Source organism: Siphateles boraxobius, unplaced genomic scaffold, assembly GCF_051911475.1.
Source record: "Siphateles boraxobius isolate OS27281-9 unplaced genomic scaffold, OSU_SipBor_1 130, whole genome shotgun sequence".
Lineage (NCBI taxonomy): Eukaryota > Metazoa > Chordata > Actinopteri > Cypriniformes > Leuciscidae > Siphateles > Siphateles boraxobius.
In genome coordinates, this window is record NW_027508734.1 from 20,165,918 (window position 1) to 20,454,275 (window position 288,358).

The 288,358-nt window shown below is 37.9% G+C and overlaps 7 protein-coding genes and 1 long non-coding RNA gene across 11 annotated transcripts; 4 read left to right on the forward strand and 4 right to left on the reverse strand.

Annotated features, from left to right (window-relative positions):
* Positions 1-30,961: 30,961 nt before the first annotated feature.
* anxa2b (annexin A2b) lies at positions 30,962-35,583 on the reverse strand. The gene is made up of 13 exons (XM_077228547.1): positions 35,496-35,583; positions 34,703-34,757; positions 34,433-34,526; positions 33,755-33,849; positions 33,490-33,603; positions 32,817-32,907; positions 32,665-32,744; positions 32,432-32,491; positions 32,188-32,281; positions 32,007-32,102; positions 31,625-31,683; positions 31,362-31,484; positions 30,962-31,218 (listed from the first exon to the last, which is right to left on the reverse strand). Exons 2-13 carry the CDS (start codon positions 34,751-34,753, stop codon positions 31,159-31,161), a joined length of 1,017 nt encoding a protein of 338 aa, XP_077084662.1. The 5' UTR covers positions 34,754-34,757; positions 35,496-35,583; the 3' UTR covers positions 30,962-31,158.
* Positions 35,584-42,578: 6,995 nt separating this feature from the next.
* On the reverse strand, positions 42,579-103,488 carry rorab (RAR-related orphan receptor A, paralog b). 2 transcript variants are annotated; one of them, XM_077228548.1, is made up of 11 exons: positions 103,177-103,488; positions 65,104-65,133; positions 55,434-55,519; positions 53,729-53,870; positions 52,465-52,878; positions 50,555-50,676; positions 49,646-49,778; positions 49,419-49,526; positions 49,215-49,325; positions 48,207-48,319; positions 42,579-45,422 (listed from the first exon to the last, which is right to left on the reverse strand). In XM_077228548.1, the coding sequence occupies exons 1-11, from the start codon at positions 103,334-103,336 to the stop codon at positions 45,258-45,260; spliced, it is 1,584 nt and encodes a 527-aa protein (XP_077084663.1). In that variant the 5' UTR covers positions 103,337-103,488; the 3' UTR covers positions 42,579-45,257. The 2 variants fall into 2 exon arrangements, with proteins under 2 accessions (XP_077084663.1, XP_077084664.1); XM_077228549.1 differs by lacking the exons at positions 65,104-65,133; positions 103,177-103,488 and adding an exon at positions 59,098-59,271.
* An 836-nt stretch (positions 103,489-104,324) lies between these two features.
* On the reverse strand, positions 104,325-160,595 carry vps13c (vacuolar protein sorting 13 homolog C). The gene is made up of 86 exons (XM_077228551.1): positions 160,480-160,595; positions 157,588-157,631; positions 157,175-157,217; positions 155,488-155,583; positions 154,870-154,902; positions 153,831-153,932; positions 152,257-152,319; positions 151,939-152,007; positions 151,652-151,761; positions 151,461-151,520; positions 151,283-151,342; positions 151,097-151,177; positions 148,775-148,832; positions 147,693-147,820; positions 146,945-147,051; positions 146,691-146,862; positions 146,425-146,487; positions 146,198-146,333; positions 146,006-146,100; positions 145,533-145,675; positions 145,196-145,388; positions 144,382-144,496; positions 144,136-144,272; positions 143,916-144,048; positions 143,715-143,832; positions 143,509-143,644; positions 137,583-137,667; positions 137,248-137,348; positions 136,859-137,012; positions 136,688-136,767; positions 136,514-136,573; positions 135,474-135,624; positions 135,041-135,157; positions 134,798-134,901; positions 134,546-134,713; positions 134,230-134,262; positions 132,289-132,593; positions 131,587-131,734; positions 131,359-131,467; positions 131,158-131,285; positions 130,879-131,035; positions 130,633-130,712; positions 129,919-129,978; positions 129,688-129,841; positions 129,482-129,601; positions 129,024-129,127; positions 128,693-128,860; positions 128,315-128,619; positions 127,977-128,124; positions 127,107-127,257; positions 126,893-127,020; positions 126,621-126,781; positions 125,858-126,111; positions 125,172-125,395; positions 124,910-125,002; positions 123,683-124,138; positions 123,405-123,560; positions 122,640-122,898; positions 122,133-122,293; positions 121,863-121,984; positions 121,001-121,298; positions 119,983-120,372; positions 119,703-119,807; positions 118,904-119,065; positions 118,694-118,819; positions 118,473-118,606; positions 117,447-117,573; positions 117,130-117,365; positions 115,612-115,756; positions 115,388-115,528; positions 115,209-115,290; positions 115,031-115,100; positions 113,681-113,792; positions 113,370-113,483; positions 112,715-112,848; positions 112,523-112,604; positions 112,301-112,414; positions 112,007-112,082; positions 111,750-111,913; positions 111,579-111,624; positions 111,230-111,353; positions 108,719-108,833; positions 106,722-106,813; positions 106,506-106,629; positions 106,288-106,371; positions 104,325-105,951 (listed from the first exon to the last, which is right to left on the reverse strand). The coding sequence occupies exons 1-86, from the start codon at positions 160,577-160,579 to the stop codon at positions 105,853-105,855; spliced, it is 11,295 nt and encodes a 3,764-aa protein (XP_077084666.1). The 5' UTR covers positions 160,580-160,595; the 3' UTR covers positions 104,325-105,852.
* A 3,658-nt stretch (positions 160,596-164,253) lies between these two features.
* tln2a (talin 2a) lies at positions 164,254-217,486 on the forward strand. 3 transcript variants are annotated; one of them, XM_077228556.1, is made up of 58 exons: positions 164,254-164,375; positions 176,096-176,135; positions 179,245-179,413; positions 179,519-179,616; positions 180,783-180,912; positions 181,802-181,954; positions 182,720-182,862; positions 183,126-183,253; positions 183,523-183,586; positions 183,726-183,830; positions 186,625-186,780; positions 187,469-187,570; positions 187,787-187,863; positions 188,213-188,393; positions 188,626-188,739; positions 188,854-188,962; positions 189,134-189,342; positions 189,605-189,703; positions 189,786-189,953; positions 190,046-190,340; positions 190,556-190,722; positions 191,860-191,988; positions 192,129-192,242; positions 192,342-192,455; positions 192,576-192,710; positions 193,632-193,760; positions 193,884-193,986; positions 194,333-194,541; positions 194,742-194,861; positions 195,042-195,239; positions 195,327-195,466; positions 195,552-195,645; positions 195,749-195,838; positions 200,099-200,221; positions 200,326-200,469; positions 200,569-200,730; positions 200,833-200,973; positions 201,059-201,240; positions 201,323-201,455; positions 201,762-201,863; positions 201,975-202,145; positions 202,229-202,375; positions 204,165-204,266; positions 204,397-204,516; positions 204,599-204,745; positions 204,880-205,049; positions 206,020-206,203; positions 206,325-206,450; positions 207,152-207,268; positions 208,619-208,804; positions 208,901-209,008; positions 211,165-211,270; positions 211,675-211,799; positions 212,990-213,115; positions 213,514-213,576; positions 213,662-213,844; positions 214,498-214,623; positions 215,444-217,486. In XM_077228556.1, exons 3-58 carry the CDS (start codon positions 179,278-179,280, stop codon positions 215,570-215,572), a joined length of 7,632 nt encoding a protein of 2,543 aa, XP_077084671.1. In that variant the 5' UTR covers positions 164,254-164,375; positions 176,096-176,135; positions 179,245-179,277; the 3' UTR covers positions 215,573-217,486. The 3 variants fall into 3 exon arrangements, with proteins under 3 accessions (XP_077084671.1, XP_077084673.1, XP_077084672.1); XM_077228558.1 differs by having other exon boundaries at positions 164,307-164,660; XM_077228557.1 differs by lacking the exon at positions 176,096-176,135 and having other exon boundaries at positions 164,315-164,660.
* A 3,815-nt stretch (positions 217,487-221,301) lies between these two features.
* Positions 221,302-227,049, forward strand: tpma (alpha-tropomyosin). Its single transcript, XM_077228565.1, has 10 exons — positions 221,302-221,669; positions 221,971-222,096; positions 224,165-224,298; positions 224,849-224,966; positions 225,126-225,196; positions 225,294-225,369; positions 225,521-225,583; positions 225,657-225,726; positions 226,453-226,531; positions 226,848-227,049. The coding sequence occupies exons 1-10, from the start codon at positions 221,556-221,558 to the stop codon at positions 226,849-226,851; spliced, it is 855 nt and encodes a 284-aa protein (XP_077084680.1). The 5' UTR covers positions 221,302-221,555; the 3' UTR covers positions 226,852-227,049.
* Positions 223,331-224,162, reverse strand: LOC143737311 (uncharacterized). Its single transcript, XR_013203646.1, has 2 exons — positions 223,753-224,162; positions 223,331-223,635 (listed from the first exon to the last, which is right to left on the reverse strand). It is a non-coding gene; the product is annotated as an uncharacterized LOC143737311 (long non-coding RNA).
* Positions 227,050-228,970: 1,921 nt separating the features above from the next.
* fbxo22 (F-box protein 22) lies at positions 228,971-233,819 on the forward strand. Its single transcript, XM_077228564.1, has 7 exons — positions 228,971-229,150; positions 230,281-230,413; positions 230,500-230,578; positions 230,670-230,774; positions 230,876-231,028; positions 231,623-231,788; positions 232,116-233,819. The coding sequence occupies exons 1-7, from the start codon at positions 229,020-229,022 to the stop codon at positions 232,507-232,509; spliced, it is 1,161 nt and encodes a 386-aa protein (XP_077084679.1). The 5' UTR covers positions 228,971-229,019; the 3' UTR covers positions 232,510-233,819.
* Positions 233,820-256,536: 22,717 nt separating this feature from the next.
* Positions 256,537-259,857, forward strand: isl2b (ISL LIM homeobox 2b). Its single transcript, XM_077227289.1, is given in 7 exon segments — positions 256,537-256,594; positions 256,891-257,080; positions 257,311-257,344; positions 257,347-257,572; positions 258,315-258,598; positions 258,960-259,127; positions 259,280-259,857. Coding segments are annotated over 7 exon segments (1,077 nt in total). The 3' UTR covers positions 259,397-259,857.
* The last annotated feature ends 28,501 nt before the right edge of the window (positions 259,858-288,358 follow it).

A 288,358-nucleotide genomic window follows, 5' to 3' on the forward strand; every position in this document is an offset into this window, starting at 1 on the left:
ATAAAATCCTCTGTGGTCACTGAAATCTCTAACCTGTATCTAAACATATCAGCTTCTAAACCTAAATTTAGACACAAATGATTGTAATACAACCTTGCAAGTAACAAACTACAGAATTAAATGAACTAACCAAGGCAGCAAATTACTTACAACTTTGAAACATTTCCTAAAATATCTTCTCCCAATGTTGCATTAACAGGAAGGAACAGTACATTTTCTGCTTGGCTCATAACAATGGCCTGAGTTTCCTTGATCTGTGTTAAATCCTTCCCAATGTCAGGAACTAATAACTGACCTTTTGTAATTGGGATTAACTCCTCTGTGCTTTGTTCATGTTAACTTTGTTCTATTGCCAATGTATTTACAAAGTCAATGAGAAGATAATTAGTAATGAGTAGTGTAGTTTGAACTACCATGAAATCACTTGCCTTTCAAATCCTTTGTTCTTTGGAACAACTCCAAGCAGAACTATATCTTCCATTTTTAACTATACTGAATGTTTGTTTAAAATGATGCTGATTGTGTTTTACATAACACACTAAGGCCTGGTTTCACAAACAGGGCTTAGATAAAGCCAAGACTTAGACCTTAGTTTAATTAGGATATTTAAAGGGGGAGTTCACCCAAATGAAAATTACCCCATGATTTACCAACGTAATGCCATCCTAGGTGTATATGACTTTCTTTTTTCAGACGAATACAATTTGAGTTATATCAAAAAATGTCCCGGCTGTTCCAAGTTTTATCATGGCAGTGAATGGGGGTCGAGATTTTGAAGCCCAAAAAAGTGCATCCCTCCATTATAAAAGTGCTCCACACGGCTCCAGGGGGTTAATAAAGGCCTTCTGAAGCGAAGTGATGTGTTTGTGTAAGAAACATATACATATTTGAAACTTCTGTTATAAACTATTGTTTGAACTGCGAGAGGCATTAAAGCTTACACTACTTGTACGTCATACATCGTGTCAGGGGTTACTCTTAACCCCCTCGGAGTCGTATGGATTACTTTTATGATGGATGAATGCACTTTTTTGGACTTCCGTTATAAAGCTTGGAAAAGCAATAATATTTTTTAATATAACTCCGATTGTGTTTGTTTGAGGGTGAGTAAATCTTGGGATAGTTTTTTGGGTGAAATATCCCTTTAAGTAGCTTTTAGAAATGTGCATATGAAAAAAAAAACATCACTGGAGTGCATCTTGAGACAAAACAATGGCACTAACATATTGTAAAACATATTTCAGTTAAAAGAGCTCAAACATGCATTTAAGTCTGGGACTTTAGCCTTGTCTGTGAAACCAGGGGTAAATGTTGTGATGACTGGGACAGTTAGGGATAGTTCACCCAAAAATTTAAATTCTGTCATCTGAGAGATTTCTCTTCCCCCATTAAAAGTCTATTCAACCAAAACTCTGACACTAACCCTTTAACTCTTAAAAACACTTCATGTCTCTAGATGTTGTAGTCTGACTTGACATCACACATGAGATGGTATTTGAGAACAGAACCATGTAGAGCATTATGCTGGTGTGACTGACACCTGGATGGGCAGAGACTGGTGTTTCTATTTTCCACAGGTGCGTGGCCCGAAGAAAGAGGTGGGCTGAATGTGGTGGAAGCAGTTAGTATTCTGTGAGAGTAAATTACTCAAGCCTCCATAAAAGCACTCTTTCTAAATAAGGGTCAATTCGATTGCTCCCCTTTACCCTTCAGCCAATTTTCACACAATGGATGGAGGAAACTGACCTTGTCTTCATTCTGAAAAGCCCAATTCTCCCATCTAGAGCAAAGAACGATACAGAACTCTAATACAACTGTCACTGTGATATATATTACAATATTAATTTTACACTTAAAAACCAGAATGTTTATTTCATTTAGCAGACATCATATGCAAAAGCAGCATATGCAAAAAAAATAAAATAAAAAAAATGAAATGCATTAGTTTTCTAATAAGTTAAATCTTTCTAATAAGTTAAATCTTAAATGTGAAAACTAATTTCACATTTAAAAAACATTCTGCAGATTTTTATTTAACCGTTTTATTTATTGTTGACTGCAGGATATACATTTGGAGTCTATAGATCTGATTATTTAACTAAATGCAAACAGCAGGCTTATTTTTTCCTATAAAGTCTGAGAGGTACAGATGGACACACACAAAGGGCAACTGTACCTCGATGTGAGCTGTACTATTTAGGTCAAAGCAAATCAAACAGAACAAGCTGAAACTGAATAGAATGATTTATTCAAGCAGTGACAGCTGATTGCCGTGACAACAGATTGCCTCCTGGTAAAGTTCCATTACAACAAACAAAGCTCTCAGGAACTCATAAACCGTCTGATTCATGACACAGTGTTTGAATAAAGTTCTGATGGTTTAATTACAGGCTCATTATTAAAGTTTACATTTCTGATCATCAGTGGGAAGTTTGGCCATTTATCAATTCTCAGTTTAAAAGTAAATTGTTTATAACTAAAACAATTCTTTAACAGTTGCCCAGTTATAGAATGTCTTGAATTTCAGTGAAAAATTATGGAACAGTTAATCCCCATTCATTATCAAGAAGAAATAAAACATATTTGTATAGAATATTTACTTGCAGGAGTCACCATGATGCATAAATAGTGGACACTTAAGTCACACTTAAAAATGGTTGCATTAGATGAAATATTAAATTATATGACATGCAAAAAGTGATAAAGTGCCATTTTTTCCAATTACTTTTTAAGAAACTGATCTCAAAAGTAATTTTTAGTGAAATCAGTTGACGTCAAGAGAAGAGTTTCTTTCAAATAAACCACTTGATATTTTATCATCTAATGCATAACATTCAAAAAATGTAAGCGTGGGTTATAGGTATCAAAATATCTTCTGTGATTGTTTATTTAAAAACATACAAAATGTGCTCCCAAAAAATGCCTTTTTGTGTAGCAAAAATTCTATAATTTAGTTCAAAATTAGAGCAAAATGACCATATATTGAAGTTAAGTATGTTGAAGTTTTATGTACACTGTACTGTGGTCACCATCCTGAAATGATTGATTTTATATATCTGGGTCACGGTGCCCACTCTCCTGACTCATTAAAACACAGAGAAAGACCCCGACTCAGGACAACTAGAGACAGTTACAAGGGTAAAATAAGACTGGAGTAAAGCCTCTTACTGAAAAAGAGAAAGACTCCCACCCTAGAGCTCAACAGGACTGAAGAGGGGGCGGTGTCAACATCACATTGTTTATTGGAGTGGTAATTCAGAGCTTGGTGGTCTAATGCGCTTGTGAAGCACTTTTAATTTTACCAAGTTTGCGTTTGAAAGGAACAACGGGTAGCTTTCATTCACCAGGTAGCTTTGAAGTCTATACAAGAGGTTCTGACATAGTCAGTCCCTAAAAGTCTGACACGGAGAACAAACCTCCCAGCTTTCCTTGGACTTGCCACCAAGTAGAAAATCCTTATAACTTTTTCCAGCTGTAGGTTGGAGTTTAAGAGTGGATCAAAAGCGGGGACATTTTTCATCGAAATTCATGATAAAAAAAATATACATTTTGAATATGATAAAGTGTTTATTATACCATTACACAAGCACACATATACAGTATAATGATCTTCTCTGGGCTCAGATTAGGACTATTTGAACTTGTATTCACTGATAAGTATGGTTTTTCTCTCCCTCTAGTGGTCATAATCACTGCTCTTTCAGATTTGGTAATCCAATGCAAAAAATTACATTAACCAATCAGTGGCTGACAGATGAAATGCTACACCAAAGTAGGGTAACATAACAGAGAAAGTAAACTATTGACATCAGAGGCATGTGACAGCAGATTTATATTTTATAAACCACTGACAAATATAAAATATTTAAATACATTCTGTCAACGATACCTGATTTTCTGAGTATCGTTATTATTCAATCTTATGTTTTGATCCAGTTAAAAAAGAAATTAGGATATAAATGCCCTGAAATTAATTAAATAAGACCTACTGTATTTTCGCAAATGAGCATTTAAGATTCAAAATCTGAAAAGTATTTAATTTCCTATTTTTGTAGTAAAGAAAACTGCTTTGTACTTTCGAGAATCCAGCCTCCAATTGAGGAGAAAATAAATGGGGTGTGTTCTTTACATGCCATAATTCTTTAAAGTTAAACAACCATAAAGGCTAAGAACTCTGACCTTCACCATCTAACTAAGCAAGAAAAGTCAATGATGTGTGCAAGGCCCCACTCTCTCGTCATATACTGATTATGATAAAATATGTCTCAGCCTCACGAAAAATAACCGTATGTCATCCATGACAACACGGGGCCAGATTTCAACGAGAACCAAATATCTTCCCCACTAAAATGTTTTACTGTCGACTGTAAAGCTCAAACTGATCCGGTCTGAGACTGTAATCATTGGACATTGTTAGACCCTCCATTCTACAACATTTCATGTTATATGCACATACTTTTAGTTTGTAGTCTGTACTCATTTTATCTTATCGCTTTTTCTCTGTCAGGTAAACTAAAAATTAAATGAAGTCAAATGAATAATTTTTATTTAATTCAGAAATATTATGTAATATCACTAAATCAACTTGTAGGTTAACAAATGCTGGATACATTATCTACAGTGCAGATTATGATAAATAACATTATTTAAAAAGAAACATAACAGCACATAAAGTTTACTATCACCTCACATTTCATATTTAGATTCACTAATGAACTGATCACAAATAAAACATTTAAGTTAGAAAAAACCTCAAATTGACCAATATGTTTTTTGACACTTATTTTACATATTCAAATGTTAATATGTATCCAACATTTCTATTTTAGCACTTGCTTGGTTAACAAATAACTGACAGAAGGAAGAAGCCGATAGGTCTGTGGAGCGTCTCCGACTGCCTTTGTAGAGGAGCCATGATGCAGAGGGTGCCATGCCTGCCGAGGGCTCCCTGAGGCCATGCCTCCCTCTCCATCACTGCCATATGTTTGCATACTTACACAAACATATGAGCTTTGCACCCTGTTTGGCTCTGTTAGCATGTATCATTACCCGTTTGGCAGGACAAAATATAGAGCGCATGGTGGCCTAATTTAGCTGCTTGGCGGATTATGTTTAAATTTTAAGATGTTGCTTTAAAAACAAAACCAAGATTGCTTTTTACTGAGCTAACACTGGAGGTGATGGATGTTTTATTTGTCGATATGACTTCCACAAAAGTGAAACAAGAAAAAAATCTTTTGTAATGAGAAGTCAAATTGCAATGAGCCATGCTCGAACAATAAACCTGGCTGTGAAGTGCCTGATGTTTTATTCACTCTTATTGCAGGAAACAAGAGGATCTTCTTTCATTATCAAGGGTCATTTACAATACCATAACGCATTTTGACGCTAGGGAAACCGTCCCATGATAAATTCTTTGCCGTGCCCTTCACAGTTGTCATAGCAGGACCATAAACAGCATTTATAATAATCTAGCAGGACGGCGCACCCAGGTTGCTGATTAGCATGCAGAAGACGAGGGGATGGGAGAAGTGACAGAGGCCACGGAGCTCATTGATATATCCTCATTGTTCTTCATCAGAAACACCATGAGTGCGGCAGAAAAGAAAACACACATCAGACAACAATACTTTTGGGGATCACAGAGACTTTTTGGAATTATTCCTCTTATTTTTGTAGTGAAAAAGATGTAAGGCTGTACCTGCAACTGAATTCAATAATTGTGAAATTATACAGAAAAACTTCTCAGGACTCATGACATTCTGTATATGACTGCTTGAAAGAACAGTTATGAACAGTTATGCTGTTAAATTGGGAATGTATGAGGTAAATAATTGCTTTATGATATCTAAAATCCAACGTTTATCTTCAAAATTTAACTCTTCAAAACTCTCAAAGCAATAGTTCACCCCAAAAATTACAATTTTCATAATTTATTTAACCTCATCTTGTTCCAACCCCCTTCCCCAGAAAGCCTAACATGATATAAAATTATGCTTATACAGTTTAACCTTCAAAAAACATACTGCAGTATAAATATAAAGATAACTCATTACATATCACATCATTTAAATAAAATTAACATCCATACAACTACATCAGTGTAAATAAACGTCTCTTTAACACTTTCCTTTTCTTCAATTTCGGCTTCCTAATTTTGGTCACCCATTAGCCCACAAAGTATTAATATACATGCTTCAGCACATTATGCCATTATAATAGTTTTACATGATATAGGACGTCAATCTCTTTCTGTTCAGATGGTAACGCTGACTTGCAGATTTTTTTTTTTTGTGCTTAAAGCATCTTAAATTAATTATGTAATTCCTTTCATGGATGGTACAATGTTCACCTAAGCATTTCCTGAGATGTTATTTTGTTGTGGCAAGACTGTTTCGTAAAGAAAACAAAGGACAAAAAAGTAATTAAGTTCCGTAATAAAATCTCAAGCATCATAACACGCAACATTAAATACCCATCCAACTCCATCAATTACTCCAAGAGCGCACACACACACACACACACACACACACACACACACACACACACACACACACACACACACACACACACACACACACACACACACACACACACACACACACACACACACACACACACACACACACACACACACACACACACCCCAGATAAGTGCATGGTTCTGTATGGATGACAGTTCATCTCATTCGCAGATTCAGCACTCTGTTTTAATAAACAATAACTTTCAACAAAATTCAGTAAGCGGTACCAGCCAAACCTTCAATTGCCATACTAGTTTTAAACGTGTAGATGGAGAGCCTGAAAGCTAAAATTGCTGAAAGCATTAAGACATGTCTGAATCCAAAGTTTGCATAATATTACTGAGATGAGATGGCTCCAACTGGCCGAGTCTTGATCATGGATGGCCGAAAGAATAAAATATGCCATATGATGAAGTATTTGAAAGCAGTAAATTGTTTCAGTATGATTTTTCCAACTTATTAAATTTTACCGAGAAATACACACTGAAGTCATTAATCATTCACTTGATTATCTCAAAAGCTCACTTGAATTTGTTATGCTTTCCTTAAAAGTCAAGTTAAGCCTTGGGTTTTGGACACAGCATAGAAATATACAAAAGTTATATTAGTGAACACTTTTTTAAACTATATTTCCACTTTAGCGAGGGGCTATTCACAATACTTTAGTATGGAGGCACAGACACAACTTAAAGAAGTATAAATCACATGTCTACAAAGAAAAAAGTTTGAGGTAATTAATATATTTTTTTAATGCTTTTATTCAGCAATGATGCATTTTTTACTAATTAATCAAAAGCGACAGTAAAGACATTTATAATGTTAGAAAATATGTTTATTTCAAACAATTTCAAAATATTTCCAAACTTTTTTTGAACTTTTTATTCTTCAAAGAATTTTGAAGAAAATGTGTCACAGTTTCCACAAAAATTTGAACATAAAATTACAACTGTTTTCAACATTGATAATAATAAGAAATGTTTATTGAGCTCCAAACAGCATATTAGAATGATTTATGAAGGATCATGACACTGAAGACTGGAGTAATGATGCTAAAAATCCAGGTTTGTCAATAATTGCATTTTAAAATAAACTAACATAGTTAATTATCAATTAACAGTTATTGAAATAAATGCAGCCTTGGTGAGCACAAGAGATTTTATTCAAAAATATTACCAACCCCAAACTTTTGAACGGTAGTGTTTACATTATTTTCTTTGCCAATTATTTCTCATTTTAATACTTAAAATATGCAGATCGCTGATCAACTAGAATCAGTCTTTAAGAGGTTGGCTGACACACGAGAAGGACACTGTGCATGGCCTCTGCATAAGTTTACTTTGTTTTGATTTTGGAAGGAAGCAGGATTGTTCACTGAGGCAGGGCATTTATCTTATATTCATCAAAGGCCGCCCACATAACAAACAGCCGTACTTGTTTGATTTTATAAATAATTGAAGTCCACAGGGAGTCACATTGTTTTAGGCCTAAATCTGTTGTTTACTGATAGTGTGTATGTTACAGCACCAATGCAGTGAGTGTGTTTGGAGGATAGAGAGAGTGAATGAGAGAGAGAGAGAGAGAGAGAGAGAGAGAGAGAGAGAGAGAGAGAGAGAGAGAGAGAGAGAGAGAGAGAGAGAGAGAGAGAGAGAGAGAGAGAAACTCACCCAGGGCGGAAGCGCTTGGCGCAGAAATGAAAGCGTCTCTGTTTGCAGGCTGAGAGAGAGCACTGCACTCTCTTCATGGCCACGGGGCAAGCGCAAGTCCCCGACGAGCACTCAACACAACGTCTCCTCGTGACAGAGAGGCATCAAACAACCCATCTGAAATGAGAGAGTAAATATAAATGAAACCAGAATGTTTTTTCTAAACATTCTGCATTCATAAATCTCTGTAAGAAAGGTGAAACATGATCTTAATTATTAGTTAGCAAGAAGCTAACTAATAATTTTATCACTTTTGATACATAACCACCTTTTATGATGACAGCTGTGTGAGTGACAGAGGCTTCAGGAGTTTCCTTTGACACCCTCATTTTCATTCTGTAATCGTGTACACCTCAGTCAAAATAAGAAATCGAGATATGACAATAAGTTGATTCTATATTCTTTTTGCTCCTTCAAGTGCAAGTTTCATAAAGCTGCAGGGCAGAAATGGGGGAAATCATAAATTCATCTCTAAGAGCTCTGTGAGTTAACGTTCTTGGCCAGAACAACCTGTGCAGAAGTTTCAGTCTCCAAATCAATTATTAGCACTGAGGTTTTGACACGCTCAAGAGGAATCAACAACTAGCATTAAAAAAAGTACAAAGCTGATATAAACAACACCAAATGAACTCAAGGCACCACATGTCTATAAATTATACATGCAATCTAGCAAAGGGCCAGTGTCACCAGAATAAGGGTCCATGACATAATCACAGCATCTATATGTAAAACAGCAGAGGCCAAAACAATGTTTTGGCTGCATTGCTTTAAAGTACACATAATGAGATGCATCTTCCCCCCAGTCTGTCTGCTTCTATTTAAGCAATATTTAATAGACTCCATATACATATAAATGCATGCTGCCTTTTATTGTTTGCTCATTGGATTACACTAACTAATTAAATTTTTTTCTCAGATGAATAGGTCATTTTCACTGACCCCACCACAAATGAATTCTTTTCTTTCTTTTTTGTGAAACAAAAAAAGTTGTTTTTTTACAAAAAGAAAATTTGTAACAAGCTGCAAAATGTACAATTTAAAAAACAAATGTTTAAGCTTGCAAGGTATTAAAAAAATGAAGTGTCTATTTTTACAATAAGGGCAAATAGCCCCCATTGTTGGCAGAAGCTATTTGCACTAACTCCGCCCATTGATGTCTGGTTGTGACAGACAAAATTATGGAAGACGCTAGAGTGTGAACAGTAGCAATAGTGTAGAGGTAAGGTGCGTGGTCGGAAGTTTTGATGCATATCGACCCCAGTGTGTATCTTTTGCTAACTTGCTCTACTCCCTTTTCCCATCACATATCAGATCGGAAAGGCATTTATTTTAAATAAAAATAAAGAAAATATTTGAAAACTGGAAATAAAGTGTCTAACGTGTGTTTAAAAATAAAGTGTTTATTGGTTAGAGGTAGGGGTAGTGTGTAGGGAAGGCTTTATTTTGAACCAATAATGCGGCTGTCATGTTTTAAATTGATTTGTTCATGTTTAGAGTTTTTTTTTTCATCTCTTTTCAGGTTCTGTTCATGTCTGTATTTCCTAGTTAGTTTTCTAATGTGTTACTTAGTTCAGTCTTCCTCTGTCCTGTACCTGTTTGTATCCTTGGTTACTGATTAAGTTAGTTGAGGTGTGTCTAATTAACCCTCTGTTGTTTTGCTGTGTATTTAAGCACCTTGTTTAGTCCTGTTCAGTGTCTGTTTCTATTTCCTGGTTGTTCTGTTCTTGTTTTTGGTATTCCTGAGAAATCTGAGCTTTTCTGTTAGTTTAATGTTGTTATCAATAAAAACTGCAGCACTATGATCCAGTTTCATCTCTGCTGCAACCAGACCATTGACAGTGGCATCCATTTAATAATTTTTATAAACAACAATTTACACTCTGTTATTATTGCATACTGTTTAATGTACAACACTGAAGTGCAAATAGTATCTGCCATTATTTTAAAATAGCATCTAACTACTATTTACACTTATTGCAAAGAAAATATTGCTATTTTTATACAGTGGAAATAGAATATATTGCCATTTTCACTCAGAGGAAATAGAATCTAGTTGCTACTTACACTTACACAAATAGCCACTGCATAAAAAAGTCCTGTAAAGCCATGTTATTAAAACCACATGGTAACAAAGTTCACAAAAGTCCTGAACAAAGTCCTCAATGGCCCGGTTGCCTTGACGGAGGTGATGGTGACTGCTGGGTTCATGGTAAGAGTCTAACTTTCTGTAACAATCAGTCCACTGAAGACGAGTTGAAAGAACCCAAGTGCAGTTTATTTAAATCCAAAATTGATCCAAAACAAAACAATAACTTAAACTTAGCTTGAAACAGACATGCATGCAATGGACATAACACAGATATGAAACAGACATGCCATGACATGACACCGGTACGGAATCACCAACACAGACACTCCAATTATTCACAAGTATAAATCGAATCTAACTACTATTTACATTAAAAAGAAAATATGCTATTTTTATATAGTGGGAATAGAATCTATTGCTATTTTTACTGAGTGTAAATAGAACCTAGCAGTGGTGGGCCTGGACCGTGGAGAAGTGGAGTGCCTGTACCGTAGAGCAGTGGTGGGCCTGGACCGTGGAGAAGTGGAGTGCCTGGACCGTGGAGCAATTGTGGGCCTGGACCGCGGAGAAGTGGAGGGCCTGGACCGTGGAGCAGTGAAGGGCCTGGACCGTGGAGAAGTGGGGGGCCTGGACCGTGGAGCAGTGGAGGGCCTGGACCGTGGAGAAGTGGTGGGCCTGGACCGTGGAGAAGTGGGGGGCCTGGACCATGGAGCAGTGGTGGGCCTGGACCGTGGAGAAGTGGTGGGCCTGGACCGTGGAGAAGTGGGGGGCCTGGACCATGGAGAAGTGGTGGGCCTGGACCGTGGAGAAGTGGGGGGCCTGGACCATGGAGCAGTGGTGGGCCTGGACCGTGGAGAAGTGGTGGGCCTGGACCGTGGAGAAGTGGGGGGCCTGGACCATGGAGAAGTGGAGGGCTTGAACCGTGGAGAAGTGGAGGGCCTGGACAGTGGAGAAGTGGAGGGCCTGGACCTTAGAGCAGTGGTGGGCCTGGACCGTAGAGCAGTGGAGGGCCTGGACCATGGAGCAGTGGTGGGCCTGGACCGTGGAGAAGTGGGGGGCCTGGACCATGGAGCAGTGGTGGGCCTGGACAGTGGAGCAGTGGTGGGCCTGGACCGTGGAGAAGTGGAGGGCCTGGACCGTGGAGAAGTGGAGGGCCTGGACCGTGGAGCAGTGGAGGGCCTGGACCGTGGAGAAGTGGGGGGCCTGGACCATGGAGCAGTGGTGGGCCTGGACAGTGGAGCAGTGGTGGGCCTGGACCGTGGAGAAGTGGAGGGCCTGGACCGTAGAGCAGTGGTGGGCCTGGCCCGTGGAGAAGTGGAGGGCCTGAACCGTGGAGCAGTGGAGGGCCTGGACCGTAGAGAAGTGGAGGGCCTGAACCGTGGAGCAGTGGAGGGCCTGGACCGTGGAGCAGTGGAGGGCCTGAACCGTGGAGCAGTGGAGGGCCTGGACCGTAGAGAAGTGGAGGGCCTGAACCGTGGAGAAGTGGAGGGCCTGGACCGTGGAGAAGTGGAGGGCCTGAACCGTGGAGAAGTGGAGGGCCTGAACCGTGGAGAAGTGGAGGGCCTGGACAGTGGAGAAGTGGAGGGCCTGAACCGTGGAGAAGTGGAGGGCCTGAACCGTGGAGAAGTGGAGGGCCTGAACCGTGGAGAAGTGGAGGGCCTGAACCGTGGAGAAGTGGAGGGCCTGGACAGTGGAGAAGTGGAGGGCCTGGACCGTGGAGAAGTGGAGGGCCTGGACCGTAGAGAAGTGGAGGGCCTGAACCGTGGAGAAGTGGAGGGCCTGAACCGTGGAGAAGTGGAAGGCTTGAACCGTGGAGAAGTGGAGGGCCTGGACAGTGGAGAAGTGGAGGGCCTGGACCTTAGAGCAGTGGTGGGCCTGGACCGTAGAGCAGTGGAGGGCCTGGACCGTAGAGAAGTGGAGGGCCTGAACCGTGGAGAAGTGGAGGGCCTGGACCGTGGAGAAGTGGAGGGCCTGAACCGTGGAGAAGTGGAGGGCCTGGACCGTAGAGAAGTGGAGGGCCTGAACCGTGGAGCAGTGGTGGGCCTGGACCGTAGAGAAGTGGAGGGCCTGAACCGTGGAGAAGTGGAGGGCCTGGACCGTGGAGAAGTGGTGGGCCTGAACCGTGGAGAAGTGGAGGGCCTGAACCGTGGAGAAGTGGAGGGCCTGGACAGTGGAGAAGTGGAGGGCCTGAACCGTGGAGAAGTGGAGGGCCTGAACCGTGGAGAAGTGGAGGGCCTGAACCGTGGAGAAGTGGAGGGCTTGAACCGTGGAGAAGTGGAGGGCCTGGACAGTGGAGAAGTGGAGGGCCTGGACCGTGGAGAAGTGGAGGGCCTGGACCGTAGAGAAGTGGAGGGCCTGAACCGTGGAGAAGTGGAGGGCCTGAACCGTGGAGAAGTGGAGGGCCTGAACCGTGGAGAAGTGGAGGGCTTGAACCGTGGAGAAGTGGAGGGCCTGGACAGTGGAGAAGTGGAGGGCCTGAACCGTGGAGAAGTGGAGGGCCTGAACCGTGGAGAAGTGGAGGGCCTGGACAGTGGAGAAGTGGAGGGCCTGGACTGTTGAGAAGTGGAGGGCCTGGACAGTGGAGAAGTGGAGGGCCTGGTCCGCGGAGCAGTGGTGGGCCTGGACTGTTGAGAAGTGGAGGGCTTGGACCAACGGAGCAGTAGTGGGCCTGGACCGTGGAGAAGTGGAGGGCTTGGACCAACGGAGCAGTAGTGGGCCTAGACCGTGGAGAAGTGGAGGGCCTGGATCGTGGAGCAGTGGTGGGCCTGGAGAGTGGAGCAGTGGTGAAGAAACATTTTTGTGGAAACTGATTCATTTTTATTCAACAGGATTCTTTGATGAATGTAAAGAGCAAAAGAACAGCATTTATTTGAAATGTATTTGTAAAATCTAAACACCTTCACTGTCACTTTCGATCGAATGAATGCATCCTTGGTATAAAAAATATCAATTACTTAAAAAAAATATTTTTTTTTGAACGGTGGTGTAGCTCTAATATAATTTTTTGCAGTTGTGTGGTTACAGTGACTGTTTTCCCAAGGCAGAGAGGGAAGCCATTCACTGACTGTCTTCACCCTAATTACTCAGCTGAATAATTGAAATTAAAATAGCCACCGCATCCAGCACCATAAGGATGGGATCGTTCACCTCCGATAGCACCCGCACATCAATAATCAGATTATCAGTGGGCCATGGATAAACAGAAATAGCTAGCCTACGATATTTAAGAGCTACTTTAGCCGGCTGCTATTAACTCATCCCCCTGGTTATTTATGTCCTCTGCTTCTTAATAAGACTCTTGGCAATATTATTCTAATTATATAAGTCCTATCAGCAGTATTGCATGTCTGGCCTCATTTACATTTGCCAGCACTTTGTCTTTCACACTGTGATACTAACTCAATGAGACGTCTAATGTTTACGTTATATGTGGCCTGCAGAGTTTGGCCTCCTCTACCCTTCAAGTCCATTAGAATCGCTGTGTATGTGCAAATATGTTGTGCCTGTATGATTGGGTTTGTCTCTGAGCACATGACTGATTGATCAGGGTTGCTCTATGGCACAATTGAGTTTGCTTTGTAATACAAATATGTGTTTAGTTCTGTGAGGGTGTGCTGGCGGGCTTTTCTAGACTCCTGCCCATAGCAATTATAGCCTGTAGCTTTTGTAAACAAGTGTAATTTCACGAAAAATGTTCTTATCTTGCCTATGAACATCTACAAAAAATATCAGATGAATGTGTTTTGAGATTTATTAAGTGATTAAGTAAAACTAAGCATCTAGATTGGTGGTTAAATAAAATCAACTCACCATGTTTAAACCAATATTCTTACAACAGCTGATGCCATCACAAAATAGATCATATATAAGCATATATTTTTTTTTCATAATAAAGTGTAACATTTTTGGAGCTTTAGGGAAAAAAAGAGAGGGAAATGAAAGGAGAGAGGGAAACCAGAGAGAAGCAATGACAACATCCTCATTGCTCTATCCTCTGTGCTTCTGAGGAATGACATTAATCTGGAAGATTAAAAACTGTCACGTCTGATGATGTACTGCCATCCACCTTCAGAAAACACACAGCAGTGCACACTCTATTATTCATGCTCTTTCAGACTGTGATCATAACAATATAGTTGACCTGGAGGACTCAATTACAATAATCGAGGGTCAGAATGTCGACAAGGTGTGTGGGAGTGGACTGTAGGTCTACACAAGCTCAACAATGCATTATCAAGATACCAAATACCTTATGTTCAATTGACAAATACATACATCACATTATTTTCTGACATTCCTATCAGCATTCTTAGTTCCCCTGGTTTGAGCTGTAATTTTACCTCAACTTGAGATCATTAAGATTATAGACCTTTAATGAAATTATATATTAGGCCTTTATGACCTTTATCTATATGTGAACTTAAATATTGAAATATTGAAACATCTGCTTTTAAAAAAATGTAAACATACAAATAAACAGGCCAGGACAAAACAGTTTCTTTTGTAGGCCTACATTTTATTCAAATTAAACGTTATATACAAAGAGTAGCTATTATTCCTATAGGAGCTGTCATAGCGATCCAATTTATGAATGTTAAAGTTTATTATGGGTTTGTTATAATTAAACCACCTGTTAAGTGTTAATAAAATGACAAGACAATCAGTTTGTCTGCTGGAGGATGTAAAGCAGCTTTGAAGATATGTTCCGAGTTGGAAGGGGCAATTCAGTAGTTCAAGTTAATCTACTGCCCTCTTGTGGCAGTAGCCTATACAGCCAGTAAAGGGTTACACACTACACAGCAAATATGCTTCTTCAGAGATTTTCTTGAAAATGGCTGAAGATTTAGCTTGGGTTGAGTTAGGCAGGTCATTCCATCAGCTAGGAACTGTCAAAATAAAGGTCAGTGAAAATGATTTCGTGCCTCTTCTTGCTTTGCAACGCAAGCTTCTGGGGGGGGGGGCACATGGGTCTGAAATAGGCTAGTGAGTAGGCTAACGTTAGTGAGTTGTTGTGCTCAGGTTAAATTGTTAAATAACAATTTAACAAGCTATATAATAATGTATAATTACTGCTTATAAAGTAATCAATAAAAAAAATTTAATCATTAAAAAAATATGATTAGCCATTTATATCAATGAGAGACGAAGGCTGTTATGCTGTCCACTAGAGGGAGCCACAGGATAGCAAATCCTTTCAAGATCTCAATTTAAAGTCTGAAAAATGTTCAATAAATTGCCTTGAAGAAAAACCTGCTTTTAAATTCATTATAGATTCATAAAGTTCAATAAAGCCTTATACAATAAGTTTGAAAAACTGTGATCTCCAAAATATTTACAGACATTAATTTTTTATTTTAATTTTAATGGTATTGTTTAATGATGCTGGTGATGGCGCAGTGGATAAGAAACATGCCTTTGCTGTGAAAGACCCGGGTTCGAATCCACTTTGAGACACCAATGTGTCCCTGAGCAAGACACTTAACCCCTATTTGCTCCAGAGGCGTGCGACCTCTGACATATATCGCAATTGTAAGTCGCTTTGGATAAAAGCGTCAGAAAAATGTAAATTATAACATATTTTTTAAGTTGCAGGCATGAATGAAAATGTGTGTCCAATTGAAGAAGAGACACAATATTATTTGTCTAGTAGCCTACATATAATAATACTTCCATAGAGATTTTGTCGGTCCACCTACAATTTGTTTCAGAGGTAAATCATGAGATTTGTTGATCGGGGGAGAGAAGAGTAAGATTTGTTGAAGGGGGGGCATTATTTATTGGGTGAATCTTGTAAAAAAATATTGACAGAATCTGACAGCTGAGAATTTGTTCCATATCAAAAGTAACCCACTCTGTCTTGTCTGTCGGTGTCAGTGTCCTCTTTGTCCGCGATTTTTCTCTGCGTGAGAAAATGGATGTGTGGCGTGAGACCGTGTGAAAAGGGTCAATTGCGTGAGTCTCACGGTCAATGCGTGAGAGTTGGCAGCTTTGTGAAGGCATCTCAGGAAGTGAAGCTCACATTGGATTCTGACATGCCTTGATACATACCTTAGAATGCGACCTCCGAAGGCAGCATTTTTCAGTTTTCGAATGCAGCCAGAGAATTGAGATTTTCTTCAAGATGGCTGAGTTTGATCGGTTTCCAGGTCACTGGCTTGAGGACGTAGTAGTGAGGAAACGAGGAAGCATCAATTTCAGTGTTGAGAAGCACCCTGTCAATTCGGACATACTTCTTTTGTCACACACACTGTTAGTTCGGTTATGCAATTTCGGATGCAGCCAATGGGTTTTTTTTGCAGGGGCCGATCTACCGGGGTGGCACGGGGTGGCAACTGTCACTCAAAAGCTTTGCCACCCTGATGCCACCCCAGAATTATCCCAGTAATCAAATTTTAAGCGTACTGCAAAATAATGGCAAAAACGCTTTCTATATAGTTGTCTTATAGCTGGCACATTGTAGTCAGCTTCATTCAACAAATGACTGGAACCGGTTCTTTGTGAGTCAAAAAAAGACAGCAAGGCCCATTTTTTCCCATTTGTTTGTGAATGTGAATCGGAAAATTACCGCTTCACGGCTAACTGAGAAATCTAATGCCGTCTGTACAGGATATGTCCAGAAGAAGACTGTGTTCTACTTTAGGAAAAGTGTTTTTATTTAATTTTAAGATATTTTTTAAAGTTACAGTAGTTAAATCTGTATTGCATGTTCAAACTCATTCATACAGAGACAGCGGAGTCCGCCATGCAAGGCGCAATCCAGCTCGTCAGGAGCAGCTGGGGTTAGGTGTCTTGCTCATGGACACCTCGACACTTGGTCAGGTGGAACCGGGGATAGAACCACCAACCTTTCAGTTTGTAGACAACCTACATGAACCACTGAGCCACTGCCGCCCCAGATGTTTATTCTGGGAGTATATAGGTTAGGAAATTTGAGAGAAATTCTAAATTAATGCATTACAATTTTACTTAACTCATTATATTTTAGTTGACTAAATCTACAGTAGATTTAGTCGACTAAAATCTTATTGTATTTTGTCGACTAAAACTAGACTAAAACTAAAACAATTCAGATGACTAAAATATGTCTAAAACTAAATGGCATTTTAATCAAAAGACTATGACTAAAACTAAATCAAAATTTGCTGTCTAAATTAACACTGGTTGGAGATCTCAATTATGAGGTGATTCGGTCGGATAGGAACGGGGCACGTCAAATATATCACCTCAACCTACTAAAAAAGTGGACTGAGGCGGAGTCAGTGATGTTAGCAATGACAGTGACTGGAGAGGAGGATCTCGGACCAGAAGTGAGTACCAAAACTGGTGAAAAAGAGGTTTCCTGCCTTTTGACACATGGATCCCAAGTCACCAAAATTCCCTTCTCATTCTTTGAATGCCACTTGTCAGTCTGTCCTCTGAACTCACTGAACAACTTGCTGATATAGATACATGGAACTGGATTTTGTGTAACTGAAACAAAAGTTTTCCAAAGAGTTTCTTGGAATAGAAGCATGGGTACCTACCCATTTAATGAACACGCCTCAAGTTCTGATTGGCACTAACTCATTAAATGCCCTTTATTTTGATGTGTATATCCAGAAGCCTGCAGCATTCCCTCAATTCAGCTGTCATGGTTACCATGCAGTGCTACATGTTCTGGAAGCAAGGAACAAACAAACGTGCTGTTTGCTGGTGAACAGCCCTCATGTAGAGAAATGGATAGCTTTAGAGTCACCAACCTCGCCCTCCTTACCTACTGGTTTGCTGGTTGCTAGCTGTTTGCATACTTTACCTTCCAAGAGGCATTATCAGTGACCAGTTGTGCTAAGGAATGAAACTCAGACTTATATCACCATCCAGCCCAGAACTATAATTGCTGAGATGCATGCAGTCAAGAGTGTAATGAAGAATGATCAAATTAATTCCAGTGGTGTGAATGCAAAAACATTTGCTCTTTCCAATCTCAGATTCGACTCAGTTTTCAGTTTTCCAATTTCAGATTCTCCCTTGTCACCTGAATGGAAAAAATGGAAAACAGATCAGTTGAATTCCATGCCCGACGTCTTTGCCTTGCACAACTTAGATTATGGACACACTGACAAAGTCACCCACCATATAAAGCTTGGCGATGAGACACCCTTCAAAACACAGAGCTCAACCTATCCACCCTCAAGACATTGATGTGCCAAGGAAACATCTGCAAGAATTGTTAGCTGCTGTAATCATTTGAGAGTCAGAATCTCTCTTTGCTTCGCCTGTAGTGGTTGTAAGGAAGAAAGACAATTCTGTTTTCCTAAGTATTGATTTCAGAAAGCTCAACTCGCAAACCATGAAGGATGCGTACGCCTTGCTGAGTCTGGTGGAAGTCTTTTCGGTGTTGACTGCTTCGTGGTGGCTCTCTGTCCTTGACTTAAAATTAGGGGATCACCAATGCCCCAAGTACGTTTCAAAGGCTGATGGAGCGATTCATTGGGGATTTGAACAGGAGGAAGTTTTAGTCAAGTCAAGTCAAGTCACCTTCATTTTTATAGCGCTTTTAACAATATAGGAAATGAAAGTAACAGAGATTGTTTTGTCTTTACAGGAGCTCTAGAATAAAGTTATTGTCCAGCTTTATTTAGTTTTGATTGATTCACTTCGGTTGCAAAGATCATTAGTTATTAACTTAGGGGCCGCTTACACGACACTGTTGTAACAGAAAACCCTTAATGCGCTCCGGCCCTCTCATCCGCACAACAACAGTGCCTGGTGGCTCGAGAACGCAAACCTTGAAATAGGTTTGTTTTATTTATTTATTTATTTTATTTTATCTCTGCGCAAGCTTTAAAAGCGCAAACCTGTGAGACGGCGTGCACATGTGTATTACGTGTTTAGTCTATAGGTATGCGCGTTTGAATATATATGTCCGCAGGTGTGTAGTCTTTATTTATCGCTTCCCCGTGGCCATGTGAACCGGAACTATTTGGACAATGTTTTATCTGTACAGAGCAGCCATCAAGTGTTAGATAGTATTCTAGGTTATTACGTGTGGAAAATTTTTGTCCAATAATTATAATCTCTGTTTTTTTTTTCAGACTTAAGTAGTAGGAAATTACTAGTCATCCAGTTTTTTAAATCAGCTATGCATTCCGTTAATTTTGTGAATTGGTAAGTTTCGTAAGGGCGTGACGAAATATAGAGCTAAGTCTCATTAGCATAACAGTGAAAACTAATGCCATGCTTCCTAATGATACCTCCCAAGGGTAGCATGTTGTTACGTTGGTCAGCCTGTTGGGAACAAGGTCTGTGCTGTTCTTTCTCGCTGTCTCTCCCCATAGGTCACGTGACGTCTCGCCAGCTGCGAGTGGGCGGGGCTTGCTGCTATAAGGACGCCGAGATCAACATCCGCTCTCTCTCACACCTGGTTGACGCTCTCACTTTCATTCCTGAGTCGTCTCTGATGGCAGCGCGCGCGCCCTTCAGAGTGCTCGCAGGCGCTCGTCTCCACAGAGGCGTCTACATGGTCAGCGTCATGTTTCATGTTTCTTTCTGATGCCGTTCTTAGCGGGACGCTTGTGTATGTACTACGTCTTACCCGTTTTTCTTTTGTTTCGAGCTGGTGGTATTGGTGTTGGGTTATCACGTTGTTTAGTGTAGGTTTAGCTAGAACAGCAGTCAGCGGACCCGGAAGACTCACCGGAATATTGTCTTTCTTTTTGGACGGGAGGCAGGAGAGACCTTTGATCCGAAAGACAGCTGTGAGCAGGGTTTTTCTTTCTGTTTGTTTTACTATTCATTTTACCACCATGCTTTCTTTGTGACTCAATTATTTATCATTTAAACCATTGACAATAAATTGTTTTTGTATTGTCATTTGACGTTTGAGGTGTCGTTTTTATGTGTTATGTTGTCCCTGTTCAAACTCATTCAGTGGGCACGTAACATATAAATGGGGGCTCGTTTTGCCGGGTTTTGGACCATATTTATTTATTTGTTCTTCTCGATTTTTCCTTTCGTAAAAATCTTTTTCGGTGGTGGTTGTAGCCTACTGCGCGCTGTGGGAGAGCGCCTTTTGTTTTGTTTTCTCTTTCGACTTTTGCCCATTTTAGGGAATTTGGAATCACTCGCAATGTTTGATTTAGACGCGTTTATCATCGCTCCTTCGCAAGAGTTGTTGTTAACGATTACACGTGATGACCTTGTTAGAATCGCGGGCCACTATAAACTTGAAGTGAGTGGTAGCCCTTCCAAGGCTGATTTGCAGGATATGCTTGTGGAAAAGTTGCGAGAACTGGGTGAGTTTGGAAAAGTGTCTCCTGAAGTATCTACATCACCTGATCTGGGTAAGCGTCTTCTTATTGACTCTTCACCTACTAAAGCAGCACTAGAATTGAAACGTTTACAGTTAAAAGGAAATTGAATGGGAACGCGAGAAAACTAGATTAGAGGCTGATAGACAGACAGTACGAGAACGAGAAAAAAGAGAACACGAATTTAGATTGAAAGATCTTGAATTTGCACAAGCGTTACGCATTAAAGAACTTGAATTGAAGGCTCGTGAGGCTGGTGTTGCATTTAAGCCAGATCAGTTAGACATAACTCGTAACATTCGCCTCGTTCCACCTTTTAATGAGAGCGAAGTTGATAAGTTTTTTGCGCATTTCGAGCGCGTGGCTACAACATTTAAATGGCCTAAAGAAATTTGGACCATGACGTTACAATGTGTCTTCACTGGAAAAGCGCAGGAAGCTTATTCCTCATTAACTCTCGAAGACGCAGCAGATTACGAAAAAGTTAAACATGCTGTTTTACGCATTTATGCTCTTGTGCCTGAGGCTTATCGACAAAAGTTTCGCAGTTATCTTAAGCCTGAAGCTCTCACCTATGTCGAATATGTTAGGGAAAAAGAAATGTTATTTGATCGTTGGCTTAGTTCACAAGAAGTAACAACTTTTCAATCTCTTCGTGATTTGATTATTCTTGAAGATGTTAAAAACGGTCTTCCTCAAGCTGTCGCTACCCATGTTAGTGAGCATAAAAATCTGACTCCTGCTCGCGCAGCCGTGTTGGCTGACGAGTACGTGCTCACACATAAGCGTGTCCTTCCTAATTTAAAACTTTCGCAAAATGTCTCGGGCCATTCAAATATGTCTAAAATGTCTAAAGAGACCGTGCCTGCTTCTGCTCGCTCTCCAGACCGCCGTCCGTCGGGGTCTAGTGTTACCGTTCCGGCCTGCGCCTACTGTAAGAAACGAGGTCATGTTCTGTCTGAGTGTTATACTCTAAAGCGTAAAAACAGGGCGACAAGTCAGCCCGCTTCTTACAGATCAGAGGTGGGGTTGTGTGTTTCAAATTTATCGGTGAGTAGGAACGACACTAAGTTGGATAGGCACGGTTTTGGGCCATTTATAATGGATGGTTTTGTCTCTTTGCCCGGTGAGCGTGTAAAAACTCCGGTAAAAATTCTGCGAGATACTGGCGCTTCACAGAGCTTTATTTTACGAGATGTATTGCCTTTCGGTGATGAGACTTTTACTGGTGATAGTATTTTGGTGCGTGGATTCGAAATGGGTCATGTTAATGTCCCTCTGCATGAGATTTTTCTTATGTCTGACTTAGTTACTGGCAACGTTACCGTGGGTGTACGGCCCTCCTTGCCCATTGAAAATGTAGCGATGATACTGGGTAATGATTTGTGTGGGGGAAAAGTTTTGCCTTGCCCCATAGTGTCTCATGCACTTCCAAAAACGTGTACAGATGACTTGTCCATTAGCTTCCCTGAAGTTTTTTCCTCTAGCGTCGTTACTCGAGCCATGGCGAGAAATGAACTAGAGAATGGAATTGAGGAACAGCTTGACCTTAGCGATACTTTTATTGCTCGACCTTCACTCTCAAGCGATAGTGAGTTACTTTTGAATTCTGGTTCACTGTCGTTTCCCTCTGATGTTCATAATTTGTCTATGAGTCGAGAGCAGCTCATTAAGGAACAGAAAAGTGACCCATCTCTGTCTTCTTTTTTTTCAGAAAGTTTGTCTGAAGAAGATATTGAGCATACGCCGTATGGCTATTTTTTACGAGATGGTGTCTTAATGCGCAAGTGGAGACCTCTGATGGCCTCAGCGCAAGATGAGTGGAGAGTTCTTATTCAAGTTGTTGTCCCAGTTGCTTTTCGGGATAAGGTTCTGAGTTTGGCTCATGACCATCACTTGGCAGGTCATCTTGGCGTAAATAAAACTACTGATAGAGTTCAACGCCATTTTTTTTGGCCAGGTATTAAGAGAGACGTTGTGAGATACTGTAGAACATGTCACGTGTGTCAGGTTACTGGTAAACCTAACCAGGTGATTCCACCTGCGCCTTTACAGCCAATTCCGGTTGCTTTTGAGCCTTTTGAAAATATTATACTGGACTGTGTTGGTCCATTGCCTCGAACAAAGACTGGGAATCAATGGTTGCTCACCATAATGTGTAGCTCGACTCGTTTTCCAGAAGCTGTCCCGCTCCGCAAAATCACAGCTCCGGTCATTATAAAAGCCCTGATGGGTTTCTTCTCTCTTTTTGGCCTCCCAAAAACAGTTCAGACAGACCGCGGCACCAATTTTATGTCTCGTGTGTTCGCACAAGTTATGCGTCAGCTCGCGGTCCATCATGTTACATCCAGCCCGTACCGTCCGCAGACTCAAGGTGCACTCGAGAGGTTCCATCAAACTTTGAAGAGTATACTCAAGTGTTTTTGCCTCGAGTTCCAGCGTGATTGGGACGAAGGGGTTCCGTCTGCTCTTTTTGCTGTGCGCGAGGTGGTACAAGAGAGTTTGGGTTTTAGCCCGTCGGAGCTGGTTTTTGGGCACACAGTTCGGGGACCTTTAAAGCTGTTGAAGGAGTCTTGGGTTGCTGAGCCTAAAGATTGTCTCAGTTTGACGAATTATGTGTCTAAGATGCGTAGTAGACTCAGTCGTGCATGTCAGTTGGCTAGAGATAATTTAGGGGTCTGTCAGAAGAGAATGAAGCAGAGATTTGATCAGAGGGCTGTTTCTCGAAGTTTCAGTCCTGGGGATAGAGTTCTCGTGTTGATTCCTGGGTTGGGTTCTGCTTTGCAGGCTCGTTACAGTGGTCCCTATCGTGTCGAACGACGAGTGGGTGACTTAAACTATGTTATCTCTACTCCAGATCGAAGGAGAAAGACTACGTTGTGTCACATTAATCGTCTGAAGCTGTTTTGTGATCGAGGAGAAGGTTCAGTTACGGAGCTCAAATCGCCTTCCACTTCAGTTAACAGAACTGATGTTCGCTTGCCAAAAGTGGCGCTGTCCAAGAAGTGGGGTGCTGAAGTTGCTGCTTCGCTGGCGGTGACGGCGCATGTTGAGAATGTGTTTCCGTCGGTACAACAGGGCGCTGTGTTTAGTCCTTTGTTGGAAGATGAAGGTCGTATTCCCTCGAGGGAGGTTATTGAAGGAAGAATGAAGAATTCTGAGGTTCTTAATGATTTAGATTCATTTTTGTCTAACTTGTCCACCTTGGAACGTAACGACTTAGTCTCTCTGTTTAAGCAGTATGAGAACCTGTTTTCTGATGTGCCGCATCGGACAACGAAAATTGAGCATGACATTGATGTGGGCGCTACATGCCCAATTAAACAACATCCGTATCGTGTAAATTCACATAAAAGGTTGTTGTTTTCAAATGAGGTGAAGTTCATGCTGAGAAACGGCATTGCAGAGTCTAGTAATAGTCCGTGGAGTTCGCCTTGTTTACTTGTTCCAAAGAGTGACGGCTCCACCCGGTTTTGCACGGATTTTAGGAGGGTGAATGCTGTCACAAGGCCTGACAGTTACCCATTACCGCGCATTGACGATTGTGTTGATCGTCTGGGTTCCGCTGTATTCGTCAGTAAAATTGACCTATTGAAGGGTTACTGGCAGGTTCCGTTGACGCTCCGTGCCAAGGAGATCTCAGCCTTTGTAACACCTGATCACTTCCTCCAGTACACCACTATGGCCTTCGGCCTTCGTAACGCTCCTGCCACCTTTCAGAGGCTTATCAACGGCGTTCTTGAAGGGGTGTCCAACTGCGAGGCTTATTTAGATGATTTGATCATCTATAGTGACTCCTGGTTTTCGCATATGACCCATCTTTCTACTGTGTTTGGCAGGTTGTCTGAAGCTAATTTGACCATTAACCTGGCTAAGTGTGAGTTTGGCCAGGCCACTGTGGTCTATCTGGGTAAAGTGGTTGGTCGGGGGCAGGTGCGCCCTGTCCAGTCCAAAGTGGAGGCGATTTTGAATTATCCTTCTCCAACAACCCGCCGCGAACTCCGCCGCTTCCTTGGCATGGTCGGCTACTATCGGTCGTTTTGTAAAAACTTCTCTGCTCTTGCCTCACCTCTCACTGATCTGCTGAGTCCGAAGGTGTCTTATATCTGGACTTCACGGAGTCAAGCTGCTTTCGACTCTATAAAAGCACTGTTGACTACTGCGCCTGTGCTAGCCGCTCCTAATTTTTCTCTGCCTTTTTCCATCGCTGTTGACGCGAGTGATCTGGGAGCGGGAGCCGTTCTTTTGCAACAGGACGGGGATGGTTTTGAACACCCTGTCTGTTTTTTTTCGCGTAAGTTCACCCGCTGTCAGCGTGCTTATTCGACAATAGAAAAGGAAGCCCTTGCTCTTGTGCTTGCCTTTCAGCACTTCGAGGTCTATGTCGGAGGTGCTTTGTGTCCGGTGGTGGTCTATACAGACCACAACCCTTTGGTTTTTCTTGATCGCATGAGAAATTCCAACCAACGTTTAATGCGGTGGAGTTTGATCCTTCAAGGTTGCAACTTGGAGATTAGACATATTCGAGGACGTGACAACGTAGTTGCAGATGCATTGTCTCGGTCCTGTTGAAAATTGCCAAATAAATTGTTTAATTTTTTTTCTCTTCCCTGTTTTAGTTCAGCATGTTTGGGAGTCCTTGCTGTTTGTGGGTTTGTAAATGTTATTTATAATTTGTTTATTGGTTATTGATTTAATCCCAATTTATTTTCTTTAAGGGTGGGGGTGTTACGTTGGTCAGCCTGTTGGGAACAAGGTCTGTGCTGTTCTTTCTCGCTGTCTCTCCCCATAGGTCACGTGACGTCTCGCCAGCTGCGAGTGGGCGGGGCTTGCTGCTATAAGGACGCCGAGATCAACATCCGCTCTCTCTCACACCTGGTTGACGCTCTCACTTTCATTCCTGAGTCGTCTCTGATGGCAGCGCGCGCGCCCTTCAGAGTGCTCGCAGGCGCTCGTCTCCACAGAGGCGTCTACATGGTCAGCGTCATGTTTCATGTTTCTTTCTGATGCCGTTCTTAGCGGGACGCTTGTGTATGTACTACGTCTTACCCGTTTTTCTTTTGTTTCGAGCTGGTGGTATTGGTGTTGGGTTATCACGTTGTTTAGTGTAGGTTTAGCTAGAACAGCAGTCAGCGGACCCGGAAGACTCACCGGAATATTGTCTTTCTTTTTGGACGGGAGGCAGGAGAGAGCTTTGATCCGAAAGACAGCTGTGAGCAGGGTTTTTCTTTCTGTTTGTTTTACTATTCATTTTACCACCATGCTTTCTTTGTGACTCAATTATTTATCATTTAAACCATTGACAATAAATTGTTTTTGTATTGTCATTTGACGTTTGAGGTGTCGTTTTTATGTGTTATGTTGTCCCTGTTCAAACTCATTCAGTGGGCACGTAACACATGTACAGAGTGAAAAGCAACGGTCCTAGTACTGAGCCTTGTGGTACTCCATACTGAACTTGTGATCGATAAGACTTCTCTTCGTTTACTGCTACAAACTGATAATGGTCAGATAAGTATGATTTAAACCATGCTAATGCAATTCCACTAATGCCAACATAATGTTCGAGTCTATTTAAAAGAATGTTGTGGTCGATAGTGTGAAATGCAGCACTAAGATTGAGTAATACTAATAGAGAGATACAACCAGAGAGAGAACTAGAGAGAATGGAGTGGAGACAGATCCGGTGAAAACCGAGGCCCTTAAAACTTGACCAAGGCCTAGGAACCTCAAAGAATTAAGATGCCTCCTGGGGTTTTCTGGATATTATAGGTTTGTCCAGGATTACTCTAAGATAATCAAGCCTCTCAATGACCTTACAACAGGGTATCCACCACTTCGAAAAGGTCACAGTCAAGACAACAGGCCTAAACAGTACATTGACCCCAAATAGCAGTTTGGAGACAGATGGAATCACTCTTGTCAACAAGCCTTCAACATGATTATTGAAAGACTCACTTCTGCTCCTGTACTAGGATTTGCAAATCCAAAGCTTTCTTACATTTTGCATACCAATGCCAGTAACACTGGTCTCAGAGCAGCCTTGTAACAAAAGCAAGAAGGACAGATGCGGGTAATTGTATTTCCAAGTTCGAGGATTGACAAAGTAAAACCAAGCACCTAGTTCACAAGCAAGAATTTTTAGCTCTCAAATAGGAAGTTACATCCAAGTTCAATGATTAGCTATACAGAATAGAATTTGTAGTTGTAACAGTTAGCAACCCCTTAACCTACATTCTGACGTCTGCAAAGCTCGATGCCACCAGTTAACGATGGTTGTCAAGCCTTTACACCAACAATTTCAAGCTACAGTACAGTGCTGGAAGCCAGAATCAGGATGCTGATTGGCTTTGTCGGCATCCACATTGCTATTGCCTGGTGGATGAGAGAGGGGAATCAGCTTGAGTTAAGAGATGGAGTGCTCTACAGTAAGAGGCAAGATCAATGAACCACCCTTTATCAACTAGTTTTACCTGTGGCACTGTGAGGAACACTGTTGAGGAGTCTACATGATTACATGGGGAACATGGAAGGGACCCTGGACCTCGTCAGGACCAGATTCTTTTGGCCAGAAACCAGAAGGCTCAGACTGTGGCTAGATTCCCAGAGAGATTGTAGAGACCAAGGGCCAGATTTCAAGTCATGCCTAATCAAAGAGCTGTGTCACACTGTGGGTATACACAAGGTGAGAACTACTCCTTTAGGCCCAAGAGGAAATCCGGTGGAGAGATTCAACAGAAGCTTTCTCCGGATGTTGGGTACTTTTGAAAATAAGAGGTTGTCTTGCTGGAAGGAGTTTGTGAAGCCATTTGGTGCATGCTTACAACTACACTTGAAATTATGTGATGGTATATACTCCCTATAAACTTATGTTTGGGAGACAGTCCAGGCTGCCTGTTGACTTAGCCTTTGATCTCTGCCAGTAAATGGATCTACCAAGTCACACTCTCAATATGCGAAGGATCTAAAAGAGTGTTTGAAGGAAAGTTATGAAATTGCCATCAATAATGTTGCAAACCTTGCAGTTGGCAACATTGTAGAAATATGGTGATTTTCTTATTTATTGTAAATGTTACTTCTATTAAATATTGGGGAGTATATATGTGACTTTTATTGGGGTTGTTTACTGTTGTTTATATATGTGTTTATGATATTTTTTTTAATGCAAAGTTTTAATTGAGTTAAAATGTTAATTTAATAACAGCCTGATAAAAGATCAATATCAATGTCTTACCTAATTTAGGTGTTAACTTTTTCAAATGTTATTTTCTTGAAAGAAAATTTTGCCTAAAAATGAAATGTTGTCATAATTTACTGACCCTCATGTTGTTCCAACCCTGTATGACTTTTGTCAATTCTGTACATGAAATTTGAGAAATGTCTTTGAGAAAAGTTAATGATAACCAAAATAAATTATAGGCTACCTGAGCCAAAGCAAAAAACTTCCCTTTTCCGCATGCCAGAGTAATGCATAATTTTTCCGTGTTCTGCTTAGGCTCAGATTTTCCTTATTTTACACATTCCACTTAGGCTCAGGTAGGCTATCCTTCATTTTCAGCGTTCCACTCCTGAGTAAGTATAAATATACTGAGAAAGTATGCCTGAGCTTTATTATCTGACTCATCCAGAATCCAAAAGCCTTGACAGTGCTCGTCAACTCTGTGGAGAGAAACAAAAGACAAGAATCAAACGTAAGAATTATTGAGCCATACAAATGAAATTTCAAAATATAAGTAACCTATTGCTTTCAGTAAATAGCCTTTCACAGAAACATGGAACCAATAACATAACAATTTCAGCTTTGCAGTGTTGAATGTAATTGTGAAGAACTTTTCTCCTTTTGCTTACAGACTATGTTTCTAACAAACAAGTTTTTAGGGATCCTTTTCAGTCTCTCACTGAATTTATGGTTCTGTGAGACTGTAAGTGTAATAATTTGTAAGTAATAAGTATATATTTTTTTGGATTGAAATGAATTTATCTTAAAATGTTGAAAATCACATTTTTCATCACAATATATTCCACAAAATCTTTGTCTCACATTGCAGTGGATCAACAAGAAGCATCACTTATTAAAACCGTTGATATCAACACCAATCTTGTGGATGCAATAATTCAAGGCAGAATTAAATATGCTGCTCTAAGCTGCAAAGAACTTCATGAAAAGTATCAGGTTTATGATGGTATGCCCATTTTAAGTTAATGTTAAGCTATAACTGCATTTAAGTGACTCATGGATGCGTTTGTTCAAGCAGATGGCCTATACTATCTGAACTCATCAAGAGGAGTCCTTTAGCAGACATTCTGTGATATGACCACAGCTGGTGGAGACTAGATGCTGGTTGCCAGTGTTCATGAAAACAACATGTACAGAAAGTGTACTGTTGGTGATCATTGGTCTAGTCATCAGGGCAGTGAACCAAACAGGCCTGATGGTGAAGGGACATGGGCAAACACAGTCACATTTGGAAATGCAGAGGCCTCTACAAGTGATGCGTATAAGGTATTTTTATTAAATATATGGTTTTACAGCAATAGTTGAATGCAGCTTAGCTTGCTGAATTTGCACATGTTGAACCAATCATATTAGAGAAAAATTATGTGATGATGATGAGTAATATGTCATGTTACCTTTACCTATCCTATATAAACGGTTGTATTCTTTTTGCTGGGGGGATTCGCTATGAAATTTGAATTTCATGATTAAAGCTTATTCAAAGACAATGGGCCCTATTTTAACGATCTGAAACGCAAGTGTCAAAGCGCAAAGCGCAAGTAATTTTGTGGGCGGATCCCGGCGCTGTTGCTATTTTCCCGGCGGGATAAATGCCTCTTGCGCCTGGCGTGAATCTAAAAGGGGTTGGTCTGAAGTAGCTTCATTATTCATAGGTGTGGTTTGGGCATAACGGGAAACAAACCAATAAGAGCTTTATATCACATTCCCTTTAAGAGCATGATGAACGAGGTGCGCTTGTTCCATGGCGCAATACTATTATAACGGCGCATTTACCAGGCGTGCTTCAGAATCGGTTCACAGCCGATGAGATCGATGTTCTCGCCAGGGGCCGTAAAAGAAAGAGAAGTGACATTGGGGAATGGACAAACTCCACCCAAATTAGCTTCGGTTAAACATGCATATAATAATTTGGGTAAATGTGTAAGCTTTATGCTTATTTTCCCCATCGTCATGGACACAATCATGATTTCCCTCGTGTTTTAATATTTTTTCTTATAATAATGTGCAATGAAGGATACAACAGATGGATCCTTAGCGGCCTTGCCTACCCCACTTGTGCGCCAGTGACGACATGATTTTTGAGAGAAATTGCCTAATTTCACATTTAAACGTAACTATTGGGTTTAAACTTACTCAAATATCATGATAAAAATTTAAAAATAAAAACAAACTTTAAAGTGGTTCAAATGTTGACTTATATCTTATATGCGATTATATGTGGTTTATATTCTTTATTATATACAGAAATGGACCATGGTAAACATATTTTTGTGTTTTATGAACCCTGTTTATTTTAGACAGTTTAGTATAACTTTCAAAAAAGTCCAGTACAAATGTTAGTCACTCATCAACGGCAGCTGTCATAGTTGCTAGACGGCAAGAATAATTCTCAGGAGGCTAGACTGTCCCATTAACAACACTCGTTCCGACCTTCTTGGCCTTCAATGGTGTGTCCTTTGTAGACTGCATCCTCCGTGAAGTTTCAGCACAAAATACCCTACAGATCATTTATTATAACATGTCCAATTTGGAACACACCATTTTCATGTCTATACCTTTAAATACAAAAGAGCTGCTGTTCCCCGCCCCCTTTCCAGAAGAGGGCGGAGCTTTTACAGCTCTGCTTTGGATACTCTGGAGTTATGAATCAACTGGGTATTGTGTTTACTGGGGAAATGCATGTACAAGCAAATAATTTTACTTGACTTGGTTGGTGGTTGGGACGGGTTACTAGATCGTCAACACCACCCTAACTTCAGGTCTGATGCTGTTGGCCTGGCGCTGCTGTCCTCTGACTGCTGTGACGTGTGGTTCTGAAGTTAGATATGTCTTGTTTTTATGCATGTTTGTACTGCGTTTTTGTTGCATTTACATTGTTTTGACCAGCAGGCGTCATTTGTCAGAGTGGATGGCTGCTGGTCAGATTAATGGGCGTGCCAAAAGGTGAATTGCTACAGCAGAAACTAACCCCTAACCCTACCCCCCACCCTCACAGACCGCTTTCATATATATATATATATATATATATATATATATTAAACTGAATGTGACCCACAATCTTTGATTACCCTCCATGGCCGTGGGAAAGTGAACATTTTACACATTCGAAACCATGTGTACTTCTAAGTGTTTTTATTAATTTAAACTTTATTTTGTTTTCTTTTGTCTGGCTGGAATGTGATCAGTTTAACAATAGTTAACATCAGTCATACTGGTACAGGAAAACACAAAGCATGCTTATAATAATACTGCATTTTAGCTAATTGTTTCGAAAGGTCACTGCTAGACATCTGCAGCAGAACATTATAGATTATGTTTAGTCATCTCCTCCACAGAGATTAAGTAGAGCTCTCTGGTAGTCACCCTTAGTGTGCTCCTGAAGAGAAAAAGACAATGAAAAGAGGTTAAAGAGATTTTGATTAAAATGCTTCTTGAATGAAGGCAAACTAAGAGCAGAAAGAAAAGAAGAGGGAGATAACAACAAAACAAATAAAAAGATGTATACAATTGGATACTTACTAAAATTGTCTGGTGCAGAGATTTTCCAAAATTCTTCTTAAATTCTGTGCGAACCTTCATTAGATCGACTTCACAGCGGGAGACGATGATGCGCGTTACTACCTTCTCTTTCACACTTTTACTCTGCAAACATCAAAATCGATAGAAGAAACTGACCCACATAACTCAAATTTAGCCAATGTCATCTCCTTACATGTCCAAATGACACGTTTATATATTCAAATGTTACAATTTTCAAATGTGATAGACAATTAGATTCTCACTTTCATGGAGTCATTGAGTCTGCTGGCAAAAAACAGATGTTTGTTCTCCAAGCACTCAACTGCAGAAAGACAGAGATCAAGCGTAAGAAAAGGTTACAGGTTCTCTGACTTTGGTACAGTAAGAGAGACTCTCTTCAGTTCTTTTCTGGCTTCGCGCCACTAATGCATTTCCACAGGGCTTTCAAAAAAATATTCCTCACCAAACAGCTTGTGATTATGTTTAATAAGACATGATAAAGAGATTCCCAAGGAAGGAGTAAAAGTGTGAAAGTGTAATTGAGCCAGCAGACATAACCCATCATTCAAATCTGCCAAGCACATCTCTTAAGTGTTCTGACAGTTTGATGACAGCTTATATGAAGAACAGACAGCTGATAGATACCTAGTGTGAGGAAGGATTTTTCCAGATCTCCTTTGACCTCCTTTCGAATGCTCTCCTTAATGTCGTATGGGCTGTATCTCTTGTACCTTTCAAACACTGAGAAAAAGAGGGTTTGATTGGGTTGTTGCACAAAGGATGATCATGAGAGTTGACTTTAAATACATCTCTGTTCATTTGTCACCTTTCTGCAAGTGTGGGACACTCCTCTCAGAGAAGATAGTAATCCAGGTGGTCACATCAGTTCCTTTTCGCTTCACTCCAGCATCATAAAGAGCCTAAAAATCACCATTATGGACACGGGATTACAAAAAGTTAACTTTTTGGTTTTTCCAGTGGTCATCTGAATGTACAATGGTTCATCATAATCTTATTTTAAACATGTTGAATAAGAGTTGAAGTTCTTAAGTTAAAAGGGCTATACTCACTCTTGCATCATTGTCAATCTTCTCATAGTCCACCACATTACTTGGCTCATCTCTCTTGGCCTGTGGACATGAATGAATACAGTATGAGCACAGCAATACAGGATCTGCACTTTGCAGGCTATGTTGGCGGTAAAGGAATTACCAGTTACTTATTGGGAAATAAAGTGGAATGTGATCATAATTACCACAAAGAACTCTTTTACTTTTAGAAATGATTGCTTAATCTATGTTACCTGTACAAGGGCCAGGAGCAGCTTAGCAACATCACCAGATGTGTCTCCAGAAACATCTTTGTCCAAATCCTTCTTAAACACTGCAGGAGAAAAGGGGATATGAATGTCAGTGTACTTGTGCTTTGCTTTTTATGCTTTTTAAGGGCACTCACTTTCTCTGTAAACCTTCTTGATTTCCATCAGCTCTTCTTTATTGCGAGAACACACGATCTCATTAAGACTATCCTCATCAGTGCCCAGACCCTGAAAAACACATGGCACTGTCACATGAATGCAATGAATGAATAAAACTCTAAAGACATTTAGAATGTTATAAAATGTTTTCATTTTTAAATAAATGCTGTTCTTTTGAACTTTCTATTTTTCAAAAAAACTGAAACAAATGTATCATGGTTTCCTCAAAAATATTAAGTAGCGCAACTGTTTTTACTGTGATAATAATAAGAAATTATTCTTGAGCACCAAAATCAGCATATTAGAATGATTTCTGGAGGATCTTGTGATACTGAAGACTGGAGTAATGAGTCAATTTTAAAATACACTAAAATAGAAACATTTATTTTGAATTCCAATATTATTGTACAATATTTATTTTAATTTTGACCAAATAAATGCAGCCTTGGTGAACATAAGAGACTTTCAAAAACAGTCAAAAATCTTGCAGCCTCCTAACTTTTGAATGGTTATATACTGTACGTCCCTTTAATGCATGCTCTTAACAGGACAGAACACTTTTAAATATGGACCAGGAGCTGAATTTCAAAACAGGGGAGAACAGAAAGCAAGCAGAGTTTTCATAAACAATTACAGATCAATGCAACATACCTTCATTGATGATTTCAGTTCAGAGGCATCATACTGTGCTGTGCTCTTCATCAACCCCAGAATCAGATGCTCCAAAGAGCCTGAGAGCGCCCCCTTCAGGGCACTTACCAAATCCTACAAATCAAGACAGCGTCAGGTTTGGAACTTTGATAGACAATATACAGTATGTACATATATATATTAAAATATAGTTTTGATTAAATTTAGATGATCCAGTTAAAACAGAAAATACACATTTTTAAAATTAAATAATTATGGTGTGTACCTTCTTTGCACGTTTTTCATACTCAAACGCAATTTCGCTCCTTTGTGAGCAACAGCGTTTTGTCAGAATGTCAATGATCGTCTGCTCATCAACACCTGAAGCGAGAATTAGAGAAGATAGTGACTGAGAAAGAAAGGTACAATTGCACCTTTTTATTCCCTAGTATAAAATCATTAAACAGCCATTAGCTAATTTGACACTGTCACTACTAGCATACTTTTTTTTTTTTAAGAAACAGAGTGCACTATCTCACGCATGGAAAGGCTATAGGCCTGTGCATGACTCGAATGTGCTGCTGCAAAATATTTTTTAAATAGCAGTGCTTGAGAGAACTGTTGTTCTTACTTTAATATGTATTATGTCTTACAAGGCAGTGCACCGTTTTAGCATTAGTTATTTACAAATACTATTTCAATAAAGGGCTCACCACCCATTGAATCGCATAGTCTTAAAGGACCACACATCCTATTTAAAGTATAGTCGAAACAGAAGGCCAAAGATAATTAAGTTTGGTAAGCAAATATAAGAACAATGAAAAAATCTTTCCCTGAAACAATTATGAAATGACATTGAGGACTCATTTTTGTGTTCAACAGAAAAGTTTGGAAACTTCTGAAAGTTCCTTTGCAAATGTTTGGGAAAAATGTGAAGTATTGATTGCACTATAGCCTATTTTACCTTTGGTTTTGATGGCTGTCTCTATTTTGATTGCATCCTCTTCTGGGTTAAAATCATAAGCTGGCACCACTGTAGGGCATTTAGGTTCTCTCTCCTGAAAAAATACATAAAGAAATAAAGATATAGAAATATAACTAGATAATATACTGAACAGAATCAAAAATAAGTTTTGGACAAAACAAATGATTTTTTGCCACCTTAACTAACAAAGAAATGTACTTTGTTGCATTTTGATAATACAGCATTTTATATTACAGTTGTCATACTTACCCCTCCATAACTCAATGTAAGTTTTGTCAAAAACTCAGACACTAAAGCCATTTTCCTGCAGAGGACAGAGAACACGCAATCATCCAAGGTGAACAATGAATAGATGAAATAAGAGATACAATCTGTGTTTTAAGCCACTGTAAAATACAACTTCACCCATAGTTTCAAAGGTCTAAGTGATAGTTGTCATAGATACAGTGATTAGTGTGGCAGTGTAGATAAAGGCTTCAGTGTCATCACAGGCAATTAGGTAAATCAATAAGCCATTTTACTGGCCTTACATGTGTCAATAAAGTTAATAATAAAGATTAAATAACAGCTGTTTGGTGTTTTACTGTTCCTTAGCAGCCAACACAACAACGGTTAAACTTAGCGCCCTGCAGTGCTAACAGGAAATCATTTTTCTTCTGAAGCATACATTACGAGGTGATTTGTGAAGGAGACAAGAAGGTTTGCTGGAACTTTGTTCAGGCGCACCCGAACACACACCCATGACACATTCCACAGACCAGTGAACTTCTGACCATCACACACACACACACACACACACACACACACACACACACACACACACACACACACACACACACACACACACACACACACACACACACACACACACACACACTGTACTGAACTAGAAAATGAAAAGCATGTGCTATCAGAATAAAAATTTCACAATGCTAAACTTTTGATAATATTCATAATACTGCTGTAGTCCTGCCAAGAAAGTAAGCTTGTGTTTCTAAAAGTCTAATCAGTGGAGAACCACAACAGAGGACTAGAGTCTTACCTTAGATGATGTGGAGTGTGAAGGTTGCTCTGGAGTTCCAGTTGTATCTCTCTCAACGGGATTACCTCTTAAATGCACCCAGCCAATGACTCACTGCCTCCTCCTATCAATCCACACCCACACCCACTCAAGATGCAGACCCAAAAGTCACTTAAGAGTTATTCATTTACTGGGCTACACATTCCTTACAAAAATGGACCATGGCATTGACACTTTGTATAGGTTACTTACTACAGTAGGTTACTATTGTATAACTGTACATTTTCAAACAGAACTTGGCATTAACCATCACTGCCATCATAAATAAATAAACAGTTGTTGTTATTGTGTTTTTTTATTTTTATTAAATTTTTTTATTTTACAATATTTGAAATGTAATATTAATTAAATTATATTTCTGGCCACATTTTGGAATTGGTTTTAACATAAAATGAAAATGAATACAGACAAAATTAGAAAATGTGGAGAAATTTCCCAAATTGTTCACATGTAAATCTCTTAAAAATTGTCATCAGCTGTTTTGAAATATGCACTTGCAGTTTTTAAAATGAATAATCTGCATCGTTTTAAGGTACCAGGATTTGCCAACTGTGAATCACAAACCCACTCATCTGACCAGTGTTGAGGAAAGTTACATTTAAAAGTAATGCATTACAATATTGTTACTCCCTAAAAAAGTAACTAATTGCGTTACTAAGTTACTTTTTATGGAATGTAATGCTTACTTTTAACTTACTGCTTACTTTTTTATGGAAAGTGATGTTGCGTTACTTTTTCTCACCTGGGCTGAGGTTGCTTGTTTGTTTATTAACAACAAAAAGAAGTTATTTTTTTGGGCAAATGTAAAGGCCTTTTCACACCAAAAGTGACATGAATAAGCCTCGGGCTAAAGGAAATGCAAATTCATGTCTGTATAGTAGAGTGCGCAGCTCAAACAAATCTTTCAGCTGTGCTGCCATTCTAGATTTCACACTCTTACTTCATTCATTCATTCATAAATAAATGTGGTTTATCTAAAGTCATTTTTTGCTTATTTAAACGGTTGAATTGGATCATCCAAGGTCAGCAGCAAAGGTGGTGGTTAATAATGTGAGATTAAATACATAAAGTATATTTGTGTAATTTATCATACTGCAGGTTTGAGTAATATTCTGAGTTTGCATTTCACCATTTTTATGTTTTTTCACCATTTTAATGAATCTGTTTTGAATGAAAAAGTAAACACATTTGACTCGCTATCAAAAATATATAATGAATAAACAACCATCAAGTCTTTTCCTGATGGAATTATTTTATGGATTACAGATTAATTGTTAAGAGTGAGTTAGACAGCTGTTTAGCAGGATCAACATGTTAATTTGGATAGCCTATATGTTGCATTAAACCAATTCACACATGGTGTATGTGTAGTATTGGGATAATGAGAGTGGTTTAGGGATTCAAAGGAAGTATGTTTGCTGAAGGTGGAGAAGTATTCCTCAATCAGAAGTTTCTGCCAATGCCTGAATGTACTCTCAGTCAGAGTCGCAGTGATAACAGTGGGCTGGGTTTTATAGTGAGAGCAGACAGTACACTGACGTCTACACATATTACACTAGCAGACTACAATCTATTCTGCAGATTTTCTCCTTTGTGCCTTTCTGAACTAAAAGCAAAAGCTAATAAACATAAATGAGGATGACTGTTACAGTAGCTCAGAATAGATGTACAGTAAAAGTCCATCTTGTTCAGGGTTCATGTGTTTCCTTAGCAATCATTGTTCTAGACCTGCATCCATGGCAACATATTCAACAAGCACTGATGACTTACCATAATGAGTTGATTCATTCCATAATCATAAATAAGGGTCAGTCCATCTGTGCAGTGATAGCAAATACCATCATCATCCCAATCTTTGCATTTTAATCTGAGCTTGAACTGAACTATGAATCTATTTTTTTTTTACAACACTTTAGATCAGAAGCAAACAATTTCATTTAACTCAAATTCAAATTAAGCAGAACTAAAATTATTTTTCTGTTCCTATGTGAGGCCTGTTTCTATAGTAAAATGATAGTGACTATCATATTTCTTTAAAGCATTCCGTAACTTTTTTGGGTTAAAAATTAGCCAAAATAAATTTCAGCAAGTACATAACCAGCCACTGTTCAAAACTATCTGCTTGCCTTAGCTCGATTCAAAACATTAAGCTTGTAATAATGTTTTTAATTCCAGTGGTACTGGTGGATTTCCAAGGGAAATTCGAGCATGTCTTGGCGTCATTACGTCACATCTGTACACATAAATGTGTCTCGGCTAGTAGGCTATATTGCGTGTGAGGATGTTGGAGGTGGAAATTTATAGCTTATTCTCACAGCACTTGATACAATTAAACTTATTAATTTGATGACGGATCTAGAAAGGTTCAAACGACAATCACCAGTGACAACTGGAGATTCACCCATTGTAAAATGCAAAAGACTTTGTTCTGACTTCGGAGTGGCTACAGAAAAAAAGAGACTGCAACCGGGCCCATGCGAAAACAAGGATATTATCGGAAGGGCATTAAATGTAGTCACGCAATGCTGATGTTGCTAACATTAACAATTTGAGAACAAAGAGGAAAAACTACGGACTGCAGCTTTAATATTTACATATGAGCTTACATTTCAAACTACATAATATTGTAAAATTCAGTTTGTCTTCCAATACTAATATCAATATGTAGCTAAAAAGGAATTCCAGAATTCTTGAACTACCCACGAAATGGCATGGAAATCAAGCATAGCGTTAGTTCTGGCAGGTTACATTTACATTTAGTCATTTAGCAGACACTTTTGTACAAAGCGACTTACAAATGAGGACTAAAGCAAGTGAGTCATTGGAAGAAGCAAAACAATGCAAGAAGTGCTCAAAATACAAAGTTTTGGCATTGCTCAGAGCATTAAAGGATAAGGGAGGATTAAAGGATAAGGAAAGTTTAAAAAAAACTATTTAGGTTAAGTGCTCATGGAAGAGATGAGTTTTCAATTGTCTTTTGAATGTTGTCAGGGATACTGCATTGCGGACGAGGGTGGGGACATCATTCCACCAGCATGGAACCGTGAATGAGAATGTTCTGGATTGTGATTTTGTGTCTCGCTGTGATGGTACCCCGAGCCGTCGCTCATTGACTGATCGTAGGCTTCTGGTAGGGATGTAGACTCGTAGGAGCGAGTGAAAGTAGGAGGGAGCTGAGCCTGTGGTAGATCTGTAAGCAATCGTCAATGCCTTGAATTTGATGCGAGCAGCAAGTGGTAGCTAGTGCAGTGAGATGAACAGAGGAGTGACATGGGCCCTTTTGGGCTCGTTGAAGACAAGACGGGCTGCAGCATTCTGGATCATTTGTAGAGGTTTAGTTGCACATGATAGAAGTCCAGCCAGAAGAGCATTGCAGTAATGAAGCCTAGAAATAACCAAGGCCTGGACGAGATGTTGTGTTGCATGCTCAGTTAGGATAGGCCTGATCTTCCTGATGTTGTGCAGCGACTTTGTAATTTGGTCTGTGAGGGTCAGCTCTCTACTTTGTAATTTGCTCATCAAATATTACTCCAAGATTTCTGACCGACCTTGATGGTGTGATTGATGATGAATCTAGCTGGATAGTGAAGTCGTGCTGTAGAGATGGATTGGCAGGGAGGACGAGAAGCTCAGTCTTTGCCAGGTTGAGCTGCAGGTGATGTTCCTTCATCCATGCCGAGATGTCCGCCAGACAGCTTGAGATACGTGCAGCTACTGTGGGATCATCTGGTTGAAATGAGAGGTAGAGCTGTGTGTCATCAGCATAGCAATGTCAAGAGAAACCATGTGCCTGTATGATGGGTCCCAGTGATGTGGTGTAAATGGAGAAGAGGAGTGGTCCAAGAACTGAACCCTGAGGAACCCCTGTGGTCAGTTGATGTGCTTTGCATACCTCGCCTCTACATGCGTGTGAAGAGACCTAACTGTGAGATAGGATTCAAACCAGTGGAGGGAAGTTCCTTTGATGCCCAGTGATGATAGGGTGGACAGAAGGATCTGATGCTTCACAGTGTCGAGGGCAGCAGACAGATCCAGGACAATGAGAACTGATGATTTGGAAGCAGCTTTTGTGATGCGCAGGGCTTCTGTGACTGACAGTAATGCGGTCTCAGTTGAATGCCCTTTCTTGAAGCCAGATTGGTTGACATCCAGCTGGTTGTTCACAGACAGGAAAGATGATACTTGGTTGAAAGCAACTTGTTCAAGTGTTTTCGCAATGAATGGTAGGAGAGACAGACAGGTCTGTAATTCTCTAAAAGTGATGTGTTTAATGTTGTTTTTTTAAGCAGTGATGTTACCCCGAGCCTGCTTGAATGCTGTTGGGAAAATGCCAGTATGGAGGGATGAGTTGATGATGTGTGTTAGTGATGGTAGAAGTATGGGAGAGAGGGCTTGTAGAAGGTGTGAGGGGATGGGATCTAGATGGCAGGTGGTAGGATGACTGGAGAGAAGAAGTTTAGATACTTCTTCCTCAGTTAGTGAAGAGAAGGAGGAGAGAAGGTTTTGGGAGAGGTTGGTCTGGGTTCCTGTGTGTGTGGAGCTGAGAACTGACTGCTGATAGTTGTTTTGTTGGTGAAGAAGATAGCAAAATCATCAGCAGTTAAAGAGGAGGTGGGTGATGGTGGAGGTGGACAGAGGAAAGAGATGAATGTCTTAAAAGTGTTCGTGTCTTAGAGTCGCTGTTGATCTTGTTGTGGAAAATGAAGATTTCGAAGCATGAACATCAACAGAAAAGGAAGAGAGCAGAAATTGATACATACTCAGGTCAGATGTGTTTTTTGATTTGCGCCATTTCCTCTCCATTGCCCTGAGTTTGGTCTGATGTTCACAAAGAACCTCAGATAACCAGGGGTTATAAACCATGTCCAGTTGTTTGCCTGATTTGTGAGTACCTGTGGTGATGAGCCATTTGAGATCGAATGAGGCTAGGAGATGAAGTCTCTTGCATACGGCTTCTCTAGATGAATGTTGAAATCAACAAAGACTAATGAGTTATTGCATAGAGAAGAGAGAGTTGAGTATTTCCAATTGTTAGAAATAAGATTCGTACGCCCACTCAGACTGGTGAGGGGTGTGAGAGAAAGAGAAGTTGTTAGAGAGCAGCAGGGGTTGCTGAGTCTTCCAGACGGATCCAGGTCTCAGTCAAGCCCAAGATATTAAGAGTAGATTGTGATGTAGATTGAGAGAGTGTTGTCGAGAGACAACAGGAATGTATTGAAAGCACACGAAGAGTAAGGGAAATAAGGTAAAAGTGGGAAAGGAAAGGGGAGAAGATAATTAAGTGCCTTACAGGTGTCCTTGCTCGATGGAGTCAGTCTTTACAAGAGAGCTGAACGCGACAGCGAGCACACTACATAAATATAATGCTTTCAAACGCTTGAATGAGGACAGCTGTACCCTCCCTTGCAATGAGCACAGCAAAAGCGAATATCCAGAAAATGGGAGAAATCAAAACTAGCTGTTGGACAGTCAAGCTTGCATCAGCTGACCCTCCATGTTTACCAATAGGAATACAATGCCTATCACAGCATCCCTATAACGTCCATTCAGTATAATCACCTCCATCCCCAGCTGCTCTTGTCCACAGTCAGGACTTTGCCTTCTGATATTCCTCTTTGAATCAGACTGGCATTTATTGCAATAAAGGTGCAATGTGTAATATTTCGGAGGATCTATTGACAGAAATTCAATATAAGATCCATAACTATGTTTTCAGTGGTGTATAAAGACCTTGCATAATGAACCGTTATGTTTTTATTACCTTATGATGAGACATTTATATCTCCATAACTTCTATGGAGGTCGACATATTGTCGTCATGTTTCTACCGTAGCCGACAGCGAACAAACAGTGCTACAGAGCGTGTTTCGTCACTACCTTGAAAAATAAGTTTTCAGTGGTGTATAAAGACCTTACTTAATGAACCGTTATATTTGTATTACCTTAGAATGTACAGTTTCTATCTACATACACCGTGGATCCCCTAACATTGAATGCGCCAACATGTTTCTACAGTAGCCCTAAACGGACAAACACGTTTCATTACTTTATTGCTCTTCGTGCAAGGAAGCAAGCTTAGTTCAGCGAATCAGAATTTCCTTTCGGCCATCGTAACTTTTGTTAGTTGCAATTCGTAACCTCACCACTAGATGCCGCTAAAAATCACACACTGCACCTTTAAATGACTGTCATTAAGAGCATTAATGATAAGGGGATTATCAATGTGCTCCCTGCTTTTTTCAATATAGGGTGCATGTAGGGTGCCAGACGTCCCGAAAAATTCGTGACAGTCCCGAAATCTAAGCTGAGTCTGATAAAACATTAAAAACTGTCCGTGGAGGTTGAGTCGTCCTGCAGCCAGCCCCGCCGGCTGCTCATTGGCTACAGCATCTTTTTTGTTTCTTTTTTTGAAGTTCTACAAAGATACCATAGGCACGAATTTATTGATAAGCTAATTTTCATTCATTCGTTTCGTTGACATGGCTGGTATACCGGAACCCCAACACGCTGCTTTTTTGTGGCAGACTAAAGACTAACGACAGACTGTAGATCTTTGAATAAAAATATTGGTTCAGGTTCATTATATTTTATCATAGGGTATTTACTCTAATATCATAGTAGGCATCCTGCAGAACAGAACCATACAGCCAATCCCAACTGTATGCTAATTGTCAATCTTTGTGATCTAATCAGAGAGCCATGCTCATTTTGCTGCTTCTTGATCCTGTTAGTTACTTTATTTTACTGTCTTTATATTCCTTTTAGGACATTGTTGACAAATGAGAAATCAAACCCACTCAATGAACCTTTCCACCCTCCCTACAAACTTATGAAAACAGCTTAGTTTAGTTAGGGGACAAATTAAAACAAGAAATATGTCAATTTTTTTTTTAAATTAGCATTTAAAAATTCAGAAAAAGTTTGATTATGCATTATAATGTTAATATAACTCATTTTAATATAACAATTTTAAGTCATCAAATTTGCTGAAGTTGCCTAATGAACAAACATGAAAAAGAGATCAAGAGAAAATGACAACTTCAATTTTCATCACAAGCTGTGGGATTTTTTTTGTTTATTGTCCTCAGCACGTTCAACACACTATTTGTCAATGTGTGACATGCGTCTTTAATAAAAGTAATTTAGGGGGTTAAACCTCTAAATACAAAAATCACAACATTAGATGAAAACTGTATTTCAAAGAAAACAATACTTGTGCATTTTTTGTACAGGTGTATATACAAAACAAAGGCAAAATACCTCAAAACGAACAAATAGGAAGAAACAGACTTTCTACAGATGTACTGGAGAACTAGTTGAAGAGTGCTTGTGGATTAAGTCAAAAGACAATTGGTTAATCTGTTAAAAATTAAGAATGGAAATATGTACAGAGAAAAAAAAACCCAGACTTCTAGACAAAATGAAGTTTTTCTTCAGTACAAACTGTGATTCACTCAAATGATAGCATTACTCACAAATTAGCATATTATGGTGTGTATATCATATAAAACATTTGGTCATTTGTCAGTGAAAATATGACAACCTTAAAAGGGACTGTGTTACTGTGATACTCTTGTCTTAACATATACATAGAAAGAATAAGTACTCATGCCCCAAAACCAAAGCAAGAGAAAAATACAATACTGCCTTAGTGATGGACATTTAAAGGATAATTGGCAAATTAAAGAAAGAACATTCCAGGCCTCTGGACTAGCACACAGAGAACACCACATTACACATCATAATAATAAACAGCTAGAATTCTTACCAAACCTTGATAAGGTCAGAAATCAAAAAGCATTTAATTGATGTAAGAAATTAATTTGCTAACCATTTAAGTGCCATAATACTTCTTTAACAGCCAACCAAAAGGTTAGATATAACCAGCACAAACAGTGGGAGTGAGGGCTGCTAAAAAGATATTCACAGAGAATACACAGGCCAAATCAAAATAGGAAAAGGAATAAAGACACTGGGACATGGGAGAAGCCAAACCAAACGAATTTCAAAGCAAACAAAAACACATGACAAAGTTCTGCATTTAAAGCATTTGCATGCAATTTTCATATTCAAAACATGATTATGCCGTTATTATTGCTTTCTGCTCAGTATTGTTTTGGATGATTCTTCATTTACACACCAGACCCTGATGCTCGAAGAGGACAATTTCACTGTGCTTTTTACACTTTTTTTTTCAAACGACTGTACTATACCGCCGTCTCCTTGCAGTTTCTGACTCTCCTCCTCAACTATAAAACAATAGTTTCCCTGAGCAGTCCCAAAATACCCTTTAATGAGGTCAGATATCAGATGGATTGTCTTTCACGGAAGAGATACAAACAAGAACACTACAGATAAAGCAGTGCCAGCCCTTACAAAAAACATTAAACAGACGTTAGATCGGAACATCTTTACTAAGGTTATTGCTTGTCCTTGTATGTAGGCTGCGTGCTAAATGCATTCAATTTGGTTCAAATGCGTGTTGGTGAAGGGGCACAAAAGTGTTGACAGTGAAAAAAAAAACAAGCCTGTGTACACAGCTGCAAACTAAAGAATGAAACGAAAAAGTGACTATTTTTATTCTCTCCTCTTCCCTGATGAGCATTACTAGGTGCAAAAAAAAAATCTCGACATATCTCAAAAAGGGTCAGTTAGGAACGTCAACCACCTCCATCCCCACGACATTTAATAAAAACTGCTAGATCCCCTGGAATGTCAACACATGCCCCTCATCTGTCAATCATCTCTCTACTCGGCTCACTTTGACGGAAATTTAATTACAGAATCAATATGGCACAACAGGGCGTCACACCACTGTCTAGACTACGCGAGCTGGCTTTAAAAGACAGATTTGACAAAACACAGACAAGTATTTCAGATCTCACAGATCTAAAATAACAGCATGTTCCTTCAGATTTTTCTCACAAAATGAATTGAAATCGTTTATTGCTGGGAAAAACACAAAGTGCTACCTTTCGTTAAGTTCTACACATCATACATTGCATGATTTAACTAACCATATAACAAGTACATATGCACGTATTTGAGCTCACTGCCTCAGAATATACCATTTGATCATGAAAGTTTCACTACGATAGTGATTCAGGTCTCATAGTTTGAGTCCCATGTCATGCCTTGTCCACTGTCTTCTCCTGCGGCTGGGGCAGTGGTTTTGCCGAATGATGTCCCTGCTGAATGTCTGTATAGTGGAAGAGGTCAGTAAAGGGCAGTGCTGTGATGCTAGCACCAACATGGCCTGTTCATTGTGCCATCCGAGAAGAAAGACAGGGATTTCAGCTCCAGACGTATATTTCCTGTCCCTGTCTAACCCAGCCAGACACCTCATTACTCTCTATGGCCAGTAGAGGGCACTGCTAGGGAAGTTAAATGCAGTGGGTGTGTCCACTGGGATTCCCAAACAGTCGGAACAGGAGGCTGAAAGATAAAGCTGTGGATTGAGGAACGCTCTGATTCACATTACAAAATATCGGCCAGTTTTTCCCCCCTCGCATCTATAGTTTCCTCTTCTTGTCAGCCTTCTGGTGCACGGCCAATGGGGCAAGTTAAACGTGTAGCTGGACTCTGAGAAGTGCTTTGTGAGAATGCAGTGTACATGAACTGAGGCTGAAGTGAGATTAGAGTTCTTGTCAGCATGTTAGTATTATCTCTCTCTCTTTGTGTCTTTCTTTCTCTGAATCTGTGCAGTATTAGGATAAGTCTCTATCAGGCCTCCTGAGGCAGAACCTGCTCAAATTCTGAGCCAAACAGCTCCTTATAGAGTGGAGGGAAGCGTGTTTGGACCGTTTCTGGGTAAAGAGCTCTGAAAGCGCTCAGTTTCTCCATGTGGCGACGGCATAACATCCGAACGGTGGACACTTTACAGACAAGCTAAAGGAAGGGGATCAAAAATAGAGAAATTTGACTTGGGTAGACAACTTTGGCAGTCAAATACTTTAATACAAATAAATATGTACACACACACGGTCAGAATTAATGGCACCCCTGGTAAATATGATGAAAAATGGCTGTAAATTTTTTTTTGCATTGTTTATCCTTTTGATCTTTCATTCAATAAAATTGCAAATATCAAACCTTTCATTAAAGTAAAATAATTGATAGTGGGGGGAAATCACATTATAAAATAAATGCTTTTCCCCAAAACACGCTGGCCATAATTAAATACTTTTTGCAACCTCCTTTTGCCAAGATAACACCTCTGAATCTTTTCCTATAATGCCTGATAAGTTTGGAGAACAACTGACAAGAGATCCGAGACAATTCCTCTATACCGGATCTCTCCAGATCTTTCAGTTCATGTTGGTGCTTCTTTTCTTCAGTTTACCCCACTCATTTTCTATAGGGTTCGGTTTAGGGGACCGGGATGATCATGGCAGAAGCTTCATTTTGTGCTCAGTTACCCATTTTTGTGTTTGATTTTTATGTTTGTTTTGGATCGTTGTCCTGATGGGAGATCCAACCACGGCCCATTATAAGATTTCTAGCAGAAGCCGCCAGGTTTTGATTTTTTATCTGTTGGTATTTGCTAGAATCCATAATACCATGTATCTGAACAAGAAGTCCAGGACCTCCAGCAAAAAAATGGCCCATCTTGTGTGTTTGCTGCCAAAAAGCTATTTTTTTAAGTTTCATCTGACAATAGAATCCGTTCCCTTTTGAAGATCCAGTCGAGTCTGACAACTGAATATGCTGGAGTTTGTTTTTGGACGAGCGAGGAGGATTATTCTTGAAACAGCATGTGCTGATGTAGGGGTTGTTTGATATATTTTTTAGGCTTTCTGACCCCCAATACTCAAGTAATCTCCAAAATTTCCATCTGTGATCCTTGGAGAGTCTTTGGCTACTCAAACTTTCCTCCTCGCCGTGCATTAAGAAAATAAAGACACACGTCCTCTTCCTGTCAGATTCATAACATCTTTAGTTGATTGGAACTTCTTAATTATTGCCCTGATGATGGAAATGGGGATTTTCAATTTTTTTAGCTATTTTTACAGCCACTTTCTATTTTGTGATGCTCAACAATCTTTTGCTGCACATCATATTCCTTAGTTTTACTCATTGTGATGGATGATTAAGGGAATGTGGTCTTTGTGTTTCCTCATATTTAAACTCCTGTGAAACAAGAAGTCATAGCTAGACAATTTCTTGTTCCTAGTCACCCTGGTGTGCTAAAAAAAGGTAAATATTAATCGGAATATACTTCAGAGATATTTTACTCGTAAAAAATTCTAGGGGTGCCAATAATTGTGGCCAAAGTGTTTTGGAGAAAAAAATGTATTTCATAATGTGACCCCCCCCCCCCCCCCCCCCCCACACACACACACACATTCAATTCTTTTACTTCAATGAAAGGTTAGATTTTTGCAAAGTTTTTGAATGAAAGATCAAAAGGATTAAAAATACAGATATATTTTTTAATCATTTATAAGTGATAAATAATTGTTCATGAAGGCTGGAAATGAAAAACGCCTTATATTTTGGTGTGCATAATTATTAGGAACGTTTTCTTTTACAGATAAAATAAGCCAAAAAAGAAGATTTAGCTCAGACTGAAAAATTATTAAATGCCCATGAGAAGGATGCAATACTAATGCAATACTAGAAATTGCAGTTAAGGCATGACCAAAGGACAGTGAAAAGCTCATTGGGCCAGCAGAGTCAGACAAAAACAGGTGGAGAAGAATAGACACGTTAACTGCAAAATAATTAAGCATTAAGGTGAAGAATTAAGTGTGAACCCATCAGGAACCCTTTAGTCTGAAGAATTCATCTTCCAGAATCTGGCAGTAAGTTTTGGGAGTTCTCCTTCTCCTACCCTGAAGTCCGTTTTGCAGAGATGAACTAAAAATGAACTCCCAAAACGTACTGCCAGATTCTGGAAGATGAATTATTCAAACAATGGTACAAGAGGTTGTGGTGCTGGTCCTTCAAAAGTCACTCTCAATCTGTCTGTCTATAAAGGCAATAAAAAAACAGTCTTCATGTATTTTACTACACTTCAGCTTGTGATTCTTATTAAGTGAGGGTAATTTTTTAGACACCTTGCACTTCTGGAGACTCCAGGTAGGTTGCAGTTCTGGAAAATGGTGGCGCTGGAGACTAAAGGGTTCCTGATGGGTTCACACTTAATTCTTCACCTTAATTCTTATGCAGTTAACATGTGTCGTGTCTTCTCCACCTGTTTTTGTCCGACTCTGCTGACCCAATGAGCAAACTGAGACCAAATGAGAAAACTTACCTAATAATTAGCACACCTGAATATAAGACGTTTTTCATTTGCAGCCTTCATGAACAATTATAAATCACTTATAAAATGATTTAATACAAAATTAATAGTAGTTAAGATTAATGCGGTTTGGAATTGGTAAAATAAAATGATCAGAAAACAATTCCAATTTCCATAGTACACATATACTATATAAAAAAAAAAACCGTAGATTGCAATTAATCGATTTGATATCACAAATATTCATAAATATTTATATATATATATATATATATTTTTTTTTTTGGTTGGTGATTTTAAATCGATACACAAATATACATACACATATACTATAAATTCAGTTTGATGATTATAGTGACAAACAGTGATCCGATGAGTAAAACTAACTAGCATAATATGAATGTAACCGCATTCATGCGCGTATGTACCTTTGTGAGAATTCCCTCATCCCTCTGGTTCTTCTGTAGGAGGTTCTGCAAGGCAATCTTGATCTTCTGCTGGAGTTTCTCCACTCTGGTCTTCTCCTGCAGCCAGGAGCGATCTACAAACACACAAAGAGTGTGTCCATGCACAGATTTAGTAGGGCTGGGAAAAATTCTGATGAGTTTGAATTAGAATTGAATTTGTCACACCCCAGAGAAAGTTCAATTGGAATGATAGGAAGCAGAATAAACTAAATCAAAAAAATAATGTAATGTGTTCTGGGAAATTAAGTGTTCTTCCTCCCCGGTCCACAAAAGTTAATTTATAAAACATGATTAAAGATACACTACCTTTCAAACGTTTGGGGTCGGTACGATTTTTTAAATGTTTTTGAAAGGAGTCTCTTTTGCTCACGAAGGCTGGATTTACTTGATCAAAAACAGAGTCAAACTTTTTAAAGAACTCTTTTCTTTTGTAAATGTTCAAATGTAATTTATTCCTGCGATCACAAAGCTGAATTTTCAGCATCATTACTCCAGTCTTCAGTGTCACATGATCCTTCAAAAATCATTCTAATATGTTGATTTGGTGCTCAAAAAAATTCTTACTATTATCAATGTTGAAAACAGCTTAATATTTTTGTGGAAACTGATTAATTTATTTCAGGATTCTTTGATGAATAGAAAGTTCAAAATATTTTTTGTTGTTGTTACAAAACCTATCATAACATAAAAATTTGAATTATAACTCTGAATGAACCACTTAAATGGGCTTTATGGCAAATGTCACAAATAAAAAGCTTCTCGGAGTGTGTTAAGAATAGTACAAACTGAAAGCGATAGCTATGGACTTTTAAGGTAATCAGCTGAACTAGATAGTTATTTTTATTGTTGCAGGTTTCGATTTAAATATCTAAATTTTAGTGAGAAGATTTTTTTTTAAATATTAATCCGCATATCTTTGCTCCCATTAAATTAATCTCTCTGACATTGCCTTTACTTGTCTTCCCTCACCTGCAGACATCAGCACGTATGATGAAAACAAGCCAATCTCATCCTCACTTAGCTGTAGAGAGTTCAGGCTCTTAGCAAACTCGAACACAGAGCTGATAAGATCATCACAGCCTAGAAAAGCATGAAAACAGTGGTTAATGCTTTGCATTTCCATTTGCAATTTCCTTTTCCTTTAAAAAAAGAAATCCAGTTTTTAATGCGCACCCAGAGCTTTGAAGACCTCCGGCCCAGCATATTTGCTGTCAAAATAGACAGTGTTGTTCTGGGAGTTATATGCCCGACACATCCTCACAAACACAACTTCTAAAGAACCTGAGAAGCAGAAAAACACGCTCATTTTTCAGTGGTTCTGCCACAGTTTGTCACTTCACTGATGTACTGTTGCTGGTTATGTGAACTAGGATATGTTTAGAGGTTCATCTGAGGTGTACCTGCTTTGAGCAGCACGATCTGATCATTCTGACAGAGCTCCATGAATCCATCTATGCGCTTGGCAAACTCAACCACATACTGCACAGCTTCGGTGACTTTAACCGCACACAGCTGCCACATGTCCTCCTGAGACTAGATGGTGCAGAGAGAGGGTCTGTTAGTACACACACCTGATTATTCCCCATAAAGTGCACTCATCCATCTGTCTGTCCATCCATTCATTCATTCATACATACATGCATGCAACAACAAAGAGAAAATTTGGGGTAAACAAGAAATAATCGAATTAGCACAAATGTGTCCTTTTTTAAAACTTTTATCAACACGCACTACACATAATACGTAGCTTATGACGCATGCAGTCGCTCCTATAGTCGATGAGAAGAGGCTTAGTCGACCAAATTCCACAGGAATTGGTAAAGTCACGTCAGTTCGTGACAGACAGATCGTTAACACAAATGGTCCATGTGGTAATTATGTCAGGCAGGAAATCCAAACGTTCACCTATCATTCATAAACATCAAACATGGCTTATCATTTAAGAACATTTAAGTAGTAGCCTTATGTTAGCCACTTTACATGGCCGCTCGCTCTAACGTTAAACTAGAGAAATGTGTAATATTATTAGGCGCATATCTTAGTGTTTGTTCGGAGTGTGGAAGCTAAATTAGTCCCAAACTTAAATTAATAATTTGTTAAATTTATATCTTAAATGTGCGACTAGTCGACTAATGGCTCAAATGAATGACTACAAGTGAACTAGAAACATCTTTGGAAGCTCTATAAAATCCAGTGGTGGTCATTAAATAAATTTGAGACATTAAAAGGATTCGTCTCAGCTGACCACTTGTGATAAGATCACCCGAGATGTTAATACCAGGTGTGACATAAATGACATAACCCAACACCTTCTTTTGGTACTTGTCCAGGTCGGTCTGTAAGACTGTCTGCCAGTTGTTGGGCTGTAGTTCCTCTCGAAGATACTGGCATGTCTCCAGGTGAGACTTGCAGATGTTCTCTGACAGATGTTCTGTGTTAGAAACACACAAATAAAGTCAAACAGCTGGAGCTGACTCACATTCCTGGGTTTGTGAAATGCACATCAGACATTTTGAAGCTGAATATTATTGCCACATTACATTTTCTAAAACAAATTCATTAAGACAAATTTCAGTAAAAGGGAAAAAAGTGCTCTGGTACTCTTTGACTGGTCTGTGTTAATGACGCACTTCTCACTAATGACATGTTAAGTGGGCCATGGAGGTGAGTTCACAGACCCCTGCTGTTTCAAACCCCACAGCTGTCAATCATGCCCGTAATAGACCAACTCTACTTTTGCGTCATTCAAAGGTAACGCCCCTTTTTGGGGGAAAACAAACGGATACGGGGTTACACAGGTGTCCCTTTGAAATGGTCGAAAACTGGATTAATGACCCCACACAGTGGCCAAATATGGACTATTCAGACATTTACCACTATCTCGTGAAATGTAGCCTATTTTTTTTTTGTCATTAACACACTCACAGTATGACAAACTAGACGATGAGGCCATGAGGAATGTTCCATTGTGCAGTTTGTATTTGGAAGAAATGATTTTCTTCATCTTCCGAGAATTCAACACCGGTAAATACACTATTATCTCAGACCATGCCTCTGTTCGTTCAAGGCTCGTGAAATGATATATTAAAGATGTTAACCAAACCTAAAGTGATGGGAAAAGATGAGATGCCAGGAAAAGATTATTCTATAATAGTTTTTGCGTTTACTTGCATAACTTTTGTGTTGATATAGGCTATATATTTCCTCCCAGCTCTTCATTTCATTCTCCAAAGTTTCTCTGGGGAAAATTTTCATAGAAATTTTATGACCGAAAAAAACTTTCTCGGACAATTCAAAAGTTTTGCAAGTGAACGCAGAATAGAGATATAACGTTAATTTGTTAGGATCATATAGACCAACGCTACATATTTTGCCGTACAATGTAAACCTTTTACAACTTTCAGAGTCCTAGCACTCTAGACACAAGCAGAAACCTGCCAAGTCCACTTTAGTCCTAGTAGCCTGCCATTATTTCAACAGTAAAATCAGTTAACAGCCAAGGTAGCGTGCCTAGTGAGAGCTAATCACGTAGCTGCTAGCAGCTAACTAGTATAGCTAGTTGACAACAAAATAGCTTAAATCAAGTTAAATATGATCCAAGTGACATGGCCTCATCGTCTAGATTGTCATACTATGAGTGTGTTAATGACTGAATATGAGTGTGTAGATGTCTGAATAGTCCATATTTGGCCACTGCGTGGGGTCATTAATCCAGTTTTCGACCATTTCAAAGGGACACCTCTGTAACCCCGTATCCAGAAGCTTCTTTAAATACCGCTCACGGTCCTCAGCCGGCAAAGAGAGTGTTTGTTTGTGCCATTTTTGGTCTCAAGAAACTTTGCAGATCTAGAGCGAGTTCTGTTCTCACAGGAATCCGTTCATTTTCCCCCAAAAAGGGGCGTTACCCTTCGATGACGCAAAAGTAGCGTTGGTCTATGCCAGCATCCTTTAGAATTATTTAGGGTGGCACAATGTAATCTAATTTGATATTTCCTTTCTTTGCAATTACGTGCCAAATGATGCCAACATAACTAATAGTTAATCTATGCTAAAAAATATTCTGTCTTTGATATCATCTATGATGTATTGAATTCAAGCATGAACTTTGAACTCAAGTATTGAGTATTGAACTCAAAATGATATAATAAATAAAATAAGGATTTTTGTTTTTAATGTGTAATATATCTTTTACAAGTGATTAGTATTTTATAATTGTTACCTAGATCACTGTCAGGTGAAGAGTCTCCATTGCTATAGCAACAATATTGATCCAGGCCAGAGTCTGAGCTAAGGTCGCATACAGGTTCTAGTTTAATGCCATCCATGTCCAGACCTGACTGGTCTGGAGAGGGCTGAATGTCCAGGTAAAATCCACCAATTGCTGGATCTGCCTTTCCCTCTTCTGGGGTCTGACCATTCACGTATCCACTGAGGTCATCGGGGAGCTCTGTGACGCCATTGGTGGACGGGGCGTAAGAGGGTGTGAGTGGTTCTGCCTCTCCTGGAGGTTGAGGTTCCCGCCCCTTCTCCGTCTCATCACCCACTTTCTCCTCCTGCTGCTGTTGGCGGTGTTTCTGAACTTCTGCAAAAAGACTGTCCCTCTGCTTCTTAGACATGCGGCCAAACTTCACAGCTGCGATTGACCACACACAAGCAAGATGAAAGCAGTCGGTTAATCATTAATGACCTTATTATCATATTATATGTTTTAAAGCATCGGTAACGCTTTACAATAAGGTCCTTTTGATTTTAATAATGTATTATTAAATGTTGCGATTGACATCAACTAGGATTAATAAATGCTTTAAGGCCTGATATACTCAAGGCAAAGTTCTTTTCCATTCTTTGCTTAGGGGTAAAACGAAGTACGAAATGCATGAGCAGCGAAATACTGTTAGCGAACATCTGACGGCGCCCAAAATGCTGAGAGCAGCGTTTAGATGAATATGTAATATGTGCTGCACGCTCTCCTCTCAATAACAAAATAAACACACAATAGAAATGAGAAAACAGCAAGCATTTTAAAAAAGCATAAGAAAAACATCTGAACATAGCAACATGGATATGTTTGCATGAGCTCTGCAATTCAGCACTCTAGTAAAGTCACGTCATGTTTATTTATATATCACTTTATACAATAAATTGCTTAAAATCAAGCAGCTTTACTGTATTAAACATGAAAAATGGTGTCAGTGTCTGGTTTCATCAAAAGGACAACTTCATTTTCTACTATAAAGCACTGCAAAAGATCCAACTGAAATGAAAACTGAATTCCAAAATATTTGAATAAATGCAAATGCTTTAGCCTCATATAGCCATTGCTTAATAACATCAAAGCTCATGGTAAGTTTCTCTATGTAAAAAAATGAATGGGATTTTTAAATTATAAACTCTACTGTTACACTCTATATATCTGGGGAGAATTAGATACACCAGCAGCCACATGCACATCACTCAGCCTACTGGGAGAGTTGAGAGCATACCATCTCTTGACATGCCTACTGCTAAGCATTTCTGCAGACGACAGTGCTGGCAGCGGTTTCTGCTGGTACGGTCAATCAGACAGCTCTTCTGCCGAGGACATGAATATGACACAGTGCCCTGCTGACTCCTCCTGAAGAAACCCTGGGAGAAAGAGAGAGAGAGAGAACACAACCATAGGTCACCTTTAGCTTCAACTTTTGACCTTTGCAGCACAATTCAGATTGATTTATTAACTCTTTAATCAGTTCGGTAACTAAATAATACATGTGTTTATACAGATTACTGTGGCCATAACATTCCAGTCACATATTTTCATCCAAATAAGGGACTAAAGAAATATGTCATGAAATGCGCATTATTATGCCTCTCTTTCCAGTGCAGTGGTGCGTTATGTGAGCTCCAAATGAACTCGGATGCATGAAGAATGCATGAAGTGTAAATGCCTCTAGAGCACTAAGGTGTGTGCATGCACCTTCTGTGTTGGTTTTGTGCCACTCACAAGGCTTATAAACAAGGCTTTGGCATAGCATTCTGGTTTCACTGTAATCTTTTTTTGTGGGTGTGTGTAAATGGGAAAATCTACACAACCATTCAAAAGATTGAGGGTCAGGATTTTTGGGGATTTTTATGTTTTGGAAATAAGTCTCTTATTCTCACCAAAACTGCATTTATTTGATCAAAAAATACAGTAAAACATTAATATGGTGAACTATTATTATAATTTAAAATATATTTATTATGTTTAAAATGTAATTTATTCTTCTGATGGCAAAGCTGAATTTTTAGCATCATTAAAGACATAATCAAGAGACATTTCTTATTACCAAAGTTAAAAGCAGTTGCGCTGCTTAATATAACCGTGGATTCTTCTATGAATGGAAAGTGCAAAAAAACTAAATTTATTTGAAATTTATGTAGAATTTTTTAGCGGCATTATAAATGAACTCACTGTAACTTCTGATAAATTAAATGAGTCCTTGCTAAGTAAAAGTATTCTTCCATGTATACTCTCACACTATATTTGCTCCTATTTTAGAACACTTGATGATTATCTATTCAAAATGACAAAATATGTATTATAGTGACGATAAAAAAAGAACTGAAATCGAATGCAATTCTGATTTGTTTGATGACGATACGGTTTACTTTCTCAAGGCACTAGCTTTAAATATGCAAGTTCACTGCATACCAAATGCATAAAAGCGACCAGCTGGATATAAGCTAATGTAAATAGATGGTATCAATCGTGACATTAAACATTTGGGTCGAGCTTGCGTGAGTTTGTGTCACATTGTTTTAACCGTTTGAGGTACTACTAATGTTAGTGTCTTCTCAGCCTCGATGCCAAACATACTGCTGTTTTCCTCTTATGAAGCATCTACTCAATAAATTAATTACTTTAGAATGATATGAAAACACGTACAGTAGAGTACTGTCTACATATATCTTTTGTCTATGTTTTAAATCCATATCTGTGCAGTGAGCAGCCTCACGTGTCAAAATAAACACCACGAGGTGTCAGTGATTTCGCCTCTACAGGCCGCTCTTATACTGTGTAATGACAGCAGGCCCTTCCCAGCCGCTCCAGCAACGGACGCAACCCGGAAAAACAATAGGTATGGATTTTTACAGATTATGAAAAAAAAAGATTATGATTTGTAAGAAAATGATCGACTGAGATGTTTCTTCTTCTGGTTGTCTTACCTTGCATCCCTCACAGGTGATAACACCATAATGGATCCCTGATGATTTATCTCCACAGATTTTACAGGGAATACTCTCAATCTGAGCTAAAAAAATAAAAAAAATACAAAGAGACAGAAAGACACTTTTAGGAAATTGAGAAAAAACTAAACAGTTGTCATTTTCTTTTTTCTTTTCTATGCTAAAATACTTTTCTCTGTGCCAGCTTAACATGCAGAGACAGCTATAATTAAGGAAATTTGTTAGTAAGTTTCCCATGAAATACTGTGAGGATTTTAACACAGCAATACCATCCACAGCAACACTGGTTCAAACAATAGCCTTTTTGTTCCATACAACTAAAAACGGGCAGTGTGTTTGGTAAACTTGTTTGGAAAAAATACTCTTCCCCCCCACAATTATATTTAGTGCTGCGGAAATTACAAAGTAAAATCTAGACTAAAGTTCTTTGGCTGTCTGTTTTTGACTCTTGAAAAAATAAGTTTATTAATTTAAACTGATCAGCAGATACCATAATCACATCAAGACTAATTCCACAGCTCCTGACCTCCTGAATTAGCTAACACAGGGAGAACAAGGCCTGAGGTTTGTTTTGCAGAGTGTAACCTCAGGCTTTAGCAACTGTAGCAGAACAATGGTAAAACATATAAACATATACATATATATACACATTTTTTAAATGAATCCAGGCAGCACCATATAAACCACTCCACTTATTCAAGCAGAAAAAATGGCTATGACTATTGAGATCACCCACGGGACTGACTGTAAGTACAATCTGCTCTCCTAACATCCAAGATTCATTTGGTTAACAACAGTATGACAATGCCATCCTCCCTCAAGCCATGAGCTTGCTTCATGATAACGCTGTGGTGCATTTCAGTAAATATCAAAGTCAAAATGCACTCCTTGTTGGAGATGGCGTCTGCGTGCTCTGGATTGTACGCCGTAGTCGTGCATGAGTCCCTCAGCGGCACGGCTGCGGTTGGTTGTGGAAGACAATGCAGAAATGGTGTGCAAGGCTGTTGAGAGGGATGCTGGGGGAATAGAGCAGGAGGAGAAATCCATTTAGAGAAGAGCAATGCAGTCGTTCCGGCAGCCCTGAGGCGCATACAGTACAGGATGAAAAAGTAAAATGCATCTCATCACCAGAGTGCTCTCTTATTTCTCTTTCTCTCTCTCGGTCAAAGACTCGTACGTTTTTTTTTGTAAATGTACGGACTCTATTTGCAAAGGCATCAGAGTTTGAGAATGACTATTTTCTCATGATTACAGAAAGGGCTAATCCCCTTTGGTTCTGCATGCCGTATTCATTAAGGGCATCCTCACTCTCTCTCATTAGATATGTAAAACCAATCGGCAGTAATTAGTTACTCCAAAGCACAAGACGCTAATCTGGTCTGAATTATGGATTAATACATCAAAGGCACATTCTCCCAGAGCAGCCGCTAAAGTCTTGCAGCAGTAGGTACCGTTGTTCGGCTCTGATGCAAGGGCACGGCTTACAGAGCTGCTATTTCAGTCTAAAGAAAAGGAACGTTCATGAAGGCCATATACAGATGAGGATTGTGAACGCATGAACACTGCACAACAATAGAAGAGTGTGTGTGTGTGTGTGTGTGTGTAAAGAGATTTGATTGCTGTTCTTAGTAGCACTGATATATCAGCCAGGCCAAATAATTTTATGATATAAAAGTGTAAGTGTTTTTATTTTATTATATTAGTAAAATGAAAATACTTACACTTTTATATCATACAATTATTCGGCCTGGCTGATATATTGAGAGAGAGACACACACACAGGTTCGCTATCTTTGTGGGGACTCTCCATAGACGTAATGGTTTTTATCCTGTCCAAACTGTATATCCTGTCCCCTTACACTAACCCTATCCATCACACAAAACTGTCTGTATTTTTACATTTTCCACAAAAAAAAACCTCATTCTGTAAGTTTTATAAGCTTGTGTTTCCATATGTACCCTCTCTTTCTCTCTCTCTCTCTCTCTCTCTCTCTCTCTCTCTCTCTAAAATATAAATACCTTATATACATATCTTACACCTTATACACACACACACACATATGTTAATTGTGTTGAATATATGCAACAATATCAATAGACTGAAAAAACCATACCAGTCTACCACTACATGTTTTATCTTGTCTGAAACATTTTACAGAGAAGCATCTAAAAACCAACCAATACTCTCTTTTTCTGTTTGCAAGTGTCGCTTCCTCCCTATGAGATGTTGTGGTTTAACATGTTTGGTTTCTCTCCCGGTGTGAAAGTGCTGATGTGATGTCTAAGTAGGAAACACAACATGAAACACAACACCCAACCTATGTCAAAGCCTGCAGATACACACACACAGACACACACATGCGTTCCCTCCCCCTTTGGGCCTTCTGTAATCTGTTGACAACACTGACTCACATCGGCTCGAGATAAAACACTCCATCATAACAAAGGAGGAAAGAACATTCTGGCACATGAAATAGTCTTAAACTGAACCATCCTCAAACTTGAAAGGTTTTTGCAAACACAGACATTATGTCATTATTTTCTTATTACCCTAATACATATTCATCATTATTGTCATTATCTGTAATTAGGTTGAACATAAACAATTAAAAATGATCTGCTCCAAGAACAAACTGAATGGTGGCCAAGCCCTTTAAATTAAACACAATTAACATTCATGGCTAACCTTAATTGACACTAAATGAACCCATGGTGTTCTATGTGTAAATGAGTTTCGGTTCTGGCATGTCAGTCTCAGGATGAAACTCTAATCTTATTAACCTCTGGTCAGGATGTCAGCAGGTCACGCAAGAAAAAGAGACACTTTCGCTAGCTTTTTCTCAGACAAAAATGATCATTGAAAACCAAACATTTTTGTTTGATCTGACAACAGTGAAAGATGACACATTTGAAGTGCTGAAATAATCTCTCATCTCTTTGAAAAAGAAACAGCGGAGGCTCACACAGATGTTCCACTGCCCTACACCTTATCACTAATAGATAATGACAGCTGCCAGCAAGACTTTGCATTGCCTGTGTATGTGTATGTGTGTGCGAGTATATGCGCGTGGTGATTCAGAGTGGGGGTGGGGGGATTAAGTAAGACAGCCGTTGGTGGAATAAAAATCCATGTGCTCCTATGGCAGTCCACCCCTGCCTGCCATAAATAGGTCAGTGGAACAACATTCCCCAATCATCCAGCATGGCAACATTCCCATGCCGTGCCAAACAGCCAACATGGCCGCCCATGTATGAGCTGTCAGAAAGACGCCATCGTAACACATCAGATCCCACCACACACTTACTGACTTATCAACTTATGCTCACTGCAGTTTCAGATGGACTGAGATGTTCCCTCAGACGCACACAATGCGCATTACTACAAATCAAAAAAGATCTAATAGACACTTTGCAATTCAAAATAAGAAACATGTAAATGAACATGCAAAACAGCACAAAGGACAGTCCATGAGATGTTTTGGAAGCAAAACAGCCACATTATACATGCAAGAGGCAATAAGAGCTCAAAACATTAAAGAAACATTAACATAACAGCTCAGAGATATTTCTCATGCACTCAATCTCTCAAGTGCACGCACACACACTTCCATGGATTTTCCCAACTTGTAAGTCCCTCTCCTACCTTTCATGGCTGTGATCATTAAGTACATCCTGAGGCTCTGTGGCCATGCAGAGGACCGTCAACAGCCTAGCCTCAAGAGCATGTGCAGGTTAGGACACAAGCGTTGTGCTGCCGACAGACTGTAGCGCTGCTGTGCCTCCCTCTGCCTCTCGTCTACCGCATGAGAATCCATGTGACCGTGACATAAGGACTAAAACCCTTTCTTCCCGCCCCCTCAACCCCGGAGTGACAGCTGTGTCACCCAATAGGTGATTAGTGAGCAAGTGTTTAGATGACTATGTGGTTTAAAGGGTTAGGTGTTGGCTCACCTTGCACTGCTCTGCAACGTGTTCTACTGATACTATACTATATGCAGGAAGTGGTCTGCAGTTAACGCTTCACACATTATGAGAGCAAACCTAAACATTTTCCCTTCCTCCATGAGAGGCATCGTTACCTGTAGCCCTTCTCACACCATCTGTAATGATTGTCTTTTTTGACGATACGTCATCATCACTATTGTTACTTAGCACATTATACATTAGTTAATTTCTAGATAAGATCCTTGGTAAAGACATATACAATGTGCTGAATGAATGTTTTGAGTGGACTCTCCACCCTGCATAAGTAACTGCACCAACATAAGTTATCAATTTACCCAGACTTATGTTGATTTCAATAACTTATTGCAAGTACAGTAACTTAAAAATGCATGTATGTTTAATGCAAAAAATACATGTTGAATGTAAGTCTATACTAGTGTTCAAAAATTTGGGGTCAGTAAGAGATTTTTTTAAATAAATTATTTTATTTATTAATGCTGCATTAAACAGATAAAAGGTCAAGACCTTTATAATCTTACACAAGATTTCTATTTCAAATAATTGTTTTGAACTTTCTATTCATCAAATAATTCAGAAAACAGTTATAAATTACAATTTAAAAGATATTACAATAGAAAATACAATTTCACAATAGTACTGTTGTTTTTACTGTATTTTTGATCAAATAAATTTTGATTTGGTGAGCATAAGAGACTTCTTTCAAAATCATGAAAGAATGTTACTGACTCCTGACCATTAATCTATATATGTTAGAAATGTTTGATAACATTTTGTTACAAATAATAAAGGTTAATTTAATTGTATGTACATAATTATTAAGATAATGTATTATATGAAAAAAGATTATAATATATATATTTTTTAAAGTATAAATGTATTTGCATTTATATGTATATTTCATGTATTATCTGTTCTGTATAGGCCTATTTATTAAAATAACTTAATAGCTAAAGAATTTTGATTTCTTTTTGTACATAATTATTAATAAACAATAAATTATGATAAATTAATACATTTTTAAAATAAATGTATTTGTATTTTATTTGTATATGCCGTAAAGCCACCAGCAGCACAGCAGTGATTTGAAATAGCATGTGTTTGCCTACAGGATAACTGGCTTATTTGAAATTCTACCCATATGTGTGTGGGGGGTACAAACACATGCGCATGTAGCCTTATACAGGTCTGGCTGAATCTGAGGGGAACGTAGCCATATGAATGCTAATGATCTGGCCTGGACCCAACACAACACCCTCTTCAATCCACTATCACCAAAAGGTCTGCTCGAAGAAGCCACACAGTTAACTGAACCAAGTATCGTGAAAATTCATGTCTGCGCTTGAGAAAATCCCTATTACGCAACACAGAAGCTGTAGGTAAGAACCTGCTGGCTAACCTTGTCAGGTAAACATGTTTAAAAGATTCCGGCTACGTGACCTTAAAGCAATAGTTCCACCAAAATGAAAATTCTGCCAAACGTTTACTCGCACTACAAACCAATATGGATTTCTTCTGCGGTACACAAAACATGAATTGATGTTTGGTTTGTTTAATTATTTATTCATTCATTTTAGGGCACGTCCACACCAAGCCACAGCTTTCCCTATCCAATTTTTTTCCCCCTCGTTCTAAAAAAGAATTCCGTAAACACGGCGCCGTCTCAAGAAATATCTGCGTACACATGAAACCGCTGAAACCGAATGAAACCGATGTGGTTTACATGCCAGACCAGTATGAGGCGCTGTAGTTCTGACACAGATACACTAAAACAGAGAAGAAGACTTGCGCATAAACCTTGCGCGCTGTATACAATAATATTAGGAACAGTAGCTTCTTTTTTTTCTTTCTTTTTAACCAAGAACTTTATTGAACAATGTGAAAAACCATAAATGGCCTGGTACAAAATAGGAATGAGTCAAGATATTCGATTAGTTAGCAGACGCATAAAGCTTGCCACAAAGAACCGGCAAATAGCCTAATCATTATGAATGTGTCAAATATAACAAGGAGACATTTTAATCATTTATTAATAAACTAGTTTATTTATTAATAAACTAGTGTTTTCTGTGACGATGCTGACTCGCCACCTTCGCAGTAGGTGAAGGTGCTTATAGAGATAAATGCACACTTCATACGGATTAAAAGAGAGTTGTCTGTTTCTTTTCGTTTTGAATTGTTTTGTTTAAAAGTAGACATTTCAAGCTTAGATATATTTCTGAGTTTCTGTTCATTTATGAGACAAGCTCCAGTTCATCTGGGATGCAAGTTATATCGCGTCGGCGCCTCCGTGTCCTGATGGCTATTGTCTGCTATATTTTCTTCTTATTTATTAAATCCAGGCAATTGGTTGACGAAACATTGATTAAAATTAAGATACAATTTATACAAAACGAAATTCACTTTAAAGAAAGTATTTATATAAAACAAAACTTAATGAAGTGGTCAAAATGATGTCTCGATATTGCGCATCTTATGATTAGGCTACTCAGACTGTTCACTTTTTCATATAATCAACATATATGAAATGGAAAAAATAACATATTTAAACATAAATATGAAACCTACTCTTCTTTAATGGCTACAACATGTAGGCCTACAGTACAAAGAAATTTAATGTCGGAGCCAACGCCGTGTTACCGGTGAGCATGAGGGAGCAGAAGTGCGTTTTTTGAATAATAATCAAATAATTTGTCGAATATTATTTTTGCTTGAGATGCCCAGCCCTACAAAATACGAAATGTCTTAATCAGACAAAATACAAGCATCAATGCATAATAAAGAAATATAAACAAAAAAAAAAAGAAGCATGATTGGGCAGAAGTGCGTTTTTTGAATAATAATCAAATAATTCGTTGAATATTATTTTTGCTTGAAATGCCCATCCCTACAAAATACGAAATGTCTTAATCAGACAAAATACAAGCATCAAAGCATAATAAAGAAATATAAACAAATAAAGAAGTAAAATAAAGAAATAAAATAAAAATACATTAAAGTAGGCCTAAATAATAAATAAAGAAATAAAATAGGCTCAGTAGCTTCTGAAGCATGAACTCAAGCAAGTAGTCGCAGTTGTTGTTGCTGTTAGCCTACTGATTTAGCGCGTCTGACTAGTCGACACGTGGGGTGATGACATCGTTTCACAAAATATACGGATTGGCCGTACACACAAAGACGCAAGGGTGTCGTTTTCAGATTTATCCACCCTGGGACCCAGTTTCAAAAAATAGCGGTTTCAGTCTCCCAAAACGCCGGATCCGTCTGGACGAAACGCCGATCCAATAAAAAATTTGTCCGTATACAGCTAAACGCGTCTCCGTGTGAACAGGGCCTTAGTTTAATCTAGTTCAATCAGCTCATGGACCACAGTTTGAGAACCACTTCTTTAAACACGAGCCTCTAAACTCCTGTTGCTTCTAGAAACATCTTCCACATGCTGTCCAACTGAGGACTGAATAGTTGAAATAGAGATGCCGGAGCTGCTTCTGCAGGTCTCATGTTTCACGGGCATGACAGCAGTGTGAGGATGGGGTTCTGTTGTGTGAGACACTCTCACAGAGAAATGCATCCCTCTGCAATCCTGAACACAAGCCCTCACTTCAGCAGGACAGACATGCTAATACATGCTCCCAGCTGCTGCTTGTTTGCTTGGTGTCTCCAACACAAAAATCAAGACACGTACAAATACAAATGTGCAAACGCCTACAGTGACACTCTCACACCAAAATCTCTTATTGAAGAACCACCAAATACATCTGAATGCAATATGCAACTAAGCTTGGGCATAGTACAGCCAGCGCATAAACTCGTTCTAACGTTTTTCACACTTTTCTTAAGTATAACACTTTGCTTCAAGTATTTTCAAAGTACACAAGGGACATCTCAACCAGTAAAGGGGATTTCAAATCATTCAGTGCACAAACAGGAAGTCTCTGTTGGTAAACCACAGAAGCATCCCACTAGTGTGCAAATATTTTTTTGAGCAGCTCCTCTCACCTTGACCAACATTTTTCTGTCATGTAGGCAAAACCTTTCAGCATAAAACCAATACATAAGAAATGACTTCCTCCTGTTTCAGTAAACACCTACATTACTTTACGAAGGGCATAATAGAGCACATCAATTAATAAAAGAACAGAATTTATTTATGGTTTACGAATTAAACCATTTAAATCAAAATCGTTGTCAAAAGGGTATGTTCTAAAAACAATATTTAATAATAATAATATAAATAATATATACATTTAATTAAAGGTGACATAAAAATCAGACTTTTTTCATGTTCTCCTGTGCATCTACCAACCGAGAAAACGTGAAGTGAAGTGACAACCTAGTAAGTTTGTTTAGGTAAACCTTTCTCTGCAAGCATGTCAAAAAATAAGATGATCAGATTTCGCTCCCCTTGCGACGAAGGAAGGATCTTATTATAATATTTCCACCCCTTAACCTGCATGTTACCATTTTCCCATTTGTCTATGGTTTGCACACACGGCGCCTCCATTTGGTTTACGCAAGGGACAACAGTGTAACCAGTGCAATGGCAAAAGTTCGAGCAAAGCATGCAAACTGTTCTGTCGTTGCTGCACAGACGAGCACAGAACGCTATTTAGAGTCCCAACCTCAGATGAGACGAGAGCAGTGGATTCATTTTATTTTCAACAGAAATCCCCCCAAAAAAACAATAAATCAATGTAACTCCACAACAACTACATAAATGTATCATCTAACCATTCAGAAACGTCCAGGTGTGTCTAAAAGTTGCAACCTCTTCCTGAGTCTCTCTGTAAGGCTGCACTCCGCTACCAGTTATTTCTGAGATTTTGGATGAGATTATTCGAGTGTTTTGTTATTGTATCTGAAGCTCGTGTAAAGGATCAGCAGCAGCTCATTTGCATTTAAAGGTACACACACAAAAATGCTCATTCTGAGCATATTATGGGGACACCAAAGATTTATATTACAACTTTTGAAAAGGGGCATAATATTTCACCTTTAATATAGGTTAATTAAACTTTTTTACATAATTTTATATAATGTATTTTTTTTGTATAAGAACAAAATATTTTATATTTATTATAATAGCAGAAATAATACAATAAATGATAATTTATGAAAAATAACAAATTGTATTATATATACAAATACACATCAACATGTATATGTTTGAGTGTGTGTGTGTGTGTGTGTTGCGTAAAAGAGAGAGATTGTACATGTAAACATGGTGGGTGAGAGGAGGTGAGAAAGATCAGTTACACCACTGACAAACTGGTAAACACAACTTTAAGATGCAGCTACACATATATATCTCACAACGATCTTATAGGAGGTGCAACAATTTCCCAGAAATAAAACATCACTGAAAAGTGATGGACGTTGGTTGCAGAGCACTTTATTAAACCAGCATTTATTATCAGCGTCATCTGATCTGTCTATTCTTGAAGATCAAAGCATGCATTTCATTTTCTCACATTAACCAAAAAAATCTGATTAAACCGAAGTGAGATGGATGTCAAAGTGTGTGTCAACATTCTCCGTTTCTTGAACGCTCGAGAAATTTGGTGTCTCCTCACTTAAATTTTTTTGTAACAGCTTCCCTGAGCATTTGGTCTCGCATACAAATAGAAAATGTTACAGAAACATCTGTGGCCATAGGAATTTACCCTTACATGAAAACTATACTTACACGTGTGTGTTTTCTTTGCTGAGGACACATCTGAAAAAGACAAGAAATAAAATGATTATTAAACGGGGCTTGTAAAATAGTTTACACAGCCTTGTTGACAAACAAAAAAAAATTGCGATTTTAGAATAATTTCACTTTGATTTAGATACCATTAGAAACATTTAGCCTTGAAAAGCTTTATATACAGTGGTGTGAATAAGTTAGGCCCCCCATGCTAAAGTTGCCTAAAAAGAGGAATAAAAAATCATCTTTTGGAAATTGATCTTAATGGCTTAATTGGAAAAATGAGGAAAAATCCAACCTTTAAGGACACCAATTTTCTTTGTGTATGAATAATGTATCATAAATAAATAAATGTTCTTCCTTAAAATACAGGGTGCATAAGTCATTGCACCCCCTATGTTAAATTCCCATAGAGGTAGGCAGATTTTTATTTTTAAAGGCCAGTTATTTCATGGATCCAGGATACTATGCATCCTGATAAAGTTCCCTTGGCCTTTGGAATTAAAATATCCCCACATCATCACATACCCTTCACCATATCTAGAGATTGGCATGGGGCACTTTCCATAAGATCATCTTTCAATGCAAATCAAACCAGCTATTAGGCTAACTGAAATAAAACCATGCCAATCTCTAGATATGGTGAAGGGTGTGTGATGATGTGGGGATATTTTAATTCCAAAGCCCAAGGGAACTTTATCAGGATGCATAGTATCCTGGATCCATGAAATAACTGGCCTTTAAAAATAAAAATCTGCCTACCTCTATGGGAATTTAACATAGGGGGGCAATGACTTATGCACCCTGTATTTTAAGGAAGAACATTTATTTATTTATGATACATTATTCATACACAAAGAAAATTGGTGTCCTTAAAGGTTGGATTTTTCCTCATTTTTCCAATTAAGCCATTAAGATCAATTTCCAAAAGATGATTTTTTATTCCTCTTTTTAGGCAACTTTAGCATGGGGGGCCTAACTTATTCACACCACTGTATATATATATATATATATATATATATATATATATATAGCTATAAAGCTCAATATCTAGAGAGCAGGGTGACTAGTCACCAGCCAATAATCTCAAAATGGCAAACATTAGTCAATTAAACATCCTGGTAAATATATTGGAAAATATAATAATAAAATATAGTACATATATAGTGCATGAAGTACACATTCATGTTTATGAGATTGTTTGGAAGAGACCTGAAGGCACTCTGTAATCCCAAGTCATCACAGGCTTATGCTTTTACATTCAGGGCAACTCAGGCCAGTGCAGTCAATCACCATTAATCCATCCACTCCCTTTAATCAGGGCTATTGTACTACAGCCAGCTCTATTGTGATGTAAAGTGTTCATCTGAGCGAAATACAATCTGTCATGACTAGTGATACTGTCGAAACGAGATACAAGTGGTAAATGGCAACTGCCAATCAACAAAGCATTAACCAGTAATTGGTGCCAAATGAATTTCCATCTGCTTGTAAATTAGACTCAGTAATAAAAGAGTTCATGTCCAACTCTCAGCACACGGAAAATGAGTCAACTAATAAAAAAAAAAATGTCCCCTATGAAAGACATCAGGGTTGTCACTGTCCCAATACCAGTAAAATTTTACAGTTCTCATACAAATTTCAGTACCAAACTGTTGGAACAATTTTACCATTTTATTGAACTATTTGAAATTAAAAATATTAATTCAATTAGTTTAATTTATGATGATAATAATTATAAGTAAATAATACATGTAAACAGCATAAGCATGTAGCCTTCGAATGTTAAATAAATATAATTTTTAAAGAAGGACAAAGAAACACAGAACAAGTGGCAGGTCTATAAGTTTGCATTTACACTTTAAGACTTAATGCACATCTATTTTAACATTTTTGTTAACCGTTTTGTCCTGTCTGTTGCTATTGTTAATATATCACAGCCAATCAGTTGAAAATCCAGAAACTTTGCAGTGTACTGAGTAGCATGAAAAACAAAACTTTTATTCAAACTGTATATGACGTTATAAACAGAAAACTTGCAAAGAGCACTCCCTTTATAATCACTGAAGCTGTCAATCACTTAGACTATGTTCAGCGCCTGCTCAGAGATCTACATTCCATCGAAATCTCCCGCTATAATCAAAAAAGCTGTCTACACTTAAATGGTGTATATACTTTGTTGGTAATAATGAAAATTCACAAGCGTTCAGAAGTCTAAAAGTGCATGTGTCCATTGCTGTGAAGCATAGCAAGCTTAACGCTCGCGCAATGAATTGTGGGATTGACAGCGGACCAGAGAAAAAGTTGTGAGCTCATTTGCATGAACATTTTCTGCACTTTTGTCATGTGACTCCATTCTGTCGCCAACAGTCACTGTCGCTTGTGCCACCAGCTCTCCATTGAAAATGAATGGGATCATGACGCTTTGTAACTGTGTGGCACTGGCAGTGTGAATGGGACTTTATGCAGTTCCCGACTTTATGCAAAAATCAAGCGGAAAAAGCGGGCGGCAGCCATTCAATGTGGGGTTCAGGTAGTGACGTCTTTCTTGAGCATTTAAAAATATAGGTAACACTTTACTATAAGGTTCATTAGTTAACTACATTAGCATGAAATAATCATGAACAGCTCTTTCAAAGCATTTATTAATCTTTGTTAATGTTAATTTCAACACTTAGTAATACTTCATTAATATCTTGTTAACTTTAGTTAATGCACTGTGAACTAAGATGAACAAACAATGAATAGCTGTTTTTTTATTAACTAACGTAACAAAGATGAACAAATACAGTAACAAATGTATTGCTTATGGTTAGTTCATGTTAGTTAAAGGTGCTTAAAGCGATGTCACGCGTTTTTTAGACCAACATTTTTTTTGTCACATACAACAAACATATCCTCACTATCCGCTAGCTGCCTGTCCCCTGAACACAATGTAAAAAAACACGGTCTCTGCAGACACCCCAGGCTCCAAAAACGGCAACAAAAACAAACTGGGCTTACCCACACCACGAAACATAAACTGTTCCTGCCAATAACCGATAAGAAGGGTTTGGGGTGCGGTTTGGGGGGTTAGTGCGCGGATGAGGAGGAGGGAGGGTCTAGCTAGCCTTCGTTTTGTTTGACAATACTTTAAACGTCAACAAGAAGTGATGTCACCTGACATCGCTTAGAGCACCTTTAATACATTAACTAATGTTAACAAATTAACCTTACGGTGCTTTTCCACTACACCGTACCAGCTCGACTCGACACGCCTTTGTTTGGTTTTCCACTGTGTAAAAGTTCTACCTGTACCAGCTTTCGGGTACGCATTACATCCGGCGAGGTTCTGCGCGAGCTGAGGCGATATTAAAATGTGACGTGAAAACACCGCAGACTGCTGATTGGTCAGAGAGAATCGTCACTATTCACTGCGTCATCATTGCACGCGCCAGACGGAGTATCCTGAATAACCCCGCCATTTTTAAATAGTTTAAAGTTGTCTTCTTGCTGTGAGAAACAGCCACATCCCGAGGATCAAAACAGCATACACTTGACTTCCTCCATTGTTCTGTGTGTGTGTGGGTAGCGGGTGTGTGTCGCGTAGAAGATTACGTCACGGCAGTTTCCTGTGGCGTCGCTATGACGACCAGGTACTATTGTGGAGGTGCTATCTGTAATGGAAAACGGAGCGAAAAGCGAGCCGAGTCGAGCTGGTACTGGTAATGGAAAAGTGCCATTTGTGTTAAGTGTTACCAAAATATATATAGATTGTGCCAGTTTTGGATGCTGGATTTAGTGCGTTTACACATTAGGGCTGTGCAGATGTTATATCATATGTATGTTAAATATTGCAGTTTAGATGCTTTCACTGTGATTATACTGAATGGGTTAACAAAAGTTTATAAAATTGACAGCATATCTTAACTTAGGGCATTCAGAAACAAAGCTTGCTCCTTTCCAACTGTAATCGCTCGTATATGTGATGATTATTACCAGTGTGTTGAGAAAAAAAAAAAGATTAAACAGATACTCGCTTCAGACACGCTCCAAAGCGGAGGCATTTTAGTGTTGTCAGCAGCACTGTTCCGAGTTTTGCCACTGTAGTGGACATACACTATAAAGTGCGCACTGAACAAAAGCGGATTTTGACAAACACCTCATTTACACCGGATGTGACCGTTATTACGGGCAGCTTGGGGCTGTCTACACTAGATGCGTCGAAGCGACTGTTTTCGTGTCAGAAGTAGCGCGAGCGCCTGAAGAACGTAAGAAATAGAATGGGGCATCAGTTTACAGTCGGGAATTTGTAGTGTCACACAACATCTAGTGTAGACAGCATTACTGATTATATTGGTTCTATTTGCTTTTGACGCGTCACATCACGCCGCTTGCGTCCGGTGTAGACACGGTGTAACAAACATCTCTGATTGGACATTGCGCTGAAAATGACATGCTCAACAGATGTCTGTGATTGGCTTCAATGCTCAACGCTTCAAAAACACGCTATAAAAAGAAACATTTGACACTCTTCATAGAGCCCTTACAGAGATACACACAGGAGCATTTGAAAGCAGCAGCCTATCAGTGGGTACCGAATATACCTAGTACTCTATTACCGGTAATGCAGAAATGCTGCTATCGTCACACTTTAAAATTTCAGCATTTTCAGTACAGAATTGGTGCAGAAGTACCGGAAATCTTGACAACCATAGAAGACATATTAAGGTGGTAAATGATGTGCACTTTCATATGTTAGATTTAAGCTAATTTTTTAAGAATGCATATTATCACGGATGTGAAAGTGATAATGTTGAAAACCTCAAGTAGCAGTATAAAAATGTGTATTGTTTGTAAAATGACTGTAGGATCTTAGGGAGGAGATTATAATGACTTGATACTTAAACCAGCATATTCATTAAACTGATGAGAAGAGCTTTCTCTTTTCTTTTTCATGTGTTATTTTCAGCTGGACCAGAACAAATGTTCTGGCTTACGGCTTTTGAGCAGGCACATTCATTATTCCTCTCCAGCTGAAAATCAGAATGATGAAAAGAGTGAATCTGACTGCAAACCTTTATTTATCAATCTATTTATGAAATGAAACTGAAGAGGCATGAAAAAACAAGCCCGCTTTGTATCCTTTTATTCAAAAAATATCTGATTATACTCAGCAGCAAAATGACAGCGAATCTCCAGTCGTTGTTCTTTCCATCCATTTCTAATTGGTTTAACTCCTTGGTCTCGGTCTCAAACAGCCTACCCCTGAGTCTCTTTGTTTCTGTCTGTTCATATTGAAATTTCCTTGTAATTCTCATTCCATGCTGAGTTTGGCTCCTACAAACAGAGAGCATGTTTTTTTGGATGTGCATGAAAAAAAAAAATGGCTGAAGAGAATTAGACCGCAATAACACTAAAACAGTATGGAAAGCAAAGATCAGACGGACGACTCGTAGTCATATCCTGTAAAATTTACTTGCAGTGAGTATTTTTGCCGTTCAGATTGATAAAAACCTGTGGTGCATCATGTCTGTCTGTCAAACTATATTGTATTTATCTTTCTTATACAGTTACTGGTCATATAATTAGAATATCATCAAAAAGTTGATTTCAGTAATTCCGTTCAAAAAGTGAAATTTGGATATTATATTCATTCATTACACACAGACTGATATATTTCAAATGTTTATTTCATTTAATTGTGATGATTAAAACTGACAGCTGTGAAAATCCCAAATTCAGCATCTCAGAAAATTAGATTATTACTTAAGACCAAAACAAAAAAGGATTTTTAGAAATGTTGGCCAACTGAAAAGTATGATCATTAAAAGTATGAGCATGTACAGCACTCAATACTTACTTGGGGCTTCTTTTGCCTGAATTATTGCAGCAATGCGGCATGGGATGCAGTCGATCAGTATGTGGCACTGCTCAGGTGTTATGAGGGCCCAGGTTGCTCTGATAGTGGCCTTCAGCTCTTCTGCATTGTTGGGTCTGGTGTATCGCATCTTCATCTTCACAATACCCCATAGATTTTCTATAGGGTTAAGGTCAGGCGAGTTTGCTGGCCAATTAAGAACAGGGATACCATGGTCCTTAAACCAGGTACTGGTAGCTTTGGCACTGTGTGCAGGTGCCAAGCCCTGTTGGAAAATGAAATCTGCATCTCCATAAAGTTGATCAGCAGCAGAAAGCATGAAGTGCCCTAAAACTTCCTGGTAGCCGGCTGCATTGACCTTTGACCTCAGAAAACGCAGTGGACCAACACCAGCAGATGAAATGGCACCCCAAACCATCACTGACTGTGGAAACTTTACACTGGACTTCAAGCAACATGGATTCTGTGCCTCTCCTCTCTTCCTCCAGACCAGGGGTCGGCAACCTATTTGTCATAAAGTGCCATTTTTAAGTTTCCGAGTTCATCACTGTGCCATAACTCGGCTTGCTGAAGAGATGCGTGTTGCAGCAGCGCTATCATATCCATAAACCGGGAGCCGTTATAACACTCACATGTTTTTTTGTTTTTTTTTACCAATTTGGGAGGAGTAAAATTTACATTTGTGACTTCAACAAGCATATATAGTGCATATATGCATTTTGTTCATTTTCATCTGGAATATGTAAAAGTGTGCTCTCAATCAGAGGGCATTTGTCTCACGATTGGATTGCTTTCCAATCAGAGAAAAAACATGAAGTGATCAGGTACGCATGAACGGAGTTTCCACATGCATCACAGTCATTTTAATATTTATGGAATGTTTAATAGGGACTCTATACACTTGGTTGAAATTTATAGCATTAACTATTTACAGCGGAACGAGCTTTAAGGTGTCAGTTGGATAAGTTGTTTGCGCTGATGCGCAGTGGTCAGCGCGACCACTCTGACCAATGGTTTGTTAGAGCTGCACGCTTTCATTGACTTGTGCAGTTTAATACTCACACTTTAATAATATTAATAACTCCTAACTTAATAAAACAAGTTGTTACTACAAGGAATTATTACATCAATATGTAGATCTGTATATAGGTGGGAGGTAGGCTACTTTATTTGAATGAAATACATACACCCCTCTCGCGCTTGCTTGCGTGCCAGCGATTAACCCTCCGCGTGCCAGGTTGCCGACCCCTGCTCCAGACTCTGGGACCTTGATTTCCAAAGGAAATGCAAAATTGACTTTCATCCGAGAACATAACTTTGGACCACTCAGCAGCAGTCCAGTCCTTTTTGTCTTTAGCCCAGGCGAGACGCTTCTGACGCTGTGTCTTGTTCCAAGAGTGGCTTGACAAGGAATGCTACAGCTGAAACCCATGTCTTGCATACGTCTGTGCGTATGTGGTTCTTGAAGCACTGACTCCAGCTGCAGTCCACTCTTTGGTAATCTCCCCCACATTTTTGAATGGGTTTTGTTTCACAATCCTCTCCAGGGTGCGGTTATCCCTATTGCTTGTACACTTTTTTTTCTACCACATCTTTTTCTTCCCTTCGCCTCTCTATTAATGTGCTTGGACACAGAACTCTGTGAAAAGCCAGCCTCTTTAGCAATGACCTTTGTCAGTTTTGTCAGTGCCACAGACTGATCGACTCCATGCCACGCCGCATTACTGCAGTAATTCAGGCAAAAGAAGCCCCAACTAAGTATTGAGTACTGTACATGCTCATACTTTTCATGTTTATACTTTTCAGTTGGCCAACATTTCTAAAAAAATCATTTTTTTGTATTGGTCTTAAGTAATATTGTAATTTTCGGAGATACTGAATTTGGGATTTTCACTGAAGTTGTCAATTTTAATCATCACAATTAAATGAAATAAACATTTGAAATATATCAGTCTGTGTGTAATGAATGAATATAATATCCAAATTTCACTTTTTGAATGGAATTACTGAAATAAATCAACTTTTTGATGATATTCTAATTATATGACCAGCACCTGTAGTTGGTGTGTGCGTGTGGTCAATTTGTGTGTGTATAGGATATATATATATATACACACACACACACATACAAACACACCTATACATACATACATACACATATTTCACCTGAGACCTCATCATATAGTCCTCACTGCATAATTAATTATTCTAAAATATAACACCTGCACACCAGCTGGGAGAACACAACCCCCTGGGATTCAAAATGTGTGTCAGTTGGCGGGATGCAGGGCATATTGGGTTATTACATTTTTAGGATAGCTTTTAGGAAAGAATATGTGTGCTTTCAATCTTTTTGAGAGATTAGTCAGACCTGAATGACACAGAAACTGCCTCAGGATTGAGGTAAACTACTCATTTGGTGATTTTCTCAATCCCATTTAAACCGGACACTGAGAGGAGCGACAACATCCAATAATGTGTGTAATAAAGCTTGTTTACACAGTCGTTTAACAATGCTAACAAATCATCAGCTATACCCTTACACAATTAATAAAGTGTTAGCATTGATGATGACTGCTTTACTGATGTTGTAGTGAAACAAAAATATGGTCTCTTCAGCTCAAACCCTTGGGTCTGATTACTTTATTCACTGATTTTATCAAAGCCAAATTTGGTACTTATGTGATTTTGAGTTATGCAGAGGTGAATGGCTTCATGAGAGGATGGAGTTGCACTTTAAATGGACACAGATATCATTCTTCAGGTGAGCTGACCGTGTTGGGGGTTAGTTAGGGATGTTAGTACACCCCCCCCCCATCCCCACACCCCCCAACTGATGAAGTATTTATAGTGCTCAAAGCACAAAATCCAAGATAGGAAGGTTCTTCAATCAAAAACATGATCCACAAAGATTCATTTCCTGAACAAACACCACAAATCCCAAAACCTTCTCCCTCATACGCTGAAATTATACATCGACAACCTAAGCTGCTTAACAATGTATAAATGAATAAACTGACAAAATATTTGTATAAAATGAATACTTGCATTATATATATATATATATATATATATATATATATTAGGGGTGGAACGGTACATGTATTCCTATTGAACCGAATCGGTACGGGCGTCACGGTTCGGTGTATGAATTAACACGGAGAATACACGGTATAAAAATAAATAAACCTCGCGTGCAAATTAATTAATGTAATTCGGAACTACTGTCCTTTAGGGACACCTAATCTGTTGCCCTGCTAGGTTTGTTTACTTTAGCCTGCCTCCGCAGCGCAAGCCTCCGCTGACCACGCGAGCCTTCCCAAATGGACGAGGCATTATTCCATCTGCTCGCCGGTGTACTATTCTTTGAAACGACAGTGTGCGACTCGGTGTAATTGTCCTCTAAACCATCAGGAATCAGCGGTGAGAAGTAAGGTACACTCGTGAATGTTTATTTTAGTACTTTAATACTCTACTAACACTTTAGGACACCCAAACCACACTACTAAAATTTTAATATAATATTAAAATAATTATTTTAATAATCGATTAATCTGTCGATTATTTTTTCGATTAATAGGATAAAAAAAACAGAAGGAAAAAAAGCATTAATTTCCAACCCTTTATTCAAAAACAGAACTGACAGGACAAATTCACAGTGCAAAAGATCTTCAGAAAGTGCACAAACAGGTCACTCCTTGAACATCCCTGAGCTGTTAAAGTAATAATAATAATAAAAAAATGGACTAACACAAAAAACATACACACATGTATGCTTTACATCTGCCAAAAATATAGGCTTTTTTAAAATAGTGAACAAAAAGATGTATATTTTTGTTAAAAGGGACCTGAGCTGTTAGAACAATAAATAATTTGATTTTAAAATGATTTGTTTGATTTAAAATGATTTGTTTGAACGTCAGAACTTGTTCTCTACACTACACTCACAGACGCACACACTCACAAAGTCTCACACTCACAGACGCACACACTCACAAACTCTCACACTCAGACGCACACATTCACAAACTCTCACACTCACAGACGCACACACTCACAGACTCTCACACTCACAGACTCTCACACTCACAGACTCTCACACTCACAGACTCTCACACTCACAGACTCTCACACTCACAGACTCTCACACTCACAGACTCTCACACTCACAGACACACACACTCAAACTCACAGACTCTCACACTCACAGATGCACACACTCACAAACTCTCACACACTCACAAACTCTCACACACTCACAAACGCACACACTCACAAACGCACACACTCACAGACGCACACACTCACAGACGCACACACTCACAGACGCACAGACTCACAGGAGCACACACTCACAGACCTGTGTGTTGTTTTGTTTTTTGTCAAATATGTTGTAATCTAACAAAATGTTTGACATTATTTGACAAGCACATGCACACAAAAGACAAGTCTCGTGCAGTCGGATAATAGGTAATAATAGCAACAATAATAATTACAACAGAAGATAATATCTCTAGTCTATCCTAATATTAATTATAAATACAATGTATATAAAATATAAATACAATGGATTGACCACCTCATATGTTGTGTAAGGCCTATTTTGCAGCTCATCCATTCGGAGCATATAGTGAAGTTTCTCGGAGTCATTTAGAATGAAAAATTCAGTGCTGCAAATTGTGGAAAAAATATTCCTCTTGTAGTGGTACTTGGAACAGACAAGAAAGTGTTTTCATCTTCTGTCTATCTGATTGAAATCACAGTCTGCTAATTCAGTTGTAAAAATTTAATTGGTTTTATTTATTGTTGTCCATTTATCGAACTTCCATGCCTCTTAATAATTACACTCCTATGTACCAATTTACTAATGCTCGGACACACTCGGTCTCTCTCGCGCGCAGACACACACGGTATCTTTTGCACACTGTTGCTCGCGCGCTGACACACTCTGTCTCTCTCGCGCGCAAACACACTCGGTATCTTTTGCACACTGTCGCTCGCGCGCTGACACACTCTGTCTCTCTCGCGCGCAAACACACTCGGTATCTTTCGCACACTGACGCTCGCGCGCTGACACACACCTCTCTCGCGCGCAGCGTCCAGTCCGGCGCCTCATAGCTCTGCTCCGCGCTGAACACTTTTTTTATACTCAAACATCTCCGCGACTTATTGATAGTCGCGCGACACAACGAATCGATAATGAAATTCGTTGCCAACTATTTTAATAATCGATTTTAATCGATTTAATCGATTCGTTGTTGCAGCCCTAATTAAATACTTTTTGCAATCTCCTTTAGACAAGATAACAGCTCTGAGTCTTCTCCTATAATGCCTGATGAGTTTGGAGAACACCTGACCGGAGATCAGAGACCATTCCTTCATACAGAATCTCTCCAGATCCTTCAGAATCCCAGATCCATGTTGGTGCTTCTTCTCTTCAGTTCACTCCACTCATCAGGTCTGGGAACTGGGATGGTCATGGCAGAAGCTTCATTTTGTGCTCCGTAACACATTTTTGTGTTGTTTTGATGTTTGTTTTGGATCGTTGTCTTGATGGAAGATCCAACCACGGCTCAAGATTTCTAGCAGAAGGCCTCAGGTTTTGATTTATCTGTTGATATTTGATAGAATCCACAATGCCATGTATCTGAACAAGAAGTCCAGGACCTCCAGCAGAAAAATATGCCCACAACATTAAAGATCCAGCAGTATATTAAATTGTACACATGGGGTACTCTTTATCCTTGTGTGCACCAAACCCATCTAGCGTGTTCACTGCCAAAAAGCTCTTTTTTTAAGTTTCATCTGACCACAGGAGCCTGTGCCACTTGAAGTTCCAGTCGTGTCTGACAACTGAATTTGTTTTGTTTTTTAGTTTGTTATTGGATGAGCGAGGAAGATTTTTCTTGAAACCCTCCCAAACAACATGAGGTGATGTAGGTTTTTTTTTTTTTTTTTTGGCTTTCTGACCCCCAAGACTCAACTAATCTCTGCAATTCTCCATCTGTTATCCTTGAAGAGTTGTTGGCCACTCAAACTTTCCTCCTCACTGTGCATTAAGGCAATATAGACACACGTCCTCTTCCTGTCAGATTCATAACATCTTTAGTTGATTGGAACTTCTTAATTATTGCCCTGATGGTCAAAATGGGGATTTTCAATTCTTTAGCTATTTTCTTACAGCCACGTTCCATTTTGTGATGGTCAACAATCTTTCAATGCACATCAGAACTATATTCTTTGGTTTTACTTTTTTACATTGTGATGGATGATTAAGGGGATTTGACATTTGTGTTTCCTCATATTTAAACTCCTGTTAAACAAGAAGTCATGGCTGGACAACGTCATGTTCCTAGTCACCCTGGTGTGCTAAAAAATGTAAATATTAATGGGAATATACTTCAGACATTTTACTCGTAAAAAAATTATAGTGGTCCCAATAATTGTAGCCAACGTGTTTTGGAGAAAAACATTTATTTAATAACGTGATTTCCCCCCCACTTTCAATTTTTTACATCAATGAAAGGTTAGAATTTTGAAAAAATTTTGAAGGAAAGATCAAAAGGATAAACAATGCAGATTTATTTTTTACAGCCAGTTTTGATCATATTTACCAGGGGTGCCATTAATTCTGACCATGACTGTATATATATAGATAAACTACTGTTCAAAATTATGGTGTCGGTTCATATATTCCTGTGATGGTGAAGCTGAATTTTCACTATTATTACTCCAGTTGTCAATGTCAAATGATCCTACACAAATCATTCTAGTATGCTGATTTGGTGCCCAAGAAACATTTCTTATTTTCATCAGTGTTGAAAACAGTGGTTCTACTTAATATTTCTTTGAAGTTCAAAAGAACAGTGTGGAGAGCAGGACGAGGCCGAGCGACACCTGCTCGTCGCTCCTCCTTTTATGTTTCCGAAGCGCCTCCGTGAGAGATGCGAGACCGGTGTGTCGCACAAGTGTCGCTCATCAGTAATCACGCCACCGGCCTCACGCCGTTCTCTCACGGCCCTTTGCCTCGTCCTGCTCGCCACAAACAGCATTAAATATATACTGTTCAAAAGTTTGGAGTTGGACTTAAATGCTATTTGTGGCGAGCATATATATATATATATATATATATATATATATATATATATATATATATATATATATATATATATATATATATCTGGAACTAAAGAAAACAAATGAGATCAAAATATGTAAATGGGGATTTGAAAGCAGTGACATCAGTGTTGAGCAAATTATTTCTAAAACACTAACACTATTTTAAGGTGTCCTTGTTACAGTGTAATTATACATTTAAGTACTGAGTATTATTAATCAACTATATGCTTACTATATGCTTAGGGCAGGATTAGGTTTGGTTTAGTTGCATGTAATTAGGCAAAAGTTATAGTTATAGTAACAAGGACTCTAAAATAAAGTGTTACCCAACCTTCTTCTAATTTTTATATAATTATTAGCATGTAGTATTCATGACATTTGTTATTTATTAAGCGAGCATTTCTGCAAATTAACACATCTCATACAACACTATAGTTGTTATAGTAGTCTATATTCTCCTATTCTGAAAAAATAAAAACCACAAGAAGAAAAAATTATCCCCATCTAATTCTGTTTGTTTGCGGGCCAACTTTAAATGCTACTTTGATTTTTTTTTTTAATATGACTCAGTACAACACTATGGGTATTGCAAGGGTCAAAGGGTTCAAATGGATGCTAATGCTCACAGGACCGGTTTTTCTCAAACATGGTCTTTTAGACAATGTGATAAAACTGGAATGCAGACCATACAGTTGTCACAAATCACTCATTCCACTCCTCTCCATACTCTTTTGCACTCAGTTCGACTATTCCAGTACTTCATAATGGGATAGTTCAACGGCTGAACACAAAAGAAGATATTTTAAAGAGTGTCTGACTGTGTTGTTTTTTCCATACTTTGTAAGTCAGTGAGGCCCCATCAACTGTTTGGCTACACATTCTTCAAAATATCTTCTTTTGTGTTCAGCAGAAGAAGAAAAAAATTCATACAGGTTTGGAACAACTTAAGGGTGAGTAAATGATGACAGAATTTTCATTTTTGGATGAACTATGGCTTTAAACCTCTTAACTGTGTTGGCATCAGCAAAGTGTCAGTTACACTGGTGACAGATATTCTCTCTTCAAAATTCTCAGGTTTGAAGATCGCACTGATATCCATGATGGCTTTACACTCACACAGCTCTAGCTCTGCACACTCCCTGGGGCGCAAACATCATAAAGCCCTGAATCAATCAACGTCAAACTAAATTGATGCAGCATCAAAGAAAAGTTATAAAACAAATATTACAGACTCTGGAATCTGATTGGATGCGCCATGTTGAAGGCGATGTTAAATGCAGATAAAGATATAACTGTAACTGCACATATATTAAATGTGCCAAGTTTCTACTTTGTCTGGAAAGTGTAAACAAAGGCTAGGCTGATGAACTTCCTTACTTTGCGGAATAATTATTTACTTAGATTACTGATATCAAAAAATGTAATTTGCTATTATATACAAGTTGAATTTATTATGAATTATTTAAAGGATTATTTCTAATTTAATAAAATAAGAAACGGATTTGTACTGCACCGAGCACACTAGCACAATTTATAGGGCAACTAAATGGTCACAAATGTGACAAAAACTGAGACAATTTAAAATCTAAATTGTTGATAAAACTGTGAACGTCTATATGTGGTTTTGTCAGATATCACCTCGTTACAGTGCACAGTCCATATATGTGTCTGTCATTTAACAAATGAATGACAGACTGAAATAATCATTTATGGAGCCATGCGGGCTGGTTTCAGTTGCTACCCAGGTAAGTTCGAGATTAGTTTGAGCAAACTCTGTTTTTTCAGGCACAAGAAGGTGGATTGGTCTTTAACGGCGAACATCGCCATGGCAACTTACGCTACACGGCTAACCTGCTCTGGAGTGTGGATTTATTCTGAGTTAGAGCTCGCAAACCCAAATTGGACCAATCAGCTGTAAGCAAAGTGACATGAATCTGATGCAACAAAGCCACTCCCCCTGTATCTCCAGCTGCAGTTTATATTTAAAAAAAACTTAAGAGACAAAATTGCCCATCTTTTACTGCTAATTATTTATCATATTTATATTGTATGAATTCATGTATTCATATTTTTTAATTCATATAATATATTCATATAATTATGATATAGTATATAATAATTATATATTATACATTACAGTATATATAATGCTTATATAGTCAGATATTTTCTTTCAGCTGCCTTCTCAAACTTTTGCTGAAGCAGCAGTGTTTATTAATGCCTTGTAAACGCTTTTAATTTCATGATAAATTTTAAAAAGGATCTCTTAACCCTTCAGAAGAGAAGTAAATCTCTCTCCTGCGAGAAGTGAATCAAACTGACGCTCTCCATGTTTCGTGTAGTGACCGACAAAAATATTAATAATAATTAATAACATACTAGTTGGAAAATGCAATGATGTATATGCTGTTTTGTTTGTTACTTTCCTGATGTTATAGGCTATTCCAGCTAATATTATGCAGTGAATTAATATTACCCAGTGAATTAGGCTATTCCTCACTCTTAGTTTAAACCTATTAAACGGCACATAAACCTTCTAAAACTGTTTAAAATGAATTACATTTCTGCAAAGGTGATATGACTCCCCTGTCAATTATTTTTTCCATATGAAAACATTAGACTTTTAACATTTATTTTGCCTATTGTTAACATTGTTGCTGCTGATGCTTATAAATTATATGTATAATTTAGATATAAATTATATAATGCAATAATATAAATGTTTTTATTGTAATCTGATTAGTTTACCATTTATGAAAACAAATAAACGTATCCAAATATGTTAGAATAGTTTTTGTGCTTTATTTTTTACCTCATCAAAGCTTTTATTTTTAAACAAAGACACTTAGTAACAGTGCACTTTATTTTTTGGACTCAGACCCCTATATTTATTTGTGTATAAATATCAAGGTTTTTTTGTATGCAAGGAGGGAGTGATTGTTATAAATAAAATGGTTTGTTCAGTTCATTTGTGTTGTAATAATTGTGCCAAAAACAGAAGTATAACAGTAAATAAATATCGGTTCTGCATATCGGTTATCGGGCACATACACATGCAAATAATCTGTATCGGTATCGGTTATAAAAAATCAATATCGGTCGATCACTAGTTTCGTGTGATTGGCTGTCACACTTTCAGGTGCACACGCTTCAGAGTTAAGCGCAAACTCTGGATCAAACCTGAAATGACAGAGACATTTTTTACCGAACTTTGTGAGTCCGCTGAACCGGATCTAAACAAAGTTGGATTTATCTGGATTTGTCAACACTAAACCTACACTGAAACTCAGAGTTTGTTCAGCTGGCTTCGTGCAACAGGCCACTGAACTATAAAGAAGTAACTAAAGCAAAATGTGGAGTTTATATGTCAACAAAGTAACCTCTGTTGTCTGTTGTTGTTGCCAAAGCAGATGTTGTGGTCTTTTTTATGGAACATTGCAGTGTTCATAATAAATTATTTATCCATGCATCTCATTTTTTTTAAATTGTAATCTTTAATCAAAGTAACTTCCCCTCCCTCTTGCAGCATTATCTCTTCTCCTCTCTGATGACGCGTTTATTGGCACAAGGGCGGGACAACCTGTCACTCACATGATATCACAGCAATAGCAAACCACAACCAATCTGACAATCCAATCAATTCCCCATGGACAAAATCATGTCCCAACATTTTTCCAACTCGAGAAGCCATTTCACACGGATATACTTCACAATAGGGAAGAAAAATGTCTACCACAACTTCCGTTTCATGCTGACTTTAAAGGCATCAGGAAGTGGAGAATATTACGTTTTCAGGTAGTTTCACATTATATTTAATCGCCTTTCCAGTCCATTTTCCTCTTTCTCTCTTTCACATCCTTCACACCACTATTTCTTTTGTATTTTTCCATCAGTCTATTTCTGGCTGACAGGCTTACAAGAGATGATGATCGCATTTACGTAATAGGCACACACGAGTGCACAGACACACACCCACAGTGATCCAGACAGCACTTACACAAACACTCCCACTGTGCATTACAGCACAGCACTAAGATTATGCCAAATTGGGTTAGTAGAGCAGTACTGTGTTACACAGAACAACAAATACACACTGAGGAGGTACGAGAAGGGAAGAGAAGACAAGAAAGAAGATAAAGGGAGGGGAACGAGTGGTCATGTAGTGGACTGCCAACACCAGCTCAGTTGATTGCTTATGGACAGCTCTGCATGTTAATCTCTGCAAGGAAAAAGCATGTTGATGTTCCCCTGCCGTGCGTAATGAGGGGGCTATCAGCTCCTACTGCGGAGAGGAAAATAACGGTTATGCACCAAAGGGAGGGAGAGAGTGAGAGATCACATAAAGAGATCATGGAGAGTGTATGTTAGCAGCAGGATAACAGAGCTTAAACCTCCAAAGGGATTAATAAAATCTGGTTTCCAGGGACTCTGGGATATTTGATTTTAAAGGTTTAATCATGCACAACAGACAGAAAACTGGAAACTATTTTTCAGTATTTTTTTGTCATGTTTGTCCAAAAATCTAATACCATTAGGGGAAAATGCTACTATTTTGCATTTTTCAAATTTATATAAATTGTTGTTTCTCAAAACAAAACGCCCCCCTCCCGGGAAGGCCCTTGCTCGCGGCGTGATGGATGGCTTGAGGGAAGAAGGGTGTAGGTTCAGGAGGCGGACGAGTGACCGGCGAGGCGCTGGAAATCCATAGAGGGTCAGATGGAAGGAACCAAGGCGGAACAGAAGGCGGAAGAAGCCATGGAGGAGATGATGGGAGGAACCATGGAGGAGATGAAGGGAGGAACCATGGAGGAGATGATGGGAGGAGGAACCATGGAGGAGATGATGGGAGGAACCATGGAGGAGATGATGGGAGGAACCATGATGATGATGGGAGGAACCATGGAGGAGATGATGGGAGGAGCCATGGAGGAGATGATGGGAGGAACCATGGAGGAGAGGATTGGAGGAACCATGGAGGAGAGGATGGGAGGAACCATGGAGGAGAGGATGGGAGGAACCATGGAGGAGAGGATGGTAGGAACCATGGAGGAGAGGATGGTGGAAGGACCCATAGAGGAGTTGACGAAGGGGGGACCCATGGAGAAGTTGATGGTGATAGGATCCAGGGAGGAACGGACAGCCGACCCAGGAGACATCGACCCATGGAGGAGCCAATGTGGTCCTTTGAGCCCAACTAACAGGAATGATGCCTAGAGATGTAAAGGCCCAGACGGAGTCCGTTGGACCTAGAGACCCGGAGATGCTGAAGGAATGGGAGACCAAGGCGGAGTCAGCGGGCCAGAGGACTGAGGCAACGCCTATGTGAGTGAGGATCGCGGAGGAACCTCAGGGATGGAGGAGGCCGACTGACCCATGGGAGTGGAGGGATTGAGCGCAGCAGACAGCCCGGAAGTCTGTGGCGATGATGGGGCAATGACTGACAAGGTGGAGCCGGTAGGAGGAGAGAGCCCAGTGGAGCCGAGGGGGCACGGAGCTGATGGGCTGAAGGGAGTCAGTGGAGGCAAGGGAATGACTGGCTTCGGTGGAGCGTGCAGATGAGGAAGACTGGGTGTGGAAGCAGGGTCTGTGATGGACAGAGATGGTGGGGACGAAGACAACTCAGTGCTGGACGATGATTGTGTCACAATTTAGTCCAGATGATGATGATGATGATGACGAAGAGCCAAAAGATTTTCCAAAACAAAAGATTTATTAAATAAAAAAAACTCCAGAGATGATTAACAGGCGAATGGCAACGTTACAGCGTAGGAAAGACAATAGGGCTGTGCTCAGAATATCGATACGACGATACATCGTCATGAACTCCTGAAGATGCGCGTATCGATACAGCAACTGCTTTATCGATACTGTTGTGCTTTTGAATGTAGCCAATTCAGAGCTCGAATTTCAGCACGGGATTGCGAGTATTATGCATTATTCTAATCATTCCCGCAGGTCTCCCACTTATAATGCGGGAAATTCCCTCAAACATTGATTGAGTGTCCAGCTGTGCCGCGTCTTCGGTCTCTCAAAATGGGTTGCTCATGGCAAGCATCAAACACGCTGAAGGCGGCGATACTACACTCTCGCTTTTAGGAGTTGGGACATGACGGAATATTCACTTGCATATTCGGGCGAGCATTGCATTGTCACTTAAGTTTACCATTAGCTTTTTTTCATCTTATTAAGTCTTACCACGCTAAACATTCAAGCGATTTTAAACTATTCAGTACTCGCACGCTCTCTGAGAGATGGTTTTCTCTGCATGCTCACATAGAGTAAAGCCGCCTCACAAACAGCCTGTGAGTAACAAAAGTTCTTTTTCACGGAATATATCGCTTTTACAGCCAGAAACAAGCAAAATGATGTAAAAAATGTCGGTCTTGGTGAGTATCCAACACAGTCGGTTATGTCTTAAATAAGCATAAAATGCATGTGATGTGACAGTATAATGAAAACAGGATCCGTGCACTAGTTCTTAAAGTGACAGCAGCCATATGTGTCTGTCATTAATATTGTTGTCGAAACAACAAAAGATAGCTTTAATTATAAGGAATCTGAATTTATGCTCAATATATTTAATTTAGTCAGAATTAAAATACTACCCAATGTTATTTTGCATTTAATTACTTTATTAAGTTCTTAATACTAGTGCTAGACCTATTCAAAAACTTTTATCTTTATTGGTAGGCTATCTTTATTCTATTGTATTTATTTGTTTAAAATGATTTCAACATAATGTAAAGAAATTACTGTGTTTGGTGCACATTCCAACACTTATTTAATTTAACTCTCATTGTTTTTAAATGACAAAAACTTAATAGTTTTTCAGTTATCACAACTGTTATAACACTGTTTATTCAATAAAGATATTACTGTTACTAAACTCTGCTCAAATGAAAATTTAAATTCCAATTGGATCCATATCGTGATACGTATCGGATCGTGGCTTTAGTATCGTAATGCGTATCGTATCGTGACATTATTGGTGATACACAGCTCTAAAAGACAATACTGGACAACTCAACTGAGAACAAAGAGGAACTTAAAAGCACAGTGATGAATGATGACTAAATGAACAGGTATGATGATTGAATGGATGTCCATGACAACTAACGACTGGTGGAAAACTAGAACAAAGGAAACAGGTAATTATAGAGAAACAAACTAAAAGTCCATGAAAATTAAACTACAGAACTCTCAAATGGTGGCATTTATGTTACAAAAGATTTCTATTTAAAAAAAAAAGTTCTATTCTTCCAGTCATTCGTGGTTTTTACAAAACAAATACGTTTTCAACATAAGAAATGTTTAAGCACACAAATCAGCATATTAGAATTATTTCTGAAGGATCATGTGACACTGAAAATTCAGCTTTGCCATCATAAGCAAACATTTTTAATTTTAAAATATACTAAAATAGAAAAGCTTTGGTTACACTTTTTTAAGGTGTCTTTGTTACACTGTAATTATACATATAAGTACTGTTTCTGTAAAAATAAAATTGTAAAAACCTGATCAAAAATGTAATATAAATCTATGGTGTCCCCAGAATGTGTCTGTGAAATTTCAGCTCAAAATACCCCCAGATCAATTATTATAGTTTGACAAATTTGCCCCTTTTTGGGTGTGAGCAGAAACGCTCAGTTTTTGTGTGTGTCCCTTTAAATACAAATGAGCTGCTGCTCCCCACCTCCGTTCAGAAGACGGCCGATCCTTTACACGAGCTTCAGATACAATAACAAAACACTCGAATAATCTCATCCAAAATCTCAGAAATAACTGGTAGTGGAGTGCAGCCTTACAGAGAGACTCAGGAAGAAATTGCAACTTTTAGACGCACCTGGACGTTTCTGAATGGTTAGATGATACATTTATGTAGTTGTTGTGGAGTTACATTGATTTCTCGTTTTTTGGGGGGGATTTCTGTTGAAAATAAAATGAATCCACTGCTCTCGTCTCATCTGAGGTTGGGACTCTAAATAGCGTTCTGTGCTCGTCTGTGCAGCAACGACAGAACAGTTTGCATGCTTTGCTCGAACTTTTGCCATTGCGTTAGAACTGGTAACACTGTTTTCGCTTGCGAAACCAAATGGCGGCGCAGTGTGTGGAAACATGCAGGTTAAGGGGTGGTAATATTATAATAAGATCCCCTTCTTACGTCAGGAAGGGGAGAGAAATCTGATCGCCTTATTTTTTTTACATGTTTGCAGAGAAATGCTTACCAAAACATGGTTTCACGTTTTCTGGGATGATAGATGCAGCGGGGAACCAATTATAGCACTTAAACATGGAAAAAGTCAGATTTTCATGATATGTTACCTAGAGAAAATACTCAGAAATGGTGATGATTCATGAATTTGCACATGGTTTGTCTTAAAGCATATTAAACATACCACATAGACATAAATAAAATTTACAACTTGATTTTCACCACAGGAGGACATTAATACACGCAAAACTGATTGTAAATGTTCTGTATTATCCTCTGTTAACTTTATATGGATCTTTAATTATTGACTGACAAAGTGTAGAATAAGAAATATGTATTCTTCATTTAATGTTATAATGTTTCTTTATTATAAATGTTTCAAAAGGTTTTCAAAAATACTCTGGCGTCCTGTTCATTTCCAGACTTAAATTAATTTTGAAATCCCATATTTTGGCCCCCAATGTGTATACGCTGAAACTAGGAGCAATTGCTGTTCTGTCAATAATCTGTTCATAAAACCATCTGCTACCATACAGATGCATAGTGGGCAGATGCCAGTATAGATTCTTATGTAATATGTTGCTTTTATGAATCACCCACGAGATGTTACTCTCAACGGCACTAAAAGACTTGATCACATTTCACAGCATGAAAGGTCATGTCGTCAGCTTTATGAAGACTATCGCCCCCTCATGGCACATAAATTAATGCATGTAATCAAGTAATCTTAAATCAATCTCAGAATCCACCAACTATTGAGCAGTATTATGATTAAACAGGTGAATAAAAACGGGAAAAACATCAACATTTATATGTAAAACCTGTTGTATTCTTTCTTATTATGAATATCTCTTGTCGATAATTTATTTCTTGTATCCAAGTCATAAAAAAGAGTGCAGGAGGAGAGGAGGTGAGAGAAATAGCAGATGCGACAGAGAGAGAGAGAGAGAGAGAGAGAGAGAGAGAGAGAGAGAGAGAGAGAGAGAGAGAGAGAGAGAGAGAGAGAGAGAGAGAGAGAGAGAGAGAGAGAGAGAGAGAATAAAATACACTTTGAATGTAGACTTTATATAATCCCAATCACTAAGGATTAGCTTCATCTTACATAAGCCCATGGCTCAGCTCTCTCCTCCCTCCCGTCCAGATGCTGCATCTGTCAAATTACTCATTTCCGCCACTGCCAGGTTTCCACTAACAACAATTCCACAAACATCTCCTCTCCAGACAACAAGCACTCGTGTTTTTACTTGATATTCTAGACTAAATGAAACATTCAATCTCACAAAATATAACTGTAAGAATCCATTTAAATTCCTAACATTTGCTAGTTAACTAACCCTAACAAAAAACCTATGTACACTGTCGCATATTATTTTATTATTAATAGCACCCACCAGTGGCACTGTGACGCTTTAGAGTGAGATATCATGTAAATAATCAGAGAGAGCCGTTTCCCCCACTGAAGGGAAGTGGTGTGACAGAGCAGCTAATGCATTTGAGTCACCAAATCACATACACGCTTACGACAGCCAGCCATAACATTACAATTCAAGTAGACCCCTAACAGTGACAGACAAGATGATGAAGAATCTTTAAGAGCCGTTCTGCTCAAACGCATTTGAAAGAGGTTTATTTGAACTAGTTGGTGAAGGTTGAAGCATATGCGTTTATAGCAGGTAGACTCAGTACTGGCTAGCAGGATGGAGTATGAGTTTAATGGAAAAATGTAATGGCTTTATTGACGTCATCTCCATTTTAAAATTCCACATTGGATGCAGATTTCCCTGGGCCAGAGTCATGTGTGTCTGCTTCCAACAGCATAAATAGATAAAGAAAATCACCTGATAAAATTAGAGATTCGCACACATAACGCCATGTTTAAAATGATGCGCTGGTTGGGACAACTGGTTTGCCCTGTTTGGATGTGGCTAAAGTCATGCCTAAAACATTCCCTGTGTGATGTACAAATATGTATCACTCTATTTTCACTCGCATTTTCTGTGTTAGTGTAAGCGCAGACAGAAAGAGAATGAGAGAGAGAAGTGAAAGAGAAGGGGAAACGGGTGGACATGAGATAGACATAAATTTACTAACTGGATATTTGTGTTACAAGGGGCACCGGGGCTAGTTGTCACACTGGGAAGTTGTTGGTAAGGTTTTTCCAATCAAACAGATTGTCCACTTAAAGATTTTTGTTTTTGTGAGAAATGAATACTTATTTTTAGCGAGGATGCATTAAATTGATAAAAAAGTGACAATAAAGACTTTTACATTGTTTTGAAAAAGTTTTTATATGATTTTTGTAATAGAATTATTTTAAACAAATGCTGTTCTTCTGAACTTTCTATTCATTAAAAAAAAAGAAATACTGCAAGTTTCACGGTTTCCAAGCAGCACAATTCTTTTGAACATTGATAATAATAATAAATGTTTCTTGAGCACCAAAACTGTATATAAGAATGATTTCTGAAGGATAATGTGACACTTAAGACTGGATTAATATTCAGCTTTGCTAACACAGGAAAAAAATTACATTTTAAAAAAAACATTACAATAGAAAAAGCAAAAGACTTCACTCAAAAAAAAATAAAAGACCCAATATTTGAATGGCATTTTTTTTTTTGAAGTGGTATTGTTGGTTTCAAACATGTAGTTTACTAATTAGAATATTAAAATAATTTGATGAAATTTTTTTAAATATATTTATTTGTTATAGCTCTTAGTTAAAGCGAACACAATAAAATATCACTGTCTGTGACATAGTGATGGAAGTGTAAACTACATTATGCATTTGACCCAAAAGTTGAATTGTGTGCTCTGGAAAAGTTTCCGATTTTTTTTACAAAATATTTTGTAAAATCACCTGTTTCATGAATTGTTTTACCATCTAAATTTTGCAGTAAACTCATTATAGCCTAAAATATTTATTTATTTATTTCCAATGGGGCAGCACCTAATGAACTCATGCACCAGAGAAACAAGTACCCAGCCATCTTTAGAATTTTGTCTTTGAACTTCCGTTTTTGCAGCAGCTCTGTACCTTTTTATAGCATTGCTGTCGAAGAGTAATTAGCTGGTGAAGTGGATTTACTTATTGTAGAGTAAACAAATATTATCATGAGAATTGTAATGTTTGAAGAGGATGACATAACAAATGTCAGGAGACCAGGAAGTCTTTAAAACGAGTGGTTCATAAAATAAAATTGTAAGATGTTAAATGCTTCATGCTGTGGAAATGCAATCGGAAGACAGAACACAATGAGCGCAGCGCTGAAAAGGGGCGGGGCTACATAAGGTCTGCAGTGTTCAATAAACTGTAGCTTTTTTTTTCTGGGCAATGACAAAACAAGAACACGAGAACAGAACATACTGAACATTTATCCAAAAATGAACTAGCACTTCTCTACTGTTACTGTGGTTAAAGTACAACTTCAACAAGAAGGTTTGTGGTAACAACCCAGAGGATGTTGTAAATAACCAGTTCTGCTACTGTATAAATCACTATGAGTTACATAACTGGTTCACCAAATATTCCTGCCTGACACTGGCCTTTAAGTTTATCAAGATAAGACAATAAGGTCTCATTTTAAAAGGTGTTTTATAACAGTATGTTACAACACTGATCACTAGAAAAAAACAAAAAAAGCTTTATGGAAAAACAGATGTTCTCTCACTGTACTGTACTACAGTGTATCACATAACATCTCACTTGCAGATGTGCTGTGTAAGGGTAGCTGAACCACCTGCCTTAACCAGTGGGAAAACTGTCACAGAAGACAAATAGCCTGGCCTCAGTCCAGTAGCTTAATGAACGAGATGTTTACTCTTACCTGGCAGAGGCCAAACTTAATGGCCAAATAACCTATCCATACCCAACAGATTTTGTGCATATGGAATTATAAATAACATTTAGTAGGCCTGTATGTGCAAATTTTCAAAGGATCAAATTAAGTAAGAAAGGATATCTGGACAATCTCATTGACAACTAAACGTGAAATATAATGGGGTTATGTGATTATAATGTAGCATACTGTGTAAAACATTTATGGTTGCATAATGAGTTGTTTACTTTTTTCTTTTTTAAATCATAGTATACTGTACAGCAGGGCTATTCAACAACAAAAGGACCAAATGGAAAAAACCTTTAAGACATGTGGGTCGAGAGAGGATTTATATATATATATATATATATATATATATATATATATATATATATATATAAATAAATAATGGAAAAACTACTATAAATGAGATAACAGTTCTACAAAAAGTAATATTTGATCACTATATAAAATTTCAGTATTTATAGCTTTTAAAGGTTTCGTCATTAGAAATATTTTCACCTTAAAAAAAAAAAAGAGTTAAATCCAAGACAAAAACAAAAAACACCTTAAAAAGATTAACCGTTACTATATTCTGTAGAACAATGACGTCTCTGGCGAAAATATACTGTAAGACTGGAAAAACTTGAAGGACTTTAAGAGAGGGCCACTCTCTGAGAAAACAAAGGAAATTAACATTTGAACTCCCCCTAATGCACTATTGAGACGAAGGTCTCACCTCCCTCATCCTAATCTACATTTCTCTCCCCCATTCTTCATCCTGGCAGAGATCTCCCAAACTCACACAAGAATCTAAATGGTTTAATGTGAATGATTATCATCAAGGTTTATACATGTTTGGTATTATTTGAAATCTCTCGGTGCGACTGGTACAAATGTCTCATTCCCAAAGAAGTAAACCCAAAAGATAATAAAGTTCTTAGGAAGTTTAGAAACATCTTCCACAATGGAGGGTGTGTCTTTGAGTTAACACCTTCTGACCATTTACTGACCTGAATGCTAATTTTCCACTGCTAGCAAATGGTGACTTACCACTGTGAATGATGTTTAGATTTGAAATGAGGTCTGGGTATATAATAAAACGCAGCGAGAGCTCAGGGCTTTTCTATATGTGAGATCGGCCCGTGAGGCTGAGAGTTGCGAGACTCACAGCCTCACGCATTTCTTGTCGGGTAAACTTTTTCCTCTTTGTTCTAGAGCATTTGATGTTTTGCATTGATTATCCTTGAATTGATTATGAAATTATAATGATACATTTACCTGACATATTAAATTGTGACATTTGATTATTCTAATCGACTTTCACATTATTTTCATTCAAGAGTTTAAAAGAATAGTAAAACATTCGCTCACATTTAATGATGCAGAGATATAATTTAAAGCCTTTTTCATTTATGGAGTCAGATGAAATAACGAGTTAATACATATGAGAAAATGTATTGCATTTAACCAAAAATACTTTGCCGCAAGAAAAGACAGTAACACGCAAAGACCTTCACCGCTAATTCGAATACCGCCATTGGATCGAGTTAGACGGCCTTACAATACATACATCAAAATGATGGATAGTCTTGATTTTCAAACAGGATGGATTTAGCCTGTACTGTGAATAGGCCTGCTATAGAGTAAATACTCTACATTATTCTATACTTAAGCACTAGGTAGTATTGTATTCTGAGCATAGCCTAAACTTTCTTTACAGACATCTTTAAATGCACTGCAGTGTTCCTTAAGCTCAAACAGTAGAGTATGGCACTTGCAAACCAAGGCCATGGGTTCAATCCCCAGGGAATGCATGAACTGATAAAATGTATGCAATGTTTTCACTTTGAACAAAAGCATCTGTAAAACCCATTAATTGGTGTCTTGTGCATGCATCACAGGCCAAATTGAAGGAAAACCGGAAGCATCCATCCTGAATGTTTAAAGTGTCCCTTTTATGCTATTTTAAAAGGTTCCTCACTTTGTTTTGGAGGTCTCCTAGAAACAGGCGTACGTGCATCAAAGGTCAAAAAACACTTTCATTTTCTCATAATATACATTGCATATTGTTACGTTCCACGTGTGTTTTGTATTTTGTTCTTTCTTTTCTGTGTTTGTAAATTCTTTTGTTAGGTTGCGATCATTGGATCATCTGGCTGTCCATCATACCTGTGACGTCAGGACGCTCGACGCCATGACCGGCGCGACCAATCTGCTGGCGTTCCGGCAGATTAAAAGGCCCCATTCACCATGTAGGAGTAGTGAGAGACCTCACTCAAAACCGGTGTCATTAATCGAGCCGAACAGCCAGTTTACAACCTTAATGATTTGTTTGATGTGGTTTCGTTGTTGTGATGATGCAGAGGTGTGTAGTATTCTTGTATTACATGCTGATAGACAAAGGAAAATGCACTACATTGTAACAAACCACCTAGTAGGAAGTTTTAACTTAATTTGTATATATGCGTTTCTGTTTGGTACAAAAACCTACATGTTGTTGATACAATCGCAAGTAGCTTTAGTGATTGTCGAAAGGCAGCCATCCGTAAGCCATTTGAATGATTGATCTGAGAACCTTTTGTAACATCGGTAGGTAGGTTCTGTGTAAGTTAGTTGAAGAGTAATCGCCATTAATTGTATTTTTGTTTTAATCAGAGTAGTTTATTTAAGGCGTCGACATGCGCTGAAGAACTCTGTTTTGTTTTTGCATTTTTCTTTTGCTAGATAGTTTAGAGGTTGGGTTAATAGTTATGGGAATTTGCTTTTTAATTATTTTATTAATTTGGTGACACTCTTATTTTGTTTCTTTTTCTATTTCTAATGTTCTGTTTTTTTCTTTGCTGTAACCTTTTCCGTCCTCACAAATAAACATAACTTAATTGTTACCTCGGTGTTGCTCTTGGTTGTTTCTGTCACTTCATACAATTACATCTCACATAAATGTTGCGTTATCATCCCATTTAAACATCTTTAAACACGTAACACATCACATTTTTCAATGATTCTCAGACGACTCTTCTGAAAATAGTCTCTCTAAATCCCTCCTTTCTGCGAGCCTACTCTGCTCTGATTGGCCAGATGGTACAGTCTGTTGTGATTGGTCAACCGGTTACAGCGCGTGTCAGAAACGAAACGCTCATTACTGAATTTCAGCTCATATTCACTGTTAAAACAGTAACGATGGTGTCGATTTTACCATATCGATCCGAGCACGAGTCAGATGATGAAACATTGGATTAATTGTCACAGTTTTATGTAATAGTGACCCACAGCTGAATAGCAGAACTATTTCAGTAAGACAGTAATAACAGTAGTTATTAAGTTAGCCGGAAACCTACGCAATATAAAAAACAAAACTATGTATTTTGAACACACAGTAGAGAATATATACATGAATAACTAATCATACTTACAGGTTCTGATTCTAAGAAGCAAGTTGGTCCAAAAAAATTGGGTACTGTCCCATCTTTAATGGATAAACGTTTTGGAAATCCCATTTAGAAATTAGACCTCATGGAGATTTGAGAAGCAGTCGTAAAAAGGATATACTGCTGTTGTATCACTGTGGTAATTTTAACCACTGATTCTTCACATCCTCTTCCTTTGGAAGTGTTTACAAAGACAATTTGCTTTTGCAGAGCAGAAAACAGCATCTTCTCGACATGTACACAACACGCACCAGCCACAGTATTTGAGGGCAGGTCAAAGTAGACATTGTTCGCAGGCAGCCAATGAAGACCATAGCGGGCATTACGTTACGTATACAGATGCAGGTCAGGCAAGTGAGACTGGAATTCCTGATGACTCGTTTAGGCAGTTCAGAGTACATTCTTTATTGGGAGACAATAACTTTATTTATTGTATACTTTTGATTTTTTGCAACTTTGCAGACCGTTTATATTCACAGCTATATTACACACTGCATGAAATGTAATACTCGAAAAAGCATAATAGGGGCACTTTAATTGACTCACTTCTCTAGGTTGAATTAGTGAGCTGTTTGAGATTATAGTTTTTCTGTCAGCTGCTCTGACATCATTCAACAAAAGTGTAGCTTTCTGCCAATGCCACAAAGCATGCACCCATCCAGGAATGTATGAGAGACTATGCGTGTGTTTGTATTCCTCCAACTTAGGGCTATATTGTGATATTGAAGAAAAATGTGATGTGAGGAGAAAGCATCCCTACAACTTCTGAAAGTGAAGTGAAGAGAGATATGCGTGTCGTGCTCTTTAACTGTCCACCTGGAAAACAAAGATGTCGTGACGTCAAACCCCCCGAAATTTCCAGATGACTAACAGCATATTAATTTAATTTGTTTGTTAAATAAGAGGCGATCTGGCACTGGAATGCGTTGTTTTTGAAATCATGCTAAGTGTTTGTTGCCACTGTTATCAGGCTCATGCACAGTCTTCACAGACGAGTACTTCATTCTATCGCTTAACTCCTTTGCAGAGACTTCTCTCTTCATTCCGGTTAAATCACAAAACAAGATGCAAACGAATGTGTCCCTGCTCTTGATACTGTATACAATAACTGACAAACATCTTTGGTTATAAATTAAGGGAAAAAACACTATACAAGGGCGGATTTGAACCTATAACCTCTGAAACTCTTAACAAACGTTCTACCACCAGACAATAAGGCCACAAGAACAGTTAGAGGGGTGGTTGATTATGATTTGACATTTTTAACTTTAGTGTGTAATATTGCTGTTTAAGCATAAACAACATCTGTAAAGTCACAAAGCTCAAAGTTCAAAACAAAGGAATATATTTGCTGTTAAAGAAATCATTTTTTAAGAACTACTAGAAACAGCTGGTAGGGACTACACAACATTCCACCCGGGTTAGTGACATCACCAACCCTAAAATTTACATAAACCCCTCCCCCGGGAAAAAGATTGAAAGATTATCATGACAGAAGAAAACTACACGAGCTACATAAATTCAACAACTAACCATTCAGAAATGTCCTGTTGCAATCTACATGTTGCACTTCTTCTTGAGTCTCTCCATTATTGTCCGACGGTTTGAACATTAACGTTGAAATTTTCACTGCAAGTCTGTGTGAGGTAAAAGGACACAAGCTGTTGTAGCTCCGCCCTCTGTGTTGGGAGCAGCAGCTCATTTACATTCAAAGGGACAGACACAAAAGCGGTGTGTTTTTGCTCACCCTCAAAAAGTGACAATTTTAACATGCTATATAAAAATATCTGTCAGTATTTTGAGCTAAAACTCATATACACACGTTGGGGACATCAAAGTCTTATTTTGCATCTTGTGAAAAGGGCATTATAACACCCCATTTATTCACTGACGCGATGAATCTTGGGACTAACAACAGTAGATTTTTAAGGATGAAACTATGTTAAACATGACCTATGTCAATAAATTAAACTATATATATTGTACTATTGAAATTGGATTATTTTACATATGTATTAGCATCCCCCCCCCCCACACACTCACACTATCCCACCCACTTTTTAAGACAAGGTTAACCACTGATGTCACACGTATGTGTCCAGTCTATTCAGTTCTCGTAAGTAATTTTGATATGCATATTGCGATATGTACATTTGCGAATTGCGATATTCCGATAATTTCAATATATCGTGCAGCCCTACTCAAGCTAGATATAAGAGAAAGGATGATGTTTTGTCCAGGCTACTTGACATGACACTCTGACAAATGATACTGAGATTATCACACTGTTTAGACTGGAACTCTGTGCAATGGAAAATAGGATTCAACACAAACATCTTTTCTTGGAAGGTCAGTTTGTGTGCGTACACTGACAATTTATCAAATTAAAGAGAGATTAGATGATTCATCTGAACTCAATTCTTCTGTCAAAAGAATGTTGTGAACATCATCAGTGATGATGAAATAGTCACTCAATGAAACATTCCTGTAAAGAAAAGTAAGTTTCAAAAACAGCAGGGATGTGCAAAACTACATATTTTCAAAGCTGACTGGTCAGTTGACTGAACAACTAGCAGACTTGTCTGTCTTGACCTATAATTGGGCAAAACAACGTGTAAAATGGCAGATTTTTGACTAGTCGGCTGGTTGGTTGACCAACAAGACTTGAGGAAATCCTGTAGTTGGGCTGGTTTCTAGTTTCTTTTAAGAAAAATTCAGTTCACTTTGCAGTCATATTTGCAATATCTTTGGGCAGCTAATTCGGGCATGCAAGATCAACACCCATTTATCCGAATGGGGAAATACCGAAATCTTAAAAAGTGCTTGCCAAACCCACATTAAAATTACATAAATTGTCAAAACAATCTGACATAAATCTGATGTACCTTATACAGTAAATTTCAAGTTATGCGCATATGCCAAAAGCACATCTCAGGACACTGACCATTTCTATGGCAGTTGCATTGATGCAATGTTTTTAACAATTGCCGATCGGCTCTTTTATTTATAAGGCAGGACTTATTCTGTGATATTGCACATAGCATTTTTTTCTACATGAGTGAACCATCTTGGTATATTACAGTTTTAGTTTGACAGCATGCAGTTTTATTTTTTCTACACAGTATTAGAGTAGTGTTATAAACCTGAAATTAAACATTTTGAATTCTGTTAAAAATTAAGGCTGTCAACAGAATAAAATTAATAATTGCAATTAATTTTTATGGTTTTCGACTTTCAAGCTAGTCGACCCCACTAACCAATGGAGTGCAAACTTGACTTACTAATCAGAACACCCTAATACAATATACCACAATGATTCATGGGGAACCTGCGATGTGGAGATGCTCTAAATGTAAACAATCTAGTAGCTCTCTGGTACAATGCTGCAGGGGAAACATGAGGCATGCAACGGGACCAGGTCCAAGGTTATAGCCCAGCGGGGAGTACACAGAGTACAGTGCAGCATATTCAGATAAACTCAGCATGAACGCTTGCCCCTTTTCTTCTGGAATGTCACTGAGCAAAAAGGTAAAAAGAGCACCAAAAAACAACAACAATCCTGTGAATGTCATCTTAAAGCATAATCGGGCCGATTTTGGGCCCAATTCTCCTCTTGCACCAAGTCCCGATTATCTTGTTGGTAACTTGGATTTACGGATCAGATATTCCTGTCGTGTGAGGTGTGTTAATTAAGTGATTGAATCTGCTCTTAAGCTCTTAATCCAACATAAAATCCTGTTGTGTTGGGGGAACCCCGAGGACAAACATGCACGCACTCTGTAGATTGTCATGTGGAACAAAATGATAGCCAATCAGAAAGCAAGCTGTACTTTGTGACTAATTTTACTTACCTCCCGCTCATGCTGCAATAAGTAAAGTCCATGTTCATGGCTTCTCCATGACTTCATCCAAACCTTTTTCTTTTTTTTTCCTGCACATTTTCCGTAAAAAGCAGTCCAAACACTATTATCGCTATTTCTTCTTGCCTGTCAGCCGCTATGTTTGTTTACTCTAAAAGTTTGACTTTTGACTGCGAGAGATTTTGCGAGATTTCCCATGTTCAACAGTCGGGACTCTGAATGTTTGTGAATGGAACCTGATGTGTCTTGGTCACATATTGTATTTGGCATTGCCAAAATGCAAAATGTAATTTGATGGAAATAAATGGAAGCGTTACATGACAAATGGACAATTTCCTGGACCTACTGACTTTGGTAATTGAGTGTAAAGTGAGATCCCAAACAACAGAGTGTATCATGTAATCAAATATTCCAACAGATGGACGAAGCATTTCTCCTCTACCTAAAAGAGCAGTTAATGATTCGTATCTACTCGAAAGCTCGCCTTCATATCAGCAGCTCCTCAACAACTCCATTTACAATCAGTTCAATGTTCTGTACTTCTGAACCATCTAAATCCCCAGCAATTCTCAGGTTACAGTGAGGCCCGGTATCAAAAGCCAATTAGCCCAGAGTGAGTAGATCATTTGGAAGCTCCTCTCGCCAAACGTAATGTGATGGCCATTTTGCAACTGCTTTAAATAGTGTGTAGAGTACTTAGAAACCTGCCAGCATCAGATGGGGTGCACCTGTAGCCAATTACCACTGCCACCACTGCAATAACACTCTATCGATAGGGTGTTTTCTCTCTCTGTGTGAGTAAATTAATTTTTCTGTGTTTCTCCACAATTCCAGACAAGACTTTGTCAAAGCCAATTCTAAAACACCAGTTGCATGGACTCTGGAAACTTCTCTTATTCCTCCACTTGTGTTGAAGGCAACATGCCCATATTCATTTCATTCCACTGGAAAAGACAGTATTTTCCTCATTCACTCCTATATTCATGTTAACAATACAAGCCTTTTAATAGCAAAGGCCTGATCAATACCTAAGGTGGTGGCCAATATATACATATGTGCACAAAACTGTTGAAAATAATGCTTATTTTACACAATATTTACTGGAATAAATTGGATGTTGGAACCAAGGCTGCGTTAATACAATTTTATAATTAACCTAATTACTGACTGTCCTACTTGGAGCTGTTCATGTTCTATGGCAACACTATGAAAGTCAAAATTAATCTGTGTAATTTGAGTAATTAATAGATAAAACTATAATACAACAATTAACAGTTGTTATGCAAATACCTTATTAATAAACATTATGAATAAAAATAGTTTATTTAGGGCGTTGAGGGCATAAGAAAGTTATTCAACTCTCTGCCAGCAACATTAAACTGTATGTGTTCTTGGATTATTAATACATTACCAAGAGTGCTGCATGATATTGAAGAAAACTTGAATAAAAAAAAACTGAATAATCAAAATGTAAAAATAAAGCACTGCTTAGTTTTCACTGTATGAATTAAATATATATACTGATTCTTATTAAAGCTACAAAAGTTATTCGGCCAAGAGCAGCGAGTGATTTTCTCTTTGTCTTTTGTTCATGACCCCAGTTATTGCAAGCCGTTGCAATACATATATATATTTGCGATATTTCGATATATTGTGCAGCCCTAATTACCAATATTCAATTATAGGAATTATAAGAAATATTATGAAATAACTGTTTCACTACATTTTACTGCTGAAGTAGCATGACATTGCAGAGGTCAGGTGGTACAAGTCTGGGCTCTCCAAAAATTCAGAATATACTAGGGTATAACGATGCCCTCATGTCACGATTCGATGCATATCACGATACTGAACTCACGATACAATATTATGTCGATACTCCGAGATATAGGTTAAAAGGTTAACAGAAGAGGCACTGTTGATCAAGAAGCTAAATTTGGTTTTACATGGGGGTGGAAATGAATAGGCTTGGACTTGGTGCTGGTAACCCAATGCACAGGACAATGATGACACCAGAATAAAAATATTCATGATTATGAAGCTGAAAATAAAGAATTATTTTAGACGAAAATGCTTGCACTCTGTCACTTACTAGAGGCGATATATTCAAAATAATGTAGGTAACTTTTTACTCGTAATAATACATTTGACATTATCAGGACCCACAAATATTCACACATTGCATTATTCAACATTATATATAGTAGTTTAATGTAGTACTGACACCAAATCTCAAAATCTCAGCATTTTTGTATTGTGACACGATATATTGATACACCCCTAGAATATACAGGTTGCAATTATGACTCTGAGGACTGGAACACTTGACCAAATCGGAATCACAAATTTTGGTAATTACAACATGGACTGTGTAAACACACCTTAACATTACACAGAATGACCGCTTCTATTCAAGTAGACACTGCTATTAGCCAACGCATCATTCTCCTTCAACTGAAGTCCATTGCTGGACATGTAATACAGCTCCTCTCCTTGTTTATTTGTTGCATTTGAGCACAATCTTGCGCCTCACTACACAACAGCCTCAAGTAGAAGATGCTTAGCAATGGCCTTGCACATTTTTGGCTGAGTGCTAGTGTGAAGCCACTTGTCCACCCTGAGGCCTACCCACTCCACTGGGGTGAAGAATTTGAGGAAGCACAAGAGGTTATGTAACATCATCTCGGGTAGGTAGACCCTGTGCTGTGTAAAACATGGAGCTTTTAGAGTGACTGCTGAGTGGAAGAGTCTCAGCTGCTGGGGCTGAAGAAAACTCCTTAAAGGGATAGTTCACCAAAAATGACAAATACAAAATGTAGATATTTTAAGTATATGTAAGAATTCTGAAAAAATAAGTCCGAATATAAGTTCTTATAAGTTCTTCAAACTTATGTTGTTTGAAACAACATGAGGGCGAGTAAATAATGACAAAAATGTCCATGGTTTGGGCCTGGGTATGAGGAATAGAAATCTGAATTTCTTCTGTACTGTGGTGTAGGGCACAACGGGGCTGAAGGCGCACCAGGTAAAAGGCGCCATTGATTTTATATTCCACAAAACCACTAGATGCCAAAAAATTGTCGCAGCACTTTGCAAAACATCCGCTTTTCAAGATTCATATGGAAATTTGGCTGATCATTGACACGATCGCAGGCAGCAGCGAAAGTTCTCAGTTTTGTTCAAGGCAAATAAAGCAACAGTTTTTCAATAATGGAAGAATATGTAAAAGTATGGTATTTGGGGTAAAAGGCGTCCCTGCTGTTGGGGCGAAAAGCACAATTAACATGATAATAAATAACTGGCTGACTTTTCCATTTGTTGACATGACATGGTTAAATTCAGATGGTAAATATCATATTAAATTGGGTGTCCACCTTAGAGATGATCATCATATTTATAATGAAACAATCATATTTAAAAATATGATATTAATCATATCATATAATAAAATATAATTTATTTTTAATACTGTAAATCTATATTAAATTATTGAGGGATCTCCATCGATGCTTTCAGAATCTTTACTTATTAAAATAATTTTATTTTTATATTAACATATTTTAATGACAGTATATTGAACATTTTTTTTATTTTATTTATCAAAATAAACAAATTGTACAAACTTTGCTAAAGTGATTGTTTGAGTATTAAGGAAGTATTAACTTAGATTTTATGCATAACATAATATTTTAGCTAAAGTATTTGTATCAATAATGTGTGCTTTTTGCCCCATGCCGAGCCTTTTACCCCGTGTGGTAAAAGGCTCACCTTGCCACCTCATACATTTATAAGATTTTAAACAAAATAAACCACTTTTATTATTTATTTTCAAACAAAATCAGTTGCTCCATCAATGTTCAATACAAACATTTTTTTTCTGCAATCATGTGAGTAATGAAAAGCAAATTTATCTTAAGGTGTACCCTATATTGGAGAGAAAATTATGGAGAAGAAAAAAAATGTAGGGTGGGGACTTGTTTTTATCCATCAGTTGTTGATTGGATGGACGCATCTGAATGCAAGCTTGTAGTTAATCTTAAGAAAGGGGGTGGGGTTTAAGCAGACTAAATGACTGGAGAAGTCCAGTCCACTATATGTCACCAGAGAGAAGTATGTTGTTTCACTGTAAGTTATGACATTTTGATGAAAAATTGAGCTAAAAAAATATTAAAAATGAAATGTATGGATCGATGATTTTTGCTCTACGTTCATAATGTTTGATACTAACAACTAAAAAACAACATTTAATTCACATGGATCAATGACAGTGAAGCCGATTTGGACATAGGGCCAGAGGGATTACAGTGGCTGATTAATTATGTTTACCATCCAGGGGATTTAATGTGGATTTTAGTTTATTTTATAATTGTATCCTAAATCGTTCCTATCTGCTATTTATACCTCACCCAGAGTAAAACGATGTTTGTTCTCCACGCACGCACCGTTAAACTATTCTTCAATACTGGGCAAATTATTTGGCCAAATATCAGAGAAAGCTATCTTAACCAAACAGGAGCATTTGAAAATATAGGTTAGCGGGTTATGAGTGTCAGACCCTTGTTTCTGAGTCCAACTGAAACTCCTCGATCTGTCGGATCCATAAGCGTACCTGCCTCCGTTCTTTAGTTACGTAACCGGACAGCGCGACCGTATCCGCGAAGAGAAAACGAGGCAATCGTGTCAACAACACACAGGAAAAATACTACTACTACAGCGAGTTACACATTTAAAAACCACAGTAGTCAGCCATGAAACCCCATTTGTTTACACAAGCAGTAAAAACGTGAAAATATCCCTTCATATCCTCTCCTCTCCTTCTGTGAGTGACTTAACCTGTTACATAACAGCGCTCCACACACGCAAGCACAGCGCAACGCCTGCCCGACACACGGGCGGCGTCTCAATACCAAATAAGCTGCCTATTTAGACAGCATTTGAAGGCTACATAGTAGCATATGGTGCTCAAAAATCGCAAAGCTAGGAAGCTAAACTAGGTTTTAAAGCACAGCCACGACAGCCAAAGCCAAGCGGACCTGAAATCTGCTCCGACTAAACTGTCAACTATGATAGTCTACGTAGGAATACCGAATGACACATTAACCGACCTTTCTTTTGACTTGTATCCCCAAATCAGAAACATACAAAAGGGGTGTGGCAGTCATGTAAAAAAACGGCTTTTTGCTTATTTACACACTAGAAATCACCACTTCGCTATGCAAATATTCTCTATAGTCGCTATGCAAATATTCTACTCTTTCGTGCTTCGTGACCTAAAACATTTAGTGGAATAGACGTTGCATTGTCATTGTCAATGTGTATTATTAGTAACCAACTGAAACATGGACACGTTGGCCACACTGCTGTCTATCGACCACATACACAGTGAGAGCAGGAGTAGATAAAGAAGACACTCGTGAAAAACAGTTTGAACTAGTAAACAGCATGTGAGTAATACAGCATGTGAGTAATAGATCAATGACAGGTAGACAGTGCATGGCCAGTAATGTTTGGGCTCACTTACAAAATGTGTGTATTATCACATTAGTTAATTTGCACTAAGCGTGCATGAGCTAGCTAGACTACCACCAGGCCTCCATATATGAAAAAACACATTTCATCTGTTTAATCCATTGTAAATTCAGAGCTAATGTGAAACAGGTCACATGCAAGGACTGGAGTTTAGGATTTAACTCAAATTATGATCTCCGTGAACTTGAATAAAATTGAAAATAATCCACAAGCAGGCTTTGGTTCTGTTATTCAAGCTTACCCTTGTTGGTACTTGAGCAACTCTGCCGCCGAACTGGAGCTGGTTTGTCGGTTTCAGCCTTGCTGTCCAGTTTCACCGGGCTGTCCTCCACCGAAGCGCCCGCTTCAGAAGCGCTCTTGCGCGGCACCGTGACGGACTCTGGAGGAGACTCCATCTTCATATGCGTCTTTCAGTTACTTTTACAATAGGATCGCTTTATAGAACAATTCGGATTCGTTTTACATCGTCTTTTGGTTCGGATTGCACTTGAGCGTGTGACAGATCTGTTAGTGTTCATGGGAGCGGGTGTGGCTCTTCTGTCCACAGACAGCGCTGTTGAGCGCGAGACATGGTCACGGCAAACACACTATTGACATGCTCTCTAAAACATCCCAGTAAAGCCATATGTAGCACATTTGTTCAAGTTTTATTACCATAGCAGTTTATTGCTATTTCTTGCGACCAAATTCAGTTTGCAGACACGACTCAGCTTACAAATAGGCTAATTTAGAACAAATATAATTTGCATTTAATGAACAACATTCAAATTAATTTTGAACAAGTAAAAATGCTAATGCTCATTAAAATAAATAAATTATATGTCCCTGTACTTTACCTATGTAAAATTTAATTAAATTCATTTCGAAACGAATTAGACTGGTTTTGAACCAGTTCAAACGGTTCAAGATCCGACTCAACAGTAATAAGACAAGTTAATAAATTAATAATAATATTTGAAAAGGTAGATCTGCTCACATCGACAATTGAATGTGAAATGTACGTCGTAAATTATATTTGTGCTCAATTTGGGTGATTTATATTTTCTTTGAGACAATAATTTAACAATTCCTCTGCGTGGTCGAAATTTGAAGTCGTTTGTTACAAAATATCAGGTTATTAGTGAATATAGGTATTTACTCAGTAAATCAAAGGTTGTCTCGTCTAGACTTGTAGGCCTATCTGTAATTTCCTCTCAAACACACAGGACAGACAGCATGCTTGACATGTGATGAGCGAACATGCTGCTGACGTACTTCCGCTGAGCAGTTCCAGTTGAGGCGCAGTGCGTGGACTTCACGTTGTGTTGTCGAAGGAATCTACTGTGTATGGATGGAAGGAATAATGTAGTCTATCTAGAAACACAGTGTATAAGACAAACAAACAACAGATTTATTTCAAGCCCAAAACTTTTATTAGGTATCCTGCTGCTGACAGTCTTTTCGAGTTTCGATTTAAGTGTAGCCTATTTTTACTATTGAGAATTGCAACCTTTAGACCCAAATTTCATCAGCATTAACTGCTAATTTGCTAGATTACAATAATAAATTTAATCATGAAAAGTATGTAGCCTACATTATGTAATGCACAATTGACCATTTGTTTAAAAAACGTTTATAGCCTAGATTTTAAAAAAATCTCAATAGTATCTTCCCAATAGACACCTGGTTCAAAGTCTTGGCTCTTGCATAAGAACTCTGTTCTATAAAGGCACTTTAACTGACACTTTAAAGTTTAGTACAAAAAGAACATTTATTGTGCTGTGTTGACATGATCACAGTTACAGAACACAGCATGTGCTTTAATCTAGAGAAGCTGATGAGAGCAGGAAATTCTTATGTAAAGCCTGACATTCCTAGTGTTTGCATTGGATTAGTTGAGATTATTTTTGATGTTTTTGGTGTCTTTAACTGTTACAGCTGTAACTGTAACACTGGCATTGACCTGTGGGCGTATGTCTGGTCTACTGTTGCATAGGAAATAGGAGGACATGGAAAGACACCGCAGAGGGCATGGGATAACCAACCTCTCCTTTCCTGCCCACACCAGGCCAACAAGGGTCACTTGCACCCACATCCAGGAAGCCAAGTTACTTAGCAACTTGGAGAGGATCCATTGCCAGGTGCTTTGACACTACATTCACTGTACATCATTGTGGGAAAACTGTGGAATACAGTGCAATCTTTCCACGCCATAAAGACACGCATCCTTTAATCATGTCATGGTTACTTACAAAACAAACATGTAACCATGAGAGGTAGAGCTAAGCTTATATCATAGTCTCCACCTCAAATTCCAGGTGTGGTCTGCCATTTTAAATAATTGTGGAACAACAATGACACATTCTCTACAGTCATAGTAAACCATGTCTTCAAGTGCAGTGCAAGGGACAAAATAGGCATACGTTTTCTGTAAAACAATAAAAAATAAAACAAAACATTTGAATGTTTTAATTTTTAAGTGGAGAGCAATTTTATGCATCATTGTTGAGTAAATCTAAGCAACACCTGTGGAAGGATGATCTAGAAAAGAAAAGGAGAGTACTATATATATGTCAGCTTTTTATCTTCTTTTTTGACAGGATTTGTGATCAAGGTAAGTGAGCTAAACTGGACCAGCTTCACATTGCACATTACAGTTGTATATCACAGTGATTTTGTAGCAAGTGCGTTAAAAGAATTATCTCTCTTACTATATTTGTTTTCAAGATACCATACAAAACAAGATAACAAAAGGCAAAGTGCTCAGATCTAGAAAGTCTAGTGCTAACTCCAAAATTTCAGAGATACATTTAAAACTTTTTAACTAATATATTTGCCAAACAACCAAAACATATACATACAGTAAATTAAGCTTTGAATGCAAGGCAGGATTATAATCTTAAGAGATGTGGCCACACATTTACATAGTTCGACTGATTTAAATTTTGCCCATTTTGATGAAGCGCTGAGATTTCTGTCTTGCCATCTGATATTGCTTGCGTGAAAACTGGGCATTGTCGATTCCTTCTCGTAGTCTCTGTGGAGTGTGAAGCAAAAGAGGTCAAAGAGGCCAGTTTGTTCTTGACAGAAAATTAAATGCAGTTATTTTGATAGCTATGCCCTTTTGCTGAATGTAACAGCAAATGTGAGCCTGAAAGGGAACAAACTAGTGCAACCTGTGTAACTACCTTGATCACAGCTTAAAACATATGAAATAGCACGCTAACTATAAAATGCCCAGTGCCATATTCAATACTGGGCATTGAAATTTTGCTTGTCATTTTCACTTTAATGAATTTACATTCATTAAAAACTAACAAAATTTCAACAGCAGTTTTAATTTCGAAACAAAACATACGCCTGTGATGTTTACCTCAGCCATGTCAGCATGTTTCATGTGTATCACTTTCACTAGCGCCTGTCCATCCTTCCTAATGAGGTTCATTCTGTTCTGTTCCTGCACCAACATCAAGATTGTTGTAAAGCAATGATCATTTATTCACCATATATCAGCTAGAAAGCCTGTACAATTGTCAATCTACAATCAATGTAATTCCGTATCTGCTAATACTAAAAGTAGCATTTATGTACCCGGTAATATATCTTCAAATCTCCTCCCTCGACGCTTGGAGGGCTTTGGAAATTATCAAACTGACATTCCCATTCTTTATTGAAATGTCCAATCACATCGATCTCTTTCACACACATCACTCTCCTGAATGAAAAAGAAACCAACACACACAGCACATGAAACAGAGAAAATGAGGAAGATGTCACGGTTTCATCACTTTCCTGTTGTTGGAATACCTGTTGGTGATAATGATGTTTGTTTTTCTGTGCCCTGGGTACTCATAATGTTCTCTGAAGATCTCTCCATCCAACTGTTTAATCTCAGACCTCTGAAAAACATACACACTCATGCAGCACTATACACAAAATACGGCACACGCTGCTTTATGGTTCCGCACGTATACTTTTTCAGCAATAACAATCGGAATCATTTTCAAATGAACAAATCATAAATCATCTGAAATGCATAAAATGATCAGTTTCATGTCAAAGAGGAGTATTGATTTATTCCAGGTTAATCACAGGAGTCAAGCAAGCTCTTCAGTTAACACCATTACAACATAGTAAAGCCACATTAAAACAAATGATTACATGACAATTATGAACCATGTGTTATGTATATAAGATAAATATACTATAAAGTATATAGGAAAATACATCAGACATTAATTCTAACATGCACTGTAAAATGCCTATTTATTTATTGCATATAAATGAGGTTGCATATATTAATATGCACATTTGATGTATTCACAATGATTAAGAATAAACATTCGGTCAATAAATATATTTTATATAGACTGTAATTTAATGTTATCAGAGTTCAGATGCATGGAAATGCATTTACAGACATAAGTTTAAAGAAATAAAATGAAGTTTAGAAAAATAAACAAACTTTGCTAGTTCCATATCCTATTCAAAACAAATCCAATAATTATTTAAATATTAATACGGAAAATCTATAATTGTTTGCCATCATATGGTTTTGAAGTCTTAAAACTACCTTGTTTTCTTAAATTTGGGAAATTAAATATAAATAAAGGATATAGTGATATAAAACTAATATAATAAAAATGTTTGAGGTATAATGCTGAAATTATTTTTGGCAAAATGAATAGAGACAAATAAAAAAACGTTTTCTAGATAAGAAAAGTAGCAAAGCTTTAAAGGGGCACAAGACAGACAACTTCAGATGCAGACTTAGGATATTACGTAATTTTCTAAACTCAATAATGAGACATTCCATTGTAGGTGGAACAGGCTAGACTGGATGTAGCCCTGGATATCCAGTTTGGTTCATTTAAGTGCAATAATATCTTAGTACTAATAAAGTTTTTAATAACATGGATCTTTAAGATAAAAGTCCCAATCCCATCTCCCACTCCCATTTTACATTTCCTCAGGCTGCATTTGGGAAAGGATAGAAAAGAGAGAAAATACGAAATATTAAAACAGGAATTCATTTCTTCAAAGCAGGGGTGGAGTCAGTTTGACTTTTGAGTTTAAGGTCAGTTTCAATTAAGAATACAATTAGAATTTTTACAAGGTGATTTGGAATTTGGTTGAGTTTAAGGCAAAACACCACCGTTAAACATCATAAAACATCATAAAAAATACATCTGAGTTAAAAAAAAAAAATCTGAACATTGAATAAAACTAGTTTCAAAATTATTTTGTTGACACATTAGAGTTAAATGTTTTTTATAGAGTGGATTTTGGATATCTCTTTTTATCAATATATAAAATCAAAAATACGGTCAACCATCAGAAGACAAAAACGATCATGCTTATAAGAATAAAATGTGTACAAAACTTCAGAATATAGAAAACTGGAAAGTTTAGTATACGTAAGTGGAGATTTCTGGCACAATGAATGAGAAATATTTTTTTGAGAAAACAGCCTTTAAAAGGTATGTACTATAATCAAAATCCATAGACACAAATAGATAAAATAAACACTCAAATACGTTTTTTTATCCCCAGTAGTCTGAAAGAAGACATTGTAATGAAGAAAAATAGCCCCAAATCCTCAAAATTAATCAGTGCTTGAAAAAAAATAAAAACCCCATTGGTTTAGCCTGTAGTGTGTTGCCTTAATCTGTCAAACTGACTCCAATCCTTCAAAACAATTAGGCTGTTAGTAGTTATTAAATTAAAACAGAGGGTCATGCTGAATAAAATCTTTCTCATCGGGGTTTAGTAGACTGGTCACTAGGGTTGACAGGTGACCTCACCTGAAAGAGGTCATAGCCCCCCGACTCATGGTGGTCGTAGGGCCGTATGATGCCGTCCTCTTGTACGAGACGCACTGGCCTTAATTTGGTCACCTCCTCAGTTGATTCTGCTACCCTGCAAATCAAGTCAGAAACAGCATCTTAGATAACTCTGACAAAGACAACATCCTGTGATCTAGCGGTTTTATATCCATGTAAAAATGTGTGGGCAACTGGTGAGTCATTCTTAGTGAGCAGAATCTACTCAATTAAAGTTCATCTGAGCATGCCCGAACAGCCTTGAACAAACGCAATGCATCTCAAGAGTCATTTAAAAAGCGTCAACCTACAAAGTTTCTTTGTGCTATTGCGTGCAGTGTCTGATTCCTTAAGCCCTCTCTCACCTTTGGTTACTTCTACAGTGCGAGCATGGAAAAGCAACATGATTACATACAGTTAGCGTTGATCAGTTCGGATTACTTTATGGAGAGCATAACGAATGGATGGATGATTGAACGTATAAGCTAGAGAATCAATGGAGGGGTGGGGGGCATCGCTGTTCCAGCTTGTCGGGAAAGGCTCGGCATGAAAAAGCCAGGGGTGGGAACACCGTAAAACACAACAGATTTGCCAACTCATCTTTTCTGGGCAGAATTAATGGAATGGGTGAAAAATGTGATTGGTTAGCCTGGTCATCGACTGCCTTTGAAATCATAATGCTTCTTTTGCTATTGCGCGTGGTTACACCATAGAGTCCAGTGCATCAGCAGTGCAGTGAGCTCGTGCAGTGGACTTGGTCTGACAAGCAGGACAGTGGGAGAGTGAGAGGGACATCACCCAAAGTTCACCCCCAAAAATGGAACTCATTTACTCACCCTCATGTCGTACCAATATCGCATTACTTTTATCTTCCGTAGAACACAAAAGATGATTTTTTTTTGTCCATATAATGAAAGTCAATGGGGTCCATAACAGCACTGGACTTTCATTGTAATGCAAAAAGATGCAAAAACAAAATTCAAAATTATCTTCTTTTGTTCCGCAGAAGAAAGTAAGTCATACAGGTTTGGAATTACATGAGGGTGAGTAAATGATGACAGAATCTTTATTTCTGGGTTGAACTACCCCTTTAACTGTTTGATTATTGAGACACTATATATAAAAACACGTGTCCAGTTTTTTATTTAAAGGACCACTTCCCTTCAATATAGTTACAAGTGAGTATACGTGTTTATTTGTACTTCCACTCCTCTATATACCATCTCTGCTCCTGTCTGTGATGTTCTGCTCATCAGACTTTCCACTGGCCCCAAAATGCACCAGAGAAAGAAGTGTGGAGATAAGAAGCAAATGTTACAATGATGGGAAAAAAGGCACATGTTGATGAATCCAGTAATAAGGATTCTTAAACTGTAGATTACGTCAGAATGCTCTGCGCTACAGCTCACATCCTTTGCTTCCCAAGATGCAATACTTACCTTACAACAATTCACACCCTGTAAGATTAAAAATTCATTCATGCTACCAAATTATTTTGGACTGAGTGAATGCAGAGGGATCATTCACTGTCATCTCTCTGGGTAACATGGGCATAAATACACATACATTCACGCTTCAGTCACCCAGACCTTCATACGCACATCTGTACACATACACTCATGAGTGTCCAAATACTCACTGAACTAAAAAGAACAAACACATCCAGGAATTAACTTATGAAAAACATGAAAGAAAGAGTCACAAAATTAGTTGACACTCAGGGGGAAAAAAAAACAAAAAAACAAAATAAAACAAATAGAACAAGACAACAAAATACAAAAGAGACACAAATTAAGACACGGACACACTTACAGTAGATACATCTTAATTGATAGTCTACGGTATTTTTAAATAATTTTTAATTAAACATGTTTTTTGTCCTTTCAGAATGGATATCATCAATCTTCCTCCCTTCCAAAAGATTGCTTAGATAATAAAATATTTTTTTAATTTAGAGTGCAATGAGATCTGCGCTTACATAATATGATACATCAAAAGATTCTCTCTGTCCTATAGCAGGAAGTAGACACGATTTCCAAGATATACTTAGGATGGGGGGAAGTGGCCTCATGACTTCCACTCAGCAATGAGTAAATTTGGGTCCCCTTCAAACTGCTTGTGGTCCTATTATGACTACATATCAGTTTTTGGGTTCAAAATATTGCTTAATAAACATCTTCATTTGAAAAAAGGAACTATGTGAATATATACATAACTGTTTATTTGTTTGGGGTCCGTAAGATTTTCTTTTGTTTTAATACAAATTATCTGATTGAATAGAAATTCGAAAGAAAATAGCATTCATTTGAAATAGAAATCTTTTGCGACATTATAAATATCTTTACTGTGACTTTAGATCAATTGAATCAATCCTTACTGAATAAAAGTTAATTTCTTTAAAAAAAAAAAAAAAAATCTTACTAACCCTAAACTTTTGAACAGGATTTGTATGTGTGTATATAGATGTAATATTCATGTGCATGTGTGTCTCACCTCTGAATGCCCTGAAAAGTACTGCTTGCCATGTCTATGATGCCCCCTGTAGGTCTGGCCACCACTCCAACCAGGCCTTTCCCAATGCCCTTGAAGAAGCCTGCAGCCCCCTCTTTCTTTGCACCTAAACCCATGACAGATTATTAAATTACATATCATACATTCTTGTCCAAGGTTCTGCTGTTGAGTGGTTGCCATTATATACTGTATGTACTTGCATATTTTAAATGGCCAATAAATTGTTACTGTTAACCTATGATTATAATTTTTTATATATATTTTTGCCAAAACTGAATACAAAAACAGATAAAATCCATTTAAGTGATGCATCAGCAGTAAACTACCATACCTTCCACCGGTTTCGTCACAATTCCTGTTACTCCACCAACCACTCCCTGAAGAAGAACATGACTAAAGTCAATTCATTCTATACACAATGGAACTTTGTTATATAATGGAAAATAGAAAGGGTAATGCTTGGATGTTTTCTTGGATGTACTGAAGTCAGGAATTTCAGTACCTTAAGGAAACCTTTTCCTCCTTTAGCCAGACTTTCTCCAAAGTCCTTAGTGGGTCTGTTCATTTCCTCCCTCCGTTTCTGCTGATACTCTTTGTCCATAGTGATGGCAGCCAAGCCTTTACCTACAGAGCCTGTTATACGGGACACCATGCCAGCTGCGCCCCCTAGGAAGATAATGTAGAACCAAAACAAGAATGTGCAGTAAGGATCCTCAGTGAGTATATATAGGCTTTAGAGAGAAAAGCAAGGTGCCTTACCCACTGTGTGGCCCAGCAAACTTCGAACACCGATAACAAACCCTTCTGCAAATTCCTCAGGTCCTTGAACAGCCCCCTACACACACAAACAAATAGCACAATTGTAACCAATCTCAGACCACACAAATCACAACTTGATAACCTTGTAAACCTGACACTGCAATGGTGATTTAAATAAATAAATATACCTCAAATCTGTACTTATATCTGGCATTTAAAAGAGAACAGTCACATTTGTACTGAATTAAATGATGAGGCCTGAATGAACATATAAATTAACAGCATTTGTCAGACCTGGATGGGCTCATAGAAGAAAGCCTCCACTCCTTCTGATAAGCCTCGGATCAAACCAAATGGATTTCCAAGAACATCCAGACCCAAAACCAACACATACATCTGCGTCAAGAACTATGAGGAGAGAAAAAGACTTTCAGATACAATGATAAAGTGTGTTAGAGAGTGTATGCTCATGTTACAACCTCTGACATTGTATGAATGTGTATTTGGATCACCCACTTGTTCACTGTAGTGTCTGATCACCGCCCACATCAGTTTCTCTCGCCGGTAGAACTGATATTTCACCTCAAAGTAAGCCAGTCTGAAAAAAAAGAGCGAGACAAAAAGACGTCAATCAATGCCTAAGTGAATCGTATTGTCAAAAAGGCATATGAGTCGGTATTAGAGTGCATGCACATCTGAAAGCCTTACTTGAAAATCAGATCATCTACATCAGTGAGTGTGGCACCAATGCTTTTGAGCAGGAGGTTGACGGACTGGATGGCCACCATATCACCCTTCTCAGAATCATCTCCACTAGAGCCCAGAGACAGACTCAGATGCAGCTACACACACACACACACACACACAGGTTAAACATAAACAATTACATGACATGTGTGATGCAATTTCCAAAAAATATTATGAAGAACAACTATTTTCAACATTGATAATAACACGAAATGTTTCTAGAGCACTAAATCGGCATATTAGAATGATATCCTGAAGGATCATGTGACACTGAAGACTGGATTAATGATGTTGAAAATTCAGCTTTGCAATTACAGAAATAAATTACATATTCAAATAAATTAAAATAACAGTAATAATATTTCATAATATTATTGTTTTACTGTATATTTGATAAATAAATGCAACCTTGGTGAGCATAAGAGCCTTCTTTCAAAAACATTAAAAACTATATCGACCCCAAACTGTTGAACAGTAGTGTGTCACTGTCCAATCATACTGTAGCACGTGGAAGACTGAAACTAAGGAGAAGGTCTTATTTAAAATGTTGTTGACAAGTGACCTTGAAGAGATCATGTGCTGTGTTTTGAAGTAGACTGTGGTGCTGATTCATTACTTTAATAGGGGAGATGTGGAAATGCTCAAAGAAGCTCAGGCCCGAGGTGTCTGTCATGGAGCTCTCCATCAGCTGAGCCTGTAGCGCCTCCAGATCCTTCTCTATCAGCTTATTCTGAAGCACAGAGAAACACATACTGACATCTCCAGCCCACTCTTCTTTCACATTTCATAAAGCCACACATGAGTGAAACAAACACAGAAGAAAGTAATTATGGAGGGAATGTTTACCACTGCGATCATTGTGGATTCATTTCACTAGTAACATTATGTGATAGAATGTGAACACCTGCAGGAGGATGCAGTAGTTACCTTCTCTTTACTATCCTGGGACTGGATGGCTGGGGTAAACAGGTTGAGGATTGCCCCCAAGAAACCCTGATCAATCTTCACTGCCATCTCCTGTACTAATGCCATAAAGTACCTACAGAAGAAAAAGGTACTACTTATTCTTTCTACTTAAAAATAACAATAAAGTCAGCAAAACTATGAAATAACACATGAAATGAAGGTAATTATGTAGTGTCAAAACCAATGATGGACAGAGACCAATGGGCAAACCAATGGGATTTTTAAGGACCTTTAGAGGGTCAGGACATCGGTTTAACGTGCTTTTTGACAGTATAGTGTCCACATTACTATACTGGGGCATTAGGACCCACACAGACCACAGGGTGAGCACCCTCTGCTAGCCTCACTACACCTCTTCCAGCAGCAACCTAGTTTTCTCAGAAGGTCTCCCATCCAGGTCCTGACCAGGCTCAACCCTGCTTAGCTTCAGTGGGCAACCAGTCTTGGGCTACAGGGTGATATGGCTGCTAAGCAAATGATGAGCAAAGTTCAAAAGAACAGCCTTTACTTTATTTTTTGTAACAATGTAAAAGTCTTTACTGTCACTTTTGATAAATTTAATGTCGATATCAATAATTATCACGATAAATGTCAAATCTTTATTTATTTCAAGTTTTTTTCTCAAGACTTTTGCTCTTAAGTGAAAGTTGTAGAAACCAGAGTTAATTGTGAACACAGTTAAAACCATGCATATAGCATCTCAATAACATGATAAAATGTAACTAGTTTCTATGGTATATGTACAGTATAAAAAAAAACAGTAGCCTAAATACATTTAGTATAAATGAACAAACGCTATAGCTTAATCGCAAAAAGTAATTATAGGTAATTTGTATATCTATATTTGTAGATTGAAAAGCCATCTGACTGTATTGTTGCACACAGTTTTGCTCCTTCTTGTCAGTGCTGTTTCATCTTCATCTGGCTTTAAAGTAGTTTAAATCACCGAGACATTTGTGTTCTTCACTGATTCCAAACGCTTCACACTGGATCTCACAGAGATGTTTAGTTGTCGCGTGATCGAGACCGATTGAGCAGAGCAGATAAATGGTCAGTGTGATGCGTTTCAAATGTTTTTGTTACGCTTTTGCCGTATTAACTTTATATCAAACAATTATCTCTTTTTATCTTTATATCGAGAAAAAAAAATTGTATAGCGAAAATTGTCGTTAAGATTTTATCGCCCAGCCCTAATTTCACACAAGAGAGAAGAATGCAATGTGGTTAATTGATTTGAATTAGTACATGTGAGACTGTGACACAATAAGTAAAGAAAAAAAACAAAACGTAAATCAGTGTGCCATCACTTACTTAAACTGCATGACTTGGCTGTGCTCATTAAACCTTGTGATGATGCTCACGTCAATAAATGGCTTCGGCTCTAAAGATAAAGGGGATATGGTGTGTTCATGTCCACTCGCTCTAAATGTGCACTCAGAACTGTATTAGCTTAGAAGCAGCCTTTCTATATGTTAGCTGGTGTTTGTACCTGAGTCTTGAACAATAGATTTTGGAAGAGGAACAGGATGAAAAACAGTAGGAAATATAGCTCCCGGCAGCTGATTATCCACCTGGAACAAATATATGGTGAACAACATAATAACTGAACGACTGCCAAAAAAAGACGGAAGTATCATATTCAACAAGTACATTGTGTGTGGGTGTTACCTGTAGCCAATAGAGCTGTGCACGTAGACTCCTCTGGTGAGGCGACTGTTTCAACTCAACATGAATGCCAGGCAGGAAGTTTCTCCTGATATGGCAGGAAAATGGCTGTCTCATCAACATGGGCAATCTCCCAAAGTTGACCTGTTTTAATAAAGAATACTATAAAGTCTAACAACATAAACAATCTTATTAATCAAAGTTTTCCTGTTAAAGTCCTTTATTACCTCTAGGCCAGTTTCTAGTTTTGTCCAGACTGGTTCACTCTTGCTGCTGATGTGATGCTGGTAGGCTTTCTCCAACAGTCCGATGTTCTTGTTGTTAAAGGACTTCCAGCGGTTCTTTTGTCTCATCTCCCAAACCACACCAGAACTTAAAAACACAATTCAATCATCATCATAAATCACCTTGACAGTCAAGTGGCATTTATGTTCCCCTTTTAAAGGGTCATGAAACCCCCCTCTTTCAGCTCAAGTCTAGCTCACAATCTTTTTGAAAAAAGCAACTTAAATGGGCGTGGATGGCTGTGAGAAGGAGGGAGTGGGTGTGGTGTGGCACGGCAGGGGAGAGGGGGAACTATCATCGCCAGTGGCCCATGCATATCGACTGTCACTAAAAATCACTGGTAAAACGTGAGGAAATGCTAGATTTTTTTTATAGCTGGCAAAGTTAAAGTCTAATGAAATACAATGACACTTTATTATTGTCCTTTCAAAAGTAACTGCTACATATATTAGCCTACAGTAATCGTAATTCTATTTAAACCATATTAAAGTACATGTATAATTATGTCATCATAAAATATGTAGTTGTTTATATACACATATATGCATATATTTGAAAATAATTAATTTTCTGCTTAAAACAAAAAACGTACCGTGCATAGCCTAGATCTACGCTCACCCTGAACCCCAATGACATATATATTTAATTACACGAATTAAGCATACAATTGAGGTATTATCAAAATATCTAAAATTTTAATAACGAGTGCTTATTTAACAAAAGGCAAGTCAAACGATCAGGGTTACATTTAAGACACACTGACATAAATCTGAAGGGATAGAAAAGTCCTCGGGACTTGGTACCGAATTCCTCGCAAGACGTAATTTGCATTGGTTGCAACAAGGCCGAAGTCCACCATTCTCCAGTCCTCGAAGCTCTCTCTCGAGAAAAATGTTTGCTGCACATATATAATTTAGATGTGTCCGTGGTTGATGACCAGCCAACCGCCCAGAGCCAGAGTCTAGCCCTGGCAGCATCGCGGGGAAACACATTCAACGCACTTGAACTTTTGCACCACGAAAACAAACACTTGCGTCCCATGATTGATTCTCTCATCTACTACGCGATATCACAGTTTGACATGTCTGTCATTGGAAAGATCCACCTGGTGTCATGAATAATTAAGAGACAATGTCTTCTCATAGGATATGAAAACTCAGTCTCATTAATAATTATGAGACACAGATGAGTCATCAAAGCGCTTACAGTGCTCTGTGACGTGGACACGATGAAGATTTTAAACCCGGAAGACAAAAAAAACGGAAAAAAACTAAAATTTAACCATTTTCACCCTACTATTAAATCTAACAGATGCTAGCATTGTCTTCAATAGTGTTCAACACTCATACCTCTGTTAAAAATTTGGTTTAGGGTTTCATGACCCTTTAAAAGTCTTAGAAGCATTTCAAATTATTAGTATTACAACAACAATACTGAATGCAGGGTGTGGGTTTATTTACCTGGTGATGCCAACGTATGCAATCTCCTGCCTAATGTCATTGTTGATGAGTGACAGGCCAAGGTTCTGTAAAGAGATGTTGACTTCCTGCTGGAACTGCTCCAGCTCCTCCGCCTGCCGTGCTTTTGTGACTATGCCGACATCCTCGGTGAAGATCAGCACCCGCTGGCGGCCGTCCAGGAAAGACACCCAGTGAGTCTGAACTAAGCTGCTATAAGAAAACTGCCCACACTCGTCCTAAAGACAATGACATAGGAATGACATGAGCAGCAACATAAGACGATCAGCAGATTCAATCACCCAGAATCCTTCTCTAACCTTGACAAGGTCCAGTTCTCCACTGTGGTCTTGACAGCTCCAGCAAAGCTTCCTCTCCCCTGCTGGATCGTCCCATGCAAAACGCTGAGCTTCACCTGGTCTCAGTGCCCAAGACTCCTCACATCCTCTGCACAAGCACAGACACAGATTAGAGTTAGGAAACATATTCACACACTCCAAAACACTCAATAAGAGAATAGAGTATGTTGGTACCACAGTTTAAAATGGAGCACTTGTGCACAGTACACATGTGAAAGGCACTTCTTAATCAAATTCCTTGTCTTGGCGATTGGTTTGTTTTAACTGAATGTATGTAAACAGCCAGGTAAAAACAAAAGCCAAATAAATTGAATCTGTGCATTAGACAGTTTAAATGAGATCTTACAGATCTTTCTTTGTACATTAAATATATATTTTTAGTTTATTATTATTTATCACTGTATATACTATACAATACAGTAAAAACAGTAATGTTTTAAAATATTATTACAATTTAACAACTGTTTTTTATTTTAATAATATTTTAAAACACATGAGCTGCTTCTTATGGATTCTTCGATAAAAAGACAGAACATTTTTTGTAACAATATAAATATCTTCACTTTTGATCAATTTAATGCATCCTTGCTTAATAAAAGTATAACCACAAATGTATTTATTTTTTTTGTTTGTAAATTTTCTTTTGTCTTTATTTTACTACTGGCTTAATTCAATTAAAACAACAGAATGTGATCTTCAAGTATTCCTCAATTAAGTAAAAATCGCTCTTAAGTTAATATTTGTATCAACATTTAACATTTAAATAAAACAGCGTATACAATAGCAATTCGTTTTTGCTGTGGTATTACAATTACTTTGTGCGATTTGTGAAATTATGGTATTGGTCTTATTGACTACTGAAAACTTGGTATTGTGACAACCCTAGTTTCCACAAAAGACTAATAGATCTTCATGGTCTTTCTCATCAGACATATTCAGACTTTTCATTAATCTGTCATATGAAGTTAAATATTAAAGCGGTCAGACCTCTGTCTGAAGTTGACAGTGGCTGTGGGAGTGTGGTTCACAACCAAAGCAGGTGCAGCTCCATCATAGTAATCAGTGAAGCTGACGACGGTGGAGTGGTCTGAGATATTCACATCCACTATCACGCCACCATACTGATGGAAAAGAAGATTAGAATTAGGTGCTCAATACGGTTTTTTAAAGTATTTTTAGCATCATGTTTACATCCAGAGCATGTTCACCTGATCCATGCGCAGCAGAGTCCCGTTGTCCTGCTTGTTGAAGAAGAACGACTTGGAGATAGATTCAGATCCCACAACTCGTGCACACAGCTTCCCTGTGCTGGACTCAGGCCAAAAAGGCAAACACTGTAACACACACAATTGTACAGTCAACACAAATACAATGAGTGCATACTGCTGCCTTTGATAAAAGATGAATTCATCTCTGACCTCAGTGGAGGAGATGTAGTGCCACTTGTTGCTGAAACCATTGTTATTTTGCACCTCTCCAACCTCAAGCTCAAACGAAGACTTATTGACCAGCGTGTAGAAGGGACTCATGATAACAATTCGTGTCAGATTAAAGCTGCTCATCTGGATGCTGACCCCAACCTGGTACATCAAATGAGATTTTCCATACTATACATTATAATGTTGTTGTGTCTAAATTCACATGTACAGTAGCATTTAAAAAGATTGATTTTAGTTTTTAGTGCATTTTTCATTTATTTATTTAGACAAAATAGTATAGATTTTTAATATATCGGGCATCTCTACTCAGCCATAACATGAAAATAATGAAATATAAGTACATAAGATGAAGCAATATTAAAATCCTTTGACAATAGTTAAAATCACCATGAAATCAAAATGGACAAATCTTATTTTTTATGTAATATTGCAGTGTTTATTATAAATTATTTATTCGTTATTATATGTATTTTTTCTTTTAAATTCATGTGCCCTTGTAATCTTTAATCAAAATAACTTCTCTGGCAATAATAACAATAATAACTCTGGCTTGAGGGCGGGACAACCTGTCACTCACATAACATCACAGCAATAGAAAACTACAATGATCCAAAAAAACAACAACAATCCAATCAATTCCAGATGGACAAAATCAAGTCCCACTCTACATAGTTTCTTGTTCGAGAAGCCGTTGCACTCGGATATATGTCACAATAAGTGAATAAAATATGATCGCAACTACTGTTTCATGCTGATTTTAAATGTTCAAAGTATTTACCAAGTAGTCCCCGCCTTTGTCTGGACAGCGCACACATCCATAGCTGCCGACGGTGTCCAGCGAGAAGCCATCAGACCAGGAGCTGGTGGACACACAGAGTTGCACCTGAAAGGAAGAGCAGCATGTACATTTAGAAAGGAATATCTGAACATTTTGTATTAAAATCTACAGGTAAAACATGGCTTTCCAGACATGACAGCCCAAACACATTTTTATTCAGGATTTGGCTAATAGTTGTATAGATTTATCGTTCAAACACTGCCAATGAGTCCAATCCAACCTTATTCTTGCTGAAGAGATTCTTCTTTTTAAAGGAGAACAAAATGACGTCTCTGAAGTCGGATGGGTGTTTCACACAGGTATCCTCGGCACGATACTGCAGCACCCGGGACGTCTTATTGATGATCCAGTATGGACTATAAACAGAGAGGATCATTTTGCTGTTCACGTGAGACACATGCACACCCACATCCAAGGTCAGTTCCTCTGTGGTGTCGCAGGTGAAGCAGACGGAGAAGAACTCGGGGATGTCTCTGCTAACCCTCATACGCCCAGTCCAGTTGCGACCTTGGTACTTGATCAAAACAAGTTCCATTATTTCACCTCCAACATTCGAATTCAGCACATCCGCCGCACTGCCCTCCTGAAGCTCATAGAAGTCAGCAGAGCCCTATGAGAGACGTGATGAGGTTTTAATAAATGTCTGTTGGCTAATATTAAATAGATAATGAATCATACTGATTGATTTTATATGAACGTGTCATACACAAATGTTTGGGGTCAGTACGATTTTTTTAATTATATTTTTATTCAGCAAGGACGAATTAAATTTATCAAGAGTAACAATATAGACATTTATAATTCAAATTTTTTCTATTTCCAACGAAGGCTGTTCTTTTGTGCTTTCTATTCAAAGAATTCTGAAATAAAGTATTATGGTTTCCAAAAAAAAAAAAGAAGCAACACAACCTTTTTCAACATTGATAATAATAGCAAATGTTTCATGAACACCAAATAAGCATTTTAGAATGATTTCTGAAGAATCATGAGACTGACGACTGGAGTAATAACTGCTGAAAATTCAGCTTTGTCATCACATGAATAAATGTATTTAGAATTGTAAAAATATTTTACAATATTACTGTTGTGACTATTTTTGATCAAATAAATGCAGTCTTCGTGAGCATAAGAGACTTCTTAACATTTAAAAAAAAATCTTACTGACCACAAACTTTTAAATTTTAGTATATGTCAAATGGATTTTGGCATTTGTGTATTGAAACTGCAATATTCCGCACCTCCAGTAGGTAGCGTATTGAGTAAGGTAACAGGTTTTTGACAGTGACAGCTGGGTGCAGGTGGATGACATAAGCAGGGTCCCAGTCCCCTTCCCCGTGGCTGGCGATGTGGCTGAGGTCATCCTGCACGGCCAGTGTGTTCACCACCAGTGGCAGGAAGCTGCTGTCTATGGCAGGGCACTGCAGCACAGCTTGAACCTCTGAGCTCACGTGTACCTGTTCCTTCCATGAGATGCATGTGGACGATGCCCGATACAGATCTTCTAAAGGACCAACAGGTAGTAAGAACAGCTGACTCCTGATGGAATATATATAGCACAGAAAGTTACATTATAAAGTACAAAAAAGTACAGGTAGTTTATTTGACAGTTAATAGCAGGGGTGTCAGGCACAAGATAAAAAAAAAAACTAAGTTATGCAAATAAAATGATTAAATGTTTGTGATTATTTATAATTTTTTATATTTGTAATATATTCTAGCTTTAGCTTTTTGATAGGGTCGCAGAACTTTTTAATGTGTTGTTTTGGACCTTTTTTTTAGGTCTTTTTGTTCGCTTTGTACTCTGAAATGGAGAATTAAATCTGAAGTTATCCAGCTAAGAGCAGCATGTTGCTTCTCTTTTTCTTGTCAAAAATGCAGTTTGATTAATATTCTCTAATTGGCGATTTCATACGTAAATGTAATCTAAAGCCCCCTGGTGCATGAAAACAATACACTCTACACCCCTGGTATAGTGATTGAATTGTAAATATGTAGTGATATGTAGTCAAAGATCTTCTTTACAGTTGCCACTCATGATATTTAACTCATGTGAATTCAAAATGCACTGAAACAAAGTAGGCAATTACACGTAGCCCATACCTGTAAGCTTCTAGGGGAACATGACACTCCTTCTCAGGCTCAGCAACCCCTACATTCACCATCACTCCAAGTTCAGAAGAGTACTTCAAAATGGCAAAAGGCACCGAGAAATGGTTCTTTATCTGTAAACACATATTAACGTACAGTTAACGTACAATAAAATATCAATGTCACCATGATTTTAACAAGGTCTTTTTCATGAATAATTATTTCTTTATCGAGACAGGTGGACAGATGTACGCTCTCTGCAGGTAAAGTGAGCAGACGAACCTGTAGGGGGGACCGTACTGTGATGACCTTGTTGCCCTCGCTGGCATCGATCTGAAGCAGCACAGACACAGCTTCCATTTGCATGGGTCCTCTGACATTATACAGTCTGCGGCCAGGCTTACCCAACGGGATATTTGAAATCTCACTATAACCTGAGGGAACTGCACAGAGGACATTTATGATTAGGATTACGGTATTCCTGACCTAAGAAATATTACACTGTACCTCAAATATTAAAGGATACTATAAAAATTATTTAAAAGTAATCTAACAAATAGAATAACCAGATCTGACTTCCTATATGCTTGTATGGGTTACTAACTAAAGTAAAAGCTTTAGAGAGCGACCTACCAAGACAGCATTTTTGGGCATCACAGACATGCTTGAACTTCCTAAGTGCATTTTATGCCCAAAAATAGTATCTAGGTAGGCAGCTTACTAGGTTTTAAAGGCGCAACCCTAGACATTTGAATAGTTTACGAAGCGTATATTATCCATGTTACTGACCTACGCTGAGATTGAATAAGCAGCTTTCCTGCCTCTGCAGTGCGGACAGTCGTGATGAACGCTCAAAGGATGAATGGTCTAAATCCACACTTTTATCCACAGCCAATTCGTGCAGTTTTCCCAGCGTGGATGAGCCAACCAAACGCAGGTTAGCGCTGTGCTGAACAATGAGAGGAATGCCCAACGAATTGCGAATGGTGAACGAGGATTTCTCCTTGAGAGAATGGTCAAAAGTGGAGGCTGTGCTCTCTGAGAAGGCCTGACAAGAGAGAAATAAATGAACAAGTTTAATTTTTATATGTTTAGCATGCACTACTGTTCAAAAGTTGTGGGTTGGTAAGATTATTTCTTTTTATGTTTCTGAAGGAAGTCTTTTATTCTCACCAAGGCTGCATTTATTTAACAAACATACAGTAAAACAGTAATATTGTGAAATATTAATACATAAATACATAAAATAACTAAAATAACTATTTTCTATTTTAATATAAAATAAAAATTCCTGCTGAATTTTCAGCATCATCACTTCAGTCTTCAGTGTCACACAATCCTTCAGAAATCATTCTAATATTTGGTGTTCATAAAACATTTCCAATTATTATAAATGTTGAAAACAGTTATGCTACTTAATATTTTTGTGGAAACCATGATACTTTTTTTCAGGATTGTTGGATGAATGAAAAGTAAAAAAAAAAAAACATGATTTATTTGAAATGGAAATCTTTTGGAACATTGAAAAGGAATTTAATGTCACTTTTTGTTTACCTTAGCCAGGTTGTTGAAGACAATGAGGCAGCACTTGGACACTGTGATGTTCATGGTGTCTTTGGAACATATGGTGATGGCTGTGCGAGGGTCTGGCAACATGATAAAATCCTCCCCAGGACCTGGACTTTTATCTCGAACAGGGTTATTCTTTATCTACACACAGAAACACACAAATAATCACTAACACAACAACCTTCATGATATTTGATAGGGTGGGAATGTGGATTCATGTTTATACGCAGAAAAGAAAAAATAAGCGGAAAAAATCTACTTGCGTTCAATTTGAGCTTCCACCTCTGTTTCCCATTGTCCACTCTCTCAAGCAGTGGCTCCCATACTGCATGAGTCTCGTTGAAGTAATTCACCTCCAGTGTCATATCTGCAGAGACACTAAGCAATGACGACCAGTTCTGAGCAGTCCCGGTGAACGATGATTCTGCAAGCAGCAAGGGAACAGTCCGATGCCCCAAGCCTGACTCCAACGTGACCTGCACCACCTTCACGCTCATCCCAAAACTCTCTCCGTCCTTACTGCTGTCCACATCCTTAAAGCTCTCAGTGACCTCGGAGGCCGTGTCCACACCAAGGAACCAGTAGTTTGCATTAGCAACTTTTATCAAAGACCAGAGACTGTTCAGGTCATCGGACGTCTGCTGTGACGGCTCTTCTTTAGGTTTGGGAGCCATGGCCGCCGTGATGGTAATGAAAGTGTTAAGAATGATAGGAGAGATCTAAAACAGCAAGACGGAGAAAAAGCAGGTTAATTCAACACAGATTAGCAAATACTCAAATGATATGTAATGAAAACATAAGACATTTGCATAATACTGTATACATTTACAGAGAAGAACATGTCATAATCTTGACATAGCTACAGCATCTTTTTACACACACACACAAAAGGTGCAGTCTTTTACAGTTTAGGGAGCAAATACACTAGTGTTCAAAAGTTTTTTTTTTTTTTAAAGAAATCAATACTGTTATTCACAAGGATGCATTAAATTGATAAAATGTGACTGTAAAGACATTTCTATTGTTACAAAAGATTTCTACTTCAACTACTGGAAATTCTTTTGAACTTCTAATCATCAAAGAATCATCAAAGAATCCACAAAAATATTAAACAGCAGAAATGTGTCTTAACATTGATAAAAAAATAAATGTTTCTTGAGCTACATATCAGTGTATCAGAAGGATTTCCGAAGGATCATGTGGCACTCAAAACTGGAGTAATAATACTGAAAATTCGGCTTTTACATCACAGGAATAAATATCATTTTAAAATATATTAAAATAGAAAAAAGTTATTTTTAAACTGTAATAATATTTCACAATATTACTGTTTTAGTGTATATTTGATAAATAAATGTAGCCTTGGAGAGCATAAGAGAGTTATTTCAAAAACATTAAAAATTGTATCGACCCCGAACTATTGAATGGTAGTGTATATGTTCCTCTAGTTATTTCACAAGATATCAATATGGCAAACAGTTAACACCCACTTTTACTATGACCTCCTCTACAGTTACAGAACCAGTTAATGGGGCATTGGCTGGCATTTTGGTCTCAAGTTCAACAGAGCACGGTCTCAGCACCTGCAGTAAATACAAATTCATAGTTTGCAAATCATTATAGAGATAACTGCAGTTACATAACATGCAATATATTTTCGCTCCACCTCTTAAAAAAAATCAAAAAAACTTTATTCCTGTTGTAAAAATAGAGTTAAAACAGAAAAACATTAGTAGGAATCAATAAACATACGGTGGTCACGGCTTTGTGACTCTCCGTCCTGATGAAGGGGCAGGCGAGCACTTTGAGGCTTTTGACGCTGGCCTTCATGGCCTGGCCGGTGTCTTCAGACAGCAGGCTAAAATCACACTGGAATGAGGCTACCAGCGCAGGAGCATCGGCCTTCATCAGATCAGCCACAAACACAACCTCTGGGTCCACCACAACTGCTCTTAGTCTTGTTTTCGGAGCTGGGGCTGATGATAGGAAAAAATATATTTTTTAAAAACACAATTTTCCATGATTTTCCCAGTTATGAATGACGATCAGATAAACATGTTTGTTTTAATTTATAGACATTGTACTCAAGTATTTCTAGCCCAAATACTTTAGAACTGATAAAAAAAATGCATATTATTGACTATAATGATTTTCATGACCCAGGAAGATTTTATTAATTTCCATGACTTTTCCAGGTTTGGAAATCACACTTTTGAAATTCCCTGACATTTCCTATTTCCAGGAGTGTGAGACACAAACATTATTTTTGCAGTTCTGTTTGATGCTGCTGGTAGCAAAAAATGACAAACTTAACCTTTACAACTCCAAGAACAGGTTTAACTTGTTGTTCACAGTGTTAATCTACAATATATTGGCTTCACACAACATTTTACATTTAACATGCAACAGCTCATTTTTTTCAGCAGTAGCATTCACACCTGCTTTAGGTTCACACTGGATTTTGGGTTCTGAGACGTATTTGAGCGGCAGCTGATTGGTTTTCTCTTGCTGTGTAGGCGAGCTTGTAGGCAGGGCTTGCACAAAAAAGTCGGCAACAGCCAACAGGAACTCCACGCTAGCACACAGATAGAGCTTCTGTAGCACAGCGACCACCAAGCGCTCATCCACACTCTGAGAATACGTCACATCAATCATGGGCTCTGTTGTCTCCTCATCACGCCTTCCCAGCATCCTACAGGGAAAAATAATATTGAGCGATCAAACCAGAGAAATGAGGCCTAGAAACAAGACTGTACAAAAAGTAGATGCTTATTTCTTAGAAGTACAATTTTAGAAGTAAAAATGTTCTCTGTCTGTCAATCATTTTATGTAATGTCACATTAAATAAAAGTGTTTAAAACTATTTTTTTTTACATTTCATGTTTTTGAAAAGAAGTCTCTTGTGCTCAAGAGGCACATAGATTTATTTGATCAAAATAAAGAAAAAACCATATGAGAAATATTATTACAATTTAAATGAACTGTTTTCCATTTTCATATATTTTAAAAAGCCATTTATTCCTGTGGCACACTCCAGTTTTCAGTGTCACATGATCATTTCATAAACATTTAAAAAAATGTTTTAATTATTGCTAACTTTTGACAGGTAGTACATATATTGTAATTTATAAATAATATATATAATTATGTTTATTTTATAATTGTTTGTTATTGTATTAGGTTTTATTATGTGTAAATCACCTGGATGTGACTCTTTGAATGCCGCTCCTCCTGTCATCCAGTGTGCATGTGGTGAGGATGGTGGAGACCTGCATATTCCCATTACTAAACATTTTGCCTGAAGTCTCCATTTTACGCAGCATAAATTCACCTAAACACAACTGCTCCTGATGTACAGAGGGCTAGAGAAAGAAAGAGAGATAGAGAGAGAGGGGGGGGGGTAAAATGCTTTTTCTAAATGCTCACTTTAGGACAGTCACTGATGTTCACAAATCTGTAGGCTTTATACACACCTGTACAGGGTCGTTACTGTAGAGCATGAGGCCAAGCGACTCAACATTAAAGCTGAATTTGACACTCTCCAGAAGCTCTGCCTCCTTCAGTTTATTTTCAGACAGCTTCCCCACAAGAATCTCAGAGCCTGCACAAAACAAGGCCATCCTTTAAGTTCTTCTCTATAAGCAAGATCATTCAACAAAACATCTGTGTGTCCATGTTTTCTCTCACCAGTGGCCGTACGTGCTCTGACAAGCACACTCTCTTGTTTGATAGCCAACTCCGAGCCAATCGGTGTGTCAGATTGAAGGCTGCTCGCCTCCCCGATGTTCTCCATCAGAATCCGCAGCAGGACAGTCAGGTCATCTTGACACAGAGCCACCTGGAACATGTGAGAATCTTGATTCATTTCCCAACAATCACTCCAATTTTATAATTACATATAACCCTATCCAAGAATATATGGACCAGCCAAAACTATAATAATTAATTATTATAGTTTATAAAAATAGCAATTTCCACAAACTGTGACATTAGATCCATTTAAAGGGATAGTTTACCCAAAAATGAAAATTCTGTCATCATTTACTCACCCTCAAGTTGTTCAAAACCTATATGAATTTTTGTTATGTGGAACATAAAAGAGGATATTTTGAAGAATGTTTGTAACCAAACAGTTGTGGGGCACTATTGACTTCCATTTTTTTCATATTATGGAAATCAATGGTTCCCAACAATTGTTTGGTTACCTTCAAAATATATATATATTTTTTGTTCAGCAGAAGAAAGAACACACGAACAGGTTTGGAACAACTTGAGGTTGAGTAAATGTATGAAGTGAAAATGTATTTTTTCTAATTACATGTTACTGATGTTAGTGTGAACGATTCATCCATGAAAATTGTTTTTTTTTCTTCGTTTTTTTTAAATCAAAATGTCATAACTCGATCTTGCAGTGAAACTACCAGACTTTTTCAATAACCTGGTTAAAATTTTTTTATATAATTCCCTCTCTATATACTTTGCTACTTCTGTTATATTCCGACTTTTTAAAAAGCAGAGAATATGTTCTGGCATCATACATGCGGTATGTGAACAGACCTTCATGGGCTTCAGATCTCCATCCACCTCTATGGCAGCCATCTTCTGGTACCATGATGCCGTCAGGTTACGTTTTACAGACAGAACCAGGTTGACTGGCTCCAACAGTTTTGAACTAGGCTGATTTGAGTCCTGCTCCATGAAAATTCTGAGGATATCGAACAAAAGGATGCATAAGAGGAAACATACAAAGTTGTAAAATGGACAACTAGAATGCTGGCTTGAAATTAATTCTGTTCAGTTTATTATCAGATACATAAATGGACATATGCTGCATATAATTATACTGTGAAAAGTAAGTCTGAGAATCCTAGATAAGCTTCATGGCAGTGGGCTACCTGGACAGCTTTAGCTGAGTGAGCTCGATATCCATATTATCTATGACAGCAGGCAGTGGACAACCTTCCACTGGGAGCAGAGAGAAGCTGTTTCTCACAGTAATGAGACCCAGGTCCGCCTCCACAGCATTCTGGGATGTGGAGGACTGAGGGATTATGATAAGGGGGGCCTTCAGTCTAATGTTCATAGCAAGTCTGAAGCTCTTTTGAGCAAAATCCCTCACACTCGAAGCTGCTTTCTCCGCGGCCTGAGCCGTGGCGGCACTGAGAGCCTCTTTAGCTGTCTGGAAGTTATTACTAAAATTCTGTAGAGAGAGAAAGTAAAGGTAAGTTAATGTGCTTGAATTAGCAGAGGCCATGGGTGCAATTCAAACTCACCAGCAATGACATGACGAATTTGTGAAGGTAGACGACTTGAATACAGCCCACGTTGAGTTTCACTTTGCCATCGACCATTGAAGTGTCTGTATACCCAGCCCCCTCAGTGGCTTTGGGTGTTAGACTCATGCTGAAGCTGAACACCTCATCGCCTACGATTGAGATGGCCTAGAGAACCAGAAATAAAAAATAACAGATATTGCAGTTCACTTTACTTTCACTTATTTTGTTTAAATAAAATCCAACTTAAAAATATATAATTGTAAATAAAATAGTAAATAGTTAAACAAATGGTAAAAGTCTATAAGATTAACTTGTCGGGCTAACTTGCCTTCTTGTGAATTGTTTTAGGATCCACATTGATGACTATGAAGTCACGCAGACGTGTGGATATGTGTGTCCGAGTTCCTTGCATTTGTAGAGAACCATCCAAACCTACAGGAGGAGCAGTTTTATAATCAACAACCAAACAAAACCAGCTTTAGAATAAACAAGAAATATATATAAGCAGATGATATACATAAAACAAACAAACAAGTTGCTTTAATACAACAATTTAAAAAAAATACAATAATACAACGTGATTATAAAATTTTCTGGCAAAAAACTAAGGTTAGTATATAATATTAAATGCATTATATCCTAAATACAATCATATTGATGTACTAAAAGCTTGCATTTTAAAGCCTGTATTAATTTATTATTGTTTTGCAGTAGCAGTAATGTAACTTTATGAGAATATATAGCACATGGTGTTTTTTAATTTTCAAAAAAGAAATGGATTGAAACCTTGAATCTTGATGTCTGCCATGTTGCTCTTCTGGTCACACACCAACACATTAAATGCACCAAGCTGCATATTCACCATCAGGTCAATGATGTCACCATCAGAGGGAGAGCTCAATGCAGCTAAGACAAAAAACAATTCTTCGTTACTTCATTCTTAAAATGTGTGAAAGAATGCAGTGTTTGTCAGTTTCAGTGAGTGCGTTTACTGGATTTAGCAGAGGTAGTTCTCATGTCGTCACTCTTTTTGCTCTCTTTCCCAGGCGAGGGCAGACTGCTGGTGGACAGGGCAGCAGACAGGAAGTCCATAGTAGAGAGGAGAGCCTCAGTATGCAACATCAAGTCTAGGGAGGAGAATACCACCTAAAGACACACAAAGGCCTGTTACACCCTCAATTTCCAAAACTGTATATTATTTTACATTATTTACAGATGCTTACATTGATCTTCTGCTCAGTATTCTGGTAAACGCTAGCAAAGTTGGGCCCATTTCGATCAGCCTACAAAGACAGGAATCAAGTTTAAGATCCCCAATCATGCATTCAATGGATCATGAACCTCTCAACCCCTGCTATTTGTTTGTCTTCCATTATGATTTCAAATGTAATTCTAGGAATACATTAAAAAATAATCCAATCAATATTGAAATATCTATTAGCACCGTTTCTGAAAATATCACATAGGTTTCTATACATTTACACATCTATGCATTTCATCAGAACTTGATTAATATGCATTCATATCTCTGGACTTTTAACAGTATACTCATGAGTGACTTTAAACCCACACACAAAAAATGTTGTCATCATTTTTTTTCATCATCAGTATTTTTTTTCCTACTATGGAAGTCAATGGGTGCCGTCAACTGTCTGGTTACCAACATTCTTTAAAATATCTTCTTTTGTGTTCAACAGAAGAAACAAACTCATACAGGTTTGGAACAATATGAGGGTGAGTAAATGATGACAAAATTTAAAGTTTTGGGTGAACTAACCCATGACAATATAGGTTTGACTATATTTTCAATCACTTGACAATATAGGAGGTTGTTAACAATGTCTGTGTAGGGAATTTGATCACTAGCTAGAGCTTATAGATTAATGCAATGATTGAAATTATGCACTCACATTTGTACATCAAAAAGAAATAGATACCTTAAAATATTTGACTTCAAAAAGATCTGCTCCAGACTCTGCTGAAGAACTGATTATACAGAGCGGTTCTCCATTTGAATCTGCAAAAAAAAAAAAAAAAAAAAAAAAAGAGTTAAAATAAAATGATTTATTTAGATAATATACTTAATTTATGTGTTTATAGCTTCACAAATATAAATTAATTCTACTACTTTATGAAATTGTGTTGCTTTGCACTGTGAGTTTTTTAAACCAAGCGCTACAAACCAGGGAATTCTTGGCACTTCATGGAAATGGTTTTGATGTATGTTGTCGCCTCCATGTCATATTTTCGAACTTTGGTATCGATTCCTAGCTGAGCTACATGAAGAACCAAAAAGGGAGACTCTTGCCCATTTTTAGACTTTTTCAACTTCAGCATAACCTACAAAAATGGAAAGATACAGGATTCTCAGAAGATAAAAAGGTACAGGATTCTCAGTCCACACCAGTTGGAGTTATTACTGCAAGACAACTGAAAATAAGAACTTAAATGAGGTTAATCACCTCCTTGATTTCAAAATTGAGCAGCACATTGACAACATTCTCAGTAAAAGCACCATTGGTCAATGCAGGTTGAAGCCCTGTCCCCACAGGAAGTGTCTCTATCAATCCTTCATCTATAACAGCTTCATCTGTGGAGGAAAAAGGGGTAAAATGAAGCCCTCAAAGAAACTTTACTGACTGAAGTTTAGTGAAAGATTAAACCTTTAGCAGAAGTTTTTGTTCCCTCCACTCCAGCAGTCCTGCTTCCCTCGCCAATGTTCTCTGCTAGGATTCTCATGAGGACCCCAAAATCCTCCTGGCCAAGAGCCATCTACAGATGGCAGAAAAGTACTAATCTTTAGTCTAGTTCTCTCCAGCGAATCATCTTTGGCTCCCATTTTAGATTTTAGATTAAATAATTTAATTTTCAAAACATCACGAGGAACTCACTTTCATTGATCTAAGTACTCCTTTGACCTCCACTCCAGGAATTTTGTTGTACCAAGTGGAAGCCAAATTACGCTTGACTAAAAGCTCGAGATTTATGGGCTCCAGAATTTCAATATCTAGAGGATCAGCATCATGCTTCAGAACAGTCCTGGAGAAAGAAGATCAAATATATAAGAGAAAGTTAGGAGCCATCTCTAAATCATCTGAATCAAACAAGAAACAGGTTCAGAAAATCACTGTTGTTATTGTTAACAAACTAAAGCTATTAACTTATACAAAAGTACTTAGATTTTACTCAAAATGTTGCCTTTCCAACAAACTGAATTAAATAAAATTATTTTGAAGAACCAACATTACTAAAACTTAAAGTAAATAAGTTCGATAAAAAATGTTGTTGTTTTTTTAAATACAAACCCACAAAACATAAGACTTAATAGCATTAATACCTAAGCATACAACTTAAACTAAAATGAAAATGAAAACTAAAAATATAAACTAAAAGCTAATTCAATATATATATATATATATATATATAATTTAGTACTAATATAGTAAATACTAATAGTTTGTGAATAATACTAAAATAATTCTACCACTAAGACTAAAAAGACCTGAATATAATGCACTATTCTTTAACTTGACTGTAAAATCTGCTTCAAATCACATAAATTAATTTTGAAGATTTCCAGCTTTCTTTGTTACCTAGATAGTTTGAGTTGTGTGAGTTTTACATCCATGGTCTCCAAAACTGCAGGCAATGGGAAGCCCTCAGCTGCCAGCAGAGAGAAGCTGTTCCCCACAGTAATGAGACCCAGGTCAACCACAAATGCATTATATGATGTGGAGGACTGAGGGATTATGATAAGGGGGGCCTTCAGTCTGATGTCCATGGCAAGTCTGAAGCTCCTCAGAGCAAAATCCCTCACACTGGAAGCTGCTTTCTCCGCGGCCTGAGCCGTGGCGGCACTGAGAGCCTCTTTAGCTGTCTGGAAGTTATCCACAAACATCTATGGAAGACAACCAACAGTTAGTTACAGCTTAGTGTGACTTGACATGGATGTGAGGGAAGGTTTTAATGTGACAACTTGGGATCCATAGTAGGAAAAGTTCATGCAGGGATGTTCTTGTATTTTAAAATGCCTGAAAGCCAAATTTACAACAAAACGTTGCAAATTCAACAGGGGTGGAAAAAGCAGTGCTGGTGTGAAACAGTATTTGTTTGTGACATAAAGTAGTAAAAGTTGATGATTATATTGTCTGGGTATGACAGGTGAGCTGTTTCTATTAAGCATGTCGAGGATGAAAGTTAGAACCAGTAAAATAAAGGCATCCATATCGTGCGAAATTCCATCTCAGATTTCAGAGATTTCTACTTCAGTATGCGGTATGAGATACAAGCAGACATGCAAATCCACACATTCATGATCAAGTAATTTAAATATGCTGGGCCTTACTGCATGTAAAGAGAACCATAGTGTGAATATGCATAATTGAATGTCCACTTCTTTAACAATATCTCACAGTTAGAACAGGAACACCTCACAATTAAAATGAAGTAGTGAATGCTGATATACTTAATTACAAAAAAACAAAACAGCATTAGAGCTGTATGTTATTCTGTAACATTAACAGCAGCAAAAGAGAATTGTAAACTGTTACTGACTCAATACGGACTTACTGTAAGACTTGGCATTTCTGACCTGTTTCCAAAAAATGGAAGATGAAAGAAGGGGTACACAATTCTGTTTGATGCCACTAGTGGTGCAGAAATTCCAAACTGCAGTTTTAATGTTTAAACAATCTCAAGTATGGATGCAACCTTTTGAGAGATGCACAAAAAGTTATTGTGGTTTAAATAAACCTTTCTTGTGGTTCTTTGAACTACCTTATTTGAAAAGCAAAGCATAACTAAAAAGTCATACCCATTATAAAAGAGTTTGTTATATATCAGTGGTATATATAAATGTAATGTAAGCAATACTGAAATATTATTAACAATATTAGTGACTGGAAACTGCTTCTGTTTAGTTTAAATCTAATAAAATTTTCATGACTTAGCAGCAGAGCAAAAAAAAAAAACTAAATAATGTTTTCCAGCTTTCAGAATATATATTTTTCTATAATATTCTTCTTCATTTTTTAACCAGTATTAACTTTTAGTATTAACCTGCCACTAGAGCAGTGTTTCTCAACTTTTTTGACATTAAGTTTTTATTAAAACAGCATGAGTTCAGTCTACATCTTTTTTTTTTTAGCATTTTAATTTAATTAATTTAGATTATAGTAAAATATTTAGTTTTTATATACAGATACAACTTTTTTTAAAATTAATTTAATTCCTTTTATGAATTGTATTAATCTGAATACTTATAAGTCATCCATCTGTTCCCTTGAAAGTTTTCTGAGGCCCTAGTTGAGAATCACTGCACTAGAAACAAAACAAAGGCAGTCATAAACATCACTGTGAATGTTGTTAAACTGGATTAAAGTTTCCATTTTACAATCAAATTAAAGGTTTAATTATGTGCACAACAAATTCAGTACAGTTTAGTGGGGTGTAGACATATTTCAATGTGTGAAGAGGTGCATTTGAAGTTAAGCTGCAAAGCAAAAGACTTTAATGCAGCATGCCCAAGGCTGTACCTCATCAGCAGAGTACTGATAGCTAAAAGAGTCCTGAAAAGAGGAAGACACAGTTAACAAAAACTATGAGGGGAGGAAAAGGTGTCGGAGCAGCAAAAAAAAAAAAAAAAGGGGGGGGGGCATAAATGTCCAGACAAAATAAATAAATAAATAAAAATACAGACACTGAGAAATACTGATTTTCAAAAGCTTTGTCCCCGTTTGTTTTAGTAATAAGTGACTTATCTATTGGTATTAACTTTAGATGACAGAGTAATACAGACGACAGCATTTGAGCACATGTATAAAAGGGAAGTGCATTTGCATTAATTCTCACCAATAAAGACATAAGGAACTTGTGCAAGTAGACAATCTGGATACAGCCAAGTCTCAAGATAACTTTCCCATCCACTTTGGAGGTGTCAGTGTAGCCTTCGCCTTCAGTGGCCCCAGGGTACAAGGTCATCTTGAAGCTGAACACCTCTTCTCCAACAATTGACACCGCCTGGTGGTATTCACACAAATATGACTGGAGCACAGAAACTCCACATCTGCAAATCTTCCAAAAACAATATGACTAATCTCTTACCTTTTTATGGATGGTTTTAGGGTCCACATCAAGAACCACAATGTCACGCAGACGGGCAAAAACATCGGTTTCTTTGGCCTGGACCACCACAGATGCATCAATGCCTGACATAAATGAAAGAACCATGTTTGGTTAACTTGCATACAATGTTCTTATGGAAAAGAAATTAAATTAACATATAATGCAATGTAATCATTTTAAGAAAAGCTGACTTTAATGTACAGACACTTTAGTTTTTTCTACCTTGGATCCGTATGTCAGCAATGTTGCTTCTGTCATCGCAGACAGCCACTCTGAAGGAGCCAAGCACAGCAGAGAGTTTAAAGTTCACAACACCAGAGTCCTTCGAAACCTTGGACACTAAGAAAACATAGACACTCCAGTTAAAACACACAAACAACACATTGTGTGATAATCTGAAACCAGTACAGTCTGCAACATGCTTTAACACAAGCAAAACAGATACTGTTTCAGACTCCTGTTAGTACATTTCATGTCAAGACCAGTGCAAGGGTTAAAAAAAAACATTCTTTACCCATGAAAAAACCTATAAAGCGGAGACAAAGACAACATGGAAGCATGAGGAATATTCAGGGACAACCTAAAAATTTGACAAGCAAAATGCATTTGTTTTCACACATGTATTGTCAATATGTGTGTGTGCCAGCGTTCCCACCTGTCTTCCCTGCCGCCACTCTCTGGTCTCGTCTCTTGGTTTCTCTTTCTTTAGAGGCTGTAAGGTCTTGTGGTATTGCCGAATTCATGTAGTTGATGGTAGACAGCAAAGCTTTAGTGTGCAGCTTGAAGTCCAATGAGGAAAACTCCACCTGTGAAATAAAATAAATCAATAACTTAATTTAACTTTTCAAAAAAAAGCTTTTTCAAACGAAAAATAATTAAGCATTTGTTTCTGCATGTAAAAACAAAAAAAAAAGACTTAAGGCCTGTTCACACCAAAGACTATAACTATAACGATACTTTTAAAAATCATTCTAAATGTAAAAGAATAGCCACACCACAACTAAAACGATAACGGCACAGAGAATTTTTTTTTCCTGTTGATGAATGATAAAAACATTGACAGCCAATGAGAATTCAACCTACTTTAAAGAGCTTGGGCATTTAAAGCGTCAGACAACAAAACTGCAGCATGCTTATAATAAACAGAACGATAACGTTATAATATAATTATCTTTATAGTTTATAATAAAAATTATTTGTATATGACTGTATTTGATACACACACACACATATATATATATATATACACACACACACACACACACACATACATACATACATAAATATAGTGTGTGTGTGTGTGTGTGTGTGTGTGTGTGTGTGTGTGTGTGTGTGTGTGTGTGTGTGTGTGTGTGTGTGTGTGTGTGTGTGTGTGTGTGTGTGTGTATCAAATACAGTCATATACAAATAATTTTTATTATAAACTATAAATAATTATATTATAACGTTATCGTTCTGTTTATTATAAGCGCATGCTGCAGTTTTGTTGTCTGACGCTTTAAATGCCCAAGCTCTTTAAAGTAGGTGTGTGTGTCAAATACATACAATAAAAAGTATTTTACTACATTAATTATATTTATTCATTTTATTTTTACAAAAAAAGATAAACATTTTTATCTTAATAAAAAATATTTGAATGAATGAATGAATGAGTATTGGCATTCAATTATTTGGAACTGTAAAACTTAAACATACCTTCAGTGTCTGTTCTGTATTATTAAATAAGGTGTTAAAGTTGGGTCCATTCACATCAGCCTAAAGGACACAAAAAGGCCACACAGACCAGCACAAATCAAACCACTTAGCTAAAACAACCCATTTAAGAGAGTCTTTTATAGAGTGCTTGATAAGCGAGCTACTCATGCTTACTTTGATGTACTCTACTTTCAATAGATCAGAGCCATGCTTGTCTGAAGAGGTAATTAAATGAAGTGGCTGATTTTGCGGACCTGAAAAATATACACACAAGAATGAGAGTGAAGTGAAGTGCTTCAAACAACTAAACGTTGATCACAGGTTATGTACGTGTCGTGCATGTACCTTTTGTCTCACAGTAATCCAGGCTGATCTTGCGCAGGTAAGATGTGACACTAAGATCGAAGGTTCGTATCTTGCCCTCAGCACCCAGTTGAGACACTCTGAGAGCCAAAACAACATCTTCCTGAGCGGCCTGCCTCGTAAGCTCCAACAACACCTACACATACACATATGTAGACACATATACATAACTTCACATTGAAACACACAATAGCCAACATAAACATAAATAGGAATCATAAACAAAATAGTTGTAATCAACTCATGGAATTCTGAATTTTTTATCATGACAGCTTTTATGAAATGCGGGGCTCTTGTGCCCACTGATGAACTGGTATGTCTTTTTAAAAGGAGAATTTTATGGTGTGAACAAAGTAATGAGAAGAACGTACCTCTTTGACTTCAAACTGAAACTGCACTTCGGTCAGCTCCTCTATGGTTGATCTGAGAGAGTCTTCATCCACAGACTTCTCACTGATGTCTTCCTCAGATTCTACACACACAAGCACGATCAGACACACAGACAGATACGTATCCGCATATAAATAGTGAGAACATTTGTATAATTATATAAACAGTGAGAAAATCTGTATAATTATATGAACAGAGTCAATTAAAAAAAAAAGACTGGTGTGCCATTCATTTAAGAATGTTTGGATATTTCTAAAATGAAAGAAGTGATTTCTTCTGTGTGAAAGTACATGCGAGTATCTGGATGAACTCTGACCTGACGCAACAGTATAGGACAGAATTGTGGGGTCTAAACCCAAGACCTTTGGCCTGGCATCAGACAGCGGCATCCCCAACACCTTCTGAAGAACATCATCATTATTATACAAGCAAATTATAAGAGGAAAAAATATAGTTTCTCAATTTGTTTGCTTCCTATACATGTGTAGAAATCTCATACTCTCAACTAAAACTAAGGGCCAGATTTACTAAACAGAGAAAATTAGCAATCTCATAAAAGCGCCAATAGGAAGGGGAAAGTTCTGCGCGTGATCTACTAACAATTAAAGTACACAGATGCAGCTAGACGCAAATCTGAACGCAATCTATCAAGTGCATTTAAATATTGTCCTCCCATAAATTTTGCATCGGAAAGGGAAACCCAAAAAAGGGTTTGCGCTGGCACAAGCTGTTAGTAAATCTGGCCCTAAGTGGTGGCAACTTTGGGGAAATATTTGCATAATTGATAATTGAACATGAGTTAAAATGGATATGTTTGGCTGCATTGTAGTCAATTGGTAACATTTTTTTAAGAATGTATTTCAAGGAGAAAGTATTTTTTTTAAATAAAATAAATAAATTATTTTTCATATTTTTCCAAACAAATTTTCACTAATGTTCAAAAGTTTTGGGGTTGGTTTTTTTTTGAATTAAGTCTATTATGTTATCCAAGCCAAGGTTGCATTTATTCGATAAAAAATACAGTAAAACAGTAATATTGTGAAATATTACAATTTTAAATAACTGTTTCTTATTTTATACATTATATAAATAAACTGTTGTTTATTTTAATATAACTGTTATTTTTTTTAATACATTTGAATATACTGTTGATTTTAATATATTTTTGTATGATTAAAAATATCTTTACAGTCATTTCTTATCAATTTAATACTGATAATAAAAAGTATTCATTTAATTTTATTGCTGAAATTAAAAGTATTAATTTATTTTAAAAATCGTAATGACCCCAAACTCTTGAATAATTGTGTAGATTTTATATGTATTATTTATATTTATCTAGATGATGATATCTAGAACATCCTTCAACATTTATTTTGTGAAGTAAACTAGTGTAAGAATTGATAAATTAGGAAATTCCAGACAGTCTGTTTCGGGGGTGACCAGACACTGAGAGGACAAAAGGACCTCTCTGGAGATTACCATTTGAACTGGCCTTCATGCACCATTGAGACGAAAGTCTCACCTCCGAACCAACTTCATCTACATCTCCCCTCACCCCCACCTGAATGCACCCAAGAAAATGTAGTTTTAATGTGAATGATTATCACAGAGTATTTTCATGTTTAGTATTATTTAAAATGTCACAGTACGACTGGTACAAATGTCTCATTCCCAAAGAAGTAAACCCAAAAGGTAATAAAGTTCTTAGGAAGTTTAGAAATATCTTCCACACCCTCCAATACTGGAGGGTGTGTCTTTGAGTTAACACCTTCGACCATTTGACTAGCAAATGGTGACTTACAGGTAAATTTCCACTGTGAATGATGTTTAGATTTGAAATGAGGTCTGGGTATATAATGAAACGCAGCGAGAGCTCAGGGCCTTTTCTAGATCTGAGATCGGCCCGTGAGGCTGAGAGTTGCGAGACTCTCAGCCTCACGCATTTCTTGTCGGGTAAACTTTTTCCTCTTTGTTCTAGAACATTTGATGGTTTGCATTGATTATCTTTCAATTGATTATGGAATTGTAATAATACATTTACCTGACATAATAAATTGTTATATTTGATTATTCTAACAGACTTTGACTTTATTTTCATTGGAGTTAAAAGGAATAGTCAAACATTAACGTATATTTAATGATGCACAGATATCATTGAAAAACCTTTTCATTTTATGGAGTCAGATGAAACGAGTTAATACATAAGATAAAATGTATTGCATTTAACCAAAAATACTTTGCCGCGAGAAAAGACAGTAACACGCAGAGACCTTCACCGCTAATTCGAATACCGCCATTGGATCGAGTTAGACGGCCTTACACTAGTAAGGGCTTTTTCTTGCTTGTTGAGGCAGCAAGTCCACTAATAAGATCCAGCACATGGCTCATTGGGTAGAGAGACAGTGATGTTGATTGTGGTTAATGTCTCTCCTGAGTTGTGTAATCTGTGGAGACTGAAGCTGCACTGTCACGCTCACAGAGCAAATTCAGGAACTTAATATGAAAGCAAGCAACTCTTTGTTTTGGATTCAGACATAGCACATGACTCTGAAAGCAATAAGTACACTGCAATTAGTTTAAGAGGCTTGAAATATTCATGGCTTTCAGAAAAATAACAGCAATGACAATAGTATCAAATACCTGTGGAGTCCTTATGGAGCTAATAATATGACAAAATGATTTGAATTTGAATTGTGTAAATTTGAATTATTTGCAAGTGTAATCTAACAAAATTGAATTTTAGGTGGTAGTTTAAATGGTTCTGAATTTGATTTTTTTTAAACGAATATTGAAGATTTGAAATTTAACAAATTTAAACGTTTTTATGGCTGAATTTTATAGACATGTATTTTCAAACAGCTAGTTTTTTTGTTCTGAATTCTTATACTGCAAATATTCAGTTTAAAAAAAATCAGATTCAAGTTTTCAAGATGAAGAAATTCGGAACTTCAAATTCAGTTTTCTAAAATTCAATCTCAAAAATTCAAACTCAAAAATTCAGATCTTACAGAAAGTAGGTCACAGGTCATCCACAGGGAAGAGTAGATGATCTCAGAAAAATCGAACAGAGCATTTTGGCCAATATATTCGCCTGCCTCTCGTCCTTACACAAGGTGTTTTTGAACAAAATCGTATCCCCAGTCAGTGGAAGCCAGAACGCAACGCCCAATATGTCAATATTCACCATTTAATGAACGCGTTTCAACTGGCTTACAGCTACTAGATACTCGACTGATGCATGATCAAATAGACATGCATTCCGCGTCATCTTGTCTGATTTGCTCTTTTTGCCCGTGATGGAGCGCGTCTCGTGGCTCTTACTAAGCGTCACCAGCCACAAGATCTCTCACTGTTTTCATTTACCAGACACTCGGATTGATACACGAAAACACACAAACAGTGCAATCCTGCTCTTATTTACCTTTATGTCATCTTATCTAATTTTATTTGCTCTTTTTGCCCGTGATGGAGCGCGTCTCGTTGCTCTTACTAAGCGTCACCAGCCACAAGATCTCTCACTGTTTTCATCTACCAGACACTCGGATTGATACACAAAAACAAACAAACAGTGCAATCCTGCTCTTTTACCCTTTCGTCATCGTATCTTATTATTTTATTCGCTCTTTTTGCCCTTGATAGAGCGCGTCTCGTGACTCTTACTAAGCGTCACACCAGCCACAATCTCTCACTGTTTGCATCTACCAGACACTCGGATTGATACATGAAAACACACAGACAGTGCAATCCTGCTCTTATTTACCTATTTGACATCTTTTCTTATTTTTTATTAGCTCCTTTGTCCCGTAATATGGAGCGCGTCTCGTGGCGCGCCAGCCACAAGATCTCTCACGTTACAGCGCCTGATACTCCGATTGACATATTCTGAAGGAGAATGTTTTTGACCACTCCATTAAGTTTTGTTTTGTATAAAGCATTTCCTTGAAGTGAATTTCGTTTTGTATAAATTGTATCTTAATTTTAATCAATGTTTGATCAACCAATTTCCTGGATTTAATAAATATAGCAGACATATAGGCCTATAACAATAAAATCATGACATTTTTCATTGCACGTTCCTCACATGCATGAGAAATATATCTAGGAAGGTAGAAATGTCTAGCCTAGTTTTAAACGAAACAATTCAAAACGAAAATTAATAGGTTACTCTCAGATTATGTAATCCGTATGAAATGAGCATTTCTAATCTCGGCGCGTTCACTACTGCGAAGATGGCGAGTCCAACTTCATCTTTGTAGCCAACACTGCCACAGAAAACACTTTATGGATGGGTGGAGGTGGTGGCTGTGTCACCCCGTGCCACCCACACGCTCCCTAAAGAACCTATCTTCTTATTAATTACTCAATAGCTGAAGCTAAGAAAATGTTGAGTTACATCAGGTAGCCTAAATTGGTTGCAGAAAATTTTCATTATTTGAAATCAGCTACCCCCACTCGAGAGTGAATACATGTAGCCTAACTACTTAAAAGTGTACTTAAACAATATTTCATAAACCACAATGTGATTTTTAAATATTCAGTTTACTCACTTGACTTTGGCATGTTCTGTGACAGACAGTTTGTTCTCCTGCACCATTCCTGGATGACAGGCTGTAAAACAGTGAGAGATCTTGTGGCAGACGCTAGTGGCTAACGCGACGAGCCACGAGACGCGCTCCATCACGGGCCAAAAAGAGCATATAAAATATTAGATATGATGACAAAAGGGTAAATAAGAGCAGGATTGCACTGTCTGTGTGTTTTCATGTATCAATCGGAGTGTCTGGTAGATGAAAACAGTGAGAGATTGTGGCTGGTGTGACGCTTAGTAAGAGTCACGAGACGCGCTCCATCAAGGGCAAAAAGAGCGAATAAAATATAAGATAAGATGACATAAAGGTAAATAAGAGCAGGATTGCACTGTTTGTGTGTTTTCGTGTATCAATCCGAGTGTCTGGTAAATGAAAACAGTGAGAGATCTTGTGGCAGGTGCGACGCTAGTGGCTGACGCGACGAGCCATGAGACGCGTTCCGTCACGGGCAAAAAGAGCAAATAAAATATTAGATAAGATGTGTTTTCGTGTATCAATCCGAGTGTCTGGTAGATGAAAACAGTGAGAGATCTTGTGGCTGGTGACGCTTAGTAAGAGCCACGAGACGCGCTCCATCACGGGCAAAAAGAGCAAATCAGACAAGATGACGCGGAATGCATGTCTATTTGATCATGCATCAGTCGAGTATCTAGTAGCTGTAAGCCAGTTGAAACGCGTTCATTAAATGGTGAATATTGACATATTGGGCGTTGCGTTCTGGCTTCCACTGACTGGGGATACGATTCTGTTCAAAACACCTTGTGTAAGGACGAGAGGCAGGCGAATATATTGGCCAAAATGCTCTGTTCGATTTTTCTGAGATCATCTACTCTTCCCTGTGGATGACCTGTGACCTACTTTCTGTAAGATCTGAATTTTTGAGTTTGAATTTTTGAGATTGAATTTTAGAAAACTGAATTTGAAGTTCCGAATTTCTTCATCTTGAAAACTTGAATCTGAATTTTTTTAAACTGAATATTTGCAGTATAAGAATTCAGAACAAAAAAACTAGCTGTTTGAAAATACATGTCTATAAAATTCAGCCATAAAAACATTTAAATTTGTTAAATTTCAAATCTTCAATATTCGTTTAAAAAAAATCAAATTCAGAACCATTTAAACTACCACCTAAAATTCAATTTTGTTAGATTACACTTGCAAATAATTCAAATTTACACAATTCAAATTCAAATCATTTTGTCATATTATTAGCTCCATAAGTCCTTACCAAGAAACTACCATTCATAATGCTTTCTGTACACCTAAAGACTTTGAAAAGATTTAGAAAAGATTTTATAAGATTATCAGCTCACATCTAAAGACTTGGGTTCACAGTTTTTAGTCTCAGACTAAGACTTGCGATAATATGAAACATGTTTGATATGAAAGACTAGAGAGAGACTGACATAAATCGGGTCGCCGACTGCAGATTATCACCTCACATTTAATGATCGAGACGACGGGAGCGCGCCGAGACTCCAGTAAGATTCCTAAAGACTGCCGGTCTTTAGTCTGGGACTGTGAAAATCCTTTGGTGTACACCCGGCTTAAGTCATGACTTATTAAGTGTGAGAAGAAGCAACACATTAGCCAATACAGAGAGACTGTACTGCTGTAGACTGTCTTTTTTCATTTGTCGTGTTTTCTGACCTTTTTTGTGGGAGTGCTAGGAGGGGTTGAGGTGGTCTGAGGAAGAGGAATACTGTCCACCAGTTCCAGAACACCCTGGATCTTCTGGTCAGAGATCTTCACATGAAGTAACGGCAGCTCCCCTGATACTTTGAACCTGGAAAGGAACGGATATTAGTGCATGTGTGAGGATGAAAAGAGACATGCGATAGAGAGCGAATGCTAACCTGGGCATTCGGGAATCTTTGTCCACCATACATTTAGCGACTTGAAGCGTGAAGTCCATTGGCTGCAGGATGTGCTGATGGGAGAAGCCTTCAAGGCGAGCATTTTTCCATTTCTCTCCTTCAAAAAAGAGCCACCAGGGAGATTAAAATAGCTTGTTCAGGCAGTTCAGTTCTTTGCTGTGTTGTGCTCATTGTGTTCACCTGATTTGCTATAGAGTATCTGGACACTGCGAAGCTCCAGTGAATATCTTTCATATGCTCTATCCATGATTTCCTCTAGTGATGAGAAACTTGCAGATATCGGCTGATGGCTGCCCTGATCTACACTGTTCAACTACAATCACATGCACACAAATATACAGTCAGACATTATTAGCAGAAAGATTTCTCTCTTAAATATGCTTTTACTTCCCTCCCTCACCTGTAGGTAACCAAAATCAACAATCATGAGGTCTGATTTGCCATCATAGAACCCAGACTTGGGCAGCAGCAAGTAGGAGGGTTTTAAATCGATCCGCAAGTCCAGCACCTTACGTGTCTCAATGATATGAGACAAACCTGTATTCATTTAAATACAAAAGAAAAGTATTACTGATGGCTCCTGACATACTCTCTCCCAGTGTGACCATTTCTCTTTGGGGATGATGGGAAATGAGGAGAGTGTTACCGCTGGCTGTCTTCTCTTTGATCTCCTCAAGTTTGCTGAGTGTTGCTGAAGTGATGACTTCCAGGTCAACTCCTTTCCCCGTCTTAAAGAATTCTGCAATGCTTATGACTGTCATCTATAAAACAGGCAAATGAATGGTACACAAAAAATGTAAGGCTAACCGCTTTATAATTATATGTAGTCTAATTATCTAAATAAATACATTTTCAAAATATTAATTATATTTTATTACATAAAATTAAGCACAAAAAAAAAAAATATATATATACACACTGTAATACACATTACATTAAGTCAAATGATCTGAATTTCAATACTCTTTAATTATAATTATGTTGTTTTATTTTAATATATTGTTTTACTATATTAAGTATAAAAATGCATATAACAAAATAAATACATATTTATATAAATTAATACATTTTGTCGAATTATCTAAATATTTAATTTTTTATTTTATTATATTAAATTAATTTAGAAAATAAACATTCATTTAATACATATATAAACACACACACATACTATATACATACATATATATATATATATATATACACACACACACACACACACACACACATCATAAACTGTATTGCAGTGGAAAATGCAATTCAGTTGGACTGACCAAATGTTGACATGTCTTTGACTACTTTGTAACAACGAAATTTTATGCAACTAAATTAAATATAGTATTAAGATATTAAGATAGTAACAGTTCTATTCTGCAACCAAAATCCACTTGGTACAAAGATCCAATGACTCCAATGTCTGAAATCAAAGGGACAACTATAGTGTGCGTGCACTTGTCTCTTACGGCATCATAGATGATCTCTACAGGCTGTGAATGAACTCTGAGTAGCTGGTCGGCTGTGCTGTTCTCGGGATTGAGCTCAAAGAGCACGCTGAGCAGAGAGGAGTCAGAGCCCCCGACTGACGCAATGAGAGACGGCACTTCCCCCTGCTGCTGTAGACCAGTCACGTACCAGTGTGCCAGTTTAGCCTCCACCCTACACAACACACACATTTCACACTAAACCATATCAAGACCAAACTAACTGAGCTCCTAAAGGCACTGTATACTTTGTATAAGGCCCTATATATATTTGTTGGCCAATGCTAAGGGTTTCCCTGTATGTATTCGTAATACATACCTGATGGCCTGTGCTCCTGGTCTCTGTGAGATGGACGTACTGAGGTCAATCATCTGCACCTTGAGGATCTCTGGAACGCCAGGCTCCTCTCTGAATGTTACTGAGGTGCTCAACAGTTTGAAGTTGACTATCACAGCTACATACTGCACATAAGCACATAATTATATTTGAGTATACGTCCCGGCTAAGGAGGATATGCTTAAAATAAGGTATTTGAAACATCTTGCACAGCATGTTTTATAAAGGTGCTGTCACATTAGTGAAATTTAGCTAGTGTAGCTATGTGTAAAGCACACTCACACAAAAATCACAGTTAAACAGTGTCTGTTGATCAACGCGCTGAATCCACATGACCAAATTTAACCTACTACGAAATGTGTGTAGGGAAATCTTTCACCCTCAATCGAAAACACATGAATTCTTATTGAAATGGTTGGATTTTCGTTGGATATAAATGTATATTTTCCACTCACATGTTTTGGTAAGGCAAGGTTATGTGAGCTCCCACTGTAGCCAATGGCTGTGTAGAGTTTCGTTTTCTCTTCAGGAGTCATGATGGAATCAATACCTGATAACAAATACACGTACATAAATATGTATGCACATCAAAAAAAGCATTCATTCAAAAGCAAGTTTAGCAAATATATCAGAGATAAAACACTCACTCTCAAGCTCTTTATCCTCCTCTTCCTCTTTTTTCTTCCCTTCTTTCTTGCCAAAAAAACCACTGAAGAAACCTCCTCCACTCTGTTTCTGAGGGGTGGCCTTTTTAGCAACCAGCTTCTGTCCTGACCGAACCACCTGGGGAGAGAGACAGTGAACTTACAGTACTACACTGGATTAAAAATATCAAAATATCAGAAGCCTTCTGTTTTGGTAAATGTTGTCATACCTCCATCTGAACCTGCTGTCTGGCCAATACAATGTTGAACACATCCAGAACTTTCTCCAGCTCCTGAGTGAAACAAAATAAATAAATGTATATACAGTGTGGTCCAAAAGTCTGAGACCATTAATGGAAAATTTTTATATGTATTATTTTAATTACATTTTTTGAATCATTAAAAACTGTTTTATCAGCATAACAACTTGTATGAAAAGTTAAGTTGAAAATGAATTTCTGAATTGTTAGTATTTTGTTTCATATGTAGCTAATACCTTGATCTGTTTCTCTGTGTCTTCTCGGACTTTGCCCTGTGTGAGTTTGTCTTTGTATGCTGCTTTGTAAGCCTTAAGCGCGTGCCTGTGCTTCTTGATGTTGGCCCAGTCCCACATCTGGTTAAAGTGCTTGATATGCACTTCTAGTATACTCTTGATGCAGTATTTCCACCTGACCAATCAGAGGAGCCATGTAAGTAACAACAAGATCCAGTTAATCAGTCAGTCATCATTTGAAGATCTAATGCACTTACCATTGCCTGGCATTTCTGTGCACTGGAACATCAGGCCTAAATTTTCTGTAGGGGCCGTTCTTCACCATGCAGTCTACAGACTCCAGCAGATCCACCATGGACATGTACTAGAATCACCCCAAAACAACATTGTTGTATCTTGGCTTTGACCCAAGATAAATCACCAGTCCCAATACAATTACACTACAGAATAATTTATATTTTGAGTAACAATTTGCATGTATTTATGTTATATATCTGTAATTATCTATCTAGAGTGGTCCTGTAAATTTCCCAACAAGCACGCTACCGTTCAAAAGTTTAGGTTTAAACTTTTTGAAAGAAGTCTCTTAGGTTCACCAAGTTTGATCAAAAATACATTAAAAACATATTATTATACTACTATTACACTTAAAATAACTGTTTTCTATTTAAATATACAGTATTTAAAATTTTTATTAATTCCTGTGATGGCAAAGCTAAATTGAATTTTCTTATTATTATCAATGTTGTGCTGCCAAATATTTTTGCGGAAACAGCAATACATTTTTATCAAGATTCTTTGAAAAAAAGTTCAAAAGAACAGCATTTTTTGAATAGATTTTATTTTTAAACAACGTAAGTCTTTACTGTTACTTTTGCACAATTGTATCTTTTCTTACATAATGAAATAATTAATAAAAAAAAAATAATAATAATAATAATATCTTAGTGGCCCCAAACTTTTGAATGGTAATTTGAGAGTACGCAATATGACACATGACAATACCTGAGGCTTGGTCATCTCAATTGCAATGTTCTGAACCTCAAGGTGCAGGTTTGCTTTGGGTGATTTTAGCTCAACTTCAGCATTAGGGTTGATGCACATCCTTGCAGAGGCAAAAATGGGTTTGAAAACTGTATGTAGAAACAAATCAGTTCATCATGATGAGTGCCATGGTTTATGATGCTAACACTAAGTTGGTCATAAATCCATTAACCGTTAAACTAATTTCATATTTCTCTAACTGGCAAATGCTCAGTGCATTCATATGTATGTTAATTGGAACTGTATTCCCATTCTTTCTGACATTTGTGGTTTAACTTTAGTACTTGTAATTATGGGGCTGTAGTAGAAATAGTACACATTGTGATTACTGGAGTTTGTGTGCTATAAGGAGGTGTGCCATGTGTGCAGTTTGAGATCACATAGCCTGTTTAAATAGAAAATCAAAAAGAAACCGTGGCAGGTAACACACACACACCCAGAAAAATCAGCATAAAAACAATAGGATTTGCAACAGTGAAACATGATTTTTACTATTTACAATTTACCATTTACTTCTTACAAGGCTTTCAACATCCATGTTGTTCTTTTTTACCTTATCATGTCTGATATTTATATTCTTTCAACATCTCTTCCGTTGAGCACAACACCAAAACATACTGGCAAAGCTAAACTAAACAGCTCAAGGCCAGATAATAATACATTAGCCATGAACCTTCTGTGGATAAGATAATACGTTAACACTTTACAATAAAGTCTCATTTGTTAACATTAATGTACTAACGAACATGAACTAATAATGAGCAATACATTTGATACAGTATTTATTAATCTTTGTGCTTTTTACAATACAGATTGTATCAAAGCAGCTTCACAGTTGTTTGTTCATGTTAGTTCACAGTGCATTAACTAATGTTAAAAAAATACAACTTTTGATTTTAATATTGCATAAAATATTGAAATTAACATGTCCTATGATTAAAAAACTCTATAGAAGTATTGTTCATTATCTGTTCGTGATATCTAAAGTAGTAAACTAATGTTAACTAATGAAACCTTTTTGTAGTGTTACAGATAATACATACTGTATTGATAGTCTCGCAGTTCCTCATTTTTTGAGCTGATTCCTGCTCTCAGCTTGTCCTGCAAACACACGCACACACAAAAAATCAAGTGATTTTAGATATGATTTAGATTTTTAGAAATAAACTTCAAATGTAAATTGATGAATAAAACTAAGAAACTTGCAGAATCTATTTCTAGGAATAAATTGAAAAAAAAAATCTTGACTTGGTCTTGACTGCATACACATGTATGTTGCAGTGGGGGAAATAAATTTTTTTTTAAAGTCTGAAAATGCCATCCTCACACAGTAATGTTGAAAGCTAAAATCACATTTTTGTGCAGCACATTATTTTTGTGTGTACTTACGCCTCTTACTAACTGAGTATATCCTCTTTACCAGTGAGCATAACATCCCCCACACAGATTATACAAACCACACCCTCAAACACACCATTAGAAACCACCGTCATGATTAATAAACACCCTTTTGCTTACTTAACTAGATAAAATCTACAAGGTTTTGAAGCAAGTTGCTTTTTTAAGACACATACATTTTATATATATTACTAAACTATAAATACACCAAAATATTAGTACATTTATTTATTTAGAGGTTATTTAAAGCAATCAGAGCTGAAAACCTCAAAGCAGACTTTTTTGACATACAAAAGATAGACCAGGGACACAGTACTGTTAATACAGATAAACAGAGCTAACAGTTTAGATTTTATATTATGTAGTAGGGGTTTTAATAGCAGTTGGACAGCACATTCAGGCCTGGACAGTTAGACAAAGAGCATGTGCATACTAGTGTTAGTTATGCTGTTATCTGTTTGAGGCGGTCTGTGTTAAGCTGATTGCAAAAACTTCTGAGATATACTATTCACTATAATACTGCTTTTGCCTCTATGAGAGATTAAGAAAGATTAAAAAATATAAGAGAGAGATTAAAAGTGTGTGAGAGGGAGAGATTAAAAGATGATAAAGTGCTAGGATCCAAGCAAATTCAACCATCACTGCATTAACTTAGAAGTCACAAGCCTTGATAAGAGATGAGTCAAATGATGCCTCCAGCTAAAGAGTCTTCACACTGACTCACAAACTAACCGTAAGACTTTTCAGCTACTGGTCAACATCAAAGATCTTCAGTATAGACATTCATGATAAACTACAATCGACAATTTTTCTTCCTAATACGATCATAAATACTCATCATGCTATAAAATAATAAAAGTTCAAATGCATGATATTTTTTATGTCTTAACAACTCTTATTATCCTTCTTTTATAATACCTACAGTACCGCCCCAGTTTTACAATGTAACTGCTAACCAATATAAACGCCAAGCTTTTCAAAATACACAAATGCAATTCATGCTTCCCTCACGTGCTTCTAAATTAAACGTTTAGTAGACCCAAAAATGGAAATTCTGTCATCAATTACTCACCCTCATGTCATTCCACTTTTGTTCATCTTCAAAACACAAATTAAGATTTTTTTAATGAAACCCGAGATATTTTTGTCCATCGATTGAAACTCCATGCACTGCTTCAAAATGTTCATAAAGATGTTGTAAACAATTCATATGAATCCAGTGGTTTAATCAAAGTCTTCTGAAGAGACACATTCACTTTATATGATGAACAGATTTAATGCAGGTTTTTACTCACATATAAATATTAATCAGCAGCACACGTACATCAAATGTGGCAAAAAGGGAGTGTAACTGTACTTTCTTGATGTGCGAGAATAAACATAATTGGTTCTGGGAAATTGTAAACATGCTTGCGTGACACGATCAAGATCAAATCTCATTGATTATCATGCATCAGACAAGTACAGTTGAGATTCCGTTTATCATATTTAATGCGCTCAATGTATGTGCATTAATCAATGTCTATACCTGAATAAACCCCTAAATTAAATCTGTTTATGATATAAAGTAATTGTATATTTTCATAAGACTTGGATTAAACCAATATATTTATTAAAAAGATTACTTTTACAATGTCTTTATGAAGTGTCAAATTTTTGGTTGCATGAACTTTCGATGGAGGGACAAAAATCTTTCAGGTTTTATTAAAAAAATAATCTTCATTTGTGTTTTGAAGATTAATGAAAGTCTTATCAGTTTGGAACAACGTGAGGGTGATTGATGACAGAATTTTTTATTTGCATTTAATCTGATTGATCAGATCAGATTTTAAACTGGTCAATATGATGCACCATTTACAATGCCTGACGACAACATAGCAGTCTTCAATACTAGATCAATACTATGAAAATCCTATATAAACACCACCACAGAGTTTAGCTGTTATGAAATATGAAAGGCACATTACCACTATCTCTTCCCAGGAGCCTCTGTAGAATATTGGGCTGTTCACGTTCCAATAGGCACAAAAACACTCCAGGCGGCCCAGCTTATGTAGAGAATACACACAGACACACAGGTAAGACACAAAACCACAGTTGTAGTGTGAAATCTTATTATTATGGAATATAAGACATGTATACTGTTGGCTTACTTTATAGATGATCTTGGCTGCTTCATTTAGAATACAAGTCTTCCAGTTCTCATCTGCTGTCTATAAGAGAGAAAAACTGATACTTAAAGACCACTACAAATAAGAACTGCTCATTTCAAATGAATTGTAATAGAGCTTCACTTTGTGATATTTATATGAACGTATTTTGAGAGAGCACCTGTAGACTGAGTTCTGAAAGAGTCAGGCCCATAGAAAGAGGTTTTTGTGGATCTGACACCTGAAGCACAGTGAGAAAATGCCTGTCACATAAGTCCAACAAACTTGTACAATTTAATTGCACAACTAAAAGCCACATCTGCATTCAAAAATACACGTAAATGAAGATATTTATGCAGAGTCAACACTTACATCATCCTCGTATCTGATGTGAATGCTGGTGATTTTGACCTGGAGGTTTTTGATAACTTGTGTAGCCAGTTTCTCAGTGAACGTGTCTTTCTTTTCCTCCTGAGGCTTCTCTGAAATTAAAAAATAATTCAGTAAACATCAATGAAGGGTTTATCTTAGCCCCATCCTATTTGTCATGTTTACATAAGTGTTGGATTAAGGCATTATAATATTTAATTCAACAAACAGAATAAAGTTTGCTCATATTTGCCACGATGAGTCGATCACAGTCGCTTCAGGCCACCCACCTGCTTTATGTTCATACTTTTTAGATCTCCTAAAGGGTTTTTTATGCTTTTTAAGCTTACGTCCTTTGTCTTAGAGCGCAGCATTGGGGGAGAGAGAAAAGTTGGTGAGGTAGAAAAGAATCATAGTGCAGCAATAAACACTTACCCTTGCAATAAACACACACTTGCATAAAAATGCACAGAAGCACACCACGCAGTAAGAAGGAAAAAAGATGTCTACACATGTACACCTTCAGTAAACACTAAAAAAAAAGTATGTCTCTTTGAATAGAAGACGGATGTCTGATTGGCCTGCTATAAGAATGGGTTTGTACGTACCCCGTGGTGGATTCTTATACACATAATTCTCCAGATCAAACACAAACTCTCCAGCCTGAGAGCCTGCGGTCCATCAGATGCAGCACAAAGCAAACACACAAAGCTGTTAAGGATAGAGATCTGAATGTACAGACGGACAGATGGACGGATTGGTACATGAATGAATGTAGGGTTGGATGGATGGATGTTTGGTGTGAACTGATTGAAGGGTTGATGTGATTCAATGAATGTAGGGATCCACCGAAATTCTATTGATATTTTGTCATACTGTGGCCACTCACAGATAAATGGACAATATAATAAATCTATATAAAAAAGCAAAACCTTAAAATACACTATCAAAACCTAACTTTAAAAGTCTCTTATCTCACCAAGGCTGCATTATTTGGTCAAAATACAATAAAACATGTATATTGTAAAATATTATAACTATGTAAAATAAATGTTTCCTAATTTAATATACTGTATTTTGAAATGTAATTTATTACTGTGATAGCAAGATGAAATTTTAAAACAGTTGTGCTGCTTAAAGTCACCATGAAATCAAAATTGACAATTCTTACTTTTTCCTGCAATACTGCAGTAATTCTTATAAATAATTTATCTGTGCAGTGTGCACATCATTGTTTTAAAAAAATAAGTGCCCTCATATTCTTAAATCAAAATAACTTCTCCTCCCTCAAGCAGCATCATCTCTTCTCTGATGTTGAGCGCTGGACAACCTGTCACTCACACGATCACTCCAATAGCAAATCACAACGATCCAACCAATTCCCAGTGGATAAAATCCAAAAGTCCTGCCCTACACTTTTTATCATTGGAGAAGCTGTTTCACTCAAAAATATGTCACAATAGCAAAGAAAAGGCTTCCGTTTCATGCAGAGTATTCATTTCTTTGAAAAAAAAAATAAAAGGTAGTGTAAATACTTTTATTTGGACATCATCACATTATAATGTTCTAAATAATGATAAATATTTATTTAGAAATTTGCTATAAAAAAAGAACATATTTGAATTAGGAAAAATAAGTGCTCATAATAGGGACCCCTGGGTGCTGGTTAGACAGTACTAGAAAAACTATAAGAGAGATTAAGACACATTTTAGAATAATGAATAGCTGTTGATGTGTTTTTTTTTTTATTATAAATAAACAACCCTTTTTATGCACAGACATCTACAGCTTTGATAATGTTACATACACACAACAACTCCCTCTATATGTGATCTTAAAGAGAAAGCAATCTTAAAGGTTTGCCATATACTACTTCTACCCCTCTAAGTTAGTGCTAGATGATGCAATAAACCTCAAAACAGCCAGAAGCAGTTAAGATTTATTGAGCAACCTTAAATAAATGGATGAATGAATGATGAAGGAGGTTGAAAAAGCCTGAAGACCATGAACAGATGGATGGGGATAAATGAATTGATGAACATCCGTTAATAAAGTTATACGTCCCACAATTGTGTATAAATTGCACAGAGACCATAAGGAGAGAGCTAGCAAAAATTGACTACACACAAGCTCAAGAAATGATTACATCCAGTGTAAACAAAACGGACAAGTGGTTTCTCACCTCTGCGAGCGACCAGCTGAAGGGTCTCCTCAATGCGCTGAAGCTCCTTCTGTTTGGCCTCCTGAAGGTACCGCTCTTCTTTAACTGCATCATACTTAATCGCTTCAACACACAACACACACAGTTAGAGGCAAACGAACATCACAATCAACATTAATATCATTCACACCTCAGAAGTCTTTTATTTATTACTAAACAGTTTTTACAACTGCCACCTAACATTGTCTTCAGATACACACAGATGTACACGTGGAAAAAAACAAGCATAGATTTACACACTGAGAGCGGTCAACCATGTGATAACAGAAAAGTAATTTACAATGACCACCTATCTCTCTTTGCACTAAGTAGCTGAAGTCCAATGCTGCTCATTCAAGCAGACTTAAGATTTTCATTGCGGCTCTATTCTCTGCTTGGCAACCACTCGCAAAGCTCTATCAGGAAAGACTGGTTTTAGATGAATCGATGAGAAAACAAAAGCTTGTACATGCTGGCACGGTTTATCCTTCTTCATTAGAGTAATGTCAGAGACAATTGCAAAGTAGCCCTAGAAAATGGCAGATGAAAAAATGTCATTGCTTATTTTTGTTCTGGTGAGACCAAAAGGGTTTGAGGAGTTCCTGAGGCAATACAGTCCATTAGAGAGATAGTGTATTCATTCTATTATCTCATTCTGAAGCAACAAAACTGCACAGCACATCTTTCCACAATGTTGTTTAGAGTATGTGACTTAAACATATGCTCCCAAAGAGAAAAGCTTGTGTATATCTTATAAAACCAACAATGTTTGATTGGCATTTAGAACTTGACTGTCTTCATTCCCAGAGACAGACAGAAACTGACTTTAAGAGACTTTCAATACATCCTATCAAAGGCTCACCAAAACAAACACTTGTGTTTGTATGATTAGACATTGTAACCACAGAAGAAAAAAAAAAGTTCACCATGATAATCAAAGAGTTAGATACACACAAGAGCAGCTTATCCGGTCCGGGTCCCAAACCACCACCCTGCTACCCACCTTCTACAACTGGCTTACCATTGTAAGGTGAGGAAAATAACTTAGACTCAGCTGTAACATGTAAAAGACAATGTCAGTTGAAGCAGCCCAATAGATACAGAAGATATATACTGTATCAAAGAAATTCAGTTATTTAGTATGTTTGTAGCTGCTGCTTTACTAGGCATAAAAATAACATCCTCAGTTTTTAAATGAGAAGATAATCAAATGGTTCGAGAGTTACTGAGTTTTTACGTATTGTTCATTGTCAATGCATAACACCCCAAATTATTTCATTACAAATATCAAAAGTATAAGTATACAGTATTTTGTGTCTAGTTTTCATTAATACAATCTTCACTAATAATTAAAGTTTCTTAGTGCAGTGAAAAGTAGTGTATAATGCAAGACGCTTGGTCAATTCAGAACCATAAACTAGCATTCTACTTCTATCATAGAAAGATATTGTAAAAGTAGTAAGAGCATTATACTAGTATGTGGTTCCGAATTCAGTAACTGTATGACTGCAGTAGAGTGCCATGAAATAAACAGGAATGCTTCAGGCTAGATATATAAAACCCTTTTTTAAACTTCCACTTAAAGAGATGTGTTGCATTAAGAACATTTTAAGTAAAACAAAAAACTAAAAGCACTTACTTGCACCAGGAACCACCAGAAGGTATAATCCATCTAATGTGGCCACCACTGCTTCATTGTAAAGGTTTTTCCAAGGGATCTTCAGAGTCAGTTTACCTAAAGAGCAGACATTTTCAATTCAATGTCTCAGTTAAAAGTAAATGATTTAGCCTACCGCAGCCTACTGTCGCACGCGCATGCTCGCTGTTTATCCAGCACCGGCTTTGGAATCAACAATGGCCACAGACAAGGTAGAGTATGATGCATGATTGTATGAAAGACATCACAAACGAAGTAAAACAATATAAATAAATAAAGCAGTCGAATTTTGTAGTTCTTTTTGTGCTCCGGTTACTACCCGAAACCCGAAGTTACATAGTGCCAGTAAAAGCGATACAGAGCACGTCAGGCTATGGCAGACGTGTCATCTAACCTATTGTAAGTCGATGTACCATCACAAGGGTGTTTGAAATATATTATGAAGGTTGAAAAACTACATAGTGTTACTTTAAAATGACCAGTGCTGATGCCACTCCATCTCCTATTGCAGTCTTTAATCTTGCAATTAGCTGATGATAAATAAAATGCAGTAGCAATTCATATCTGTTGCTTTTGCATATAGCGTGGGGATCGAAGATCAGATTTATATTTGTTTTGCAGAGACACATTTATGTGGCCAAGTGTAAATGGAGCTATTTTAACAAATCAGATAGCTATCCGATCAGTAAAAACACGTGACGTGAAGTGACCAGGTGTAAACGCCTTATGACACACATTAAACAATATAAACATGGTTATTAGGCAGAATCAGAGTCAGTTAAAAATAATTAGAAGATTTTGTTCAGAAACAAGAGCAGTTGAACATTGTGGAAACACCAACATTCCTTCTAGAAAAATGTAAATATGGTATGCAAGTTGTTGGATTATTGGATGACATATGTCACTATGTCATTATTGGGTGACATATGTTATTATATGTCCTTGATCAAAAGATTTCTAGACATATTATGTCTAGAAATATTTTGATCAAGGACATATAATAAGCAGAATAAAAGCAGACCTTTTTATTTAAGATTTTCTTAAATGTAGTAAATATGCAGGGAATTTCACAGAAATTCTCAGACTAGAATGTCGTCCTTGTTAACCAATTACTTTTTACAACTTGACATCTAGAAACACAGTCCATCAGATGTTTAAAGTCATCTGACAGTATCATGTGATTACATGAACTGATGACTGTTTTAACAAGCTCCTTCTTATTGGCAAGGCATCTGTGCTGCAATGTTTGCTGAATTAGAAGCATCTGTTAAAACTGATTCAACTCAACAGACAAATCTGTTGAAGAAAAAAAAAACTGTGAAAGCAGACCACAAACTTTAAATGACTATATTCAAATTCATATTACAACAGCACAGAACCCTCCAGCTGCTCAAATGTCTTTACTATATTTTGAGTGTGATAGAACCACCATGTAGTGAAATAAAAATCACTTGACTTTTATGGCAAAGTTCAGTCTTGAGTAGCACAATATGGGAAGTGCAATTAATCACACCAAACATCGAAACTTTTTTTCTGCTACAATTTCCTTGGTTACAGGTTATCAACAAACAAGGCAGAATATTAGAAAGTACAAATTTCACAACTTTTTTCATGACAAAACACATGCAACAGCACAATTTCCCAGATAAAGAGAAAGTTGGATACTCACCAATCTGACCAGCCTTCACTTTAAAAGGGACATCAAACTCACTCTAAAGAACAAAGATAAAATGGGTTTGAATGCATATTTCAAACAAACAATATAAAGACACCATTTTGTGCACATATACATATAAAAACTCTAGTCATTATAATTTAGTTGTGGAAACATCAGCAAATCTCCATGCGTTAGCATTCTTGATTCAGCAGAAGCCAGAGGCGCTTAAGAGGTGACCACAGTGTTGCATAAACAAACACGCTCTCTTATCAAGATAAATATGGTTCTTTCATGTGTTTAACTATATCCTTTAAGTTTTGAGACATGACATTGTTAATAAATAACATATAAATCTACATTAAAATTATATCTAACAAGTAACTAAACTTGGTGAATGAAGTTAACATTGTCGAATGCAAACTTACCAAAGCATTTTCTTTCACCCTCAGATTTTCCAACACCACATTTCCTAAATAAAAAAAGAGAGAAAAATTACTTATTGTACATTTTATATATTTAGGTATTCAATGGCATATGTATTGCAGACTGTATTTGTATTATATGGTCTGTGTTCAATTTTTAACACTGCAATTTGGCATTTATGGAACAATACAGTATATCCATCCACCGAAATACCAGAACCTCGTCATTCTGCCAGTGTCAAAGATAAGAAATGCTACCACGAAACACATAAACAAATGAATCCAGGTATGATTGGCCACTTTTGACATCAACGATAATTGGATTGGCATCACAGAAAAGAAATAAATGTCAACCAGGGCAACCTATCTGATGCTTGGATAAAGATGTCACCTTATCAAATGGCATGCTGACAAAATAACAGGGCACCTATCCTGATATGGCCAAGGATTGTCTAAACCCCTGTGGAGTCTCTCACACCTATGAAAGCTGACTGTATAATATAGTAAAACGGTTTCCTCCTCTCCTTCTCTCATTTTAACAACAGCTGACAATTTTAAACTTGCAATAAAATGAGAGTAACAACAGATATACTTCTACTACTTCCATAATTTGGGACGTAGCCGAAATCAGATTCTAACGGATTATCGGAAAAGTAAAAAACCAAGGGTGGGGACTCGGTTCTATGCATCGGTTGAATTTTTTGCACTCAAAAACTGCGGCAGATGAACGTCAGCTTGCAGGCCAGGGGCGTCAGTTTAAGCAGACTAAATGATTGGAGAAATCCTGCATACAGTATGTCACCAGAGAGAACTCCTCTGGAAGATCCAGTAATGTAATTGATTAAAAATTGCGAGGTGATTTTTATTTTTATTTTTTTAAATAGAAGATATACATTTAACTGAAAGAATCTAGTTGGAGTTGTTCCGGCAGTGACATATCCAGTAACGTGACTATAATAACACAGCAGAATGACAGAAATTTTACATATGACTCCTTTCAAAGCATATACTAAAAGATTAACTCAACTGAACGAACACACCTACAGTACATAAACAATACATTGTCCACAAAAAGAAAGATTAAGCACAGATGGGAAGTTTATGGGAATTGTTTCCATCAGTGGTAATCGGAATAATAGATGGACCTCACCCCACCAATAATATCTCTAATTAATTATTATTTTGAATAATTATTGCACATTGATTTGATTAATTATAGCAAATGTTACAATTGAACCACAGCTGCAATATTTGAAAATCTGGATAAATAAATAAAAATTAGGACATTATTGTTTTTCTTTTAAGCTATCCAAACCAATTGTACCGTTAATTCTGTACATAATATGTACAAAAGTTTATAGCTAAAACTCTAAAGTGGAATCATTAGTATTGTAATGATAGGAGTGATTTGGGTCATAGAACCATTGATGTTTATCTGTAGTGAAATGTAGTGCTCAAGGTTTTTCCAAATAGATATTTGGAATTTAACTTTTGCAAGATATTTTGAATCTGTTCCTACAATGTAACACTCTGAATTGCAGTATGACATACAGAGTAAGTGTAAAGCAATTCCTTCACACACACACGCGCGCGCGCGCGCAAATGCATACATAATGTGAAATTAACAGGCTTTCAGAATAATGTTTACGACTAAGATACATACTACATAATAGGGCGGAAACTCTATAAATTGTCCGGGAAACAGACACACTCTGTCAGTTTAATTCTAGACTAAAACGTATCTCTTTTACCTGGCATTCATATAGAAAATTATACATTTCTATTATTCAAATCAGTTTTTATTGATTATTGGGCTGCATAGGTCAGCCGGACCCGGGGACACTTCCTATAACACCGGATGTACTCGTCGTTACATCATAAGAAGAATGGCATCTACGCTAATGTTAGTATTTCTGTTTATTCCGAGGTTTTCTGAAGTCAGCCGGATCCGGGCCGTATCCAGATCAGATAGTGGACCTGCTCCGCCCTGGACCAATCCACAAGGCATCCCTGAAGTACCAGCCTCAACAGCCCTGTGAAGGCCTCATCACGACACTGGTCCTCAAGAAACTCGTCTCGATACCAGCGTGATGACTCCGACTTCCAACCAGATGGAACTGGATAAATATTCTGAATGTTCTGATCGAATCTGACTTCTGACTGTAATGCTGCCTGAATCAAAATCATACACTAGCTGTTCGTTCGTTCGTTGTGACAGAATGGAGAAAAAAAATCATGGGAGAAACCAGGTTTTTAATATAATCATAATCATTCATTGTTAATCATAATCGTACACTGTTAATCATAAGCATAAACACTGTTAATCATAAGCATAAACACTGTTAATCATAATCATACACTGTTCATTTGTTGTGACAGAGCCTGGTTTCTCCCATGTTTTTCTTTCTCCATCCTGTCACCTGATGGAGTTTTGGTTCCTTGCCACTTGCCTTGGCTTTTGGCTTGCTTAACGTTAGTTGGGTACATTTATATTCAACAATATTATTGATCTGCCTTAATGTGGACGATGACGCATTTTTCTTCTAGAAACAAACTTTGTTGTGTTATTTTCATGTTGTCACTGTGAAGCTGCTTCGATAAAATCTGTATTGTAAAGAGCGCTACATAAATAAAGGTGACTTGACTATAAATAATGTAAGTAAACCGTATAAATAATGGTTGTTTTCATCGCCTCCATCCAAACAAATTGACAGACTGCCAATCTTACAGAACAGAAACCGATTAAACATTAATGGCATTAATGGACACTGCAGTAAATGTAGCTACACCTAGCTTTCACTACATATCGGAATAGGACGTTTTGCAACAGAAAACAAACCAGAGGAAAAGACGAGCGTTTGCTGTTGACGAGCTGTTTGACGAATGTACGCTTACCTCCCCATATGCCAATCTTAAGCTGCGACTTGTCCAGGTTTTCCACATAATCTCCAATGAACCTGTTCAAGAGATCACTGACTAAAGACTCAAACACCATGGTGAGTCGCTACTCTGCGGTCAAGCCAGCCGCCACCCCAAAATGTACTGTCAATCTAACCGCCACTATATTTCGCGGTTACTTCACTTCTTGTGTAGGCGTTTGCTTTAGATCAAGATCGACTCTTTTGGTGATCTACTCACACTGTCTGCGTCTGGGGTCGCGCGATTACATTATAAACAGGCCGGCCAGTTGATTGTAGAACATTGTTTGCAAAGTGAAAAAGTGTGCTGATGGTGGCTAATGTTCATTTGTATACCAAATGAGAGACGCCTAAAGATTAGCAAGATATAAAATTACTGTTTACTTAAACATGTCTCTGTGGGATAATCATGTTATTCAATTTACCTAAATGTAAATATATTCGAAATATGAAAATATGTATTAAACATTCACTATTTTCATTTGCTGACTGAATACATAGGAAATACTTTGATATAGCCTGCATATATAGTTATTTTGTTAGCTGAAATAAAGATGGAGGGGCCACGGCCTGACTGTTACTGTGATGGCATTTTCCCACCTCACATTCATCCATCAAACTCCGCTTTGTCCCCTGCCTGTGGTTTTCCTTAGGGAAGTCTCCAGGCTCTTCAGACAGATTGGTCCACGTGGCCCTCTGGGAATCTGGTTGCAAGTTGATCTTATGATGTTTGAGCACATAGAGGCTTATTGTCTTTGTGCTGAATCTTTTAAAACCCAAACTTGTTGTTTAGGATCTCAAACCTGTAACCAATTGAAAGGTGCACTGTAAGCTGCTGTTGTCTGTAAACAAGACTTCAGACTTGGTATCCATACTGCATGCACAGATGTTCAATGACAATAATGAATCATCCGATTAACAAATGCATGAATAACTATTTAAGATTAAAAAAACATTATTAGGGTATGAATGCTGGCATACAATGCATGAAAAACTACTAATGAACAGCTTCTCACACATTTCATATATTAGCAAAGGTATTTCATTATCAGGTAATAAAATCAAATGTAAGTTATAGTTTAACCTGATAATGAAAAATCTTCTTATGTTTAGCTATATGTGGGTAATGTCTCTGCTCCACTGTTTTGTTTGTGTGTTTTGTTTTAGCTCCCCCTGAAAAGAGGGGCTTTCTGTGTGGGGCTTTAAATGACAACAAATCCACACCTTCAATAAAATTAATTCTTCCCCACCACTAAGTTCATTGTAATGGAAAAAACAGTTGGTGCATCCTTATTCAAGAAAAAGATGAGAGCAACAGCCCCATCTACGGGTGAATGGAGGTAAAAACCTTTTCGGTCAAGTTTGAAAAATAACACTAAAACCACTAAACTCCACTAAACCAGGGGTTTAGTCTGTTCTTTTTCAGACACACATTTAAAATTGTACGTTTTTTTTCTAAAATATCGATGCCATAAAGTAAGAGAATGACTAGTTACAATAGGTTTGGACATTCATTTGATTACAATTCTTAATGACTGGAGAATGATTTAAAGTTGTCTTAAAATCACATCATCATTTTACAAATATATTTGAAAAGTATATTTATTTTATAAAATAAATTCTATTCTCCTTATGTTTATGTTTTATTTTTTACTAGCTACACAATTCATACTAAACAAAGTCATCTTAAAGTTGTTCCAAGTTCGGGAAGGTGAAGTCATGGACAATAATAACATAGTTAAATTCATACTAGTCATCATTTCAGAATTGTGGAAGCTGCCTGCACAGCCTGACCCCATGGTAACATCATAAGAAAAACAAAAACCCTGACAGGACCATACTGTAATACAACACTTTGATCCATAGAGAGCAGCATTTGGGCACTTAGAGACAGAAACTAAAGTGGTCTAATGGTCTGGAATTTAAAGTACATTTTATAGGGATGAGGATCAGCAGAAATAACTACAAGGTTGTCAATATTGTTTTGAAAGCCACATATTTCATGATAGAGGGTGATATGGTGTTTAAAAGGGTGATAGAGAGGAATTTTGAGGTTTTAGGGCAGGATAGGTGTTCTCCATAGAATGTGTGGAATGCTGCTGTGGGCTCACCCCTGTTTGAGCTTTTTTGGGTCAACACTTCTGTAACACATTCCCGGTGCATGACCACACAATCCATGACTGCTTGAGGCTAGATCCCCTAAAACTGAGCAGATGATTTACAACTGTACATCAAAACACAGAGTAGGCCTACAGTGAGAAAGAGAAAGACAAGACTTTTTTCTTTGTGATGCTGGAAATTTGATATTATTATTTTAATATTACTATATATATATATATTTTTTAAATGTAATCAATGAAAACATTCATTTTTTGATATTCCATGAATTCTTCTAAAAAAAAACATGCTGCTGACCCTCATCAATGTCATTTTGTTGGCCATAGGATGAGGGAAAATAACTTTTGTATCACTACTCCAAGGATGTTTAAAGGGGGTCAAATGGACCTGTATTCATTTCCTATGGAATTTTGACTCAGTATTTTTGGATACATTTTTGTCAATAATATTATTTATTTTCTTGGAACTTTATGGATTACTTAAAAAAATGCTCTGAGCCAAGAAATTTGCCTCAGATACCAATCCTGTGTCTGAATTTGAATAGCTTATCTCCTTGCTAGGGCAGGCTAGCAGCTGAAAAGCTGTATCTGAAATTAGTAGGCTATGTCTGAATTCACAGTATTCATAAAACAGTATAGGCAAAAAAAGTACCCGAATGAACTACTGCTTCTGCCATGATTCTCAAGTTCACATCCAATCGACACTTTATTATCCATTGACAATGGGAAATGAGTTGTGAAGGGAAACAATGCAACTCATTACATAGCTCACATGATCACAATGCTTACATGGCAGCGGATGTAGCATCAGATATGCATTCATATTACACACATTCATGCTTGATACTTTATTCATACACATGATTTTTCACAGGCACGATTCTCACAAAGTTCTCAAATGAAGAGCCTACTCAGACAGTATGCAATTTCAGATATGAGTAAAGAAAAGCTACAATGACAGCTGATGGCCAAAACAAAGGAAGCGGTGCAAAGTACCCAAAAGTTATGCTTAGAAAGGTGCAAATATAATGTGAAATGTTCTGCCTCTGTATGCAAAGATCTCTTTGAGAAATGTGAAGAGTGAAGGTTCAGAGTAGAAAATACTTCATATATATATATTAGTTTAGAGTTTGTTTATATTTATACATTTGTGCATTCTAGGTTAAATAATAATATTATGGTTATCAAGAAATAAACTGATGAGCCTATGGCTATTTTGAAGTTGCCATGGCTTGTTTATATATATGTGTGTGTGTGTGTGTGTCTGTGTGTGTGTGTGTGTGTGTGTGTGTGTGTGTGTGTGTGTGTGTGTGTGTGTGTGTGTGTGTGTGTGTGTGTGTGTGTGTGTGTGTGTGTGTCATATTAATATTTATTAGACTAACTGTTATGTCAATATTGGTTGATATTTATTAGACTAACTGTTATGTCAATATTGGTTGGTAGTTTATGTGAATAAATATTATTTATTCGCATATATATTGAATTAATATTATATATCAAATTATTATTATGTAATACTAATTCACCATAAAAAACAGCCTACTAAAACGCAGAAGAAGGCCGACTACAAATCAGGACTACACTCCCCTTAATTCCGGTCTGCATGACGCATTTCCTCTATTCCCACATCGGCTGGGCTCGGTAAATTCCGTAAATCGAAAAGAGATTTACTCCAAAGAGGCAGGACAAGACCGTAGTTTACTCTGCATCGAGCGGCTGAGAGCTTGCAATGAAACTGCGGTAAACAAACTCACCGGTAAGACCCGCTGTGCTCAGATTTCAGTGTTCGGCGGATTGTGCACAGAAAGATCCGCGATCGCAGTGCGTTATGTATTAATATGGCAAGACTGATCTCACGTGCAGTGTTGAATGGATTGGGATTTGGAGGTGCGTGGAAATAAGCAGTGTGCTGGAAAGAGACGTGCTTAGAGTCCTTATCTCATCTGACATGATACACATGCTTCACCAGTTGCTAATGAGGAGAATTAATACATGCGCACATTAATCGATGGAAACATTGTGGGTATCTGCATTGTAATTGGTAAGTTTAACTAGGTTACTTAAACGTTTATCTATTTAATGCAGAAGACTGATGATGATTGATATTTGCATCGAGGCAAATGTTTGCTCGCGCTTTCACGAGACGGAATGAGACGAATCAAAACGGCTGGAATAGCCTATAAGAAATATTTTTTTTATTTCAAACTTTGCGAGACTTGCGTGTTTTTTCTAAATATGTAATGCTTAACCTTTTGTGGATTTCAACTATATACCTACCGTCACATTCAGCACATAATGTGTTTGATAAAAGTTTACTTTAATAGTTAATTTCAGATATTTTTAAGTAGAATTTCATAGCCTATTTTACCTGCTTTATCAGGGCAGAAGATTCTCAATCCGCTTTACTAACCCTTCCCGCAAATGTAAATACTCTGACATTGTTAAAACATTTAAACACCTTTAACCAATCCAGCCTTAGCAGTGGGATAAAATGCTTTTGTGGTTGTCCAGACACATGCAGTCCATGCTGACGCCACACCCCTCTGTGTCATCACATTTAAACATCGCCTCAGACGTTTGCAAATGTATACTTGTGGTTTCGCCATTGTTCTTTAAAGATATATTGTTTGGCTTTCATTACATTACTCACTTTACTTTTGATATAATTCACTGTTATTTGCCGAATTGCATATTCACCACAACAAGCTTAGCAAACATATGTTTATTGGTTTTGAGAACATAATCAAGTAGTAGGGGAGACCCAGGGCAAGTTGTCACAAAGGTTATCTCAGGTTTTGATCACACAAAATGCTAGAGAAGACATATTTTGCATGTTGGCTTACAGCACATTGTTCAATACTGTTGTTGTATTTTGTAATTTTAAACCATGACGGGGTTTTTTGTGTGTGGCCGAAACATAAAAATTCCCATTCTGACAACTTTCCCCATATAGTGTCCCAACATTATGCTACTTTTATTCTTTGTCATATTCCCTTGGCATGTTAAAAACTGAAGAGAAAAAACCCTTATGAAAGGAGATGCCATACAAAGATGAGTATTTTTCTTTTTCATGAATTTTTATTGACATGGTTGTTCAAATTATGCTAAATGAGAGTTGCTTTGCATAGGTTAATCATCTGTTTTGTTACTATATGAAGGTATGCAAGTACATTGTTCTTTTTGCTTTGCCACTTCTCTTCAGCTTCATCTTGTTTGTCATTGTCAGGGTCTAGAACTAACTTTTTCCAACAGTGCTTTTTTAGTGACAGTCAGGTTTCTCTTACATCATGAGCAAGACTCGTGTATCCAGCACATTCCTAAGGTTTTTAAGCACTTTTATGAGTCAGTGTAACTCATCCTCCTCTCTCTCTCTCTCCTTCTGAGCTTGTAATCTCTCTTTGAGACACATGCTATTGCAGGACTGTGGTTTTTGTTTTTACCTTTTATCAGCACTGTAGACCTACTTTGCTTTTAAAGTCTTAAGTTCATCTTACAGTATTCAATGCCTGACCTGAAGAAGACAGACAGGTCTGCTTACGGTGTATGTGATGGACTGCTGATGCTGATGAATCCAGTAGCTTAGGAAAATGCATCAAGCAGAGTACTGTCTGCTGTCCCTTTGATAAACTGCATGCTGCTTTTTATCACCGCTGTCACTTTTATTGATAGCTTGCCCATGGGTCATACCTCATTAGCAAGGTTCCTGTTATTTAGCATGAGTGTACACTCTATAGGTGAACAAGCTCATTGACTTGTGCTAGCGACTCATCACTTGTCCCTTTCTTCACTCTAACAACGTCCCACATATTCTCCTTTAAAATACCATTTAATTGGATGGCTAGAATCAGCTGAGTGTAAATAATGTTAATTGTATCCACACCATGTTAAACGTGACTGTAAATAAAGAAAAGGGTTCCCTTATGCCACGGATCAGTTGGTTTCTTTAGGGAGAGTTAGGCATATGTCATATGCAACACAATCTCATGAAAGTGCGTATCTGTACCACAAATTTTATTTCTCGTGCCATTTATACGCCAAAAATGTTTTTTTGCGTGCATATACGCACTGAAAACCCCAAAACGAGAAGCTTAGCATAATGTTCACACTATACGTGAATGAGCAACTGCTGTCACCGACCTCCAAATGTGTTTATAAAATCACCTATTCCACTAAAAATCCACCCCTCTGCAATGGTTTTAAAAATTTTTTGAACATTCTGATCAACTATTTTTGTGTTCATAGAAGGAATAAAGTGGTTTGGAACAACATGGAAGTGAGTAAATATCAGAATTTTAATTTGTGAACTATTCCTTGAAGAATTCGTATTCACACAGAAAGTTGAGGTGGCAGTCTGACTGAAAGTTCTCCTCAAATGCAGCGGTTATAATTAGCAGGGGTGTCGTTGGGTATGCGGGTGTCACATCCTTTTGCTCCAGTGAGTTCTGAGCACGACTGCCAATAGAAACTGATAAAACACTACACCTCCACACACTACACTGTCATCATTCTCTCTTTCTGAACTTCCTTATTTTGGCACTCACTTCTATCTGCACCTTCCTCTTGAATGAAAATGCTTAGTTGTTTAGTCTGGCGGTTTGAGTTGTAATACACCTAAGTTACCTGTTATTGTTACCTGTCATAAGAACAAATTACAATAGACATTTTGTCTAGCTCAAATTTGTGTTCATAGATCTAGTCAGCTTTTATGAGAGAGCTATTCCCAAAAATGAAAATTCTGTTATTTACATGCTCATGTCGTTCCCAGAAAAAAAATCAAAATATATTTTATGTTCCACAAGAAAGTAAGTCTTATTAATAAGTTACTTAAAAATAAGTTAAGTTATTTTAATTCTTGACTTTTGAAATACGCTAATGACTGATTCATTTTTTTAATTAGGAAATTAACTTTTATTTAGCAAGGATGCATTAAATTGATTAAAAGTGACAGTAAAGAATTTTACATTACAAAATATTTCTCTAACTCTGTTCATCAAATAATCCTAAAAAAAGGTATAGTGTATTTCACAAAGATATGAAGCATCACAGCCATTTTTTTTAAACATTGATAATAATAGAAAATGTTTTTTATGGAGTAAATCAGCATATAAGAATGATTTCTGAAGGTTCATGAGAAACTGAACTGGAGTAATGATGCTGTAAATTCAGATTTAACGTCACAGGAATAATTACATTTTAAAATATATTTAAAAAAGAAAAACTGTTATTATAAATTGTTATAATGTTTCACAATGTTACTGTTTTTACTTTGATTTTGATGAAATGCAGTCTTGGTGAGCATAACTTGGAACATACATGTGGTATATACATACATACAGGTGAATAACATGCATATTTTAATTGTGTAAAAGTGTTTACCCAACAAAATGTCGGGCTCCATACAGGCAGACACAGGACACCTATTGGAGCCTTGGAGTTGAGTTTGACTCTGGGGGCCTGAGGCTGTTTCTACCCCCACATTCTCTGTGCCGAAAAAGGATCCAGGACAGGTCAGTCTGTTATATTAGGAACTTCTGCTATTGCTGCCTCCCCTTCAGCAGAATGGCTAACTGGCTCATCGTGATCTTTTGTGCTCACTAAGAGTTGGTTGCCAGAATGCGCAGATACAATTACCATCCAAACTGCTATGAGGGTTCAAGCAAGCTGCTCTAATTTGAACTCATTCCTCTGGAGCAGTAGATGAGTGAGCTAAAAAAGGCGTTGAAAGAGAAATACAGTGGTCTGATGGATTGTTGAACAATGTGTTTGGTAAAGAACATGTCTCAGGTGCTTATTTGAATGAGTAGTTCCAAAGCTAAAACATTGCAAGCATCCCATCACTTTGAATGGTGCTTTTTCTGTCAGGGTATTTTTGGGAATTTAGGGGTATTCTTTGCCCTCTGACATGAGGCTCAATATGGTTACATGAAATCAGAGAGTCGAGAAGGGTTTTCTGAGCCAGTCTACAGCCAGCTGGGTGGCGTAGATATCTGGCATTTCAAGATTCCCTGTATTGTAGAGCTGACACAGACTAGACTATATTGTGTATACAATATATATATATATATATTACTTAATAGTAATTGGTTATTTCTTTGTTTGTTTGTTTATTTCAACTATATTTTGAAAAAAAATCCTCTATTTTAAGATAAGACAATGGATTTGAAAGATAAATAAAAAAATTGTTTTTATTTTAAGATATTGATTACTTTTGCCATCCACTAGCACAAACTTATAGGGATAGTTTAGCAAAAAATAAAAATGATTTTATTATTTACTACTTTCTTTGCGGGATCATAAAATATATGAATAAAGATATAAATAAACATATGTAGAGAAAAATTATCTGTGGGTTTTTTTTACACAATGAAAGTCTGTGGGGTCCAGTGTTGTTTAGATCTAATTGATTTTCAAATAACAAAAATATTTTAATCCACAAAAGAAAAAAATCCTAAATGTCAGTTTCTTATTGGCCAGAATTTCAACATCGGTACATCCCGTTTTGGGAGCTGTAACTTTGTCTTTTGGTGTGTTTTTATTTTTTATGTGTGTGAAATTTAAACATTTGTAACAAGAAAGGCTGCATATTTCACAAAGAGTCTAGGGACCTAAAGCATATACGTACAGTAACATGCACAGAGTTTAGAGAAGTTGTAAACAATCATGTGATGCAACTTTGTAAACTGAACTTGCAGAAATGATCTATCTTCACTCACCTGGGTTATTTAGGTACACCGTCAACTCAAGTATTATAAACATGCAAGTTAAGTTACATTTATTTAGCTATATATATAGCTTGGCAACACAGTTCTTTAAATGGACCCTGCTGGTCCTAAATGACAGATGGATCTATAGAGTGAACATAGCATGGATTCATCTCAAGACCATTTGGGTATCATTAGAGTTAATATTTTCAGATAATTGTTTTTGTGATTTGTCATGACCTTTTTAAATCATCTTTACTGCATACGAGTGTTTGTACGAGTGTTTTTACCCACAATGTGTCGATGCAAACTTGGAAAGTGTGTAATGTATTTGACACTTATTTTTACATGCAGATAAATGTAATATTTCAACAACATTGTTTGTCTTGCTGCGAAAAACATTGAAGTTTCAGCATTTAAAGCACTTTTAATGAATGTTGGCAGTTTCATTGCTTGTAGATGAGTCGGGTGGTGTCTTAGTCTGTGTCCAATTTTATCTGTCTCTCTGTCTGTCAACCACTCTCAATCTCAGTTTACTACCTTCTTGGCCCCCCTCTGTCCTTCTAAAGCTGGAATTTGGCTTGACGTAGAGATGCTAATATTTGTCGACCATCCGTTTAACCTTCACAGGGCTATGTGTTGACAGCATCTGTCTAAATTATAGATTATGAATGTATGCTTTTATCAAAGGTCAATTGGTAAATCATAAAAAAAGACTATTTTTTTACATATTCTTTTAAAAGTTGTTCTTGGTTTTGAGAAAAGGGGGGGGGAATGGTGTATTAACACACTTGATAAACACACTTGATGACAGATAAACAGTTTAAGTCATTTTAAGTTTAAATGGAAAATCGTAACGATAAAAGATGTGACATTTTTGATGTTCTGCGCAAATACAGGTTCCTAAAAATATACTTTGTTTACCCAAATTACTGCCCATTAGGGCAAGATCATGTTGAAGACTATGAGGGATTTGGAGTCAGATGTTACTTTCTACATGTCCCTTAGATCTATATATGGTGATTTGTTGTGTTTATGGGTGAGAACAACACCATTGGGATTCCCAGCCAAAGTCTAGTGTTGTATAGCCACACAGAGAGGAAAAGCCAAACCTGGGTGTCATGCTCCATGACTGTTACCTCCCCCCTATACTTTATCCCCCTCTCAGTGTGGATCACTTTTTGGAAAGGGTGTCATGAGAACTCCAGCTGGATTCGATTACATGCCGAGAGCTCTGCGTTAATCAAATGCTTGAAAATAGCCTTTTATTTGTGTGGTATGCCATCAGAGTTCCCTAATGCTGAGATAAATGGATACAACAGACTATTTAGGCTCCTGACTGGCATGTTTACTGGAAGGCTACGTGGTGTAATCCTCTGAGGTGCATCTCGTAGCACAGGACATAATGTCCATAACCAGATCTGTGTGATCTGTTACAGCTGTTTGCTCTGAGGTCATAGTTGTGGCTCAAAAAATCATATGATCCGTACCTTACATGTGGGCAGAGTTCCAACAGTGGTTCTTCCTGGCAGTGTATAAGTCATTTGTTAAAGTTTGCAGATGATACTCTAGTGGCTGTACTTACACTCTATTTGAGAACAGACTTCTTACTTCTATTTTTTTTTTTTTTTTTTGCTACATACATTGAGTAATAGCCTCATTAGCTGGCACTGTCACAGGTTTTAGTTGCTAATCCCCACAATCTCAGTGACAGTTCAGATTAAGCTGTCTAGCGCTGCTCCTTTTTCACCGGAATAGCTAGCTGCTTTATGAAAGTGTGCTGCATGTAAAATGTTGCCCCAGTCGTGTTAAACAAGCTTGATTGACAGCGAAAATACAGTCATTAAACCAGCTAATGACTAGCAGGAGACTGCTGATTGGCTGCTCGGCTGCAGCAGGAGATGCTTTTGCAGATGTTATTGAGGTTGACTGAAGTCTATTTCCATTTGCAAACTGTTTAGCTATTACTGTTTGCACAATATGTTGAAGGCATTATTTTTGCTCCATTTCTGGAATGATCAGACTTGCTTTGAAACTATTGAATGGAAATAATCTCTATTTGAATGATGAGGTGTTATATGAGTGTACATTTGTGTGTATAATATGCATGTATGTATATAGAAGTGTGCCCCATCTCAGTGTGCAGCAAACTATAAGCACACCATTGTTAGGTTCATTTCCTTAAAGTGTAAACTTTGGTTCTGTAGGTCCATCAAAATATAGTTTAAGCATCCCATCTTGGCTTACTGATGGAAGACAGGCGGAGTGCTCAGGAAATAAAATCAGTGTATGTCTGCGCAGGTTTTTTTTTAATCGCATCAATTTAATTGTGTTAAACAGATGTCACACCATGTAGCTGTTCCAGCTGTGTAAAGCCATGTCAGTCCCATGATCCACAACATGAGCTGGCTGCCAGTGCATTTGTCTGCCCCCTTTTTGGAGGGGTAATTATTTTAGAATGATGGTTTAATGTGCCCTCCTACATTTAAAATCATTCATACACCCCTGTGCCCAGGCTAGACTCTATATTCCTGCTGTGAGTTAATCTAGCCTGGAAGCATATTGAGTTTTGCTGATCCAGCAGGAATGTTGCTTGTCTTTCAAGGGCCAGGCCTGCTAACTGCTAACCAGTCTGTGACAACACAGACTTTACATTTGACCAGAAACCCAAGGATTTCAGAATTAGCTGATTTTGCAGCTCAGTTTCCTTGAACGTTGTTTTGAACTTAAATAGATAGTTGTCCCAAAAATGAAAATTCATGTCATTCCAAAACCCATAAGACTTTTGTTCATCTTCTACAAATGAAGATAATGCAGTGGTTCCCCAACTTTTTAGAGTGGCATTTAACATACTTCCATGCACCCTCTTCCTCTTCCACTCTTCTACTTAGTCTGGAGTCACATCTTTTCTATAAAGGGATCATTTTTGCCTCCTTAAATAGATTTTCAGTTGCATTTTATTTCACCTTTATTAATTAAAGGCAAATCTTTTGTAACCTTATTAAATGTACCTAATATGTGTCAAATTCTTAAAATTCCATAATATAACTATTAATATAACTATTAATATATTAAATAATGCAATAAATTAAACAAAATCAATAATTTCAATCAAATTAAAAATGATAAAAAAGCCTTCTTTGTACTGCAGTGGTACAAGCTGCATCCAAATGTATTTACACACTGTTTAATCTTGCTCAGATGTAGCATGATTGCAATTACAATGGCATAAATAATGTTATGGGACCGTTTTAAATTAAAAATCTTCAATAGAGAAATATGAAATGATGGTCAAAACGAAGTGATTCTTTTCAATATTAAACTAAAACCGGCAGTAGGTGGTGGCAAGTCACTGTCTTAATGAGTGAGTCATTCATTCATCCTTTCATTAACTAAGCAAGTGGCTGTATTTTTGAATGGGTCATTGAATCATTGACTCTCCCAATTCGTTTAAAGCCCCAGATTCGTTCACTGACCAATCACTGCTGTGTGTTGCTTGGAGACGGCTTTCGTAGCAGCACAATAAAAACAATTCAATAACTTCTGTGACACGCCAATCCTTTAAGCTTGCATCTTGTTTTATTTTGTACAGGTTTGCACGGTCACGCCGTAGCTGCGTCGTAGGCGGTGTGGTAGCACCCTGACGTGCACCTCTCCAAAAATGTAACAACGGGTCAATTATACGTGGGCCGCAAGCGCTGTGATTGGTCTGCTAGAACTCCTCCCTCAGGTTTTACATGATCACTCTGCATGTGTAATTGCACGTCATCACGGACAATGACGCAGAGGTATAAATGAAATCCGACGCCTAGCCTACAGCATAGACACTACGGCGTAGGCCCGACTCAGAAGTATAAATCAGCCTTAACACACAACAGGTGTCTTAACCCCACTTAATAAATGACACTCCCCTTTTAGCATTGGTCACATTACTTTTCCATTACATGGCTCCTACACTATTATTTAATTGCAAAATAGAGCAAACAATACTCTATGTACATCACTTCAATTTTGTTTGTTTAACTGTTAAAATCAATGTCACATTTGCAATCGTGTGGATATTCGGGGAAAAATTGCAAATCGTATAATATATAAACTTTAAAAACAAACTTACACTGTGTCTTATATTATCAAATCGAGTTTGAGTCTTAAATGGATCTCTATGCACAGTGTGTCTATATTTGTTTTTCATGCTAGTAAGTGCTAAAACCCCACTTTTCCTGTTTTTACAGTGCCTGTTAGAAATGCTTGCTCAGTTTGAATGATATTTTAGAATTAAATGAAAGGCAAAACTCAGCATTTTGTACGTATACCCCCTCCGTCACCTCACATACCCCAGTTCGGAAATCTGAGAGATTTCTCTCCCTCCATTGAAGCGTAACATTTTTAGTGTAATGGAATATCAAAGCGTTTATAAATTCGAAACTCAATCCAACTCAAGCTGTTTGATCCAAGTTCTTCTGATGAGACACACGTTATGCACAGATTTAATTTAGGATTTTATTCACATATAAACTTTGTTCAGCACACATACAGGGAGTACATCAAAAGTACACTTGTAGCACAAAATCCAATGAAGTTTGTTGTCATTCTTATGGAAGTTTTAATATCTGAAATTTACAGTATGTTTTCAGAGTACATTGAACTCTCATCTCAAAAGATCAGGCACAATTTGATTCTTTAATGACCAATTTCTGTATTATTCAATCAATTCTAGAATGTATACTGTAAATGGTCTCTGCTTTAATGTAGGCTGTGCATGGATTGAATTTTACTTTGAATCAATCTGTAGTCCTGTTTTAACATGCTGCATGTACAGGGGGTTGTTCATTTTGTCTTTCAGTGAATGTGAGTCATTTGGAAGCTGTCTGACACACTGTTGCCATCATGGTCATGTGAACTTCACCGCCTACACATGCAAGTCATGCCAGTGATGGCCATGTCTGATGTTCATCAAACAGGCCTTCTCGATCATCATGCTTTACCAGTCACTCGTTTTTTTCTCTATCAATCTCTCCAACCTGTCCCTTATTTTCCGTAGTGGGCCTACTTTTGGCAGCAAAAGGCACATCTGAATATTTGTAATTAATTGATTTAAATAAAATGGCTATCATACTTTTTCAGTATTTATTATGGTGCTGTGATGGTTATGATCTAATTTTTGTGATTCAAAATTTAATAGAGAAGTTATTAGATTTCCAGCTTGGCATAAATGATAAAGAGCTCATTAGTCTGTATAGATTTAAAGGAATAGTTCACTCAAAATAATTAAATTGTGTCACTCACCCTTGTTGTTTCAAATCTCTGAGTTTCTTCCATGAAACACAAAGGACAGTTGTTGAAGAATGTTCTGCCAATTTTCTATGAAATTCTCCTATTCCATTTTTCTATTAAATGGATGTTGTGATAATCATTTCTTACCTATTGTGACGCATATCTGAGTGAGACGACTTCTTAAACGAAAAAAATTTAGGGTGGGACTTGATTTTGTACATCCGGATTCCAGAATTGATTGGATAGTTTGATTGTTGTGTTTTGCTATTGCTGTGATCTCATTTGAGTGACAGGTTGTCACTTTTTGCCTATTGTTATTCAAATACTGTGTATTCTGACATGCTAAACCCTTGGCATGCTGTTTTCACATACTATATATTAGGGAAGTAGGCATATTCGGACGTGAGGAGAATGTACACTCTAAAAAATGCTGTGTAACTTTAACCTATGTTTGGGTCATATATGGACAAACCTAACTGTTTGGCTTAAAATTGAATTTAAAAATTTGATCCAACGGTTGGGTTTGTCTATATTTTACCCAAACATTGGGGTGAAACTCAGGAATTTTTAAAATTTGTGAGTTTGCCGTGATTAATCAGTGTATTTAATGATCTGTACTGGACTCTTGTTGAACTCTGTAGTGGTCGAATGGCAACAGCTGCTGCGCAGATGTTCCTACCACTTACTGAGGTTACTTACCACACACACAATGCAACTCAATACAGCAGCAGCTCTAATGACCCCCGTCTGCTATCTGGGCTATAGTCACACCAGTGGTAAAGTGTGTGTGTATAGTGGTTGATGACTTATAGACAACGTCATACAGTAATTTCATATGCTATTGTCTTCAGATTTAGAAGTACTTATTGTCTGATTCTTGATTTTTTCCCCCCTGAAGCTGTTAATGTTATTTTTGCTAATGTTAGATGTTGTAGTCGATATACGGTATGTGTTAAAATGTTGTTATATGCTCTAACTTGATTTTACTTACACCTTTAATTTCACCTTTTAGTTAATAAGCTCATTTGGTAATTTAGGAGTTTAGTATGAGCTTTTGTCTTTTAAGTGTGTTAAGAGGCTTCTGGCCTTGAGTCAGCTCTGCAATCATGAGATCATTAGTAGATGGACCTGGGTTAATTACTTCGGCTTTAACTCATCCCTCATGAGGCTATAACACACACGCACTCACACAATCACTGGTAGGATTTCCATCTTAAATTAGCTGCTTTTTTCTTTCCGAATTTGCCCATCTGTTATAACTTCCACCTAACATGGCTAATGGGAATAATATTTGGACTGAATAATCCGTCATTGATAAACTGATCAACTTTGCGATGGGATAAGAACTTTAAAGCTATCTTGTGGATAAACCTTCTCAGGTCCAATTCAATATCCATTACTGTGGTTTCATTTGAAATGTCTTTTTGATTAGCATTTTTAAAGTTTTATGCCCTCTAATTGCTTGACTGACATCAGTCTTTCTTTCTTACTGTCTCCATAGATCTGTAGTGCTTTAGAGTTGCATACGCCTCAAATTTACGGTAAGACCAAGCTCTCTGTACCTCTTTCAAAAAAAATGTCCCCGGTTGTGCTGCTTTTAATTGTCTTTCATTGCTGAAGAAAAGTCTTTCCCAGCTTTTTTTGTTTTATGTACACCAAACAGTCCCATTATTAGGGCTCAGGTACCCCTTCATCAACACCAAACCAAAAATATGTATTTATTTATTTTTATTGGATATCATTAAGCATTAGCATTATTAAAATGTGCATTACCTACTATAGTTGTTCACATTTAAACTAAAAACAATCAATACTTTGGGTGAAACACTGACTCAACCACTAATTTCGTTTCAAACTGAAGTGGTTTCTGTCACTTTAGAATTGAATATAGTTTGTAAGTTTGATTGGCCAAAACATTTGGTGGTGAGAAAATAACACTTCACAACACAAGCTTTCCTGTTTAACCTAAAACGAAATTGTTCTTGCTAACCCTAACTTAAATAAATTATAAATAAATAAATAAATATTAGATTAAAAATGTAAACTTAATTACTACTAGTAATAAATAGAAAATTAAAAATAAATTACTAAAATTAGTCAAACTAAAATAAAAAATAATGAAATGCTAAATAGAAATGTATCGAAAAATGACAAACTTTAACAAAAATTAAAACGAGAACAGAAAATATAAAAAAGCTAATTAAAAATTAATATACAAATAATATTAAACGAACACTGTTGTGCAAAGGTACTAGTGTGATGATTTGTAATTTATTCTTTATAGGTTTAAGTTAATTGAAATCTCTGTGAGAAAAAAATCTGAGTTTGATGCACATTTATACACTATTTGAGGAGTTAACATTAACTTTGGGGAGGGTGGAGTTTAGCGCTGTAATCATATTTCAGTAGCACACAGTTACTATAGTAACACTGGTGACAGACATGAGTCACGTCTAGAAATGTGTCTATGAGTGTATGACTTTATGGGAGAATAAAGCTTCAGAGTCTTGCTGATATGAGGCAGTGGAAATAAAAGTTTGTGTTAATTGAATGGCTGCATGTGTGCGTTTCATTACTGTAAGAACTTGAGTGAGTAATCAGACTTCAGTCAGCCTGCTAACTTGAATGTAGCATGTGATCCCGTTAAATGTCTAAAAATGGAAGAGCATTCTCTGGAGTGTTTTGATGTCTCGGGCTCTCTAGAGCCACCGGTGGGCTGGTCTAGTCAGTGCTTGTGGATCTATATGCTTGCAAACATTGAATGCAGAAGACTTTGCTGCGCATATGCAAATGAGAAGTTGCTCCCGATCAGACAGGAAATTTGTGTTGTTCACAACATAGGCTGGTTTTCTGTACAGGGGTTTGGTGTTCTACTGAATTGAGGTGATATATTTAAAGGAAAAGTGCTCATTTCTGCACCACTAACAACACCAGATGGAATTGATAAAAAAAAAAAATAGTTGATCCCCAGACAGCTTTTCAGAAGTAAAAAAATATATAATTTTCAAGTATATTTTCTAAAAACAATAATATTTTACCTGAGTTATGAATGTGAGTCTGCAGTCTGGATTGAGTATGATTAGATGAAATGGAATATTGACCAAAAAACACATCCCTCTATTGAATTGTCTTTGTGGGCTGCACAAAAAAAAAAGGAACAGTGCAACCAGTGTAGTCTGATTCACAAGTAAATGACTCTTGTGAACGTGTTGTTTTAATGAATGCTTCTAAAAGATTCACAAACTTCAGTAGTTTACATTTTGAATCAGTCTGATGAACTTTCACTGAATGAACTAACTGAATCACTCAGAGCAGTTACTGAATCAACATTTGACTCATGGCTCAGTACTTTTAATGATGTCTTTCTCAAGATGAAGCAAGTTGTTTTATACTTAAGTCATGACACAATGTCTGATTCAACTCTGCGTATATTGAGTTTGTGCATTTCCTGATCTATATATGTCTGTCTAAAATGGCTTGGAGCCCTACAGCTTGTCCCTGACATACTAGGTCAGATCGCTGCCAAACCCATGCCAGTGTTCACTGTGCCAACTGTGCAGAAGGGCATCCTCCATCCCCACAGAAACATAATAGTTCTGGTTCTGTATTGGATGTTGATTTAATGCTAATTTTGAAGAAAATGAAAGGTTCTAATTCTTTTTATGCTCTAGTCAAAGTGATTTGAACCTTCAAAGTGAAACTCTATCCTCTGTCTAGTATTGTTGTCTTCTTTTTTTCTCTGTGTGTGTTTAAACTAGATAGTGTTTCATTAATGCACAGTTTGGATAGTGCTGAAAGCGTAAAGACAGCTGACTGGGAGTTCAGGTGCTAACAGTAAAGTGTGTGTGAGAGAGGATGGACAGAATCCAGATACCTTTTTAATAACACACACAATGTCAAACAGGAAAATTTGTTCATTTTACATATTCTATGTGTATTAGAGGGCCAAAACTATTAAAAAGTGTATTAGAGGGCCAAAACTATTAAAAAGTGTAAGTATGTAATTGGTGTGAAAATGTTCATCCTGCTTTAATGATTAATGTGAGCATTTGTATTGGGGCTAAAATAATATTACAGATGGAGATGCACAGTGATTTTGCCCCCTACATAAAAAAAAGACTTTTGAATGGTTACAAATAATTTCTATTTCAAATAAATGCTCCTTTGACACTGAAGAGTGAAGACTCCATAATAATGCTGAAAATTCAGCTTTGCCATCACAGGAATAAATTAGATTTTAAAACATATTAAAATGGAAAACCATTATTTAATATTTATTATAATATTTCATAATATAATTTAAAAAAAATTATACTGTATTTATAATCGCATACATGCAGTCTAGGTGAGCATAAGAGACCATTTAAAAATCTCACCAAGTGCCGACTCCAAACTTTTGAACGTTGGTGTATATTTATTTAAATTTTTGTATTTAGTGAGGGAACACTTTGCTGACAATCAGTACATTCTGGGGAAAAAAATTCAAATAAATGAATTGGCATGAATCAATAATGAACATGTTTTGCATTTACATCTTTTTTGAGTATCAGAATGTTGATGAAAGTCCTAAAATCATCAGCATCATTCAAATGCACATGTTCTCTCTTCTGTTCTCCGTCCCTCTCATCATCTCCTTCCATCTCTCCACAGGTGCAGAGTCTTTGTAATACTTGAGCTGGCAGGATGGTGGCGCTGTCTTTGAAGATCTGTGTGAGACAGTGTAATGTGGTGAAGACGATGCAGTTTGAGCCATCGACGGCAGTGTATGATGCATGTCGGGTCATCCGAGAGAGGGTTCAGGAAGCCCAAACAGGACAGGGTGGGATATGCTTTCTTTGTTCCTTGTATAGTAAGATTTTCTAGTTGCTAATGTTGTATCATTTTTTCAAATGCAAGCTCTAATGCAGTGCCTGTTGTTCCTCAGCTTCAGAATATGGGCTGTTTCTGTCAGATGAAGACCCCAGGAAAGGCATCTGGCTGGAAGGGGGCCGGACACTGGATTATTACATGCTGAGAAATGGGGTAAGTTCTTAGATTCTCTCTCTCTCTCTCTCTCTCTCTCTCTCTCTCTCTCTCTCTCTCTCTCTCTCTCTCTCTCTCTCTCTCTCTCTCTCTCTCTCTCTCTCTCTCTCTCTCTCTCTCTCTCTCTCTCTCTGTCTCTCGTCTCTGGATTCTTGTCTTGTTTTTAGTTTTTAGTGTCTTCGCAACACATTTTGAGTGTGTGTGTTGAAAGATGAGAAGAGGTCTTAACTCTCTCCTCTCACACATACAGAGACTATAAAAATAACTAAGAGGAAAGGCTCCCTTTAGTGTCTACACTTACTGAAACAAGCTACAGTTTTGTGATTTTAAGGACATCGGTCACTGCAGCATGTGGTTTATGTTTGTATTTGTTTACGTTTGTAAGTCTCTGTGATCGTGTGAAGAAGTGTTGCATAGAAAGACAAAACCGAATGCTTGTTCCCCCAGGAAGAAATAAAAATGTGTGTGCGGTGTAAATTGAGAAGTGTTAAATGAAGATTTCATCAGTAGTGTTTCATCTTTTGTCAGAAGTTGACATCATAAGACCTCCTCTTCTCCCTCATACATGCACACACAGATGTTCAGCTCTCACAACCACGTCTTGCTTGTCTAATGTGTTGTATTTTGCACAAAAAACACTTACCGGTAATTTTTCCTTTTCCTCTTGTTTCTCTCGCAAACTCATTCACATTCATTACAGCATATGCAAGGCAGCACCTAATTTATATTCCTCAAACATTCTGGTTAGGGTTTGTTCTTTTTGCAAATTCAACAAGAACCGCTTCGGATACAGAACTTTTTGTAGATAATCTCAGTCTTAGGTTAAAGATCATTAAAAATGTAACCAGCAACAGTGATGTTATCATAATATTAACATACTGAATTGTCATTGAACTTTTTTCTTACATCTATTTAGCTGACTCATTTTTATTGTCTTCCTTGTATATATTTAACCATGTAGAGTAATTTTTTGCCTTTAGGCTGCACAAATTTGATTCTTTTGTGCTGCTGGTTGAAAACGAGACGTGTGGTGAATTAAATGCAAACAGCAAAACACCTCTGATGCAGAATTTAATTCAGAATCAAAACATCTTTCCTTGAACTTTAAAACTATATATTGACTGAGCTCGGGAAATCTAGTTTCTCTCTCTCTCTCGGTCTCTTAGGACATACTGGAGTATAAGAAAAAACAGAGACCTCAGAAGATAAAAATGCTGGATGGCGCTGTGAAAACCATCATGGTGGATGATTCCAAAACTGTGGGAGAACTGCTTGTCACCATCTGCAGTAGAATAGGTCAGTGAGGCTCTTATACAGGTTACTATCTGATATATATGGGGATATATATCTCTTATATGGGTTATTTTGAGGGGGAACTTGTGGTTCCGTAGGTGATATAAGACAGTACCGAAGGGGGAGGTTTAACTTGGTAGTAAATTATTAAAAAAAGATGTTTAGGTAGTATACTGGTTTAGTTTTTATTTAAAGTTCAAGCAACCTGTGTTTAAACAGTGATTGCACACAGATTCAACTCCATTGGACTGACCAAATATATACATGTTAATGCATGATCTGCAATAGCTTTTAAGACAAATGCTTTATACATTACTGTTTAAAAAAATGTTTTTTGAGAAATTAATACTTTTTTTTGTTCAAAAGTGAGAGTGATCACATTTGTGATGTTACCAAAGATTTATATTTCATATAATCACTTTTTTTGAACTCATCAAATCATGCTGAAAAAAAAAAAAACGGTTTCCACAAAAATAATAAAACAACTGTTCTCAACATTGATAATCATAAATGTTTCTTGAGCAGCAAATCAGCTTATTTGAATGATTTCTAAAGGATCATGCACCGAAGACTGGAGTAATGATGCTGAAAATTCAACTTTCTCATCACAGGAATAAATAACATTTTAAAATATTCTCAGTCAGAGAGAAAACAGTTATGTTAAATTGTAATATTATTTCTCAATATTACTGTTTTTACTGTATTACTGATCAAATAAATGCTGCCTTGGGGAGTATAAGACTTCTTTCACAAACACTAAAAATGTATACCATCCCCAAACTTCAGTAAAACAAAATCAGTGATTTGTCTATGTATACTTCTATCGTTATATACACGTACACACAACACAGGCCGCAACAAGTCTATAACTATGTCTCATTTGTCCTTCCAGGAATCACAAACTATGAAGAGTACTCTCTCATCCAGGAGGTGGTGGAGGAGAAGAAAGATGAAGGGACGGGCACACTGAAGAAAGACAGGACTTTACTGAGGGAGGAGAGGAAGATGGAGAAGCTCAAAGCTAAACTGCACACAGATGATGACTGTAGGTAACACACCGGCACCCACCATATGCAGATAGACATACTGAACTGCTAAATGGGCTACAATAAGTCAATAAAGTTTAGGTTTAGAATTGTTTCAGGGTTTATCTTTGCTTCCCTTTAGTCTCTTATTATATTTTCTTATTGTATTCTCTTATTATTTTATTTTTTGTATGTTAATTTTGTTGTATATCCCTCCATATGTACACTACTGTTCAAAAGTTTGGGGTTAGTAAGATTTTTATTATATATATATATATATATAGTAATATATATAGTAATATTTATAATATTACAAAATGTATTATGTTTATAATATTACAAAAGATTTATATTTCAAATAAATGCTGTTCTTTTAAACTTTTTATTTATCAAAGAATTCTGGGAAAAAATTATCATGGTTTCAACAAAAATATTAAGTAGCGCAACTATTTTCCACATTGATGATAATCAGAAATGTTTCTTGAGCACCCAATCAGCATATTAGAATGATTTCTGAAGGATCATTACTCTGAAGACTGGAGTGATGGTTAATTGAAAATCCAGCTTTGCCATCACAGGAATAAATTGCATTTTAAAATATATAAAATTATTAAAGAGTGATCTTAAATTGTAATAATACCTCACAAATTTACCGATCCAAAAAATGCAGCCTTGGTGAGCATGACCAAACCTTGAACTGTAGTGTATCTTCTGTGAATAACTCTGTAAAAACAGTGTGATATATGAAAAAATATCTAAATAGTTTATTTCTGTTTCACTCACAGTGAATTGGTTGGATCATGGGCGTACGTTTAGAGAACAGGGAGTCGAGGAGAGTGAAACACTACTGTTGAGACGAAAGTTCTTCTACTCCGATCAAAACGTGGACTCGCGAGATCCTGTGCAGCTCAATCTGCTCTATGTACAGGTTAGACACGCCTCTTCTCTCTTATTGTATTTTATAATGATATGAGGTGAAAGCCATGATCGGTATCCAACAGCCTCATGTTGACCTACATGATCTGATTCCACGGTTCTCTACTTGTCTGTTCAATATCTCTTATTGACCCTAAAAGCCTCTGAGTGCTGCACTGCATGCTGTTATACACATTGTATTGATCTGTAAAGTAGTGTAGTGTGATTTCTAAAGGCTTTGATAACAAATGTGTCATCCTGCATGTGTTTCCCCAGGCGCGTGACGACATCCTGAATGGTTCTCATCCCGTGTCATTTGACAAGGCTTGTGAATTTGGTGGAATTCAAACGCAGATCCAGTTCGGGCCTCATATAGAACATAAACATAAGTCTGGATTTCTGGAGTAAGTCCCAGTACTTTCAGTTATAGTACACAGTGTTTACTGCCCCTCTGCTTCATAATCAAGGGTGCTGCATTATTAAAAGCCATGAAATGATGTGTAAAATCTGGATATTGTAATGACCATATGGTCCATTCAGGTAATGAGCTTAACCAACTGAAATGAAAAGTGCTTAGATGCATTTAAATATTTTATGCGTATCGTATAACTAATGCCAGTTTGCAGTTTAATCTTTATCTTATCACTTTGAATGTGAATTTCATTTCGTTCAGCTTGAAGGAGTTTCTGCCTAAGGAATACATCAAACAGAGAGGAGCAGAGAAGAAGATCTTTCAGGTGGGCCATTTTATCGTGCACTTGGTTATACACTTGTCTGTTTATCTTGAACTTCACTATTTGTAAGCAGAGATGAATGAGATAAATGAATTCATTAGGTGAATTCATTAGGTGAATAAACGCTTTGTGAATTTAACAGGAACATAAGGCTTGTGGAGAAATGACAGAGATCGAAGCCAAAGTGAAATATGTGAAGCTTGCGAGATCACTCAGAACATATGGAGTGTCTTTCTTCTTGGTGAAGGTAAAATGCATGTGTGTTTGTGTTGTACTTGGTTATATAAGCTATGTTTGTTATAGTGGAATGTCCAGACCCCAGATGATGATGATGATGATGATGATGATGATAAAGATAATAATAATAATAATAGCTTAAATCTTATTTATAATGGATTGTGTTGTGTGTTTGTATGTGTTTATGTACAACCAAAAACGGACTCTGCTTTAAATTCCCATGTGCAAGAAGGTTATTGAAGGTACCACCCCCAAGTTGATAAGAATAGTAGGTCGCACCTGTGATGGGGAATCAAATTTCTTGGCCAGGGCCACCCATATGGACATGCACCTATTGTATATAGAGAAAATGCATTAATGTCACTTTCCCGCCAGAACCCGGCAAAAGAGCTGCTGCGTGACTGGATTTAATAGGGGAAACTGCGAAAACAGAGTAAAACAAACGATTATCAGTTTAAACTAAAGGTTGGACTCGATTATAGTGTTCCTTACAACTTACCAAAGACCTAGTGATCCATGGCTATTAACATGCAGCCAGGAATTGTGTTTCCTGACATTGCCTGATTTCGATACCGGGGAAACGCATAAAGCAAATTTGCCTGTGAACACTTTATATACATACAATATAGGTAAGTCTAAATCCGGGTGATTACTCATATCAATGTAATGCGTAAGGGATAATGTACATCTAGCCGGTTGTTCTCTCAAAATAACGAGCTTTGCGTCGGGGTCCTCATCAACCTGTAGTGTAGGGGGTTTATTTTGAGAGAACAACTGGCTGAATGTACATTATCCTGCTTATTACACGGCTACTTGCCACATAAGTAAATAATTACAGACACACACACGAGCAGTTGCTAGCGCGGCAAGTTCAAACTAGACGGACATTTAAGAGATCCGGTATACAGTCATACCACTTACACAGCATTTCGCCACATAAATAATTATGGAGATAAGAGATATTGAACCTGTTTGTATCTTATAATCTAACAGTGTACAAAAATAATCACAAAATGGCAGCAGCTGCGTTTGTATGAAACAAGAATGAGCGAGCCCATGAAAATGGATGGCATAATTAAATAACTGTACACAAAAATTGATTCGAATGAGTTTTAATATGTTATTAGCTCACCAAATGCAAAACTTCCACGAAGAAAAAACTTTCCTTGCAAGCATATAGCGCTGCTGACTTCAGTAACCCGGATGAGCCTGCGTTATCTGTTTTCAGCGGCTGTTATCTGGGAATAACATACCGCTGGATGGCACGATTGACCAATCAGAATCAAGTATTCCACAGAGCCGTGTAATAAATATATCATCGCCCAGCCTTAAAACTAGTTTTTTTTGTCAGTGTTTATTTAAAAACGTATATATTAAACGTTTCTTGTCAAATCTAGTTGTACAGGCAATCGTAAAGTTCTTTCCTGTATTAGATCTGTTTTGTGTGTTTTTCGTGGCATTCATGCTGAAAACAAATGCTGCCACTCAGTTAGGGCTGTAACGATTCCTTGATTAAAGTCAAGTACTCGATTTAAAAAAATCCTCGATTGCAATTCGACCGTGTCGAGTAACCCGCAAAATACAGAAAGTGGCACATTCCACAGACGAGAAACCATGAACCGCATTATTACACCATTCTAAGGCTACGGGATCCATTTACAATCATAATATAGCATAGTGCTATCATCAAATCACAAAGGCTGCGAATCAGTTAAAAAAAAATATGCGCTGTTCCCCCAAAAGTTTAACTCTTGCACTGAGTTTGCATGTTTTGACTTGAACATGTCCTTGTTCAAGAAATTACAGCATTAACTAAGATTAATAAATGCTGTAGAAGTATTGTTCATTCTTAGTATGTTAACTAAGGTGGTTAACTAATGTTAACTAATGAACCATATTGTAAAGTGTTACCTATTTGTATTTTTAAGTCATTTTAAAGGCTGTTGTTCACTTTGATCTCTTTTTATTACCACAAATTTTTATCCGATTAATCGATGGAATAATCAGTAGAATACCCGATAGCTAAAATAATCGATAGCTACAGCCCTACACTCCGGCCGACGGTCACGTGCATATGCGTTTGCTTCCAATCATATTTCTGAATCAGCTCACATATTGTAAAGGTGTTTTTGAGATCAGCAGTCCTGAGTCACAATGTCAGTGTTCTTTCTTACCCAAGTCCAGAAATTTTCTTCGACGTAATCAATTGTTCTCATTAGAGCTTTCATCATCCGAGAGGAATTCCACCTCCAGAATCCTTCCAGCTCTTCCACCCCCCATTCCTGGCTGGTGGTGGTCTGCATGACTCATGGACTGATTACAATTCAGCTCTGCTTGAGTGGTAAAGTTAAGGTGGAGCAGATGTGCTTGTGCCTCAAATAAAGATCGCAAGTTACTGATTTTAGTTTTGTTCTGGCTTTTATTTATCTCTTATGACCAATATAATTATTGTCTATATTCATAAAGTCAAACTGTTTGCAGTTTTTTGGCCTATAGTGGTAAATGCATCTTTGAAAAAAAAGCTGAAGTGAGAAATATTGGCACAACTCGGAAACTCAGACAGGCAAGCAGAGCTCAGCTCATCCATCTGCTGACAGCTCTGAGAGAGAGAAAGTACAGAAACAAAAGAAAGATGGTAAGCTTTAGAAAATCTGAGAGGATACTGGAAGAGTGTTATGTGGAATAAGTGTAGAAAAAAAAATTGTCAGCTGTTAAATGCACCAGCAGGATTTTGGTAGATCATTTGCATTGTTCGGAAAATAGTGAACTTTTTATTTTATTTTGTGTTGGTTTTTGTTTCTTAGGAAAAAATGAAAAGTAAAAATAAGCTTGTCCTAAGGCTGCTGGGTATAACCAAAGAGTCCGTGATGCGAGTGGATGAGAAAACCAAAGACGTGGTTCAAGAGTGGCCACTCACTACAGTGAAGAGATGGGCCGCCTCACCTAAGAGCTTTACACTGGTACTTATTTAACAGACATTGACTTCCAAATGGCTCAAGGGCTCCTGGAAGTGCTTTTTTCTTAAGTTCACAACTGTTGAAAAGTTTGGAGTATGTAAGAATTTTTTTTTTTTTTTTTTTTTTTTTTTTTTGAAGTCTCTTATGCTCACATAGGCTGCATTTATTTGATGAAAACAGTATTATTGTAACTTAAAGTAATTGAAATGTAATTTATTCCTGTGATGGCAAAGCTGAATTTTTAGCATCATTACAGTGTTCAGTGTCACATCCAGTCTTCAGTGTCACATGATCCTTCTGAAATCATTGATTTGGTGCTCAAAAAATTTTTTCTTCTTAATAATAATAATAATAATAATATCACAGTTAAAAACAGTTGTGCTGCTAAATATTTTTGTGGAAACCCTGTTACGACTAGTTTCCAGGATTATTTTATTGATTTAAGTTCAAAAGAACAGCATTTATGTAAAATATAATACTTTTGTAACATTATAAATGTCTTTTCTGTAACTTTTGATCAATTTAACATCGTCTTACTGATTAAAAGTGTTAATTTCTATAAAAAAATACTAACCCCAAAGTTTTGAAAACACACACACACACACACACACATACACACACACTCTTTATACCCATTATTTATTCTCATTCTCATTCAAAACTGACAACCTGTGTTTTTCTCCATATGAAGGATTTCGGGGAGTATCAGGAGAGCTACTACTCTGTTCAGACCACAGAGGGGGAGCAGATATCGCAACTTATTGCTGGCTACATCGATATCATTCTCAAAAAGGCCTGTATTAACTCTTTTATCTGCCTTTCCTTCATGAAATAGTTGACAATCAGTTGTCCTGTGCTTTTCCTGATAGATATTCTCCTGGATTATGAAGGGTTTTTGTATTATAGATTAACAGTGTTCAGATTACAGTATACGCAGTTACAGTAAATACCAGATTAAACCTGAGTTTTATGTGTAAATGTGTTTATTTTTGAATGTTTGGCCCTACAGAAACAAAGCAAGGACCGTTTTGGTTTAGAGGGAGATGAGGAGGCCACCATGTTGGAGGAATCAGTTAATCCGAAAAAGTAAGACGTGCATATTTTGAGTCAGCAGTGATAAGAACCATATTTCCTTTCAAGGTTTTGTAATTTTCTGCCAGTTGTCTTTGGAAATACTTTTGTAATCAGTCCAGTGCAGCATAACAGGAAAATCACAGTGGAAAAACTTTATCTCAGTTTCTATTTATCTAGATTGAGCTGAGGTTACCTGTTCCACACACAGTAATATATTCAGCCTGTTTCTAAAGAGTGTCGGCGGAGTCTCCTCTTCTTGAATAAACCCTGTAGTGCAAATACAAAATGAACAATGTGCTTGAACTTTTGTACCTTTCTGTGTCATTTCATTTATCTTTTTTTTTCTCTCTATCTTTCACAGATCTACTATATTGCAGCAGCAGTTTAACCGTGCGGGACGGGTCGAGCATGGCTCAGTGGCATTGCCTGGGATCTTGAGGTCAGGTTCTGTCGGCCCAGAAGAGCTAAACATGGGTACCATGCCCTCTCCACAACAACAGATCACTACTGGACAGATGCATCTTGGGCATATGCCACCACTGGTGAGTCCACATATACAAATGCTCACGTTCATAGAACACTTGGTTAATTCAGCAAAGTTAATTAATTGTCCATTATTTAACCTCATATTGGCTATAGGCCACCTTACTTTCTAGATATCAGCATCAGTCCCTTCATAACACATATTGGTTGATCATCAGTTTACAGCTGTCATAGTTTAGATATATTAGTGGATGAATGTGTAATTATTGCCATCCTTAATATGGCTATCAGAGCGCAGCCCAACAGGCTCTCGTGGGAACCATTAGCACCAGTATGCAAGCGGTGCAACAGGCACAGGAGGACCTGGAGGAGGTGGAAGAGCTGCCACCACTTGGAGATGATATGGTGAGAAAATGCATACCTGACGCTTCACATTTACTCTCCTGTACCTATTACCAATATTTAATTTTGTGTTTAAATATAGTGAATGCACACAACTTGTATTTTTATTTATTTCAGGCTTCTAAAATGTGGATTCAGAACAAGGTGGATGAGTCCAAGCATGATATTCACTCTCAGGTGGACGCCATTGCAGCTGGAACTGCCTCTGTGGTTAATCTTACTGCTGGTAAAACCTTAGCTGTATTAAATCTGATTATATTAATTAGATGTTTCACAACACTTACTATACAGCTGTACTGTAAATACAAATGAAAAACTTGACAGACCCTTCGAAATGAAGAGCCTTACTCCTTTACATTTTGAATGTACATCTGCAGCTTCCTATTTAATTTCCCAGGTGATCCGACGGACACAGATTATACAGCGGTTGGCTGTGCGATTACCACCATCTCCTCTAATCTGACGGAGATGTCCAAAGGTGTGAAGATGCTGGCAGCTTTGATGGAGGATGAGGTGGGCAGTGGGCATGACCTCATGAGGGCTGCCAGGACCCTCACTGGAGCTGTATCTGACCTACTCAAAGCTGTGGAGCCCGCATCAGGAGAGGTGCGAGCAAAGGATGTCCTGCAGATAATCACTATCTGTCATTTTGATGGATTGTGCTGTAAATTTTCTGTAGAGTTTTTGTTTTTCCAAACATTATATGCAGTTTTATGCCATTTCTGTATGGTTTTGTCTTGAGATACACATACAAGAATAAATGTCATTTTGATACATTTGACCAATTCAACTGCCTTTGCTCGACCATAAAGATTTTGAGTGACATGACTATGTTTAATAGTGTGTGTGCATTGGTTTTCTCATGCAGCCACGACAGACGGTTCTGACTGCAGCCGGCAGCATCGGTCAAGCCAGTGGAGATCTGCTTAGACAGATTGGAGAGAATGAAACGGACGAGCGCTTCCAGGTACACAGATGTCTTATGAAATACATGATGTACATTTGTGTTTTTGAGTGTTGATCACCCTGTATGTGTGCGTGTGTTTCAGGATGTTCTGATGAACCTTGCTAAAGCTGTGGCTAATGCAGCAGCCATGATGGTTCTGAAGGCCAAGAACGTGGCACAGTTTTCTGAAGACAGCGTCCTGCAGAACAGGGTTATTGCAGCTGCAACCCAGTGTGCCCTCTCCACTTCACAACTAGTGGCCTGTGCCAAGGTGGAGTTCACCTACATGTGCTTCTAATCCAGATTGATTAAGAGAAATAAAACTGTGGATAACCCTTTTTTGTTCATGTGTTTGTGTATCAGGTTGTGAGCCCCACTATCAGCTCCCCTGTCTGTCAAGAGCAGCTGATTGAAGCAGGGAAGCTGGTGGATCGTTCAGTAGAAGGTTGTGTGAAGGCCTGCCTGTCAGCTACCAGTGATGGAGAGCTTCTCAAGGCCGTCAGCGCAGCAGCTGGTATCGTCACACAGGCTCTTAGTGATCTACTCACGCATGTGAGGAACTACGCCACTCGTGGGGAGCCCATCGGACGCTACGACCAGGCCACGGACACCATCATGACAGTTACAGAGAATATTTTCTGCTCCATGGGTGATGCTGGTAAAATAAATACATCATATACACCACCGTTCAAAAGTTTGGGGGTTGGCAAAGCTGAATTTTCAGCAGCCATTACTCCAGTCTTCAATGTCACATGATCCTTAAAAAAAAAACCTTACTGACTCCCCACTTTTGAACAGTAGTCTTCCTTGTATATTTTATTTGCTTAGTTGTTCTAGGATGTGTAGTAGAAGATTTACCAATCTGTTCTGTAGGTGAGATGGTCCGACAGGCACGGGTTCTTGCCCAGGCGACATCTGACCTGGTGAACGCCATGAGATCAGATGCTGAGGTGGAGGTGGATGTGAACAACTCCAAGAAGCTTCTTGCAGCTGCCAAACTGCTTGCAGATGCCACCGCTCGAATGGTCGAGGCTGCAAAGGTGGGTTTAGCAAACCTTGGCCCACATTAGAAACATATGACTACATTTAAGTAAAATGTGTTTTCAAATCACTTAAACCAGTGATTCCCATTTCACTCGAATAAGGTACTCTGCTGTAATTGTAAAACCTTTTTTATGAACAAAAATAGTGGTAGTATTGAAATAGGTGGTATTGAAAGAAATATTATATAAATTAATGTCAATAAATGTTTCACTCCAGTTGTTTTAAGAATTGTATGTTTTTCAATAAAAACAATAGTTATTCAGGGACAATAAAAAGAAATATGATTTAAGTTTACATCTTTATGTTTTTTTTACATTTTAATTTAAATTAAAATGTAATTTAATTAGTTTACTGTACATTACTGTTCAAAAGTTTTGAGTCGGTAAGATTTTTTTCTTTTTAAAAAGAAATTAATACTTATTTTCAGCAAGGATGCATTGAATTGATCAACTGACAGTAAAAACATTTTACATTGTTACAACAAAATTATAAAATTAAAATAAAATGCTGTTCTTTTTTAACTCTCTTTATCAAAGAATCCTGAAATATTTCTTAAGCAGCAAATCAGCGTATTAGAATGATTTCTGAAGGATCATGTGACACTGAAGACTGGAGTAATGATGCGTAAAATTCAACTTTGCATCACATGAATAAATATATTTTAAAAAACAGTGATTTTTAAATTGAAGTAATATTAGTGTTTTACTGTATTTTTAATCAAATAAATGTAGCCTTGGTGACCATAATAGACTTATTTTAAAAAAAAAGAAAGAGAGAAAAAAATCTTACTGACCACAAATTTTTGAGCGGTAGCATATTAATAATCTATTAACTGAAATGCTTTTAAGGCATCCTGTGGCCCCCTTGGAAGTTTGCTGAGGCCCCCTAATTGGCCCGGCCCCTTGCTTAAGAACCACTGTTTTATACCAATTAAGGAGATACATTAATCATAGCTATCAAGAAAATCATACGAATTCTTAAGTATTTAATAAATTGGACACATATTTTCTGTACTAATCTAGCATTTCCCGAAAGTTATTTTTTGCATCTTCGGTTTAGCATCTCTCTGGTTAATAAAGCGGTGACCAAATAGATATCCAATAGACTTGTTACACGTCTGTGTGTGTGTTTAGGGAGCTGCTGCATACCCTGAGAATGAAGACCAGCAGCAGAAGCTGCGGGAGGCTGCGGAGGGGCTGCGTGTGGCCACCAACGCGGCTGCACAGAACGCAATCAAAAAAAAACTCATAACAAGACTGGAGGTCAGTGACTGATGGTCATGATTGAAAAAAGTTATTCAATTTAGACAGGATTATATGTGGTCTACGCAAGGGAGTGTTTGACATAAATCCAACCGTTTGAATGAAACCCTGAACTATGTGTCTGTTTTCTATCTTTCCAGAATGCTGCTAAACAAGCTGCTGCCGCTGCCACTCAGACTATTGCTGCATCCCAGAATGCAGCAGCCTCTAACAAGAATACTGCTGCCCACCAACAACTTGTTCAGAGCTGCAGGGTTTGTAGAAGTATTCGTTTTTGAATATCTAAAGTGTTATTAATGAAAGTATTCCTAATGTTTATACCACTGTATTTGCTATATGTCAACGTGTGTTAGGCTGTAGCTGACCATATTCCCCAGCTGGTGCAGGGAGTGAGGGGCAGTCAGGGTCAGCCAGAGGATGGTAGTGCCCAGCTTGCCCTAATCATTGCCAGCCAGAACTTCCTTCAGGTAACCATCTACCCTTTCACTGATACTAATCACCTTTCACTCATCAAATAACATCACTCTACTTTTAAAAAGCCTCTCCTTCAGTACTAAAATATCTTATTCCATGTGTTTGTTTTCTAGCCTGGAAGTAAGATGGTTTCGTCAGCGAAGTCGTCTGTGCCAACTGTTTCGGATCAGGCGGCAGCCATGCAGCTTGGGCAGTGTGCAAAGAATCTGGCCACCAGCCTGGCTGAACTCCGCACTGCTGCACAGACGGTACTTAATCTGACTTTTCCACACATGTATTTAATGAGTAAAATGCCGCGTTCTGTTTACCTTGAAAGTCGGATGTCGGAGCTGGAAATGACGTCACACCCAAGTTGACCACGTTCCAATACACAGTGGGACAACCAAGATGGATGTGTCCTGGTAAACCTTTGTTGTGCTTGCTCTTTTGGAGTACATACACATAAATAAAACACATACACGGTATTTTGCTCATATAATGCCGAAGTAACATGTAGGAGTGTGTGCGAATGTGTCGTGACAGGAAGGGCATCCAGTGGTAAACCTGTGCCAAATCAAATGTGTGTGTGTGTGTGAAGCAGATCCTGCAAATGAGCGGGAATAACGCTAGGAAGATGGATGGGTGCCGGAATGGGTGTCCACTGATGGATAGTATTGTGTGCACCACTGAGTTTGAGACAAACAGAAGTGCTAATAAACAATATATTACTGTTATTTCACTTCTGTTGATGCACTGAGTGAGCAGCCATATTGGATTATTAAGTCAGGGTTTTTTGTGGTTCCTCTGAGCTTCCAAATCAGAACCCCAACTTGGGAGGCCATTCCAGTTAAAGATTTCTACTGGGAGCTCGGAATTTCCGACTTCCAAGTACAAAAGGAACGCACCATAAGATCCACATATTTTAAGTACTAAAGGGATATGCAAATGAAAATTCTCGTTCCAAACCTTACTGACTGACTGACTTCGGTGGAACATAAAAAAATATATTTTGAAGAATGTGGATAACCGAACAGTTTCGGTACCAAAATTCTTAAAAAATCTCCTTTTTAGTTCTTTAGAAGAAAGAAATAAGTAAGTGTTTGGAAGGACATAAGGGTGAGTAAATGATGACAGAATTTAGATTTTTGTGTGAGCTATCCATTAATGAAATCCTGTCATGTGATATCTAGGCTCATGAAGCGTGCGGCCCCATGGAGATAGACTCTGCACTTATAGCAGTGCAGACGCTTAAGAATGAACTCCAGGATGCAAAAATGGCAGCTTCTGAAGGACAGCTGAAACCATTACCTGGAGAATTGGTGAGTTGATCAGTGATACTATGATTCTTTTACACTACCTCTGAACACTATCCTTCTCAGCACAGACATTGCTTGATTGTGTGAATTATGCATCCATTTTGGGATGAAATTTGTTTGTTTTAGTTGGAAAAGTGTACTCAGGATCTGGGTGGTACGTCAAAGGCCGTTGGTTCATCAATGGCCCAACTGCTTACCTGTGCAGCACAGGGAAATGAGCATTACACAGGTAATACACTCACTGCATAGGAAACACATTTATTTGGCTAAATAGAGACTAACTTTAGAGCTCTATTGTTTTGAGTAACTAATCCTAACCTTAACCCTATAGTAAGTACATGTAGTTAATTAATAATACTCTGTACTTATTTGGGTAATTACACTGTAACAATGCCACCTTAAAATAAAGTGTAACCTCATATATATTGTTTTATATTTGAGGAGGAAAATTAAGATAGCTTACAGGGGCTTTTTTTTCCTAAGGGAGCTCAATTAAATATACATTCTTGCATACTCATATATGTGTATGTATACACACACACACTCCCAAACACATGTATTGTACGTGTTCACAGGTGTTGCTGCTAGCGAAACTGCCCAGGCTCTCAAGACATTAGCACAGGCTGCGAGGGGTGTTGCTGCCACCACATCAGACCCTGCTGGAGCCATAGCCATGTTGGATTCTGCTTGTGAGGTTATGGAAAGGTCGGCAAAATTGATTTCCGAAGCCAAGGAGGCGCTGGTTGCTCCTGGTGATGCAGAGATACAGCAGAGGCTAGCACAGGTGAGGGAGGAAGAGATGTAAATGTAATGTGAATAATACAAAAAGAAGACATTTAATAATTTATCAGATATCCATTCTTGCTAAATAAAAGTGTTCATTTTCTTTCCAAAAAAAATAATCTTACTGACCACAAACAAAAATATAACACAAAAGTATTTTACTTACTTTATTGTTGTGTATGTCTCTGTTTTGTGTACTAGGTAGCAAAGGCTGTGTCTCACTCACTGAACACATGTGTGAACTGTCTACCTGGACAAAAAGATGTTGATATGGCTCTGAAAAGCATTGGAGAAGCCAGCAAAAAACTACTTGTAGAGACGGTGAGCAACAAACAAGAAAATCCTTTTTCTTTCCTCCAAAAAATATTGTAGCTTGAAGATTGCTAGAGCTATTCCTTAATATACTCTCTCTGCTCTCAACATAGTGCATGCAGTTATTAAATGTACATGTCCCTAATGTGCCACTGGAGTGTTTTGTGACCTTTTTTTCTTAAATTGCAGCTCCCTCCTTGCAGTAAGACCTTCCAGGAGGCTCAGAGTGACCTGAACCAGACCGCAGCCGATCTGAACCAGTCCGCAGGTGATGTGGTCCAAGCCTCTAAAGGGACCACTATCAAGCTTGCAGATGCTTCTGGGAAGTTTAGTGAGGACTTTGATGAGTTTCTGGATGCTGGCATTGAGATGGCTGGCCATACACAGGTACGATGTGTGGAGCAGGACTGCACCTAAGAAGGTGGATAGGTCTTCCTTTTCCTAAAATAAGAAGTAATTCTTGGTTGTTTTTAGGGTAAGGATGATCAGATACAGGTGATTGGGAACTTGAAGAACATCTCAATGGCCTCCAGTAAGTTGCTGTTGGCTGCCAAGTCTTTATCTGTGGACCCTGGAGCAGGAAATGCAAAGAACCTGCTTGCTGCTGCTGCCAGGTACTTCACGCCATGTTTATTCATTCGTGTTTTATATATGCTCTTGTTTCTATTTTTAACCTCACTCCCCTGCATGTTTATTCAGAACGGTGACCGATAGCATCAATCAGCTGATTACCCTGTGTACCCAGAATGCCCCAGGACAGAGGGAATGTGACAATGCTCTAAGAGAGCTTGAGGTATTATATATATATATATATAAATAAACAATGCCCGGTACGAAGTAATTTGTCTTGCTATTGAAAAAAAAGAAGGTATATTATCTCTTTTTGTGGGTTACAGGCTGTTAGGGGACTGCTGGATAACCAGAATGAGCCAGTCAATGATCTCTCCTACTTTGACTGCATTGAAAGTGTCATGGAGAACTCTAAGGTAACAGCAACATGATTATATTGGAGGTAGTGATGCACGAATTGCAGTTTGGGATTGGGTGGGTCAAGTAATAAAAAAATAACATTCCAAAAATTGCAGGTGGATGAGAGATAAATCGTTAAAGGCATTTCACAGTAAAATGCAACGAATGTACGTCATTTTTACTTTGGTTTTCCTTGAAGAGATATATCGATATGTTGTTCTTGAAAACAAATCAAGGAAAACATGCCTAGAGCACTTCTTAGTGGTCATTATATAAAACACAAAGGAAACCTTCATGAGACACTGCTTAATAACTTGATAGCTTTAACTCAAAATAAACACAAGCTTAAGAGAAAATTTTCTGATAAGAGTGTTTTCCAACATAATGATGGAAGCAATTTTTCATAAAATTTGTTTTCATTTGGTCAAATTCATGCAAATTCAACGAGAGTTCACGTCACCAAAAGCAACAGAATGGGCTTCATTTTATCTATCAACTACTAATTTTAAGATCAAAGACCACAATGGGGGAGAGAGCAGCACCAGCACTTGTGATATAATTTAGTCTCGCTTTTTTTAATGAAGACAACTGTCTGTTGAGCTTCAGGATGCAACGCTGAACATTTAAGTCTGCGACACTTTGCGTGTCTGCTTGCTGAAGAGATACAGAGCTACTCGAAACGCATGAAGCGACCAGCATTGAACATGCATCACCGGCATTGTGATTTGTGTGGAATGTTTAATGGGACTTTATATAGCCTACTTAATATCTATACCATTAGCTTTGTTTTTTCTCAAAGCTAAGCGCTAATAAAAGCGGAACTAGCTGTAAGCTGTCAGTCAGTAACTTTTGTGTGCGTGTAATGCACAGCGCTAGTGCTTTCAGAGCTGCATAATTTAAGAGACTTGCATAATTTAAATCTCACAATTTATACATATTTATAGATCCTTAATAAAACAAGCTGTTTTACTACGATGAATGATTACCTCAAAATGTAGATGTGCAATATGCAGGTGCAATATCCTTTATCTGAATTAAAAACATGCATACATAAATCTCTCGCTTTTGCTCACTTGCCAGTTTACCCCTCTGTGTGGCATATACAGTAGGTTGCCAACCCCTCCAGATATCTAATTCAGAGAAAATCATAGGTGCAGGTGGGTGTCAGGTGGATAATTAGTTTTTAAAAAGCGGATCCTTGCATCTCTAAATGGAGGCTTTACTTGGAATACTATCCAGCTATTTATTGCAAATATTTATATTAGCCTTTTTATACAAAGAAACTTGTCACTCACTTTGCTAAATTTTAATGCTAATTAATAATGCACAGTAATAGTAACTTGAATATTGTTCTGACTTAATGTACTCTCGTTGTCTTCCATATTCATGGGTTTCAGTCACGTGACTTTTTTGTTGTGGCCGCCATCTTTAGGACCTTTGCGTTAAATTGCGTAACCTCTCCCTGGTGATAGGAAAGATGTCGCACATTTAAATAGCACAGATGAAAAGCAACGGTATTTAAATAAAATAGATAATTTAGGTATAGATCCGTATTTACTGTTAAACGAACTGCTGACTCCACTAAAGTCTAGTAAAAACCTGCCAGATTTTACGTTTGCTGACATCTACATCTACCTCGTCCACAATCCCTCTCCATACACCGGCGAAGCGCTCAAGGCAGGGGCGTAATTTACGGGTGGGACATGTCCCCATCACTTTTGAAACATCTCGCGGCACGGATGTACCAATACAAATAAACAAAACATCTCCAGTTAACTTGCAGAGCATTCATTTCGTTCGTTTGTTAAATAAGAGGTGATCTAGCACGCAAACTGTGTTGTTTTTGAAATTAAGTAAGTGATCAAAGTGCTCGTTGACTCTGAACAGTGGTGCAGATACAGTGTTCTCTCGGGACTCACACACACCGCAACAGTCTTCACACGGACGCGCGCTTTAATCCATTTCGGAGACTCTATTCGTTCCGGTGAAATCACAAAATAAAATGCACGCAAATGTGTCCCTGACTGATATACAACCACTGATAAACATAATTGATTTTAATAAGGGGGTTTTAATAAAAAAAACTATACGAGTGCGGATTAGAACCCAGAACCTCTGACATGCTTGGCAAAAGTTCTGCCACTGGACCATTAAGGTACATATGTAAAATAGGCGAATGTCGAATGTCATTAAACGACAAATAAACCCAATGTACTACTTAAATCAATTGCTGGACATCGTAATGTTATTGTACGGTACATCTGATTTATGATTTAGCATTGTATCAAATGCACCTAATGAAGAAAATGTTCTTGATAACAGGAAGGGTGATTAGCACTCTGTTAATCAAGCGATATTAACGTTACACCAGTAATCGCTGAACATAAAAGCATCGCTGAACTGAATTGCTAATAATGTCGGTAAAGCACATCTCTTGTATTATCAGTGACGTTTGGACACCTTTATTTTCAATTCTCATTTATTTGTATATTATGTATAGTGCTTTCGACAATATTTCAAAGCAGCTTTTTCAACATTTCTTTGTGATTTGCTGTTATCACAGTTTACAGCACAGCAGATCAACGGCATGTTGCAATTCGGTCCTACAAATGGCGGCCGCTCCACTGTGTGACGTCACATGAAATCTATGAATAGAGCATTATACAGCTATTATATATTGTAAGGGTGGATTTCCTGCAGGGATTCAGGCTGCCGAATGACTAAATAATCATTATTTGCATGATGGTAGAAAACTGTACATTTCTTGTCTTTTACCACCCACTGCTACTTATACCAACGGCGGAAATAAGCACTGTTACAGTAGCTTAATATGTGGGAGAGCGTTGCTGTATAGAGTGACAATATTGTATTGCAATAGGTAGCACTTTTAAAGTCAATACCAAATCAAAACTATTTAGCACATTATTTGTAATTGAAAAGGTTTAATGACAAAATATGGTTATGGTTATACTTAAAATAGTTACAAAATAGATGTATGAGATGATAATAACTTGTATCATTAATTGTACCCAGCATATATTTAAAATGTTACCTGAGAGATATAGAGCGAGAGAGAGCTTTTAGAGTAAGAGAAAAGAGGAGGTAAAGAGAGAGAGCCCCAAGAAAGTAACCCAGCGAATAAGAAGAGAGCCAGAGCATAAAAAGAGACGGAGCAACAGTTACAATCTTCTTTTATCATTTCCCTGACCATGTGACTAAAACCCAAATGTGAGACGTTCAAACTGACCAATCAGATAAATACAACTTCCTCCACAGTACTAAAGGTGTGACAATTCATAGACCCCCGAAGTACACACATCTTGGCCTACAGGCCTTGATCACTATCAGCCCCTCTGTGCCTTTGGGAACTCCATATGGTCATTGGGGAAAGAGGGGCTGGAAAACAGTAAAGCAAATGTCTTTGTTCATTTAAAATATCTTGGATTATTTTCAATCCTACAATATTACAAATACGTTATTATTATTGTAATGTACAGTGCTGTTCAAAAGTTTAGTGTGATTTTTTTTCTTTTTCTTTAAATAAATAAATAGTTTTATTCAGCAAGGACACTAAAGTTATAAATAATTTATATTTTTTTAACAAATGCTGTTCTTTTGAACTTCTTTTTCAGCAAAGAATACATCATGGTTTTCATAAAAAGCATTAGCTGTTTTCAATAGTGATTATATATCATATTTTAAAAATCGAACAGACCCCACACTTTTGAACGATAGTGTAAATTATTACTGTGTACATGTGAATAGTATAAGCACTTTTATTTGCAATTGAATCTCACATACTTTGGGCCAGATTTACTAAAAATGACAAATTAGCATGAGAGTGTAATAATAAAGCGCAGATAATCTACTGACATCGTGCAAAGTAAAGAACACTGATGCAGCCGATCTTTCAGTAATGACCAACGTAAATAATGATGCAAATACCAGTAAATTGACTAGCACAAACCTTAGTAAATCACCTTGCATAATTAATTGAAGCACTCTACACCTATACATTTTGTGTCTAAAAGGGAAACTCTTCAAATGCATATTCAAAAAGCTAAATTTTCACTGTGTGTCTTTAGTAAATCCTGGCGGTAGTTTTTTAACGGCAAAAGAGGGTTTTCACTGGCGCAAGTTGTTAGTAAATCTGGCCCTAAATTGGCAAAATTCCTTTTAAGATGATGAACTGCAAGCATTCATATAGTCTGTTGATATTGTATGTTAATGCACATCACTAAATGATGACTGATCTGTAATCCACGTCTTTCTGTTAGATACTCGGTGAGTCTATGGCCGGTATCTCACATAACTGTAAGACAGGAGATGTTCCAGCATTTGGAGACTGTGTGGGTGGAGCCTCTAAAGCTCTGTGTGGACTGACCGAAGCAGCTGGTCAGGTAAGAAACTACCAGCTTCATTCTCAACCATTAAACATTTTTACCTCTGAGCACTTTTACTTTGTGTATGTGCCGTTCATACTTGTTTTTTGGTGTGTCTCTAGGCTTCTTACCTAGTGGGTGTGTCCGACCCCAACAGCCAAGCTGGACATCCAGGCTTAGTGGATCCTATCCAGTTCGCTCGTGCTAATCAGGCAATCCAGATGGCTTGCCAAAATCTTGTTGACCCAGACAGTAGTCCTTCACAGGTAGCTTCGTTCTGTCTGATCTTGGGCATGTAGTGTTTCTTTCTGCAACATCTTAATCTGCACTTTTAAGGCCAAAATGTTAAAATGTGCATGTTGCAGGTGCTCTCAGCTGCCACCATTGTTGCCAAGCACACCTCAGCGCTGTGTAATGCTTGTCGACTGGCTTCATCTAAGACCGCCAACCCTGTGGCTAAAAGACACTTTGTGCAGTCAGCCAAAGAAGTGGCCAACAGCACAGCCAGCCTGGTCAAAACAATCAAGGTTAAATCCTCTTTGTAAATGATTGCAACTTTTATCCACTCCAATGATAGCAAATGATTGCTTTCTAGCATCATTTATTTTCCCTATTCTCTACCACCATAGGCATTAGATGGGGATTTCTCTGAGGAAAACCGTGAGAAATGTCGCGTTGCAACAGCGCCGCTCATTGAAGCAGTTGACAATCTGACTACGTTTGCTTCCAATCCGGAGTTTGCTAGTGTACCTGCACAGATAAGTAAAGAGGTATGAGTTTCTACTTCATTGAAATGTTATTCCCAATTGAGTCATTCTTGTTAATGATATTTATATTTTTATACTCACAATTTAGGGTTCTGCTGCACAGGAGCCAATCATCCAATCAGCACACTCCATGCTTGGCAGCTCCACCCACCTTTTGAAGACAGCACGGTCTTTAGTTATGAACCCTAAAGATCCACCCACGTGGTCATTACTGGCAAGTCATTCACGCACCGTGTCAGACTCCATCAAGAGCCTCATCACTGCTATCAGGTAACTCACTTTTTTTGTTAGTATGAGACGTGCAATAGAAATAAATGTAAATAATTTGTGTTTATGTGATTTGGTATTACAGGGATAAAGCCCCTGGCCAAAAGGAATGTGACTCAGCCATTGATAATATCAATAAATGCATCCGAGATATTGAGCAGGCCTCTCTTGCAGCTGTCAGCCAGAATCTTCCTCCTAGAGATGAAGTTTCATCTGAGGTAAATGCAGTGTTTCTACAGTAGCTACTCAGAATAGTGTTTATTTCTAGCTTCATGGCTGTAATCACAACTCTATTGAGCAGTATATCCATTAGGGATGGGTTCCGATGGTCAACTAGTGGTCTCTTTTATATATATTTTTAAACACACACACACACACACACACACACGCATACACACACACACACACGTGTGTGTGTGTGTGTGTGTGTGTGTGTGTGTGTGTGTGTGGCCATGTTAAAGCCTTGAAAGAAGAAATAAAAGTTAGTTTTCTATCTAAACTTAACACATGTTCTATTGTATCAGGCTTTGCAGGAGCAGTTAACATCATCTGTTCAGGAGGTGGGTCACCTGATTGAGCCAATTTCTACAGCAGCAAAAGGAGAAGCAGCACAGCTGGGACATAAGGTAAATAAAATTATGAAGCCTTTCCAGTCTAAAATTAGTTTTCATATAGTCATTCAATTCAACTCTAATGCGTGCCATAAGTATGAACTCAAACCTTTCTCTGTTCCTCAGGTCTCTCAGTTGGTCAGTTACTTCACCCCGCTGGTCTCAGCCTCTATGGGCATGGCCTCCAAAATCTTTGATCATCAGCAGCAGATGAACCTTCTGGATCAGACCAAGACTCTTACTGAGTCTGCTCTACAAATGCTGTATGCTGCCAAGGAAGGTGGTGGAAACCCTAAGGTGCATGTCATCCATTCAAATATGTTATATCTCCATGTAAAATTTCAACCTTTCAACAGTTTCATTAACCCATTTTTCTTTAGGCATTTCATACCCATGATGCCATAGCAGAAGCTGCACAGTTGATGAGGGAAGCTGTTGATGACCTCTTGCTGACCCTGAATGAAGCTGCGAGTGAGGTTGGCATGGTCAGTGGCATGGTGGATTCGATTGCTGATGCTATGGGGAAGGTAACAACATACGTACTTCTGCATTATAAACAGCCTTAATATACTTTAAAATTACATTTAAATTTTAAAGGTCACCTATTCTGCAAAATTTACTTTTACATGGTATTTGAGCATAAATGTGTTGGCAGTGTGTGTACACAACCACCCTATAAAGATAAAAAATCCACCAAGTACTAATTCTGGGCACTTTGCACAGGCCCCTCCCACAACTGTTGACAGACACTGCCGTATTAGCATAGACCCGCCCTGAGTGAGCTGTACACAATCTGCCATTGTTTCGAAGCCTGAGCAGCTGTAGACAAGAATGTCTCCTAAGCGATTGAGGTGTTTTGTTGTTGGATGTAAGAATGAACACAGCAGTTGTCATTTACCCCCGACCAGTGGCGTAGCGCAAATCCACGCCATTTTTGCACAATATTGGACATTTTACATTTTAAACCACGAAGGCGAGCCAGTGGATATCACACAAGCAATGTGCAAACTTTGCTGTAGAGTTATGGCGGTGGAGAAGACTGAAACCCCAGTCAATTATTCACTACAGAAAGTGAAAGTAGAACATCTGACGGTAACGGTGCATATTCTCTCAGAGACGATGAGAGCAAAATCTGCTTTAACGTGCTGATTACAGTAGCCACGGTCTTAATTTATTTTATTAATATTTCTCCTGTGGCCCATAAGTAGTGAAAAAATTAGAAGAGAAGTATTTCGTTTTAAACCAGTTGTTTTTGATATAAGGAGTAAGCTAATCTAGCTAATCTTATATTTTCCTTGCAGCTTGTCGGTTATGGGGTGATGCGCTATCAAATTATTGTGGGGAAATTGAATTGTAGCTAATAGTCTATTCATTTAATAATAAAAGTAACAATAGGCTAATCATAATTGATTGGGCCTACATTAATAAAAAAATGTCTACATTAAAAAATACAGTCTCCGGAGTTATAGGCCTAACTACTGGTCACAGTAGTAATGAAAGGGAGAATGCACACTTTATTACAGTTCATCAAAGTTGTTTTACGGATATAAAGTTTACCAGTTTATTAAGCACCCACTGAAAATGTCTGTATATTGTTTACTGTTAGTTGTAACAAGTGTTTTTGTGTAATTTGTTGTGTATGTTGATGATAACGCAAGGGAGAGAGAGAGTTTATGGATAAGACTTTAATGCACACTTCTTGTACTGTGTTTATTCAGCTCTTACGGTGATTTTCTGAAGTAAAACGGACGCTTCCTCTTTTGTTTGAAGTACAATTAACTTTTGTAATTTTTGGTCATCATTCTGACGGGGTCCGCTACAGCAGGCTTGTACTAATAGCGGATAAAACCAAGATGACAAATAAGTTATAACCGTAATTAAACAAAACTATACCTGTTCTATCTCCATACAGCACATATTCTCTGGCTCTGTAGGCATTATTGTCCGACTCCGGTTCGAAATGAACACCGCTACTGAGAGTTTCTGTTCTGATATTTTCATTTCGTGAGATGAGATTGACCTTATTGTGAGCTCTTGAAGCGCCGCCCTCTTCTTTAAAAGGGGCCATAAGCACCCGCTCATTTGCATTTATAGGGACACACCAAAAAACGGCGCGTTTTTGCTCATCCCCAAAAAGGGCCAATTTTAACATGCTGTAAAAAAATTATCTGTGGGGTATTTTGAGCTAAAACTTAACATACACACATCAGAGACTTATTTTACATCTTCTTTAAAGGGGCATAATAGGTGCCCTTTGAGTGTTTAAAATAATTTAAAACAGCCATTTAATGTTTAAATGATCTTGTGTTCCTGTAGTTAGGGGAAGGTTCTCCACCGGAACCAGAAGGTTCATTTGTGGAATATCAGACCACCATGGTGAGATACTCCAAAGCTATTGCTGTCAGTGCGCAGGAGATGGTGAGCAATCGTAGTTTTCTACATTGAAGGTGTTTTTAGGCTGTATATCTATAAAACACAGTATAACATAAACATTTATGGATAGACTTGTGTGTCTAATTTCATTGTATCGCTTTATTCTCTCCCTCAGATCACTAAATCAGTGAGTGCTCCAGAGGATCTGGGCAGTTTGGCCTCACAGGTCACTGGAGACTACAGTCAGCTTGCAGTTCAAGGACGTCTAGCTGCTGCTACTGCGGAACCAGAGGAGGTCATTGACATACAGATGCATGGTCGGTCACTCTTTGTGTATCTCTCAATCAGATGCTGACCCCTGTTTTGGTGATTTTTAGATTGGGTTCCAGATAAAGACACGTGTGCAGGAACTGGGGCACGGCTGCATTGTTCTCGTTCAGAAGGCTGGAGCGCTGCAGATCAGTCCATCTGACTCGTTCACAAAGAGAGAACTTATTGAGTGTGTACGAGCCGTCACTGAGAAGGTGCCGGAACAACACAGAGCAAATTCAGATGCATTACTTACAACTGTCTATCAAAGAATTTATGTTGTTCTTGGTTGAAATTACAGTTTCTCCATATAGTAGAATTGATTTTAATGTGTGTGTGTTTTCTGTAGGTGTCTATGGTGCTGTCTGCATTGCAAGCTGGTAATAAGGGCACTCAAGCCTGTATCACTGCAGCCAGTGCTGTATCGGGCATCATCGCAGACCTGGACACCACCATCATGTTTGCTTCTGCTGGTACACTCAATGCTGAAAACGATTCAGACTCCTTCGCTGATCACAGGTATCACACAAATATATAATACAACGGGGTAATTTACAGTCTACAGCTATTGGTTATACACTGAAATATAAAGTTATTGGGCAAAACCAAACATTTTGGACACATTGGTTCAAAAAATTTAATCTGAAAGCAGAATATTAATACATTAAATTTTAAGACTTTTTTTGCAATAGAATTTTTACCCTTTTTCGGTTATAATTTTTAGATGGACAAAATTTTGGTGCATCTCTATCGGTCATTAATAAAAATTAAACTAACGGGGTGGTCTTCTATCATCCTGAAGGAATTTATTTTGCAGTTATTACCAGGTAACTAACCAATATCACGCTTAATTACAGTGCTGCTTAGCAAATTATTAAATTAGTGGACATTTAAATATAGAATACATTTTGAATTTAATTTATTTTATTTTATATATTGAATTTATTAAAGGGATGGTTCAATGAAAATTCTGTGATCATTTACTTACCCTTAAGTTGTTCCAAACCTTTATGAATTTCTTTCTTCTGCTGAACACAAAAGAAGAAATTTTGAAGAATGTCAGTAACCAAACCATTGATGGGTCCCATTGACTTTCATAGTATATATTTTTTTCCATACTATTTTTTTCTATACTATGTAAGTCAATGGGGCCCATCAACTGTTTTTTACCCATTTTCCTTAATGTGAGGTCTCTTTAATATATTGAATTTTATTTTATGAATTGAATTTATTTGAATATTAAATTCTTTGTATTCTGTGAGAGGAAATACTAGAGGGATAGTACCGTGGATGGATACTAGAAACATTAAACAACACAGGAGATAGAACAGTCAAAAATATTTGACCTCAGAGTGCCACATTTGACCGATCAACAAGGCAGCATATGCAATCATTAATATGCAAGATACAGCATACAATCACATATTGTACATGAGCATTATTATCAAACTTTTATCACTTCTCTCTCTCTCTCTCTTTTTTTTTTTAGGGAGAATATTCTGAAGACCGCTAAAGCGCTGGTGGAGGACACTAAGAACCTTGTTTCAGGTGCAGCATCAAGTCAAGAGAAGCTGGCCCAGGCTGCCCAATCTTCTGCCAAGACCATCACACAACTTACAGATGTGGTGAAACTAGGAGCGGCCAGCATAGGCCCAGATGACCCAGAAACACAGGTGAGAGATAAGGGGAAAGTGATGAGGACAGGTGAGAAGTCCAACACAGAGATTTAGCAGCAGCCAGTCGTAAGTCATCTTTCTGAAATGTGCATGTGTTATTATCTTTCATCTCCTCTAGGTGGTGTTGATCAACGCAGTAAAGGATGTTGCTAAAGCTTTGGCTGAGCTCATTAGTGCCACCAAGTGTGCAGCAGGAAAAGCTGCCGACGACCCCTCGATGTACCAGCTCAAGAGTGCAGCCAAGGTAGGACTGAGAAAAACACTCAGGCCTCGTTTCTGCGTAACATAAATATTATTCTCCCTTTTGCAAATTTTCCTTCATACCTCAAGAGCACAGAACTTGGTTAGAAACAGTCCATCTACACAATTAGCTGTTATATATTTGTCTCTGAAACTGTAATCTCCCAGTTGTCCCTCAGAAATCTGGCCGCAGGGGTGGAAATGTCTTCTAACTCAGATATCAGTAGAAGTGTTCTGGTGAGAAACTCATTTCAGTGTGTGCCATTAATCAGATTAATTATGAATGAGGAAATTAATCTGTGTTCTTTTCCATCCGCTACTGCACACTTAGTCCAACTATTGTGCCATAAATTGAACTACATGCTCTATTAATGGCATAGTTCTGCATGAGTTTGGAGTCAATCATTTTTAGAATTCAAAGAAATCATGGATTAATCAATTTAACCTTGGATCTTTTAATTAGAATTAAGCAAGTGTATAAAGTTCTAGGGTATACATAGCTATTTTTGTCTTTTTAATTAAAAAGATTAGGGAAAATTATTTGTAGTCTATAAATAGCTGGTTTCCAAAGGCTTTTGCAATAGTGAATTTTGACATCAGACGTTTTCCTGTAAAAGTGCAATTAATGTTCACAAAGAATGTGATGTTCTTGAATATAAAATGTAAGTGACTTGTGTGTGTTTGTATCTCATCTTCTGTGTTCAGGTTATGGTAACTAATGTAACATCCTTACTAAAAACGGTGAAGGCAGTGGAGGACGAGGCTTCAAGAGGAACCAGAGCTCTGGAATCCACTATCGAGTGCATTAAACAGGAACTCACAGTAAGACCGCAAACGCAGAAAACATGGTGTACTAATTGTCTGTTTATGTATCTTTTTTCTTTCCATTAATTTTTCCAGCCCATAATTTTTTTTTTAAAAGTTAAGGCCCTGATATACGAAGTTCTTTTTTGTTCTCAATTTTGGGGGCTAAAAAAAAGTTTGAAATACCTTTGCAGCTGAATACCATTAGCAAACATCCCTGACACCACCCATGCTTAGAGTGCAGAAGAATTTTGTAAGTAATACGAGAAGACACAGGTAGCCAGTGGAGGTTGAACAGAATTGGAGTGATATGAGGAGATCGTTTAGTGTAAGTTAGCAATCTTGCGGCAAAATATTTTGAATATATTGCAAATGTGAGATAGAGTGTGCTGGTAGTCCAGAAAAAAGAACATTACAGTAGTCGAGGCGAGATGTGATAAACGCATGTACCCGCGTTTCAGCGTCTTTTGGGCTGATATAGGGACGGAGTTTGGCAATACGGCGGAGTTGAAAAATACACCTTTACATAGTTGACTAATATAAGCGTCAAAGGTCAGTGACGGGTCAAGAGTGATTAACCAAGTTTTTGACAGTGACAGATGGAATAATATATGTAGCTGCAAGGTCAAGTTTGGGGGTATTAGTTATATTTTTTGTTAGAGATGGTGGACCGGTAATTAAGATTTCTGTTTTAGTCAGATTCAAACTGAGAAAATTGCAGTTTAGCCAGGTCTTTAATTCATTAATACATGATGATAGTGATGTAGTCTGGTGAATAGAGTCCGGTTGGCAAGCAGTATATATCTGAATATCGTCTGCATAACAGTGGTATTGAAAACCATGGTCGGCGAATAATTTGTCCGAGAGGCAAAATGTAAATAATAAATAGTAACGAGCCGAGAACTGATCCCTGTGGAGCACCTTGTTTGAGAATGACAGTGGGAGATTTATAATTGTGCATGGTGATATGGTATTTTCTGTCTGTCAGATAGGAGGAAAACCAGGATAGCGTGGCTCCTGAGATACCAATCTCTGAGAGGCGCATGAGTAAGAATTTATGAAGGACAGTATCAAAAGCTGAGCTGAGGTCGAGTAATAAAAGTATGGAGAGGTTTTCCGAGTCACCAGAGAGTAAGAGGTCATTAATAACCCTTAAAATGAAAATGAAATGACGTCACACCAGTTTGTTCTTCGATTTCCCTTGAAGTGCATCGAGGCCTTTAAAGTTAACCATCCTTTTCTTTCATTTGACCTTAATTTTAACCTTTTTTTATTTAAGTGCTAATTACAAATCTTAAACAGACAAGCATGGTTGCAAAGCTAAATGTGAAAGATCCCAATTGACAAATAGGTTGTCATTGTACTCAGATGTTCCAGTCTAAAGAAGCCCCTGAGAAGTCAACTACTCCAGAAGAGTTCATTCGCATGACAAAGGGCATCACCACTGCAACTGCTAAAGCTGTTGCAGCAGGAAATTCTGCCAGACAGGAAGATGTCATCTCCACGGCGAACCTCAGCCGCAAGGTCATAACCGATATGCTGACCACATGCAAGGTGTGTTTTCTACCAGTGTCCATCTATGCTTTATTATCTGTGGGTTAGCGAAGGTGGTTTTGGTGTGCGTAATGGACTCCGTATTTTCCACCTCAGCAAGCGGCATATTACGAGGAAGTGAGTGACGACGTCAGGAGAAGAGCTCTGTTATATGGCACTGAATGTACCAATGGATATATAGATCTCCTGGAACATGTCCTACAGGTACAAAACACACACTCGTTCACACACAAAATGCATCTGTACAGTGCTTTGCTGCTTCAGGATTATGCTCTTTTTAAAGGTTTCTACATTTGGTTTTGGAGGTCTCTTACAATAGGTTAACATGCATCCAAGGTCAAATACACTTTAATTTTATCTTCATATACATTGCAACATCGATGTAGAGTGCCGTGCGAAAGTATTTATAGTCCTTTGTTTTTTTCCTCCACATTTTATGTTGGAGACAAATGCTAAACTGCTTTAAATTACTTTTGTTCCCCCACCAATCTACACTCCATACACCACAATGACAAAGCAAACAAAAGATTTGTTCTGTAAATTTATTAAAAATAAAAAAACTCAAATAATTACATTGTCCCAGAAAAGGGTATGAATACTTATGCACTTATGGGAAGCTCAAGAGCATTCCAATTTCTTTTGTAGATGTTACTACACTTTCAGTGGACTTAACCTGTGGCAAAATCAATTGAATGGGTTTTAATTTGAAAGGTACAACTCTCTCAATAAAAGATTTAACAGCTGAAAATGCATATCAGGGCAAAGACCAAGCCATGAGGTCAAAGGAACTGCCTATAGGGCTCAGAGACACAGTTGTGTCAAACACAGATCTGGGAAAGACTACAAAAAATTCTGCTGCATTAAAGGTTCACAGAGGCATGTAGCCTCTATAATCAGACAACCAGGTCTCTTTCTAGAGCTGGCCTCCTGGCCAAACTGAGCAATCGATGAAGAAGGGCTTTGGTTGAGCAAGAAGCTGATGGTAACTCTAGTTGAGCTTCATGATCATATATGGAGATGGGAGAAACTTACAGAAGGACAAATATCACTGCAACACTCCACTGATCTGGGCTTTATGGCAGTGTGGCCAGACTAAAACCTCTCCTCAGTGAAGACGCATGAAAACTCACTTGGAATTAGCAAAAAAAGCTCCTAAATGAGAGACTCAGACTGTGAGAAACAAGAATATCTGATCTGATGTATCTCAGTTCCAAGCGTCAGGTGTGGAGGAAACCAGGCACTGCTCATCACCTGCACAATACCATCCCAACAGTAAAGTGTGGTGGTAGCATCATGCTGTGGGGGTGATCTTCTGTGGTAGGGCTGGGCGACTCGTCGGGTTAGGAGGAAAGTATATATAAGTATAGGGGTACAAATGCTTATGCAATGTACTTATTGTTAATTCAATAACTACAACAGTTATCAGACGGTAGATTCTTTATTGCTTCATCACAAAACACAGCCGCTCTACCTCTCATAGAAAGTCAGACTGAACAACCACAACAACAAAAAAACGCGCTCACCCATAAAAGGTGCTCTTCACACATGCGCAGTAAAAGAAGCATAACTTAACACTTATTTCAGGTCTACAACAGTGTCACATTTTTTTTTTTTTTGCTTTGTCATTATGGTGTATGGAGTGTAGATTGATGTGAAAAAAGTAATTTAAAGTAGTTTAAGTCAGCAACATCAAATGTGAAAAAAATTAAGGGATACGAATAGTTTCACAAGGCACTGTGAGCTGTGAGCTTTTCTCACGCTGTCTCCTATCCGAGAGCCTACTCTGCTCTAATTGGTCAGACCGCCTAGTCTGTTTTGATTGGTCTACCACTTATAGTGCTTGTTGGAAACTAAAGTTCTATTACCATAGGTGAATTTCCGCTCCGGGGGTTTTCTCAGCACTTTTATACACAGTGTTGCGTACCGTAACGATGGCCTCGGTTTAACTGTGTCAATTCAAGCCTGAATCCTCATCCTATGGAAGTGCATGCAATGTGGATTTGCTTTTGCAGAGCATAAAACAGAATATTTTTGACGTGTTGGCAAAACTCTTCCAGGCCTCAGCTATAACTAACTACAGTGTTTGAGGGTGGGTCAAAGTAGACATTTTTCGCAGGCAACCAATGAAGACCATAGGCTGGAATTATGCAAATTTGTTAAAAACCTATCAAGGTTTGTGCAGGAAGAAAGACTGGAATTCTTTTGGGGTGACAATAACTCCATTTATCATGCAACTTTGCCAGCCTTTTTACATTCACAAACAGCTATATAGCACACTTCATAAAAAGTAAAATCTGAAAAAAGCATAATAGGGCGAGTTTAACCAGAACTGTTTATGTGTGTATAAATATTTGTTTCAGGTCTTACAAAAGCCAACAGGTGACCAGAAACAGAAGTTGGCGATGTTCTCTAAGAAGGTTGCTGCAGCTGTTACTGAACTGATTCAAACAGCAGAGGCCATGAAAGGTAACCTCACTCACAGACACACACCTTCATTAAGAACATATACACACTCGCTCAGTGTAATCTGTGGATTTATTGTGCTGAGTAAAGTTTCCTGTCTTTCCCGTCTCGCTCAAGATGTGGGTGAGTACCATGAGACTACAAATGTTATTCCATCTTTGTAAACTCCATTTAGAACACTTACTTATTTAACCACATTTGTGTCATGTTCATTTGTTTTGATTAATTTCATTTGTGTGCAACACTGTGACAAAATGAATTTTCACTCTGGCATGTTTTTTTTTTTTTAAAAGGCAGCATCCATTGCCCATGCAACAGACACACACGTTTAATTATTGCAGCATGCCGTCTATGTGGTGAATCTAGGCCTGCCAAACAGTTGATCAGTGTGTGTATTGTGTGTTTAGGCACTGAGTGGGTCGACCCTGAGGATCCTACTGTGATCGCTGAAACTGAGTTATTGGGAGCTGCTGCCTCAATTGAAGCAGCGGCCAAGAAACTTGAGCAGCTCAAACCAAGAGCCAAACCAAGGGTAATACACATGTTTAATGCACTGTTTAAAGACTCACCAAGGCTGCATTTATGATTTTTGGAATGTGTGACACTGAAAACTTGAGTAATGGCTGCTGAAAATTCAGCTTTGCCATTACATGAATAAATTACATTTTGAAATATATTATACTAGAAAACAGCTTTTTAAAATTGTAGTAATATTTCACAATGTTACAATTTTTACTGTATTTTTGATCAAATAAATAGTGCCCTGGTGAGCCTAAGAGATTTTTAATCTAAATTTTATTTATTCCAGTCTTTTGACTGGTAGTATATTAATGTTATATGTATTAACAATTTATCATGTATATTTGTATTGTATAATACATTTAAAACTGTTATATGTTTGCATGTATTTGTAGTGTACTGGAATTCAAAATGCCACAAGAAGTTCCTTGTGTGTCTGTGAACACTTGCCCAGTAAAACCATGGAACATATGAGCTAAACTGAACTTTTCTTTTTTCTTTTTTTTTTTAATATAAAAATTAAATAAATATATATATATATATATATATATATATATATATATATATATATATACTTTTTTTTTACCAATATACAAATATATATTTTTGTTGTATAAGAAAAACATTTACAGTCAGTGGCCAAGATTATTACTACAATAATTGCAATATTAATAATGTTACATTTTCCAAATGTTTTGTATTTTTCCCTTCACCTGCAGATGTAAACAATGTAACATAGGGAGCTAATGTAATGAACCCGGAACATCCTAAACTTTTATACAGTTACAATTTACTACTCCTCATTAAGTTGTTACTGTTTTAACAGCTGTGTTAATAAAGTTCAGACGCCCAATTGTCTGAGATGGCTCTCAGATTCTCACACATGTTCCCATTCTACAATTGATGACTATTTGCTTAGGAAGTGATGCACTTAAATGGGGCAGAAAGTATAAAATTGTGGCCTTTGTTATTCTCTATGATAATTAAGCCATTTTTGGGGAATGAGCATGATCAACCACCTATCTTGGAGTGGAATCTGTGTCGGGGCAGACTATAATATCTTACAGGAGCTAATTCCTTATTAACTCTTAAAGAAACTACATTACTTATCATTTTCAGTTCAAAAGACACCTTTTTGTTATTGTTGTTCCACCCATCAAATTAAATGTAACAACTGAACTTTACCTTTTTTTTTCTTTGCAGCAAGCTGATGAGAGTTTAAACTTTGAAGAGCAGATACTTGAGGCAGCCAAATCTATCGCTGCAGCCACCAGCGCCCTTGTAAAATCAGCTTCAGCAGCTCAGAGAGAACTCGTAGCCCAAGGCAAGGTAAGAAAACATAGCATGAACCAAAAAAAGCTCGACTAGTCCATATATTGTTCGCATGAATTTGGCATTGCGATAGTCTTTTCTTCCCTATTGTGACATGTATCATTCTTGAATGAGAAAAAAAGTGTAGGGCGTGACTTAATTTTGCCCATGGGGAATTGATTAGATCGTTGTGATTTGCTGTTGCTGTGATCTCATGTGAGAGAAGTCATCAGAGAAGAGAAAGGATCGTGCTGCAAGAGGGAGGGGAAGCTGTTTTGATTAAATATTACAAGGGCACATGAATTTTGAAAAAATAATTATGTACATGGATACATTGACTTAATAACCTGACTTAAAAAGCGACTGTTTCTTGCATTTTTCTTTGACTCATTGCCATCTTTTTTTCCTTTGTGAAGGTGGGAGCCATCCCTGCCAATGCTGTGGATGATGGACAGTGGTCTCAAGGGCTGATATCTGCTGTAAGTCCTTAAGCATTTAACAGTGACAATAAGATGTCATCATGTTGTATCCCTGTATGACTGCTTTGTTTCCTCACTGTTACAGGCACGCATGGTTGCCGCAGCCACCAGTAACCTCTGTGAGGCAGCAAACGCATCAGTCCAAGGCCATGCCAGTGAAGAAAAGCTCATCTCTTCTGCCAAACAAGTGGCTGCTTCCACTGCACAGCTGTTGGTGGCGTGCAAGGTTAAAGCTGACCAGGATTCAGAGGCTATGAGGAGGCTACAGGTATATACGGTTACATAAAGAAAAAAGATTTAATTCATTCTGATATTCAAATAGTAACTGCACTGTAAAGGCCCCGATATACTCACGATGAAGTTCTTCGTTATGCGAACATCCGATGCTGAGAGCGGCATTTAGATGAATATGTAAATAGGTGCTGTACGCTTTCCTCTCAATAACAAATAAACACAACAACAATGAGAAAACAGCAAGCATTTTTTAATAAAGCATAAGAAAAGCATCTGATCATCATAGCGATGTGGATATGTTTGCATGAGCTCTGCAGTTCGTCACTTCAGTAAAGTCACGTCACGTCATGTTTATTTATATATCACTTTATACAAAAGATTGCTTAAAATCAAGGTAATGTATTAAATGTGAAAATCAAGCAGCTCTCCTGTGTGTTAATGTTTTCCCTCGCGGACGAAAAAGTTTTGCTTTGGCAAGCTGTTTCGAACTCCAATAACAAACTCTAAACGAACTTCGTTTTGGCCTGATTTTGTTCGAAATGACGTCCCAGCAGTTCATTTTTCGATTTCGCTTGCAGTATGTCGGGGCCTTAAATGTTCACTTGTAAGACTAGCCTTGCCATAGTATCTTCATATACTACGTATTTCATAGACATATTTCTTGAACTACTTTTGTGTTCTCTGCAGGCTGCAGGCAATGCTGTGAAACGGGCCTCTGACAGTCTGGTTCGAGCTGCCCAGAAAGCTGCTTTCAACAAGGCTGATGATGACAATGTGGTGGTCAAGACCAGGTTTGTCGGAGGAATTGCTCAGGTAAGATTTACAGGCTGAATTCTACAGTATCTATGGTTTATTTAATAATAATTACGGTAGTTAATAATGTACTTTTTTTAATAATCTATATTAATAATATATTTGATTATTGTTGTTGTTAATAATAAAAATAAATAAATATTTATGTATAAAATGGTAACATTTTACAATAAGGTTCATTATTTAACTACCATAGTTAACATGAACTAATGAACAATACTTCTATAGCATTTATTAATCTTAGTTAATATTATAATTTCAACATTTAATAAACATTATTAAAATCACAGGTTGTATTTGTTAACATTTGTTACTGTCTTACTTCATCTTTGTTAATAAAAATACAGCGGTTTATTGTTTGTTCATGTTAGTTCACATTGCATTAACTAATATATTGCTCATAGTTCATGTTAGTTAATACATTAACTAATGTTAACTAATGAACCTTATTGTAAAGTGTTACCTATAAAATTAAATGTGCATAAAAATGTACACTCAGAATGCACATCCGCTTTTTTTATTGTTGTAGTTATTTATAATAAATATGTTATGTAAATTTATGTAGAAGTTAAATGTGTATTTAATTTAATACAAAACCACTGAATGTCTAAAATGCATCTTTACCATTTTTTTTTCTTGATGCCCATGTTTTTGTTAAGTTAAATAGGTAAAGTTAAGTAAATACATTTATGTAGACAACAAAATGTGTCTAAATGGGTAATGTAATGCAAAACCACTCTGAATAAATTTTTTGGCAAGTTCCCTGTCTTTTGTGTATGCATGTTATTTATTTTATTTATCCATTGTCTGTTTGGCCCAGATTATTGCTGCTCAGGAGGAGATGTTGAGGAAGGAGAGGGAGCTGGAAGAAGCCCGTAAGAAGCTGGCACAGATCAGACAACAACAATACAAGTTCCTGCCAAGTGAACTCAGAGAAGATGAGGACTAAATGTATATGTTGGCTTCCTCATGATCAAGTTGTCCACCATTTGATTTTTGCCTTCAGAGCTCAGATGGATTTCTCTTCGACCTATAGTGCTGTTCATACAACACCTACGAAACTGATGAAGGGTTATTGTATTAGTTGACTGGATTGTGAATTTTTTAATATTTAAACTCTTTAAGAACTATACAAACAACAACCATCTCATCTCCTTTACCGTGAATGTGTTCATGCCTCCACTACACCCTCATGAAGAAGCTTTGGATTTCTGGCATGATTCTGAACTTGTCAATGTGTGCATGTTTGCGCCGAACAGCGGGATTACACTTGTGGGATTGGAGTGTTGAGGATGAACTAATGAGATTGGCCTGTTTGAGCTCAGTCATTAAAATAAAGTATTTTAGGGTTTCAAACAAGGTACAGACTTTGACATTTAAATCAAGTTTAAAGTCGAGCAGAAAGGAAACCTGATTGTTAGAGAACAGCCTTTTAAACTCCAGTTGAATGTTTAACACTTGTACATTTGTAATGGTGAGAATTTTTTTTTATGCTTCACTTTCATTGCTTCAAAGTTCACAAAAGTATACAAATAAAAGATATTTATGTAGCGAAATGTGCGTACATGTGCAATGTAAAACAAAATCACTCAGAATGAAAAGTCTAAAATGCAACATCTCAAATGATTTTTTCTAGCTGACCATACGCTTTTTGAGAATGCAATGACCGGATGTAGTGATTCATGGATTATAAATGGAGAATCAAAAGACCATATTAACCTCAAAAAAGTACTGTGGAAAATCCATCTCTAACCCCTTAAAACCTTTTTAAAAAATGACCTTAGATTTGCCGCATTAGAATTTTTATTTTTTACATGGATGAACCCTAAATACTGAATGTATGTGTTAAAATGTACTGGAATTGAATTTCTCATATTTGTTGTCTGCAGGCATGAGGATATATGTTTAAAAGGCTGATTGAATGTTTTTTTTCACTTTTGGTAGAGCCAGACATACTGTAACTTCAACGTTTATGCAAATTTTTAAGAGAGCCACTGCAGTATTTTATAGTGTTGTTTGTTGCTACTTTGAGTGATTTTCTTTTTCTTTTCATCATATCCCTTATCTATATTTTCTAAATCATTTGATGCTGGTATGACTCTCTGATCTTTTGCCTTATCTTTTGGTGTGTCACTTTTATGTTTGTATGATGGTCATATGCAATCCTGGAAATCACATTCGGTTCTCAGTGCTTCATTGCTTTGCTACGACAGCCCTCCTTTCTCTGGATTTATGTACATTTAGTTTCAGTGCCTTAGTTTATCAGTCAAATGAACGTATCAGTTCTCTGACTGCAGGAGACAAGATCAGGTTTGTACATTCTGGCTTGCATTCACCGTAGTGTGTCTGTCAACGCTGAGTTGCTGCTTATCTGTTACTACTTTTGTGGTCTCTGATGCTCAGAGCTGGAAGAGTACGAGTTGGAGTTTGGTAATTACTGCAACAAGTCATTGTCTGTCATAATGTGGCCGGTGCAACTCACTTTAAGCAGTTCCTCCCTTTAACTATAGTTCTGTCTGCTCCATGTTGCTGTAAATGTATATGGCTTATATACGAATATGTGTCTATGTTAAGACAGCACATGTTTGTCCTGCATTTCTTGTGCATGCTTCATGTCATCTAATGGCAGAGTTACAGAATGATCAATGTTGCCATCTCATGCATTGACTATAGAAGAGTAAAATATTGAGAAATTCCTGAATGTGACTTCACATTATGAAAAATGAATTGACTTGTTTATTTTTGGGTGTCTTTGAATATTTGCTTGTAGCATTGCCGTAAAAGCGTAGACCTGAAGTTACATGTAAAGCATCTGTCTATAATGAAGAACGTTTTAACTTAAAATAAAGGGTTTCAAAGTATAGTTCTCTGCATATTAAGCTCATCTTCACATGGAATGCTTTTCTTATACCTTTGGCAATGGAGCTACAGTATAAGTTAACTCTTCACAGTTAACTTTGCTGGTTGTGCACAGTTCAGTGCACAACCAGCAACTATCACAATTCTTATTTTATAAGGTTTCTTCTTATATTGGAGAATGAACTCTCACAAACCTTTTAATTTATGTTAATTTATTATATTACAAAAACATTTAAATGGGCTTCAGCTGCCTGTCACTTCCCTTAGTTTAATCACTTGTGTATTTAATGTGTACAATAATAATAATGTATTAATAGAATTATAATTATTGTATTTAATGTGTACAATAATAACAATAATGTATTAATACTTTGTTCGTTTTATAATAATAGTAGTAGTAGCAATAATAATACTGATAGTTGTAGTAATTATTTTTTTTTTATTCATACAGTTTAAATTAACTTTTAAAAACATGCACTGAAAAAAAAACAAGTAAAATTTAATTAATTTTTATTTCACAAGATTTTGTACACATTGTTTTAAGTAAATTTCACATAAGGAATTAAGTTTACTTTAACTTAGTTAAGTAAAATTAACAAAGAAAATAAGTAACTGCAACTTGGCCAGTAAAAGTTTGAGTAATTTCTACTTAGTTGGATTTTAATTAGCAAAACTTTTTACTCCAACAATTTAACTCTGAATTAAACCACGCTTTAAATTGTATGCTTTACTTAGGAACATCTAAGTATATTAAACAATAAATATTGTGTAAACAACATTTCCACGTAATTGATGAAATGTGATACCTGAACATTGATACCACTGCTTGATACACAATACACTATGACGGTAACATTCAATGGATCGTTTTTGAGTATATAAATGTGTCATTTTGAGTAGCAAATAAATTCCAGATGTCACAAAATGGCAAGTTACTAAACCTAACAACAAAAGAAAAGATAAAACCATGTAAATACAGCTGGAACACAGAGAAAAATGAACCGTATTAATTAGTCATGCCCCAGTCCATGATGGGAACACCAGTATCAAAAACAAATTGAGTAGGTTTTACTTAATTTTTAATCTTTTTTGTGACGATTTAAGTTCTACAAGCTTGAATTGAGTACTAATATAGAATTTACTTAAATTCTTGACCTAACTATTTAATGTAGAAATTACATTTGTTTCTTCTCTGTAGTATGTACTTCACCACAGATTCATTTTTATCAGTAGACAGGCAATAAAGGGAAACAAAAAGTGATATAAAATAGTTGGCAGCTGAGAGACGGTGTGTTCAAAAAGTTCACCGAAGGTTAAATACACAAGTTTAGTATTTGTGACAAAAACTTCCTTTAAGAAAAATATAAATATTTTGCTATCTCGCATGAACTTCTTGAGTTTGGATTAATGTTCTACGCAGTCATCTGTAAATATGTCTCAATTTAAAAAGTTATAAAATCTTTGGCATGATGCCTAATAGAAGCAAGTTTACCTTCTATGTACCTTCTCACCCTTCTACTCATATAGTAATGCTTTGTGAGATTTATATATACATTTTAAAAAAGGTACTTACTTTGCATCTGTGATTTGTTAAATCGACTGACACAAACATTGTCTCGTTCTTTTAAACATGCATCAGTTTCCTGTTTCTACCGGTTTTGCTGTTATTCTGAGATATTCTTAATGATTGTGAACTGAGATAATATAATCTGGTCCTATATCAACTCTGTATGGCAGTACTGCACTAAGTTCAGGCTGGCTGCTCCTTTAAGCCATTGGTCTTTGGCATGGGGTAGGGCTGAGGTGGTATGTCTTAGTCAGCATGAGGGTATGGGGCTATATTGGGTGGGATCACATACTCAGAGAGGTGCTAATTTTAGTCCCCTGCGGGGAGATGATCATAGCAGATATGCATGTTTAAAGATTTACAGTTAGTACAATTGGAGTTTCAATTGGTTTGGCAAGTAGAACTGGTAAATGTTCTCAGGCATACGTTTCAAGCATTATGGTTTTAGTGGGAGAGAGGAAAGATTGTGAGATGTGAACCCATCGTGTATAGTTATGTTTTATGTGTCAACATGGAGTTCATGGCTATTTAATTTTATTCCATCATAATAGCACCTCTTTAGTAATACTTTAATCTTAGATCTCAGTTAACAGAATATAACCATTCTAAACATTTAGTGTCAATTTTACTAGTATTCATTAGCACAACATTTATTTTGCTGCTTTCTGTAAATCAATTACAGACTAAATTCCTAAAAATGAAGGTGGCATTGCTTCACTGAAAGGTTCTTCGAAAAACTCAGATTTGTTATTTTATGGCCTTTCTGTGAAAACTCACATTTGGAACATTTTAAGAGTGTGTATTACTGCAAATTACATCATTCAAATGATACAAAATAGTATCAAAGTTAGCAGCATCCAGAAAATCTTGAAGTTAAATCACAGGCATTTAGCAGGCTGAAGTGCCAGCCATAAATGTACCGTTGAAAGGTTTTCCCCATGAGGAAGCTTTGCACGTCTGCTTAAATATTTCTGGCTATAACTTGTTAGTCTGATCTTTCTTGAAGTCTAAAAGCAATGAGGAAAATAATGAAACTAGACTAGTTGATTTTAATCTATCTTAAGGCATACAGAAATAATTCTAAGTGTCTGTTTTTCCATCAACATCTCTGTACAAAAAAGGTTGCTTTAACGCATTGTAAGACCATGAAGGCAAATAAAGTGTCCGTGTTATATTTCATGCATACTGAATGACAGTACTAAACATGCACATAAAAGCAGTTCCGTACAAATTAACTGCATGTAGTTCATAAGTATAGTTCAGTACATTTGTAATATGCTACACAATGATATAAACACTGTTGTGTGATCCATGGTTAAGATTAGTTGTGCATGTTGCAGAGCTTGACTTACAACAGCTAAGAAGAGACTGTGGCAGGTGCTTCCTTCAGGAGGGGAAGGGTAAAAATAACCTCCTGGAAAAAGTTCATGGACAGGGAATGTGAGAGTGTTAGAAATTAGCCTAATGTTAAGTGCAAACACCTCAGCTTTGTAGAAACACTCTTGTGATCTTCTTACCCAACAACACATTTACATTGAAACTGTTATGAAGGTAAAAAACTGAAGGACAAACTCAAAGTAGCATTTTCCCTCCTAACTTGAACGTGCAAGATTGACCCAAGTAACCTCAGTCGTAAGTGACAATTTATTAAATAGTGTAGCAAAGTCCTTATAGATGCGATATATGAGGCTTGTATCTTCGCGGCATGGCCGACAGCTGTAGCTTTGCCACACGACACGTCGTTGTGATTCCAAGAGATTTGGGGGGTTTTACCGCGGCCGATTAAAGCCAGCACGATGCATAAATGAATGCTAGCGTGCTGAGAGATTGCTGTTCAACAGCTACCATATCTAAAGCTCTTCAGATTATGAACAATGCCTGAGGGACTCGTTGACATGCCTCTGCGTTATGAGACTGACCCAGAGATAGTAGCCTAACGCCTTTCCTTAAGATAATCACTTTCATGAGACCCTCGTGTGCTGTATAAAACCAATCGATTTTTTGTTATAAAGACTTTTACTTTTCTTCGTAAAGAATTGATGAGGGGAAATAATAAACATTTTATATGTTGGGGTTCGCATAGCCTACTCAGCGTTTAGCGTGAATTGGACAGCGGGTAAATTGCTTTCCGGACAGTTTTGCTCCTCTTCCCTCGATTTCTCTTCAGGGTTCAGGGTGTTAGAAATAGGAACTATTTCTATTAGGAAGCCCCCTTGTAAGACGTCTTGGCCCTCAGATCCCATATATAGGCATTTCAACGGTCAACTGTCTGATGACAGCGAATCGCCGTCCAGATCCTTAAAAAAAGACGCGAGGCAGGAGGAACCGCTAAGGGCCCTTCCCTAAAAAGTATTGGGTGTCTTGCGGAACTTCTCAGGCTCCTGTGAAGGCACATATTTGACAGGCTACAGGGAGACGAGCTCGCACTCCAGCTCAGCGTTCGGTTCAGCACAGACGCTCATCGCCTCTCTCAGTTCGGTGTGACCACCCATACACTAACACAGCCATGGATGCCATTAAGAAGAAGATGCAGATGCTCAAGCTCGACAAGGAGAATGCCTTGGACAGAGCAGAGCAGGCTGAGGGAGATAAGAAGGGAGCAGAGGACAGAAGCAAACAGGTTGGACATGGGCATCCGTGTGTCTCTTGTAGCTACCTTTATAGATCAGATTTTATCAAGTCTGATTTTTGTTTTCTCAACTTATTATGCTGTAGCATATGCCATTATTCTGTTTTTAATAGTTTTTCTATATCATAATCTATTTTATGTCTATTTCTCATTCTATTTATTTTTTCATAATAGATATCTCACTAATAGGCTACTTTAGACCGTCTTTTTTATAGTCCTGCATGGTTAATTGATTTATGGCAGTTGTTCTTGTGCCTATCCATCTCCATTGACACACGTGCTCTTCGTGCAGCTTGAGGATGACCTGGTCGCCCTGCAGAAGAAACTGAAGGGCACTGAGGATGAGTTGGACAAATACTCCGAGGCCCTTAAGGATGCTCAGGAGAAACTGGAGCTGGCTGAGAAGAAAGCTGCCGATGTAAGCATGCCGTCTGATGTCACGCGTAACCCGTGCCCACCCCTGCTAGGCAGTCTGTTGGACTTATAATATAGGCTACACGTGATTTCATATTTACCATCTCGTACTTTGGCAATGTTTTACCGACTAAACTTTATCGGAAACTACAAAATATGTATTTTTAAATGGCACAAGGCCATTCTTAAAGGTGGCTGCTTCACCTGGTAAACGAATGCCATATGTACAGTTGCAGGGGAGTGTATGCAAACGGCGAGTTAAATTTAGCTGTGCGCTTTATAAGGCAAGCGTCTGGGGGTTCGTCTTTCCCACCTACAAGCGTCTTAATAGGGTCCGTGTAGAATTTCACCTCACCCTCGCTGGATACTTAAGACCATCAGCCATCATCCATCTAGATAGTAGGCCCTATGATAAACGATACAAATAATTATATTATATAATAAAAGTTATATCTGTTAATAGTTCTAGGACTAAAAATGTATAGCAACCCATTATTCGTTATACAATACAGAACAAAATAGCCTAATATAGATTGATGGCCCAATTTAGATTTTAATAAATAAAGACTTATTCGTAGACTTTCTGAGGGTCAATGCCTGAAACGATTTCTGTCAGTAATTTTGTGGGCTCAAATAATCAAAGGAGGGTCATTCTAAGCTTTTGGCGCCCCTAGCGAAGTTAGCTAACGTTAGCCGTCAGCTCACAAAGTACCATGGACGCACTGTTGCATATAGGCCTACTGTGATATCTTAAAAAATATATTTCTTTTATTTATAAAGGCCTCTTATTTTTGTCGATGCAGCGATCGAACACCAGTTGCTATAGACAGTTATATATAGACAGACATTTAGCGCTCACTAAGTAAATTTATGTAATTTTTCTAAAGTTTCAAAACGCGTTTGAAGCTATAACTTATAGCTATGTTAAAATAAGATAGGTACACTTGGACTTCCTCTTTGTTTGTAGTTCCTTGGGAAGAGGCGTCATGTCATTAGAAAAGAAGCCCAGAATTCCCAGTTTCACCAAACAAAAACAATCTGTATTTCGCCTCCTTGGGAGAAATTGTTCTCCACTTGTATTGCAGAAACACATCACAAGATGGCGCTGTACGCTCAGAAAACCGCACACAGTCAAATGAGTAAACAATCTGTAGTGGCTACAATGTGAAAAGAATAGACATTCGCATTTTAAATGCACTTGAACAATTTGCAGTTGCAAATCCAATTCATTAGCTACATTTATTTATTTATTTATTTATTTATAAAAATGGTAATAGTGTCCCTTATTGGCAGCATTCATTCTTGTCATAAGACACGAACCGCAATGACATCTCTTGTAATTTATAAACAGATCTTGTGGACAAAGCAGTTTAAAATGCGATAATACAGCGTAGATTAATTGACTTCCGGTGTTTGGTATGCGTTACCACCAGACTGAATGAACCATAGAACGACTTGCTCCACCGGATCGCAGTCACGTCCTGTGATAACCGTTCAAACAACCCCGTAAAATCCGTGATGGCTGGAACGGCATATCTTGAGGCTGTGAAAAAGAGAATCAGATCGCTGCAAGAACAAGCAGACGATGCTGAAAGCAACATGCTGAGACTACAAGAGGAGCTCGCGTCCGAGCGCGCAGCCAGGCAATCTGTGAGCTTACCTGCCATAATCATTTATGTGCATTAGTCGGCCAAATGTAGCGCGTTTACGCATCACATCAAAAGGCAGGACATGTCATGAAAATTATGTTTAAACAGCGTTGTCACTGTTTTGCGTCGTTAGAAAGTCCCGATAAATGATGGTGAACTGGCGCTTAACAGATGGAGAGGGCGGTGAAAGCTTTTTGACAGCTCCCGTCCTCCTGCCTTTCAGTGCCAATGTTTACCAAAAATCCTAGACGATATCCTTTACATGTTGTGTGGTATTGGTCAACACATCACAGCTCACACAGAAAACCTTTATTAGTTTGAAGGACATGAGAGCGTTAACTTTCTAGAGATATTTCTGCAAGCCCTGTCTGTATGCGTCAAGGGAAATGTGCGCGTCGTGAGCTCATTGCTGTGTGTGCGCAGGCTGAGAGCGACGTCGCTTCCCTGAACAGACGCATCCAGCTGGTTGAGGAGGAGTTGGATCGCGCTCAGGAGCGTCTGGCCACTGCTCTGCAGAAGCTGGAGGAGGCTGAGAAGGCTGCTGATGAGAGTGAGAGGTGTGTATGGAAACAAAGTAGGGCCTGAGACTCTTACAAATAAGTTTGTTAATAAATTGCAAGTGAAATATCAGGTGAAATACCCCCCCCCCCCCCCCCCCCCCAAAAAAATGTCCCCCCAGTTTTTTCCAAATGAAAAAGAGACGTATAAATACAATTTAAAACCATGATATGTAATTTTCTTGCAATAAACATTAATCAAATATACAATTAAATCAGTTTAATAAAAGTCATTTAAAAAATGGAAAATTAAAATGAGTTAAATATTACAGTTTTTATTACATTGAATTGAATATCAGTTCAGTAGATTTTGTCAAGTTATTGCAAAGTATGATTTTAATTGTTAAGATATAAAGCCAAAACCTCTGACATAGGATAGCCAAAAATCCCCATTTTAATAGGAGAATAGATGTTTGATGTTTCAAAACTAGCTAATTTTGATGCAGTGTTAAACAAATGCTATAGTTTATCAAACATATGTAATAGGTCTCATGATTTTGAGGGAGCAATATTAACACTCAAACTCTCTCTCTCTCTCTCTTGCTTTCAGAGGCATGAAGGTCATTGAGAACAGGGCCCTGAAGGATGAGGAGAAGATGGAGCTGCAGGAGATCCAGTTGAAGGAGGCCAAGCACATTGCTGAGGAGGCTGACCGCAAGTATGAGGAGGTTGGTTTTCTCTCTTTTCTCTCTCTCTTATAATTGATTATAAATAAATATAATCCAAATATAAAAAAAAAAAATTCCAATAAAATAATGTCTTCCCCTTGGACAGCATAAACAAATGCATGTACACTCACATCTTTTCTCTTTTGTGATGGTACCCAGGTGGCCCGTAAGCTGGTGATTGTTGAGGCTGAGCTGGAGCGTACTGAGGAGCGTGCTGAGCTCAATGAGGGGTAAAAGCAAACAAATTGAATACTTTTTAAAAACATGCTTACCTTAACCTATGCCTGGATATTTTTGTCTCATATTTTGTGTCACTCTCTCCCACAGCAAGTGCTCTGAGCTGGAGGAGGAGTTGAAAACTGTGACCAACACCATGAAGTCTCTGGAGGCTCAGGCTGAGAAGGTAAGCGTGTACATATTTGTGTGTGTGTGTGTGTGTGTGTGTGTGTAGAAGTATTTATGTGTATGTATGAATGATCATCTGCGTATATTTGTTTTGTGTGTTGGTGTTTATAGACACTACAGCCCTTTAATCCTGTCTTTTCCATCTACAGTACTCCGCTAAGGAGGACAAATATGAGGAGGAGATCAAGGTCTTGACTGACAAGCTGAAGGAGGTGAGTTCACCACCTATTTTTTGTGTGTGTGAGCATTGATATAAGAGGGCCTGACAAACTTTCTGTGTTCCAGGCTGAGACTCGTGCTGAGTTCGCTGAGAGATCAGTCGCCAAGCTTGAGAAGACCATTGATGATCTGGAGGGTATGTCAACTTGTACCTCACTGTTTTTCATGCTGCTATTAGACACGGGTTAAAACAAGCTATTTAGGATCAATGTAAGACTTCATTTTTCATTTTATTGAGAGACGCTAGTTACATCCTTACAATAACAGGTTCAAGTCCTTTTTGCATTCATACACTTAAAAATAAAAGTTGTTTATTGGCATCTATGGTTCTATGAAGTACCTTTAACATCCAATGGAACTTTTCTATTGCTCAAAAGGTTCTTTATAGTGTCAAAAGGTTCTTTAGATTATTAAAATGTTCTTCGCATGAAGAAAAAAAATGGTTCTTTAAAGAACTGATCACTGAAAGGATCTTAGGGAAACCAAAATGGTTCTTCAATGGCATCGCTGAGAAAACCCCATTTTGGAACCTTTATTTCTAAGAGTGTATGTTGCTATTAACAATTCATATAGTGATTTAAAAGATACACCTTTAAATTAACAGCAGTAATTATCGGCACTGGTATCTTTAGGTATTTAAAATATCATATTTTTCTCATTATTGAAGAAGGTAATCTCACCTCGTTTCATTTCTGTTTAACTTTTTTTAGCCTTTCTTTTTTCTGTCTCTCTATGGCCACTTGCCACTGTTCAATCCGCCTTTCCACTGTTTCCTCTCCCTTATTTTCTTGTTTCTCCATTCTTTTCCATTCCTCCCCATTCAACACCCTCCACCATTCTGGCGTTTAATTGGCTACTTTAGATGAATTGTACGCTCAGAAACTCAAGTACAAAGCCATCAGCGAGGAGCTGGACCACGCTCTCAACGACATGACCTCCATGTAACTATCCCCACCTGTTACTCCAGTGTGCACACGTGCTTTTGGATTAATAGCATTTCCAGATTCTCTGTCTGCTAGTATAAATGTATTTTTAGGTTTGCTGATGGATTTTAAAATTTTAGAAGTGTTTATATTGATTAACTCAGTATAAAGCGATGTAGAAAAGTTGATTACGCACAAGCAAACAAACATACTATGTTTATCATTTGCAATGTATGATGACACTTTTATTCATCTCTTGCATGCCCTTTGTTGTTCAGTATCACCATCTATCATTTGTTTCAACTCTTTTTTTTCTCTTTTTCCCCCTGCACAGTTAAATTTTTTACATCTCATCTCTGGCTCCGGGTACCATCTGAGCGGCATCTCCTTCATTTTCTTCCATGTTTCTCTCTTTTTCTCTGTTGCCGCCTTCTCCATCGCACTATTCTCAGTGGGGATGGAGCACTCAGCACTATAGTCCCATCACTTGTACAGAAATTTTTTGCTTTCTGTAAAATAAAACTTCCTCCCATCTCTGTAAGCTCCCCACTCCTTTCTCTCTTTAGTATGTCTTAACTCTTTTGATTTCATATGTCCTTAATTTATTGTCGAGAAGCTTGAATAAAATCCAAAAAAAGCTCCTTCTCATCACCTCATGTTGCTTCTCTCTTCGACAGCTTATGTTTACCTGTAATGATCATATTCATACCATCATGATTTTGCACCAAAGGTTCTATGGCATTGTAAATATAGAATTGAAAGAAATATTTCAGCATAATCTTTAATAAACCATTTTGGGTAAATGCTCTTACTAACATCTTTCCATTAACTTTCACTCTTCTCTTCTCTTCTCTTCTCTTCTCTTCTCTTCTCTTCTCTTCTCTTCTCTTCTCTTCTCTTCTCTTCTCTTCTCTTCTCTTCTCGCCAGACCCCCTATATCAACAGCTCCAGAAAAACCGGGTCCTTTTACATGAGCTCAGTTTAGCACTTAATGAATTCTAATCTCACTATATAAGAAAAAAACAGGATGTACACTAAATATTATATTATGTCTATTGTTTGTGGTGTACACAGGGTAACAAATAATCTATGGATGACAGATAATCCATAACTCCATTATTCTATTATTGTTGATACTGGAGATCTTGATCTTTTTATGTCAGGATAAAATATATAATAAAATGAAAAAGATTTACTGTGTATGGGTTACATCCACAAAACCTAAAGCTTAAATCTTAAATTTAAAAAAATCATGGCAACCTGTGTCCATTAAACAATTAACAGCCTTGACCTTTCAATGTATTTTACTTAGAGGGAAACGTTTACATAGAAAGGTGGAAGTGCCTTCTGTATTATATAACTCACTTTGGATCATTACCAAAGGTGTGTTGTGTTATAAGAGTTGATTGTTTAGCTATACGTCAGAAGAACTTCTAAAATCAGAAAAATATGACTAGAGCAAGTAACTGAATACGACACTTGTAAAACTATCAACCCATTGTTATCACATGTAACATGCATAAATGCAATGCACCACCCTCAGGTACACAAATATAAATGGTTACTTTTTTCTTTTTTTTTGCAACTGCCAAAACTATCAATATACCTGAATAAAATATTCAATATAAAAATAATAAAATCTCAAAATGCCTAATTTCTTTATTGACCAAATACATAGACTATATACATTGCTGGGTAGATTACTTACAAATTGTAGTCGGTTACTGATTCCAAATTACATGACACAAATTGAAGTTAGTATTCTAATTCATTACATCACACATTTAAGGGATCTGATTACTTTTAGATTACTTTTGACCTAACTCGTTTATGATTTGAATTGGATAATCTTTGACCATATTGATATAAAAATACAAAGAGAAATAAAACATATTCCTGTTGATTAGATATGCAATGTTGAGAAAACCCTTCTGAAAAGTGAAATGATTTCTGTAAATGCAGTGATCAAATGCCATGGGTCTCAGTTTTCTCAGTGTGTGCGATTCCTCAGACCTGAAAGACCTTCTGAACGTATAGAAGCAGTAGACTTTTTTAGAAAGGAAATTTTAAAAGATAAAAAAAAGTAATAGGGAGAATAAATTAATTTTGAAAAATGTACTGCCATCATGAGAACAAGTAATCAGTAAAAAAAAAAAAAGTAACTGTAGTCTAATTACGAGTATTTTAAAACGTTATATAATCTAATTACAAGTTTTTGGGAATTTTTTTAATTTTTGTAATTTTATTATGTAGGATTGCATGTAATCACTACCAGCAGCACTGACTTTATAAAATAAAGGCTGACTGTACTAGACTGTATATAATATCTTGTTTAAATAATATTTACTGAAAACTTGTATTTAAAACCGCTCATAAATACAAACAAACACAGTAAACATGTTCCAGCTGTGTTTTATGGTTTCTATGAGGTCTATACTGGCTTTTAAACAACTTCCGGTTTGCTTCCGTGTGTAGGGTCAAAAGTGAGAAGATAATCCATGTGAAAATGGAAGGGGATGCAGCGCCTCCAAACATTTTGTGGGAAAGCAAAGCAGGATATGTCCTGAGTAATGTTGCCGAGGTCGTGGAAAGGATTTTGACATTTGTGCCGACTAAAAATCTCTTACGGATCGCAAGGTAACGTTAAAGATTATTGCTGACTAGATGTTTTAGCCTGTTAGCTTTGAGCTAATTATTAGAAGACCCAGAGAACCACATTCAGTCCATCACAGGCAGGTTAAGCGGTAATAGATAAACTCAATTGATAATTTAACGGGATATTTTTTTACACGTTCACGTTGTTGAGTGATTAGTTTGGTCCGATCTCACAGGTTCCGATGTTCCTTCTCAAATTACGTTAGATGAACTACTAAGTTAGCATAGAATACATCAGTTGTTGTGTGATGTTGTATTAATGACGTTGTATTCAGTTGTCACTCATCATACTCATGAAGGTTTAACTATTCCTTTCAGATGATTGATTTATTTGGATTTTCTCTTAACAGCTTTTCCGCTGATCTATTGAAAGTTTATTAACTTTAGTAAAAGTTTAAAATGCAAACACCTAACGTTAAAGCTCCAGACTAAAAATGACTTGGGAACCGTTGGCCCCTACAACTAAACACTTATAAAATATTTTTACTTGTTACATTTCATAAGCGCTTTCTTTCATTCATTCCGGAGATTATTAGTGTAGACTACCTTTTAACAACTGTCACTGTCATTACGAAACTGTCTTTTATAAACTGAGATAAATATATCAGATGTAAAAACTGTATAAACTAAAGTGTCTAAGTATGTGTGTGTGTGTGTGTGTGTGTGTGTGTGTGTGTGTGTGTGTGTGTGTTAATGTCACTCTATTGTTCCTCACTTGATTTTGTAAGACCATCTCTGCGTTTGATAAATATAAAATGGTGTGTTGAGTATACGGCTGTAACGATTATTTGGATGATTAATCAAGTGATTAGATACTTTTGGTATTAATAAAATGTACCTAAAATGAACAATAGATTTTAAAATGCATAATTGGATCAATAAAGTATGAAAAGAAGTAATATTCTGGTTTTATTGAACAGTATTGTTAAAATAATTAATGTAATAGTATGTGCGGGCATGTATGCAATTTATTGATTTATTAAAACAAAATGCCTTGATTATCTTTAGTTACACATTTCCATATGAACAACCAGTTGCAGACTTAAGGCCGTCAAAACTAAAATAATCAGAATCAGTTTGTATGTTAATATCATTGTTTCTTTTCTCCGTAGTGTTTGCAGGCTATGGAGGAATTGTGCACGCAGAGTCCTGAAGACGAGGCAGAGATTTACCTGGCTCTCCGCCTCTGGCTCATCCATATACGAAGAGCATGTTTTGCTTAGAACTATGACGCAAGACTTGGAGGTCTGATGGTCTTTGCTGCTCTAGAAATGACAATCTCACTCTTTCCAATTTGTTTAAATGTTTGTCTTTTGTCTGACCCCTTGCAGAATATCTATCTGCTGCCCCAGACAGCTCTCTTAATGGTAAATCATGAGAACTTCAGAGGGTCTGTTAGACACAAGAAGGGTACGTTACTTGATTACTTCTATATACAAAAAACCCTGTCAGTCATGATGATGAGGAGACTCACCTGTTCTCTTCGATCCTCCTTCTGCAGCCAGGAGGTGTGAGGATGAAGTGGACTCAGATCCTGTTGAGAAGCTGAGACGCTTACTACCTAGCAGTTGTAAAGTAATAGGAGTAGTCGCACCAGGAATTGTGGGTAAGATTAATTTTCCCTCTTTCTCTGTGTTCTACCTATTCTGTGTTTCTGCAATGTCAGTGCAACAGTGAAACTGTCATTTCTTATGCTGTGTTCTATAGTGACCCCCAGTGGATTACCCAGCAGCCCCCCACAGGAGCATGAGGACGGTGAAGCTGGCTTCAGTCTGCTTTTCCCTGCCATGGACGGGGTCACCATCCGGCTTTTCCATTTCTGCAAAAAGAACCTAAGTGAAACGACAATGGAGGAAGCAGGTGAAGTGTTTAGATTGTTGGACAAGACCGTAACATTTAGACAACAATAGTAACGAAGCTATGGGGTCATTTAAGATTTTTTTTTTTTTTTAAACCTCTTATGCCTCACCAAGGCTACATTTACGTGATTAAAAAATACAGTTGATAACAATGTGAAATATTGCAATTTAAAATAAACTTTCTTTTTAAAAATGTAAAAAATTAAATTAATTTCTGCGATGCTACAGCTAATTTTCGGCAGCCATTACTTCAGTCTTTAGTGTCACATGATCCTTTAAAAACTGTGCTCATGAAACTTTTCTCATTATCATTGATTAAAACAGTTGTGCTGCTTAATATTGTTGTGGAAACCATGATAGTTTTTTTCAGGATTCCTTGATTTATAGAACGTTCAAAGGAACAGCTTTTTTTTAAACTAGAATATTTTGTAACATTAAAAATATCTTTGTCACTTTTAATTAGTTTAATGCATCCTGGCTGAATAAAAGTATTAATGTGTATTTATATATAATAAAAGTGAGAAATCGTAGTTTATACAGCCAATTAATTAGTTGAATGTTAAGCCATATCAAAATACTCTGTTTTTGATTTCAGGGTTGATTAATAACCCTGATCTAAAGGTGGTGCTGATGTTCGACTACGACACACATAAACCTGGAGGTGGACGTTTTCTTAACAAGCTTCTGAAACCTCTTTCACAAAGCAATATATTTGTTATTGGAGGACAAGTTGAGGACGTCTTTTCAATTAACAAACCCTGGTAAGGAAAGAAAAATCATGGTAAACTTGATTTTTAGATTAGTCAAGTCAGTTCTTACTTTTTTCCCCTCATGTTGTAAATAGTTGTTATGGTCAACACACTACATACAACAATTGCCCCTATGTGAACATGAGATCTACTCAGCATGTTTTCACTCTACACCTTTCTAACATCATCTGCATCATGATAGTTTGTAATTTAACATTTATTTAGTGTCACATACAGGAAGCTATTTTCTCACTTATTATTTTCTCACATTACCCTACAGTCTCAGACATTACTACAATTATATCTCCATTATATACTACATGCAATCTCTCTTTGCAGCTGTTCTCCAGGCTCTTTTGGGGCAGTAGGACTAACCTTCAGCGGCTCCAAGATCCAGGGTGCCTCAGTTCTGGTGGACGAGGGCGTAAACAGCCCGAAAGCAGCAGAAGCCACTATCCAGCGGCTGAAGGCTGCTAATATCCCAGAGAGAAACACCCTGGGCTTCATGTTTGCTTGTGTGGGCCGTGGCCACAACAGCTACAATAACCAGCATAACGTGGAGGCCGACGCCTTTCGGAAGATCTTCTCCAACATTCCGCTCTTGGGATTCTTTGGAAACGGGGAGATCGGCTGCGACCGTATTGTAAAAGAGAACTACACATTGAGCGAGACCGATACTGATGGACTACAACACTCTTTTACTACAGTCATGAGTCTGGTGCATTTTGGCTAACACAGCAAGTAGGAAACCCGCTAGTTAACTTTGTGTTTTGAGGACAGACGCCGGCTGCTTGTTTAAGATAAATGAGAAGTTCCGATGTTGATCGGGTGTAATTCTTCTAGGTTCTTTTCCTTGACTTCTTGTCTGTAAATCAGGATGTCAGAGGGACATTTAGCAGTTGTTTAACATATTTACAAGATTGTAGGAGCCCCTGCTTTGAGCTGAAAGTGGCGAGTACAATTGTGTCATCAGATTTGGCATCAAAACAAATTGGGGAAGTGAAAACCTTGTTCGTAGCTGCAATTTTAGAGCGTGCTAATTTTGATGTCTGAAAACACTGAAATGTCCTCTTACACCATGGTTTGGTAAGGTCATTACTTACAGAACGGTTGTGAAGAACAATTAGGATTTAGTTTTAATGGCATGGTGCTAAACCTTGTCTTCTGACTTCAGTTTTATGTGTAACTCTTTTGTGTAGAGCAGAGCTGAAATCTGTTAACTCATCAGCTTTCTTGTGGGTTTTACGGATCACTCAGGCCTTAAATATACAAATAGTTTGTAAACCTATTCAGGCACTTTTGAAAAAATTAAAAGCCAACTCTGATGGAATGGCTAATTATGGAGCCGTTTATCAACCTTGGCACGGATTATAGAAATTCCAATATCTTCACTTCTGTTTTTATGTGATATGTCCAGAACGATTGCTACGCTGTTTGTATTTTAAGTTTCATCAGCTACATATACTCTCCAAATTGTCACATGGGATTCCACAACAAGTGCTAAGAAGCTACAAAAAAAGTATTAACAATGGATCATAGCATGGAAAGCTTAACCTTATCTATAGACAGTAACAATAGACTTGCAAGCAGTTTAAAATGCCCAGATCAGAGTAATAAAGGACAGAATTGGAATTTCTTTGTAATGTATTTGTTTATTTATTGATTCTGCCTGTCCCAATCAAAATCCTGTAAAAAATTTAGCAGGGTAATCCTCCATTTCTTTCATCAGTTCTTGTTAAAGATTATTCTTTTATTCTGTGCACTAGCTAAATGACAGTGTTGATCACCAATAAGAGCTGTTTGCCTGTGGAGATCTATTTGTTGCAATATTTGGAAGGTTGATTTAAACATTGCTGTTGCCAAATCTCTTTTCTCCCATAGTTTTGTTCTGATCAGATAAATAATACTTGGATTTTGTCTTGCCTTGAAGGAAAATACGATTTACTGTCATGTTTTTTATGGCAGTGTTTTTTTTTTTTTCCACTGTCAAATATCTTAGGTCTAATTGATCTGACAGGTATTTAATAAAATCAATGATGTCAATTAGTGTGGTGCAGTCTTAAGTCTCTTTTTTAACATAAGAATATTGAACACAGATGATTGATATATATATATATATATATATATATATATATATATATATATTGCATTCCCATTTATTTCAACAGTATTCTTTTTTTAATGCGCTATTGCATTTCTATAACTTTCCTCGAGGAAAAAAAAAATTGACAAATGAATTCCCGTCATCCGTGCTAAGAGCAGCGGAAGAGAGAAAGATGCTCCCTGAACAGCTGTATCAGAAACAACATCGCTCCAGTATTTCCACTTTTTGTAATTTAATGCCAAAATAATATAGCTCACAGTATAGTTTTACAAATTAAAAAATGTAAAAAGGAAAATATATAAAAAAATGACTTTTCTAGTCTGTAAAAAGGGTCCGAGAATTCGTAAATTCGTTCTGTCTTATCTTATGTTTCCAGTAGATGGCGCTCTAGTGCAACAGCACTAAACAGTGACCAGTAAGCGCTTCTCCACTGTCGGCTCATTTATATAGCAATTCAAACTAAAATGATCCCTAAATAACATAATACCAAACATCAAATTAAAATTAAAAAAATCTAAAGACCAAATAAATCGATAATTTACTGTTAGGCCTACATTAATTATGAAAGTGATTGAAGAAAATGCTTGTCACAATGTGACGAACTCCAGCTTTCTCTGTTGTGCGTGTGTGGGTACTAGGTATTAGTATATACGTCAATGGCAAATGGCAATGCCGCGCGCATCACAAAAGACAACAGGCAATTTCAATGGTAGCACACAAGCTGTTTCCTGTTTCTGCGGTTAGGTAGCCTGGAGCAGGTCTTGGTCGAGGCAGTGGCCAGATAGTGGATTGCCCCAGGACTAATGCAAACCGAAGCCATTTAGGGTTGCAGTACAAATCCCTCAGTTCCACACCAATTCCCATGACTACCCTGGCACAGCAGGTGAATGCCACTTACAGGTAAAGTGTGGGTTATTTTAAAGTCCCTTCACCACAAAAAGAGTGAAAACATCTGTTTACCTCCTAACAATCTCTTTGGTCACATTCCATAGACACTGCCACTCAAAAAGGCCCCTGTGGAATTGTGGTAAATCTGACTTTCAGGAACAAACACAGCATTTTGGAGGAACATGGCTTCTCGATGGGCACTAAAAGTGGATCTGTTGGGGTGCAGGTGTTTTCAAACCTGTACATTGTCGCCTCAGGGCTCTTGGAGTAAAGGCATTCAGCCTCACTTTAAGACTCTTTCCCTGTTGAGAGCAGACTCAGAAACAAGACAGACAGACCCGAGCTTTGGGACCATTGTCATAAAGAGCAATGTTTTGTAGGTCACACACAGGGGGTGGGCCACTTTGCTCAGAGTTAGGTATCCCAAGTGTGCGAAATTTAGTCAGGCATTTTATAGAAAAAAACAAACAACAATTTTGTGTAGAATGTCTTGAAAGCAGAGTATGTAGACAGCATAATATAGATAGACAATATAGTATGTATCTAATATGTCATTTCCTCATCTGAGATGTATTGATAAATATAACAAATATTACAAAACCTTTGAAAAGAATCTCATGTTATCCAGAATGAAATTTAACATAGCCTAAATTGATTTGAAGTGAGGCAAGTAATGCAATGTTTAAAGTAGTTGGTTAGGAATGGTTAGGTATTTATTCATTTACATTTGAAATGTCAAATGTGCACATATTTATAAACGCATGTGCCCAATTAGTTGATCTGGTTTAGTCATGCTAAAGTCATTTTAATACTGTCAGTAACACTCACACCAGCCGAAGTTTATTGCATGAAGAAATATAAAAAGATGCAACTAAATAATAATAACTTTATATAGGCTAATGTAATCATTTTTTAAGTTTGTAATATTTCTAAATAAAATAGTAATGTTAATGATGTGTTTGTTCACTAGTATCACATCCACTGATGTGAAAAAGCTAAGCTCCATTACCATTCGAGGAGCTGTCACAACATAAGCATGTCTGGATTTTCTTTAATTAGCATCAGGCTAATTAGCTATTATTAATTCAACACAATTTTGTTGTGCATTAAATGTATTCAAATATTTAGGCAAGGTTGTTCATTTAATGCAAGGCAGGCATACAACGGCAAGCTAAATGCATGACATGCTAATGTGACAAACTGTTGCTAATTGTGCAAAGAGCCGGAAAATGAAGATTGATACTATTTGTTCCCTAGCCAAACCATAATGTCAGTCATAATTATTCATTCGTGTGTGTGTGTGTGTGTGTTGTGTGTGTTGTGTGTGTGTGTAACAAAACAAAAAACTATCTCAACAGCTTTAAAACTACTGATATTTATTAAAAAATATATGTATATGAAAGGTTTCAAACCTAAAATGATGCCTTAGTATTTAGTTTTACATTTTTTATTATTAAGACAGACACCATTTTTTTTTTCTCAGTCTGTTCATTTGTTCAGACAGTTGCACCACCTGACATTTGGGGGGTTTAAGATAACCAAACATAAAATAATATGCATTATTTAAATGTACTAAAAATGAATCCACTAAATAGGTTTTATTAAATAAAGCGATATATGTCATGAATTTATCAAATTATTTTAAAAGCAAACAATGCATTTGTCTTGGACACAAAAATATGCATGTCATTGACCCACCATTATATCATATATATATATATATATATAAAAAATTTCAATAAACTGTTACTGTTTTCTCATTAAATTGCAGAAAAACACAATCACACTTGTTATTTATAAAAATATATATTTTTGGAAGATCCTCAAAAACTTTCAGTAAATTATTCAGTGAAGGAATTCTAAAGAAACTGCAATGCCGTATAGCCAGTGCCCTAAATACCAGTTTAAAAAGAGCCATCAAACCCACATGCATGCACACACTCACACCCTGAATTCACTTCTCAAATGAATGCAATGCCTCAATAATTCAGCAGAGCTACATTACCATTGGGTGGAATAATGGACAGTTGAGAATTCACAGGGGAATCAATCTACATGTTTCGTCTGACTACCTCCGCTCTGTCTCTGGGTCATTCCAGTGTTTGTGGTGACTGACCAAACTTTTCTTAGCTGGCCTCATGCTTCTGTAGTCGACCCCAAAAAGTGCCAAAACCACACCGGTATTCACACTGCAAACACAACTTTAATAAAACCACATCAGGCAGTTATTGTCATGACTTTTCAACAAAAGAGATGCTGTTGTCTGCTAATATAAATGTATAGATCTTATGTTCAATGTAACATTTCCAACTGTCCTTTGTTACAAATGCCCTTGATATGTGGTAGAACTTGATAGGTGCACTTTTATAAATCCTCATATCATATCAGGTCTTGTCTCAGTTTGATGGAGTGTTTAAGTGAAGAAAACGGGCCCTAAAACTACCTCAGAGATACTTTTGACACTGATGGAGGGAGACAGTAATTTGAGGTAACAATGAAAGGGTTGAGTGCAGATATACTGTACGTGTGTTCCTGCTCTGACCATTAGACATTAAACTCAATAATTCAGAACTTTCATAACCAGTCAGCTTGAACTGTGACTTTAATCACATTAACTTTGCATGACCACAATCAAAAATCTTCTCTTAGAAATATCAAATATTTGAAAAATAGGGGGATTAGGCATCACTCATTTGGAATATCATTTCCTCAAGGAATAATCCCACACTCTCACGTACGACCAGATTACAGACAGAAAAATACTGATAAAAGTTTAAATGCATTCATGAATTACAGATTGCATGAGAGATCCATATTCAAAGTGGGTTAATACTTTTATCAAAGACTGACCCACATTAAATTCATGATGTTGCCGAGAGAATTCCTTTGTTCTCTTTAAGATTTCTTTAAGACGCCTCACCGTGCATGGTAAGAGAATCTAAGTTTTTAGATAAAAAGCAGAGATCATGAGCAGGTAATTCATATAATATAAAGCCTTTAAGGTTTGCCTTTTTAAAAGTTTAGATAGTCACAGTCAGAGAACAAATAATGATAAAAATGCTGCTGTAGCATTTATTCTTTTGTGTTCAATAAATGTGCTGGATTCTCTATACTGAGCATCTGGATTCATAGCAAAATCAATAGACAAGTTACCCAAACAAGAATATTGCTGTGTTTTGCATTGAACACAATCAAATGGCCACCATGTCTAATCCCAAACCATCTTTCAAAGAGATAAGAGCCAGGAGAAAAACGCAAATAAATTATACATCATATTTTAAAAAGCTTCTCGGGTTTCTTTTTGAAAACATTCTTCTTAAGTGCATAGCACCCTAGTGAAGTGAAATTGCTCGGTAAAAGACATCTACTCCAGAGACTGTTACCATGGCTACAGAGGAGTTTTTACACTTCACATTTACATAAAAGTTTTTTCCGCTGGATGGAGCAGGATTTTATCCTCTACTTTCTGTAGAAGTGGGTCAGTCACAAAGAGCAAAACCGGTAGACTGGGAGAGCTGGATTTAGATTGAGGGACAGGAGAAGATGCAATTCAAACACACCTGGCTATGAAATCCATTGAACAATTGACAGAATGAAGGAGCAAATTACAAATGACTGAAATGTGAAAACTGTATAAAAATGTAAACTTTTATATAAAACTATATATATATATAGCCTATATTTTTTTTTATTGTGATTATATCCAGCGGAAAACTTTTAGAATCTGAGCCTTTTCCATGCCATGCGATACTCTAGTATCACCACGGGAACGTTTCAAACTATAATACTTAGGCTACACTGTAAAAAGTGTACACTGTGTACACCTACACTAACCCTACCCGATGAAGTTAACAAAAGCAAATGTGACATAAAAACGCAATCGTAACCACGGCATTTTAGCTTGTTTTTTGAACTCTTGTCTTCGTGTTCTTTTATCGTTCGTGCGATAACCGAGCATATGGAGCTGGTTAATGATGCAAACTCCAAAATATATTCATTTACAAATCATACACTTCGGTCAAACGTGTTTTGGTCATAACATAATTGTGCAAGGTGCCGCGTGAAAACAAGTCTTTATTAATCCATAATCTGCCATGTAATCATAATTGTGTGTGAAAACGATTAAAAGTGCTTGCTGTTTTACTACCTCTAGTGTTAATTTCTGTTGGAAACTGCAGTCATGTACCTATTGGTACGTATTTTGCGTTTTTCAAAACGGTCGCCACGGTAGGCTACGTTTTTCCAATGAGCCTGTGTTGGTATTTTCAGGGTTAACCACCATGTGACCACACAATAACCCATCTGAAGGGAATACATTTAAATTGTGTGACAATTAAGGTCACACTTTTAAAAAGTTGAACTTCACCGATCATGCATGGATTCTTAGAGCACTCTAACAAAACCAGCTCTAGATACTCCCCTTCACCCATACATAGGGCATGGGTGGGGGTAAGGGTTCGGAGCCCGACAGCACTTCCCTGTGGCCCCTCCTGGGAGCCGCCCATCAGCTGCTCTCAGCTAAATGCACTCACATATGAATATTTCAGTGCCATTTAATGCTCCTGCTGCAGCCCCTGAGGAGCCTAGCATCAATTTGTGAACATGCCGTTAAAAGCCAGGACGTATAATCCAGAGTGAGAGCTGCTCTCCTCCCCACCAGGCCTTCAGTCCCCCGCTACAACCGAACAGCTTTGGCAACTTTTTCCTGCCAAACTCTGCTGACTTCCCCCACCCCGGGTTTAAAAATAAATGTATCTAAGTGAAGAAGTTGAATGGTCTTGTCGTTTGCCCCCGGTTGGTCAGTTTACCCAGAGCGCTTGTTGTTGTGCAGTCTGCTGGCAGTGGAGAGGGCAGTGATAGTCTGTTCATCTTCTGGCCCCATGGTGCTGCTGTAATGCTCACATGGAGCAGAAGAGCAAGGATAAAATAGCCACGCTCACACCATCTGCCTGCCCACTTGTCCCATGGGAACCTGAAGCAGAAATCGGCACATTTAGATATACACACCTTATTGTTCACTTGTCAGGTGTGAAAACATGAGCACTCAGCACCTCATTAAACAGCTGGAATCCTAATCAATCCCATAACCATGAGTAGAGAGCACAATGAAAATGCTGGTACACCCCGAACAAGGCTTTTCGAGAAGCGGAATGTTAGCTTAAATTCACAATCATCAAACTAAAATGTCTCATTTCAAAAGTCTACATACAATTATGGAAAAAAGAAATGGCACAAAATGATTCAGACAATTTATAATAGTGCCACTATTCTAAAATTCAAATGCTTTAATGCATTTTTCCAATATGAAACATTAGTGAAACTTAATCATTATCAGAAATATCTTTATCCGCCAAATGTGCACAAACACAAAATACATTTGTTGTGGATTCCAAAAGCTCGGTGTACATACTGTACATTTATATAATGAGACATACACTGTACATAAGATAAATAAGATAAGATAATATAAAGAAAAAATAAACAAGTAGGATTAAAAATTTAAATTAAAAACAATAAAAGTAATATACATCTAGATGGATGTCAAGTTCTGTTTGCGATTAGTTTTCATGGACTGTTAGATTGTTTCTCTTCAGTTACATGTTCTCTTTGTTTTAGTTTCCTGCCACTCATTAGTTACTATGGACACTCGTGCCATCATTACAACTGCTCATCATTTAGGTCGTTATCATGTTTAAGTTCCTCCTTGTATTCAGTTGATTGTTGGGTATTGTTGTGTCAATACGCCATTTCACTGTTTAATAAATCTTTTTTTGACTCTTTCTAATCATCACCTGGGGCCCGTTTCAATAAAGAGGTTCAACCTACTCTGAGTTAAAACTTGAACTATGAGTTGACTTACCCTGAGATGGGAAACTCGGAGTTTTCGGTTTCAGAACAGCTGAAATGAGTAAGTTCAATCAACTCTAAGTTGCCTGACTCTGAGTTAAGCGCGTGCACCACAACTATAAAAAGCCATTATCAATGGAGCGCAGATATTATGAGTCACCATGGTAACAGCGCCAGACAAAAAGAGGTCTGCATATTTCTCGCCAGCAGTACGCAAACATTTTTTTTTAAGCAACCAGCAGCTTTTTTAAGCAAAGGCAGCAGCGGCGATCGAGAGAGTTAGTTTGGGAGAAAATAGTTGCTCGAGTCAATGCGCAAGTTAACATTTTTATTACTGTTATATAGTGTTGGGTGTAATTACCAAGTAATCTAAATACTGTAATTTAATTAAAGGGATTACTCTTAATTCTTCTGTAATATAAAGTAAAATATGATGTCATTGCATTAAATACTGCATAGACTATAGAACAATTCTGTATAAAACAATAGTCGATTTAACATAACATTTTTAAAAGGTATGTTTTTAATGTAACTTCTCTCTCTACACACTTTGGTCAATTCAAGAATAATTCATGCAATTGTATATTGTTAATTTGAAAGCATTAAAAGTGCAGTTTATTGTCTATTTTTGTATTGTTCAAGTGGTTGAGGTTGATATGGGATTTATAAAGTAATTAGTAATAAGTAGACCAATACTTTCTAGAGATAGTCATTATTACATTAATCTAATTACACTGTTCAAGATGTCATTTGTAGTTAGTAATTAATAACTATTTTAGAGTAACTTACCCAACTGATATAATATCAGAGGTGAAACTGGAAGAACAGTATTTTATTCAACCTAATTGTAATTGTCATAGTTACAATCCTGCAGGCATTAAAAGAACATGGCAGCAGCTGAAAATGAAATATAAAATCATAATTCAATCAGGTAATGCTTGAGCATATCATGGATGTAGGCTACCTGACTTTACAAACATTTGACATATTAAATAACGAAATAGCATCCGGTGTCTAGCAGTGCAGCAGCAGTTTTGACATAGGTCTAATTAACAAAATTAAATGTTAATTCTCATTTGACTTCTACTCAGCCAACAGAAAGAAGGAAGAGGCTCGCAAAGATGGAGATGAAGATGCAGAGGAGATGGAGATGGAGATGGAGATGGAGATGCAGAGGAGATGGAGATGCAGAGGAGATGGAGATGCAGAGGAGATGGAGATGCAGAGGAGATGGAGATGCAGAGGAGATGAAGATGCAGAGGAGATGGAGATGCAGAGGAGATGGAGATGCAGAGGAGATGAAGATGCAGAGGAGATGGAGATGAAGATGCAGAGGAGATGGAGATGAAGATGCAGAGGAGATGGAGATGCAGAGGAGTTGGAGATGCAGAGGAGATGAAGATGAAGATGCAGAGGAGATGGAGATGCAGAGGAGATGAAGATGAAGATGCAGAGGAGATGGAGATGCAGAGGAGATGGAGAGGAGATGGAGAGGAGATGGAGATGCAGAGGAGATGGAGATGAAGATGCAGAGGAGATGGAGATGAAGATGCAGAGGAGATGGAGATGCAGAGGAGATGGAGATGAAGATGCAGAGGAGATGAAGATGCAGAGGAGATGTAGATGCAAATGCAGAGGAGATGGAGATGCAGAGGAGATGGAGATGAAGATGCAGAGGAGATGGAGATGCAGAGGAGATGGATTTATCAGAGGAGATGGAGATGGAGATGCAGAGGAGATGGAGATGCAGAGGAGATGAAGATGCAGAGGAGATGGAGATGAAGATGCAGAGGAGATGGAGATGCAGAGGAGATGGAGATGAAGATGCAGAGGAGATGGAGATGGAGATACAGAGGAGATGGAGATGCAGAGGAGATTGAGATGAAGATGCAGAGGAGATGGAGATGCAGAGGAGATTGAGATGAAGATGCAGAGGAGATGGAGATGCAGAGGGAGATGGAGATGCAGAGGATATGGAGATGCAGAAGAGATGGAGATGCAGAAGAGATGGAGATGCAGAGGAGATGAAGATGCAGAGGAGATGAAGATGCAGAGGAAATGGAGATGCAGAGGAAATGGAGATGCAGAGGAGATGAAGATGCAGAGGAGATGAAGATGCAGAGGAGATGAAGATGCAGAGGAGATGGAGATGCAGAGGAGATGAAGATGCAGAGGAGATGAAGATGCAGAGGAGATGGAGATGCAGAGGAGATGGAGATGCAGAGGAGATGGAGATGCAGAGGAGATGAAGATGCAGAGGAGATGAAGATGCAGATGAGATGGAGATGCAGAGGAGATGGAGATGCAGAGGAGATGGAGGAAATGGAGATGCAGAGGAGATGGAGATGCAGAGGAGATGAAGATGCAGAGGAAATGGAGATGCAGAGGAAATGGAGATGCAGAGGAGATGGAGATGCAGAGGAGATGAAGATGCAGAGGAGATGAAGATGCAGAGGAGATGGAGATGCAGAGGAGATGGAGATGAAGATGCAGAGGAGATGGAGATGCAGAGGAGATGAAGATGCAGAGGAGATGAAGATGCAGATGAGATGGAGATGCAGAGGAGATGGAGATGCAGAGGAGATGGAGATGCAGAGGAGATGGAGATGCAGAGGAGATGGAGATGCAGAGGAGATGGAGATGCAGAGGAGATGAAGATGCAGAGGAGATGGAGATGAAGATGCAGAGGAGATGGAGATGCAAATGCAGAGGAGATGGAGATGCAGTGGAGATGGAGATGAAGATGCAGAGGAGATGGAGATGCAAATGCAGAGGAGATGGAGATGCAGAGGAGATGAAGATGCAGAGGAGATGGAGATGAAGATGCAGAGGAGATGGAGATGCAAATGCAGAGGAGATGGAGATGCAGAGGAGATGGAGATGCAGAGGAGATGGAGATGCAGAGGAGATGGAGATGCAGAGGAGATGGAGATGAAGATGCAGAGGAGATGGAGATGCAGAGGAGATGAAGATGCAGAGGAGATGAAGATGCAGAGGAGATAAAGATGTAGAGGAGATGGAGATGCAGAGGAGATGGAGATGCAGAGGAGATGAAGATGCAGAGGAGATAACGATGTAGAGGAGATGGAGATGCAGAGGAGATGGAGATGCAGAGGAGATGGAGATGCAGAGGAGATGGAGATGAAGATGCAGAGGAGATGGAGATGAAGATGCAGAGGAGATGGAGATGCAGAGGAGATGGAGATGAAAATGCAGAGGAGATGGAGATGAAGATGCAGAGGAGATGGAAATGAAGATGCAGAGGAGATGGAGATGCAAATGCAGAGGAGATGGAGATGCAGAGGAGATGGAGATGCAGGGGAGATAGAGATGCTGAATGCTGGAAGGCCAATGGCTGAGGGAATTCCTGGAGGGACTTCATCAGAGCCAGTCACTCCTGAAGATTCAAGTGCCTTCATAAAATGTAAGAGGTCTACATATGTGTTATTTTTTAGGCTGTTTTTGATATTTCCATATATTTTACTTTGGGTTGTTTTTTGTTGTTGCTCCCAACAGATTCTGATGGTAATATCTTCCTTTTGGAGCCTCCTGTCCCAACAGAACCCCTGACAGTTGTAAGTAGCCTACTCAATACACCAGAAATTATGACAAATAGTATTATAAAATGTGCTCAACCAAATGCTCATCTTCACAGGACGATGGGGATGAAGAAACAGTTTCTGCTGCCACAGAGAGGCCTACAGAGGAAATGTTAATAATAAGTGTCTACACAACAAACAATCTACACATTCACATTTCTTCACATTGTTTATGTGGAGTAGCCTATAGAATCTATGTTTATATCTAAGTATAAACGGATATTCTTATCTCTCCCCCGTCCCCAGAGTGTGAAAGAACAGCAAGGAGGAAGGTCCATCAACTTCTGGTGCACAGATGAACACAGTTCAGTGATTTTCAGTGAATGCCACAGTTTAATTCTGTAGAATTTGTTTAGAACTACATGATGTAACTCTAATCTACTGTATTTTCAGTTGCCAGTTAAGAAGTTAAATAGACATCATCTTATTAAAAAAATTGGGGAAAAAACAGCAATGAATAAATGTACCGAAAGAATGAATGAGGTGTTTAAACACCGCTTCCTGTTTAAAAAAGGGGAGGAGACCGAAATAAACTCTGGTTTTACGAAAGTAAACCTGCTCCCAACCAGGTTAGGTTCACAGAGTAAGTTACCATGGTAACTGACTCTGAGTATAAGTTACCTCTCTTTCAGAAACTGGCTTGACTTACCCTGCTTTCTCAGGTTTGACTTACCTCCCATTCTGAAACAGAAAACCTAGAGTTTCCCTCATTTTAGGGTTAACATACTCAGAGTTCTCTTACGAGAGGTTCTCTCGTATTGCGTAAGTTTAGCTTACGCTACGGGAAAGATTCATCTTCTCGAGATACTGAAGCCAAAAAATTATCCTTAATTTTGTATTCCTTGTCAACGCAGTGCAGCAGCTAGCAGACCTAGAGCAGGCCATCTCGCGTGCTCATTGGCTGCCCTGCGGGCAACTGCTGCAGCCTACCAGTGAGCCCGGCGTGACGTCACGCCCAATGAAGGGCGCCCGCGCCTTCATAGCGTCACAGCCCGCCAGAATGGGCGTGGCTTAGCGTATAACACTAGGGGCTGTAGGCTGAATTCCCTGATTTTTCGTCTCTTCAGCGAGCTCTTCGCATCGCTGGATCTGAGAGAAGCCACCGCCGCCGCCGAACAGCGGACAGCCAGCTTAGGAGAGCGCTGAGGAAGCCGGCCGTCTTCGCCACCTTCAGCCATCCGTGCGAGCTACGCTATCCGGCGACGTATCCTTTACCTTGCTAAAACCTATTCTAAAAGAGCAGCGAGTGTCTTTTTTAAGACGCCTCGCACTTCCGGCTGTGAAGCGCTCCCGCTGTCGACCCTGCGGGCTCGACTCGAAGCCTTCAACACCCCCCGCCTCTCCTCACCGACGCGCAGCTGCCGCTCACGAGCCTCACTGCCGTCGCATCTGAGAATGAGGCCGAGGGACACGTACGAGCACGCGGCTAGCTCTCTTTACGTTACAAGAGAGCTACCCCGCCCTCGTGTCCCCGTTCGCGCGTCATGCAGAGCCCTCTCGAGCTCTCTGCATGACCCGGACGGGCATCATCTGTGTTACATGTAGGTCCCGTGCCCACTACTCGTGCGCGCGCCCTCGTACAAACACTGTTCCAGTTCTGCTCCCGAGCACGCGGCTAGCTCTCTATACGTTACAAGAGAGCTACCCTGCCCTCGCGTCCCCGTTCGCGCGTCATGCAGAGCCCTCTCGAGCTCTCTGCATGACCCGGACGGGCTTGCGCGCCGCCGTCGAAATGTCTCGCCATGTCAGTCCCCTTAGATAAGGCTACTGCAGTGGTGTATTTGGCAGCCAACGAGCCGGTAATGCAACCTGCTCGCCTGCACACATCCGCCGTTCTCGCGGCGACCCAGAGACATCTCAAGTGAGTATAATCATGTCAGATTAAGAATGTAAGTTACGTGCCCGCTCACGAGCGCTCACGCTTACTAACAGACACATCGCCTCCGAAAAGACGTGCGTGTTTAAGTTTATTCCCTGTCAGTCCCCTTCAAACAGGCTACTGCAGTGGTTCAATTAGCAGCCAACGAGCTGGTCTGTTGACCCTCTCGCCTGCACACAAACGCCGTTTTCACGGCGACCCAGAAAAATCTCAAAATGAGTAAAATGTCTGGTCCGGCCTATGCCGTCGGTGTTGTAAGTGTAATGAAGGTGCCCACGCCCCAGTGTTCACCACTACACATAAGCACTCCGAACCTCGCAGAGCACACTCTCATGAAGCGCAGAAAAGCCGCGTTCACGCTGGCTAACATAAACCTCCCCCCGGGCTCCGCCCGCGCGTTTAAGCGTTATCACAAAACGCAAGGCATTAATAAAACGTTCCCCATCCATTATGATCGGGGCGTCAAATACACTTGTAAGTCTAGTGCCCGCGCTCACGCTTACAGGAAGCTTTTCCACCCGGAGCGCTGCTCGCGCGTCATAGAGTGAAAAAAGAATGTTCCCCATCCCTTATGATTGGGACATCTCACATAAATCAGCCGGTCTCGGCTTTCAGCGAGCAGCCATTGCCCAGGACCGAGAGCGCGCGCACCGCGCTTTCGGCTCCGGGTCAGTTTCACAAAAGAAAGCAGGTTATGGATGTAAGTCTCGTGCCCGCCAGAGTGCGTTCACGCTTGCTAACACAAACCTCCCCCCGGGCTCCGCCCGCGCGTTTTAAGTGTTATCACAAAACGCAGGGCATTAATAAAATGCTCCCCATCCATTATGATCGGGGCGTCAAATACACTTGTAAGTCTCGTGCCCGCGCACACGCGTTCACGCTTACAGGAAGCTTTTCAGCCCGGAGCGCTGCTCGCTCGTCAAAAAGTAAAAAAAAAAAAAAAAAAAAATAGAATGTTCCCCATCCCTTATGATTGGGACATCTCATATAAATCAGACGGTCTCAGCTTTCAGCGAGCAGCCATTGCCCAGAACCGAGAGCGCGCGCGCCGCGCTTTCGGCTCCGGGTCAGTTTCACAAAAGAAAGCAGGTTATGAATGTAAGTCTCGTGCCCGCCTGAGTGCGTTCACGCTTGCTAACACTAACCTCCCCCCGGGCTGCGCCTGCGCGTTTAAGTGTTATCACAAAACGCAGGGCATTAATAAAACGCTCCCCATCCATTATGATCGGGGCATCAAATACACTTGTAAGTCTCGTGCCCGCGCACACGCGCTCACGCTTACAGGAAGCTTTCCCGCCCGGAGCGCTGCTCGCGCGTCAAAAAATGACAAAAGACTGTTCCCCATCCCTTATGATTGGGACATCTCACATAAATCAGCCGGTTTCGGCTTTTCAGCGAGCAGCCATTGCCCAGAACCGAGAGCGCGCGCACCGCGCTTTCGGCTCCGGTTCAGTTTCACAAGCCCGCAAATGGCGATTTCCCCCCTAGCGGCTCACATAGCTGCGTGGGAAACTATCCCAGGGATTTCAGAATGGGTGTTGAGCACAATAAAGCAGGGCTATACACTTCAATTCATTCGCCGTCCCCCGCGCTTTCAAGCCCGGACCGCGACGATTGTGAATGCGTAAGTAGCACACCTACTTCACGCAGAAATAGCAAAGCTGCTGTGCAAAGGGGCTATAGAAAAGGTACCGCCTTCTCTGAGCGAGTCAGGCTTTTACAGCCGATATTTTCTCGTACCCAAGAAGGACGGAGCCTTCAGACCTATCCTAGATCTGAGATATTTGAACTAAGTGCTTGCGAAAAGACCGTTCAAAATGCTTACGACCAGGAAAATCCTCACGCACGTTCGCCCGAGGGACTGGTTTATTTCTCTAGATCTGAAGGATGCCTATTTTCAGATTCAGATAGTACCCCGTCACAGGTAATTTTTGAGATTCGCCTTCGACGGTCAGGTATATCATTACACCGTCCTGCCGCTCGGCCTGTCCCTGGCACCCTGTACATTTACGAAGTGCATGGACGCGGCGCTCGCCCCCCTGAGAAGTCAGGGGCTGCGAATAATGAACTATCTGGACGATTGGCTGATATTGGCACAGTCAGAGACAGAACTGCTATCTCACAGAACAGTGCTTCTCAGTCATCTGGAAAGCTTGGGTCTCACGATCAACTGGACCAAGAGCTCATTACTGCCCAGCCAGTCAATTTCCTTTTAGGAATAGCACTGGACTCGGTGACCATGACGGCTCGTTTATCGACACAGCGCGCGCGCCGTGTTCGCCACCTAGCCGCATCTTTCCAGAAGGGCAGCTTTCTCCCTTTGAAAACATTTCAAAGGATGTTGGGCTGTATGGCATCAGCTGCAGCGGTGCTCCAGCTGGGCCTACTGCGCATGCGCCCGCTCCAACGCTGGTTGAATGCTCGCGTGTCCCGCCGGGTGTCTGGCGGCCAGAAAATCAGAGTGACTCAGGCCTGCATAGCAGCTCTGCAGCCCTGGTTAGTGGCCGACTGGTACCAGCAGGGAGTAATGATGGGAACCATCTCTTATCGTAAAGTCATCTCGTCAGACGCGTCCAACTCGGGTTGGGGCGCACTGTTCGAGGGCAGACCGGCCTTTGGCCAGTGGTCAGACCAGGAGAAGGGTTTTCACATAAACTGTCTGGAAATGATAGCGGTCGAGAACGCGCTGAAGTGCTTCCTCCCGTTCATACAGGACCAGCATGTTCTTGTCCGCTCGGACAACATGTCTGTGGTATCCTATGTAAACCGTCAGGGCGGTGTCAGATCCAGAAATCTCTGCAATCTGACGGAACGCCTCCTTATTTGGTCTCCGATGCACCTGCGCTCGCTGAGGGCGGCGCATGTGCCTGGCCATTTGAACGACGGCCCAGACAAACTGTCCAGGGACAACGTTCCCCCAGGGGAATGATCCCTGCACCCCAAACGGTCCAGAAACTGTGGCGCCTATTCGGCAGAGGGGAAGTCGACCTATTTGTGTCAAAAGACAACGCTCAATGCCCGACGGTCTGTTCGAAGGATGAGGATGCGCTGGCCCAGGTTTGGCCCAGCCTCCCGCTATATGCTTTCCCTCCGGTCTATCTGTTGCCACAGGTGATCAAGAGAATCAGGGAAACGCGCCACTCGGTGCTCCTCATAGCCCCGCGTTGGGAGAATCAGATTTGGTTCCCGGAACTAGCAGGGCTGTCACATACAGCTCCGTGGCCGAATCCGGTGAGGGCAGATCTCCTCTCTCAGGCTCGCGGCACGATCTGGCATCCCAATCCAGAGCGCTGGTCTCTGCATTTATGGTTGATCAACGGGTACTCGTTGCCCTGCCAGAAGGAGTGATGAACACGATCACGCAGTCTAGAGCCCCTTCCACGGGAAGGCTCTACGCGTCTAAATGGTCGGTGTTCTCTGGATGGTGCACCGACAGAGATCTGGAACCGCGGACATGCGGGGTGGCGCATCTGCTCACCCTCCTACAAGAGCTGTTGGATAAGGGAAGTTCCCCATCCACGCTCAATGTATACGTGGCGGCCGTGGCAGCGTTCGCAGAATCGACGCACGGCCAGTCATTGGTAAGACACGAGTTGGCCATCCGCTTCCTTAGAGGAGCTAGAAGGATGAATCCGCCGCGCCCCCCGTCGGTTCCCATGTGGGATCTTTCATTGGTCCTCGAGGCCCTGAAAGCTTTTCCATTTGAACCACTAGACACCGTGGGGTTGAAATATCTATCACTGAAAACCGTCTTTCTGACTGCACTGTCGTCAGTAAAACGTGTAGGGGACCTGCATGTGCTGTCTGTCAGCGCGTCGTGTCTTGAGTTCGGACCGAATGACTCTAAAGTCATCCTCAGACCTAGACATGGCTATGTCCCTAAAGTGATGGGCACTCCATTCAGAGCGCAAGTTATTTCGTTGTCAGCTCTCCCAGCATCTGACAGCGAAGGTGATGTGAATCTCCTCTGCCCTGTCAGAGCGCTGAGGTTTTACATTACGCGCTCCGCCTCCTTCAGGCGTTCGGAACAGCTTTTTGTTTCGTTGGTGGGCGCACCAAGGGTCTCGCCTCCTCGAAACAGAGCCTGTCCAGATGGATAGTAGACGCTATAGCGGCCGCTTACGCGTCAAAAGGTCTGCAATGCCCTCTGGGCATCAGGGCTCATTCCACGAGAGGCGTGGCCTCTTCGTGGGCATGGTCCAGTGGAATTTCTATCCATGACATATGTGTAGCGGCGGGCTGGAGCTCCCCGTCTACCTTTGTCAGGTTTTATAACCTAGAAGTTCCTGCCTTGCAGGCTAAACTGTTGTCAGTCTGAAGGAGAGGTGTATTCTGCCCAGATCTCCTGCTCAGATCACTCTCACATGACTCAGCTCTCCTGGTTGAGCTGCACTAAGTAGGGTATGTGCCATGTGCCTATACAGACCGGCGCGCTGCTCTGTATTCCCTATGTGTGCTTATGTACAAGTGATGGCCCGCGTGGCTGGCCACCTTATTTTTTCCACTTATGGGGTTCCCCTGAAAGCTCGGGGTCTCATGTGGATGCTTGGCGCGCACGGCGTTGACAAAGTGTTCCCGTAGCGTAAGCTAAACTTACGCAATACGAGAGAACCTCTCGTAAGAGAACGATACTCGGTTACTAACGTAACCTCGGTTCTCTGGACAAAATGTGACAATGGCGTATTTTTTGTTGTTGTTTTTAATTTTTATTATTTCATTTTATTTTTAATTTTGAAGCCACAAAGTTCGCTGCTTCAGTATTTGTAGATTATTTTTTCACATGTTTCGGTTTAATGGAAAACAATGATAAGCATACGTTTTTGAGGCTTTTATTGGCAAAATCTTCAATACTTGCAGAGTCAATATTTACAGTGTTGACCCTTTTTCTTCGTAACCTCTGCAGTTCACTCTGGCATGCTGGATTTCAGCTTCTGGGCCAAATCATGACTAATGGTGATCCATTCTTGTTGTATTACTGCTCAGAGTTGATCAACATCTGTGAACATCTGATTGTCCACTCGCTTTATGAGGATTGAACACAGGTTAATGGGATTAAGATCCGGGGAGTTGCCTGGCCCATGGATCCAAACCTTCAACCCACTTCATTATCACACTAGCCTTGTGATGTGGTGCTCCACTGTACTGGAAAATGCACGGATCATCACCAAATTGCTCCTCGATTGTTAGGAGAAATTGCTTTTGCAGGACGTTTTGATACAATTCTTTATTCATGACAGTGTTTTGGGGCCGAATTGTGAGAGTCTCCACTCCCTTAGTTGAAAAGCAACCCCACACACACGGATGGTCTCAGAATGCTTCACTGTTTTTTTTTTTTTTGCCTTTTTATTATGATAAGACAGTTAATTGACAGAAAGCGAAGTTGGAGAGAGAGGGGGTGGGGGGGGGGGGGGGGGGGGGGGGGGTTAAATTCGGGAAAGGTCCACGAGCCGGGACTCGAACTCGGGACGCCCGAAGCGCAACCGCGCTATATGTCAGCTCTCTGCCCATGAGCTATATTGTTGCCGACAGGATGCTCTACTGTTGGCATGACATGGGACTCATGGCGTTCACCTTTTCTTCTCCACACAATCGATTTCCAAGATGTCCCAAACAGTCAGAAGGGGCCTTCATCAGAGAAAATACCTTTGCACTAGCCTTCTGCTCTCCAATCCTTGTACTTACTGCAAAATTTCAGTCTGCCCTTGATGTTTTTCTTGGAGAAGTGGCTTTTTGCTACCCTTCATGACACCAGGTCGTTGTCCAAAAGTTTTAGTAGACGAACTCACACCCACCTGCTGTCAACAAGCTCTGCACTGGGTGACATGATTCTGTAGCGGATTCCTCAATAGGAGACGGTCCTAGCACTTGCTGGACACTCTGGGACGTCCTGCAGCGTCTTCACTGCATTTTAACCTCTCTCCTTGAAGTTTTTGATGATCTGGTAGATGGTTCTTTCAGGTGCAATATTCTTTGCACTTGAGGCCATTTTGAGGCAAAGCGATGATGGCTGCACATCTTTCTTTGGATGCAACCATTACTAAAACAAGAATGCAATGACACACTTTTCCATGTTATGGTGATATGATTAGTGAAATCATGTTAATTGTTCATTTTGTGTCAGGGCCATAAAACACGTCTTTGTTTGTGTAATTATTTTAAATGATCACTGCACAATAATTTAGAAACTACAAAACCAGCACCACAACATTGAAGCAGCAAACTCTGCGAAACACAAAATTGATGTCACTGCTAATTCTTTTGCCCATAGCTGTATTTGAACAATTGAAAAAAAATCCAATAAACCTGCATTGACTGGTCATAAAATTATATCTGGATATTCATAAAAACATTTTTGCACACCTGAAGGTCTAAGAGGTTGATGCAACAGGACAACAACTCAAAGCACAAGATTAAATGAACGGCAGAAGAAAATAAGCTTTGGCGTGATTTTAAGAGAGTGATTTACACACGCATATCTGAAGAATACTGCTGGATTGAAACAGCTTTGTAAAGATGGTGCAAATTTCCTATTGACAGTTGTGCCGGTCTGAGGGGAACATTTTGTTAAAGGTATTTTTGCCAAAAGAGTTATTATCTATGGGTTCACAATCACATACTTTTCCCCATCCTGCACTGTGAATGTTCACATTGTGTTCAATAAGGACATGAAAATGTCTTTGACAACTTTCTTTGTGTGTGATTTTTTAAACAGACTGCATGTTTCTATTATTGTAAAATGACATCCAATTGTATAACCACTTCATGCAGAAATCAAAAGAGTTCACAATGATATTCCTGCAACTGCATCTGAAAGGAATTTGAGAATTAACCCTTGGGAAATAATGTACTAAAAACAATGAATGAACGAGCAGGAGTGTTTCTCATGGTGGTCCACAGAGGAGCTGTTACCTTCATTAGAGTGACAGACATATTTGTCACAGCTCTTAATAAATGTGCAAGAGCTGTTCTGTGTTGGCAGGGGCAGAGATACAAGCTCAGCATTTGTAAAATAAAAGGCCAGACTGACAACAACACTGTTATGATAATAATGGCACTACTTTCTCTGCCAACAATGCAGAAATGCCCTAAGGCAGAAATCAAAAATTAATACTAATTATTATGTGAATGCTGCATTAAATCAGACGTATGTTGAATTATATATAAGCAACATGATTCTACTTTCAGAGGAGCATGCATGAGGACCCGTTTTTTTTTTCTTCGTTTTTTTTTCTCTGTGTTATTCTGAGCTGGTAGTAGAATTGTCCATAAGCCTTTTATATGAAAAAAAGTGTTATCAAGAGAAAAAAATAGGAAAAACTATGTACATTTACAAAATAAAGAAAATTGAACAAGAATGACCTTTAATAATAATCATTGCTATTTATGGTCATGGCGTGATTTATTTATTTCCGTTTAAAATTGTGTGCATAGAATTCTGACTGTGGTTTTGGCACTTGGAGCTGTTCTGGGGCTGGCTGGACACACAGCACTTTAAGTCTCATTTCTGATGAGAGCAGTAAATAATTTAGGGCTTAAAGCTGCCATTAGCCACACTTAAACTCTGCTAATGCAGACCCCTGACAGCTGGCCTATCCCCATTGGATGGGCCCTGGATCAAACGGTTCTGAACAATAATGGGCCATGGTAAAGCACAAAATCTGTCAATAGGCATGTTGTTTTTAAATTCTGCATGTTTGTTGGTTGCACTGCGGTATTCCCACACGGGAGGAAATGCATTTAATGTTTACATGCATGTACAATGCACATTAAGAATTTACTGGATATTACAATTAGTAAACAGTGACCTTATAGATAATATTACTTTTTTTCTTGCTCTACTGCATTCAGTAAAATAATTTAAAAAAACAGTCAGATATAAGAAAAGCATTTCAATTAAGTTATAAATCTAATGATTAATTCTGGATGTTCATGTTTTCAGTCATCATGCTCTATTCTTATTGTGACATTTCAGACAGATTATGATAATTTTTTCGTTAAAAACAGCAGAAACATCAAAAAAAGTAATGTGACTTTTGCCTCAAGTCATGTGACTGAAAAGTTAAATTTTTAGCTTGTAGATTATTTCAATTAATTTAAACATAGGCTAATCATATTTTTCAATGAGAGCGCCCATCCTTTAAAAATGCCGCAAACCGCTGCTGTTTTCACCAATAGGACCTACTTTTGAAAATAATATCGCATGGCTAACGACAGTTCTTATTTTAAATCAGAATCTCCCGAGCACTGCACTCACCCTTCAGTTCGAGTGCTGGGTGTCACATACCCTACTTTATCGCCGTAGTTCCCTTGGGTTTCAGAGATCGAAGAGGAGTGGAGGAAGATGGCATGGAAGTTCGCCTTGACGAGCAAATATGTGCAGTAGCCTATGGCCGGTGTTCATGCAGGGTAGATATGATTTGTTTTCTCCCTGACGAATTGTGATTGGTGGACAGGAGCCAGGTTTTAATTAAGCAGAGGTTAAAACTATATTATAAAATGTAAAACTTATTTTTTATTTTCTCTATAAGCTCATATGTGTCATTAGTCCCATTATAAATAGCCCCCCCCAAAATATGCATGTGATTCATCTATTATATGAACTGAAATAATATACGTCATTGTGACATGCCGTGTTCACATGCTCCTGCATGCAGTCTGATAAAACGGAAATATACGTTTTGAATGACATAAATGCCTACTGCACTTGCACTTAAGGTGAGCTCTTTCATATGCTCTGCGTTGAGCACTCCTGTGTCTAAACAATATAATGGGAGACAGAATTTGTGTCAATGTCTGTAACTGTGTTATTTTGTGCTTTTGTAGACTATCTCATGCATTAATTTCCATTTATTTAAGTTTATCTGCTTACTTATGTAGAACTTTACCATAAATTGTGTAGGCTAAATTTTCTATTTATTGTGGTAATCAAATTAGCAAAGCCTACTCTAACAATTAATACATTTTAAGAATTTTAATTCGAAATGGTTAAATTTAGGAAATGCTCAAAAATTGGCAAAGTAGGCCTGCTAAACACCGATTTCGAGAAAAAAATAAAAATAACGGAGATCTCTCTCCCTCTTGGATTTGGTTTTTCGTAGCCTATGTGGGGAAGAAAACTCTTATTTGTGTTAGTGTGCCTGTTGGACATTTGCAACGAAAGACAGATGCAAATAAGATCTCTTTGTGAAGAAGTCCTACATCCATCCTGAGTATTATAAGCTTCCTCTCTCTGAGAGATGTGGAGACCTTTATCTGTTGTGTTATAGTTTCAGTTTATTTTCGAGTTTAATCTAATTATTTTATATGCCCCTGATAACGTTCATGACACTGTTTTTGAATGTCCAAGACTTGGTCCTTTATTTGTAATGGCCTTAAAAGAAATCACAAAATTGGGGTTTTCATATAACAATAGGCTATTGTTTATATTATATGACAACAACAATGCGTAGGCTACTTGCGATTTTTTATCTATTGGCCAAGCTAAACTAGCAATTTTGCAATCCTACCAGTGCAGAAATGCAGGATATAATGTTGACATGGTAGCTTTTAGTCTCTCGAGTGATCATTGAGTAGGCTATAGCCTACATACTATCAATATATAATGTTGCTTTTTTAATGGGGTTGTGAAAGAGACACTGGTGACTGTGAATGAGTACGGAAGTTTAGTTTTTAAATGGAAAAATATTGAGTTGATTTATTTTTTTATTGTAATTATAGCTAGAAAATGCATTGTGTTTATATGTTTATTCCTAACCCTTAATTGTCCTAAATGAAAGGACTTTTTAAAGCAAAAAATTCTGTCTGTGTAAAATGTGAATAATCATGTAGCAAAACTGTCTAAAAACACTGCTATGTCGCTTTTAGATTGACACGAATCCAAACTAGGCACCAAAAAGTAAAATAGGTACGCATAATTACGAATAGTTTTTCGGGTTGGTGGTTAAACGTTTTAACCAGTAGATGTCACCCTGATAGTAGCCTACCTCTAGCTTAATAAGCCACTTACAATACTTAGGCTATCTGACGTTCCATAATGTGAATCCAGGAATAAAAAAAAGGATACCTCAAATTTCCTAAATCTTTTTGTTTGTTTTTTTTGCCTTTTTTCATGTCTTACCTTCCAGCAGGATAGGCTACAAATTAAGATGTTTTCATATTGTTCTGAATCAACACGCAGAGTTATCTGATCATGTCTAGGGAGTGAAATGAATCAATACTGGGTGCAGTGTGACTTGTTGCCCCCTAGTGACGCGTCTTAGTTCGGATTTACGCCTGACGTCACGTCTTGTGCACCAGACAGCTCTCGTCTCAGCCCCTGTTCCTGTGTTTACACCCCTCTCCATCTCCTCACTCTGGACTGAAGTTGCGGGGCAGCCGGGAGCGCGCAGTACCTTTTCTATCTTCTCTTTTCTCTCAAGCGATCTTCTCTTTAAAGCAACCTGTATGGTGGATATAATATTCAGCTCTTCTTTTTTGAATGATATGGGGGATCATTCAAAAAGTAAGCATTTCCATAAGAAAATCTGTAAAACTTGTTTTTTAAAAGTAGCCTAGTTTTTAAATTTGTTGCAGTTGAAAATGTATTTTGAAAATAATTCCTGTTTTCAGTCCTACTCATTCTCCATATGCCCTCTGAGAAATAGATGTTTTGATTTTGCTCTAGCCCTGGGTTCGTTTTTAGCCTACAAACTCGAAGATATGATTTCGATGTTTTTTATTGAGAAAACACAACGCTCAATAAACTCCTGTAGCCTATAACAGCTCACAACAATGTTTTTTCTTCTTCTTCATGTGCAGAGAAGTCCGGACTTGCGATGTGTGTAGGCTGCGGCAGTCAAATCCATGACCAGTACATCCTGCGGGTCTCCCCCGACCTGGAGTGGCACGCAGCCTGTTTGAAATGCGTGGAGTGCAACCAATACCTGGACGAAACATGCACTTGCTTCGTACGGGACGGGAAAACATATTGCAAGAGAGATTATGTAAGGTAGGTTTTTTTTTGTTTGGTTTTTACTGAAATACAATTAATTATTTCACAAATTTGTAACCATGTCGTTAATCAAATCTAGGCTATTTTCATATTTCTAATGATCAAAACACCTGGCAGTAACCTAGACTGTTAAATTAAAGTGGATTAATGCTTGGACAGTATTAATAGTGGATTGTTGTTGGTTTTGTCATTGCACATAAATTATTTTTCTTTCCCACATCAAACAGATTGTTCGGTATAAAATGCACAAAATGCACTTTGGGGGCTTTAGCAGCAGTGATTTGGTCATGAGAGCTCGGGATAATGTGTATCACATCGAATGTTTCCGCTGCTCGGTGTGTAGCCGGCAGCTTTTGCCCGGGGACGAGTTCTCTGTCCGGGACGAGGAACTGCTGTGTCGAGCAGATCATAGTTTGGCTCTGGAGCGCGGATCAGGCGGCAGCCCTCTTAGTCCGGGAAACATCCGCAGCAGAGGATTACATATGGCGGGTCAGTATAGCACAATTACAATTAACTGACTACCGTCATATTGGACAAAATCATGCATTATATGGCTATGATATTTCAATTAAAAACGAACAAATATTATTGTGAACGGTTAGAACTTTAAGGTAAGTTTTGAAACGCATGGCCCTCAGGACATAACCAAAGGCTAAATTGAAATGTAATTATATTGGCTACTGTGGAAGGAACCGTGTAACGTTGTTACATAATAGCTTATTACAGGCTGATCCGCTTGATAACATTGTTTAGTCAACCACTGATAAGCTTGAGCGGCAGGGCTATACGAGAGACTCAGCATGGTCTTTAATGCATAGCCTATTTTAAAAATAATAATAATAATAATAATAATAATATTTTATACATTATATAATTGATTAAATTAAATGTAATATAGGTATTGATTATTGACACCTTTCAGAAAGCCAGAGCAATTAATTTGCAGATTAAGTTCTATTAAAAAATTGTCTGTTGCAGGGATATTCAATCTATCTATCTATCTATCTATCTATCTATCTATCTATCTATCTATCTATCTATCTATCTATCTATCTATCTATCTATCTTCAAAATGCAAATGTGGCTATAGCCTTCTATATCACGGGTGAAATGTAAATGATCTTTCAACAGCATTATTGTTATTATTTACATTTATATTCGCTGGTAGCCTAGGCTGTTCAATGTAGGCTACTTATTCTTTTTAATTTAAGATTTTTTAAAAATTCTTCAGCCGACCCGGTGTCTGTCCGACAACCTCCTCATCGGAACCACGTGCACAAGCAATCGGAGAAGACCACTCGGGTGAGGACGGTGCTAAACGAAAAGCAGCTACACACTTTACGGACGTGCTACAACGCAAACCCGCGCCCAGATGCGCTCATGAAGGAGCAGCTGGTGGAGATGACAGGCCTGAGCCCGCGGGTCATTCGAGTTTGGTTCCAAAACAAACGCTGCAAGGATAAGAAGAGATCCATACTCATGAAACAGTTACAACAGCATCATGGCGATAAGACGGTAGGTGTCTTGCTAATGCACTTTCAATGTGAGAAATATACCATGTGCGAAAAAACAGAGTTTGACCAGTGCTGCTTTGAGTGATCCCTGACACTCGAACTGTTCAGAGATTATTTAAATTCCGTCTGTAATTCGACTGGAGTGTTGGCTGGAAGCAAATCAGACGACTCCTAGTGTGTAGCATATAGTTTGGGGAATGTTTTAAACTCAGTTTTCTTCTCGAACTGTCTAATGCACTGTATGAATAGTTACTTTTATTTATCAAAACTTTTGGGGGAAATGTAACACTGTTTTATATGATGAATTCTCTCAATATGGTCTGTGTGGCTGTGTCCCCTCATCGCAGACTTTTTTGGTTCAGAATCTGCAGGGTATGACGGGCACTGCACTAGTTGCAGGCAGCCCATTAAGACACAACCCTTCAATGCCAGGACACCCGGTGGAAGTGCAGACTTACCAACCACCCTGGAAAGCTCTCAGCGAATTTGCACTTCAGAGTGACTTAGATCAACCTGCCTTTCAACAGCTGGTGAGTGAATAACGTTTTTCTTTTTGGTTTTCAAACTTTATAATGTAGGCATACTACACTACAGACCAAGACTATTAGTAGGCCAGTAGTAGGCGATTAGGCTATGTCTAGCTATTTATTTATTTCGAGTTAACGTTTCCTCTCTCTTTTAGGTGTCTTTCTCGGAATCCGGTTCTTTAGGAAATTCATCGGGCAGCGACGTTACTTCTCTTTCTTCACAGTTACCGGACACACCGAACAGCATGGTACCGAGCCCGGTGGAGACGTGAGAGCGACTGCTCGTCTGTTCCCCGGCAAATAATGAGAACAGCTCATATCACGGACGCGGGAATTACATTAGCCTACTATCACCGGACAGCGCTATCAGACCTATCGCAACAACCTGCTATAAGAACAGAGGAACCCTTTTCCCGAAAATACGTCAACAAATCCGTTGTGGGCCTCGGAGTGAAATGATGGAAGGTGAAACTCTGCATAGACCTACACTAAAAGAAGGGACTGTGTTCAATCGAAATGGATATTCGTTATTCGTTATGATGACCGTTTCGTTACCTGTGGTTTTTGGACATTTTTTTGCAAAATATCTTTTCAAAAGACTCAATTTCAGAAGTTAGGATTTTTTTTCCCGTTGTGAATTAATGCAGACCTTTTGTGTCTTTGAACAAAAATTAAGTTATTGTTATTTATTGTCACATCAATTCGCAAAAAATAAATAAATCAGCAGAGACAATTATTTTATTTATATTTGTAATTAAAATGAGTGTAGGCCATTAGGCCTAAATGAACATCTTTAATTTGTAGACTACAGAAAAATAAAAGTCCTATTGAACAGACAATGATAATAGGCCTAATAAGATAAACAATCATATTTGTATGTCATAATTTTATATTATAATTATTACAAAAAAATCTATGGAGAAAATGCCGTTTCTTAACGTTGCACTGTTACAAAACAGTTGGTTTTGAACGAATATGTGCAATCATACGTTTTATACAGCCTATTTTTCTGAAAAATAGGCTACATAAAACGTATGGTTGCACATATTCGTTCAAATCAATTAATTAAATAAAGAAATAGGCTGGCTATATGATAAATTACATAAATTAGCTAATTTGTCGAATAGCAAACATCTTGAAGGTGCCCAATTTATAAAGGTAGGCTCAATCTTGAATTTTATTATTATTATTTTTATCTTAAACTGATGCCACCTGGTTAAAGTGATGTCGTTGGCTATGTTGTTGTTTTTTCGTGGTCAGATCATTAACATGATTAGCCATATTTTTCCTCGTCTAGACAAATGGCTAGTTCAGGATCGGTTGTGCTATATGCTGTTGCCATCACAATAAACATTCACAGACGCGGAGCGAGAATTGCGCAAATTCACCAAATAAAAGTTTGCACAGGAAATTGAACTATACATGAAATTGCTTATTGCATTGCTTATTGTTTAGGCCAATTAAATTATTTTGTTATTCGTTAACAACCCTTTTTTTATTCTACAAGCCATTCATGGGGTAAAGTCACGTGAATTAAAAGTTGAAAGCTGTTAGCTGAGCAGAAACAGGGTAATATTATCGATTCACTACTTGTTAGTTATTACCAGTTTTGAAATATGGCTGAAAATGTCAAGGTCAACTAGACCTTTTCCTAAAAAAATAATGGCTATTTGATCAGTGTTGTCACGCAAGCAATATGAAAAGATGGACTTGAACAGTGAATTGCCTAAGCTTGATGACAGGTTTGGGCTTGTTTTTAGCTACTTCTGTACAGTCCAAACCTTTCTTAATAAATTAAATGTTGCACATAATCTAAAAGATAGCAAAACCAAAATGCATAATCATAATAGCCCTAATATATTTTTTTACAGTAGCTGGCTTTATATCTTTACCTTCAGTATCAAGGTGCTGATAATGATGCAACAGACAAGATAGCCTAAATACACACAAGTTCATGCGCACAAAGCTCCCTATAGTATAGCCTACTACTTTTGCTTGTTCTTGTGAGTTAATCAGAGACAGAAAGAAAGCAAGGCATTACCAGATAAACCGTTGTAAGGTTTTAAGATCTGAATGTGGTTCTCTGCTCTCAGGTTTTGCAACCCATTTGCAACTACATTTAGTGTTGACCATTTGTCATAGGATCATCCGAGCCAGAAATGAGAAGTTGTAAATGGGGTCTAGCTGTGTTGCCAATTTCACGGATTCGGTTTACCCACTGAAATAGTATTCTGACGTTTCTTTTAATAACTGTGTGTTTGTGTGTGTTCAAACGGATCTTACAGCAACATTTTTAACCTATCTCTTGCAATAGAACTATAAATCAAGCAACCCCACCCACCATGAAGACCCATTAGAATAAACACACACAAGGACACCACTAGCAGACCAACACACACACACACACACACACACACACACACACACACACACACACACACACACACACACACACACACACACACACACACACACACAATTAAAAGCATGGAGGGAGGTCAAAGCCACCCACTCTATATAACAGACTATAAAACAGAGTTCACGATGGCTACAGCGTTCAAGCAAGACTCTGTCATTCAGAAGAAATACAAGCATCTGGTATTTGAGGGAAAGAGACGTCTAGAATTCTATGAAGTGTCTCTGCAGAATAATATAATCCCCCTGCATAATCCAAGATACAGAAATAGCTACACAGTCAAGTTTGGAAGCTTCCTTCATATGTGGGCCGGATCAGATCAGACAGTGGGATTCTGGTCACACACAGGTATGGGTGCAGAGCTCGGGCCAAATTAAAGAAGATGGTGGGGGTGAAGCGCTGTGACCATGGCTCCATAAATAACTTAGATTTATTAGATCTTAAAAACACTTTTAACAATACCGACCCTAATGCATTCTATGTTTGATAATGCACTCAGGGCCTTAAGAGTGGGATAAACAGACCTATAACTCATGTTTTTATCATTCCAGCATGAGGAGAACACAGAATGTGTTCTACAGCAGCGTTCAAAGGGTCAGCGCGATATTGCTTTCAAATTAATGGCTACCATCACAGCAAACAAACCATCCTCAAACTAGAGTCAGACTCTTCAATTTTGCCAGCAATTGTTCATTTTATGGAAATGTTTGTGCTATTGATATTCACTTTGTGAAGTTATATGACAGTACTGTGTGTGGAAATATGTACCCTCTAAAAACAAATGTTTTCAAATGTTGTTAAACAAGAAAATAACGGAACAGTTTACACAAATCTTTTGTGACAACTTCTAATGACATTATGTTCAACCAAAAAACATTGAGTAACAGGAACTTATTCATTAAAGTAACTAAGTTAATTTTTCCAAGCCAATTTCTAAGTTCAACATTTAGTGGTGGCCCTTAGAACCAATTAATTTCATTTCAGTTCAAATTAACAGCTTTAACATGTAAACTTAACCATGAGCAGTACTCTTCAGCATAATGCTAACTACAAAAACTTAAACTCTTTTAAATGTCTAAGGTCATTCCCTTTACTAAAACTCATTAAATAACATTTAATTTAAACAAAATTATTATCCTTCTACAGTCCTAAGCAAAGCATGCAGGGAACTAGAAATCCACTGCCCAATTTTCAAAGTTATCAAGATTACAACTTATTACAATTATGCAGAAATGTCAGTTTAAATTACATACAATATTAGGTTGATGTAATTATCAACATTAGTATGTCAACAGAACTCATCAAAATAATGTTTCCAACTTCAAAAATTTTAATTAAATCAATAAATTAGACTTTTTTTTTTACTAGCAACCACACATTTATTTAGGTTTTGGTAATAGGTCCTCTGAATTTCTTTTTAGAGTGATTTACAGCAGTGAAGCTTCTGCATGCCAAAGATTTTAGTAGTAGACATACAAAACTTAAAAGGAAATTAAATATGTCATTCAATTTGGATGAAAAATATTCATTTGACTAATCACTCCTTTAGAGGCACAGTTTATCAAACACAAAAACAGTTTTTTTTAATGAACAGCAATATATTATTCTACAGCTGTCACTGGGTGTAGCCTGAGTGACGGAGCAGTTCATGTGAGTGTTAAAAGAGCAGCCTATATGGGTGAATCATCTCAATCTGATGACGTTCCTGGCTACGTTTTATTCGCATGTTTATAAATGTTTTTTTTTTGGGAATGAATCAAGGGTTCTGTTCTGTGCCAAAGTGCTCTCAAAGGATAATGTGTGGTGGAATAAATCATAAATACAGCATGAAAATCAGAAAATTAATGTCTTTTCAGAATATTAAAAACTAACATCGATGATGAACAAGGTAATGATTCTCCTCAGGATATTTTGTGGACTTTTGAGGAGTTAGGATATGTATGATACATCAAAGAGGGGGTTCCACTATGGAACAGAAAAGAAGCTGTTCTGAAGACTGTTTCTCCATACAATGAAAGTAAGATGGTTCCAAAACAACACCAAAGAAAAAACCTGAGACATTTTTTTTTAAATATCTTAGTTGTGTTCAACAGAAGGTAGACATACAGGTTTGAAACTGAGAGGAAGTAACTGTTTACATGATTTTTAGGAGACAGGATGTTTCTTGCAACATATCAAATGGTACATCATCATTGTCCCATGGTCCTGACATCATACCACACACACACACACACACACACACACACACACACACACACACACACACACACACACACACAGACCGAATGAATGGGTTGTGTCAGAGGCTGGCCTTGGGGTCAGCATTGCTTTCTTGTGCCAAAACTGTTTATGTTATCCTAGGGAGAAGAAAGAGGCCGAACATGTTCCCTGCCAAACATTTATCCTGTCTCAAGCTTGCACCCAACACATACCAGGAGCCACTGACTGAAGCTGCCCTTATCATCAAACATCAGAGATGGGCACTCGTAAATACCCTGTGCTGAACTTCACCCGGGAAAAGAAAACAGAATGCTAGCAGTGAGTCAATGCTCTGAAATGAAACTGGCACAATAAATAAGAGATTCTACATCCTTGTTCAATAAACTCTGTTAAAAGCACACTCTCTTCTACAGTTGCTGACAGGTAAGCTTTCCATGTGGCTGACATGATGACAGGGACGTGTTACAGATGCTCAGATTCATTTGGAAATTCTCGCTGAGCATCTGAAGCATTTGAAAGCGAAATAATATTTAGTATTAAAATAATTAAAATAACCTTTTCTTTATAAAAAATATAATTTCAAAATCATCTCAATAATTTCAGAAGTATTAATGTATATGGAACAGCATACATTCCTCGTTAGATTGTTCAGACCTGAGAGAACTTGAACAGATTCATCTTTCAGCTCTTTTAGTTTAATTGCAATTCCCCATTTAGTATTAATAGAAGGGTTAGTTAGAGAAAGGAGACAGCTGAGGAAGCAATGGAAAAAAGCAGAACAAAGTCAGAAGGAGAGACTCAATCTCTTACAAAGGGCCATAAAAGATAAGCTTGCAACATTACGCAGAGCTGAGCGCCTATGGAAACGCTACAAAAAGAAGGAGTGTGCGAGGGCTTGGCTAATTTCTATAAAGACTAGGGGTGGAACGGTACACAGAAGTCATGGTTCGGTTCATACCTCGGTTCAGACATCACGGTTCGGTAAGAGTTCGGTACAATGGAGGGAAAAGCAAAACAAAAATGCAGAAGGCAATTATTTTTATTTTATTATTTTTTACACCCAGTTCTTCCATCTAAATTAGTTGCTTACATTAACAAAATGAGCCAACAATAGCAGACATAAGCCCTTTTAATAAAAATAAATGGCCATGTTTTATAAAAAGGTTCACAAAACTAAATAAAAATGTTTAGAAAATATGTAAGATAACGTTAATTTAGTTGTAGGTTACGTTCTCATATCCATTTTTTTTCCTAATATCACAAGGAATGATCTGGTTTACTGCTTTACACGATTCTTTAGTAGTGTGGTTTGGGTGTCCTAAAGTGTTAGAAGAGTACTAAAGTACTAAAATAAACATTCACGAGTGTACCTTACTTCTCACCGCTGATTCCTGATGGTTTAGAGGACAATCGCACAGATCGTTTCAAAGAATAGTACACCGGCGAGCGCGAAGTATAAATGCCTCGTCCATTTGTGAAGGCGCGCGCCTTGTCAGCGGAGGCTTGCGCTGCGGAGGCAGGCTAAAGTAAACAAACCTAGCAGGGCAGCAGATTAGGTGTCCCTAAATTACCCGCGTATCTAACAGTAGTTCCGCATTACATTAATTAATTTGCACGCAAGTTTTATTTATTTTTATACCATGTATTCTCCGTGGTAATTCATGCACCGAACCGTGACGCCCGTACCGATTCGGTTCAATACGAATACATGCACCTAGGGGTGGGAGATATTGACAAAAATGAATATCTCGATATTTTTTTTCAATATCTCGATATTGATATTCAGACGATATTTTTGCAATCCTTCAAAGAAATGTGTGCAAACTGGTAAAGAAGGTCCAGTTGGTCTTTTGACTTGCTGCATTTGACCTATTATTGTATAGAATTACTAGTACATAAAGATATGAGACATTATTGATTTAAAGACTCCTAAACTTTTTAAAATAATAAAATATTATTCAATAGTCATTTATTATTCAAAGTCTTTATTGTTCTTTTATATTTTTAATAGGGGTGTAACGGTTCACAAAATTCACGGTTTGTTTTGATACGATACAGTAGTGTCACGGTTCGGTACGTTTTCGATACAGCAAAAATAAAGAAATGCCATAGAAATTTCCTATTTATTAATATAATTTTTTTTAAAAAATAATTGTGAGTTTTCCTACATCTTGAAACTTTTAGTTTTATAAATGGGGGTAATCTTTGAAGGATGAACAAATAATGTTTTGGTCATCACATTAAAAATAAATTTTAAATAACATATAACATTTGAGTTTTGAAGTGCTGGAAAAAGATGTGTGACGTACTTGGAAGCATTTTAATTGATGTTGCGCAACATTGTGGTGTTCGCTCCAGCGCGGATTTTGGTCGGCAGGAAAAATGGTCCAACCACCGGAATGGTTCGGTTTGTAATGCTTATGGAGCCGATCTCTTGGGAAAATGTATTCCATGTTTTGGACTCATACAACGCAATTTTCTAATGATGCAATCACGAAGCTCGCCACTCGAGGACGCCACAGACATTTAAGAAAAACTTTTAACTTAAGATCATTTTTCCACAAACAACGCATATTTTGCCTTCTCTTTACGATTTTGGATTGTTGCTTCAACCTAAACGTCATAACACACAGGTAAGAACTTTAGCAGCTTACTCTCGTGCAATTGAGGAACGATCGTGATTTTGTACAAAAAATAAAATACAGTCAAAAAAACCCCTACAGTATTAAAATCGCTACATATAATTGTTTAGAAGGTTATAGTGTGCGTTATCTGTTTTCTCATTAACTTCCTTCAGCTCTTTTCATGTTTGGGGGGTCGGATTGTACAAATTATGAAATATTCGATATCCCAATTTTGCATATCGTCCAGACAACAATTTGGATATTATCGTCTAAACGATATATCGCCCACCTCTACATGTACCATTCCACCCCTAATAAAGACCCATTCAAATTCTTAAAGAAGTTATTCACCAGTGAGAAGAATGGCACTTTAAAAGCATCTAGGGTTGAGCTAGAGAGATATTTGGAGGAAACGCATACAGATGCAAAAAGGCATGAGCCTATGTCAATTCCGTCAGATATCCCACCTATCAATCCACCAGAATACCAAATGGAGGTCTGTGCACCTAAGTGGAAAGAGATAGAGCAGGTTGTGAGAAAGGCAAGGGCTTCATCATCTCCAGGGCCTAATGGAGTTCCGTACAGAGTGTACAAGAGTGCTTCAGGAGTTCTACGAATTCTGTGGAAATTGATAAAAGTGGCATGGGAAAAGCAGGTTGTACCTAGAGCATGGCGCCGAGCAGGTGGAGTCTTTATACCTAAAAGAAAAGATGCTACAAGCATCAGTCATTTTCGTCCTGATTTCACTATTAAATGTCGAAGGTAAGATTTTCTTCAGCAGTATTGCGCAGAGATTGTCAACCTACCTATTAAAGAATGGCTTCATTGACACTTCAGTTCAAAAAGCGGGCATTCCAGGGTTCTCAGGATGCTTAGAACACATCAATGTTATCTGGCAACGAATTCAATCAGCTAAAAAGGAGAGGAAAGAGATCCATGTGACATTCCTGGATTTGGCTAATCCATATGGTTCAGTGCCACATGAGCTTCTTTGGGCAGGATTTGATTTTTTTATAGTACCAATGTCAATAACAAATTAAGTGAAAGCCTATTTTGGAGATTTGCAATTTAGTTTCCCAACTACAAAATTCAGCACCGCATGGCAATGCTTAGAGGTTGGAATAATGGCAGGATGCACCATTTCTCCGCTGGCTTTTACCATGGCAATGGAAGTAATCATTAGGGCATCAAGATTGGTAGTAGGAGGAGAGCGCTTGGCTTCTGGGATGCGACTACCGCCAATCAGCGCATACATGGATGACATGACAACCATGACTACAACAGTAGCCTGCACTAATCGGTTATTGGGGAAGTTAACAGATAATATTGAATGGGCACGAATGCAATTTAAGCCCTCTAAATCAAGGAGCATCTCGATAGTTAAAGGAAAGGTAGTAGATAAAACATTCTTCATTAATGGTGAGGCAATACCAACAGTTTCTGAGAAGCCAGTGAAGAGTCTTGGGAGATGGTACGATGGGGATCTAAAGGACACAGTTCGAGTGGGAGAAGTTAGACGACAAGCAGTGGAAGGGTTGAAGAGCATAAACAGCTGTGCTCTACCAGGCAAACTAAAACTCTGGTGCTTTCAGTTTGGTCTACTGCCAAGGTTGCTGTGGTCACTGACTGTGTACGAGGTTTCTTTGACAACAGTGGATAAGCTGGAAGCGTTAATAAGTTCATACATCAGGAAATGGTTGGGAGTTCCACGCTGCCTCAGCAGAGTGGGACTTTATAGTAAAGGAGTTTTGCAGCTACCAGTCTCTGCTTTAACCGATGAGTTTAAGTGTGCCAAGGTCAGACTGGAAATGACTTTAGCAGAGTCACGCGACAAATGTGTAAGGGAGGTAGGCCCTGTGGTAAAAACTGGTAGAAAGTGGTCAGGAAAGAAATCTGTAGTAGAGGCAAAGGCTGACCTTCAAATTGGGGATATCGTGGGACAGGTACAGCATGGAAGAGGGGGTTTTGGGCTCAGTTTAGCTCCTCCTAAATGGCACAAGGCAGGCCCAGCTCAAAGGAGGAAGCTGGTAGTCAACGAGGTGCGAAAGCAGGAGGAGAGAATGAGATGTATAAAGGCCATTTACCAGGCCAAGCAGGGAGAGTGGATGAGATGGGAGAGTGTGGAACAACGCAAAATGGGCTGGCAAGACCTTTGGTCAATGGAAGAGAGTAGGATCAGTTTCCTTATTAGGTCAACATATGGTGTTCTCCCATCACCGCAGAACCTAAACCTCTGGGTAGGAGAGGATCCCTCTTGTCCTTTGTGTTCATCACCTGCCACATTAAGGCACATTTTGACAGGATGTAAGGTGGCTCTTAGCCAAGGTCGGTTTACTTGGCGCCATGACCAAGTATTGCGATGTTTGGCTTTAGCATTGGAAGGCAAGCGTAGTATGACCAATAAGTTGCCGCCTGTTCTAGCGAAACATTACACACAGAAGACGATATTCCTCCGCCCAGGCGAGCAACCACCAAGAAGAGGTGCTAATACCAATTCTCGCCCAGGACAACTGGAAGCTGCTAGGGACTGGAAGATGCTGGTTGATCTTGATCAACAGCTTATTTTTCCACCTGAGATTGCCACCACTAACCTACGACCAGATATTGTTTTGTGGTCTGGATCAGCACGCATTGTTCAACTGATATAGTTAACAGTGCCATGGGAGGATGCGGTAGATGAGGCATATGAGAGGAAGAAACTGCGGTATGCTCATCTGGCCACTGAAGCAGAACAGCGAGGATGGAGAGTCCAGGTTTATCCAGTGGAAGTGGGTTGTCGAGGTTTTGTGGCACACTCTACAACCCGGCTCCTCAGAGACATCGGAGTTAGTGGCCAAGAGTTGCGTCGCACAGTAAAGAACTTATCTGAAGCAGCAGAAAGGAGCAGCAACTGGCTGTGGTTGAGACGGAAAGATTCTAGCTGGCTGTGTACAGGCCGCCATGCTACGGTTTCGTAGAATTCTTGAGAACTTGAAGAGTCTGTTGGTTTATTTGTATAGGTTGTATAGTATTTACAGTCATTACGTTCCTGTGTATATTGCGTGAATGACGGGTGGTTGGGCAGATATTGTGTTTTGCGGTAGGTGGTATTATGCCATACGGAACCGTTGCCACTGAAACTGCATATTAACGCACCAGTGGGGCTCGACAGCCTTAGTCAAACGGGTTGGCGCGTATGGTTGGGTTGCGGAGAGATTGTGGTTAGGTCTCAGCAGCAGGAGGAATGTAGAGGTCAGTAAGCTGGGCTGATTTGAGTGGGGGACGGAGGGGGGTGACTCTGGGACGCCAGAGTCACTGTCGAGCCCTCTTGAGGTGTCGTGGGCTAGTCGACGAAACACTGAGGACGGAAGGTGCCCAGTTGAAGACCCTAGAGATTCAATTCAATTCAAATTTATTTGTATAGCGCTTTTCACAATACTTATTGTTTCAAAGCAGCTTTACAGAATGTGCATTTCAGAAATGTACATAGAAAAAAAATACAGTTAGTTAATCATGTAGTAATTTAGGGCATAACATATAGCTATATCACTAGCGTCCCGAGATAACAGCAGAAAAGCAGATGGGACATAATTAGCATAGCTGCTGTTCATAATATTAATGCATTCGATCTGATTCAACAGTGGTATAAAAGGTAAGCATTATGTGAATGCTTGGCTAAAGAGATGCGTCTTTAATCTAGTTTTAAACTGGGACAACGAGTCTGAGCCTCGAACAATATCAGGAAGGCTATTCCAGAGTTTAGGAGCTAAATGCGAGAACGCCATCCCTCCTCTAGTGGACTTAGATATCCTAGGAATGACCAGAAGCCTCGAATTTAGTGATCTTAAAGAACGCGATGGATTGTAGGGCGATAGAAGGTCCATTAAATACACAGGAGCTAAACCATTTAGGGCTTCATACGTCAGTAATAGTAATTTGTAATTGATACGGAACTTAATAGGTAACCACTGTAGAGATGATAAAATAGGTCTTATATGATCATATTTTCTTGACCTAGTAAGAACTCTAGCAGCTGCATTTTGCACTAACTGTAGCTTGTTTATTGAGGATGCAGGACAGCCAGCTAATAAAAGCATTACAGTAAACTAGTCTCAAGGTCATGAATGCATGAACTAACTTTTCTGCATCAGAAACAGATAGCATGTTACGTAGCTTAGCAATGTTTCTAAGGTGGAAAAAGGCTGTTCTTGTAACATATGAAATATGATTTTCGAAAGACAATTGCGGTCTAGTATAACACCCAGGTCTTTTACTGTAGTGGAGAAAGTAACAGGACATCCTTCTAAATTAAAGTTGTATTGTACAAGGTTTTGTGGGTAGTTTTTTGGACCAATAAGTAATACCTCCGTTTTATCTGAATTTAATAGCAGGAAATTACACGTCATCCAGCATTGTCCCCTACTCAGCTCAATCCAGACGGTTGTCATGGGGGGACCGCACTGTGGTTGCAGCCGTTGTGTGTGCTGACGCATGTTAACACTAGACAGAAGGAGATTTACATCACCATATGGAAAGAAGCGTAAATGGATGGAGAAGCATAGGTTACTGTAAAGCTATGTCTTAGTTGGTGCTTATCTTGGCGAAAGCAGAGTACAAATCAGCATGAAGTTTTAACATCTACTCTCGTGTAATGGAAATTATGCAAATCATGCCCTAAATAGTTAAATAATTAGTAAGAAAAGACAGGAAAGAGGATGAATGCCATAAAACGTCCTGAGAAAACTGGCTCTAGTAGAAACGTTCATAATCTTAATCTGGGCCTAAACCAGAGCCATGGAAGATTTTTTTAGCAGACCGTCTCTTTGCTGCAGACTGTGGAAGTGTATTAGATAAGAGGCCGTCTTGTTCTCAGATGAAAGCTAAACTCACTTCCAAATTATCTCTAATAAACTCATTAAGTAATTAGCCTCCGTCATTAAAACCCTGAAACCACCAATTTAGTTTGAGTCAGACACTCGGCATACATTAACCCAGATGTGTTTATTCAGTGTTTAGAGGAGCCAGTCAAGATCATGGCCAATATGCATGGCTTTAATACAAGCCTTTGATTTCAGTTGAGCAAGCTTCCACAGCTAATACCCACTTCCTCTTCTAAATGCCATAGGTATGTGTTACCTAGCCGAGTGCAGTGCCCTGAGGAAAGGACCTAAGTGTTGATACTGTGAGCGAACGGGATGCTGGGAGATCTTGCTGGTCACACTTCACGCTTTGCTGGGCTCACTGAGACTGGTATTAGATAACGTGTCACTGCCAAGTACCTGTCGGTACCGCATGGCTAACGGAGGACAGAGTGCTCTTTATGTAAAGATTAAGACGTCGGGTTTTGCCTTCTGAAACAGAAACATAAAGATTTTACTTTTAGCAAGGACTGCAGCTGAATACAAGGAATCAGTAGGCCTACAATATCATTCAAATGTTTGGTGTTAGTTTTTGTTCATTATTTTGAAAGAAATTCAATCTTTATTCAGCATGGATGCATTAAATTGATCAAAAGTGACAGAATGTAACAAAAGATTTTGGTTTAAAATCAATGCTGTTCTTTTAAAATCTCTATTAATTAAAGCCTGACAAAAAAAAACGCTTAATGGTTTCCACAAAAATAAGCAGCTGTTTTCAATTCATAATAAGAAATGTTTCTTGGGCACCAAATCAGTATACTAGAATGATTTCTGAAGGATCATGTGACACTGAAGACTGGAGTGATGATGCTGAACAAATTAAACCAGTTCTAAAAGGTTTGAAAATGTCAGTGACTGGTTCAGTTTACTTCTCATTGATGGAGGACAGGCAACCAGTGACATGCAGCTGGACTTAATGACATCACCAATACAACATACAGCAGCTGTAGTCAATACACTCAGAAAGCACTCTGCGCACTTGTGCAGTACATCACAAACTTGGAGGGAGGAAACAATTGACATAAAAGCATTATTTGAAGTGTTCACACACTTTTCATTAGAGAGAAGGCAACTTGTGTACAATGAAACTTTCGAAATTCCTTCTGATCATTGTCACTCTATAAATTTACACAATATTTGAAAGTTTAGGTTCTCAGGGCAAGAGGTGACCTCCAAAAACTTTACAGAGGAATCCATGGGAATTGTCTACACAATAGAGGACTCGACATTTGATAGCTTCCTTTTCAGCATAAGCCAACTGCACTAGAGCATCATGGGAGCAACGGTTAATTTGTCTTTGAATGACAGGTCAAGAGAGCTCATTCTCTCTCCGCCCACGTCGTAACAAATCACGGCTAATTGGGTTATTAGTAAATCTCAGGCTCTCCCAGAGTCCTACAACAACTGGAAGGAAGTGAATCTACATCTCAGAACATTCATTCACACCAACTGAAAAAAATATACAAAGGAAGAGAATATTAGACGGAATCTAAAAAATAAAGAGAAAGAGAAAAAATAAGATGCTAATCTAAAACTTTCATACTATAGTTAATATATATATATATATATATATATATATATATATATATATATATATATATATATATATAGTTAACCATTTGTTTAGTATATACATAAAGTTTGGTAACAAAAAAATTTACACACACACATATATATAATTTTAATTAAATTTTAATTAATATCGTGATCGTAGACACACTGGTTTGTAGTTTTACAGGTTATTATTTTTCTGGTTATTTACTTAAAGCGGCTAATGAATTGGAAATCTCACTCAAATGGCTTAATTCTACATTGAAGAATGAGGTGGATACTCTGCAACACACCAACTGCATACAAAACATACTGCATCACTTCACAGCGTTACATGTCCAACTTTTACCACAGTTTACCATAACCCACACAGTAAAAAACTGCACTAAAAATCCTCTAAATAGACCAATTTATATGACAACATCTCGGATCAGTCGACCACATTCAGAGTTTCTAGTTACATTGCCATTATTTGACTTTAAAACCATCAGAGATTTTTTTTTCAGCATTAACAACAATCTATGATTTGGCACAAAACAGCTTAAAAGAAATGATGTCTGGCATTCCCTGCAGGTCTGAGGGTACGGATTCTGACAACACGACTACAGTGTCGACAGCTCTGAGCGGCAGAACGCCAGTACAGCCTGATGATTGTAATGTGGCCAAACCCATCAAACCACAGCTTGTACCTCAACACTGTTTCTGACCTGACATGTCAGAGCTTTTTGAGTAGCAATTTGGGAAAGTGACAGGCCTCTGCTTCTCCTATTACAGGTCAACTATGCGCAGTTGACTTGGTGCAGCTCCAAGACACATGTGTGCACACACACACAAAGATATATGCACAAAAACACACATACACTCACACGCTGCGACATTCCTTCAGGCTTGCTGTCAGAGTTCACATCCGATAGTGTTGGGCTCACTCAAGCGGATTCTACCTTGGACTCTCTCCGCAGTGGGTGTAGTTCTGATGGCTGGCAGCTACTAAACAACGACCATATTGTTCATCTTCCAGTAATTCTGCCTTATCTTGTAGTGGTGGGATTCAGTTTCGCAGTGGCTTCTCACTGAGAGGCTGGGCCTGTGTGTGTGTCAAAGAGAGAGTCAGAGGGATGGAGAGGAAGCCAATGTACATATGTATGTGTTAATGGATGAGATTAATAAGTGTGAAAAGTGGAGTGCTCATTGGAAGCCATTCACAAACAAGGTGCAACAGCCAATGAGGAAATAAAGCCTCTTTATTTATGCAAACGTACAAGGAGAAAGCCTGAATTACCTAATAAATAACAGCCATATAAACAATAACACAGAGACCCAAAAAGCCATTTATAAAGAAACCATAATGAATACATTCAACTAAAAATGTGAATTTATAAAATATGAAGAATATTTATACCGTTTGCAGCAAATGTTAAACAATTTACTTTTTTAAAGTTTAAATTCAATTACTTTATTGAAAATATCATGTGTTGTAACCCAAGTAAAAAGAAGTAACATATTTTACATGCACCCTCTTGAGCATCTTTAAGTCGGGATGAAATAAAACATTTTAAAAAATCGGAATGAAATAGAAAATCTATTTTCTAAAGGTATCTAGATCTTATTGTGAATGATGAGTATACAGGACTTCTCCAATCATTTAGTCCAATTAAACCACCGCTCCTGCAAGCTCAATGTCACGGTCATGTTTAGTTTCATCATCATGTCTTGTCTTGTGTAGTTTCAGAGTTTTATAATCATGTTGTGTTTTTGCAGCCTTCACGTGCTATTGTAAATTTCCTACTTCCCACTTGTGGAGTTGTGATTACGAGCTTGTCGCATTCAAGTGCTTTGTCATGGAGGACACCAGGTTTATTCTTGCCTATTTATTGGGGAAATTATTTAAAAGCCAAAATTATATTTAGTGTCCAAATTTCCTGACAACCATATAAACATTCATAGGAACGATGGAATTTGTGTTAAATACAGGCTATTTTCGCTGTGTATAAAACATACAATAGCCTACGCTTCAAATGTTTTTTCCTGATTTTTAGTTGTAGTTTGAGGTTTCTGATTAATTGCACACCTTTTCCCAGTTTATTTGACAGCCATCCACTGTGTATTTAAGCCCTCAGTTTCCTCAGTTCTGTGTTCGTTGTTAAAGTTATGGTAGATGTTCTCGCTCTTTGTGTTTACAGTCTGTTTCATCTGTCATTCTGCATCACGCATCTCTTTAAATTGGATACACGCATCTGTGACACTCACATGCATCGGTCTCCATTATTGAGTGCAATGCCCACATCTTAAAATTCAATCTTGAACCAATGCATAGAACTAAGTACCGGCCTTCACTCAGAAGTCATAATACGTATAAGATGTGTTGCTACTTCTGTTTCATCGCACTTTTAATCATAATGTTTTTTCTTTTAAGTTTTTAAATAGGTAAAAAAAAATTAATAAACATAATGAACTAATACAGTAATTCCTAAATGTCATTACATTTTACTTCAACTCTGTATCGTAAATTCTTTGATACTTTCTACTTTGTCAGTTCTTCCAAAAATGGATTTTAAAACTGCTTTACAGATTTTCTTTCCTAAGCAATGTCAATTGATTAAGTGCCAAACTTTTTGAAAATTCTATGTACAAATACATTAAAATTTGTATGCATTTTTGAATGTCATTGACCTAAATACACCTCTCCAGTGGTCCCAAAGTCCAAAAGATCCATGTCCCTCAAGATGCTTTTCAGTAAATAACTAGCTCCAATATGTAGCCTTTGTATATTTAGTCTGCATCTCTTTGTGAGTTTGTGTCATTTCTGTATAATGTGCATTAAGAAGGCTCTCAGCATGAATGTCAGAGAGTATCTGTGCCTGTCACTTCAGGAAGGTGTATTTGTGTTTGTTCAAAGTTTGTTGAGTAAACACTCCGTTTCCTGTCTGCAGATTTTTCTTACTCAGTACTGCTTCCCGCTGGTGTGTACACATAAATACATGAGTATGCTGAAGAAAAAAGTGTGGAGTACAAATATTTCACACACACACACACACACACACACACACACACACACACACACACACACACACACACACACACACACACACACACACACACACACACACAGTTAGACAAAAATCTCTTTCTTGTAATGTGACAGAGCATTTCTTATGTATAACTGTCCAGTGTAAGGTAGATATAGAATTTATTGGCACCAAACCTCAGGTAAACTTCAGCAGTGCGTGTGTGTGTGTGTATAAGGGACTACCTGTAGACGGGGTGCCCCCCTCGACTGAAAGTTAAGCTGACCTGCATTGTTCTGGGAGGGAAGAACAGGAGTTCCAGTCAAAAGCAGCCAAGCGGAGAAGGGGATCACATTGCCCCAACAGAGAGAAGAGATTTACTTCTGGCATCTTTCTTTCACTCCATCACTGGCTTTCTCTGTCTCCGCATACCATCTCTTGTTCTACTATTTCTTCTTTTCCAAGTCTTTGCTACTCTCTATTTTCAGGGTTAAATGAAACCAAGAAATTAAAATATTGTCTAGTAAATATATGAGAAAAGTCATGCATTGAGAATTCAATTGAGAAAGAGCTGCAATCAATATTTCAGCAAATATGGATTAATGTCAATTTTAGAAATCATATTACACATCAGCAATACAAGTCAAGACAAGTCACATTTATTTATATTGAGCCTTTTACAATACAGATTGTTTCAAAGCAGCTTTACAGGGATAACAGGAAAATAATGCAACAAAGTTTGTTTTCAGAAGCAAGCGTCACAGTCCAGCTTAAGTAAGTTCTGTGATGTTTTATTTTTGTTGTAAAAAAGTTATTAATTTAGTTAATTTATAATATAGTCGCTTTGGTGAAAACAGTGATGTCATCGTCCAGCTCAGTTCAGTTCTCTTAATGCTGTCAATGCAGGCAGATCAATATTATGGTTGAATATTAAAAAAAATGTTAAATGTAACATTATTTAACAACATTCATCATGAAAGGTTAAACCAATCATTAACAGGAAGTGTTTTTAATACCGAGATTCTATTACTTGTTGTTGTTTTTTGCCTTTTTAATTGGTTTTATTTTTTTATTTTCTGTTTTAATTTTTTTTCTTGATACTGTTATTTTATTAGTTTTTTTAAATAAATATTTCTAGTGTTCGTTTTTTTAGGTTAGTTCTGGGTAATTAAATTAAACTAAATAAAAGTGATAAATATGGCAAGAAATTTGGCAACAAGCTAAAATTAAAAAAGTAAAACGAATACGTTATTTTACAAAAAAATAAAGTCATTAATTCTTTATTAGTCAGAAAATTTGTCAGTACGTCAGAAAATTATGTCATTAATTAACGTTAGGCTAACGTTACTCACCCTTAACGTTATGTCGTTCCAAACCCGTAAGACATTCATTCGTCTTCGGAACACAAAGACCGATAGGAAAAACATCATTAAAGTTATCCATGTGACTCCAATGGTTTAACCTCAATTCTATAAAGCGACGCTAGAGCTTTATTTGTGCAAAAATATATAATTTACAAAATAATTTAGCGCTTCCAAGTAACAACTTCCGGTCTTGAGTCAACAACACACATTAAATTGTGCTCCGCCTACTGGTCTGCGGGTGAATTTTTTCGTATAATAATTTTTTCAAAGCACTTGCGTCGCTTCATAAAGTTGTAAAATTGAGGATAAACCATTGGAGTCGCATGGATAACTTTAATGATGTCTTTAATATCGTTCTGGAGCTTTAATTTTTAAATTGCGTTGCTCCAAATGGAGAGACTGAATATCGGATTTGATAAAAAGAAAAAAATCTTCCTTTGTGTTCCGATCCGAAGATGAACGAAGGTCTTACGGGTGTGGAACGACATGAGTGTAATTAATCACAGAATTGCCATTTTTGGGTGAAACTAACACTTTCATTCAACGTTTTATTATTTTATTTTTTTAAGAAACGTATGTTTTTTGTTTTAATAATTAGCCTGTAGCCTAACCCTGGGATGCATTCCCAATAAGAGTGTCCAATAAACAATCAGGATTGTTCTACCTAACGAAAGAAAGAAAGAAAGAAAGAAAGAAAGAAAGAAAGAAAAGCTTTTTGGCAGGTAGCCTGATCGAGGTTCAACAGACTCCGGTCATGGGGCAGTTAAACAAAATATTTCATGTGAGATCCCTGATGGTCCAACTGTGAAGCACAAAAGAAGCATGTAGCAGCACTGACATACGAGGAGATGAATGGTGGTGCCGAAATATAAGAAGCTATTGAGTCAATAGGGAGATGCTCATATCTCAAATATGCCTTTTGTTCGGTGAAGGACTCCCTGTCTGTGTGTCTGTCGGTGTGTGCATCTGCCAAGACATCTTAGAGATGGAATATATTGTTTTAGTCTGAGACCACAGAGTCATAGCTGCATGAATGAGTTGTGATGTTGTGTGTGTGTGTGTGTGTGCACCCATCTCTCCTTCTCTTACTGTAATTTGACACAAAGTAGAAAGGAAAAAGGTACAACATATTGCAGACAACCAATCAATAACACAGTGTACTGCAATAAAAATCAAATGACTTTTGGTTTGTGTTAGTAAGAGAGCTGTTGGACCGCTCCATGTAAAATAAAACAGCTCTATATCTCTATTAGGCTAGTAAGGCTACTGATAGGCCTATGTCTGGATTCTTCATAGGTTTAGTGAACATGATTTTAAACATATTTTCAAAAGCACTATTCATTTCTTTATGTATGAAATGTTTGATGAGGAAAAAATTACTGAGTGCACCATTACGATGATTGGCTGTAAATATTTACTTTAATTTCTAAACTGAATTTTCTCCAGTCTTGTCTGGCAGCTTACCTTCTTGCAATGTTGATTCTGTAAAAGCAAATTCCTGTAACAAACACTACAAAAACACTCTCTCTGAACTTGTGAAACAGTGCATCCTCAGCCACTTGAGAGAATAAACACAAGACTCACAGTGCGCTGCCACCTAGTGGATTCCAGTTTTACGTCACTTCTTGGCAAGAATCTCATTGACTTCAGTTCCCAAGCATTCTACAACAGTAGTGAAGTTACTCAACTAACGGCAGGATACTGTTACAAATGTGGGCAAGTTTTTAGCTTGAAAGTCCGAGGGTGTCACCTGAAGTGGATAAACAATAGTTTGGTTTTTTAAATTGTGAGGCAAAGTTTGTGCCATGATAATATGCCTACATAATTTCACAATGAGGTGGGGCATATGATTATATTAAACTGATCTATACTGATAATCTGTACTGATCAACTTGAAGGACTAAGAATCTTTGTAAAGAAATTTTCCTAGCTTGAGGACTAAGAATTTTGCTAAATAAAATAAAATAAAAAATTCTCCCTTTGAATTGTGTGTACACTGATTGATCAGAAGAGGCAACGGCGTTCGTAATGTTACAAAAGATTTCTTGTTCAAATAAATGCTCTTCTTTTGAGCTTTTTTTATTCATGAAGAATCATGAAAAAAATATACCCACAATGATTTCTGAAGGATCACGTGGCACTGATGACTGCTGAATATTCAGCTTTTCCATAACAGGAATAAAATACATTTTTAAATATATAATAAAATAGAAAACATTGTAATAACATTTAACAACATAATATTATATTAGCCTTAGTGAACAAGAGACTTCTTTCAAAAACAGTAAAACAATCTTACTAACCCCAAAGTTTGTAGAGGTAGTGTATGTGAGCATGCATGCATGTGTCCTATACTCTTCACCTTTGACCCTCTCCAACTGGATGACAGCTTGCGGTGCCTCAATATCCCCCTTTTCTCTTCTCCTATTACACACACGTCCTTCTGCCGGGACTCTCTCCGATCCTTCCTCCTACTCCCCCTTTTATTTTATTCCCTTGCTCCTAAATCACTTTTGTTATCTTCACTGATTCTTACCCCTTATGCTCTGGCCTTTATCCCTTGCTCTCTTTCCTACTCCCCTCATTTTCCAGTCTCTCTCATCTCATCATTACAAATCTATCAACACATTAATGCTTTCACTCACTCATTCTGTGACTGATATCATGAATGCTGTCTATTGATCACATCTGATCTGATCAGTAGACAGTTTTTTTTACCTCTTATTATTGCACACTAACATTCTCCTTGCTGTCTGATAGTGAGACTCCAGCCTTCTCAGTGACTGCATAAGCCAGAGCCAGAACAGTGATTGATCTGTGTGTCTGCCTGTAAGAAAGAAGGACAGAGAGTAAAGAGAGGAGATAGACGACTTGTCCTCCACCCTCAGTGTCAGAATAAGGGGGAGATAAGAGATAAGAGAGAAGGAAGGGTCAGGAGAGGTCAGGTGGGTTATAGGAAAGGTCAAGCTGTGTTGGTCTGTTTATTTTACCCTGTCTCTGATTTCCTGCCTGCTCAGGATTCAGCCCATTCACATCTGTCCTCTAAACAACCTGGAAACGGCCTTTGATGTATCTGCCAAAAACATCACAGGCTCATCACATAAAGACTGATCTATCTAAATTCAGCACAATAAAGATCATAATACGAGAGTTTAAATCAGAATTCCTTATCATCTACACAGCACACATGCTCGCTAGAACTTAAAAAAAAAAACTTTTACTTTTTACTTAGTGTTTGTGCTGCTTGTCAGATGCTATTTTATTTTTGATTAAGATTTGTGTGGCGAACAGGACGAGGCCGAGGGACGTGAGAGAACAGCGCGAGGCCGGTGGTGCGAGTGTTAATGAGCGCAAGCATAAAGGAGGAGCGACGACGTTGATCGAGAGACCTGTGTGCTAACAGGTGTCGCTCATTAAAACTCGCACTACCGGCCTCGCGCCGTTCTCTCACGTCCCTCGGCCTCGTCCTGTTCACCACAATTTGTTATTTTTTTATTATATTCTAATGCTTTTTTCTATCCATTTATCAATCAATCAATCAATCAATCAACCAACCAATCAATCTATCTATCTATCTATCTATCTATCTATCTATCTATCTATCTATCTATCTATCTATCTATCTATCTATGTCTATTTGTCTGTCTACCCCCTCGCCATCCATCTATACATCCATCCAATTTTTAATGGATGTGAATAACTATTATAAAATATTATAAAACAATAATTTAATGCTACAATATGTAAGATTTTTGTAATAAAATATCCAAAAATCACTTTTTGTGAACAGTGTGATATATTTCCTGCAGTTGTGTACTTACAATATCCCAAAAGTTCCCAGAGATTTTTAATTTCAGAGAAATTACAATTTTAAATAATTAATTCAGCATTTGCGGTTAGTTCGGTAGAATGAAATGTCCTTATTCCTTTATATCCGTGTGACTCGTGTGTGATGCTGATATCTGATGTCTCTCATTAGCAATCGCGCCCTGCTTCATACCACAGTGATGTTAAAAAACATCAATGTATTCACTCATCCATAAACATTATTAGATCCATAAACATTATTAGATCCATCAGCATGACGACAAGGCCCATAATTCCACTTATGCGTCATCAACCTACGCCTTTGTTATTGTAAGAGGTTAGCGACCCCTAGCGTGGAAAAAAATAGGCCTACATATTGTAGCTTTAACGTGCTTGTCAGATGGCTATACTTTTTTATTTTATTACATTTTCTATTTGCTATTTATATCTATCTATCCATCTGTCCGTCTGTCCATCCATCCAATTTTAATGGGTGTGAAATTAATATTATAAAATATTACATAATAAAATGATCAATTAAATTTATTTTTTTCCCAGCACAGCACTTCAAGTGTCTGTTTGTCAATCTGTCTATCCATCCATCCATTTAGACCACAATATTAATGGATTTAAAGTATAAAATATATAAAATACTATTTAAAATATTTAAATTGAATAAGCTGTAACGGTTTGTGCTTCTGGTCAGGATCTATCCATCCATCAATCCATTTAGATATACCAAAATATGTTGAATATTCTGTCTTAAGGATTGTGGTTCATGAAAAAAGAGAGGAAGGGCAAGCCAAAGTGAGCGAGACAGGAAGAGAATAGTTATAATCCAAACAGAGGCTCAGATCCAGAGAAATCAAACAAAAGCATATACATCAGAGGAACACGCCCAAATACTCTCAAACAGTTCAACCACACACACTCACACACAGACAGAAACGCATATACACAGTTGTGCTTACTGTGCCAAACAGCTGGGCTTCCTCTAGTCTCACTCACATATCTACATTTCTCACACTGTCACAGTGATGTGGGTGCAGATAGCATCTGTGTGTGTGTGTGTGTGTGTGTGTGCACGTGTTGAGTGTTTATAGAGCTTTGGCGCCAACACGGTGAACTGCTGCCCACGTATAATAGGTTAGACCCTCTCAATCACCCAAGCTGACAACAGTGGACTAAATTAGAATTATAACACTCAAAAACACTCTTTAAATCACAATTTTAAAGAAATATAGGAAGGAAAACCCTTTCACAGAGAAGACGAAAAATATGTGCACTCAGTGCTGTGAGGAAACACACTACAATGTATTCACGGGTTCAGTGCCGTTAGTTAAATGTGCCCTTTTAGAAGAGTGCTCATCTCTCTCTCTCTCTCTCTCTCTCTCTCTCTCTCTCTCTCTCTCTCTCTCTCTCTGTCAGTTCAGGTGAAGCTGCTGACACTGATAAATAGCTCTCCGCTAACAGGAGGCAGACAGACGCCAGGCGACACCACTGAGCTGAGATCAGTCATTCAGCATCCTCAACAGATGAACACAGCTGAACCTGCATCACTGAAACATGACCTTACAGAAAGAGAGAGAGTTTTGAAAATTAACAACCTGCACAGGCATCTCATGCAGTAATTCTCATGTGTACGTGCTCTCCTTTCAGACACAAAGTACCTTGAAACCATCTGGGCAGGCCTGGAGTGCAAAAGGGGTGATAGTCATAGAAATGATCCAATTTTCCCTTTCAAAGTATGGCAAACTAAGATACTTGACTTCCTGCATCATGATAGAAAGAATTTTTTTTAATGAAAATGAAATGTTAATAATATGGATTGAAGTATTGAAGAATCAATTTTTCCATGATTTAGTTCACTAACATCCCTCCTGTGTTATCATGTGCTGGTTAAAGGCATCGTTTTGATGGGATGCTCTTACCCAATTAGCAGAAAAGCTCTTGTAAGGTGTGAGACAGATGGATCGATCGCAAGCTTTCTGCTGCAATCACACAAAGTGGCTATGAATCAGACTCATGTGTGATTTTCTGCATGTACACACACACACACCAACAATGGCATTTAACATCTACATAAGACAACTTTTCACTTACATTCTGACAGGAATAGCACAATCCAATCCATCATGTTGTTTATTTCTTGAAGTTCAAATGGTCTTCTGCATTACCTAAAGAGATGATACAGAAAACAAAAATGAACATTGTTATGGAAAAATAATCTTGAATAGAAATCATTTAATTCATAAAGACAAAAACTCCAGGTGCGGCCTGTGTCTTATATTATGAATGACTTTTTACATGAGAAAAGAAAGTAGATGTTTACAAATGAAGTAGAAAGAAAGGGGTTTCCCATCTTAAAAGTAGACAGCCAATTGTCTAAGATTAAAAAAACAGAACCAGAATCATGTTTTCATGAGTTGTTGAAATCTATTAGAATATATTGGAACTTGGGTCCTTCTGTAATGTATTGAAAAGCTCCTTTCCCTTGGACATGTATAGCATAACTTATTTCCTTATTGTTTATATTCGATCATATTTTGTAGATTCATTATGAGCTGTAAAGATGAGACCACTCAAGCACATGGCTATTTCACTCCAGACTGGCTTTGTGTGTAGTGAGTTTAAGGGTTATGGTCATGAATTCAGGCCAGTGACTCCAGTTATCAGAGATATGTAGGGTGGGGGCAAGGCTTTTGAACTGACTCTTGACCCCACGGCCTCTTGGGTATTTCCTTTGTGTGTTCAGAGAGCAGCCATTTAACAAAAATGAACCTGCCATAATGCTTCTTGTCCGACTTTAATTTATTTTATCACACACATAAATGTTTGGCTTTGTCTGCGCACATAATGTCTGAAAATTTCCTATCAACAACAAAGCTTGCTGTTTTTCTGACTTCAAAACACCATTCACTCTGATTCTGATCTTTAAATTCTTCTCACATCGCCAGACAGTCAGAATTGATGAGTAGATCTCAGACTAAACAAAGAGACAGCATCATATTCACCAACTACACCACAGGGCAGAGGAGACACTGGAAAAGCTACATTTCCTATTTTCTTGAGAGCAACAACAATAAGACTTCACTTTACTTGATTTGATCCAGTTAAAAGTCTGAAGGTTCATCCCTCACCATCTGCAAGAAGAAGACTTCTTCAGTCTTTATAACTCTTGCTTCAAGAGTTTACTTCTCAGAACCATGCGAATCATAGTATGTAAAGCTACTTCCCCATTTGACAGAGATGTTGCTCAACAAATATACTCAGAAGAATACTTCTGAGAGAAGGCACATGGGAGTTTATTCACAAGAAGCAGCGTCATGCCTTTATTTATGAAAGGGAAGTGAATAGTGTTTATAGATATGAGACTTGGATTATTTTGGTTGCATTATATTTGGAGGACTTAAGAGAAGAGCAGAGATTATTTTGTTTTACTTTCACAACAATTTAACAGATATCAAATTATTAATGATGGGTTCTCTTTCCCTTTTTGCTTCTTACAATTTCATATTTATGTTCCAAATAAATGATTGTTTTAAACATAAATGTTAAAGAAAATATCACTAGCTAAAATCATATTACAAATACTGAAATATTTAATATACATTATATACTAAAATATATATTACAATATTGTAAAAAAGTGTTGTAAAAATTATGTTTCGGAAAGAAGTTTTGGTTACACTTTATTTTAAGGTGTCCTTGTTACACAGTTAAACATAAATTTAAGTACAGAGTAATATTAATTAACAACATGTAATTACTATAGCGTTAGGGAAAGAATTAGGGTTAGGTTTAGGGTTTAATTGCATGTGATAATGCATAATTTACTGTTATTTCTACAGTAAGTACATGAAACGTGTAACAAAGACACTAAAATAAAGTGTTACCGAAGGCTCTTATGTTAACCAAGGCTGCATTTATTTGACCAATATTACAGTATAAACAAAAATATTATGAAATAATATTACAATTTAAATGAACTATTTCTATTAAAATGCATTTTATTTCTGTGTTGGCAAAGCTGAGATTTCAACATCATTACTCCAGTCTTCAGTGTCACATGATCCTACAGAAATAATTATAATATACTGATTTGCTGCTCAAGAAGCACATCATATTATTATCAGTGTTGAAAATGGTTTTATCAATATAATGCATCCTTGCTGAATTAAAGTATCGATTTTCTTCTCCTTGTATTAGACCACTCAGACAATATTTGGTATTGATGTATTGCCAAATGTATGTTCATTAAGCAGTTTCCACCATCACAGCTGTTGGTTTTCTTAAAAAAATTGCTTAATTGTATAGTGTGATAGTATACCTAATCAGAACATTACCATAAACTACAACCATAAAAATGATCTGTTAATAGATCCCTAATTTGTAAAGCACAAACCTAAAGTGTGGCATGAGTCATAGTCATTATTGCAATCGCAAACATTATTTTTACCAGTCACCCTGTCAAGTATGCCTACAGTGCCAGACAGGGGACAGACTTAGTGCCTGAATCACACTGACAAGATTTCAGATATACAGTGACTTACTTGCATTCATAAACTGACTGTTTTTCATCAAACGCTGCATTTGTTATTGTAACAGGAGGTGACTAGGAGCCAGCTGACCCCTGACTGCGTCATAACAACCGAGACAGACCACCATCATGACATGACTCATAAAATGAAAGCAATGTGAGTCTGAGGTCTGGTCATCAGGATCTTCTATTGCCTATAGGAGAAATAAAACAACTGTAATACAACATTTTATTATATATTGTAAAAGATCAATTATCAGAAAATTAGAATGGCATCTATGATCAAAACTTATTTTAGTTTCAATTACTCAAATAATGTCTTGCTTATTGTCATGTTAGATCCTGCTGACAAAATACTGGGTCCCACTTTAAATTAAGTGGCTTTAAGTTCTATGTACTTACATTGAAACTTATAATTTTATACAATGGACTTATTGTGTACATACATGTTTTTACATTGTACTTATATTTTAAAAATACCTGCATGTAATTACAGCTGTAATTAATTTATGTAATTACATTTGTAATTACACTGTTGACTCTTCCATTACACTTTAACCCACCCTAAAACCTACCTATACAACCACACCAACCCCTAACCTTACCCATATCATACCTCAATAGCAACAAAAGTGTTTTACAAAAAAAAACATGAACACAATAAGTATATTGTACATATGTGTCAATGTAAGTACATAATACTTAAAGCCACTTAATATAAACTGGGACCAAATAGTGTCATAAAAAAGTGAAAAGAGAGGATTATATTATTATTGATATAATATTGTTATCATGTGTCATTAAATATTGGCCAACACATAAAAAAAACAGTTCTATATTTGTGTAAAGCTGTATATCAAAAAACTTGATTTGTTAAAAAGTACAAACAGAAATGGAGAGAGAAAGCGAATGGGAAGGAGAGCAAAAGAGGAAAAAGGAGTAAGAGAACTGTGTCTTTCTGAGAGACGCCAGATTATCTGCTCCACTGCTTGAGTGAAACACATTAGCAAGCTGGATTATTCAGCTCAGTGCTTCAGAGAACAAGTGCTGAAATGAAAGCATGTCTCTGTGTGTGTGTGTGTGTGTGTGTGTGTGTGTGTGTGTGTGTGTGTGTGTGTGTGTGTGTGTGTGTGTGTGTGTGTGTGTGTGTGTGTGCGTGTGTGTGTATGTGTGCGCGCTCTCCTGTCCTGTCTTCTCTGACATACCTTTGAGTTTGAACCTCTTCATCTTCTATCTAAATCTTCTAAGACACACTGTAATGCTCCTTACCTGTATTTAAGTCTCTGTATTTCACTTCCCATAGGATAAGCTGGACATGGAGACTGTTTGACTACAAACTAGGAGTGATTATCTCAGTGAGGAGTAAATGATGACAAGGTGGTTTTAAGAGGTGAAATCTGAATACCTGTGGCAGGGAGAGAGAGAGAGAGAAAGAGACTGTAGACCACAGGATGACATATCATTAAGTGCCCCAGTCAACAGCATATTAGCGCCTCTGAAGAATCATTGAGTCTGCCAGGGTCATGTGACCTGTCACACAGACTTGCATCATGAACAGAAACATGTTACAAACACTTACACAAAGAGAGATGAGAAAGAATAAAAGAGGAAATATTTGCACACAGAGTGGTTGGTTTGTACAGAGTCATCATGCAGAAAAGCATGCTGTGTAATAATGGCCGTTAACCATGGCACAGTGGGTAAAAAATATGCTTGGTGACATTAAAGTCACCATGAAATCAAAATTGATTTGTTTTTTTTAGAGAATATTGCAGTATTTATTATAAAAAATGTATCCATCCACATTATTATTTTTTATGAATGTGCCCTCATAATCTCTAATCAATAATCTTTAATAGCCTTGCAGCATTATCTCTTCTCCTCTCTGATGACGTGTTTACTGGCGTGTCACTCCTGTCACAACCAGTCACTCACATGACATCACAGCAATAGCAAACCACAACGATCCAACCATCAGATCGATTCCCCATGGACAAAATTAAGTCCTGCCCAAGACTTTTTTTAAGATGCCGTTTCACTTCGATATACACATCACAATAGTAAAGAAAACCCAAGTTTCCAAGTTCATGCTGACTTCATGCGTGGCTGTGCCCACAAAGACAGTTTGGTGACTGTAATGTCTCGAATCCATTCACCCTATGAAACTGTTTGTATATCTTTCATGCTTTCCTATAAATTATCAAAACATATAATAAAAATTAACTTTACAATGATTGTAAGGCCGAAAAATATAATGATATTAAAAAACGAGAAGCAAAGGAAAGGACCAGAGAGCTCACATACGCAACACCCCCAGTTGAATCATTGATCCAGAGAGCCTTACATCACATGACGGGATACTCGAGCCAGAGAGGAACACTGGACTTGACAACAACACAGATAAGATTTGCTCATCTGAGACACACACATCCACATATTCATGGAATGATATACAGGGTATATGCACAAAGGTGAATGATAAAGAGCTACCACCATAGGCCTCACGCAAAGATAAGACATCACGCAAGATATCACGCAAAGATAGGCCTCCTTTATGATCTATATATAAAAGGAGCAGAAGAGTTTTTTTGCTTATAATCAATTAAAAAGATAATTAAATAAGCAGATATAAACGTAGGCATGCACAGACAAATACACACACTTGTTAAGAGATGAGCCAATCTTATGCCTTCTAACAGAGCGATCAATGATCACACAGCCCTCAGGATATCACTCAAACTGATCCATCTATCATCAGCTGAATTATTCATACATGACTGACAGTGAGTGTGTATATGTGAGAGTGTGT

Coding starts and splice junctions, on each gene's coding strand:
- anxa2b (XM_077228547.1), bottom strand. CDS start 34,753: ATGGCTTTAGTGTCTGAGTTTTTGACAAAACTTACATTGAGTTATGGA. Junction 32,908..33,489: donor AACTGAAATCATCAATGAAG/GTATGTTGCATT, acceptor TGTGTTTTTCAG/GGTCTGGGCACTGATGAGGA. Junction 31,219..31,361: donor CTCTGCACCAGACAATTTTA/GTAAGTATCCAA, acceptor TTTTCTCTTCAG/GAGCACACTAAGGGTGACTA.
- rorab (XM_077228548.1), bottom strand. CDS start 103,336: ATGAAGATGGAGTCTCCTCCAGAGTCCGTCACGGTGCCGCGCAAGAGC. Junction 49,527..49,645: donor GATCGTGCTGCTCAAAGCAG/GTACACCTCAGA, acceptor TCTGCTTCTCAG/GTTCTTTAGAAGTTGTGTTT. Junction 49,326..49,418: donor GGAGGTCTTCAAAGCTCTGG/GTGCGCATTAAA, acceptor ATGCTTTTCTAG/GCTGTGATGATCTTATCAGC.
- vps13c (XM_077228551.1), bottom strand. CDS start 160,579: ATGGTGTTTGAGTCTTTAGTCAGTGATCTCTTGAACAGGTTCATTGGA. Junction 117,574..118,472: donor ACTGTCAACTTCAGACAGAG/GTCTGACCGCTT, acceptor GTGCTTGTGCAG/AGGATGTGAGGAGTCTTGGG. Junction 111,354..111,578: donor TGTGACGAAACCGGTGGAAG/GTATGGTAGTTT, acceptor TCATGGGTTTAG/GTGCAAAGAAAGAGGGGGCT.
- tln2a (XM_077228556.1), top strand. CDS start 179,278: ATGGTGGCGCTGTCTTTGAAGATCTGTGTGAGACAGTGTAATGTGGTG. Junction 189,954..190,045: donor AACTAGTGGCCTGTGCCAAG/GTGGAGTTCACC, acceptor TTTGTGTATCAG/GTTGTGAGCCCCACTATCAG. Junction 201,456..201,761: donor GAGATGAAGTTTCATCTGAG/GTAAATGCAGTG, acceptor CTATTGTATCAG/GCTTTGCAGGAGCAGTTAAC.
- tpma (XM_077228565.1), top strand. CDS start 221,556: ATGGATGCCATTAAGAAGAAGATGCAGATGCTCAAGCTCGACAAGGAG. Junction 221,670..221,970: donor CAGAGGACAGAAGCAAACAG/GTTGGACATGGG, acceptor CTCTTCGTGCAG/CTTGAGGATGACCTGGTCGC. Junction 225,197..225,293: donor CGTGCTGAGCTCAATGAGGG/GTAAAAGCAAAC, acceptor TCTCTCCCACAG/CAAGTGCTCTGAGCTGGAGG.
- fbxo22 (XM_077228564.1), top strand. CDS start 229,020: ATGGAAGGGGATGCAGCGCCTCCAAACATTTTGTGGGAAAGCAAAGCA. Junction 230,414..230,499: donor CTATGACGCAAGACTTGGAG/GTCTGATGGTCT, acceptor GACCCCTTGCAG/AATATCTATCTGCTGCCCCA. Junction 231,029..231,622: donor AACGACAATGGAGGAAGCAG/GTGAAGTGTTTA, acceptor TTTTGATTTCAG/GGTTGATTAATAACCCTGAT.